The sequence below is a fragment of the Equus przewalskii genome, chromosome 10, assembly GCF_037783145.1.
Source record: "Equus przewalskii isolate Varuska chromosome 10, EquPr2, whole genome shotgun sequence".
Taxonomy (NCBI): domain Eukaryota; kingdom Metazoa; phylum Chordata; class Mammalia; order Perissodactyla; family Equidae; genus Equus; species Equus przewalskii.
The window spans coordinates 50811817-51083279 of NC_091840.1; the positions used below are offsets into that span (position 1 = coordinate 50811817).

At 50.6% G+C, this 271463-nt stretch overlaps 15 protein-coding genes, 5 long non-coding RNA genes and 19 other non-coding genes across 76 annotated transcripts; 18 read left to right on the forward strand and 21 right to left on the reverse strand.

Annotated features, from left to right (window-relative positions):
- Window positions 1-8561: 8561 nt before the first annotated feature.
- Window positions 8562-29028, forward strand: ALOX15B (arachidonate 15-lipoxygenase type B). Of its 2 annotated transcripts, none has more exons than XM_070563310.1 (14): window positions 8562-8973; window positions 17755-17977; window positions 18276-18357; window positions 23407-23529; window positions 23831-23934; window positions 25242-25414; window positions 25640-25786; window positions 25890-26093; window positions 27136-27222; window positions 27374-27543; window positions 27727-27848; window positions 27946-28046; window positions 28125-28295; window positions 28684-29028. In XM_070563310.1, exons 1-14 carry the CDS (start codon window positions 8905-8907, stop codon window positions 28861-28863), a joined length of 1956 nt encoding a protein of 651 aa, XP_070419411.1. In that variant the 5' UTR covers window positions 8562-8904; the 3' UTR covers window positions 28864-29028. The 2 variants fall into 2 exon arrangements, with proteins under 2 accessions (XP_070419411.1, XP_008538142.1); XM_008539920.2 differs by lacking the exon at window positions 8562-8973 and adding an exon at window positions 17245-17665.
- A 4464-nt stretch (window positions 29029-33492) lies between these two features.
- On the forward strand, window positions 33493-41947 carry LOC103564281 (uncharacterized). The gene is made up of 7 exons (XM_070563358.1): window positions 33493-33863; window positions 34735-34816; window positions 35126-35249; window positions 35338-35440; window positions 35586-35779; window positions 39337-39507; window positions 41705-41947. Exons 1-5 carry the CDS (start codon window positions 33693-33695, stop codon window positions 35718-35720), a joined length of 615 nt encoding a protein of 204 aa, XP_070419459.1. The 5' UTR covers window positions 33493-33692; the 3' UTR covers window positions 35721-35779; window positions 39337-39507; window positions 41705-41947.
- Window positions 41948-41955: 8 nt separating this feature from the next.
- ALOX12B (arachidonate 12-lipoxygenase, 12R type) lies at window positions 41956-54188 on the reverse strand. Its single transcript, XM_008539916.2, has 15 exons — window positions 53701-54188; window positions 52352-52556; window positions 49057-49138; window positions 48860-48946; window positions 48623-48745; window positions 48168-48271; window positions 47656-47828; window positions 47281-47424; window positions 45888-46091; window positions 45552-45638; window positions 45079-45248; window positions 44693-44814; window positions 42747-42847; window positions 42397-42567; window positions 41956-42207 (listed from the first exon to the last, which is right to left on the reverse strand). Exons 1-15 carry the CDS (start codon window positions 53845-53847, stop codon window positions 42028-42030), a joined length of 2100 nt encoding a protein of 699 aa, XP_008538138.2. The 5' UTR covers window positions 53848-54188; the 3' UTR covers window positions 41956-42027.
- Window positions 54189-61972: 7784 nt separating this feature from the next.
- On the reverse strand, window positions 61973-81927 carry ALOXE3 (arachidonate epidermal lipoxygenase 3). Of its 5 annotated transcripts, XM_070563307.1 has the most exons (16): window positions 81360-81927; window positions 80683-80882; window positions 79849-80053; window positions 78727-78808; window positions 77802-77921; window positions 77361-77486; window positions 76287-76390; window positions 75556-75728; window positions 74186-74329; window positions 73894-74097; window positions 73715-73801; window positions 72997-73166; window positions 72302-72423; window positions 68198-68298; window positions 67491-67661; window positions 61973-63143 (listed from the first exon to the last, which is right to left on the reverse strand). In XM_070563307.1, the coding sequence occupies exons 2-16, from the start codon at window positions 80827-80829 to the stop codon at window positions 62964-62966; spliced, it is 2136 nt and encodes a 711-aa protein (XP_070419408.1). In that variant the 5' UTR covers window positions 80830-80882; window positions 81360-81927; the 3' UTR covers window positions 61973-62963. The 5 variants fall into 5 exon arrangements, 4 of the variants coding, with proteins under 4 accessions (XP_070419408.1, XP_070419407.1, XP_070419410.1 ...); XM_070563306.1 differs by lacking the exon at window positions 81360-81927 and having other exon boundaries at window positions 80683-81134; XR_011523647.1 differs by lacking the exons at window positions 61973-63143; window positions 67491-67661; window positions 81360-81927 and adding an exon at window positions 69817-69911 and having other exon boundaries at window positions 80683-81134.
- A 105-nt stretch (window positions 81928-82032) lies between these two features.
- TRNAK-UUU (transfer RNA lysine (anticodon UUU)) lies at window positions 82033-82105 on the forward strand. Its single transcript has one exon. It is a non-coding gene; the product is annotated as a tRNA-Lys (tRNA).
- A 597-nt stretch (window positions 82106-82702) lies between these two features.
- TRNAQ-CUG (transfer RNA glutamine (anticodon CUG)) lies at window positions 82703-82774 on the forward strand. Its single transcript has one exon. It is a non-coding gene; the product is annotated as a tRNA-Gln (tRNA).
- A 462-nt stretch (window positions 82775-83236) lies between these two features.
- TRNAL-UAG (transfer RNA leucine (anticodon UAG)) lies at window positions 83237-83318 on the reverse strand. Its single transcript has one exon. It is a non-coding gene; the product is annotated as a tRNA-Leu (tRNA).
- Window positions 83319-83824: 506 nt separating this feature from the next.
- TRNAR-UCU (transfer RNA arginine (anticodon UCU)) lies at window positions 83825-83911 on the forward strand. Its single transcript is given in 2 exon segments — window positions 83825-83861; window positions 83876-83911. It is a non-coding gene; the product is annotated as a tRNA-Arg (tRNA).
- Window positions 83877-89405, reverse strand: HES7 (hes family bHLH transcription factor 7). Of its 2 annotated transcripts, XM_070561052.1 has the most exons (5): window positions 88405-89405; window positions 87970-88036; window positions 85899-85994; window positions 85242-85329; window positions 83877-84919 (listed from the first exon to the last, which is right to left on the reverse strand). In XM_070561052.1, exons 1-5 carry the CDS (start codon window positions 88464-88466, stop codon window positions 84468-84470), a joined length of 765 nt encoding a protein of 254 aa, XP_070417153.1. In that variant the 5' UTR covers window positions 88467-89405; the 3' UTR covers window positions 83877-84467. The 2 variants fall into 2 exon arrangements, with proteins under 2 accessions (XP_070417153.1, XP_070417154.1); XM_070561053.1 differs by lacking the exons at window positions 87970-88036; window positions 88405-89405 and adding an exon at window positions 86907-87071 and having other exon boundaries at window positions 84179-84919.
- On the forward strand, window positions 88622-88692 carry TRNAG-GCC (transfer RNA glycine (anticodon GCC)). The gene has a single exon. It is a non-coding gene; the product is annotated as a tRNA-Gly (tRNA).
- Window positions 89406-96991: 7586 nt separating the features above from the next.
- On the reverse strand, window positions 96992-97073 carry TRNAS-CGA (transfer RNA serine (anticodon CGA)). Its single transcript has one exon. It is a non-coding gene; the product is annotated as a tRNA-Ser (tRNA).
- A 467-nt stretch (window positions 97074-97540) lies between these two features.
- TRNAT-AGU (transfer RNA threonine (anticodon AGU)) lies at window positions 97541-97614 on the reverse strand. Its single transcript has one exon. It is a non-coding gene; the product is annotated as a tRNA-Thr (tRNA).
- A 633-nt stretch (window positions 97615-98247) lies between these two features.
- Window positions 98248-113505, reverse strand: PER1 (period circadian regulator 1). 5 transcript variants are annotated; one of them, XM_008539914.2, is made up of 23 exons: window positions 113299-113505; window positions 107488-107904; window positions 107272-107370; window positions 107028-107182; window positions 106811-106932; window positions 106517-106718; window positions 106312-106363; window positions 106033-106175; window positions 105574-105652; window positions 105390-105496; window positions 105063-105216; window positions 104866-104974; window positions 104640-104777; window positions 104299-104404; window positions 104024-104195; window positions 103805-103935; window positions 103393-103569; window positions 102540-102779; window positions 101030-101640; window positions 100384-100570; window positions 99984-100173; window positions 99504-99654; window positions 98248-99114 (listed from the first exon to the last, which is right to left on the reverse strand). In XM_008539914.2, the coding sequence occupies exons 2-23, from the start codon at window positions 107760-107762 to the stop codon at window positions 98848-98850; spliced, it is 3867 nt and encodes a 1288-aa protein (XP_008538136.2). In that variant the 5' UTR covers window positions 107763-107904; window positions 113299-113505; the 3' UTR covers window positions 98248-98847. The 5 variants fall into 5 exon arrangements, with proteins under 5 accessions (XP_008538136.2, XP_070419391.1, XP_070419392.1 ...); XM_070563290.1 differs by lacking the exon at window positions 113299-113505 and adding an exon at window positions 109419-109608; XM_070563291.1 differs by lacking the exon at window positions 107488-107904 and having other exon boundaries at window positions 113299-113489.
- Window positions 113506-115158: 1653 nt separating this feature from the next.
- Window positions 115159-131574, reverse strand: VAMP2 (vesicle associated membrane protein 2). Of its 3 annotated transcripts, XM_070563359.1 has the most exons (9): window positions 131439-131574; window positions 124342-124451; window positions 121253-121334; window positions 120055-120201; window positions 118847-119087; window positions 118220-118340; window positions 117615-117773; window positions 117469-117520; window positions 115159-116853 (listed from the first exon to the last, which is right to left on the reverse strand). In XM_070563359.1, coding segments are annotated over exons 5-9 (351 nt in total). In that variant the 5' UTR covers window positions 118849-119087; window positions 120055-120201; window positions 121253-121334; window positions 124342-124451; window positions 131439-131574; the 3' UTR covers window positions 115159-116836. The 3 variants fall into 3 exon arrangements, with proteins under 3 accessions (XP_070419460.1, XP_070419461.1, XP_070419462.1); XM_070563360.1 differs by lacking the exons at window positions 120055-120201; window positions 121253-121334; window positions 124342-124451; window positions 131439-131574 and having other exon boundaries at window positions 118847-119879; XM_070563361.1 differs by lacking the exons at window positions 118847-119087; window positions 120055-120201; window positions 121253-121334; window positions 124342-124451; window positions 131439-131574 and adding an exon at window positions 118577-118840.
- Window positions 123237-126247, forward strand: LOC139074149 (uncharacterized). Its single transcript, XR_011523662.1, has 2 exons — window positions 123237-123490; window positions 124120-126247. It is a non-coding gene; the product is annotated as an uncharacterized lncRNA (long non-coding RNA).
- TMEM107 (transmembrane protein 107) lies at window positions 128209-136220 on the reverse strand. Of its 4 annotated transcripts, none has more exons than XR_011523651.1 (6): window positions 133326-134442; window positions 133088-133155; window positions 132884-132984; window positions 132036-132132; window positions 131439-131810; window positions 128209-128767 (listed from the first exon to the last, which is right to left on the reverse strand). XR_011523651.1 is itself a non-coding variant. In XM_070563332.1 (6 exons), exons 2-6 carry the CDS (start codon window positions 133975-133977, stop codon window positions 131758-131760), a joined length of 966 nt encoding a protein of 321 aa, XP_070419433.1. In that variant the 5' UTR covers window positions 133978-134019; window positions 136184-136220; the 3' UTR covers window positions 130970-131757. The 4 variants fall into 4 exon arrangements, 3 of the variants coding, with proteins under 3 accessions (XP_070419435.1, XP_070419434.1, XP_070419433.1); XM_070563332.1 differs by lacking the exon at window positions 128209-128767 and adding an exon at window positions 136184-136220 and having other exon boundaries at window positions 130970-131810; window positions 133088-133150; window positions 133326-134019; XM_070563334.1 differs by having other exon boundaries at window positions 128209-131810.
- On the reverse strand, window positions 130991-131125 carry LOC139074252 (U8 small nucleolar RNA). Its single transcript, XR_011523788.1, has one exon. It is a non-coding gene; the product is annotated as a U8 small nucleolar RNA (small nucleolar RNA).
- A 3413-nt stretch (window positions 136221-139633) lies between the features above and the next one.
- On the forward strand, window positions 139634-139705 carry TRNAW-CCA (transfer RNA tryptophan (anticodon CCA)). Its single transcript has one exon. It is a non-coding gene; the product is annotated as a tRNA-Trp (tRNA).
- Window positions 139706-140132: 427 nt separating this feature from the next.
- TRNAS-GCU (transfer RNA serine (anticodon GCU)) lies at window positions 140133-140214 on the forward strand. Its single transcript has one exon. It is a non-coding gene; the product is annotated as a tRNA-Ser (tRNA).
- Window positions 140215-140452: 238 nt separating this feature from the next.
- Window positions 140453-140526, forward strand: TRNAT-AGU (transfer RNA threonine (anticodon AGU)). Its single transcript has one exon. It is a non-coding gene; the product is annotated as a tRNA-Thr (tRNA).
- Window positions 140527-140937: 411 nt separating this feature from the next.
- Window positions 140938-141011, forward strand: TRNAI-AAU (transfer RNA isoleucine (anticodon AAU)). The gene has a single exon. It is a non-coding gene; the product is annotated as a tRNA-Ile (tRNA).
- Window positions 141012-141685: 674 nt separating this feature from the next.
- BORCS6 (BLOC-1 related complex subunit 6) lies at window positions 141686-144628 on the reverse strand. The gene has a single exon (XM_008539913.2). The coding sequence runs from the start codon at window positions 143467-143469 to the stop codon at window positions 142405-142407; it is 1065 nt and encodes a 354-aa protein (XP_008538135.1). The 5' UTR covers window positions 143470-144628; the 3' UTR covers window positions 141686-142404.
- A 4360-nt stretch (window positions 144629-148988) lies between these two features.
- Window positions 148989-153799, forward strand: LOC103564274 (uncharacterized). The gene is made up of 3 exons (XR_548032.2): window positions 148989-149157; window positions 150070-150129; window positions 151630-153799. It is a non-coding gene; the product is annotated as an uncharacterized lncRNA (long non-coding RNA).
- Window positions 153485-158894, reverse strand: AURKB (aurora kinase B). Of its 3 annotated transcripts, XM_008539912.2 has the most exons (9): window positions 158790-158894; window positions 158395-158467; window positions 156877-156979; window positions 156715-156769; window positions 156298-156489; window positions 155878-156016; window positions 155617-155765; window positions 154866-155040; window positions 153485-154695 (listed from the first exon to the last, which is right to left on the reverse strand). In XM_008539912.2, the coding sequence occupies exons 2-9, from the start codon at window positions 158440-158442 to the stop codon at window positions 154522-154524; spliced, it is 1035 nt and encodes a 344-aa protein (XP_008538134.1). In that variant the 5' UTR covers window positions 158443-158467; window positions 158790-158894; the 3' UTR covers window positions 153485-154521. The 3 variants fall into 3 exon arrangements, with proteins under 3 accessions (XP_008538134.1, XP_070419432.1, XP_070419430.1); XM_070563331.1 differs by lacking the exon at window positions 156298-156489 and having other exon boundaries at window positions 158790-158873; XM_070563329.1 differs by lacking the exon at window positions 158395-158467 and having other exon boundaries at window positions 158790-158861.
- Window positions 158895-172444: 13550 nt separating this feature from the next.
- LOC139074145 (uncharacterized) lies at window positions 172445-174363 on the reverse strand. The gene is made up of 2 exons (XR_011523658.1): window positions 174186-174363; window positions 172445-173740 (listed from the first exon to the last, which is right to left on the reverse strand). It is a non-coding gene; the product is annotated as an uncharacterized lncRNA (long non-coding RNA).
- On the reverse strand, window positions 172544-172615 carry TRNAW-CCA (transfer RNA tryptophan (anticodon CCA)). The gene has a single exon. It is a non-coding gene; the product is annotated as a tRNA-Trp (tRNA).
- Window positions 173245-173316, forward strand: TRNAG-UCC (transfer RNA glycine (anticodon UCC)). Its single transcript has one exon. It is a non-coding gene; the product is annotated as a tRNA-Gly (tRNA).
- On the reverse strand, window positions 173976-174047 carry TRNAD-GUC (transfer RNA aspartic acid (anticodon GUC)). The gene has a single exon. It is a non-coding gene; the product is annotated as a tRNA-Asp (tRNA).
- A 297-nt stretch (window positions 174364-174660) lies between the features above and the next one.
- Window positions 174661-174732, reverse strand: TRNAP-CGG (transfer RNA proline (anticodon CGG)). Its single transcript has one exon. It is a non-coding gene; the product is annotated as a tRNA-Pro (tRNA).
- Window positions 174733-174902: 170 nt separating this feature from the next.
- LOC103564273 (uncharacterized) lies at window positions 174903-177631 on the forward strand. The gene is made up of 3 exons (XR_548031.2): window positions 174903-175582; window positions 175968-176041; window positions 177313-177631. It is a non-coding gene; the product is annotated as an uncharacterized lncRNA (long non-coding RNA).
- Window positions 177632-178017: 386 nt separating this feature from the next.
- Window positions 178018-178091, reverse strand: TRNAT-AGU (transfer RNA threonine (anticodon AGU)). Its single transcript has one exon. It is a non-coding gene; the product is annotated as a tRNA-Thr (tRNA).
- A 323-nt stretch (window positions 178092-178414) lies between these two features.
- On the reverse strand, window positions 178415-178496 carry TRNAS-AGA (transfer RNA serine (anticodon AGA)). The gene has a single exon. It is a non-coding gene; the product is annotated as a tRNA-Ser (tRNA).
- Window positions 178497-178939: 443 nt separating this feature from the next.
- TRNAI-AAU (transfer RNA isoleucine (anticodon AAU)) lies at window positions 178940-179013 on the reverse strand. Its single transcript has one exon. It is a non-coding gene; the product is annotated as a tRNA-Ile (tRNA).
- Window positions 179014-179707: 694 nt separating this feature from the next.
- On the reverse strand, window positions 179708-200536 carry CTC1 (CST telomere replication complex component 1). 11 transcript variants are annotated; one of them, XM_070563296.1, is made up of 23 exons: window positions 200286-200536; window positions 196891-197054; window positions 192455-192692; window positions 192093-192304; window positions 191514-191670; window positions 187661-187966; window positions 187432-187560; window positions 186618-186850; window positions 186317-186494; window positions 186017-186217; window positions 185378-185504; window positions 184645-184759; window positions 184179-184506; window positions 184001-184090; window positions 183555-183748; window positions 182414-182502; window positions 182136-182310; window positions 181753-181830; window positions 181160-181304; window positions 181006-181070; window positions 180603-180768; window positions 180371-180497; window positions 179708-180223 (listed from the first exon to the last, which is right to left on the reverse strand). In XM_070563296.1, exons 1-23 carry the CDS (start codon window positions 200307-200309, stop codon window positions 180084-180086), a joined length of 3681 nt encoding a protein of 1226 aa, XP_070419397.1. In that variant the 5' UTR covers window positions 200310-200536; the 3' UTR covers window positions 179708-180083. The 11 variants fall into 11 exon arrangements, 6 of the variants coding, with proteins under 6 accessions (XP_070419397.1, XP_008538129.2, XP_070419396.1 ...); XM_008539907.2 differs by having other exon boundaries at window positions 200189-200439; XM_070563295.1 differs by having other exon boundaries at window positions 187432-187590; window positions 200286-200433.
- Window positions 200537-204307: 3771 nt separating this feature from the next.
- Window positions 204308-220696, forward strand: PFAS (phosphoribosylformylglycinamidine synthase). 2 transcript variants are annotated; one of them, XM_070563287.1, is made up of 28 exons: window positions 204308-204544; window positions 206800-206980; window positions 207066-207201; window positions 207657-207762; window positions 208138-208327; window positions 208439-208544; window positions 209174-209314; window positions 209421-209545; window positions 209726-209854; window positions 210384-210515; window positions 210646-210774; window positions 214494-214567; window positions 214680-214836; window positions 215153-215214; window positions 215362-215523; window positions 215777-215899; window positions 216040-216171; window positions 216437-216667; window positions 216842-217022; window positions 217105-217188; window positions 217400-217555; window positions 217772-217891; window positions 218229-218374; window positions 218480-218687; window positions 218827-218918; window positions 218998-219112; window positions 219714-220037; window positions 220133-220696. In XM_070563287.1, the coding sequence occupies exons 2-28, from the start codon at window positions 206839-206841 to the stop codon at window positions 220441-220443; spliced, it is 4014 nt and encodes a 1337-aa protein (XP_070419388.1). In that variant the 5' UTR covers window positions 204308-204544; window positions 206800-206838; the 3' UTR covers window positions 220444-220696. The 2 variants fall into 2 exon arrangements, with proteins under 2 accessions (XP_070419388.1, XP_070419390.1); XM_070563289.1 differs by having other exon boundaries at window positions 204506-205073.
- A 9393-nt stretch (window positions 220697-230089) lies between these two features.
- On the reverse strand, window positions 230090-248888 carry SLC25A35 (solute carrier family 25 member 35). Of its 7 annotated transcripts, XM_070563336.1 has the most exons (7): window positions 248171-248888; window positions 246323-246719; window positions 245382-245447; window positions 244507-244659; window positions 244029-244163; window positions 243794-243869; window positions 230090-231045 (listed from the first exon to the last, which is right to left on the reverse strand). In XM_070563336.1, the coding sequence occupies exons 2-7, from the start codon at window positions 246695-246697 to the stop codon at window positions 230912-230914; spliced, it is 939 nt and encodes a 312-aa protein (XP_070419437.1). In that variant the 5' UTR covers window positions 246698-246719; window positions 248171-248888; the 3' UTR covers window positions 230090-230911. The 7 variants fall into 7 exon arrangements, with proteins under 7 accessions (XP_070419437.1, XP_070419436.1, XP_070419438.1 ...); XM_070563335.1 differs by lacking the exon at window positions 248171-248888 and having other exon boundaries at window positions 246323-247286; XM_008532410.2 differs by lacking the exon at window positions 230090-231045 and having other exon boundaries at window positions 243271-243869.
- Window positions 239238-243300, forward strand: RANGRF (RAN guanine nucleotide release factor). The gene is made up of 5 exons (XM_008532412.2): window positions 239238-242073; window positions 242163-242279; window positions 242481-242637; window positions 242728-242813; window positions 243036-243300. The coding sequence occupies exons 1-5, from the start codon at window positions 241997-241999 to the stop codon at window positions 243157-243159; spliced, it is 561 nt and encodes a 186-aa protein (XP_008530634.2). The 5' UTR covers window positions 239238-241996; the 3' UTR covers window positions 243160-243300.
- LOC139074147 (uncharacterized) lies at window positions 247539-258662 on the forward strand. Its single transcript, XR_011523661.1, has 4 exons — window positions 247539-247802; window positions 256823-256949; window positions 258107-258234; window positions 258561-258662. It is a non-coding gene; the product is annotated as an uncharacterized lncRNA (long non-coding RNA).
- Window positions 258663-259536: 874 nt separating this feature from the next.
- On the forward strand, window positions 259537-270943 carry ARHGEF15 (Rho guanine nucleotide exchange factor 15). 4 transcript variants are annotated; one of them, XM_070563300.1, is made up of 16 exons: window positions 259537-259730; window positions 261703-262397; window positions 262685-263017; window positions 263264-263318; window positions 264190-264248; window positions 264350-264561; window positions 264676-264836; window positions 265012-265164; window positions 265308-265437; window positions 267061-267135; window positions 267239-267331; window positions 267414-267574; window positions 267671-267823; window positions 267980-268062; window positions 268417-268521; window positions 269288-270943. In XM_070563300.1, the coding sequence occupies exons 2-16, from the start codon at window positions 261752-261754 to the stop codon at window positions 269437-269439; spliced, it is 2571 nt and encodes an 856-aa protein (XP_070419401.1). In that variant the 5' UTR covers window positions 259537-259730; window positions 261703-261751; the 3' UTR covers window positions 269440-270943. The 4 variants fall into 4 exon arrangements, with proteins under 4 accessions (XP_070419401.1, XP_070419399.1, XP_070419402.1 ...); XM_070563298.1 differs by having other exon boundaries at window positions 259600-259730; window positions 270131-270943; XM_070563301.1 differs by lacking the exon at window positions 259537-259730 and adding an exon at window positions 260145-260270.
- Window positions 270944-271463: the final 520 nt, after the last annotated feature.

Below are 271463 nucleotides of genomic sequence, written 5' to 3' on the forward strand. Positions count from 1 at the left end.
TGTGGGCTGGGATCTCCTGGACTGTGCACAGTGGACACTAGGCTATGTGCTGTCATGTTGGGGCCTGAGAGGGTGGGGGCTGAAATGAAGGCTTGGTTTCTTCCATTTCATGGTGTGTGATCCTTTTGGCCTGGGTAGTCTGAACACCCCCATCCCCGGAATGTTCAAACCTGGCATTGCCAGAGAGGGCTTCAAAGAGAGGTGAACCCTAGAGATGACCGGAGCAGGGAGAAGTGAGCTGGGGCCAACAATCCTCCAGGAAGTCCTCTGCTCAGGGGGTCTGCTCTGAGGGTACCAAGCAGGAAAGCCTTAGAACTTTCAGGCTTCTAGAAAAGACCAGGGTCTCTGAGGTTCTGGAAATGGGTGGTGTGGCCTCATCCCTTGATTGTAGGCTGGAGAGAGGAAGGAAGAGAAAGGCAGAGCATGTCTATGGCCAAGACCCATGACCCATGGAAGCCAGAGTCCAGGACTACAGAAACAGGGTCCCCTAATGGAGAAGTTGAGGTCCATTGGTCTCAGGCAGGACTCACCAACAACCCACACTCCACCTCCAGCCCCTCAAGAGCCTGCCACTGGGGCATTAGAACAGGACAGACCATCCCAAAGCCACCAATAGATAACCAGCCCATTGGTCATCGATTTTCTTTGAGCCCAGCTATCCCAGCCCCAGGCCCACTGTTCCTGACATGACAACTTGTAATGAACATCAGTTGTTCTGCCTTCTAGCATCCATCCTGCTCAGTGGTGGGCAACCATCCCTGCCCCATTCTCAGCCCCTGTGGAACTGGGTGAAACTGACCCCAGACCTCCCCATCCAGTCCTGCCCAATCATTCCATCCCTGTGGCCGCAGAGATTGCCTTAAGGGCAGGCAGGTGACCTGGGCCAGGCAAAAGAGGCTAGTGCTGCAATGTTGCTGGAAGCCTAGTGAAGAAGTTGTCTCTTTTCTGTGGGGTTGCTGAGAGGATGGAACGCTGAGTGGTCTTGCCACCACAAAGACAAGGCGCAGAACTAATAGACGGGCAGAGACGAAGTCTTGCCGCCACTGTTTAAGCCTCCACACCTCACAGGGCCTAAAGCCAGATCCAGCTGTTTGAGTACCATGAGCTGGGCAAGTTGTTTTCTTTACTTAAGACAGATTAAATCGTACTTTCTGTTCCTTGAAGTCAAAACTGTCCTGACCGACATTTCTCAAAAGGATTATAGAATACAGTTGAGAGTTAGACTGATTTAATAGGAAAGAAAAGTGGAAAACCCTGGCTTAGGAGGGAGAAGGGGAGAGAAGGTTGAACGGTCAAGAGACAACAGTCCCCAAGTCCTGACTCCACTGAGAGTCAGCCCAGGCCCTTCCCCTGTGCTGTGACTGTTTGTGAAAATCCCATTTACAGGGACGCTAACCCAGGGAAAGGTTAGGGCTGGGGTGAGAAAATGTTCACAGCCTTGTAGCCTTGCCAGGACTTTTGTGCTGAGCCAGTGTTTAGAAGGTGGAGGAATCCATCGCTCTGCCCCAGGGGAGATGATGCAAAGGAAAGTACAATGAATTCTCAACTTAGCCCAGGACTGGATGTCAACATCTTTGTGAGTAATGTGACTAGGCTTTGACAGGGAAATTTGGGTTGGGGCAGATGGCACTCCCTTCTGGGACGGGAAGGGGAGTAGAGGAAGTGGGGAGATGGACAGCTGTGATATCTGAGAAGCCAGGTTCACGCAGTTCAGCTCTTATTCGTCACAGTCTGGAGACTTGCCCATTCAAACTAAAGCCATTTTTGTCACCTCCACCAGGGACATTCCACCTCACCACCCACCCCTGAGTCTGGGTCTTTGGCCCTGGATCTAGAGAAGGGCCTGCTTTCCAAGCATTTACCTGTCCTGCTCCCAGGGAACATTGACCCTGCCATTTAAAAAGCATGTCCCCATACACGGTCTCTAATCCTCACACAACCCATTGTTATACACATGAAAACTGAGGCTCCCCGCGGTGAAATGACTTGCTAAAGACTGCACGTCCAGCAGATTTTGGGGTCAGGAAGCAAACCCAAGAGTTGAGACTCTGGGCCTCAGGGTGCCTCTCAATGGTGCCCTGGAGATGCTTACCTTACAGGCAGTCCTGCTTCATGCCCCCTTGATTCTTTTCTGCAAGAGCACGATTTAAACTCCAAATCAATGTCTGTGTAATCACATTATGGAAGAGTTTTGACTTGGTGGTATCTGAACAGGAACACATTTTACATTTCTCTAATCAGTGCCTTCAAAAGCCCAGTCTAGGGCCAGCCCGGAGGCGCAGCAGTTAAGTTCGCACGTTCCGCTTCTCGGAGGCCCAGGGTTCGAGGGTTCGGATCCCGGGTGCAGACATGGCACCGCTTGGCAGGCCATGCTGTGGTAGGTGTCCCATGTATAAAGTAGAGGAAGATGGGTACGGATGTTAGCTCAGGGCCAGTCTTCCTCAGCAAAAAGAGGAGGATTGGCAGCAATTAGCTCAGGGCTAATCTTCCTCAAAAAAACAGCCCAGTCTAGTTAAAAATTCCCATCTCCTATCTGCTCTAAATGTCCGCTCCACTCCTCGCCTCACCTGTCAGGGTCCTAGGGAGTGGTGACTGCTCCCTGCCTCCTCCCTCCGGTCTGGCTCCTTGTTCAGGAGAGGAGGGACATGGGGCATTATTTGATCCTGGGACCCCTCCACTACACTCTTCAAGTGGGAAGACACAGCAGAAGCCTAACTGGCTGTCTGTTGGGGCAGTTCCCTTGGTCTCCCTTTGGCTCAGCTGCTGCTGATGTTGTCTGGGGGAGGGGGAGGCGGGGCCTGCCCATATGGGCTTGCTAATAAAGTTGAAACTTCACAGCCCTGCACAAACCCCTGTCAAGCCCCCTTAGCCAATTTTGTTTTCTTTTTGTTAAAAAGGGCCTTCAAAATTGGAAAAGCTTCAGGGCCCCACATCATTTGGATCTATCCTGGATGTGGTCCCCTGGGGGTTGGGGTTCAGCTCCCCCCAAGCCTTCTTTATCACTGAAAACCCCTCATAAAGCAGGAGCCATGTCTTTCTTTAGCCCAACAGTGGTAGGCACACCTATGCCCTTCTCTGGGTACCACAGCCCCTTGTGTGTCCCATGGCTACCTGGTGAGCCTGGGCACCCAGCTTCAGCCTCCCCTCTGACCTCCATCCTCCTTCACGAGGAGCCACGGGAATTGCCCTCTGCTTCATCCTCTCAGGCCACAGGGGACTGGGCCAGAGGCTACCACTTCCTTCTTCCCGGGCCCCTGCACTGTGACTCCTTCTTTCTGTGTTCTTTCCACCCAGCCAGCAGTGAGATGCCTCTCTCGCCATCAAAGGCACCCCCAGTCTCCATAAATGATTCTTGCAGAGAGCCGCCGCTTGGTGTTTGTTGGAAGAAGAGTAGCCCTCAGCCCAGATGTTGCACCCCCCAACTCCTGCTCTTTCCCTCCCCAGCCGTCCTCTGCTGGGTGGCCTGGGGAGTGGGAAGTAGGCGTATAGATTATGGCAGGGCCAGTTCCAGAAACTCTCAGAAAGCCCTTGGATTGGGGGTGCAGGTGGGGGTAGCTGAGCCATCTATTGGCTTCTCTCTTCAGAATGTGGAGTACTTAGTACTTAAGAGTTTCAGCTGTGGGCCCTCCTTCTAATTCTGTCTCCACAGGAAAAGTTTCACTCAAACCCTGTTACAGAAGAAATTAACATGCATTTCATGTATGGGTTACACAATCAGGTACATAGGTTATCACCACACCCCATCTTTTATCTGTCATGTACTTTGAAACTTTCATCAATTTTTCACATGAGAAAATGTTGATCCATTTGATTAAAATGTTCTCATGACTGCAAGTTCGACACAGGCCTTTCCTGTCTACTCTGCCTCCTCAAGCTAATAAATATCCGCAACCACCTGGTTTACGACCTTGCCTCACCTTCCTTCTCTTTGTCATTGGCCAGCCCAGCCAGCACATTGTCTCCTCAGGCCTCTCTCTTGGTCCTCACTGCTCAGCCCCAAGCCGTGTGCCTCCTTCAGAACCTCCTTGTTACTGCTGTCGACATACTGTCTGATTTGGGGCCACTTGGGCTCTCATGTGTGTTGTTGGCAGGTCCCCCAATGACCCCTGAGATCACCTTCCCCAGGGCTTAGCCTTTATCCCAGGATGGATGGGCACTCAGAGCTCCTTCCACAGGCTCTTCCGCAGGGCAGGGGTGAGGGTGGGCAGTTAAAACAAGCCTGAGGGATTGCTAGTGGCATTGATTGCCTGCAGCTAAAGCCTCCAGACCAACTTCAAGAGGCCCTGAAAGGGGAAGAGGAGGACCAGTACTTCAAACTTCATGCTCAACACTGCCGCCAAGGAATAGAGGCCTTCCTGACTCTTGGAGAATAGGTCTCCATCTTGGTGGATTCCCTGGGCCCATGTGCCCCAGCACGGGGCAATGCCCATGTACACTGAGGTGATTGGACTGGCTGATCATGGGTCATCCCAAGACCAGAGCTGAGGGGAGGAAGGAACAATGTTTTATTGGGTGCTTCCTATGTGCCAGAAACTGTACTAAGCACTCTACTTGTGAAAGTTAATGCAATACCCTTAACAACCTTATGAATCAGACAGACACTCTTATAACTTCATTTTACAGATGACAACATTGAGGCTCAGAAAGATGGTATGACATGCCTAAGACCACCAAGTTATTAAATGATAGTCAGGATTATAATTTTCCCAAGGTCTTAAACTCTACACTATTAATAAAGAGGCAAAAACTGATGGGACCAAATCCATGAGGAAATGGAAGTAGCTTTAGAGAGCAGTAGGCAAGCCTCTTTCTCTGAGGCATCAGGCAGGAGGTGGAGTCCATAAGCATTTGGTGGGAAGGAAAGGCTGCCAAAGAGCTTCTCTTCCTGTCCTCAGTGTTGTCAGGCACATTGCCGCGTGTCTGCCAATAGCAAGATGGGTGGGATGGAAAGTTAGGTGAGGATTTGATGACTTTGGCAAGGGCAGGGGTCAGAGAGAGAGTGTATCTCTGGGATCCTGGATCATCTAGGTCTTCAGCCTCCCCAGGCCCAGAATCCCTGGTTGCGGAGACCCTGAGGAAAGAGTCACTCTCTGGTGTTCAGCATTCTCAGACTTTTAGGACCCAGCATGCAGCACTGGAGGGGACTAAGAAAGCAAAGGAGACATACAGGGATGGGGGAGGGGGACAGATGCTCAGGAAAGGCAGAAGTAGGCCAGAGGCCTGGGACCTCCAGGCATTGCTGGGACCAGTTCAGCCTTCACTGGGGCAAGGGCCACTTCCTCCCCACCAGGGCAGACCCCCAACACTAGCCAAAGCTCACTGGGATTCTGGATGACCTGGATTTGTCTGTTTGGAAAATGTATAAAAGAATCACCAGACAGCTGAGAGGAACTGGCCGTTCACCCTGGGGAAAGGAGGTCCTTACATTTTCAGAGGCCCCACAATGCACAGTTGTTATTTGCTCTCCTGTGGCTCAGGAGCCCAGACATAGGGGCCAGGAAGAGGAATGGAGCTCAGCCAGGATGTCTGGCACAAGACAGGCTAGCTGGAGGATTTAGGGTGTCGGGGAGAAAGTGGTGAAGTGCCTCGGACACCAGGAGGACAACGAGGTGGTCTTAGAGAGGCTGATGGGCTGTGTCCATGAGGCTGTCCTCACCAGGTTCTCTTTCACCCTCCCTCACTCTCAACCTCATTGCCCCTCCTACACACCAGCAGTGATGGTGTGACCAGCCACAAACACAGGTTCTTTACTCGCCACACAAGAGGGGCCAAATAAAAACTGAAACACCAGGCTTATGGCAAGGAAAGAGCTTTTATTTCAGGTGACGTCAGCCAGGAGACCAGAGTGAGTCCTCAGATTTGTCTCATCTCCCTGAAAGATGGGGGGCAAGGTATTTTCGAGATGGCAAGGAATGCAGCTGCTTGTAGGGAGGGGGATCTGTGGCCTTGCTGGTTGGCATTTTCCCACCAGCCTGTGTTTGGCCTTGTGAGGCTGCTTGCAGAGAGGTGGGTGGTGAGATAAGGAAATCGCAGGTGGACATTCTTGGTCGTCTGCCTCCGTGGTGGATGGCGGATTCTGGTGCCAGGAAGCTGAGGCATAAGCAGGGAAAGGGGATGAGTGCTTTTGATTTTAACCCTATATATGCTGGGTCTAACGTAGGGAGACTGTTATCAGGGCCAGTATCAATGGGGGTCAGTGTTTTGTGCCAGACTTAGCCTATCAATGACCAATGTTGTGGTTAGACTGGCCCTTGTAGTTCTTATTACGATTGCAAGATGCCCTTCAGCAATACCCATCAGGAAACTGAAAAAAAACCCAAAGATTTATCACTAACAGGACCTGGAAATTACACAGCACACTGGTGCCAAATAGTGAGGTCGCAGGGAGAGAGAGAAAGAGAGAGAGAATGCATGTGGGGCTGGGGTTCTCCTATTATTGGGGTCAACAGTGGGGCCTAGGGTTTCATGGGCTTACTCTTTACTGGCAAATTTAAAACATAAGAGCGGGAATTTAAAGTGAAGGGAAGAGAAAAAACAAGTGGCCCAAAGGGTCAGTTGTTGAAATCAACCAAGATCTCCAAAACAAGGAGCCTCAGTGAGGGGAGGCAGCTTGGCTCTTTATCTCGTGATGTGGCTGACAACGTGTCTATTCAAGATAGCCATCCTTGAAGTGGATGCCTAATAGGGGTGGATGCCTTGGCAATCAAAGCTTAAGTCAGGCACCTGAATTACAAAAAAGAAAGAAACTACCATCAGGACTTTCACTATAGTCAGCCTCCTCAAATGATAGTGAGGAGTCAATGGGTGGAAGCAGAGGGAAGGAAATATTTTCTCCAGGTTCTCTGTCAACATCTCTGTACTAGGCATGTCAATCAGGGTGGCTGCCAAGCCCACCCCCAGGTCATGCCCAAGTAAAAACACTTCATCCACAGCCCTTGCTGGGGAGCAGCCCTTAAGCAGCCACATTCTGTGGGGCATAGCCCTGCCCTCATCCAACCCCAGCTGACTGGATCAGGGGTTGGTACCTGACTCAAGCCCAGCCAAGCTTTTGGTGGATGCATGACCAATGATGTGCCCTGGTGCAAAAAGATGAGTTGGGTCAATTGGATGCTCTCTCTTGGAAATCTGAACAGAGAAATGCTGAGTGAATGGCACAGTTCAACAGCCAGAGATGGAAGCAAAAAAGGGCAAGTTGAGAAGAGCTAGAGGGTGGAGTCAGGGCAATAAGGGATCATGGTAAGGGGAAGATATAGGCAGGAAAAGATATCCAGAGGAGAGAGGAATGAGGAGTGGAGTAACTAATGAACAAGTCACAGAGACAACTATGCCTTGATTATAACTTGACAGGATGTCAAGACTCCCAGAACTGGCCAGAATTCTGAGGGACCAAGGTCCTGAAACTCCTCCTGAGCTCCTGTTCTGCCTGTGTCCCCACGTGCAGATATCCTTCTGCTAAACTCTGCTATCTGAAATAGCCTGCATAGATCTCTTTACTCTCACCCAAAAGAACCTGCCCGATGTAGCCACTCTCCTGCAGGCAGGCCAAATAAACTCAGACAGATTCCTCCATTTAACTACAGTTTTCCAACATTCTGTCATTATGTCTTGATATTTGACAGACTGTTCATGAGGACCTTGGTAGATAAAAGTGACATTATTTGCTACTCCTCCTACTGAAAGGTGGGGTCTAGTTCTCCTCCCCTTGAATCTACCCAGGCCTTAGTGACTTGCTCAACCAGTGAACGTTTCAGAAGTGACAGCTTGAGGCTTTTGAGGCTAGATTATCATAAGAAGCTCTGTTGGGCTGGCCCCGTGGCTGAGTGGTTAAGTTCGTGCTCTCTGCCTCAGCGATCCAGGGCTTTGCTGGTTCAAATCCTGGGCATGGTGCTGGGCGTGGACATGGCACTGCTCATCAGACCATGCTGAGGCAGCACCCCACATACCACAACTAGAAGGACCCACAACTAAGAATATACAACTATGTACAGCGGGGATTTGGGGAGAAAAAGGAAATAAATAAAATCTTTAAAAAAAAAAAAAGAAGCTCTGTTGAAGCTTCTGGGACCCTGAACTGCCATGTTAGGAAGTCTGACTACCCTGAGACCACCATGCTGAAGAGGCCGTGTGCAAGGGCATCTGTTGACTGTCTCAGCTGCCTCCAGCCTTCCAGCCATCCACTTCAAGTTGCCAGACATGTGAATAAAGACTTCTTAATCCTAGGATTCCAGCCTATCTGTCCTGAATACCACCAAGTATCTTTGTCTGTGCCACACAAAGCAGAAGAATCACCCAATGGATCGGGCCAGCACCAATCACAAATTTTGCACAACAACCTGTGTGATTTCTCTCTTTTTGCCATTATAAACCCTTGCCTCCTCTGTCTTCCTCAGAACACATTTTGGGTTTCTGCCTAAATCTGTGTCTCCAGAATTGCAGTTCTAATTACCCAAATAAGTATCTACTGTTTAAAGTATAGCCACCTCTGACACAGGAAGGGTTAATAATCACTGGAAAAAGCTTGCCAACAAACTGTGACCAGGAGGTGAGAAGGCCAGTTAGCCAATGACGGGTAAGACCTCCAGGGGGAGGCTACCTAAGACAGGCATCGGCCACCCGGGGGCACAGATGGAGAAACGATATATCGATATCGGGAGCAGGAGGGGCCATTGCCTAAGAGACCTTGCCTGCTCCGAGATAAAAATATACGAGCACAGCAATAACATGATAATATCAAAACAGATGCCGAGGGAGGGCTCCTTGAGAAATCACTAAGAATTCTTGGTATTCGCTAATTATTTCATCCAGAACACCTGTGTATGTTTAACAGCTGTAAGCTATGTATATATTGAAACGCCGGTTATAATAAACTCAGAGTGGCCATCAGCCCTCTCCGCATCTATCCTGATGTGTACATTGGATTGTGACACCGACATATGGCGACCCCGACATGATCCAAGATCGGCGGCATTATTGGTGAGTAACGATATGGGGGAATTTCAATCGCCTTTCGGCGGTCTGCTGTGAGAATGATGGGCCAACAATTGGTGACTCAGCAGAAATTATACTTTAAGACACTTCAGCGGCTGCTGAACGCGATTTCAGTTTCGGTTTCTCCTGCCAAGTTACAGAGGATATTGCTGGCAATATCTCTAATCAACCGTGACTTGGCGTCGGGAAACTCGAAACGGGGCATGCTCCCCAGTGCCCCGATAAATCAAATTTGGGGAGCTCTCAATCAGCAGGCCGACTCTATGTGAATGATTTAGTGGCGGCCTCGTCAGGAAGTGCCGGAGTGGATCTCATGGCTTCAGAGACAGTCGTCATAGATCGTGCTGACGAAACCTTTCTTGTTCCTACCAATGTATGGGGACCTTTACAATCAGGATATTTTGGGTTATTAATGGGACGCTCTAGTTCAGCTTTGAAGGGCTTAAACATCATTCCCGGGGTAATTGATGCTGACTATCAAGGTGAAATAAAAATCATGGTCCTTTTATCTGGTTATTATGTGATAGAAGCTTTTACGAGGATAGCTCAGTTGATATTAATACCTTACTTGTCCCCTGCTCACGCCTTGATTTCAGTTTCGATTTCTCCTGCAGAGTTACAGAGGATATTGCAATATCTACACATTGCCCCTGGTTCCCTGAGGATGGCACCTTGGACATTGAGTTGTGGGAAAGGGCTGGCAAGGCAGTAAAGTCTCACTTTGAGCATGGCCTTTTAAAATCTTTAAAGGACGTACATATCTTAACGACTTTGGGAACAGTACGTACTGCGCTGTTCCCTTTGTGGGATCTATGGGATGAGGAAAACTCGGCCTCGTTCACAGGAGCGCCCTTCAGGCAAAGCTGAGGAGGCGCCACCACTGCCTCCTCCACCTTGCTCGCCGCCAAGAGACTCTTTTAAAAAGGCCGTTAGTAAGTCTCAGACAAATTTTGAACAGACGTCCTCAGACGATGATGATTTACCATTCCCCCCTCTTTTAGAGAGGCGTTTCGCCTTCAAGAACCCTCCTGTCTTGCCTACTGCTCCACCTTGTACTCCACCAGCCCCGTATGTTGATTCCAGGCAGTATAGTGTTGTTCATAATTGCCTTCGGGAAGGATTAAATCATGGAGATCCTGATGTTTTTTCCTGTGCCTTCCCCATGATGGTCAATCATGGGTGAAGAGAACATGAATCCCTTCTTTTCGGGGTGTTTAAGGAGCTGAAAAAGAGCATTAGAGAGAATGGAGTGCAGTCACCTTTCACTGTTGGGATGATAGGGCACTAGGAGCCAGTTATGATATGCTACCCTGTGATTGGCTTTTGCTCACAAAGACTCATTTGTCGCATGCTGAATATACTCTTTTCAGGTCTGAGTATAAGGAGATATCTGTATCCCAATCTATGGATAATCTATCTTTAAACCCCCCTCTCCCAATCAGTGCCGACATGCTACAGGGGGTCGGCCAATATGCGACGCCTCAAGCACAGGCTGAGGCAAATGGAATGTTGCATAGACAATGTTCAGAGGTGGCATTAGCAGCCTGGAAGGCAACTCCCCCTTCAGGGGCAGACAAAGCCCCCAATTCCTTTGTGAATGTCCAACAAGGGCCAAACGAGCCATACATAGAATTTATTGACCGTCTCCAGCAGGCAATTGAGAGACAAATAGCTCATCCTGAAGCAGCTCAAATTATCCTGTTGAAAATAGCTTTTGAAAATGCTAATGCTGATTGCCAGTCTGCTATGTCTCACCTTAAAGGGCGAACTCACACTTTAGGGGATATGCTGCCAGCGTGTCAGGAAGTAGGAACTCATAGTCATGTGGCCAAAGTAATGGCAGCAGCGTTTTCGCAGCTGCCCAAAGGTGCTTTTTGATAATGCCTGTTTTAAGTGCGGAAGAGCTGGACACCATGCAAAACAGTGCAAGTCCGGTCCAAAAGATATCCCTGGTAAAGGAGGGCCAGCCGATATTAAAAAGCCGCCTTCTAAACCATGTCCTCGGTGCTGAAGGGGATTCCATTGGGCGAATCAACATTGCTCTAAAATTAATGTAGATGGTAATCTAACCAATCATAATTTGGCGTCGGGAAACTCGAAATGGGGCACACTCCCCAGTGCCCCGAAAAATGAAGTTTGGGGAGCTCCGCTGCCAAGAGGGGGGCCAGTGGCTTCGGCCACACTGGCGACGGTGCTTCATAGCCTCGCCCACTTGGCCTCCCCATTGGCCTAAAAAGCAAACCTCTGCATCTGTACAAGGTGTAGGGGGGCTTATGACACCCGAGGGGAGTGATCACGTACTCAAAGTCAGAGGACCTGAAAACAGAATTGCCTTAATTACACCCTACGTTCTTCCAACTCCATACTCCCTATGGGGGTGACAAATAAAAATGGCAAGCAATAGGATATATTGGAGTATATGAGGAAGCCATTTGGTATAAACCTAATTCGGCCTGACTTTGTTTTTCCAAAAGGGCCTGACTGTGGCCATTGAGCATGCATTGTATATCTGCTTAGACATTTTGAGATAAAGGTGCAACTTCCCTCCCCCTCCCAATGTTGGCATCTCCTTAAAGATTAAGCATCTTTCTTTAGGCTGGGAACTGATTGTAGCGCTCATCCGTGACCACCCAGCTTGAGGCAACAGACCTGCCAGCCTGCGGGGTTCACTGAGACAGCAGACCTATCTGCCATTTCCATCAATGGCTATACGGATAGAGCAGCCTCCTGACTATTGTAAAAGGGACATTTCAATCATATGTGAAACATACTCTTTGAGGGTATATAACCACCCTGTATACCCCCACTTCTTTGGAGTGCTCTGTTCCTTTGTGGAAAGACTCTCCCGGGTTATAATCCTCAGATTTAAGCTCAGAATAAACTCACCCAAATTTTCATTTGTAGATTGGTTATGGATTATTTTCGTCGACAGGGGTGAGATTTGCTTTCTCAATGGAAACTATCTCTAAACGTTCGTTAAGCCTTTTTCCTAGGGGCCGCTGATGTTATTAACATTCCTCCCATACCTCTTCAATGGACAACTACCACGCCTGTATGGATAGATCAGTGACCCCTTCCAAAAGAAAAATTATAGGCTTTAAAGATGCTAGCACAGGAGCAACTAAAGTTAGGCCATATCGTACCTTCAGACACCCCAGTATTTGTGATAAAGAAGAAATCTGAAAAATGGAGATTACTTCAGGACTTAAGGGCAATTAATGCTGTCATGCAACCTATGGGGGCTTTACAGAAGGGATTGCCAAACCCTTCTTTAATACCTGAGAATTGGCAAATTGTTGTTACTGACATTAGAGACTGTTTCTTTTCTCTACCTTTGTGTGCCGCTGATAGGGAAAAGCTCGCATTCACTGTCCCAGTATATAACAATCAAGAGGTCCCCCAGAGATATCAGTGGAAGGTCTTGCCTCAGGGCATGAAAAACAGTCCTACCATATGCCAACAATTAGTAGGAGATGTGTTATTAACTTTTCGAAGCAAATACCCTACTATACAACCTTACCATTATATGGATGATATTTTATTAGCAGCACCAACTAAAAATTTTTCATTAACAGCATACCAACAATTAATTGAATTGCTAAAAGGCAAAGGCCTGCTTAAGGCTCAAGATAGGGTACAGTTTACCTCCCCCTGGAAATTTCTAGGATTGATGATTGATAGACACCTGGCAAAGCCATGCATTCCCTCTATTTCCATACCCAATACTTTAACATTAGTTACATTGCAACAGCTTTCAGGAAATATCAGTTGGATACATCCTTTTCTTGGCATCCCGACACATTCTCTGAGTCACTTGTTTTCCTTGATACATGGTGATTCTTCCCTCTCTTCTACACGCACTCTTATCCCTGAGGCAAAACGAGAACTAAGCCTAGTAAACAAGGTTCTAACCTCCCAATTTTTAAATCGCTTTGATCCAGAAAATTCCCTTATGCCTTTATGTGATAAACACACCTAAGAGTCCTACTGTTATCGTCTTTCAAAAAGCGGGCAAGGTTATAAAATGCTTGGAGTGGATATACTTGCCCCACACACCAGATAAGGTACTCTATACATATTTTGATGGAATAGCAGAGGTTATTCAAAGGGGATGTTTACGGTGTTTACAATTGCGAGGCGCTGACCCTCAGACCATTTTTTTACCTTGCACATCTTCTCAGTTTGATCATCTCCTCGGTTCTCTCTTCGCAACCTATTCCTGATGCCTTAACTTGTTCACTGACAGCTCCGGAAAAAACAGAAAAGCCAGTATAGCTTGGTTTGCTAATAGTGACTGGCAGACCAAAGTCTCTCACGGACATTCAACTACTCAAATTGCAGAATTGGCAGCTGTGCACCTTTCCTTCTGTTCCTTTGAATATTCTTATGGATTCTGCTTATGTAGCTAATGCTGTCCCGCTTTTGCCCTCTGTTTTAAACTTTCATCAAACCACACAAGATATTTTCACTCATTTTCTGAAAATCAAGCAATTATTGTCCCAGCGTACTCACTCCTGCTTTATTGCACACATACGCTCTCACACTCCTCTTCCTGGTCCTTTATCTCAAGGAAATGCTATTGTTGATTCTGTTGTAGCCAATGTTTGACTTGACTGTCCTGCGTTTACAGCAGCACGTTTGTTTCACGCCTTACATCATTGCAATGCTCCAGCCCTGTGCTTGCACTTTCACTTAACAAAACGACAGGCTGGACAAATAGTTGCTGGTTGCCCAGGCTGTCAACAATCTTCCCTAGCCACCTCTCCCTTCGCTGCTGATGGGGTTAACCCTCATGGACTATACAGCAATGATCTTTGGCAAACGAACACAACAATATTTTCACCTTTTGGACGTTTCAAGTATATTATCGCTTCTGTTGACACTCACTCTCGATTTCTTTTCGCATCGGCACATACAAAAAGTAGCGCTAAACAAGTCATTCGTCGTTGGCTTGCTATATTTGCTTTCGTGAGGTCTCCTACATGCATTAAAACTGATAATGGTCCTGAGTTCTCAGTGCAAATTTTCCGCCAATTTTGTGCAAATTGGAATATTATCCATAAAACTGGCATCCCCTATAATTCTACGGGACAAGCTATTATTGAGCGATGTCATAGAATGCTAAAGGATGCTTTACAAAAAATGAAAGGGGGAAATGAGTATTATAAGAATGATCTGCAAGGTATTCTCAATCACACCTTATTTACTTTAAATTTTTTCAATCTAGCAGAGGATGGCACATCAGCTGCAGAAAGATATATGGGTCAAACTCAGAACCATATGGCCCAACAAAGGCCAGCATTACACACATCTGTTTTGACACAATATCTTGGCAAAGTGTGGATTAAAACGTCCTTATACGGATATCTGGGAGGGCCCTTTTATGGTTAAATGTGGGAAGAGAGGAGCTCTTTGTGTTTTGACAGATAAAGGCATTGAGTGCATTCCATCAAAACGCGCACGGCCTGCTCTGGAATTACCAGAAAATGGACAAACGGATAAGTAAATCAGTTTTTTTCTTTTTCCTCTTTTCTTCTCTAATGCATGTTGAGGTGATTTCAGAACATGAGAATCTCACATATTGGGCCTTTATTCCTAATCCTCCTCTCTTTACTCCCGGTTACTTGGTGGCATGCCAATCCCCCTTTGTCCTCTAACGATTCTGATTGGACAGGAGGAACCGGGGTACCCTGACAACAACATGCAGGCCTGCACCAAAAGGAAGAAGGACCTCTGGTGATGTATGCTAACAATTCACCTTTTTGTATGGTTTATTAAAACAAAAGCACAACATGTGTCACCTTTCAGGAACAAATGTATTTGTATTACCAACCTAAGAAAGGACAACAGGCAGCCGATCTGACATACATTACTGCTATATCAACATCTTACGAAGACAAAAGTCATGTCACACAAGTTCCTTGCATCCCAATTTGCCATCCAAAAACTGATTGGTGTTACAAACATTACTCAGTACAGTGGTCCCCTTGCCATACAGCATATCCAAGGCGGGGCAACATCTTTGGGGCCAACGTGCTGGATTAGGGACCTCATGGACATCTTTTGAGTGACAATCATACTTGGGCCTTCAACAGATCAAGTCAGAAACCTATAACATGAAGTGAACAGAGCCTATCTGGACCCCTTTTACAACTATCTTACAATGAGACAGTGTGCAGCCCCTCACAAAGGAATATGGAGGATTGGGTTGCCTTTTATATCACAATTGTCCCATGGCAAGTATGGGAATGAAACTGGCAATTATTTACTAACATTGGTCAAAAATGTTTCTGATACCGTAATGATTTGTACCACCCATCCTTATGTGTTATTATGGGGAAACAGTGTCCCTGCTATCCAAGAATCTTCTGGTATGTATGTGGTTAATATTTCTCCCCCATATTGGTATTCTGATTGTTTAACACATTATAATGTAACCTCATTGAATGTGATATATGTAATGGTGTTAAAAAGAAGAGCACATATTTAGTTACCTGTTTCTCTAAATCGGACATGCTCCGAAGAGCATGCTCTACATATCCTCCTTGAGTCCATGAGAAAATTACGCCCTAAGCGGTTTTTGGCTACACTAATCACGTTCATTGTGTCTGCGGTGATTATCATTGCATCAGCCGCTACAGCTCCTACTGCCTTGGTTAACAGTTTTCAAACAGCCCATAAGGTGGAGTCCGTCTTGGTAAATGTCACGATTGCAGGCATTAGAGGCAGCAGTAGAGTGGCTGGGAGAGCAGTAAAGTGCATTAAATATGCGTATGAAACTAAAATGTGATTGGCAATTTACCATGCAATGCGTTACCCTCCTACCGTATAATAGCTCGCTGACACCTTGGCAAGAATGAAAAAAAAAACATTTACAGGGGGCATTTAATACCTCCCTGGCCAATGACATCACTGGGCTACAAGCTCGGTTAGAGAGGCAGTTACAAGAAGTACATAAGGTGTTCTCTCAACAAATGTTTCAAGGCATTGAAAATGGGTTACACTGACTAGAGCCCTCCAATTGGTTCTCGGACCTCTATTTATGCATATTTGTTAATGTTGGTGTGATTTTGATATTATCCATGTTAATAGTTTATGTTTTACGTCTGCTGTGCTCCCTGAAAAAACAACAAAGTCAACAAGAGCAAGTATTGGTTATGATGGGCCTTTTGGCCTCAGCACAACATGAAGCCTTCCTTGCTTTAAAAAACAAAAAGCGGGGAAATGTAGCTGCCTCTGACACAGGAAGGGTTAATCACTGGAAAAAGCTTGCCAACAAACTGTGACCAGGAGGTGAGAAGGCTGGTTAGCCAATGACGGGTAAGACCTCCAGCAGGGGGAGGCAACCTAGGACAGGCATCCGCTGCTGGGGGTGGGGGGGGGGGCACAGATGGAGAAACGATATCAATATCATTGCCTAAGAGACCTTGCCTGCTCCAAGATAAAAATATACGAGCACAGCAATAACATGATAATATCAAAACAGACGCCGAGGGAGGGCTCCTTGAGAAATCACTAAGAATTCTTGGCATTCGCTAATTATTTCATCCAGAACACCTGTGTATGTTTAACAGCTGTAAGCTATGTATATATTGAAATGCCAGTTATAATAAACTCAGAGTGGCCATCAGCCCTCTCCGCATCTATCCTGATGTGTACATTGGATTGTGACACTGACATAAAGTGCAGGGATATTCCCTCAGTCAATACCAGAAGTGATCTCCCCGCACACTTGTGGAAAATCCACACTACCCCCATAGCTCATTAATGTCACCAACATGGCTGCAGTGGACACAGGCAACCTGGCATTTTGTGTGACTTTTCCTCCTGGACAGAAATAATTGGACCAGAGTTGGGTCCCTGGTCCAGGCTGGGTCAACGAGAACCCTTTGGAATTTGAACCTAGACACTCCAAAACCTGTCTACTCTCGTAGACAAAGAACAAACTGTGCGGCAGCCATCTACCATGTGGACCGGGAAACAGAACTGGTGGAGGGAGAGACGGACAGACAGAGACACAGAGACAGAGAGAAAGGAGATAAAACAGACGTGCAGAGAAGAGAGGCAGAGAGAGAGGATTTCCTGAGTTCCTACAATGCTCCCGTCCTGGCCACTACTCTGTCCCTGAGGCCCAGTTGTATTCCTGGCCTTGTGTTCTTATAATAAGTCCTCCTTTTTGCTCAAGTTGTCTCTTGTGGGTATCTGTTACTTACAAACAAGAGCCCTAATTAACTCAACCTCCCCAGTCTCTTGAGTAGTTCAGTCCTAACTCCCTTCTAGTCTGGATCCACATTGCCCTGGGCCATAGTTTACCTTGAGGATGACAGTGGCTTTCATCTTAAAAGCCAACTTCAGTCAGTTGGTTGTGCCTGGGCATGCTTTTTGGGGCAACAATGGGGCCCCCTGGGAGTTCAGGTAATAACCACACCCTCCTAAGTAGAGCGGGGTGGGGCACAGGGTATATCTCTCAGGATGAGCCACCCGTTCTTCAGTAGGGCCAGCAGCAGAGAGACAGACTCTGGGTGGCACCATGGCCAAGTACAGGGTGAGGGTGTCCACTGGGGAGGCCTTCGGGGCTGGCACTTGGGACAAAATGTCTATTACCATCGTGGGGACCCAGGGAGAGACTCCCCGACTGCCTCTGGACCATCTCGGCAAAGAGTTCACTGTGGGCGCTGTGAGTGTATGGGGCGCAGGGGTAGGGGCAGCGGAGGGAGGAGGAGGAACGGTCCTCTCAGATAGTAAACCTACCGTCCCCCTCCCCAGGAGGAGGACTTCGAGGTGAAGTCCCCCCAGGACGTGGGCCCGGTGCTGCTGCTGCGCGTGCACAAGGCGCCCCCGGCGCTGCCCCTCCTGCTCGGGCCCTTGGCTCCGGACGCCTGGTTCTGCCGCTCGTTCCAGCTCACGCCGCCGCGGGGCTCCCTGCTCCGCTTCCCGGCCTACCAGTGGCTGGAGGGGGCGGGGAGCCTGGTGCTGCGGGAGGGGGCAGGTGCGAGAGGGGATGGGCTGAGGCTGGGGAAAGGGCATGGAGTGAGAGGGGGGCTGATATTGGGGGTGAAGGGCAAGGGAAGTGGAGAGGTGAGCCGGTGTAGCCACTAGAGAAGGGGCAGAAGATGAGGGGCTAGTGAGGCTGTGGCGAGGGGGAGGTAGCAGCCGCGTATGGGAGAAACTGTACTTACTGGGGGAGGGGACCTGGTAGGTGGTGGCTCGAGTGGAGGGGAAAGTGGCTGCGGCCAGAGGTCGGGGGAGTTTCTCTGCCTTCCTCACTCACTCCCCTCCTCCCACAGCGAAGGTCTCCTGGGCAGACCACCACCCCAAGCTCCAGCAACAGCGCCGGGAGGAGCTGCAGGCCAGGCAGGAGATGTACCGGTGAGGAGGGGTCTACTGTATGTGGGTGGGTGGGGCCGTCGCCCACCAAGGTCGGCCTGGTGTCCCTGGTGATGATGCTGACTAACGTCTCTGCTTTGTACTCTCTGAACCTAAGACCTGAAACTATCACCTGGGAACTTGTTAGAAATGCAAATTCTCAGACCTACTGAATCAGATATTGAAGGTGGGGGGCAGCAATGTTGGTTTTTGTTTTGTTTTGTTTTTTACAAATGTGGGGTGTTTTTCTGACCTAGTTTGCCCTCTCCAAAGCTATAGTGCAGATTAGCATGTGTAGAGAGGCCCTGTTTAACTGGGGAGTCCTTTGACTCAGATCTTAGGTTACACACCCTGTAGGGTATTTGCACAACTGAGGGAAAGCTAAGGATTTTTTTTTGGTCACCATAATTTCTTTGTTATTGTCTTTTTTTTTTCTTTTTACCTGTTGACCCCCTTCACCCGTTTCTCTCACCCCTCATCCCCTGCCTCTAGCAACCACCAATCTTTTCTCTGTATCCATGAGCTTGTTTTGTTGCTGTTGCTGTTGTGGTTTTAGATTCCACATATGAGAGAGAGTGTATAGGATTTTTCTCTGCCTGACTTATTTTACTTAGCATAATGCCCTCGAGGTCCATCCATGTTGTCACAAATGGCAAGATTTCGTTCTTTTTTATGGCTGAATAATATTCCATTGTATATATATATACTACAGTTTCTTTATCCATTCATCCGCTGATGGACACTTAAGTTGCTTCCATAGCTTGGCTATTGTGAACAATGCTGCAACGAACATGGTGGTACATATATTTTTTCAAGTTAGTTTCCATTTTTTTCAGATAATACCCAGAAGTGGAATTGCTGGATCATATGGTAGATCTAGTTTTAATTTTTTGAGGAACCTCCATGCTATTTTCCATCATGGCTGCACCAATTTTATGTTCCTACCAACAGTGCGTGAGGGTTGCCTTTTCTCAGAACGCTCGCCAACACTTGTTATGTTTTATCTTTTTGATAATAGCTTTTCTAACAGGTGTGAGGTGATATCTCACTGTGGTTTTGATTTCATTTCCCTGATGATTAATGATGTTGAGCATCTTTTCATGTACCTGTTGTCCATTTGTGTATCTTCTTTAGAAAAATGTCTGTTTAGATCTTCTGCCCATTTTTAAAAATTGGGTTGTTTTCTTTTTCGTCTAGTTGTATGAGTTCTTTATATATTTTGGATATTAGCCCCTTATCAGATATATGATTTGCAGATATTTTCTCCCATTCAATGGTTTACCTTTTCATTTTGTTGATGGTTTCCTTTACTGTACAGAAGCTTTTTTTTTTAAATTTTAGATTGTCACCTGAGCTAACAACTCTTGCCAATCTTTTGTTTTTTTTCTTTTTCTGCTTTTTCTCCCCAAATCCTCCCAGTACACAGTTGTGTATATATTTTTTTAGTTGTGGGTCCTTCTAGTTGTGGCATGTGAGATGCCACCTCAGTGTGGCCTGACGAGTGGTGCCATGTCCATGCCCAAGATCCAAACCTGCAAAACCCTGGGCTGCCGAAGCAGAGCACGCGAACCTAACCACTCAGCTACAGGGCCGGCCCCTGATTTCTTCTTTGATCCATTGGTAGTTCATTATCATGTTGTTTAATCTTCATATATTTCTGCGTTTTCCGTCTTCTTCATGTAATTAATTTCTAGTTTCATACCATTGTGTTTGGAAAAGATGCTTGATGTGATTTCAATCCTGGTAAATTTATTACAACTTGTTTTGTGGTTTAACAAATGATCTATCCTTGAAAATGTTCCATGTGCACTTGAGAAGAATGTGTATTCTGTTGCTTTTGGATGGAATGTTCTCTAAATATCTATAAAGTCCGTCTGGTCTAACATGTTGTTTAAGGCTGATGTTTCCTTACTGATTTTCTGTCCATATGACCTATCCATTGATGGAAGTGGGGTATTAAAATACCCTACTATTATTATTTTGCTGTCTATTTCTGCCTTTAGGTCTGTTACTATTTTCTCTAGATATTTAGGTGCTCCTGTGTTGGGTGCTTAAATATTTATAAATATTATATTTTCTTATTGGATTGGCCCCTTTATCATTATATAATACCCATCTTTGTCTCTTATTACAGTCTTTGTTTTAATGTCTGTTTTGTCTGATATAAGTATAGCTACTCCAGATTTATTTTGGTTTTCATTTGCATGGAATATCTTTTTCCACCCCTTCACTTTCAGTCTGTGTGTGTCTTTATATCTAGAATGAGTCTCCTGTAAGCAGCATATAAATGGATTTTTTTTTAATACGTTCAGCAACTCTATGTCTTTTGATTGGAGAATTTGGTTCATTTACATTTAAAGAAATTATTGATAGGTATGTGCTTATTGGGATTTTGTTAATTGTTTACGGGCTGTTTTTGTAGTTCCTCTCTGCTCCTTTCTTCTTCTTTTGTAGAGAGCAAGAGTGCAAGGCAGCCCTGGTCAAAATATGTGCTGTGGACTGATTCTTTCACCCACCATATGCAGATAGGGTCCTCTGGTGCCAACACTAACTGTTCCTTATTACCTGGGACGGCTTTTAGAAACTACTACCATTAAGTGTTTTTTTCAAGTGGTAGTGAAAACCTAGATTTTTTAAAGTGCCTTTTAATTCATTGTTGTCCATGAACTTTTAGAGTACTGAATATGTAACAGTATCTCAAATTTTGACTATTTCAGTCTTTAATGAGTGCCATTTAAAAAAATTTAAAATAGATATAAATTGTTATATGTAGGCCTCATGGTAACCACAAAGCAAAAACCTGTAATAAATACACAAAAGATAGACAGCAAGGAATATAAGTATTCCTAAAGAAAGTCATCAAACCACAAAGGAAGAGAGCGAGCAGTATTGTTTTAACGAGGCTTTCAGATGACTGGTGCCTGCTGGTGTCTTCTTTGCCTTGGGCCTTTTTCACACATCAGTTGTTGTGTCCTCCCGGAAATGTGGGCAGATCTGCAAATATACCACCTCAAACCTCAAGAAACTCATCCTCCAGGGAGGGCAAGGGGTGAGCTGGGGGCTGTTTCTCTGCTCTGGGCTCAGTGTTGTTGGAGGTCAGCAGGGAGAGCTGGGTGTGAAAGGCCACTCTGGCGGTGGATGGAGACTGCAGAGGAGCTGAGGCCGCTGGTGGGGATTCCTGAAGCAGAAAGCCAGGAACTGCACTCAGATGCAGATTTTCAAAAGATCGTGGTCTGGCCAACTTTGCTGCTGTCTGAAGCTTGGGCTACAGGCCGCTGCTCCAGTTCTCTGGGGACACAGCAGCTGCAGGCTCGTGTGGTTCCTGGTGATTCCACATGTTGTGAATTATATCCCCAAGAACACCATTGCACCAAATCTGCCAGCAATAGCCCCTGATGAAGGAACAGATATGGAGGTCTACTGTGTCCATGGCGTGGCCTTTCTTCCTTTCTTGTCAAAACAAAGACACAGGAGTCAGGAGACCCAGGGCCAATCTGCTGAAAGGAGCTGTGAAATCTTAGGCAATCATTTGCCTTTTTTTCCCTTTTTTTCTTTTTTTTTGGTGAGGAAGATTGTTGCTGAGCTAACATCTGTGCCAATCTTCCACTATTTTGTATGTGGGACGCCACCACAGCATGGCTTGATGAGTGGTGTGTAGGTTGGCACCCGAGATCTGAATCCACGAACCCCAGGCTGCCAAAGCAGGATGCGCAAACTTAACCACTATGCCACTGAGCCAGCCCCTCATTTAACCTCTTTGATCCTATTTTCTTCTGCAAAAGATACTAAGAATGCCAGTCTGATATGTCTTATTAGGAAGAACAAATGAGAAAATTTGCATTAAGAATGCAGCTAGACAACTGCCAAAGCCTGCGCAAATGTATTCTGTTACTGTTGTTCATAATGTCTCTCTGTTACCCCTGTTGCAACTGTCGAGGCCCTCGATACTTAAAGTGAGGTCTCAGATCCACAGTGTCAGCATCACCTGGGCACTTGTTAGAAATGCAGGCTCTTGGGCCCACCTACCCTAGACCTACTAAATCAGAATCTGCATTTTACCAAGATGCCTAGGCCTAGGTGAATCTTTTGTACATTAAAGTTTGAGAAACAGGGTTTGGCCACCACCTGGTGGCAGTGTGCTTTAATTGCAAATTTGTCGTTTGAAGTTGAAAGTTCAAACCCAAAGGCGATTTGAGTGAACCAAAGAATGAATGAGAGGAGGACTGGCTGGGGGTCTTCAGCTTCAGAGGGACCTGATTTTACCAATTCACTCAAAGGTCTTCAGGCTGTATTGCCTGCTTGATAGTGAGACTCAGAGATGCCTTAGGCCAGGGCAAAGTAAATTGGTGGGCTCCCCCAGCAAGTGGGATGCCTGCCAAAGGCAACTAAAGCCTCCTGCACCCTCTGCTTCCCAACAGCCTCCCCTCTTCGAGACGCAGCTGTGTTAGTCAGGAGTTGTATGGTCGCAAGAACAAAGACAGACTCCAGCTAGTAGACAGGAACAAAAGGAATGTGTCTACAGGACACAGAGGGTTTCACAGAAGGAAGGGCTGGAAGTGTAGCCAGATCTCACAGGCCAGAAGCCAAAGTGACACTCTCCCTGTCTCTGGGGTACCCTAGATGCTTCTCTCTCCTGCTTCACTTTTCTCTCTCTCTCTCTGCAGAACAGCTTTCTTTGGCTCCCAGTCCACACGGTGGAACACGGCCATCACTAACAGTCTCTGTGTTTACATGTTATAATCCAGATATCCAGAGAGAGATGGCCTCTCTGACTCAGCCCCAATCACCAGTTCCCTGGGAAGGCCCAGCTGTGGTCAGGTGCCCAACCTTGCACCAGTCAACTGTGACCAGGGCAGAAGTCTTGCTGCGGGAACATGGCAGCTCCCTTGCAGCCTTGTGGGTGGAGAGGAAGGACAGAGCCCATGAAGGCCCCTGCTTGTAGAAGGGGGGCTGCCTCTGACCAGGACCTCCAAGGGAACTGCCACTACCTCTGCCCTAGTCAAGGGGCTCCCTGAGGCTTCTTGCTGACCACCTTCTTGCTCCTCCCTCCAGCTGGAAGACTTACCAGCCAGGCTGGCCTCACTGCTTGGACATGGAAACCGTGAAAGACCTGGACCTCAACACCAAATACTCTGTAGTCAAGAGCACCAACTTATACCTGCGAGCACAGTCTGCGTGAGGACACCCACCCTGTCCTGCCCCCTGTCCTGCCCCTGGGCCTCAGATACCCTAGGACCCCTACCTTCTGCTCTTCCCTACTCAGCTCCCCCACCACGAGGGATATAGGTCAGACAGCCTACCCAGGGCATGGCCTCTGCTCACCACCAATTCTTAGAGGGCTGTGGCTACCTCAGGGACAGTGGCTGCTTGAGGACCTGGAGGTTGGTTCAAGATCCCAGGAGGGATAAAGCTAGCTGACAGGGGAGGGTCTCCCAGGGCCTCTTCCCCCCTCCCCACCTTTCACATCCTCTGGCAGGTTTGCAGAGCTGAAAATCAAGGGGCTGCTGGAGCGCAAGGGGTCCTGGAGGAGCCTGAGTGAGATGGAAATGGTGTTGAACTTCCAGAAGACCCCAGCCACCGGTGAGGAGCTTGGGCCAGGGCTTCTGACCTCTTTCCTGAGGCATCAGCACTCATGGCTGCTAGGAGTCTCAGAAAACCCAGCACCAATTCACTGTGTGGCCCCAGGCAGGACCCTGTCCCTTGCCAGACCTTACCTTCTCCACAGATACAAAGGAGGATGTGAACTGGGGGCATCCCTCACTTTCTAATGCCTTTTAATCCAACCGATGTTTGTTGGCTTACTGCACATCAGACCCTGGGTTAGGACTGTGGACACAGTCCTTGTCCCCGCAGGGCTCACAGTAGAGCAGGCGAGTGGACATTAGGCTCAAAACCAAAATAACAAGTTTCACTTGTGAAACCTGCGCATCGGCTCCGTGAGAGCGTATAAAGGGGCACCTGCCCTAGTCCAGGGGTGGGGGAGGGTGGGGTCCTGGAAATCTCTCCCAAGGAGGTGAGTTTTATGCTGAGACCCCAAAGTTGAGTAGGTGTTAACAGTGCCAAGAATAGGGTGTGGGGACAGAGAGCATTTCAGGCTCGGGGGATAGTGCCTGTGAAGGCCCTGAAGATGGAAAGATCGGAGACCTTTGGGGGAAAGAAAGCATCTGCTGTGGCCAATGGATATTGAGTCACAGAAGGAAGATAAGAGACACAGCAGGGGAGGTACAGGGGACTTGGGTCGTGCAGGACTGTGTAGGCCCTGGCAGGAACTTGAGCCTTTCCTAAGTGCAGTAAGAAGCTTCAACTGGCTGTCAGCCAGGGAGTAACATGGCCATATGTGCTCTGTGGATGGTGGTTGTTAGGGGACAAGAGTGGAAGCAGGAGGACCAGTTATGAGGCTCTGGTCGTGGTCAGCAGAGGATGGTGGCCTCAGCAAAGCAGTGACAGCAGAGATGGAGTGGACAGGTGGACCTGTCCTCAGGATGGAGAATCAGTGGGATGTGATGAGAAGAGGAAGAGAGGTCCCCAGGCTCTCCCACAGCAGCCAGGTGGATGGAGGTGCCATTTCCCAGGATGCCAGGCAATGGGAGGGGCCGGGCTGAAGGAGGAACCCACGTTCAGTCTCAGATACGCTGCATTTGAGGCTGGTGAGTCCTGGGGTCGGGATTTCAGGTAGACAGTGGGACAGGTGGGCTGGGGACTAAGATTTGCTGTTTGGTGAATGGGCAGTGACTGAAGCCAAGGAACGAGAGGAGGTCACCTTGAGAAAGATATAGTGTGAGAAGAGAAGGGAGCCTAGGATGACCCAAGAGTAACTCCACCATGAAGCTCGGGGAGATCTCTGGGGCTGGGGTGACCCAGTCCCCATCTCCCCTTTCCCCCTACAGAGTATGTTTTTGAGCACTGGCAGGAAGACGCCTTCTTTGCCTCCCAGTTCCTGAATGGCCTCAACCCTGTCCTGATCCACCGTTGTCGCCGCCTCCCAGAGAATTTCCCTGTCACTGATGCCATGGTGGCTCCAGTGCTGGGCCCTGGGACCAGTCTTCAGGCTGAGCTGGAGGTGAGGGATGCTGAGGTCCAGGCTCTGTACCATCACAGTGCCTTCAGGCCCACCCCACTGGAGAGGGGCAGCACTCACATTCATTAAGGACCTACTGTGTGCTGCCTGCAAAACACCCTCCACTGCACTCACTCCTTTCCCAGCCCTAAGTCTTCTCCCTGCTCCACCCCCTCCATCCTTTAGAAAGCCAGGTGGCAGCCCCAGCTCCCCTTCTCTCTCCTGCAGAGGGGCTCCCTGTTCCTAGTGGATCATGGCATCCTCTCTGGTGTCCGTACCAATGTCATTAATGGGAGACCTCAGTTCTCTGCAGCCCCAATGACCCTGCTATACCAGTGCCCAGGACATGGGCTCCTGCTGCCCCTCGCCATCCAGGTCAGTAGCTGGCCAGGGGGCTGGGCCGGGGTGGGGAGGGGTCCGATTGATTGGTTGACAGACCCCTCATGGCCTCCTCTCTCCCCAATGGCCTCTCCTACAGCTCAGCCAGACCCCCGGGCCCAACAGCCCCATCTTCCTGCCCAGTGATGACAAGTGGGACTGGCTGCTGGCCAAGACCTGGGTGCGCAATGCTGACTTCTCTGTCCATGAGGCCCTCACGCACCTGTTGCATACACACCTACTGTCTGAGGTCTTCGTTCTGGCTACACTGCGCCAGCTGCCCCACTGCCACCCACTCTTCAAGGTCAGCAAGGTGGCTCAGACTGTGCCCCAAGCCTTCAGGTCCCTGAAACTTGGCCTACCCCTTGGGGTGGCTCTTCAAGGCAGCCTGTCCCCACATGGCCCTATCCTTTCAGGCTGGGGTGCAGAGCCACAGTCCAGCTTCAGCCACATCTCCCTGCACAGCTCCCCTGAGAGCCTGCTTTCCAGCAGGCCCTGAGCTGGGGTGAGGTGAATAGGGACTGCAGCGAGGAAGGGACCACATGTGAGACCAGGCTGTGCCCCAGAGAGGTTCCCTTCTTAGGGGAGATCAGACCAACAGCCAACAGCCATTACAGAAGCCCAGCTCCTAGGAAAGGAGAGACCTGGGGCTGGTGGATGCCAAAGTGTGAACATGGCTTTGAGGGACCAACAGGTTTTCTGCAGATAGCAGCAGGGGTGGGGGAGCCCTGGGAAGGAGACCCATATCTCTAAGGTGGGCTCTGCAAAGCCTTCAGATGGCCCAGCTTCATTTCGCCCAGGGACCTGACGCATCTCCTCTGTGAAAGGCAGGATTTCCCACACACAGGGTGGGTGGCTGCTCAGTTCTTGCTTCGACAGTCTCCTGGGTCCTAGATGCAGGCCCCCCTCTGTCCTCTTTAATCCAAGCTGATTCTTTCTGACCACCGGCAGCCTCCTGGGCCTGACCCTCAGAGGTGGGCTCTGGGGGATGATTTTACATTGCCAGGCCCTGGTTTTCATGGTTCTTTGCCTTCCCAGGGGTTGGGAAGCACTGGATGCCAGAGCTGAGGGGCTCATAGTGCTCATCCAGCTCAGCCCCCTCATTTGCCCAATGATCTGATGCCCAGAGAGAGGAATGCATAATACCTGAGATCACAGAACAAGATGCTGGTGGAGGCCAGCCCTGTCACTGCACCTGGAGCCCTCATCCCTGTCCTGGGCTGTCCCTCTTGTCCCTGTCATCTCTTTCCACAAGTGATTTACAAGACTGGGTGCCTCGGTAGGGGGAGGTCTGGGGCCAGAAACACCGAGGCTTCACTGGACCCTGCCTTCTCTGGCCCTTACAGCTGCTGGTCCCGCACACACGGTACACCCTGCATATCAACACACTGGCCCGCGAGCTGCTTATCACCCCTAAGCGGGTGGTGGACAGGGTAAGCACTGCCTTTGGGAGGGTAGGGGTGGCACATTCGTTCAGTTTGAAGAATCTGGGGTCCTGGGGTGGGAGTGGCCCTGTCTCCCCTACCAGAACTACCTCCTGCTTCTGGGGCAAGGGCTTTGGTACCCAGAAGTCCCATCTCCCAGTCCACAGGCCTTGGCCTCAGAGGCTTCTCCGAGTTGATACAGAGGAGCATGGAACAGCTGAACTATTCCGTCCTATGTCTGCCTGAGGATATCCGTGCCCGAGGAGTTGAAGACATCCCTGGCTACTACTACCGGGATGACGGGATGCAGATCTGGGGTGCAGTGGAGCAGTAAGGGGGCCATCCCCAGAGAGCTGGGGGCTTGAGGGAAGCAGGAAGGCTGGGAAGGAGAGGGAGGGCCCAAAGAGGCTCTTGACAAGGAAAACTGAACATTAACAAGACTGGGCAGGGGCGCTCCTCAGAGCACATCGAATTGAAGGCTAGGACTGAACCCAAACGTGGTGCACCTTGCAGCTTTGTCTCCGAAATAATTGGCATCTACTACCCGAGCGATGTGTCCGTTCGCGATGACAGTGAACTCCAGGCCTGGGTGTGGGAGATCTTCTCCAAGGGCTTCCTAGGCCGGGAGAGCTCAGGTACAGGGACCTTAGCCCTTGAGCCCCACCCTCAGGCCTCTGCAGCACGGTCCTCAGGACCCTTGTGGCCCCAGCCTCAGTGCAACTCTCCCTGCAGGTCTTCCCTCCTCATTGGAGACCCGGGAAGCCCTGGTGCAGTATGTCACCATGGTGATATTCAACTGCTCAGCCAAGCACTCTGCCGTCGGTAGTGGGCAGGTGAGAAGGGTCAGCACTGGGGGTGGTGGGATGGAGGGGCCGGGCTTCTAGGCCTCACTCTGCCCTCTTGGCCTTCAGTTTGACTACTGTGCCTGGATGCCCAACCTGCCGCCCAGCATGCAGCTGCCACCACCCACCTCCAAAGGCCAGGCAAGCCTGGAGGGGTTCATAGCCACCCTCCCACCGGTCAATGCTTCATGTGATGTCATCATAGCCCTCTGGCTGCTGAGCAAGGAGCCTGGAGACCAAGTAAGTGTGGGGCTGGGAGTGAGGCCAGCTCTAGAGTAAGGGACGAGTGTTGTTTCCCCTCCCTGGCCCAGACCCTACTCTGCCATCAAGAAGCCTGGTCCCTTCACCCCACTGAACCTTCCCAGGGGGACACATGAGCCTTGGACATCTCACAAGCAGGGTCAAATGGCCAAATGAGATGATCCACAGTCACCCTTAGCCGCAAAGACAACCGATGATCGCGCTCCAGCTGGCGCCCCTTTTGAAACTGTTGGGGGAAGGGGACATGGATGAGGCTCAGACAGAGGCTGGTTCAGGTCCTCAGGGTGGAGGGCTGGGGCCAGAGCCGGCTAAGGCAGGTGACAGCTTCTCAGCAGCCCCTTCATTCAACCTTGTGGTTGGTCCGCAGCGGCCCCTGGGCACCTACCCAGAAGAGCACTTCACCGAGGAGGCCTCACGGCAGAGCATCGCTGCCTTCCAGAGCCGCCTGGCCCAGATCTCCCAAGACATCAGGGTGCGGAACCAGGGCCTGGTGCTGCCCTACACCTACCTGGACCCTCCCCTCATCGAGAGCAGCATCTCCATCTAAATCTGGAGATCAGGGCCTCACGTGACAACTCTTTGACCACATTGCTCTAGTCCCAGAGAAAGGGACTCCCCAGAAAAACAAGCCCCCACATGCCTCTCCTAAGACAACCAGATGCCATGTAACTCACCCCCCACAACAAAACAGAAATAAATACAGAGAACAGAATTTCATGGGACAGCGCCACCATGCTTTTTGAAGATTCTAAGCCTCAAAGCGCCTGCATACCCCACAGCCCCCTTGAAGGGTTCTGTGACTTTGTCCCCAGTTGTATCTTTAACTTGTGTTATGGTGGGGCGAGTAGGGTTGCATAATCCTGCCCCTGATCCCAGTGACTACAGCTGATTGGACCTAATGGTCACCTGACCCAAGGGCAGCCCTCCTATAGGTTGCTCAGCAGCACAAGAAATGGCTGGTTCAAAAACTGCCCAAGAAGTTGATCCTGACCTCTTGTCCCAGCTTTAAAATGAACAGCCCATTGAGAAATGGCCACTGGAAGCAGGGCAGAAGGAGGATGACACCCTGCTTGGGGCATGCAGGCAATGCTCATGTATGCTTTCTTAAAAACTTGCCCCAAAGTTAGATAAAAGGCTTGCATATTATAAAGCAGCTTCCATTTCCAAAGACTTAGAAAATATTCTATCATTAGTCATACATTGCCATCTAGATTAATCTTCAATGATGGAACTGCAACATTTCATACCTATTAATTCTGTTTTTCTTTTTTCTTATTCCAACTCAGTGAGCATCCATTAAGGCCAAAAATGTGTCCCTTTGAATTCACCTAATGATTTCCATCTCTGTCTCATATTGCAGGTATCGGAGGTTTGGTTTTTGGGTTTCATTAATTTTTATAAAACGATGTGGACAAAATGCAATATATATTCGAGTAACAGCACAAACATGACCATTGAAATAAATAGAACAGCGCTTCCAAATGTGCAGTGTGGGTTGACCCATAGGCAGCATTTGAACTGTTCATTCTTTACTAAAGTTCAGTGTACCAAAAATGATTTAGAGCTATATAGCTGTTGAACTTCTTTGGTTTCAAGCAACAGGGAACAATTCCTGCTAACTCAAGCAATAAAGGAGTTTCTGGAAAAGAAGCTGAGTGCCTTGGGGGATCGGAGAAAGAGTTAAAACCAGTAAGAGTTAAACACAGTTCTCGGGAAGGACTGGAAACCTGGGCGGCTTTGGGCACAGGAACCAATGGACATCCTCCTCAGGCGCTGCCATGGGAATGACAAAGCTCCTACCACTTTTTGTCCTTGAATTATTTGCCTCAATATTCAAATTCCATGAGGGAGAGTCTGTTTGCCTTAACTTGGAGTGACAGAAACCATTGGTTGCTGTGGCAGAAAGAGTTTGTGCTCACCAAATATCCCAGGTACTTCTCAACATATCCCAGTCTACCTTGCAGTTAGGTTGAAACCATGTGACCAATTCTGGCCAATAGATTGTGAGAGGAAGTGATGTATGTCATTTCCAAGATGAGGCAGTTAAGAGCTGGTGTGCCTCCTCCATCCTTCTCTTGCCATTGAGGCTACCTTGGAGGCATGTTCCAGAAGACATGAGACCTGTCCTTCCCTCTATCACTAGACTCGAGAGCTCATGAGAACAGGGTTCATAACTGCCCACCACAGTGTCTGGCATATTGCAGGTGCTCAGTAAGTAGGTGTTGAATGAAGGAATTAATAAACGAATGATTTCTAAAACCCTTCTATGCCCTTTTTCACTTACCTGTATGTCTCCCCAACTAGACCATGAGTTTCTTGAAGGCAGAAGCTGGGTCTCATTCAACTTTATATGCATGGTGCCCAGCACTGTGCTGACACATAAGAAATACTCAACAATGTTTGTTTAATGATGGACAAAAGGAAGAATGATTGGATGGATGGATGGATGAACTAGCAAGTTGAGGGGACGTTGTGCTCCAGTCAATAAACTGGTACTTGCTTCACTGTATGTCTTCTGGGATCAACTATCATCTCCAGGAGAAACTAGAGACCCCAAGGCAGCTCAGCAGTGAGAATCTAAGCAGTCAGTCTCCAACCCTCCTTGGAGAAGCCACCACCACCTCCACTGCCCAGGTCCTGGGAGCCCCTCTGTCTCTCTCTCTTTCTCTGTCTCTCCATCTGTCTCTGTCCGTCTTTGTCTCTCTCTCGTACGCACACACACACACGCCGAGTCCTTGGGCTCTCGGCTGACCAGCCATCAGAAGAGAAGGTTGTTACAGGTAAGTCACCTCTAGGGGATATCCAGTTAACTCTTCAGAGTAGTGGTCCCCTCGGCCTAGGGTGGGGACTTCGTCATGGATGAGGCGTTGGGCATCCAGGCCCTACAGTCATGCTCTGCAGACCCCCGCCCCAGTTTGGCTTCCTGGCAGAGGGGGAGGACCAGTTCCCTCTTCACTACCCTGGACTCCTGCCTCCACCATCCCAAGTCTTTCAGTTATGGAATGAAGGAGTCATGGAAGGAGAAAAGAGGAAAAAGTGTGGGGTGGAAGGTCCCAGAAGTGGGGCAGAAGCCCAGCTTATCTGCTGCCACTTCCTGCCCAGTGTTCCAGGACAGGGTGGAATCACTCACCAGGAAAGAAGGATAAAGGTGTGGCTAGGTAGAAGCAAAAGGGATAGAAACAGAGATGCAAGACGCAGACATTAGCATGGAACTGAGTTAATGAAGACAACGCAGAGGCAAGGGGTGCCAGACATAAAAATTAAAGGCAAGTAACCAGTGGGAGCAACTATTTGTAACAAATAGAAAATACCTGAAATATATAAAAAGTGTCTACAAATTAATAACCCAGCAAAAAAGAGAGCAAATAATATAACAGGAAATTCACAAAAGGCGGTTCATAAAATAAACCTAAACATCTAACAGACATGTGAAAAGATAGTTAACTTCACTGGTTGTTAGGGAAGTGTATTGAGAGTTATCAGGGGTGTAAAGCAACCGGTCTCTGGCATGACAGTGTAATGGTGTAGCTTTGGTGGAGAACTCTGGAAGCCTCAATCAAACTTTAAAATCTAAAAGAAAAAATTTAATCCAGCAGACCACTTATAAGAAGGTATCCTACTAAAAACGCCCATATTTGCAGAAAGAAATGTTTATGATGATGGTCTACGCAATATTATTTTTATAGGAAAAAACTTTAAAAAACTTAAATGTCCAGGGGCTGGCCCGGTGGCGTAGTGGTTAAGTTCATGCACTCAGCTTTGGCAGCCTGGGGTTCGCAGGTTCAGATCCCAGGCTCAGACCTGGCACCGCTTGTCAAGCCACGCTGTGGTGGCATCCCACATAAAATAGAGGAAGATTGCTCAGCGACAATCTTCCTCAAGCAAAAAGAGAAAGATGGGCAACAGATGTTAGTTCAGGGCCAATCTTCCTCACAAAAAAAAAAAAAAAAAACCAAGAAAAAAAGAAAAACTTAAATATCTTTCAGGAAGAAAATGTTAAATTGGGAAACAGTCCTACCGTGAAAAATAATATAGCCGGTAATAAAGTCAATCCATAAATGCTGACACGGAAAAAACATCCAGGATGTATGGTTGTAGAGGTGGAAAACAAGTCGCACAATGATAAGCATGGTATGACGCCTTTTATGGTACAAAAATAAGCTAAGTATGTAATCAACACAAATGCCAGGGAAGAAGTTTGGGAAGATGCACACCGACCTGTTGTTTGAGAAGGAGCTGGACTGTACAGGAGGGCCATGACGAGGAGTAAGGGAGCGAGGACTTCCAAATGAGAGAGAGAGAGAGAGAGAGAGAGAGAGAGGAAACCTGGGAAAAAGAGATCTATTTGATTGCCTGATAGATATACTCACAGGGAACAGCTTTGTTAAGGAAAAGTATCCAAAACTGATAAAGAGGACAACTGCCTGCCCTTTCAAAGATATTTAATTTTTCTGGAAGAAAGTACCATTGCTTGATTTTGCTATTTATTATTAATAAAGGCCTCAGTCTATGTGAAGCTCATGTAACTTGTGTCTGGTAGAGATGCAAATGATTTCTGTTCAGTAATAAAAGATAACCCCAACAGTTAAGAGTTTATTGCCCTGTAGGACATTAGCTATTTTTGTAATTAACCCAGCAATCCTATCCTAACATTCCTTTATAAAATTGCCCATAAATAAATCCTCAGCACCTCAACTGTTCTTGGAACCAGTATTACCACCTTGCTAAGCTGAATTAAATCTTTGACTTGTGTTCGTTCTAATTTGCATGAATCATGTTTTTAATATTTTTGAAAATAATACTTTGACAGGCTGGAGGGAGGGGAGCTATGTCCCACTAGAGCCTAGAGCCATGGTCCCTTCCCTCATTGCTGGGGCCTCTTCCAGCTTCCTCCCCATCTTTGTGGCCCCCTGCTCCCTTGTGCCATGGACTTCAGGGATGCCTTTGCTCACCACCCAGGGAGGATGGGGAACACACGTCCCCACTCCCACCTCCACCGACCTGAGAAAGAGCTGAGGATGGGGCTGGAGGCAAGAGAACAAAAATGGAGACAGAGACGGGCTGGCTGCGTCAGGCCACGCGGTGACTCAGTGTTCGCTACTCAGAGTGGTTTACCCGGACTGGGAGTGGACCTGGGGGAGATGCAGAGGAGGCGCCCAGACTTCTCTCCCGGGGCACCAGAAGTGGGGTGGAGTCACCTGGAAGAGTAGACAGGGAACGTCTCGGGAGCCAAAAGCCGACCCTGGTCTGGAGAGGTGGGGGTAAAGCAAGGCTACAGCGAAAGGAGCCGAGGTTAGACTGCGGGCTGAGGGCGAGGGCCTGGGCCGAGGGGGCGGTGCTGGGTGGCGCACAGGATCGCCCCGCGCCCGGGGACAGATGCCTCTTGAGGGGACAGGCCACGGGAGCCCGAGCCAGGCGCACACAGATCTCCCCAGACCCGCCTGCCCCGCCGCCCCAACGACTCTCAGTCCTCCAGCCAGCCCGTCGCTGCCTCGCCTTCTGCGGCATTCCGGACCTCATCGACCGCAGGCCATGGGCGAATACCAGGTGCGTGCGGCCACCAGCTCCTTCCTGGGCTCGGGCACCTGAGACAACGTGTCAGTGAGCCTGGTGGGACCCGCAGGCGAGATCCCGGCCCTGCTGCTGGACAACTTCGGGAAGGGCTTCAATCGGGGCGCGGTGAGGGCCCGCGCGGGCCCGGGCGCCCCTCTCTTCTACCCGACTCCACCCCACGAGCCTTCTCCCTCTCCCGCTCCCCGCCCCGGGAGGAGGACTGGGAGGTGAAGTCCCCCCAGGACGTGGGCCCGGTGCTGCTTCTGCGCGTGCACAAGGCGCCCCCGGCGCTGCTCCTCCTGCTCGGGTCCTTGGCTCCGGACGCCTGGTTCTGCCGCTCGTTCCAGCTCACGCCGCCGCGAGGCGCCCCGCTCCGCTTCCCGTGCTACCAGTGGCTGGAGGGGGCGGGGAGCCCGGTGCTGAGGGAGGGGGCAGGTCGGGGAGGGAATGGGCTGGGGCTGGGGGAGGATAGTCCGGCCGTGGGTCAGGGGCGGGCACAGGTGCGCTGGTGTGGCCAGAGAGTGGGAGGAGGGGAAGGTGAAGAAGGGAGAACATCTAGGGGCGGCAGGAGGGGTACCGGAAAGAGGAGCAGGAATGGTTGGGAGGAATAATCTTATTGATTGGGGGGATCTGGTGGAGGGACCAATGAGGAGGAGGAAGGAGTGGTTCTGACAAGAAGCCTGGGGGAACTTTTGGGGGCAGGGACTTCTCCATCCCTTTAGCTCTGGGAGAAGAGGTAAAACAGACCAAGAGACCAGTGGCTGACCCAAATTCCAGTCTAGAGATGCCCCACCCCGGGTCTGAGGAGAGGCTGGGGTGCTGAGGATTGGGGGCCGGTCCTCCTCTCACTCCTTCCCTCCGCCAGCCAAAGTCACCTAGCAGGACAGCCTCCCTCTGCTCTGTCCCCAGCACCAGGCAGAGAAGAAGGAGAGGCAGCAGAAATACCGGTGAGCAGCTCAGGGGGACTTGGGCGTGGTAGGCCCTAGAGCCCCCACTTCTTAGTTTTCTGGCACAAAGGGGCTCCCTTGCTCTTGCTTGCTGAGGTCAGCTGAGTCTCGGGTCTGACCAAGAACAGCATGCATGTGAGGAGCCCCAAGTTCTGGCACAGCCCCGCCCCCCCCCCCCCATGAGCTCCCAGTTCAAAGCCCTCCATGCACAACCAGGCCCAGGGGCCCAGCCCATTACCTTTTCCAGTCCCAAAGGGTGGGGTCCAGCCACAGCACCTCACTCTCATCTCCATCAATGCCCTTGTCCAGGTGGAGTGAGTTTTTCCCCGGGGATATCCTGCTGCCTGGATGCAGAAAACCTCAAGGAGCTTGATCCCAACCTGGGCTACTTGGTCACCAAAGAAGTCAGCCAGAAATTCCACCTCCTCTTCCCGTGAGCCTGCCTGCCCCAGCCAACGGCTCCTCACGGCAGCTCCTTTCCCTCCCAGCCCACCCATGCCATTCTGAACGTCATCCTGCAGGAACGTCGCCCTGGAGCTGAAGGGACTGCGGGATAGCCGATGGCCCTGGGGAAGCCTGGATGAGATCCAGCACACCTTCGTCTTCCCTAAATCAGCGTGTCAGGTCTGGGATGTGAGGGAGGGCCAGAGAGTCTGGGGTGGTCAGCTGGTAGGAAAGAGAACCAGGGAGCTGGAATTGGAACATTCTGGAATGTCCTGCACAGAACTTGTCCTGCACAGCCGCCACTTCCCTCCCCTGTCCTTCACAGGACCTCATTCCTACCCTGAGAAGAGAAGGCACACCTTCTGTCACCCAGGGCTGCCGGCAGGGTTGGCCTCTGGTGGGAGCTGAGGGACCTAGGGAGGACACTTCACCCCAAATGACCACCCTCAGGATGCGCTAAGGCTCACTGTTCTGGGAGCCATTCTCATTCATCAGGACTTCAGCAAGAATGGCCAGAAAGTAAGTTCTAACAACTTCACTTGTTTGTCAAGGCAAGTAGAAACACTTCCTGGCACAAGCACTCCTTTTCTGCCCTCTCTTGGCTTCACGGCAAGGCAAGCTTCTCAAGCTGGTGAAATTAAGTTAGGGCTTGGGGTTTGTCTGCCGGTCATCCTCCTCCCTAACTTCATAACTGCATCTCCAAGCTGTCCTCAACACTGAGTGGCTCTGAACAACTGGTAACACCTGTCCCGTGAATATCCTCAGCAAACTAGGAAAAAACATCTGAAGTAGAGACTTTTTCCTTTCAAAATTGCCACCTCCTCAGTTGGGGCCTTGTACCTCGCATGAGACTTGAAAACAAACTAAGTCAAAAAATTCAGGAGTCTCCACTCGCCAATATCCTTGTCCCCCTGGGCACACTGTGGGTCCAACTGTCCATTCTGACCTGGGGTTCGAACTATACATGCTGAACGGTTCAAAAATCCTAGCACCAACGCCACACTCCGAGGGTGTGCAAGCTCTCTCTTTGAATGATTGTTCTGGTTTAACAAACTATCCAGGGTGTCTTGTGGCAAAGTTTCAGAAGAATAGGACATGGGTTTTAACAGGAAACTGAAGGACCCCAGTAGAGCAGAGACCAGGAAGGATGGGCTAGAAAGATAGGCTCTGCTGGTATCCAGCGTCCTTCAGTCTTCTGATTTTCTCAAATTCTACTCAAATCCTGGATGCAGTCCTATGCACACCACAGAGTACCTGAGGCTTCCCCCCAAAATGGGTGGGGCTAAGGGAGTTGGTAAGTCCTCAGGTAGAACCCAAATCTCCAATTCCTTGTTTTCTGAGAAACCACTCACAAGTAAAGTTATCCAACCAGCAGGGTAGAAGAAAGGGGACATCAGAGTGTCTGTGTGGAAAGTTGGAGATCTGGGTCCTCAGAGTGGTGGCAGTGCTAGAGGCAGGGGACTTGGGTCTCTGGGGACCAGGGTGACCCTCCCCACACCCACCCTTTGCAGAGTATGTGTTTCAATATTGGCGGGAAGACACCTTCTTCGCCTCCCAGTTCCTGAATGGTGTCAGCTCCATCCTGATCCCTGCTGTCACAGCTTCCCAAAGAAGTTCCCTGTCACTGATGCCATGGTGGCCCCCATGCTGGGCCCTGTGACCAGTCTGAAGGCTGAGCTGGTGGCGAGGGGCCCAGGGGTTCAGCCTCCCTTCCCTCCCCTCAGTGCCTTCAGGAGCCCAGGCTCCCAGTCCCCCAGAACCTGCCTCTCCCACCCAGCCCTGGCTTCCCTTGATCCCCTCCCATTCCTGTCAAGCCTTCTTCCTCAGCTAGCTCAGTCTCTTCTCTGGTCACTGCTTCCTGCTCATCCCTGAAAGGGGGTGGGGCCTTGTTCTGCGATGGCAAGGGCTGAGGGGGCAGGGCTGAGTGGGGAATGCTCTCTCCTGGAACTTTACCAGGATCAGTGCATTTGGCAGGACCCCACAGCTCAGAAACCTGGGGGATGAGTCAGTTGTCATGGTTACTGAGGATGCCCTACAGCTGGTCAGCTGAGTGCTCCCCTGAGCTGTCGTCTCCCCTCTCTCTGGGCTATTGGCATGAAATATACCTCAACCCCAGGAAGCTGCCTTCTGCATCACAAGGTGCTGTCCAGCAGGGCTCAATTCTCTCACCGTCTACCTTTGAAACTTGGGCCTGGCCACAGCAGAAGCCCCTCCAGTATTTGGGTGGAGGTCTGTTTCTTAGGAACCAGAAGGTGGTTCTGGGCTGGAATGCCCCACTGGCTCCAGGGAATGAGGTTCCTTTAAGTGAAATACTTGCGGGTGCAGAGTAACCCCCACTCCCTCCCCCCAGCTTCCCAGAACTGCACAGGGCTGTCCCCTCCTTCAGCTCTCCTCCTCTCCTACCCTAGAGGGGCTCTCTGCACCTAGTGGACCACGCCATCCTCTCAGGCCTCTGCCCTAGTGTCATTAACAAGGTGGTCCCAGTACATGGCTGCACCCCCGACTCTGCTGCACCAGCACCTGGGCAGGCCCCTGCTGCCCCTCGCCATCCAGGCCAGCAAGGAGGGCCCGGGGGAGGCAGGGAGCATATGGTACCCTCAGGATGACTGAAAGGTTGCCCCTCCCAATGCTGCTGTTCATCATTCTCATCTAATCCTACCCAGCCCCTCCCGAATTTGGTTTCTTCTAGTTTTCCTGCATGGCCTCTTTGATTTCTATCCTGATGGAAAGGCTGTGATATTCAGTGTCAGAAAACAAACTGCTCTTGACATGGGTTTCAAATCGGCTCTACTGAATCATGCACCTTTGACAGTTCAGTCATGCCGCCAACAGTTAAAAACATGACCCCTTCTGGGAGGCGTCTCCACGCCCTCCCTTCCCACCCTTCCAGTCTCTGCCTCACACAACTAGGGATCTGGATGACTTTGAGCTGGGACAAGGAGCCCTCAACCAGCTCCACCGCATGTGACAAGGTGGCCTGGGGTCACTTCACCTCTCAGGGACTCTGTTTCCTCTCCTGTTGTACTAGAAGTGATCAAAATAGGGAACATTCACATGGCACTTACTGCACACCCCACGCTGTTCTAAGTACTTCACTGGCATGAACTCCTTTAGTCCTCAGAACAACCCAATGAGAAAGCGATTATTATCATCAACCTCGTTTTACAGATAAGGAACAGGAGGCACAGAGAGGTTAATTAACTTTCCCCGAGGACACAGTTAGTGAGGGAGTTGACCATGTGACTTGGCCCCGTGGACGTGGTAATGGACCGCACTTTCTGCGGCTAGTTTCTGCGTGACACCCACCCTCCCCTGTGCCCCCTACTGCAGCTCACTCAGACTTCTGGCCCAGACAGCCCCATCTTCCTACCCAGTGATGCGGCTGAGGACTGGCTCCTGGCCAAGACCTGGGTGCACCACTCAGTTCCTGGTGCATGAGATCTGCTGTGAACCCGCTTTGCGCTGGAGACCTTTTTTCTTTTTTAAAGATTGGCACCTGAGCTAACAACTGTTGCCAATCTTCTTTTTTTTTTTCTGTCTGCTTTTCCTCCCCAAATTCCCCCAGTACATAGTTGTATATTTTAGTTGTGGGTCCTTCTAGTTGTGGCATGCGGGATGCCGCCTCAGCATGACCTGACAAGCGGTGCCATGTCTGCGCCCAGGATCCGAACAAGCGAAATCCTGGGCCGCCGCAGCAGAGCACGCAAACTTAACCACTCGGCCACGGGGCCAGCCCCCTAATGGAGACCTTTTTTCCCTCTGTGCTGTGACAGCTGCCCACGTGCCACCCCATCTTTAAGGTAGGGAGGACCCCTCCTTAAGTGCCCAGAGTGTGGGGGACCTGGGGCTGTCTCATCTAACCTGTGACTCTGGTTTTCCCCCGCTGCTCATGCCTCATTTCCGCTATACCTTCCACGTCAACATCCAGGCCCGCACTGGACTCTTTCACCAGGAAAGCTCATTGACCAGGTCAGGGCCCTGGAAGGCCTGGGATCCTAGTGGTCAGCCAGGTAGGGGCAGAGGTTTGGTCCTGAGCTCCTTTCTGCTGGCAACAGTGGGCTCTCTGCTCATTACAGTCGACATCGCTGGGACAGGTGGGCTGTCTGGAGCTGATCGCCACAAGGGCTGGAGGCTGTCACCTACTGCTCCCTCTGCCTGCCCCACCAGCTAGCTGGCCGTGACGTCCAGGACCTCACCCACTATTACTGCCAAGAAGATGAGCTCCAGATCTGGGCAGCTACACACAGGTGAAGCTCCCCTGGGGCCTGAGGGCTCCAAGCCTCACCCTGGGCTACATCTCTGTTGGCTCATCCAACCATTTCCTCCCACCTTCTACCCAAACACACTGCTATCTCCTAGTCCTTTCCTGCCTCCTCTTCTTCCTTCTCAGCTGTGTGACCTTGGGCAAGTCACTTAACCTCTCTGTGTCTGTTTCTTCATATGAAAACAGGGATAATAAGAGCACCTACCTCATGGGTTATTAAGATGAAACGTAAAGCCCTAAGAACAAACCTCAGGCGAATAGGAAATGCTCTCTGAGCATTAGCTATTATTAGTATTCACCCCACAGATAGTCTCCATGTCTCTATTTTTCCTTCTGACTCTCCCTCACAGGAGACCTCCATGGGATGCACCTCTAGGCTCCGTCCCAGCGGCCAGAGGTTCTTGATGTCCGGCCTCCTCGTGGGTCCCCATCTCCCACCACTAACCTGCATAACGACCTCCCTCCAGGCACTGGGATTTATGACAGTGCTGCTCATGAGCCTCACATGGCTCTGTTTTTTGCCACATGCAATGCAGTGTTGACTGCGGCATCTCAGCCCCTCTGGAATCTGCCCCCCACCTTCCATTCTTCCTTCTCAGCACACACTGAGCTCAGGGAGGCCAGGCACCCTGATTCCCCCTCTCTCCCTATCCAAACACTGCCCCCTCTTCAAGCCCAGCTCGTGCCCCCCTCCCCTTGAAGTCCTCAGGGACTCCTCCCCCATGAACACCCATAGCTAGAGCTGCCCGCGTCAAAACCCTTCTTAGCAATGGACCTGCACACCCTTCATGAGCCCTGCTATGGCTGTGGGTGGATGCACAGTGAGCAAGGCAGACCCAGACCCTTTGGGAACCAGTGGAGGAGACAGAGCCAATCCGCCAGTCCCCATACAGAGGGGCCTGGTGTCTAATCCTTCCCTGTGGCTTGATCTAGCTCAAAAGGCTGGAAAGCAAATACCTGCAGGGCCAGTAAGCAGCAGAAACCTATGAAAGGGTGGGCCGGGGGTCGGGGGGGTGGGGGGGGCGCACGGGAACCGTGGCCAATGGAGAACTCATATTTGTTGATGGAGACAATGGCGACCCAGCTATGACTATAGCCAGACTTTAGATTTTTCAAGAGAAACCAGACATTTTCTAATATTTAAATACTAGGTATTGATTCAACTTGAAAAAGAAACAAAGAAAAAACCTGGGCAGCCAATCAAAACACATCTGCAAACAAAATGGCTCTCAGGCCATCGGTTTGCACCCCCTGGTGGAGACTGAGGCCTTCCGGTTTGAAGCTCAGCTCGGGGTTCATACAATGTGTGGTTGGCCATTTTCCTTCTCTGGCATCAGTTTTCTCCTCTTCGGGCAGCTGGTTTAAGTAGCCTCTTCTAACTCACAGCCCTGAGCAGCATAGGCTCCCAATTGTTAATCACCATGTACTCCTGGATCCCCAGCTTTGTGTCTGACATTGTTGGCATCTCCTCGCGGTTGACACTGTTGGGGTCACAGGAGGAGAGGACCTAGCAGGAGCACTGGCAGCACTGTGCTTACTGAGTTTGGGGGAGTCAGTTTGAATTCAGTGCCTGGATGCCCAATATTCCCACCTCCATGCGGCTCCCCCCGCCGTGGCCGAAGCCAGGCAGATCTGGTGGCCTCACTCCCTGAGGTCAACGCCACGTGCCATGCTCTTGTGCTCTTCTGGGGTGTCAGCAATGGAACCAAGGGCACTGTAAGCAAGGCCTAGGGTGGGGTGGGGGATGGGAGGGTCTCAAGTTCCGAGAGAGTGGGTGAGGAAGGGGTCCTGGGGACGATGGGTTACTTGGAGGGTGTACTCAGTAGGCTGGGCTCCTTGGTGGAGGGGCGTGGAGGGATGTACCCTGCTGTGGGTGTGGTTTAGGTGAGTACGGGCTCCCAGGAGGTGGAGCTTAGAGTGGTCTGGGTTTCACAGTGAGCATGGCTTGCGTGGTCTGAGTTTCTAGCAAGGTGGGCTTAGGGTGTCTTTTGCCTAAATCAGTGGGCGGTCTGCGTTTCAAATTGGGCGGGTCTTGGGTGGTCTGGGTGGGCGAAGCTCAGGTGGTAGTCCTTGGGTGGTGGATCTTCTGGAGGACTGGGTTCCTCGATAGTCTCGGGGACTTAAGATGGACCAGAATCTCGCGGGGCAGAGGTCCCAGCTTTCTCTCCTGCCGTCCCCAGAGGCGCCTGGGGACCCACCCGGACGAACGCTTCACCGACGACTGCCCGCAGCAGAGTGTCGCCGCCTTCCAGAGCCATCGGGCCCAGATCTCGCGGGACATCCGGGCGCAGACGGGCACCTGGCGCTGCCCTACACCTATCCGAACCCCGCGGGAGCGGAGAACGGCGTCGCGGAGGGATCGCGCGCCCGGGGCCCCACCCTCACCCCACCCCGCCCCCAGTAAACGGGCGCGCGGTGACGGAGCCGGGGCTTGCGTTTGAAGCGGTGTTTTTGGAAAAGAGGCGGGCGCAGGGCGGGCAGAGGCGAGGCGGGAAGGGCCGTCCTAGATGGAAATGCTGTTCTCAATCAGCACCGGGTCCAGGTAGTAGTAGGGGATGGGGAGGCACTTGTTGCGCTGGCGAATGTTGTGCGAGATCTGGGCCAGGCGCTGGCGGAGGGTCTCCATGCTCCTCCGTGGGACTTCCTCCACGAAGTGGATGTCAGGGAAGTGGCCCAGGCGCCGCTGCGGGCACGGAACCGGGCAGCTGGGACGGAGCGGGCCCCACTGCTCCGCTCTTCCCCTTCAGCTGTCTCTGTTTCCCTGCCTCCCGCCCGTGACACCCCCTCTACTGTCGTTGGCCCCCCACCTCTCAGGCCCCTTCCTAGGCTCAGAGTTCCCCCACCCCCACCTGCACCCGAGGCCCCAGGGCACCTTGTCGTCAGGTTCCTGGCTGAGTGTCCAGAACACCAGTAGGGTGATGCACGTGGTCTTCACATCCGGCAACGTGTCCATGAAGGTCTCCAGAGTGGTCAGCCCCTTGGCCCGAATCGGGGGGTTCCGCATGGATGACGGGAAGTTAGGCATCCAGGCGGTGAACTCCAGCTGGAGGTGAGGTAGAGGAGGAATTCTGGGTCAGAGAGTACCCCGGGACTCTTGGGTTTAAATTGAGGCTGGAATTGAAGCTGGGACTCAGGTTGAGACAGCTCCGGGCTAGACTAGGGATTATGGCTGAGGTTGGGTTTGAGGTTGGGACTGGGGCAGGGGCTGGTGAGCATAGGTACCTGCCCTGTGTTGACAGCTGCGTGCTTGGCAGAGCAGGTGTAGATGACAATGGTGACATATCGGATCAGCTCGGGCACCGTTCGCAAGCACGTGGGAAAACCTGGGGGCGTGGAGGGAGGCCCATGCAGCGTCAGTCCTGCCCTGGTCCTGGTCCTGGCTGGCCGGCAGAGGGCGCAACCAAGCTCCGCTCACCCTGTCCTGCCAGATGGTGCCCTCATCCTGCCTGCTTGGCTCCCCTGTGGCCACAACCCCATCCCCCCCATCCAGACCACAAGCCTTGGGGCGGGGGCCTCAACTGGTCTTGGCCAAGTGTCCTTCAGGGCTGCTCCCGGCACCAGTCTGAGGTGGGGCCCTCAGATCCCTCCTCCAGCTCTCTTAGGGGGGCCTCTCTGGTCACAGGCCTCAGGATGGAAAAGGCTTCAGAAGAATCCTGGCTTTCCTGCCCTGACTCAGCACAGTCCCCCTTCCACTCCCCGCCCCACCCCCCCCCCCCCCCCAACACACACACTTCTTTGTAGACTCTGTGCTCACTCCAGATGGATTTCTCAGTAGCCTGGCTCTCTGTATCACACCTAAGCAAGCTGTTTGCTTCTCTTTCCTGTTTTCCCACATGAGAGACCAGCCCTGGTTGCCATGGTGACCCTGGGTTTCAAAAGCCCGACACTTTCAAACCAGACCCATCATCTTCCTCTCAAAACAGCTCTTTCTTGCAGGCCCCTGTCTCAAGGAAGGACACACACCATCCACCCAGCTGCAAAAGCCTAAACCTGAGAGTCACCCTTGGCCCCTCCTTCCCCCACCTAACCTCCACTGCCAAACCCAAACCAGTCACCAAGTCCTGTCATTTCTATCTCCTAACTAGCTCTGGAGTTCTCTGCATCCCCACAGCTCCCACTCTAGTCAGGTCCCTGTCACCTCCCTCCTGGACACCACAGCAGCCTCCCAAACTGTCTCCTAACCGCCATTGCAGCCTAATGTTCTAACCTACAAATCTCATCTCCTTGCAGACTCCTCGATGGCTCCCTCTGGTGCTCAGGTAATTCCAAATTCCTTAACCAGGCTGTGCAACCCAGGCCCTGCTCATGGCTTCAGCCTTAGCCCCATTGGGAGCCTGCCCAACCCCCACTCTCAGCACCGGTGGCAGGGACCTGTAAGCAGCTCCCAGAACTCACTCGGCTTGCTCTGGCTTTCAGGCTTTTCCACATGCTGTTCACACCCAGAACTCTCCAACCCCACCTCTGTCATCTCACAGCTGACCTCCCCACCCTGCAGATCTTAGCTAGATGTTAGCCAAGATGTTAGATCTCAGCCCGCTCTCTACCTACCAGCCCTCTCCAAGCTGGGTTAGGTGCCCCCCCTGAGCCCCTCTGCACCCCTAAAACTACACCAGTCCTGTTTTAGTGTAACTGCCCATTTACTTGATCAGACCACCCCACCAGACTGTGAACTTGAGGGCAGCGCCATCGCCTGTCTTGTTCCCTTTTGCCTCCCCAGTAACCGGCACAGTGTTTGTCACATCATAGATGCTCGCTAAATATTTGTTGAGAGGGTGCCCAAGTGGCATGACCTCAGGATGCTCTCCCATGCCCTCCTGGAGCCTGCTGGCTCCCCACCAGCTCACCAGCCTCCAGCATGCTCTGCTCTTTCCTGTTTGAGCTCATGCCTCATTTCTCAGTTCACAAAAGTTGTCAGGTATGGGAGACTGGGATCCCTCCAGGTCTCTACAGAGATGGCCCACAGCAGAGAGACCAAAGGCCAGCCATGCTTTCTTCCCCAACCTCTCCAAGGTGCCGCTGCTTCAGGGGTCAGGGCAGAGCCCTGACAAACTCCTAGGCAGTGATTTGGCCTCCTTCGGTCTCCAACAAGACATGCTCCGGGCCCAACCCAGTGGGGCTCACCCCACAGCCCCTGGGCCCTGCCAGGTGCCCAGGTGCCCAGGCCATACCTGAGCTTTCACGCCCTAGTAGGCACTCCTTGAATATCTCCCGCACCCAGGACTGCAATTCCAGGTCACCCTCCACGGCCGCGTCACATGGGTAATAGTAGGTGATGATCTCTGTCACGTACCTGACCAGGGGACAGGGCCTCAGTTTGGACCCCCCGTGCCCTCCCCAACCATGCTTCTCCCACCTTCCCAGGATGCCCTGGCCTTCGCTGCCCCAGAGCTGCCCCAGGCCTGTGGGTGGGCAAGTCCTGGGGGGCAGAGGTGACGAGGACGGCTTGGCAAGGTCAGAAGATGGTACCAGACCCAAGCCCAGGTCCTTAAAAGCTCCCCCTCCAACATCCCAGGGTGTCTACCCTGAGTGCCACCCACTGCTGCTCCAACCTCACCTCTCCAGCGCATCCCACACTGCCAAGGAGTCATCACGGTAATAGTATCCTGGCAGGTTCTGAACCCCACGCTCCACAAAGTCGTTGGGGAGGTAGAGACTGTCATAGGTGGTCTCTGACAGAGCCCGCACCATCACCTCAGCAAAGCCCTCCAGGCCCAGGGACATGGCCTGTGACAGAGGAGGCAGACCGTGGCGTTGGCGGGGTCCCTGCAAGTCCTCCCCTCTGAGGCTCACACCCACCTCACCACAGCCTAGTGAGAGCTCAGCTTGCCCCCACCCCAGGAATTAGCACATTCTGGGCCAGCACACCCAGCCCCTGCCCCCTCATAGACACAGCACCCACTTTAACCGGTCCCCCTCCCTCCATGCCCCCTCCTGATCTAAAGGCAAGTGGAAATTCTGCTTTTAGCCTTACTGCAAACGCCAGAAGGAAAGCAGATATCTTGCTGGGGGTGGGGACAGAAGTCTCACCCTGGCAGAGAGTCCCCCCTCATTGAGGAGGAGGGCCCGCCCGATGCTGTTGATCTGGATGGTGTATCGGGTGTGGGGGACAAGGAGCTGTGGGGGAAGGCAAGGAGGACAATGAGAGAAAATCGAAGTTATCCCCAAAAAACCTCAGCACCCCCATTTCTGCAACATCAGACCCCTTCACTTGAGGAAGTCCCTAACCCAAGCCCTCTCTTGTGGGTCCCAGCTGCCTCCCAAGTCTAACTGGAGTCCTTCTGACTGCTGAGTGAGCCAGGTGGCTTCCCGAGGCCAGGCGAGGGTAGTAATGCTTCCCAGAGGCCCCTTCGCCCAATCCCATACCTTGTAGAGGGGGTGACACATGGGTAGCTGCCTCAGCATGGCCAGGCAGAAGGCCTCAGCGATGAGGTGGGTCTCCAGCAGGTGGGAGATGGCCTCGTGGCAGTAGAACTCGGCATAGCGCACCCACGTCTTAGCCAGCAGCCAGTCCCACTCTGAGTCACTGGGCAGGAAAATGGGGCAGTCGGGCCCTGGGGTCTGGCTGAGCTGGGGGTGAGTAAGGAGGGAGGTTGGGTAAGGGGAGAGACTCACACACATAAGGACCCCCACTTCAGGAGGAAAGCAGAGGGGAGTCTGAGGGGTTAAAACGCCACCCCCTACACTCCAGTCCCTTTGGTCGCCTGAGCACACCAGGGCCTTCCCTCCCTCTTCACATTTGCTCTTGCTGTTTCCTCCTGCTGTAGTACTTTCCCCCTGCCCCTTTCTCTACCTGGCAGTTCCCACTCACTCTTCAAGAAACAGCTCACAAGCTGCCTCTTCTGAGAAGCCTTCCTTGTCTCAAGCCCCCAGCCGCCACATTCAACTGTGAAGGTTGTGCACTGCACAAGAGTACCCAGCCCCCTGAGCAGGAGGGGACTCACTGAAATCTAGCTTACAGTATTCCACTAATGAGCCAGGAGCATCAGGGCTTGACTGATCCCCCTCAGGGGGTGCCTTTTTCTAATTTGGACAGGACCCTGGTGGAGACCTCTGAGAAGGAAGCACCTCAGTTCCCTTTCCTGCCAGACCAGACTCAAGGCAGCGGCTAAGACTGACCAGCTCGATATTTCCAGCAGAGGCCAGACCCCCAATAAGCACTGGTTTATCAAGTGGATGGGTAAATGGAGTCAAAGAAACAAGCTTGAGACACCAAGTACATTCCTGTCTGTTACCTATGTGTTTATACACACAGCACACACTCTACACACGGGGCCAAACACGAGTGCACCCACAGGGACCCAAGTTCATGCATGGGCATACAATCACAGAGTGGCAGCACACAGTTGTGCACATGTAGGCGCACAGGGTCTCAGCCCAAGGCTTATACACAGGGCCACACACCAGGCTCACCACTAGCCACAGACACAGATAGGGACATACATAAACATAGGTGTATTCTCAGATGCACACACAGGGACACACACTTATATGGACACACATGCTTACATACAGATGTGCACATTCACACAAGCACAAATTCTCACAAATAGATGTACACCCAGGTCTGTAAGTTTCACAAGCATGCACACACACAGAGGCTGACCCACTGACCATATACTCACATGGATAGGAGCATAACAAGTACACACACAGGCCCACACACTCTCATAAGCGCACATACACATGCATGCACACACAGAGGCTAATGCACTAGCGATGCGCTCACACAGCGGCCCCAGGCCTACACCCCAGGCACCTGGATGGCGATGGGCATCATGTTCCCTTCCGGGCCAAAGTGCAGTAGGCAGACGGGGGCGCAGTGGTGCTGCTTCTGGCCGTTGAGCTCAACGGTGGGGATGCCCTCCAAGATGCGGTAGTCTGCCAGGTAAATGTTCCCCTTCTGGAGGGGAGCTGCGATGGGCGGGCAGGTAGGTACCCACATGGAGCACCTACCACCCACGCCTTGGATGCAGAGTGCCCTAGCGCTCGGGTGCAGGGGTTGGCCAAGACCCGACTGGGGGATCAGGGCGGGGGTGGGACTCTGCGGGCGACCGGAGTGGGGAGAGATGGGGATGCCACGGAGGGAGGGAGGCAGGGAGGCCGTGGGGGTCTCCACCGGAGCGGGCCTCACCTCCAGCTCGGCTTGCAGGCACGTTCCCTCGCCCAGGAACGGGGCCACCATGTCTTCTGTGACGGGGAACTTATCTGGGATCCGCGTGCAGCGGCGGAGCAGGCCTGGGTTGATACCATTGAGGTACTGGTACCCAAAGAAGCTGTCCTCTGCCCAGTGCTCGGCCACGTACTCTGGGGGGACGGCGGAGGGACATCAGGACGCGCCCGGATCCCCCTCAGGGACAGAGAGGCATAGAGCTGTGGCCGTGGGCGAAGGAAGACAACGGATACCCGAGAAGACTCGAAGCCCCCAGCCTCCCCTTTAGCGGCCGGAGGGGCCAAGGGCGACGTTTCCCAAGAGGCCGCCAGAGGGCGCGCCCGCCCAGCTAGCGATTCCTGCCTGAGGTTCACCCCGCCCGTCCCGTCCCGTGGCTGTGATTCGAATCCTGGCCTCTTGCACGCGCCTCGAGTTCCTCCTGCCAGAGATCACCTGGCTCTCCCGCGTTCGATTCGGGATGCCCCACTCCGTACCGGAGATGACAGACTTGTTGGAAGGGAAAACTTTCTTAATGTCCTTCAGTCTCTTCCACGACCGTTCGCAGTCCACCAGACCGCGGAGTTTCAACCCCAGTGCCCTAGGAGTTGAGATTCGAAGTGGGGAGGCCGTCAGAGAGGTGCCAAGCGCCCCCTGGGACGGTGGCAGAGCTGCCCCACCTCACGTAGGTCCCTGGGCCTCAGGGTCTCTAAGTCTCAAAGTCCGTGAATTTCTGGAACTCTGGGTCTAAGGGTCTCCCAGGACCAGAGCTCAAAGTCTTTCTCTGTCTAGGTCTCTGAGTGTCACCTCTCAGGTTCTCTGGCCTGTCTTTTCAGCTCCCTCTGCCTTCCTGGCCATTTCAACCTCTGGGGCTGTGGTGGAGGCGGGCATGGAGCAGCGGGTGAGGGACAGTCTACAGGAGCCCTCACCGCCCCCTCACTCACACACTCACATGGGCCCCAGGCGCATGAAGAAGGAGGCGGTCTTCAGGAAGGAGTAGCGGAGATTTGAGTTCAGGAACTTGGTGGCCTTAATGTTGATGAGAATCGGGAATCCCGGGATATATCCATTCCACCTGTGGGAAGGAGTGCAGGGCTGGGGCTGGGCACCTGGGGTCCAGCGGGTGGGGAGGGGGCAGAGCCCAGGGGTCAGTCATGGAAGGGGCCCTAGGGCAGCCTCAAGTCCTTACTCAGGCCGGTTGGGGTTTCTCCGTACAGGAGGGCGGTAACTGGGGATATGCACGTAATTGGGCAGGCCGGGAAGGAAGACCCTCCAGCTGCAAAGAAAAACCAAGACGATGATCCCTGATGCCCATGTACCATCCTAGGGCCAGAGGGGGTGTCACTGGCCCCCGACATCCCGCAGCCCCTGTTGCCCTGCCCTCACTGGTAGAAGTCCTGCTTGGCTCTGATCTCCTCCTGTCGGTGCTCCAGAAGGATGGGGAGCTTGTCGTCTGCTCTTGTCTTTCCTGCAGGAAGACCAAAGAGGAGGCTCAAAGTCTGCCTCCCAGCCGCTGCCCGCCCTTGCCCACTTCAGGGATCAGAATGCAGCTTCTGCCTCCCGGGTTGGCTCTGGGGCGCCCACGGTCAAGGGTGGGAAAGGCTTACCCTGAGAGAGGGAGCGTGGGTCTCCCCCCAGACCTCAGAGGAAAGGATCAGGGACCTCCCTCCTCCCTCTGGCTCCACCCCGCAAGCTGGGCTCTGCGGCTGCAGGGAAGTCCCTCTTCTACACCCACTGGAGCATTAGTGACAGTTCTTTGGTGCTTACTAAGTACCAGGCACTTTCTAAACCTTGGCTTCTATCAATAATTACTCTGCACAAGAACAACCGTATGAGGCAAGTGACTTATTGTAGGCCCACAACCTGGTCTCCGAATTCCAACATCCAACAGGCTGTAGAGAGCAGGTCAGTTTTTTCCTCAAGCCAGGCACAAATTCCTTGGTCAGCAAAATCTGCTCTAAATTTACCTGAAGCTCTAGGTAGTCTCTATTTAACTCATTTGGTATAACTATTCATAGTTTTTGCTGCAGAAATAATAGTATATTTGATTAGGGGGTGCCCTAGTGGGTATATCACATAGCATTATGGTATGTGTATATATAGAAAATATATAGATACATAAAGATATATCTATACATATATTTCATATATATGTGTGTATGTGTATATATATATATATCTTCTAAATCAAATCTGAATTTCAGAATACCTCTGGCCCCAACCAGTTCTGGCTATGGGACAATATCATCGTGCTCATTTTACAAGGAGGAAACAGTCAATATTACATAGAGAGAAAACAGTGAGCTGGCATTTGAACCAAGGCAGCCTGCTTCTGACCACTCACCCATCACCCACTAACAGCCACCAATGGTCGTTAAGCCTTTTTAAAACTTATTTTAGAGGTTACCTCACTGGATTCTCACATCAACCCTACTAAGTAGGTTCCATTAGCCCCATTTTACAGATGAGGACACTGAGGCTTAGAAAAATTCAGAACTATACCCACATGTCCAGCTGGTAAATAGTGGAGCTGAGGTCCAGATCTAGGCCTGCCTTTCTCCAGCATCTTGGCTGGTAGTCCCCAGCTGGCGTGTGCCTATCACTGCAGCCCCGTCATTTTCCCTCGAGACCCTCTTTGCCACCCTCTTCCTCCTCCATCTGCCTTAGCTCACACTGTATCCTGGGCGAACAGTGTCCCCTGGAGTTGTGCAACCCAGAGACCCATCTTGGCTTCATTCCCAGGGTGGGAGCCTTGCTCCTTCAAGGGCCCAGGAAGTGACTCAAGTCTCCCTAACCTGTTGTTGCGTGGCAGCTGCCCCACCCAACCCCATTCCTGCATGGCCACACAGCATCACCCTGCCTGTCCCCTGCTTCCATGCCACTCAGACCTGTCACTGTGAGAAGATGATCCACATCCCCAATGAGACCCTCCCCTTGGCCTCCCCGCCCTCTCCCCTGCCTGTCTTCCTCTGCCCCTGCTTCCCCTTTCCCCTGCTCAGGCCCCATTCCCCTGCTCCCAGGGAAAGGCTCTCGCCACGAGGAAATGAGAGGCAGAAGAGGGGGAAGAGGGGAAGTAGGCAGCGGGAGGATGGGGCTCCAGGCCCCTGCATCCTCTCTGCTCTGCCCTCCCCTCCCATCCACCTCGAGGGAGGTCAAAAGGGGACAGGCCTGCAGTCCCTGTGTAGCAGCCACATATTAGGAAGCTGACACAAGCCCACCAGACAAGGACTCTGGCAGGGGTGGATGCAAGGAATTCAGGCACTCAGGTCCTGTCCCTTTTCCATGGGAGCAACCACGTGACTGGGAAAACAGCTGGGCAGCCTTGATCAGCCACCAAGGAAAAACCCCATAGTCTGCATGAGTAACAGGGCCTCCTACTGGAGTGCAATGGAACCTTACTGGATTAAGGGGGGGGGGGGAGGGGGACACCTTTTGGAGCAGAAGTGAGTCCTGTTAGAGAAATAATGTCCTGTTGGGGTCTTAGGGAGTCCTTTGGAGCAATAGAACTTCCCATCAGTCTAAAAAATCCTCAATTAGAAAACCAGGCCAGGGGCCGGCCCTGTGGCTGAGTGGTTAAGTTTGTACATGTTTTGCTTCAGCGGCCCAGGGTTTCGCTAGTTTGGATCCTGGGTGTGGACATGGCACAGCTCGTCAGGCCACGTTGAGGTGGTGTCCCATATGCCACAACCAGAAGGACCCACAACTAAAATATACAACTATGTACTTGGGGTATTTGGGGAGAAAAAGCAGAAAAAAAAAAAAAAAAAAGAAGATTGGTAACAGTTGTTAGCCCAGGTGCCAATCTTTAAAAATTAAAAAAAAATTTTAAAGGAAAAAAAGAAAACCAGGCCATCAGGGCTGGCCCTGAGGCGGAGTGGTTAAGTTCGCATGCTCCACTTCGGCCACCCAGGGTTTCGCCAATTCAGATCCCAGGCATGGACATGGCACCACTCATCAGGCCATGCTGAGGCAGCATCCCACATAGCACAACCAGAAGGACCTACAACCAGAATATACAGCTATATACTGGTGGGATTTGTGGAGGGAAAAAGAAAGAGGGAAAAAAAAGAAGATTGGCAACAGATGTTAGCTCAGGTGCCAATCTTTAAAAAAAAAAGAAAACCAGGCTTCGTGCAAGCCCTCCTGTTACAGCCCCATGGAGAACTGTGAAGCTAACAGGGCTTCTTAGTGAAAGGACGAGGCAGCAGTTGGAATGCTAGGGCATCCTATTAAAGTAACCAGGCATCCTGTGTGGGAATAGCCTCCTGCTGAGGGGACAGGGAATCATTTTAGAGCATCAGGACATGCTGTTTGGCATAAGTAGGGCATCCTAGCAGAGTCCTGAGGCCTGTACTCAGAGTAGTGAGGGGTCTTTCAGAGTGGCTGGGCACCCTGTGGTAGTCAAGGGGAGGACTGGAGAGCACACTGGTCTTCAGCTAGAAGCGGGGATCCTGAGATCCTGAGGGTAACCCTGGGCCTCTGTTCCTCCAGGATGCAGCCCGGAGCTGGGGCCAGCATGGCAGCAATGACTGAGAGTAGTGTGTGAGAGTGGCAGGCGTTCCTGGGAGTCCCTGTGGGGCTGGCACCTGGCTGGCTTGTTAGGAGCCTGGAGTGGCGATGCTGGACAGGCCAGGCAGGAGCAAGAGGCCTAAGGGCATGGGATGGGCTGGTGAGGGCTTGCCTGTAGCCTCCCGGAGTGCCAGGGTCTCGTAGCCATCCATCCACTGGTAGGCAGGGAAGTGGTAGGTGTGGCCATTGGGCGCAGAGATCTGCACGTAGTTGCAGTACCAGGAGTTCTTGGGAAAGAAGGAGTAGCGCTCCTTGTGCAGACGGATGATGATGAGCTCCCCGAGGTCCTGCTGGCACTGGACAGTATACTCATCCACCTGGGCAGGGCACAAGGCCAGCTGAGCAGGCAGGACTTGACCCTGGCTCCTCAGGCCTCCCATTAGCCTGGCCCTTCACCTAAACCCTGCTCACACTGAGAGATGCTCATCTCCCTGGAATGAGGTGACCTGATCATTGGGCTCTCCTCCCATCCCTCCCACCTGACTGTCCCCTGCTGGGCCCATCTACCCAGGGCTGGGCAGGACCCCAGCCCCTCCCTTCTCCATTCCCAGCTCCTCGGGTCCCCTCCTCCCACCCCATCCCCAATCACCTCAGGCTGCAGGAGCCATGCAGACCCCCAGGGGCTGGTGTACAAAGGGGTCCGTGGGGTCCAGGGCCTCCCAAGCCTCCTACAGTCTTAGAGTGGGCAGAAGTGGTCCAGCTAGTCCCTTTTTCTCCCACTTATCAATGAAGATGTGGTGATTCATAAATGGCCACATAGAGTGACCTATTAAATCACATAACAGCAGGTGGCTGGACCAGACTCAGAATCAGGTCTGAGGGTTGAGGGCCCAGGAAAGGGTGCCTTCCATGATGGAGCAGGTGGGTCCCCACTGGACAGGCTGGCCATTTTAAGTCACAGAGAATCCACTGTGAATTTAAGCCAGTTGTGATGCAACTTAACTTAGGAAGAGTGAGTAAGGATGAGAGAGAGAGGGATGAGGGAGAGGGGGAGAAAGGAAACAGGAAAGGGATGAAGGCAGAGGGAGTGGAAAAGGGAGGAGAAAGAAGAGAGATAAAGGGAGTGAGAGAGGGTTGAGAGAAGAGGGATGTGGGGTGAGCGATGAGAGAGAACAAGACGGATGAGGGGGAGGAAGAGAGAAGAGGTGAGAAAAGGGGAGGAAGGCAGATGAGGAGTGACCAGAAAGGGATGAGAGGTGACAGACCAGGGATAAAGAAGGATGGCCCCAAGGCCAGAGAAGTGGGAGAAGGTTGGAGCGAGGTCTGAATTGAGGGGCATCCGGAACCACACTTGGAGCCCCACTGCTTTCGGACCTCCCCAGAGCCCCCCAACCTCTCCTGGCCAAGCTCTGGCTCCCTGGCTCCCTCCCCTGCACACCTGCATCCCTCTCCGTGTTTCCCAGACTCAGACACATATACACACTCACACATATGCACACTCACACATGCGCACACACTCACCGCTCCAGTTGCAAAGTCTCTCCCAAAGTGGTTCAGCAGCTGCTTATGGCTCTCTCCTTGGGTCCCCACGATGGTCAGGGAGATGGAGTCCGTCGTTCCTGACAAGAGATCAGTACCAGTGGCCACCTTGACTTTGTACGTGGCCATGGCTGCTCTTCAGGAAGCGGGAGCGTGGGACTCAATCACAGACGGTGGGGGCTGGGCCACAAGGGGCCAAGCAAGGGAAGCCAGACACAGAGAGGAGTGGAAAGGGACAGCGTCCCGAGGCGGAGAGGTGAGGCCCACTGGCAGTCCAGAGCCTGGAGAAGCTGCTGCCCTTGATGGGCGGGTTGGGAACCCGGCAGGCTGGGGCGGGGCTGTGCTCCTGACAGGTAAGCAGGCATCTGAGCTACAAGCCTTCTGGGATCTGGCGGGGAGGGGCAGATGACAGGGCAGCAGGGCGCTGGACCTATCTCCAGAGAGGGCGGATGGAAGAGGGCTTGAATGAAGGAGACTTCAGGGTGGGAGAGCCAGTCTAGCATGAGCCACAGCCCCAGGGAAGGTGGAGGAAGGGCCAGGCGGGGCCCCCAGATCTCTATCAGCCTAATAAACTCCTTCCTTCTGTTTGCCTCCATTGGCTGCAGTGCTGGGCACTCCTGCTAAACGGGGCCGTGGCCAGTGGGTTACCTGCATTCGTTCTGGGGCTCCTGGTAGGTGGGGGTTAGGGGAGGCGCAGCGCAAACTTGCTGTCCAGCTGGCCTGCTGCCTGGCCATTCCTCTCTGGGAAATGGGGCAAGTAGTGGCCACAGTGGAAAGGCTGGCCTGTCCTTCTGCCGCAGGGCCCAGAGCCCACGATAGGAAGGGTGGTGTGTGTTGAAGCTAGAACTCAGGAACCCTAGAGCACAGAGAGTCTCCAGGACGAGATGATCAGGGATGGGAACGGGGGTGTCTGCCGCTTCCTGCGGGGCCAGGGTCAGCGGCGGAGAGATTGGGGTTGAGACAAAGGTAGAAGACAGTTGGAGTGAAATTTAGGGCATAAGAATTAAGCTAAAGAATGGGTATATAATTTGTGGCATAATCATAACATAGAATTCTACCCAGCAATTAAAAAAAAAGAATGAATCTCACAAAGATTATATTGAGTGAAAGAAGTCAGACATAAAAGAGTATGTGTTCCATCATTCCATTGACACGAAGTTCTAGAACACGCAAAACTAAGCAATTCTTAAAAAAGTCAGACTAGTGAGTGCTCAGAATGGGGGTGCAGACTGAGCACCTGCAAGGGGAGCCATGTAGGGACCTAGAAACATTCTATATCTTGATCAGGGGGCGAGTTTCTGATGCATCGCAGAAGCCAGAGCCCTGAGGACGAGGTGGGCTCAGGCCGTGGATAGGGCTGAGCTGAAGGAGGTGTTGGGACTAAGGTTAATGTAGAGAGAGGGCTGGAGTTCTGCTCTCAGCAGATAGCGTTTGGGGCCCAGGGAGGGTGAGGAGAGAGTCCTGTTCCCATGCCATTTTTCCGGACCTGCCCTCCTTCCTTCTGCCTCCCAGGAGCAGCTCTTGCCAAAAGGAAGTACCAGCCCAGGTTTCCTCCCTGGTGGCACCCTCCTGTCACCATCCAGGGAAGGTCACACACTTTCCTGGAGCCAAGTTGGGGCAGAAGGGGGCTGGGATTCTGAGATGGAGAGAAGGTCCCCGCAGTTTGGGACTGGGTGAGGAATGGGGAGGAGATTGCAATTCGAGATAGGGATGCAGTTGGAATTAAGGAGGGAAATTACCTTTTTAAGATCCAGATCTGCTCCTATCACACCCCACAACCCCCTGCAACCCCAGATCAAGCCTGGCAGCGGCTCCCCCTTGCCTTTGGAGTAACCACCTCATCCCTTCATGTGGCCCCCATGGCCTCCTCTAGGTCTCATTCCTCCCGGCCCACCCAACGCCATGTTGGCTTTCTTTTTTCTGAGACTAAGTGCCTTTCATTCATCAGCAGCAGACACTGACCCAGCAGGGCACTGTGTCAGGCCCTAAGAATACAATGTAACCAAAGCAAATCTCTGCTCACCTTCAGGAACCTACATTCTAGTTGGGAAAACAGACCATATTGCCTAATAACCAATGTAAATTAAATACTGTGTTAAATAGTGATAAGTGCTGAAGGGAAAAAATAAAGCAGGGAAGGATAATATAAAATATAGGGGAGCAAACTTTAGAAAGAGAGTGGCTAAGGAATAGCTCTTTGAGAAGGGGACTTTTGAATAAAGACATGAAAGGAGTGATGTCAGCTCCTTCCAAACACAGGGCCTTTGCATACTCTGTTCCCTCTCTACCTCTTGGACCTGATTAATGTTTCCTCTTCCTTCTGATCTTAGCTTGATAATTGCTTCATCAAGGAAGGCCAAATTTAACTATTGATGGCTCCCACAACTCTGTAGCTAACGTCTTTGATTGATGTCTATCTTCCCCACTAGATTAGACTGTCCATAATTTGCTTTGGTTTTCTTCCTACCTCCTGGAACAGTATCTGCTACTGGGAGACTCTTGAAACGTGGTTCTTAATATTGGATGGGTTAGTGATAAGGATGAGGGCAGGGTTGGGAACTGAATCAACAATAGGGTTGAGATTAGGCTGAAAATTTAGAGAGGAAAGCTAGATTAGGGTAAGGGTGGGGGCAGGGAGTGATGTAGGGGAGGGGAGTGGGTTAAGGGGACAGAGACAGGATTGGGGAGAAGGCTGGGATGAAAGTTATGTCCATGCTCTGGTGAGCAGCAGGGCTGTCTCATCTGCCTGGGCACTGTACTATCCCTGGCTGAGGACAGGAACTGCCAACTTAGTCAAGCTCCCGCTTCCTGGGCTCTGCTCAGCCACTCTGATGACTTTTGGGGGATGCTAGGAACCTGATGATGCAAATTTGCCTCTTAAGATATTAATTCAATGTAAATTATCCCAGCCTCTTGCCTTCTAGCCACTCCCCTTCCCTTGAGACTGTGCCCCAGGGAGCTGCTAAGGCTTGGTGAGGAGCAGGGTTGGGTGGAGTGAGAACTGAGGCTCAGGGGCTCCAGGAACCACACCTCCAGGCCCCTATGGGATTCAGGGTCCTAGTGCAGTGGGGGCGAAAGGCCCAGCCTTAACTTTCTCATCCAGTAGAAAGATTGCTCTGTGAGTGGGTAGCGAGGAGGCACAGGCACACAGGCGGTCTGGAGGGTAGGGTGGGAGGGGTCCTTGGGGAAGAGAGCTGATGGTGTACAAGAGTTTGGGTATCACCACAAATGGTAGGGATCTACCTCCATCCCCCAAAAGCTGCCACCTCAAATCATAACCCACTATCAATAGATCTCTCCTTAGTCATCCCTCTGTCCCAAAAAAGCAGGAGTAGTGGCTCTGAGTTCAATCAAGGCTCAGGACTGGAGTAGGAATTAGGTTCCTGAGGGAAACAGAGACAGAGATGGGATGGTGGGGATACAAATGTGGCTGGGGACATGCATAGCATTAGGCATCAGCATGTAGATGGGGCACTCCCAAGTTATGACCAAAATGGGATGCATGGCTCTGGGTAGGTGCTCATTGGGCTGAAGAACTGGTTCTCCTGGACCAGGGGTGGACCCAGAGAGCAGAGGAGGCCCCTGGGAAGGATGCAAGCTCGCTAGGTTGGCTCAAAATGGGCCACCCACACAGGAAGCTGAGTCCTACTGCTGGGGCATCCCCTCCCCAACCCTGCCCTGCCCCAAGCCCTGCAAGGCAAGGAGCAACCCCTGGGCCCCACCCCCCCAAGGACAGAGAGAGAGAAATCAAATTGGGTCTCTCTGTTTAAAACTTGCCAGAGCTCAAAATGATGTTGTCCTGAGGATCAAACCCAAGGACTCAGTGTGGCCTACAGGACTGTGCGTGCCCCAGCTTCTGTCCGCCTCTCGGTCACCTTATTCCAGCCACTCCAGCCTTCCCTATGTTCCTTGAACACACGCCCTTCGGGGCCCCTGCACTTTCCCTGCCCCTGGTCTGTATCACCTTCCCCACAAGCTGTTTCAAGTGTTTTTCTCTTGTCGTCCAGGTCTCAACTCAACTGTCACCTCCTCAGAGTACCCCTCCCTGATCACTAGACCTAATGTTTCCCCCTCAGCCCCAGTCATGCTAACACACTGCCTCGTTTCATCTCCTAACTGCACTAGCATGCATCTGACAGGATTTGTTTGTTCCTGTGTTTATTTATGTGTTTGGTCTTCTCCCTGTAAGTCAGTGGAGGTAGGGATGGTGCCAGGGGGCTTCATAGCTGCTTCCACCACGTCTCAAATGGTGTCTAGGGAGACAGGAGCCGTGAGGCAAGCATTCTAGAAGGTCAGCACTGGAAGGGCCTTTCTAGGTCTTCTCATTTCTCCCATTTATCTGACAGATTTGGGCCACTGAAGCTGATGGCTTGCTCAAGGCCAGCTGAAGAGGGGTGGTTTGCTTTCCACCGTACCACCTTCCAGACTGACCAAAAAGCATAGAGGAGTCCAAGGTGTAGGCTGGAGGAAGGCCCCTGCTGACAGGGTTCACGCTTTACATGAGCCCCTCCCCTCTGTCCTGTCCCCAGAGGTGTCCAGAGCCCCGGCAGAATCCTACATGTGGCCAGTGTGTCTCCCCAGTAAATCTCCCTCCAAGCTGGCTTTCTGGGAAACCAGATTCCAGTGATCCTCCCTGGTCCCTCCCTCTCTGGCTCAGGCATCTGTAAGATGGGCATGCCTTCTAATGCTAACTTTGGTGCAGGCCAAGGAGTGTTCCTCCTCTTGGAGGACAGGCTGCCTGAGACACCCTGCCATCACTCCAGGCTGTCCTGGTCCTGCTGTTCTAAGTCAAAGCCCAGGTTTAAGGGGCTGGCACATCCCGCCTCTGCCACAGCCCTCCTAGCCACAAGGGGGTGCCTCTGGGTATTTCTTAGTCCTTTAATTTGTTCTAAAATGAACAAAATCTGGTGATTTTGAAACCGGCAGAGAGTTAGCCATTGATGATTAAGTAGCTAGGAACTAAAGGTTTTTTTCCTTTCTGCAATTACTGAATATAGCTTTCAACTGTTTAACCACCCATTGTTAACTGAGCTGCTTAGGCAATATGCTGACTCCCACTAGGTTCCTATAGATAACATCTCCCTGGAGCCTGCGTCACCACGGTAATGGGTGTATGAGCTGTTCTTCAGGAATTAGAACCTCTTTGTCCACTCCAGGCTGGTTGAGACCACCACCTCGCCAACTGGGCCAGCACAGTTGTCCAATAGGCAACCTTTTGACATCAAGAGGCTAAAAACTCCACCCTCAGATCATGCTCACACCGCCTTTTGTGACCATGGGTCCTATGAAGAGGCATGGAGTCTGACTGCGCTTGCACAGATCATCAATTCCCTCACCTCCAGTCACCTCTCTCCACATTTCAGACCACGTTGCCCCCTATCCCATAAATATCCCTGAGTCCCTATTTTTGGGGAAGCGGATTTGAGACTCATACTCTCACTTCCCCACATGGCTGCCTTGTGAGTAAACCCTCTCTGCTGCGATTTTGTCGTCTCAGTGTTTGGCTTTCTGGGCAGCGGGCAAAAACAAACCTGGTTCAGTAACAGAATCACAGTGTCTTTGGGGCTGGAGAAGAGGGAGGGGCAGTCTTTGGCTATGCTAAAGGTCAGATTTTCACTTCCTGCACCTGTGATCCTGGGAGAAGAGGATCCCCATGCCATTGTGCACGAAGAAGTGTGTTGGGGGGATATCTCACTTGCAGATTCCAATCTAAGAATTTAGTGAAAATCGTTACCGCATCAGGTTTGTTTTTGCCCGCCACCCAGAAAGCCAAACACTGAGACGACGAGATTGCAGCAGAGAGAGAGTTTACTCACAAGGGAGCCATGTGAGGAAGCGAGAGCATGAGCCTCAAATTTGCTTCCCCAAAAATAAGGACTCAGGGATATTTATGGGAAACGGGGCAAGGTGGTCTGAAATGTGGAGAGAGGTGATTGGAGGTGAGGAGAGGTGAGGTAATTGATGATCTCTGCAAGCATAGTCAGGCGTCATGCCTCTTCATAGGACCCAGGTTCACAAAATGGTGGCCTTAGCATGATCTGAGGGTGGAGTTTTTAGCCTCTTGATGTCAAAAGGTCTCCTATTGGGGGGCTGGCCCCGTGGCCGAGTGGTTAAGTTCGCGCGCTCCGCTGCAGGCGGCCCAGTGTTTCGTTGGTTCGAATCCTGGGCGCGGACATGGCACTGCTCATCAAACCACGCTGAAGCAGCATCCCACATGCCACAACTAGAAGGACCCACAACAAAGCATATACAACTATGTACTGGGGGGCTTTGGGGAGAAAAAGGAAAAAAATAAAATCTGAAAAAAAAAAAAAAAGGTCTCCTATTGGACATCTACACTGGCCCAGTTGACGAATTGGTGGTCTCAACCAGCCTGGAGTGGACAAAGGGGTTCTAATTCCTGAAGAACAGCTGAAACTCCCATGACTGTGGTGACCCAGGCTCCAGGGAGATGTTATCTATAGGAGCCTAGTGGGAGTCAGCATATTGCCTAAGCAGCTCAGTTAACAATGGGTGAGCTAAACAGCTAAAAGCTATATTCAGTAATTGCAGAAAGGAAAAAAACCTTTAGTTCCTAGCTACTTAATCGTCAATGGCTAACTCTCTGCCAGTTTCAATCCTCCTGTTCCTTGGTCATTCCTTATTCTTGAGGGATTCTGGGCGATGACTGATCTAGCTACTTCCTGCTGAATTGGGGCATAGATCCGAGTTAGAGAAATGAAACTGTTTAGCACTCATTTGGAAATATTCTTGTTCCCAGCTTCAGATTGACATTTTGCATTATTAGAATTTTGTACCTTGCTCAACAGTTTTGGAACAACATCTAAAGGCACATTTTATAATCAAGTATCTGACCAGAAGAAAAAGAAGTATAGACAACCTGAATTTTAACAGTCCCTGAAAAATAGACCTAATCCCAGTGGGGCCTCCATCTGATCTCCAGGTGGGGCAGACATCTGGTCTTAGTTCCCTAGTCTTCTGTTCCACTGGATATGCATCAGAGACCGGAGCAGTGCCCCATACTCTGATCTTTCAGTTGTCATTGATGATGGCTATCAGTGTCGACTCTGCCTGGGGGTCATCACATTCCTAAGCAACTCAAAAGAACAAAGCTATCAACTTATAGTGGCTGAGAGGGGCCATAAAATCTACAGAGCATGTCTGAGTTAGTTAATCAGAGGTGATTCAAAGCTACAGTATGGTTTCTTTTCTACAATATGGCTTCCTTGTGTCAACCTTGTGTTGAGCTTGTATCAACTCAGGCCAGAGAGAGTCTGTGACCAGAGTTTGGTCAGGCAGAGAATTTGACTCAGGAGGCAGAGGATGTAAGGGGGGGCTGGATCTGAGGTCTAGGGAAGCAGGAAATTAGGAAGGTGTAGGGTAGCTGCAAAGGAAGATGTGGATGACTGAACTCGAGGACAGCACAAATCTCTATTTTTAGGGGTTACAGGGTTAGAAGGGAGTACACCAGACTCCCCAGATATCCATCTGTTTCTCTTTTTTTAAAATTAATTAATTTATTTTCGGATGTACATCATATTTCGAATTCTGTGTAGATTATATCATGTTCACCACCTGAAAACTAATTATAGTCCATAACCATCTGTTTCAATCAGGATGGGCTAGATTATGTTGCCACAACAAACAATCTCAAAATCTCAATGCCCTTAACCCAACAAAAGTTTATTTCTTGCTCAGCTCTAGGTGCAACTCACGTCAGCAGGGGGCTCTACTCTAGTCCCTCAGAGACAGAAGCTGTTGGAAGTGCCCTCTCAACATGTGTTTCTAGAACAGCAGAGGCAGAGAGAAAACTGGAGGGTTCATGCCAACAATTAAATGCTCCAGCCTGGAGACGATCTGCATCACTTCTACTCATAGCTTGTTGGCCAAAACTCATCCGGGACCCCACTCACCCACCACAGAACCAGAGGTTGAGTCTTCCATGTGTCCAGAAGAGGAACTGAATCTCAGTGGCAACACTACCACACCCAGAAGCTGGATTCTCAGGCTTTGCAAAAAACCTATTTTTTTCCTATCAGCCCTTTGAGTCTGGATATCCTTTCATTTTTTGATGGATGACACTCTGGGAAGTAAAGGCAGGAATGTAGGGCCTGGCTAGGTGGTGGCTCGGGCTGGGAGGCTTCCCGTCTCCAGAACAGGTGATCCAAGGACTCATTGCTGCTGTTGCTTTCTGCAATCCCCGGGTACCCCACCTGCCTACATACGCACGTACATATATCAAAACAAAATGAAATACGAGCCAAATATGTTGGTTTTTATTGAACTCACTGAGCTCAAGGACAAAAAAAGGGAGGGATGATAGAGGGGATAGGAGAAGAGCTGGGAAGAGACTCCCCACATACACACTCAAGCCAGGGAGCCTGGCCCTGAGAATGCAGCTAGAGGTCCAGGTAAGCTGGGCTCCAATTCTAACTCTCCCCTTAAAGACGTTGCAGTCAAAGTGGACCACATAGCAGATCGCGGGCACACATCCTTCTTGCCCAGTTTCCAGGCTCTTCCAGAGAAGGACATTGGATTGGTTAGTCCTAGGCTTGGAGGAAAGTGGAAACAAAAAGGCAAGATAGGGGGCTGGCCCCATGGCTGAGTGGTTAAGTTCATGGGCTCCACTTCGGGGACCCAGCATTTTGCCAGTTTGGATCCTGGGTGCGGACATGGCACTGCTCATCGAGCCATGCTGAGGTGGCGTCCCACATAGCACAACCAGAAGGATCTACAACTAGAATATACAACTATGTACTGAGGGCTTTGGGGAGAAGAAGGAAAAATAAAAGAAGATTGGCAACAGATGTTAGCTCAGGTGTCAATCTAAAAAAAAAAGGCAAGGTAGGAGAAAGAGTTTTGGGATGGGGGAGGACTGAGGAGGATACCTCAGAGTCCCAAGCCAGAAGTCCCAAGGGGAGAAGGTAGATTTTCACAGGAGACAGAAGCAGGAGGCTGCCCAAAGTAGGGCAAACAGTGATGGAGTCCCTTCCTTTCAGAGGGGCCTCTTGTGCATTTGACTTTAGCCGGTGGCTTCTCACCCTGGACCCTGCTGGACTGGTCACTCACAGTTTAGGGCCCAGTGCATATGATGGTAGAACCATGGCAGGTGGAAAAGGTCTTCATCTGCAGAGGAGACGGTTCAGGCTGACGGAGAACAAGGAGGGCAGAATGGCTTGGAGGACCCTTAGAAGTTGGCCCACCTCACGCTTAGGCCTTTCTTCCAGGGTGGTATGAGGAGGGGTTTAGATGGAGACACTGTTCTCGATGAGGGGAGGGTCTAGGTAGGTGTATGGCAGCGCCAGGCCCCGGTTCCGTTCCTGGATGTCTCGTGAGATCTCGGCCAGGCGTCTCTGGAAGGCGGCGATGCTGCGCCGTGGGGCCTCCTCGGTGAAGTGCTCATCTGGATAGGTGCCCAGGGGACGCTGGGAGAAAATCAGGTGTGGGGTCAGGATGATGTTGAGGACAGGATGGAGAATAATGAAAGACTACATTTGCCAACAAATACAGTCAAGTTGGCTTCTAAGGACATGACCCTTTAGAGCTACTGTACACACAAACCCTTCAAACCACAACCCCAAACCACCTCTCCACGATCTGCACCGAGTAGCCCCCAACACCCACAGCTCGTGGAGCGCGGGAGTCAGAATGGGACTTGGAAGCCAGCCAACCCAAGGTTAATGCTGCCTCTGCTGGTAACCTTCTGCCTGTTACTCTGACTCAAGACAGTCTCCGCATCTGAAAGTCAATGGATTTGATTAGTGAATCTGTAAAGGTCCCTTCAGTGCCTGGTCCCTTGCTCTATGAACTAAAAGAACACAACCACATTCATAACACAAGTGAAATCAACATAAACACACCCCAGCAAATATGCCCCAAAATACACCTATTACCTCACAATTTCACAAAACTCAATCCCTGATGACAACCAGATCTGAGGCATCTTCCCAATCAAGGGACATAATGAAACTTTTGCCAACACAATCACTATCACCATACACTGTACAATGATATATGTATCACACTATACAGCATGGCCAGCCACAATCGAGAAATACCACCAAGAACAATGCCAACCTGTGCAGTACAGGACTGCCCCTCTCTCCCTGACCACGCCACACAACCAGTTCACCATCCCTGTTCACTGGGCCAGCCTCCTAACCAGCATCCACTTCCTGTTCAATATAACCTTCATAGAATATAACTGTTAGCAATAATACTGATGTTTAAAAAATTCTTTTTTTTTCCTTTGAGGAAGATTAGCCCTGAGCTAACTGCTTCCAATCCTCCTCTTTTTGCTGAGTAAGACTGGCCCTGAGCTAACATCTGTGCCCATCTTCCTCTACATTACATGTGGGATGCCTACCACAGCATGGCATGCCAAGTGGTGCCATGTCCGCAGCCGGGATCCGAACCAGCGAACCCCAGGCTGCCGAAGCAGAATGAGCACACTTAACTGCTGTGCCACCGGGCCGGCCCCTAAAAAATTCTTTGTCTTGTTTTATTGTGCTGGCAGAGCCTTCCAGAACAGTGTTAAATAATAGCAGTAACAGTGGGCATTGTTTTCTTGTCCCTGACTCTAATGAGGAGACTTCTATTGTTTCACCATGAGTACAGTGTTTTCTGAAATACACTTTTTTTTTCCTTCCCCAAAGCCCCAGTGCAGGGTTGTATATCCTAGTCGTAAGTCCTTCCAGTTCATCTACATGAGCCGCCACCACAGCATGGCAACTGACAGACGGGCCCCATGATTCCAGCCCGGGCAAAGAACCTGGGCCGCCAAAGAGGTGAGAGCACTGAACTTTCAACCACTAGGCCATGGGGGATGGCTCTGAAATATACTTTTTATCAATACTCCGTAAGGGAGTTTCATTTTACACTGAGTTTTTATTAGTAATAGCTGTTCACACTTACCAAATGCTTTTTCAGCATATTTTGAGATGATTATATCGTGTGTTTCTTTATTGATGTAATGAATTATACCATTAGATTTCATAAGGTTGAATCAACCTTCCATTCCTAGAATAAAGTAGACTTCACCATGGTGCATTATCATTGTGCTATTTATTATTGGCCTTCATTAACTGATGATATATTTTTAAGTCTGTGGTCTTAAAGTGGAATGAGTTTATAATTTTATATTCTTAATCACAGCCAACACACTGCAAGCCCTTACATGGACTATAACAATGGCACAACAATCCTGTAAAACAGGTACTCCCATCATTCCCACTTTACAGATTAAGAAACTGAGGCTTAGAGCGGTCTCATTGCATATCCAAGGTCACGTAGGTGGGAGGTGTGGATCTTATACTGGAACCTTCTACCTGAGACCCACCTGCCTTCTTAGGAGCATTACCTTTGCCAGGTGCTGGTATCAGGGTTCCCAGTAAAATGATTTGGGAAGCTTCTATACTTTTCCTATACTTTCAAGTAGTTTGAATAATTTAGGAATGACTTGTTCCCTCAAGGTTTAGTAGAATCTCCCTTTGCAGGGAAAAGGATCAGATCGTTTACAACCTTACCCATTCATGTATGGTTTTCATCTCTCCTGGTGTTAAGTTTTGGTTGTTTATGTTTTCCTAGAAAATCATTCATTTCATCAAGATTTCCAAATTTGTTTGCGTAAAACTGTAAGTAGTATTTTCTTCTAATTGTTTTCAGTCTTCTCTGTATTTGTGGCTGTATGTCTTTCCCATTCCTAATGTTGTACATTTATATGCTTTTTTTTCTTGATTAGAATCATCTCTGGTTTCTTTACTTTATTAGGCTTTTCAAAGAATCAATTTTATGTCTTATTTACCAGATTGACACCTAATTTCTAAAACTACAGCGGAGCGTAGCTGTCACAAAAGCAGAACACAGAAATATGACAGCCTGGGTTCAAAGCCTGTTACTAGCTCTGTGACCTTGGGCAAATTGTTTTGTGTCTCTGAAACTTAGTTTTCTCCCCTGTAAAATGAAACTACCATTTATTGAACACTTATATGCCAGGCACTGTATTAAGCATTTTAAATATAGCGACTTATTTATTTCGTGTTTTAAAATAGTATACACAGAGTATCTGATTTAATGACTGAGACGTGACAGATCCTCAGCAAGTGATGATAGCTGCTGTCATCGTTGTTAGAATTTTCCAGGTTAAACTTCCCACTGGTTTATGAGGCGGGAACCCTCCACCCTCATTCTCTGCCTACATATCCCTCTCCACTGTGATGCTGTGATTTATAATAAGAAAAAATATTTGGTCTTCCCTGTTCCTACATAGAGCTCCTAAAACCCTTATATGTGATAAGAATGTTAAAAAGTGCCTTTCCTTATTCAAAATAAGCCCCTTTCAACCACACTTGAGTTTATATTAATGAGGCGACTTCTGGAAAGCCCCTTAGGGTGGGGGCTGGTTGCCAGGGGAATCAACCATGTAATTAGAGGGTTAGAATTTTCAGTCCCACCCCCCAACCTCTGGGGAGGGGAGAAGGGCTGGAGGTTGAATTAATCCCCAGGGGCCAAAGATTTAATCAATCATATCTACGGAATGAAACCTCCATGAACATGTCTAAAGTCTGGGTTTGGAGGGCTTTCAGGCTGAACACATGCAGGTGCTGGGAGGGTGGTGCACCCTGAGAGGGCATGGAAGCCCTGCCCCCTTTCCCTCATATCTTGCCCTGTGCATCTCTTCCCTTTGGCTGTTCCTGAGTTGTATCCTTTTATAATAAACCAGTAATCTAGTAAGTAAACTGTTTTCTTGAGTTCTGTGAGCTGTTCTAGAAGATGATTGAACCTGAGGAGAGGGTTGTAGAAACCCCTCCTATCCATCCACACAGCCACAGAAGCGCCCTTGCCAAAACACAAATTTAGCCATGTCACCCCAGGCTTAAAACTCTGAAATGACTCCCTGGCTCCCCACTGTCCTCTGAAGGAGTACTGTGCCTGCATGGAACCATTTGTGACCCTACAATCACACCAACAGACTCTCGCCTTCACTTTACTTCATTTCACTTGGTGACATCCTTCTCTCTGCTTAAAAACTAATCCTGCTGCTCCTTTGTCTGCCAAACTCCTACCTGTCACACATGTTTCAGCTTAGATGTCACTTGCTCCAAGAAGCCTTCCTGGGTTTTCCCAGACTCGGTCATTTTCCACAAGGCCCCACCCTCACCTCTGTCACTAGGCTGTAAGCTCACGAGGACAGGGATCATATCTGCCCACCAGTGTATGGTACATTGCGAGTGCTCAAGAAGTATGTGTTGAATGGAGGAATTAGTAAATAAATAATTTCTACAACACTGTGGTGCCCTTTTTCACTTACCTGTGTGTCTCCTCAACTAGACTGTCTGATTCCTGAAGGCAGGAACATCTTGCTCTTTATATGTCTTTATATGCCTGGTGCCCAGTGCTATGCTGACACACGGAAGGTATCCAAAAAACGTAGGTTGAATGTTTGGATGAATGGATGAGTGGTTGATGGATGTGGTTGATTGATGAATAAAGGGATAGATGGATGGGTAGATGGATGAACAGATTGGTAGATAGATTGGTAAACTGGTGAACTGGATGGATGTTGTGCCCCAGCTACTAAACTGGTATTTGCTTCAATGTATGTCTTCTGGGATCAACTATCACCTCCAGGAGAAACTGGAGACCCCAAGGCAGCTCAGCAGTGGGCATAAATGCCAGCAGTCAGTCCCCAAGCCTCCCTGGAGCCACCACCCCCACTGCCTAGGCCCTGCAAACCCCCACCCCATAGCCCGCCCCCCACCCCATATACACACCTTGTCGTTGGGTTCTTGGCTGACCAAGAAGAAGAGGAGAAGATTTTTACAGGTGATGTTCACTTCTGGGAGGGTGTCTAGGTAACTCTTCAGGGTGGTCGTCCCCTTGGTCTGGGGTGGGGGCTGTCTCATGGATGATGGGGCATTGGGCATCCAGGCTCCAAAGTCATGCTGTGGAGACCCCCACCCCAGCTGAGTCAGCTGGTCAGAGGGGCAGGACCAGTTCCTTCATCATCATCCCTGATCCTGCCCCTACCACCCCAAAGATCGTGGAAAGGGAAGAGAGGGAGGCGTATACGGCAGAAAGTTCCAAAAGTGGATCAGGAGCCTGGCTCACCCCTTGTCACTCCCTACCCAATGTTCTAGGACTGGGTGGAGTGAATAACCAAGGAGGATGTAGACAGGTAATCCTAGGAAAGGGCCTTGGGCCAGCATGCCACACAGAGCAACCTGATACTCTACTAGCCACCTCCTAACCATGACAGAAGCCCGTAAATTCTACTCCCTACACAACACCAACTCGAGTCACCATTACAACCTTGGATCCAGCTCCACCCGTTCATCATCCAACACCAGCTCTGATCATAAACCCACCCCCACCCTGACCCACCTATACTCTCAACCCAAACTCTGGCCTCATGTTCATTGCTGAGCCATGCCACCTTGCACAGTCCACTACTCCCCAGACTGGCCCTCTGCAGCCTCACCTGCCCACTGTTGACAGCAGCGTGCTGGGCGGAGCAGTTGAAGATGATTGCAGTGAGGAACTTCACCAGCTCTCCCAGGGTGCACAGCTGGCGTGGGAAGCCTGGGTGTGGGAGGAAGGGAAGAGGGTGTGGATTGGGGGGGACGGGATTCCTAGGGGCAGCTCAGGGCTGGGGCTTACTGCAGGGGGAGAGTGAGGAAGTGAGGGCTAAATATTTGGCCACCACTGTCTTTGGAGTAAAATTAGGGTTGGGCTGAGGTTAGGGATGGTCAACGCCAGGGTTTTTGGTCTCTGAAGGGGGTCAGGATAGGAGCTGGGTGCTGGGATCAAACGAGAAACTGCCCAGCCAGCAGAGCTCAGAGCAGAGGAGGCAGGTGCAAGCCAACAGCCAAGCTGCCTCTCCCTGACCGCCAAGGCACTTCTGTCTGCGGCTCACATCAGTGCGTAATGATTTAATGCTACCTAATTCACCAAGATTTGTCCAAGCACCCAGTAGGGATCATCCACTGCGGGGCTTAGCAGCAGAGACAGATGACCAGAGAGTGTTAATCATGAGCTCGCAGTGATGGAAGCAGAAGAAAGCTCTCAGGCCAGGGCTTGGCTCTCTGAGGAGAGGGCAGGCAGCACAGAAACAGGCACTGGGGCTAATGCGGTTATGGGAGACTTTCCTAAAGGAATAGAAGGGGCCTCCCTGAGCTGAAGAGTGGGTGAGCTTTGAATGGAAAAAAGATGACAGAGGAAGGCACTTTCAGTTGGTCCTCTTCTCTCTGGATCTCACTGGTCTCATCCAATTGTATGGCTCTAACCACCTCCCACTGGTCGATGATTCCCAAATCCACATCTCCGGCTCTGCATGGCCCCTGAACTCTCGACTCAGCAGTGGGTATAAATCTGCAGCTGCTACCTGACATCTCCACCTGAGTGTCTACAAGGCTTCTCACACTTAGCATTTGCAAAACCTAAGCTTGACTTCCTGTGCACACACACTCCCCAAATCCGTCCTTCCCACAGTGAGCCCATTTTGGTACTCTTTATCCAGTTGCTCAGGCCAAAATCTGTGCACTCACTCCTCTTTTTACCTCATACTGCACATATCAGCAGATACTTCGAGAAACCAATCTTGTCTCACCACCTCCAGTCTCCATCACCACCCACTCTCCATCATCTCGCTCCTGGATGAATCTGGCTTCCACCCTTGCCCCTGACAGCCTGTTCTTCACCTGACAGTCCCGAGAGAGTGATCCTTTAGAACCATAAATTGAATTATGTCACCATTTGCTAAAACCCTCTAAGGACTTCCACCTCACTTACCCTACCGTGGCCCTACTTGAGCTGGCTCTCGCTCCTTCTCTGACTTCATTTCCTTCCCTAGTTTTCTCCCTCTCACTTACTCTCCTGAAGTCCTCAAACCCACCACATGCTCCCACCTCAGGGCCTTTGCACTCCCTGTATACTTTACCCAGTTATCCACGGAACTAGCTCTTTCACTTCCTTCAGGTCTCTACTCAAACATCAACTCCTCAGAGAGGCCTTCCCTGACCCCCTATCTGAAATGATCCCCCTACCTCAACATGCTATATCCTCTGACACGGTTTCATTCTTCTTAGCATTCATACCCACCTGACATATTTATTATCTGTCTCTCCCCACAAGAACTTTAAGCTCTGGAAAGGCCAGGACTTTTATCTGTCATGTTCCCTGCTGAACGCCAGCACCTGGAACAATACTTAATATTAAAGAGCCCGGTAATTATTGGATGAATGAAGTGAATGCATGAGAGATTAAGAAGCCAGAGTGGGAAGGATGGGGCCCAAGCAAGGTGAGAGGACAGGGAGGGGACATAATTGGAGATGAGGCTATAGCAGTGTGCCAGGCCAGGTCGTTTCTGGGCAATATTTCAGAGGATTACTGGGGCAGTGGCCCCACAGGCTTGGAGGGCAAGTAGGAAGAGGCTGGGAGAGGTGGGACTGGTTAAGAAGAGACAGCTACCACGATGCAGGAGTCGTGTGAGGACTGGGACTAGTAGAGTGTGGGTGGTGACAGTGGGAAATGATGGGGTTAGCCACCAGACTGGATTTAGGGAGAGAGAAAGACAGGAGAGAACATGAGTCAAAGGTGGCTCCAAGGTTTGGAGTCAGGATGACTGGAGAGAGGCTGATGCAACAGAACAGACAGAGAGGTTTGGAGGAGGGACCGGGTATCTGCCTAGAGTGTGTGGGAATTTTCTGAATGTTCTGTTCATGGTTGATAGTCTAACCTTGAGGGCTGAGAATTAAAAAGCCAAGAAGTCAGACCATCTATGGGAATTTTTCTGTGGCTTATATTATGTATTTTTTCCCCTTGAAATATGGAAGCAAAAAGCATAGTGACTGAGTTAATGAGTGCATTTTGCCTTAAAACATATGACTCTAGAATAAGTTTGCACTGGTTCAAAGAGATGTTTGTCAATCTGAAGAATTTCTGATGTATTAAATCAGAGACAAGTTTAATAAAGTAAGATAGAGTTGAGCCAATAGTAACAAGATCCCCTGCTGGGTCTTAAATAGGAAATGGATAACCCCAAATAGAAAATAGCTGCTCAGGATCAGGACTGCCCATGATTGACAGTAGGCTTGCAAAGCATGGGGAGGGGTCACCCTTTAAAAGATCCAAAAGACCTCTGGCTGTCACCACCTTAACCCAGAAATTACTCTTGGCATCATTAACAGTGAGACAACCTGACATTATGTGTCTCCCCATGTGATGCAATGAGGAGAACACAGCATCACCTGAGAAATATTCTTGCCAAAAACACGTAACCTTTAGGTATTACTTCCAGTTGACAAAAAACACAGTGTGTGGAGGAACAAGATGAATGATATCATGAGCAAGCAATTAGATAAATTCAGAAGGTGAGACATTCTACACATCTGCTAGTCCTGGCTTTTCAATAAGTCCATGTCAGATGTCATGTGATTTAAAGGGCGGGGGGGCTGTCCCAAATTAAAAGAGACTTTAGAGTCAAAACAAAAACTGTATCATGTGGTCCTCGATTGGCTCTGGAATCAACAGGATCAACCGAGGGAAAATGGGAGAAGGGAGGAAATTTGAACATGGACTAGATAAGAGGGTGATATTGGAGATTATTGTCAATTTTGTTAAGCATGATGATAGTATGCGGTTGTGTAGAAAAACATTTTTTTGAGTTGCATATTGATTAGGACTGAAATATGAAATATTCTAATTTGCTTTAAAAGACTTCAACAGTAAACAAAAGCAACAGATTAATCAAATATGGCAAAGATGTTAACAGTTGTTGAATCTGGGTGATAGGTAAATAGGTGTTCATTACATTATACTCTCTATACTTGTATGTTTAAAAAAAAACAGGCTCGGAGTCCACTACAGGTAGGGCTGCAAAGCTGTCCATTCTATTTGCAGGTGACCTGAGACCACCCCTCCTCCCTGGGTCTCCCCAGGCGGGAACTCCTCTGGGTGACCACCAGAAGCGCTGAGTCAGCTGAAACCCACATCCCTGCTGAGAGATGTCCCAGGCAGTGAGAGTCTTCCACCTCGGGCCAGGGCTGGGGGAACCAGAGGATGGACATTTGTGCCACTTTGAGCTTTTCCTTTTCTTCCACTACACCCAGACACAGAGGCCTCTGCTACATGGTCCAGTGCCCAGAGTATACACCATATATTACAGTGGCACCAGGGAAGTAGGCCATGAAGAATAGCAATAGGGTATATAACCCGAGTGAGGCCAGAAGTCATTCTATAGTGATGACTTGTAGTTTTCATGTGCAGGTCCCAAGGGTGACAATGAGACAGCCAAAAACGAAAGTCCTTCAGGGAATAGAGAATGGGGAGATTTCCAAGTCTGGAAGCAGCTACAGAGGAGAAACAGGAGAAAGGGTCATTGTGTTAGGGAGGGGTAGAGAGAGGAAACAGAGATCTGCCGCTTACTATCTGCAGGCTTCTCCATGCCTATTCCTTATCTGTTCAGTGGGGCTAATAACACAATGTACTTCAAAGGCTGGTCAGTAAATAGGAACTGATTAATGGTGGCATCAGGGGGAGCACTGGGTCATTGAGAGCCTGTGGTTGGGGGATGGAGAGAGGATACCTGAGCTTTCTCGGCCCAGAAATGCCTGAGCAAAAATCTCGCCAACCCAGGCCTGCAGCTCCGAATCCTGCTGCACAGATGCATCACTGGGATAATAGTAGCTCACGATTTCTGAGACAAAGCTGCAGAAAAGAGATAGTCCATGCCACAGCAGTGACCTCGGGCTCAGGCCTGGCCAGAAAACCGAGGCCCATTGCTGCTCAGGCTGGGGAGAGCCAGCTGGCCAGAGTCCACTGAGAGTCCACAGGGATTCAAGTCTCACCCTCACTCCTGAGTCAGGGGTGCTCTGGGCCTCCTTCCAGCCCAGGAGGCTAGGGGAAGAGTGCACTGAGGAGAGCCTGACTCATCCTGTATCCCGCCACACTTAGCATCCAGGAGAAAGAAGACCTGCCTGCCTGGGGGCCCCAGCCCACACTAGCTGTTGCACCTGCCCTGACTCCTCTGGACACCCCATCCTTCCCTTCCTCCATTGCATTTATGCACAGCCCAGGCCCTCTCCAGCCCACAGCTATCTGCCATTTCATAGGGACCCCAACCGCAACTCTCACCCTTGGGGTGCCCCATGCTGGGGCCTGAGAACCCCCGAAACCCCCAGCAATAAGCACCCCAGCCTTCTTGAGCACAGGGGCCCACACTGCCCCTGGGCCAGCAGGCGCTGATAGGGCCAGATTGGCTGCAGGGTCCCAAGCCCACACCTCTCGATGGCGGCCCAGATCTTTAGGCCGTCGTCTCGGTAATGGTAGTTGGGGATGGCCAGGACGCCACGGGCCCGCAGGCTGTCCGGAAGGCAGAAATTGGTGTAGGTGAAGTGGGCCAGACCGGTGCTCATGAGGTAGAGGAGGCCTTGCCGCCCGATGGACGTGACCTAAGGACACAGCACAGCTGGCTGCCGGGTGGGCCCAACCCCCACCCCAGTGCCTGGGGACGAGATTGGGCTAGTGACTGAGCAGAGGGGATTTTTCAGTTAATCAATCAGTCTAAGACCACGGATCAAACACTCATAGTGGCCCGATGTGGGCCGCGCGGGTTGCGGCCCTACTACGTGCACAGTACGTAACCTTGAAGTGTTCGGTAACCAGAAGAATGAACTAAATGCCGGGCAGGCAGGGAGGCGAGAGCCGGCGCAGGGTCAGCAGGGGGGCTTTGCTCAGCCTGGGGTTGCCCTGCCCACCTCCAGGAACCTTTGGAACCAGGGCCTGAGGGCGTGAGGCGCGTGGGTGGGATTGACCCCGAAGGGGCAAGGTTTAGCTGTGGCTCAAGTAGGAGACTGACGCAAAGGGGCGGGGCTTGTGGGAAGGGGCTGTCAGGGACTGTGGAATGGGATTGGTGGCCGAACAGGCTTGTGGGCGGGGCAAAGCGTCCTCGGGGGCGGGGCCTCAGAGACGGGGAGGGCAGGGAGCCGGGAAGCCTCACCTGGTCCGCAAAGCCCTCGGGGTTGAGCAGCGCGGCCCTTGCGGTGATGTTCACTTGCAGCGTGTAGCGAGTGTGGGGAAGCAGGAGCTGCAAGCGGGATGAGGTCACAGGAGCCGAAGGTCAGGGGAGAAGGCCACCTTGGCCCCGCCCCCTCTGGCCCCCCGGGGGTTCGTACAGACCTTGTAGATGGGATGGCAGAGCGGCAGCTGACGCAGCGTGGCGATGGCGAAGGCCTCGCACAGCAAATGCGTGCACAAAAAGTGCGTGTTGTTCTCGTGCACCAGGAACTCAGAGTTGCGTACCCAAGTCTTGGCCACCATCCAGTCCCAGTCGGAGTCAGTGGGCAGAAAGATGGGGCTGTTGGGCCCGGGGGTCTGGCTGAGCTGCGTCAAAGAAGAATAAGGGGGTGAGGCTCAAGACTGCTAGTGTGCCTCCTGAGGCCCCGCCCCCGAGCCCCCGCCCCAGGCTCACCTGGATGGCCAAGGGTACCAGCGCCCCCTGGGGATTGAGCCACAGCAGACAGAGCGGGGCGGCCACGTACTGCTGGCTGCCGTTTAGGCAGTGGACGGGGACCTCCGCTAGGATCCAGTAGTCGGCTAGGAAGATGTTCCCCCTCTGGAGAAGGCGCACAGAGGTTTAGAATACTATCCCCACCCGCGCTCAGCTTCCCTCTCCGTCCTCTGTCCACCCACTCCAGCCTGAGCCTCAGTAATGCTTGGTGCCTGCACTAATGGCCTATGCTTGGTACCCCACCCTTCCAGGAATGTCCGGAATGAGGTCCAGCAGAGTCTCGGTGTGCAGCCTCTCACCTTGTCACTGACTAGTTGCCCCAGGAACTCAGGCGTGGGTTTGGAAGCATTCAACTGTTTTTTCCAAATTGTCTTTTTTTCCTTTTGTTATGTCAAGGAGATGCAATCACCAAAGGCGCTGAACTAGACCAAGCCTCACCACAAGAGCTACGCCTATGACCTTTGCTTTATTTTTAATGCTAAGGCCTCTCCAGGAGGAGCTGAGGCCTTATTACTGCAACCTGCAGTGTATGTGGAAGCATGTTTTCCAACTGAGCCTGCACAAGCGAATACCCACCTCTTCCTTTTGAATATTTATCCCCATCTGAAATAAAAGGTCCCTGCTTCTCTTTGTTCTGGGATGCCATGACTCTGGAGATGATTCCTCATGGTCTCCTATTTGCTGCAAACATACCTTACTTTGTGAGACAACTACTTCTGGTGGAGAGTCTGATTTAACTGGCCAGGCGGGAATGCCCTTTGGTTTTGGTAACAAGCTGCCTTCCCAGCTTGGACAAGCCAGCGTCCTCTCCCCCTCCCCCCATAACTGGTCCTTTCTATGCTCTCAACTCAGTCGACCTCAGCATATCGAACAACAGAAAAATCAACACACAATGAGAATTCACCAACGTCTTTGCCAGCCTTCTGGAGGCTGCCTGAGGGCTTGGGTGCCCCAGAGAGACTGGATCATCGTCTTCTCCCACACCCTGAGAGCTCCTAGTTCTCCATGATTGTTCCTGCTGTATCTGCTGGCACTCCCTTTGGCCTGTCTTAAAACAGTCTTCTCCCAGCCTCAGCCCCCTGGGATCTTGGAGGCCCTTCTCCTAGATGTCTGTCCTGCAGCTGCCCTGCTTGTTCATATCACTTTACCAGGCCCCATCTCAGGCCTCAAGCCACCCTGAACCCCATTTGGCTCTCTTCTATATCTGCTCGACTTGAAAGGTGCAGGGCCAGGGCTACCCAGAGGGCGAGGCCAACAGGCTGGATGTGGCCCCAGCCATCCCGCCCCTGTCCTCCACACACTTCCCTTGTCCATGATGGCAACTCACCCACCTCTAGCTCTGTCTGCAGGCAGGTGGCTGATCCCAGCAAGGGAGCCACCATGTCATTGGTGACAGGCAGCTTTCTGGGCAAGCTGGAGAGGCAATGGAGCATGACAGGATTGACACCATTCAGGTACTGGTACCCAAAGAAGTGGTCTTCATGCCAGTGCTCTGTGACGTACTCTAGGGGGCAAGAGAGGGGAGCCAGTTGGTTCGGAAACTACTTCCCTAGATCATGCTCCTGCCCAGCCTTTTAGTTATACTGTGGTTTAGGTTTTCCTCCCAGCAACTCTGTGAGGTAGGTATAATTATATCTTCAATTTAACACTGGACACTGAGAGTCAACAAGATGGAGTGACTTGCTCAGTTAGTGGCAGAACAGGGATCTGAACCCAGGTCTGGCCCCAAAGCCCAGAACTCTTGGTGGTGGTGGTAGAGGAAGAGAGGAAAGTGCATATGATCATGATTAGGACTCCTGAAATGGCCCTTGACCCTCTCCTAGGCAAGCGGTGTCTCTCTGTCATCACTCCCTTATTCTTGTCCCCTCCCAGAGGAAGGAAAGATGCCCTGGTTCCTGAGGGGAATCTGTGAGATTGCCACCAGTGAAACCAGGAACCCCTCAACTATAATCCAGCATTCTCCCTGAGAGGGCTGGAAAAAGGCCCTTTCCCAGAAGGGGGTAGAGGGGTCTGAGGCTGGGGTAGGGTGGAGGATGGACTTCTCCTGCCCAACTCTGCACACCCGAAGTGAAGGTCTTGTGGCACCAGAAGATATTCCGGATGTCATCCAGCTTCTTCCAGGAGCCCTTGCGGTCCAGCAGCCCTCGAAGCTTCATGCCCAAGGACCTGAGTGGGAGGGGAAGTGAGGGTGGGGGCTGGGAGCTGCCAGGAGCACTGTGCTCCTCACCTAGAGGGCTGGAGGAACCTGACAAGGTCAATGTTCAAAGCAGAGGTGCCTAACAACCCGCATGGGAGAAAAGTCTAGTGGCCAACCGAGGTTTTGTAGGGGTAACTCCACACCGTACACAAGTGGTGCACGTGGCCACATGGTGCAGATAAGTCATCCTCATTGTGTCGACTGTACCCTCTCCAGACACAGCACAAGCAGAGCCTCAGCTGTTGAATGAGCTGCTAATGACCCCTCTGATTGGTAATTAATCGCACAACACCTCTCCCTTGTGATACTGTGAGTTCCTCACAGCCAAATCTATGTCCTAGTACTACTACTCAGTAACATCTATTGAGAAATTATTTTGTGCTGGATGTTATGTCATTAAGTTCTCCTCCAAACCTGTGAGGTAGGTATGAATACTATTGTCATTTTACAAATGAGGAAACTATGTAGAGGCTAAGTGGAAATCAAGATCATACAGCTAGAAAGTATTGGTTCTGGGATTTGAACTTGAGCTGTCTGACCATCTCATTAAAGCTTAAGGGCCGGGCCTCTGTCCTACTCACCGTGGTCCCACCAACAGTGCCTGGGACCGTGCTTTGCACAGACCAGGTACTCAGTTAATTGTATTGGTTTGAGGAATGGAAAGCAAAGGGATGACTTAAGAGCAAAGAGGAGGCGATGGGGAGATAGAAAAAGGAGTTGCCTAAGGAGGGAGAGGAGCCTGAGGGGCAGAGAGAGGGGAGACTGACAGAGAGGGGAGATTAGGGGAAGAGAGGGAGAGACTGAGGAGTAGGGAGAAGAGAGACCGAGGCAGAGAGGGGGGAGCCTGGGGGGGTCAGAGAGAGCAGAGATGTGGCTGTGCATCAGAGGGGCAGAGGCAGACGGGAGAGTGAGCAGGTGTGCAGAGGGCAGTGGCCTCACGCAGGGATGGCGTTGAAGAGCAGCGAGGTTGTCTTGGTGGCCGAGTAGCGAATATTGGGCTCCACGTGCAGCAGGGATGGGATGTCAATTTTCATAGGGAAGCCAGGCAGGTACCGATTCCCACTGCTGGGGAGCAGAAAGAAAGAAACCAGTCAGAGGGACCTGCAGTCCACTCCCCTTAATTCCTTCCCTCTCTCCCCAACCAGTGTCCCCAAGCCTCCCCTCAGACCAGACTTGTCCCCTGCCCTCTCTCCTGCCTGAACCCACCTCCTCCTCTCTGCCAGACCACTGGGGTCACCCCTGCCCATTCTGCTCTGACACTTGAATTAATCTGCACTTGTCATAGACCCTGACTTCCAGCCTGCCCGGGCCCCATCCTCACAACAGACCCTTCACTTCACACTTCCTCTACCTTCTTCCCAAGCCTGGGTCCTTCCTCACCTGTCACCCTGGTCTGCACAAGGTGCCGTCTTGGTCAAGGCAAATTTCTTGTTTGACTCCATCTCCTCAAAGCTGCGGACATCCACAATGCCAGGGAAGCCAGGAGCATAGACTTTCCAGCTTCCAAGGGAAAAGAGGTCAGAGATGGCAAGTGAAACTTAGGGTAAACAGAAGCCTTCACTGTTAAGACATGGCTTTAAATTAAAACTCGCAGAAACCACCCGTTTTCTGGGTAGGTGACAAAGAATTGGAATTTTCTCCCCGAAGGCACTGAGTTTCAAATCAGAGTGGCATTTGAGGATGACATGAATGTCTAGGCTGGTTTAGAGTTGGTTTGTGTTGAGATCAAGATCACGGCTGAGGGGCCGGCCCCATGGCCGAGTGGTTAATTCCCGCGCTCTGCTTCAGCGGCCCAGGGTTTCGCTGGTTTGGATCCTGGGCACGGACATGGCACCGCTCGTCAGGCCGTGCTGAGGCAGCGTCCCACATGCCACAACTAGAACACACAACTATATACTGGGGGGCTTTGGGGAGAAGAAGAAGAAGAAAAGAAAAACGAAGATTGGCAACAGATGTTAGCTCAGGTGCCAATCTTTAAAAAATAAAGATCATGGCCAGTTTGGGGGGAGGCTGAAGATAGGCTGAGATTGGTCAACAACAGGGTCATGTCTGATACTTGGGTCACACCAAAGGCAGCTGGGGGTTGAGTGTGGATTCATTGATGGTATTGGGACAACTGTTGGTACTGGTGTTCTGGTATGGACTCAGGGACAATGTTAGACTGACGTCAGACGTTAGACGTTTAAATCAGGGCCCTGATCTTTGGGCTCCCAAAGTTGGAACTGAGGTCAGAGTTAGTAACAGTCTGATTAAGGCAGAGGTCAGAATAAAGATGGGGAACGAAGTCAGATTAGGCTGCCCTTACCGGTAGCATTCCTGTCGGGCCTGGATTTCCCGTTTCCTGTGATCCAGAAGGAGAGGAAGGGAGTCCTGACAAACAGTTCTTGCTGTGGGGAATGAAAATTACTCATCATGTAAGTCTCTTTTCAAACAACATCTCCTCCAGCAAACCTTGCCTGAACTCCCTAGCCCTGGGACCTGATCCCTCAGTGACATGCATGTCCCATGTTCTTCCTGTATTCATCAGTAGAAGGGATTCAGGACAACCTCACCCCAAAATTAAAACAATTTTCCTAAGTATTTGCAAATTTGTCTCCTTTCCAAGACTATAAACTCTACTGTATTCATTTTTTTGTATTCTCAGCATCTAGCATGGTGTCTGGTACTGTGCACATAACATGCACTTGACAAATGGCTGATGAACAAATATATTTTGTGAAGTGAGGGATGCATGTGCTGTGATGGTCGATGGGGGTTCAGAGTAAAGTCTATGAAGAACTCACTGTGGGCTGAGGGGTAATGTTCACTTGCCTCACCTTGGCCTAGAACGTCATCTCTCATCGCTAAGACTCATCACAACACGTGGACCAGTCCTAGTGTTGCCTCTCCAGACCAGACAGCTCGGGAGATCCGGGGGTCCAGAGGCCGAAGAAACTCGAACCCAGCACCCTTGAAAGGCCCCCCAGATTCAAAAAGGAATCTGAATAGCATTTCACAGGCACTTCATCCACACCAGAAAAGCCAGTAGTAGTGGCCAGGGCATCTCCAGCTAAATCGTCTAAACATTCAGGGCTACTCCACCTGTTCAAATGCAATTACTCAGCTTGCAGGTTAATTCCTCTCTGGCCTCCAGAAGAATTCACTCTGGGAAGTGCAGAGGGAGTCAGTGGTAAGCAAACCGCCGTCTGTGTGTGTTTGTGTCTATAAGCGATGTGAGTGTACGTGAGCGTGCATGTCTGTGTGTCTGCAGAGAGGTAAATATTGCTCAGAAAGCCCCTGCATTTCAGGGCTTTGGAGGCTTACTTTCTCCAGAAAGCATCTACTTGGGAGCCCTGAGTTCCTGTTACCCCAACCCTAACTCTATTCCCTACACCTAATCCCAACAGATGCTTTCTGCAGCACAAACCAGCCCCTGCCTCTGACCCACCTGTTCCTGGTCGCAGCTCTATGGTGCAGTAGCCCTCAATCCATTGATAGCAGGGGAAGTGAGAAAGGGTACCATCATGGGCAGTGACACAGATGTAGCTGCAGTACCAGGAGTCTTTGGGGAAGAAAGCATAGCGTTCTTTGTGTAGACGCAACAGCAAGAGCTCACCCAACTCCGCTGAGCAGCGCACCTTGTACTTCTGCACCTGAGGGGACCAAGAGAGTAAGCAAGTGAGAGGCAAGGAGCTGCCGGGGCCATCCTTGCACCTTTCAATGTGCGTCTACACCTACACCTATTCTGGCTTACAAACCTGAGCTGCTGCTAACCCATGCGATGCCTTCATATGAATTAGAAAAAGGCACCCCTTCATCCTGGCAGAAGCAGCCACAGCTACCACAGGCACGGTGTGTGACCAGAGTGGGTTTTGTGTTTCACTAGCATCCTTGGCAGCCCGCACCCTTGTGTAGGCCACCAGCAAACAATCCTGGGGCCTGGCAGAGGCAGGCAGGTCCCCTCCAGAGAAGAGGAAACCCAGGCTCAGAGAGGGTATGCAACTCGCCCAAAGCCCACCTTCAGTTATTGGAAGAGAAGCGAGGAAGCCAGTGGAATTCTCCTGACCCCCTGCCCAGGGCTCTTTCTTCACAGCCCTGCCTGGGTAAGGTTTATCATCCACAGGAAAGACAGGGACCAGAATAGGGATGGTGAAGAAGTTAGGGTCAGCATCCAGAGCTCTGCAGGACTTGATGAGCTCTGGAGGAAACTCCTCCCCTCTTCAGGGTCCCCTGCCAGCCCTGCCCCTCAGAGGTCACTCCTTGCTCTCTCCTCCGTACTCACCGATCCACGGGTGAAGTCCCTGCCCAGATGATCCAGCAGCTGCTTGGGGCTCTCACCACACGTGCCCACGAGTGTGATGGAGATGTTGTCCAGCGTGCCGGCCATCAGGTAGGGACCAGTGGTCACAGAGACGCGGTACACGGCCATGATGGGAGGGAAGGAGAGATGCCCCGGCAACGTTGGCTACAGCAGCAGCTGGCCTGGAGGAGGTAAGTGGCAGGCCGGGCAGGGCTGGGCTGCTGGGCTGCTGAGTGAAGGGCTGGGGGACAGGGTCTGCCTCTGGAGAAAAGCCCAGCTCTCTCTGGGTTGCTCTTGGGCTCTTTCTCTCTGGGAGCTCCAGCCTGTGTCCTTGCTCACTTTGGGCTTCCTCTCCCCGCCCACAGTCTTGCGCCCTAATGGTTGTTTGCTTGTCTCTGGCACAGCCGGTCCCTCTGGCTGACAGGACAGGGCTCACCCAGATGGATATCAGGAGCCCAAATCCCATTGGCAAGGGAGGGACCAGATGCTGAGGTGGGGACAAGGAGTACATGACGTCTGTATGATTGGGACACTGCCCTCCTCCTGGTCAGGGGCTGACTGACGCCCTGGGGCCCTTGTCTGCCCCCTCCCCAACTTCCCCCAAGACCCTTTTTCCTCTCTCTCAGCCAGAACTGGGCACAGGGCACTCGCGTTCTTACTTGTGAATCATCTATGTGAGTCACTATACTCAAGTGAGCCACACTCGGCCATAAATCACACGTGACTACAGCCACACGCAGGTGAGTCGCACACGCATCCCTGCACACCGCATAGGGGTCAGAAACAACTCTCCTATCTTCCCCCGCACTCTGTACCACCGTCGCCACGCCGGCCCTCTGTATCCTCGATCTTCGGCACGCCCGATCTCAGTCTCTCCCTTGGAATAGGGCCAGTCAGGGGACCGAAGTGGACTCCGGGCGCACAATGTCTGAAGGCCCCACGTGGCATTCTTTCCGCTCCGGGCCCGCTCTCGGCCTTCGGGGCCGTGGGCGGGATTGGAGGGGCCGGGGTGCATGGGCTTCAGGTCATCAGGGCTGGGGAGAAACCTCTCCACGAGGAAAGCCCGCAGCTGGCAGCGGCCCCGCGCGGCCAGTTCTGGCACCGCAAGGTCTCAGCCTTCGCGGCGCTCCAGCTCCAGCGTCCGAACATGGACGGCAGCCTTACCCGACAGAGAGGAGAAAGCACAATCAGCAGCTGCTGGCCTTCACCGGCTTCCTCCTGTTCTTTGCCGGAGTCCTCTACGCCACGCATACAATTCCCAGTCAGTTCTGCGAGCCTGGTCTTTCGTCAGTGAAAAACTCTTATAAGCAGCAGAAGAGCACCCCAAGAAGAGCCCGGATAGCTCAGTCGGTAGAGCATCAGACTTTTAATCTGAGGGTCCAGGGTTCAAGTCCCTGTTCGGGCGTCCGTTCGTTTTCTACCCTACGTCACTTATTTTGGGGTTAGTTATCTGTATTCCTTCGGACAAAACAGAAAAAAAGACTAAAGAAAATACTGTTACTTGGTTTTAAAGGGAAGTGGTCTAAAGTGCGTCGGGGTTTTAGTTTTCAGAAGGTAGAACGAATGACAGTGGAAGGAAAGCAGACATGTTTTAGAGCAGTACGTAATACGAGCCATGTATGCGACTTTAAAATTTCTGGTGAGTCATACTAAAAAGAGTAAAAAGAAACAGGCGAAATTAATTTTAATAACGTATTTTATTTAACCCAATATATCCGAAATCTTATCATTTATCCGAAATCTTATCATTTTAACAGGTAATCAATATTTTTAAATTATTAATGAAATTTTAACTATTTTTTTTGTACTAAGTCTTCTAAGTACGGTGTGTATTTTACACTTACAGAACGTCCCAATTCATATTTGAGGTGCTCGATAGCAGTATCCACCCTATCTGACTGTTTTATTTTTCTTTTGTCTTCTGTGAAAGGCAGGGGGAAGAGAGACACAGAATAGCAAGATTTGTAATATCTACACTCCAAGAAGCAAACAGGGGCAAGCAGGTTCCATGGTGTAATGGTTAGCACTCTGGACTCTGAATCCAGCGATCCGAGTTCAAATCTCGGTGGAACCTTCAGTCTGCTTTTTCCACTCATAATGAACGTTTCATTATGTATGTTATTTACTATTAGTTTCATATATGAGATTTTTTTATGATCCGAGAGGATCTGGAAAGAAAAACCAAGTTGCAGTTCCTTGAGTCTTTCAGACTGGGTAATTGGAGCTTCTAGCACACTGTCAGGAGAATATACAGTAAGTCAAATAAACAGCAAGTTGCACTAATTTTGAGAGATAAGAATGTTATGTAAGAATATATTAAAGTGAAGATCGGTTAACAATAAATGAAGGTTACTTTGGCAGTTTCCATCAGGTCTCGCTTTGGGGCTGGAATGCAGACTTAGGCTCTGTCTCGAATAGCAGAGAGGGAAGACGGACGGTGGTGAGACTGCTACCAGGAGTCCTAAGAAAATTAAGGAATATTCCAGAAGGGGCTTTGTGAAGCACGGCTTGCTTAGACGCGGAGAAAAACTCTACTTGGCAGCGGTGGGATTCGAACCCACGCCTCCGAAGAGACTGGAGCCTAAATCCAGCGCCTTAGACCGCTCGGCCACGCTACCTGCGCGGAAAAGAGTCATCCTCACAGTCCTCCTAAGAGACTAGAGGAGAGAAATAAGCTGGACATGCTTGTTACTAGATTGGCAGGTGTTCTTTGGGAACCATCGAGACTCTGGACCGCGGAGCAGCGGACGGCAAAGCCAATAGACCAGAGGAAACAGATACACATAGAAATTTACAACAAAACAAGTTTATTTTGATGAGTGGGGCCACATCTGGGAGTGGGGTGCGCCTGGGCTGGAAGCATCCCCCAAGCGGGCAGGCAGAGCTCTGTACTCGCTGGCTCGCTCATATTCAGTTGCTCTCTCTCCCTGTTTCTTCCACCCTTGCGCGCCCGCACTCCCACCTGGGTCACCGGCTTTGCGCCGCTACCTCTCCCAGGCGGGCCTCGGAAGTCCAAACCAAGCGCTCCTGGCGCGCCACGCCCAATTCCCTCTCACCCCCACCCTTCCCCCACCCCTTCCCACGCTAGTACCCGTAAGCTGTCAGACGCTGGCGCCCGCCAGGTGGCTCTGTGGCGCAATGGATAGCGCATTGGACTTCTAGTGACGAAAAAGCGATTCAAAGGTTGTGGGTTCGAATCCCACCAGAGTCGATTTTATTTCAATTTTTTTTTTTCCCTTTCCTCTGTATTCTGCCTTTTCTTAAAGGTTCCCATCCCCTCTTCCCTTACCCTATCTCAGTGTTTCCACCCGGTTTCAGTTCCAACCTCAGTCTCCTCTCTGCTCTCTTCTTTACTTACCTGTCTGCCCCGGGCCTTGGGCCATGGAGAGCAGGACTGAGGCGGGAGACAGAGGGCAGGGCAAATGGGCATGGACGCCGAGATAAAGGCAGGCCCCTGGCTCGGGGACACATGGGGATTTAATAACCACTTTATTCCATGCACTAGGGACTCGGGAAGGGACTGGGGCTGGGCTGGGGGCAGAGAGGGTACAATCCTAGACGCAAAGGGGGCAGGGAAAAGGGACAGGAACCAGGGAAATATATATTTATATAGATACTCTAATATAGACCACATCTCACCCGCGCGCTGCCCCCGCGCGCCCCGCCGCCCTCCCCAACACCTCCTCCTCCGGACGCCCGGGTCCCTCTGCTGCCCTCGGGCTGGAGTCTCTACCCCACCCCCAGCCCCCGCCCCCACCCCCCAAAGCTCAGGGCCAAGGTCTCCAGACAGCGGGCGGCGGGGGCGGCGGGGCCTTGGGCGCCCCGTCTTGTCTGTGAGGCGGCGGCGGCGGCGGCAGCAGTCCGGTGAGGGGCTCCGGCGCGCCGAAATCCCTGGCGCGGGGGGAGCAGGGGGACGGGGACCAAGCGCAGCGCGGGCTAGGGGAGCCCTGGTGCACTGGGGGGCGCTGGTGCAGCGCGGGGCCAGGCGCCGGGGCGGCGGGGTCCAGCGGTGGGCGCGGCGCTTGGGGCCTCGGATCTACCGGTTCCGGCCGGGGCGGCTTGGGGCGCAGGTAGCCATGCAGCGCGGAGAAGAGCTGGGCGCGGGCGGCCGGGCTGGCGTCGTGCGCGAAGGCCGCCAGGCGAAGCAGGCACTCGCGGAAGCCGGACAAGTAGCAGCTGGCGAGCGCCTCGGCGTCCTGGGCTGGGGACCGGGGAACCCCTGGAGGCGCGGCGGCGGGTGCAGCCGGCGGGAGGACGGGCGGGCAGGGCAGGGGCCCAGCAGGGGTGTGGGAAGGGGCGGGGCGCAGAGATACCGAAGCCGGACAGGCGCACAGACAGAGACAGGAAACCAGATGGACCGACAGAGGGAGAAAATGAGGGAGACAGAGACAGACACGCGCGGGTGTTATTAACCTCGCCTCGGAGAAGAGCCTGCCAACCCCCAAGCCCACCGTCCACCGCAGGGCCCACCCCGTCTGCCCCGGCCCGGACCTCAGTGAATCCCCCCTCCCTCCCTCCGCTGCCCCACCCCCGCGCTGTACCCGGGGGCTCCACCCGGCTTCGCTCCCTCAAGTAGCCCACGGCGAATTCCAGTATCTCTGCTTTCTCCAGCTTCGGGTTCCGGAGGTTCTACAGACGGGAGGGGAGGGCGCAGAGACAGAAAGGGGTGGGGAGAGAGGGGGAAAGTGGCAGGGGGAAGAAGGGAGGTGGGGTGCGGGAGCTGGGGGTGCCCCCGGTTCGCGTTTGTGCACTGCCCACAGAGCGCGCGACCGAATGCGGAGTGGAGATGATCGAGAATGGTCCTGGCCCACCCTGAGACGAAACTGTCCAACCCGAGGGGATGAAACCAACCCACCGTGTGAGGAGGGGATTTGAAACAGCAAACCCAGGGAGTGAAATTAACCACCCTGCTGGCTGTTCTGGGGGGTGTAGCGGGAGAGAGAATTTACAGACCTGAAGGATGAGACTGCCCCACCCCGGGAGTGAAATTTACAGAGCTGGGTGTGAAACTTACAGACCCGAGGGGTGGCGTTGAAGATTGCGTTCTGAGAGCGAGGGGGGGTCTGGGATGGGATTCCAAGGGTGGGACTCGGGTCAGGATGCCTTGGGGCCAGGGTCGCCAATGCAGCATATGTCCCCACCCCAGTAGGAAGTGAGGACAGGATGCTTGGGGGTCCGGGGATGGCAGCAGGACTGACCTGGTCCCGGGTCCGCTCCAGCAGCAGCAGCCTCAGCTCTTCCAGGCTGCGGTTGATGCGGTCCCGGCGCCGCTTCTCCACTAGCGGCTTTAGCATCTGCGATCAGCAGGAAAGGGAGAGCGGGCCGACCCGACCGAGACTCAGCGCGGCCGCGCTGGCGTCCGGATCCCGCCGCTGGGATAGTCCCGCCTCCATCCTTCCCCAAGACCCCGGAGAGCCTAGGGCCCGGCCCATTCGAACCCTCTCCACGCCCCTCTCCCCAACGCCCCTAGGATCAATTTCTGTAGCTCGCCTCCTCTCTCTCCCGGGTCTTCTGCATTCTCCTCCCTCCTCCCCTCTCAGTGTCTCCTTCTCCTCCTCCTCTTTTCTCTCTATGTCTCCGTCTCGTGCAGTCTTTCTCTGTCTCAGTGGAGAACTTTGGGGACCCTCTTTGCGCCCAGACACGTGGGCCGCACGGTGCCGGGCTCAGAGTTGGCGGCCCTGAGTGCAGAAAGGGAGATACCCAGCGCGACCGCGCCTCTTCTCCCTCTAACCCGTCTATGCGGTCACCCTTTACTGGTTCTAAAATCTTCCACCCGGTCTCGGGCCTCTGGAATCAGTATCCACCGGGCCTTTCTCTATAGGCTGCATCGGGCCAACCCCGGCTCACAGCCCTCGTGGAGCAAGTGCCTAGCCTCTCGGCTTTTTGTTTTCACCCTCTTATCTTAGCTCTGTGCTCCTCTGACTTATTTCACTCAAGCGCCGGCCCCCTCCCATGCCCTCCAGGCAGCAAGGTGCCAACTGCCAAACCCCAGACCTCTGCTACTGCCACCCACGCAGGTCCTGCTCGGACCCTGTCCCCTTCTTCATACTTTGCAGCTTCCTCCCCAGCTCCTGGCTCCTTGGGTCCCCCGGGCACCTCTCCACCTTCCAGCCCTGGTCTCCGTCCTCTTCCCTGACTCACGGTCTCAGGGACGCTGTCCCCTGACTGGACCAGGGACCTCTGCTCCCACCCCTCCCGCCTCTCACCTTGGGCCCGTCCCTATTCTCGGCTCGATCCCGGGTGACCATCGCTCCTCGGGACCGTGGTGTAGACCGAGTCCCTGCTCGCCTTGCGCCTTATATCCTGCAGGCTCCGGGGTGGGGGTAGGGGGGTAGGACCCGGCCCCGCCTCCTTCGGCACCCGGATCCCTCCCGGCGCGGCCTGGGGCACGAGGCTCCCGGAAAGGGGAGGAGTGCAAGGGGTGGGGGGCGGGAGAAGGAATGGCACTGGCCTGGGAGTGTGGGAATTGAGGGACCCATGCAGCACCGGCTGGTTTAAGGACCATAAAGTTGTATAACGAGTCGAGACCCAGCTGACGGGAGGAGGTTATTAGGGAGAGAGGAAGTCTGAGTGATTTGGGGACACATCTCAGGAGTGAACTTCAGAGTTCCCCCAGAATGGCAGCTTTTTTGGAAGTTCACTGTACCCCCACTAACCCTGAAATAAAAGTTAGCACCCCTCGGCCCCTAGACTGGATCTTAGACATCTTCCCCCAGAATTCACCTCCTACTTGGGATAGGGAGCGACCTGAGTGTGCTGGGTGGATCGGTCTAATTCAACTGGGGCTCTGTCTGGAGGTAAGAGGAGCTCCAAGTCAGTCATATTCAATTCGGCCCACATCTGCCCGCTCATTGTGTGCACTGGGCACTGGTCTAGGCTTGGACCGTTCATACTGAGATATGCGCTAGAGGCCCACGTTATCCCTGCAGGATCTAGTGAAGAAGACAATGTGTTATCAAGCAGCTATTATAGAAGCAAAATGAAGTGGGTGCTCCGGAAAGGGTCATCCTGAGGGATGACTGGACTGGAGCCGGGGGAGCCTCAAGGAAGAGGAAGCAAAGCTTTGAAGCACGAGTAGGAAGTGGAGAGATCTTTTTACTTGGAAGTATTTGATTCAAAATTAATTATAGGAGATTCAGGCATTTGGCTGCCAGGACACCTGACACAAGTGTGCTGGCGTTGCTTGCTACTGGGGACCCCTCGTGACTGTAGGGGAGCAGGAAGCAGGCAGTTTTCTTAAAGGGATACAAAAAAGGGATCAAAACCCACCTCAAACCAAGAGCATGACCCTCTGGAGAGCGATGCGTGTAGACTCGGAGACTTCCGGACAAAGTGCCTGAGAAGATAAAATCAGAGATTTAATGGGACAGCAAGAGTGCCAGGGAAAAAGATACGGAAAGACAGTGTTGCAGACCTGAGTCGGAAGATAGCTATGGAGTTAGAGACGGATGGGGCTCCTCCGAGCCACCCCCTATTCCCCGCCCTTGCCCCTCCACACCTTGGTGTTTTTCACGGAGCCCGCCTTGCCAAGGCCCGAGCCCGGAGGAACACAGACCTTGGGGAGGGCGCTCCCATTTGGGATCAGGGCCCCCAGCACATCCCACCTCCCCCTACCTGGGCCAAATGGGAGCGCAGATGTGTGGCCCCAGAAGCCCCCGCCGCCCCCCTCCTTGGGAACCTAGACTCGGGCTGAGTTTTTCTCACCTGCACGCGGGGCTCGGGGCCCCGGGCTGTTCGCACCCAGGTGTGGGGCCGCCCCTGGCCATATGGGGCGACTTTATGGCCGGGTGGCCCGATCCGAGCAGGAGGAAGGATAAACCGGCGCTCCACCCACGTCAACTACTCGGGGTCACCGTCAGCCAGACCACGACCGCCTCCACCTCTAAGTTAGCAGAGGGCTATCAAAGGGTGTTCGCCGCTTGCATTGGTGGTTCAGTGGTAGAATTCTCGCCTGCCACGCGGGAGGCCCGGGTTCGATTCCCGGCCAATGCAGTGTTCTCTCCTTTTTCTTCCTTTTCCCCAGAAAAGAGAGAAGTCTGATGATGCGCCTGAGAAGTATCTCTGTTTGACGTTTCCACCAATTATTAACACAACTTTTTTACTCTATCGCAGACTTTGAGGCTCTAGATCGAGACTGATTCCGAAGGTCCTCACACTTCCATCCTCCCCGCCTGGGGGTCCTGCTGCCTCCCACACCCCTCCCTCCGCCCCTGGCCCCGCACCTCCGCAGGCGTGACCCTGAGAAAGGAGACCGCGCTTGGATCCCTGCCCCGGGGGGTCCTCTCAACCCTCTGTGGGGGAGGGGCGAGATCTTCCCGCCCCACACGCTCTAAGTCCCTTGCTCCTCTTTCCATTTCTCTTCCTAGCTCCCTCTCTTATTTTCTGTTCCCTCCGAAGCCCGCTTTCTTTTTCTAAGTCCATGGGCCTCCGCCTTTTCTGTCTCCCCGTCTGTCTGTGTCTCTGCATTCCTCTCGACAGCTCGATCTCTGCATCTTTCACGTTCTTTCCAGGTCCTTAGCAACTTCTGCTCCGGTCTCTCCGGGTCTTTAGTTGTCTCTCTGCATCTCTGGCTCCGTCTCTCTCTGCGTCTGCATGTCGGTCTCTGGGTGTCTCCGGGTCCCCGGGATCTCTTCGTCGTCTCTCCAGGTCTCTGTCGCCTCCTGGCACTCTGCGCTCCCACGCTCCTGCCATCCCTTGGGAAGCTCGCTCACACCTCCGGGTTCCTGCCACCTCCCTGCCCGCCCCTTCCCGGCCGCTTTGATCCCGCACGCGTCGGGCCGGCGGGCGGCAGGGCGCACCCCAGCTGCGGCGGCCACTTGTGAGCGGGGGCGGGGCGGGGCGGGGGCGGCCGCGCTCCGGGCTCGCGGCGCTGCTTCTCCGCGCTCTCCCGGCGCGCTCGGCCTCCCTCCGCGCCCCGCCTCCTGGCGCTGTCTCCGGCTGCTGCCGGGCTTCTGCGGGCCCGGGTCTCTGGTTCGCTGAATCTGGGTCTCGGTCTATCTCGGTCACTCTCTCTGGAACTCGCTCTGGGTCTCTGTCTCTGCCTCTGTTTCTGGTTTCTCTTTCGGCCTGTTTCATCTGGGCCAGAGTCTGGGTCTTTCTTGTCTCTGGATTGTGTCAGTGACTGGAAATGCTCTCTTCTCAAATCCAAGCCGTGACAGTGGCTCCCAGAAGGAAACTGTACGATAGCTGGGCATCTGTATGTCTGTGCACACAGCCGCTATGTTTATTCACTCAGCTGATATTTACGGCGTGCCTCCTGTGTGCCAAGTATTGTTAGGCATTGGGGGTACATTGGGGCTAGGCTCTCCTGAAGCCTACATTATAGTGGGAGGCGGGGGCAGAAAATGACTAAGAAAGCAGACAATAACACAAGTTCATATAGTGGGGGGCGGGGACAACTGGACCCAGCAATGACTTGAGGATGCTGTGCTACTTACTTTACCTACTTTACTCTGAGTAGTCAGAGACAGCCTTTATGAGGAGGTGCTATCTGAGCCTAGTATAGGCAGCCATGAGTCCAGGCGAAAGGAACAGCAAGTGCAAAGGCCCTGAGGCAGGAACAGGCTTTGATCGTGGGAGCTGGAGAAAGATGGGGGGTGTCCCTGGGACAGAGAATTTGGAGTGTGACAGAAAGAAGAACCCAGAGGTAGGCATAGCCCATCACCTGGGCCTTAGAGGCTCCAGAAGGAGTTTGGATTTGAGTCTAAGCACAGTGGAAGCCAATGGAGGGTTTTAAGCAGGAGAGTTATATTCACGACTTCCGTTTGAAAAGATCACTTTGGCTGCTGTGTGGAGAGTCAAGCAGGGAGGCCGTTTGAGGTGCTGCAGCAGTCTCCTAGGCCAGACATGATGGCGGCTTGTACGGAGGTGGCTGCAGTGGAGACGGAAAGTGAACTTCTAGGTTTTCGGCTTAAGTAACTGGGTAGATGGTGGTGCCTTTTATTGAGATAGGAAACACTGGGGAGGATGGGAAAAGGTTTGGGGAAAGAAATCAAGAAAATTAGTCAGGTTGGTTGAGAGCCCCTTAGACATCCAAGAAGAGGCTGCAGGTCAGCCAGGGATGTACAAGTTTGGGGTCAGGCTGGAAGGTAAATACTGGGCAGTCGTTGGGAGATAGATGGTTTTTAATGCTATAAGAGAGAAGAGAAGGAGCTGAACAAGGAGCCCTGGGGCACCCCAACACTTAGAGGTCAAGTTGAGGAGGAAGAATTGTCAAAGGAATACCGAGTTATCAGAGAGGCAGCCGCGAAAAGCCGGGGAGTGGGGTGTCCTGGAAAACAACAAAAGGTTGTTCATGAAGAAGGAGGGAGTGGTCACCTCTAGCTAAGCTCCTGGGATGGTAAGGAAGGAGGAAAGAGCAAAGCAACCACCCAGTTTGGCATCCTGGAAGCTCCAGGTGACCTGGGGGGAGAGTAATTCTGTGCAGCCCCACCTGGGTGGGTCGAGGTAAGAATGGGATGTGAAGGCAAGCAGAAAGTGGCTGTAGACACAACTCTGTCAAGTTTTGCTGTGAACGGGGAGGAGAAAAATGTGTGGCGGCCGGGAGCAGGAGAAAAAGATGAGGGTTGCTGGGGCATGGTTGATGCTGAATAACCCAGACCTGGGGGGAGGGGAGGGGCTGGGGTGGGGGGTGTTAGACTCCAGTGCCTGGGGGAGAAATCAGCCTCAGGGGGGAAGGAAGACTCCTGGCCCACAGGGAGACGGGGGAGACAGAGGGTGTGGGTCAGCTGGGATGTGGGAAGGATGAGGCAAGTTCTCTCTGGTTGCTTCCATTTTCTCAAAGAAGAATGAATCAAGCTCATTGGTGGAGGGGAAAGAGCTACAGGTCGTTTGAGGAGAAAGACAGTAAGAAATGTTCATTTTGGAGAGTAGGAAAACAAACTTTCTAGGCCAGGAGAATAGGATTTCTAGGCAGGTTGAGGGTCCATTTGAGTGCGGGATCAAAACTTTCAAGTTCAGAGGCCAATTCAGCATGAAGCTAATGAAGTTTACGCTTCAGGACCCCTCACTTACACAGGCCCTGGGGAGGGCCCCAGCAACGTGTTCACACGGCCATATACTTCTGTAATATTTGCAAAAATAAGACATTTTAACTGCGAATGGTAAAGACCACTGTGTCTTTCCACTCCAGCTTCCCCTCTGTCACCTTTTCCTCCTGGTGTGGGAATGGCTGTGGGCATTTTGGGGATCTGGTTATGGGGTGAGTTGGGGAGACATAATATTTATGATTTTGTGAGATATGTTAATGCAGTTTCCAGTCACTTCCACCTATAGTTAAGCTAGCCTAGCGGTCCTGATGTAGGGATGACTTCCAGGAATACTTCTGTCACCTGCTGCCACTCACTGGGCTTCCGCGCTGTGAAGGTGCAAAGCCAGAGGGCACATGTGATCTGAACGTGTCCAGTGGCTCTTGTCGCTACAAGTACGTGGATGGTAGAGGAGAAACAAGATATGAAATATACAGGCGCCAGAAGCTAGTCTGTGGAAAGTGTTATAGAGGTGCTCAGGCAGTTATTTAATACAAATAAGTTATTTTTCTGGACTTTGTGACATTTGTGGTATTTCTCAGCTTTTTCAATTTGTAAGTTGTTGTGATCTCTCTCTTGTTTCACTCCAAATATTACTCTTTGTAGATAATATTGTATTTTCTTAAAAAGCTCCTGCCCCCAAAACCTGAGATCCGTTGGGCTGGCTGGGTGATTTCCTCCAGCCATTGCTCCTGCGCAGATGCAGCTGTGAGGGCCGCCACCCCCCCCCCCCCCGCCCCCGCCGCCCCACCCCTAGCGTTTCTGAGGGTATCGGGGCCTCTGAGTGGATCGTATGCTTCTGTGTCAGCGTGGGCCTGTGTGCATGTCCGTTTGTGGTTGTGTCCGCATACATGGTGTGTGTATAGGTGTCTGGGCCTCCAGGCTTTTCCAGACCGCTCTCTCAACACTGGGCTGCCTCAGGGCTTGGGGGAGGGGAACTCGTGTCCCACACGCGCTGGGCCCCCAGGGAGGCGGGGGGCGGGGGAAGGAACTGAGACAGCACAGCTGGTCGAGTGTCTGAGCTTCCCCTCCCCCGCTGTGACGTCTCTCCAGGCTTGGGTTCCAAGGCTCAGCTCCTCCCTCTTTGTTCTTCAAAGAGAAGGCTAGCTTCCTGGGACCCCCTGGGTCCTGGGTAGGGGGAGTTCCTGGAGGGTGGGGTCCTGGGGGGTTGGGGGTTGGGAAGGAGGAGGACCAGGCCCCTAGGCTGAGGGAAGAATCAGCACAGAGGACCTCTTTGCAGTCCAAAACCAAGCCGACCATAATCCCGGGCCTTGTGTGTCTTACACTTCTTGTGGGGGAAACAATCAAATGAACATTATGGAAAACTTATCATTTGTCGGATGGCGATAAGTGCCATGGAGCAAAATGAAACAGGAGAGTGGAGAGTGGGAACTAATTTTAGATGGTAATATCAGGGAAGGACTCGTTTTTAGTGCCGTGGAGTGGAATCCGGCTCCTAGCTCCTCTGTGGACAGGGGAGCGGAACCCTGCCATGTTCTGCGCCATCCTCTCACCTTCCTGCGCTATATCAGACAATGCTCCACAGCTGTTCATAGGGTTTTCTTGGCCAATGTTTTCGGAAGTCAGAGGCCAGGTCCTTCCTCCTAAGGGCTCATTGCCCTTGAGGGGCAACCTGCCTGGCTTGTCAAGGGAGCACAGAGCAGCAAGGGGCCCTCCTGGGCCCGGCTGGAGTGGAGGTAGCAAGTGCAGGAGTTGTAGGAGGGGAGATGAGAGCCGTAAAGGGGAAGGCTGATCTTGCAGGACCATCTAGACCATTGTAAGGACTCACTCATCTCTGAGTGAGCTGAGAAGCCATTGGAGAGTTTGTTTTCCACTAGGTTTTTTTGCTGTGTTTTTGGCACTCTTAATTTTTATATATATATATTTTTAAAGATTGGCACCTGAGCTAACAACTGTTATCAATATGCTTCTTTTTTTTCTTTTTTTTTTTTCTGCTTTTTCTCCCCGAATGCCCCGGGTTTATAGTTCTATATTTCCCAGGATCCGAACTGGCGAAACCCTGGGTCGCTGAAGCAGAGCGTGGGAACTTAACCACTAGGCCACGGGCCAGCCCCTATAGTATTTCAAACTTTCAGAAAAGTTGTAAGAATAGGACAAAGAACTCCCCTATACTCTTCTCCCAGGTCCATTAATTGTTTACATTTGCCCCATTTGTTTTACCATTTCTCTCCAAATATACTATAAAATATTTGTTTTCTGAACCATTTGGGGATAAATTGGAAACATCAGGCCCTTTGCCTCTGCTTACTTAGTGCATATTTCCTAAGAACAAGGACATTCATGATATAGTACTACATAACAGTACAATGATCAATATCAGGGTATTAAAATTGATATAATACTATTATTTAATCTCCTGTCCATATTCAAATTTCCTCAAGCGTTTCCATGATGTCCTTTATAGCTCTTTTTCCCCAATCCAGGGTCACATCTTGCATTTAGTTGTTATGTCTCTTCAGCCTCGTTCAGTCTAGAAGAATCTTGGTTGTTCTTGATCTTCACAGAAGATTTTGAAGGGTTTTGAAGAGTTCAGGAACTTTATTTTGTAGAATGTCCTTCAGTTTGTTTTGCCAGATGTTTCTCAAGGGTTAGATTCAAGTTATTCAGGTTATGCATTTCTGGCAAGAACATCACCACAGAATTGTTGTGTCCTTTTCAGTGCATCACATCACAAGACACAGGTCCGTTTGTCTCAATACTGAGACACGTGACTTTGATCATGTGGTTAAGATGGTGTTCGCCAGGTTTCTCCACTGTAAAGTTGTTTCCCCTTTGTAGTAATTAATATGGAATCTGTGGGAAGATACTTTGAGACTCTTTTTTTTTTTTAAAGATTTTATTTTTCCTTTTTCTCCCAAAGCCCCCCGGTACATAGTTGTGTATTTTTAGTTGTGGGTCCTTCTAGTTGTGGCATGTGGGACACTGCCTCAGCGTGGCTTGATGAGTGGTGCCATGTCTGCGCCCAGGATTCGAACCAGTGAAACCCTGGGCCTCTGAAGCGGAGCCTGCGAACTTAACCACTTGGAGACTCTCATCAAAGGTCACTCACTAATTTAGTATCCATTGATAATTTCTAACTCCGGCAGTCCTATATTTATAGTTGGCAGTTTACTGTAAAAAGAGCTTTCCCTTCTCCCATTTATTTATACTGGTACAACTTTGGATTCTTACTTGGTTCAATGAATTATAATCTATCACAATCATTATTTCAATGCTCAAATTGTCCTAGATTGACCCAATAGGTGCCCCTTTGGCTGCAGCCCCTAGCTGCTGTGTCTTTTTTATATATACCCAATATTCTTTGAGCACTTCTTTACTTTCTGGTGCAACAAAATGGTCCAAGATGATCACCACAGCCTAGAATCAGCCTTTTTTCCATGGAGCCCTGGTTCATTTTAGTAGAGAATGGTATTCAGTAACCAAGATCTGGGCACTTGGTGTGCTTATCACTATTCATGTGTCATTTTTTTCTAGGCTGTCTCAGTGGACAGAGCCAGGAAATACATGTATGTTTATACATTGTGTGTGTGCATACATTTATTTCTCTATCCATACACATTAAAAACCATGAATTCATGTTGATATCCCATTGGAAGATTTTGCAGAGAGAAATGACAAGATCTGATTTATTTTTTAAAAGGATTACTTTGCCCAATGTGTTGAGAGTAGATTGTAAGGGAACAAGGAATGAGAGCAGAAGCAAGGAAATAATTTAAGGGCTATTGCAATAATCTGGGTGAAAGATGAGGGTGGCTTGGACCAGGGCGTAGTGGTGAAGCAGAGACAAGAAGTAAAATTTTTTACATATTTTAAGTAAGAAATTGCTGACTGGTGTGCAGCGGGTGAGAGACAGAGAAGAATCAGGGGTGACCCTAAGGTTTTTAGTCTGACCAACTGAAGAAACGGAATTTCCATTTACTGAGCTGGAAAGACTACAGGGAAGCAGGTTTTGGGGAGATGAGCAGGAGTTTGGTCTGGACATTTTAAGTATGTGATTGCCTATTAGATATCCAAGTGGAAATGACAAGTAGGCAAAAGGATATATACGTCTGTAATTCAGGGAAGAACTCTGGTACTACAGATGGAAATTTTGGATGTATTGATGTATTATTGATATTTAAAGCCCTGAGACTGGAGATCACTAACGGAGTGAGTACAGATAGAGAACAGGTTGGAAAATTGAGCTCTGGAAACATTCCTACATTTGAAATCCACAAGATAATGAACCAGCAAAGGAGTCTGTAAATGAACTGCTAATGATGTCGAGGGCACATCAGAAGAGTGTGGTGTCCTAGAAGGCAAGTGAAGACAGTGTTTCTAAGAGGAGAGAGTAAGCCTCTGTGTCAACTGCTGCTAAGCAGAGATCAATGTGATTTAGCAAGGTGATGGTCATTTGATAACCTTAACAAGAGCAGCTTTGATGAATGAGGAGTGAGCTCCTGATTCAAGAGGGTTCAGAGGAGAATGGGAAGATAGAATTGGAGACAGTGGATATAAGAAAACTTGTTTTCCTGAGGAAGGGAACAGAGAAATGGAGTGGTAGCCAGAGGAGGTGTGTGGGATCAGGATAGCTTTTGTTGTCTTGCTTGTTCTAAACTGGAATACATTTCAGTATGTTTGTAGGCTGATGGGAATAATCCAGTTAGAGAGGAAAAATCTGATGGTATAGGAAAGAGAGCAAATGTCCTTGAGCCCTTGTGGGCCAGAGGGAATGGGAGATCTACTAAGTGTAGGGGCTGACCTTAGATGAAAGGGTTCATCTAAAGTAATGGGGGAAGGAAGAGTATGTGGACACAGGTAGGTACGTAGGTGCGATTGCGTGTATCGATGGGGGAACCTCTTCGGAATGCCTTATTTTCTGAGTGAAATAGGAAGTAAAGCTGAGGGAGGATGAAGGGATTCGTAGTTCGAGGTGAAAGGCTGAATGAAATAGTCGTATAGGAGAGCTGCATGGTGAATGGATTAGGGAAAAGTAACATGATTGTTGATAGCACTGAGGAACCAACTGAGTTTGGTGGACTTAGGTGTTCAAATCGGCCGTTAAAAGGCTTTTGCAGGAGCCAACCTTCGGAGGAGGCAGAAGTCTGAGGCCCGCAAGAGGGCGCTTGCGGCCTGATCCCAGGTGGCTGAGTCCCTGAGAATCTCAGAATAAACGGCGAGATCTTTTCCAAGGAAAGAAAGCACTAGAAAAACGAATTGCTTTCTCCTCCGCAGGGGGTAGTACCCAGTACCAAAAGTACGCTCGCTGTGAGCAGGATTCGAACCTGCGCGGGGAGACCCCATTGGATTTCGAGTCCAACGCCTTAACCACTCGGCCATCACAGCCGCGTGCGGCCCGGAGCCTGCGTAACTATAGCTGCCTATCCACAGGCCCGCCTCGCGCCGGCCCCGCCCTGCTGCCTTGAGATGTCTGTGCGCATGCGCCTCGGCTGAGCGGTGCTCGCCCCGGCTTCCCTGCGTCAGCCAGCCGCGGCTTTGCGGGAGCGGCAACTTTCCTAGTCTGCCTCCCTTCCCCGAGCTACGGTACGACCCCAACAAAATGAACCCAAATCCTAGTCCAGCGCCCGGTAACCTTGAAGGCGGCCAAAGGGATGCCCGGTTCACTCTGGTTCACGAAAGCGAAATGGGAGTCAGCCTCCGGCTGCATACTTAAAGTGCATGGGAACACATGCCCAAAGAGGGATATGGCTTGGTAAGAAGAATCACCTCTGCAAAGGTGCGGCAGAAAGGCCCTTTGGGGGTGCAGAAAGGCCTTCTTCTGGCAGCAATAATATACCACTCTCAAAGGGCCCAGGCACCGCTGGGATTCGAACCCAGGATCTCCTGTTTACTAGACAGGCGCTTTAACCAGCTAAGCCACGGCGCCGGCGGAAGCCACACCGCCTCTAGATGTAGATCAGCTGTTAGTGTGCTCCAGTGAGCGAGAAACACTTACAAAACGATGGCTGCAGCTGGTCCTTGGTGTCTCATCCCCTCCAATGTTCCCCCTTCCCTTCCCAGGATTTGAGTCCAAGGGTTAACGCTCTGCCCCTCCATTCCCCCACTCCTTCGGAGGCCAACTCGACCATGAACGGGTGCATGACTCCCCATCCCTTAGCCTCCTAGACTGATCTGCTGAAGGGCCCTCTCCTGCGTGGTGACAAAGAAGCTGAACACCCTCCATTGCTTCAGAGCACCACTGGCGTTACGTGGGCTTCCCCCCTCCCTCCGGCGCCCGTGGCCCACGTTGGAGCTTGCCCTTAACCACAAGTTGCCTCTCATCTCTCCTTCCCAGGACAAATCCAGCTGAGGTGATGTTAGAAGAAAGAGTAGAGTTTGGGTTCGGGGGAGATTTAGCGGGCTCAGCAAGGCCCTTCAGCTGGAAAGGGTGTGGGGGAGAATGGGGACTGGAGTTGCCAGGGGAGGCAATTGCCCACTCTCACTACAACCTTCCTGGAAGCTCGGCCACACCTTCCCACAAAGAGCTCCCCTCACCACCCCCAAACTTCATTCCACAAAGTTCTGGGTTTTTTTTCTCTTTGTATTAAAAAATAATAACAGACACAATATCAAAAACACAAATGCCATTGGTAGAGGGTACAGCTGAGAACACCTGGGTCCCACTTGAGGGGCAGCACCAGGGACTCCATGGTCCACCAACCTCCCCTACCCTGGAGCAGCTAGGGGTTTGGACCGCTGGGTCCTGCTTGGGCCTCAAGACCTCCTCCTCCCATCTGGAGAAGAGGTGGGAGAGAGGGCTGTCCCCTCCAATAAATAATTGCAGCCCCAACCCTCGGGGACCAGGGCCTGGGCTCAGCTGGGATTTGGAGAGACCACTTCAGCAGCTTGTCAGCAACTTTGTCCAGGGGAAGGAAGGACTCCTCACCGGGGTGGGAGGTGAGGCTTCTCTGGGCTGGGCTGAAGAGTTCCACCCTCTGTTCCCTAAAAAGCCAGAGGCAGCCCCTGGATCCTGGGCTGGTGATGGGGGTCCAGCCCCCTACAGCGGTAGAAGCTGGGGCAGTTTCCTATTGGTTGGTCCAGCCACATCTGAGTTCTGAGAGTTGGGACATGGGAGAAGGAAGCTTCTCATGCACTCCCAGATGTGGCCCCAAAATGTAGTCTAGCTGGTGCCATTTTCTGTGGCAGGTAAGGCTAGACTGGATGAGTTCCCACCTTGTTCCTCCTCCTCCATGGCCAGGTCCTGAGAGCTTGAGACCCTGGCCCCAGCTTGGGCTCGGGCCCCCTCTCCACCCTCGCCCTCGCCTCCATCGCCACCACCGCCACCACCCTCCTCCATGGGCTCCAGCCCTAGTCCATCCAGTTCCGAGAAGAGTGAGTCATCAGGGTGGCCAGGGTCTTGGGTGCTACTACCGCAGTCCACACAGGCCTTGGAGGGAGAAAGGGGATAAGTCAAGCAGGGTTCTCACTGCTGACCTGCCACCCCAGCTCCCCTTGTCCCCTAGCCCAAGATGTACTCCCAAGAAATACTAGTCCACTCGGGGCCAACAAGATGGGGAAATGCACTGTACCCTAAATCCAGACCCAACTGTGGGACATTCACAATGTATATTAGCATAGGATAGGCCCAGAAAAGGTTTACAAAGATTCATGTGGTTTAATACTACATGTGGGTTATAACCCAGCAGCAAACTTAGTGGAATTAACATTCTTCAAAATTAATGATCCAAAGACGAGGGGGTCAGCCCTTAGTCTCTATCCCTTCAACTTGAGCTCAATTCTTTCCTCTCCTTCCTGGCCCTGACTTCTCCTTCTCACCATCACATCCAGGGCCCGAGGCAGCTGGCCCTTCCGGACCCAGGAGTGCACAGCACCCAGTTCCCTCCGCTGGTCCTCCGAGAACCGAGGCTGCTGCTTCTGCATGGCCCGGAGCCGCTCCCGGTCCTGCTTCAACACAGAGGCCATGTCCCTGCCCAGGGAAGGGGTTCAGAAGGCAGAGGCTGGGAGCCGGGGCCAGGCCCCACAAGGTGCACATTATTCCTGTACCACAACTTCCCACCCACTGTCTCATGCTCCTCCCCTGAACCAGTGCTCTGAGAGGGCTTCCAAGACCAGAAAAGCTGCCCTCGGTATGGGAGGAACTAATGATGGGACTCCAACAGGCAGCAATTAGGACAGGAAGTTCCAGGGCAGAGCCAGCCTCAGAAAAAAAACCCCACAAAGTTAGCTGGGGAGTAACGGTGGGCCAGCCTCCCCAACCCTCTGAAAGGGAGGCAGAGGAGGCCTCAAACACCTCACCTGGAGGGCACCTGGTAAGTCATCATGACATGCTGGTCAGCATTGGCCATCAGCAGCCAGATGGGATCCTGGAGCACATACTTAATGACCTGGTCCCCAGGCTCAGCCCTGGCCTGGGCAGCCCCAGCCTCAGCCTCAGAAGAGTCGATGCTGCCGAAGTACTTGCTTGTGTGGCTGCTCTGACTACTGCCTGTGAAGAGGGTGGGGGCCAGCCAACGGAGTCAGGCCAGCCGGCACTCCCACCCCCAGGGCCTCACAAGCCTCCCGCAAGGCCACATGTCCAGTCCACTGGCCTTAGAAGCCGGGCATGGGCCCAGGCTGTTCAGCCAAGGTGGGGCCTGGCCTCCCAACTCCCTAGTCACTGTCCCACCCTGGGAAGTGTTGGAGGGTAGGCACTCACGTGTGATGCTGGCTGAGGTGCTGCCCCCCTCATGGGAGCCTGAACCAGACCCAGAGCCCAAGCCAGAGCCCAACGAGCCTGAGGCAGCAGAGCCTGTGCCAGAGCGAGAGTCCTCTTGCAGCAGCAACTCTAGCAGGTCACTGGAGCCAGAAAGCGCGTCCTGATTGGAGGACTCAGTTACCTCCACCTGGAGGATGGGGAGGAGGAAGGGGACGGGGAGGGATTAAGGGATCAACACCTAGGTCTCCCTTCAACTGCTTCCACTGGTGGGGGGGGCACACCCAACCCAAGTGGTCTCTGTTCCCACTCCGTGACTGTGGGGCCAGGATGAGAGAGAAGAGAGCTGACGAAGAGTAGGGATGTGACGCTGGACCCTTTCCAAGTGGCAGATGCGCTCTCAGAAGTTACTGGGATGTCCTCACCACCTGTCAGACAGACAGGACTGTCCCCACTTCACAGATGAGGCAGCCGATTCCTGCCTCCTTCAGAAATTCACCTGGGTTCTCCCACCCGACAATACCACCTTCTGGAGACTGAGACGCCAGGCAAGCGGAGGGCAGGAAGAAGCGCAAGGCGAAGGAGCAGCAAGGGGGAAGAGCGGCTGCACAGGGGCTGGTAAGAAGTTGCAGGGGGGGTCAGTGCTCACCAGTCTGGCCTCTGGTTCAGCGGCCTCCTCACTGGGAGGCGGGGGCCCAGCACTGCTCCCAGGACCCCCTGCAACAGCACCCCCCTCAACACGCAGGGGCTCCTCAAGCTGCAGCAGATTTAGCTGGAGTGGGGAGCTGCATCTCGAGTTGAATAGTGGAGAGTCTGGGCGGTGGGGAGGGCTGGGGGCCAGTGCAGGGAGGGACAGAGAAGGGGAGTAGGAGGCAGGGGTAGGAGGCCCCTCGACAGGGGTCTGGGGTACCCCATAGGGACAGCTGGATGGGGTAGGGAACAGATAGTTAGGGAGCACCAAGGCCACCATTGGGGTCACCAGGGGGGCAGGGAAAGCTGCAGGAGGCACTGATGTGGGGGCAGGAGGAAGAGGCTGGGGACTTCCTTGTGGGGAGAATACTGGGAGGGGGTAGGGCTGGACCACAGCTGGGAAGGGAGTAGTGGCTGGTGGTGGGGGCCAGGGGGCAGAGGGTGGCACAGGTGAGGGGTGGGATACATAGCAGGGGGCTTCAGCCCGGGGGGTCTGGTGGTGGCGTGAGCGCTTGGCTTTGGATCGGCAGTGGTGTCGGCGGCCGGGGGGTGTGGGGCCATGGTGGCAGCCTGTGGGAAGAGACTAGGGTTAGCGAGGGCCTCAGCCTGGGGGTTAGCACCCCTGCCACCCCCATTGCCATGCGGCTCTGACCAGGAAGAGGGCAGGTGAAGGCTCTAGAGAGTGTTTGGCTTCCAGACCCACACAGAACAGAGGGGACCCTGGGGAGTTGGGGGAACCTTCAGGGAAGAATCACAGAAGGCAGGGACAGGGGCATTTATTGAGAAAGGAGCTGGGGAAAGGAAAGGTTACATAAGGGGTCGAGCTGGGGGCGCAGAGAAGATAGAGGCACATTGGCAGATGGAAGGAGGCAGGGTGGGTCCATGGACGAATGGGCAGGCGCCTCTGGTTCATCCGCCAAAATTCCTGCAGGCACTGACAGCCTGGGAGCTCCTCCTGCCAGTCGAGGCTGCACTCTGCCTAGCTCCGATGGAGCAAAAAGGTGGGCAGGAAAGCCCCGTCCTGAGTCTTGCGTGCGCCTGCCGGGGGCCTCCCTCAGGCACCTGGAGGGCTGCCATCTGCCCTTGAAGCCCAGACCCCACCCGGAGTTATCTTTGCCCAGAGTGTCTACACAGATCTCTTGATCAGTGACAGCTGAGTCCTAAGTGGGCATACTTCCTGCCCTTACCCCCAAGCTGCGCCTGAAGTAGCTTACCTGAAGCAGAGCACCTCGGCCTCCTTGTCTCAGTGCCAGCCCCCCAGGCTGCCCTCCTCTGGCTATAGCCTGGAACCCCAGCCTAGTGGGGAGAGGCTAGCGATGGGCCTGTCCCTAGGGAGGGCCCGGGTGGTGGAGGCAGCACCAATCTGGGTCCCTGGAGCAGGAACATTTCCCTCAAGAACCCACCCTCCCCCCAACAGTCTGGTCCTAGACAGGGTAGAGGGCAGACTCAGGGAGGTCCCAGGTGACTACCTCGCTCGCCAGGGGCCGATGGGGCCAAGGAGCTGTCAAGTCCACGCAGCTTGCCGAGGTCACGGAAGCGGCTGAGGAAGGCTTGCTCCTCCTTCTGCGTGTGCAGGGACAGCACGGCCTTGGTCAGGCCCACCGGGCGGTAAGCATCTGGGGCTGGGTCAGGGGCTACCGTAGGGCTGGGGGCTGGGCTAGGAGCTGGGCCTGGAGCCAAGCCAGGCAGGTCCTCCATCATGATGATGTCTGAGGAAGGGGAGAGGGAGGAAAGGTGATCAGAATCACCTCATGAGTTAACATATCCACACCACACCCTCCCAATCCAACAGCTTAGCCAACCCCCAGCCTCTGCCTCACAATCAAGCCTGGACCCCATATGCATCTCCTGGCCACCTCCTCGCCCCCAAGGACAGGCCCTGGGCTGTCTTCTCCATACAAAGCTCTCCCAGGATGAGAAAGGATACTCAGCTCCTCCAGTGGCACTCCCTAGGATGACACCTCCATGACTCTGGATGGAAGGGAAGCCCACCCGTTTTCCTTCCTTCACACATTTTCCAGGTCGATGCCCAAAGACCCTTAGAGGGGTGTCAACATTCCTTGCCTTCAGACCCTCTGTGCTCAGCACCCCGGGGTTGAACTCCCCAAGCCAGACTTTGTGTGTGAACTAACAGTGAAAATACAGGAAGCAGCATGGGGAAAGCCAAAGCAGCAAAGGCTGGCGGGGGTGGAGAGCAAGAAGTGGCAGCCCCAAGATAGGAGGAAGGCCAGAGGAGGAGGGAAAAGGCAGGCGTCCGGGAGGACCAAGAGGCTGGGGGACCAAGTGGAGCCCGGGCACTGCCCCCTCGCTCCATGCCCATACCCGACTCCGGGGGCTTCTTGTCTCCCACATGGACGATTGTGGAGCTGAAGCTACACTGACTTGTGACGGATACTACGCTCTCCGCCTTATTGGCCAGGGCAAGTGGGCTCAGGGTGCCTCCCACCACCGGCTCCTTTTGCAGGGTGGCCCCCTCCCCAGACAGCACTGCTGATGGATCTGTGCAGAGAGAGGGCACCAGTTACCACCCCTGCCCCCACCCAGAGGTCAGGAGAGGAAATCCCGGGGGGGGGGTGGGGCAGGGAGGGGACTGACGGTAAGGAGGAGCCTGGAGATCTGGAGGCTGGGAAGGGGACAGGGCAGAGCGAGGTGGGGGCCCCAAAGGCAGACGTGTAGAGACACAGGGTCAGTGGGCCAGGATGGGGCAGGAGCAGGGCATGGCCTGGGTCTTTACCTTTCTTGGCCCCCACAGAGAGTGGACCTGTCCTCTGCTTATCATCGTCAGAGGCTGAAGAGGTGGTGCAGGAAGAGGAGGAGGCACATTTACGCTTGGTGGTGCTGGGGATGTTGCAGCTCTCCAGGTACCTGGTGATGCACCAGAGGACATGACAGCAGGGCCAGGAGTTGGGCCAGGCCCGGGCCCAGGTGGGACAAAGCACCAGGCTGGCCTTACCTGAGGATGCTGTCCAGGCAGTTTATCTGCTGGTAGGAACAAGTGGAGGCTTCTTTCCTCTCATCCTTCTCAGGGATCAAGGCTAGTGGGGCCTGGATTGGAGCAGGAGCTGCCTCCAGGTCTGGGTCTGGGGACTGGTTTGGAAGGGTCTTAGCCTTGAATGTGCCTGTAGCTGGGCCGAGAAGAGAAAAAGGAGAGAAAAGCTCCTCTGGGCTGGGGGTGAAGATCAGAGGACTCCGAGGTCTCACCCCTCACCCACAGCTTTACCCACTTACCAGGGAGGCGGGGCCGGGGTGGAGGCCGGGCCCGGGACTCAATAAAAAGCTGCTGCCCCTGATGCTTCACCAGATGCACATCCTTACAGATCTGCTGGAAGGTCACCTGTGGGACAGAGCAGGGCAGTGGAGAGCATTGGGGGGGCCTCGCCAGTATCAGGTGCCCAGGGCCCAGTGCAACAAGAAGGTACCAGTGGGGAGGCATGGAGGCCACGATGAGAGCAGGACAAAAGGAAAAGGAGAGGGGCCCAGGCTGAGCTCCTGTTGGGCTGGCAATGCTGACTCCAAGAAGGACAGGTAAATGGGAGACTAGAGGGGTGAAGTGGGAGAGGGTCACTCACCGGGACAGGAGGCCCAGGCCCCTCAGCATCACCCCCGTTGCTATCACTGGAGGAGCCAGGGCTGAGGAGAGGGCCAGGGGAGGTCACAGGGCCGACTCCACAAAGCCCCGAGGGGCTGGGGCTGGGGCTGTGCACAGGCTGAGGCAGGAGAGGGACAGGTTAAGCGTCTACAGGCCTGCTCCCCACCCCTTCCTCTTCTCCCAAGTCCCCTCCCTTCAACTCTCACCTGTAAGAGCAGCCGGTGGATCTGCTCAGAGAGCTCCTGGATATCAGAGTCCAAGGACAGAGCTGGGCTGGGGGCCGGGGGAGTGAACACATCCTCATTCAGGGGCGCCCTGAGGGGTAGGGAAGGATGAGATGAGCCCTGCCCCTTCCCACACTGTCCCACCCTCTAACGCCAACTCCAGGGCATGACCCACTTACGTGCGTACTTTGTGGCGGCCCAACACAAAGGCCACCTTGCGGCTCCAGGGATGCACGAAGCCAGCCCAGCTGGTGTCCATGGTGACATACTCTCCATTACGGGCGCAGAAGCGGATAGGAGAGTGGTCAAAGGGCTGGCCAGCCAGCTGCAGGACTGAAGGGAGTGGGAAATGAGGTGAGAGTCAGCAGTAGGAAGAGCTAAGTAAGGCGGAGCGCCACCCCACTGGAGAGCCAGGAGACCAAGGCACCAAGAGAGACAACCACAAGAGAAGCCATTAAGAAGCCCTGCAGGCAGCTGGGAAGGGAGAGGAGGATGAGAGGACTTACTCTTCTTGTGGATGGCCAGCATGAGGGGTCGGTCCTCAGGATGCAGGAACAGGAGCACTGGGGCCCCCAGGAGGTCCTGGGGGAGGTAGCCGAGCAGTGGGGCAGCCCTGAAATGGGAAAAGGCATCAGAGTGGTCATGGCATCAGTCTCGGCCACCCCCTTTTCCTCCAGGTCCTGGCCTCACCTTTCATCCACATCCTGGAAGAGGCAACTGGGCGTGTGCCGTGTGGTGAAGATCCTCTTGTCAGGGGGGATCCGGGGAGCTGAGGCATAGAAAGTGTGGCTATTGGGTTTCATCCAGAATGTTCCAGCTCCTCAGCCCTCCATGCTGCCTGGGGCCTGGGCTGGCTGGCAGTCCTCCCCACTGCTCTGCCCTGGGCCCTCTGGCCTACAAAGATGGTCAGAACCATTCTTGCACCCCATACTGGTAATGAAACTGAAAACCAAGGCACTCTTCTTCGCCCTCTCCTAGCACAGGGCTCTTCTCCACCTCTACCTCGAAAGGCAGGCTCAAACCCTCATCCTTATAATACCTTCTCTGTCCCAAAATTCTGAGGAGATGAGTCATGCCCCCCAGACTCATGTCCTGCCTGACCCACAGCCTAGAGAGGGGGCCCGTCCTCCAACCCCCTGGCCTGCCCACCTTCGTAACCGGAGTGGATGCGCTCTGCAATGAGCAGGCAGCACGGCTGCGCGGGGGCCGCATCTGAGATCCGGATCTTGGTCACATATGGAGTTAGGCGGAATGGCTGGTACCGAGGCCCTAGATCCCAGTCAGGACCTCCTCTAGCAAGGAAGAGAGGGGCATTAGGGACTATCAGTGGAGGGTCACCCACCCCACACCTCAAGGTCACAGCCCACACAGCGAAGATGGGGGTTGTGTGGAAGGTGGGAGAGGTCTGCTCCCACTTCCCCCACCTACCTGATACGGCAGAAGACAGACTTTTCCTGGGTGAAGTCCTTGAGGCCTGAACCTGGGGAAGACCAGGAGGGTAGTGAGCACAGCCACCTACCCACTTCCTGGGCTGAGAAGAACCCAGCAAGAAAAAGCTTGGGTACCCTGGCCTCTCACAGCAGGAGCTTTCTAGGACTGCTCATCCCTCCCCCCAAGCTCTTGGGGACCTCACCTGCCGAGGCCCCAGTGCCCCAGGTGGGCAGGCGAGATGGGGCAGTGGAACCATAGAAGACGCCCACATCCTGGGGAGCCAAGAGCTCTGAGAAGCGGGCACCCCGGAACACATCCCGCTTGCAGTGCAGCAGGATACCTGCCTGCTCCGAAATGTAGACGATGCGGCCTGTCAGGAAAGAGACAGCCACGGAGAAGGTATCCTAGGCAGGAAAGTGAGGACAAGAGCAGATTCAGGAGCTATGGGAGTGGGGAGGGGGGTGCATCAGAATGGAGAAGCTGAGCTGCGGCTGACCTGGTTGCGAAGCGTGTACTCGGACGTAATGTGCTCCAGCTCCTCCAGGCTGTAGGTGGACATGTCCATGGCACAAGCCTCACCCTCCTCCAGGCTCCACTGCTGGTAGTATTCCTGGTTGGCTGCAGAGCGAGGGCAGTGGGGCATTTAGCAAGGAGATTGCCCCACCATAGTAGCCCTGGACCTGGCCAATGCCCTCCCAGGAAGCACCACTCACCCTGAACCTGCTTGACACAAGCCAGTGCGTACTGTAGTGTGGCGAGGGTCCCAGAGCGGCCCTTGCCCCGGCGCTCTGGCGGCAGCCGAAGCTTGAGCTCCCGCAGCGCCATCATGAGTTCCTTCTGGGTTCTTGCTCGAGCTGACTGTTCACTGCTGCAAAGCCCACAGGGAAGGGGTATAGGATTAGCCCCAGAGCGTGGCCCAAGCCTCCAGCCCTCTCCCCTAGCCCTCACCCCATGAACCTGCAGCCACTGGTAGATGGGTTGTCCTGCTCCGAGCTGGCACTCAGGAGGCTGTAGGCAATGGAACTGCTGGGTGGGGATGGGCTCTGAGAATTTGTGCTAGGGGAGAAGCAACAGGCCCAAGATGAGGAAAGTGGCCAGCAGCATGGGCCTGTGTCCTAGCTCAGCCTGCTCACAAGACCACTCCCAGACCCTGCAACACACATCCATACACACCTCTTGCTGCTCTCAGTGGTCTCCAGCAGGGCTGAGTCCTTGCCATTGCCGGAGGAGGAGCTATGTGAGCTCCGCTGAGATGCACCCCTGGACTCGGGCCCGTTGGACTCATTGCCACTGGAGCCATTGCTGTTGGCATCCGTGTCATCAGCCAGGCTTGGGCCAGGGCAAGGCCGGTGGTGTGGAGGGCCAGGGGATGGGGCCTCTCCAGGACAAAAAGATTCCCCCGGCCTGGGGTCCCCTCCCCCATCAGCCCCTTCTAGGGAGCTACTCATGTCTGGGCCATGGGGAGAGCAGGAGAACAGGGAAGGTGGAGAGGCCACAATGGATGCACAAGGGGGCCAGGAGGCCTGGCTAGAGGAGTGAGGTGGGAGACCCAAGCCTCTGAAGATTGAGAAGTTTGATCACAGCCAGTACCTAGAGAGGGAGATCAGGATGGAGGGCTTGGAGAAAGCTGGGTGGTTAACTTCACAGTGCCTGTCGGCTTCGCTCAGACCCTCCCCTGCCTGCCCCCACGCTCCAGGGACCCAGGCTTCCAATAGGAGCCTAGGTAACTTGTCCTGTCCCCCTGGGGTGCTCCAGGTGGGAATGAGCCTCTCGTGGGCCTTGCCCCACATCCCCTACATGGTGGCCCGGGTAAGTGGAACCTGAGCAGTCGAGTAGAACTACGGCTGTGGGCCAAAGCCTGGACATTTCCCATCCTCGAATTCCCATCGAGCCCCTACTCTGCCTGGGACTCCCAGGCCTCTCAGCAGGGGATGAGCCTTTTTCCTCCTATATTTAGGCCTTCAGGCTAATTTTAACCGGGGGCGGCGCCACCCCCGCCGCACATGCGCACGGACGTGCGCGGTCCCAACACGCGCTTCCGCCGCCGCCGCGGTCGCCAGGGAAACCGACGTCAGCAGCTGAGCTCAGCGGTTGCTGGAGGGACCACAGGAGGGCGGGAGGGGCGACCCCTCCCCCATTTCCCGGCGGAAGTCCGGGAACGACCCACTCCCACGCTGGCGGGCGCGGCCAGAGGTCGCCCACCTCTAATATGTCCCCAGACCCCGGAGGGCCCGATGGCCGTATGAAGATGGGCGGCCCATCGGGGTTCCAGGGGCTGGCCTTGCTTCCCAGGGCAAAACACAACTGCCACCGCCCTCCGAGCAAAGGCCCCCACCCTGGCGTTCGCCTGGATCCCAGTCATTCTGGTTAAGACGACACAGCCTTTCCTTCTCCGGCCCCTGCACCCTCTCCAGATCCCCAGGGCTAAAACCAGCACCTGCCATCGTCAGGGACCCAGGAATCCTCTCGCCTCAGTCCTCTACTTTTTAGACAACCCCCTACGCAACCCCCATCCGAAGCAGACAGACGCAGCTCTGAGCAAGGGACGCACAACAGCCAGCCGACTGTTCTTCCCCTACTCCCCATCCAGCCACACCCCCAACACCGCGAGCATTTTCTGAGCGCCAGGAGAAAAGGGAAGGCTGTGGCCAACAGCAGGAACTAGCGCCGGGAACGGGATGTTCCAGCCCGAACCGGGCTGACATCACGGCCGGCGCGGGGCCAGGGACTGGAGGGGGAGCGCGGGGAGCGCGGAAAGCCTGAAGAGGTCCTGGTGCTGGGGAAAAACATGGGACCCCCAAGTGATAAGAAAGGCGACAGGGGGCATGCCTGCTGAGGGTCGAGTGTGGGGCCGCGACAGCTAGGAGCGGAGGGCAAAGCTGGAGGTAAGGTAAGCGGGTCAGGAGTGCGGACACCTGGTGCAGGTTTGCGAGAAACACCTAGGTCCCCAGGGGCAGAGAGGGGATGGACAGCGGCAAGGAAGGCGGATTTTATTGGTATGCCGCCTGAGCGCCTGGGCCGAAAGCGGCCCATCAGGCTGGAAGTGGCGGCGGTCCGGCTCGGGACCGGAGAGCTACCACCCGGGTGGCCTCGGAGATGCCTACCTGGCCGCGCGAGCGCCCTCCGGCCGCCTGTCCGCCGCCGTTGCAGCCAGCAACCGAGTGGAAGCTCCGCGGGGCCAGGAGGCGGGTTGCATAATGCCAGGCACTGCCCTTCATTGGCCTCCAGCCGGCGGAGCCGCAGGCCCCGCCCCCGATTGGCTGAGGCTCTCGTTCCGGCGCCTGATTGGCTACTGGCCCCCACTGAGGTCAGGGCTGTGTCACACACACCGGCGCACGTGGATCTGGGTGCTGGCGCTGGGCTGGAGGGCCCCAGACACCACCTCCCAGCCAATGGGTGCAGGACGCCTTGCACAGTGAATAATGGGAGGAAGGGAAGAGGAGGTAAGCTGCCTCTCTTTGGAGAAAATGCCTGGGCCACTGGAGGTGCTCAAGATGTCTACTTCCTGAACTGACCAGCCTTGCGGAACAGGACACCTTGGCCTTGCCAGGGGTAGGGAAAGGGAATGCAGACCCTGGAAGGTGAGCCAAGCTGGATGAGATGGCTCGTCCCTGAGGTGGGGTGGGGGGGTGGGGGACAGACAGAAACCTGGCTTGGCCTTTCCCGGGTGCTCCTCCCCGGCCTTGTCATCATAATAAAGCTGTTTTACCCAACCCCTTCCTCTGACACTTCAAATCTTGTGGACTGCCAGGAGGAGGGCAATTGAGGGTCCACGTGTGATGGGGCCGTGGAGTTGGCAGGGGAGGATGCAAACAATAGAAGGGGCAGCCAGAGCCAAGAGGGGCCATGAAGGGAAACAATGGCAGGTGCATCTGTGGCCAATGAGAGAAAAGGTCTCCGGGCAGCCTACGTGGTGACTAGTGCTTCTTCTCTCCTGAGGATGCAGCCACCCACAGTTAGGGCTGTCCCAAAAGTAGGGGCCAGGAAGCCAGGGCTACAGGGGAACAAAGGGAGAGGGCTGAGAGAAGAGACCAACCAGAACCCTAGACAGAGAAAGGTGAGGTGGCAAGGGCTTCAGATACCCACCACTAAGAAAAGAGAAAGCCAAGAACCACATCTGTCTCCTTCACTGTATTCCTCAGGCCCCAGGAGAGAACCTGACACATGGTAGGTGATCAATAAACTCCGTAATTTTGTTGTTAACAAGGATAAATAGGGGAGGGGAGGGGCTTCAGCAATGGAGAAGGGGCTGGAAATTATAATTTTTTAAAAGAGGTAGGGAGCAGAACACCGAGTCCTAATTTGGGGGAATAAAGTGCCAGGCTGGGCCGGGGAGAGCTCCAGCTGCGTCCAAGGCTGTAATAAGTAGTTCCTCTCAGGGCTCCCTGGAAACGTGGGTGGCAAGTGAAGAGGCCCCCAAGCTGCTGCCGACAAAGTCAGCTGGGAGTGCACTCCGCTTACTGTCACGTGGCCTAAGCTTTCCTTAACAACCGTGTTGGGGGGGGGGGTTGGGGGGGGGGCAGGAGGAGGGTTCTGTGGAGAAGCTGGGACACAGGAATTTTATTATATAGCCCAGAAAAACCAAAGCAAGAAAACAAGAAACAAAGCATTCAGGAGCCTAGATTCTCAATCTCCTCTCCTTGAAAATGTCCCCGCAACTCATATACCGTGGCCCACTCCCTTGCCTCATTTTCAGACACCTCTTCTCCAGAAACATCCTTTTTTTCCTCCCCAGCTCTCGTCAGGGATTTAGGTGTGATCTCCCCTGACACAGGCAGTCCTTGCTCTCCCACCTCCACCTCCTTATTTATCTTTTGCTTGGACAAAAGAGTCCAGCGCTCCAGCAGCCCCCACTTGCTCTCAAGGCCCTGGTTGTCCTGTCTCATGGTCCCCACAGTAACCAGGCCCTGCTGCCGTCAATGGAGGAGCGGGGGCGGGAGATAGCAGTGACGTCAAAGCGGAGGAAGGGGGCGGGGCGAGGCAGCTGGGGAATGTGGAGCAGGGAGGCTGGAGAGGCAGCGGTTTGGGAGGCGGCCAGCCCGAGAGGGCGGCGGCCAGCGCACTTGGGAACATCATGTTCTCTTGGCTGGTGGCCCAGGACATGCACCCAGCCTGGGCGCCTCCTCCAACCCAACAGCAGCCGTCTGTCCCAAAGCCAGGGATTCCTGGAGAGAGGATTAGGAGGAAGGGGTCCCCTGCCCCAGCCCCCACGCCTGGCTCTCTTCTCAAGACTCGCATCTACCCTCCTCTCGGCTTGTTTCTACAGCTCCTGGCACTGGCTTTCCTCCTCTCCCAAACTGTATACATCTACTGGCTCATTCCCAAAGAACCAGGGTGCGGAAGTTGGAGGCCCAGGTTCTGTGAGAGAAAACACACCTTTGCTCTCTCAGAGGCCCCCTTCAGAGCCTGAATCTCTTGTTATTATGGCAGCAGAGACACGGAGGAGGGGCAGGGAGGAGAATGGGTCTAGGATGAGGAAATCGAACTGGGACAGAGCAAGTGGCCCAGCCTGGGTCCTGGATCCTGGGAGAGGGATAAAAGGGTGGAATGAGGATTTGGGGCTGGTGCATGAAGACAAGAAGTACCAGGAAGAGGGAAATGGAGAGAGAGTCACCAAAACTTGCAGAAAACCTTGAGAATGTGAGAATAGTTCCCAACCACAGCATTCACATAAATCTCTCACCCTGTCACTGTTGTTTTGTCATCCTAAAGCCATTATTTTTTAGCTAAAAAAATTTAAAAACATGACCCAGGCATTGTGCTAAGCACTTTACATATATTATCTTATTTAATCCCCAGAACAGCCCTGTGAGATGGGTATTATTATCCCCATTCCACAAGAACGAATGAAGGCTCAGCAGTTACTAAACTTGCCTAAATTGCCTCATAATAAGTTCTCAGGCTCTTAACAAATGAAGCCCCGGGTTTGAATCTGAGCTCTGATAATGGCTTATCATTCTGGCTTCTTACCCTTCAGGAAATTGTGAGGTGTTACCCAGCATTGGGGAACCTGGGCCTATCAAATATCCAGCTGATTCTAAGTTTGGTGCTTGGAACACAGACTCCAGCCAACCCCTCCTCTCCTTTGGGCCGGATCTCAGACATTCAGTTTGCATCCCCCACATACTTCCAATCATCATAGCCCAGTTTTCACATGCTCACAAAATCCTTGACATCACCCTAGCAGCCACCAACCCCAGTGATTTCCTAGGAACGCCACCTCCTCACTCCTCCACCTTACCCCCAATTCACTTTACCACAGGCCTGGTTGTTTGTACAGACAGATACCAGAGCACCCCGTTGGTGCATCCTCACCTCTAGGGTCTCAGGAAGGCATGTGCACAGCCAATCTGCACAACCCCATCCTCCCTCTCAGGACTTAACAGTTTCTGCCCCACCTTTACTCCCAAGGACGGCTCCGAGGCCCAACCTCTCCCTTTTACACATGAGAAAGACATCCAGAGCCATGATGTGACTGGCTCAGGGTCACACAAATCATCTCACTACTGTTTCTCAAGTCACCATGTCAACCCTTTGATACCCTCCCACCTGCCCTGCCAGGGCCTCCCTCCAGCCTCAGAACCCCTGCCTCTTCCAAGTGCTTAAGGCACCTACGCAAACAGTAGCCATGCACTGGAACGTCCCCCAGCAACTCTCAGGGGTCCCGTCCCCGTATCTCCCTGGGAACAGAGGGTCTCAGGTCCTCAGGTCGCTGAGGACTTCCGAGCCCCTCCTCCCAGACAGTCAGGGGTCCAGGTGCCCTAGGGCGGTGAGGGATCTGATGTCACTGACCCCTGCCCACGTCCCTCTAGAGCTGAGTTCGCAATCCCTATTCCCCACAACCATCAGAACTCCCATCGCGGTGATCGTGCCTTCGCATGATTCCCTTCCCGCCCCCCATTAACACCCCTCCTAACAGAACACATCAACCCTGAAAAATCTATACCGACCGCTGCTCGTCTCCCCCTACCCCCGGGCACTCACCGTTCGGCGTGTACGCAGAGTCCAATTTCTTCCCAACCAGGACCACAGCGACTCTGACTCGCTCCCCCAGGCCCGCCCACCGGCCAAGTTGCCACGCCCCTCAAGCTTATTGGCCTAAGGGCGCCGACCCATGCCCCGCGCCGCGTGCGGCCGCCCGGCCCCCGCGCCACCACCATTGGCGTCACCGCCTGCCGTCATCTTCTCATTGGTCAGTTTACCAACCGGCAGTGACAGCTGCACGTGCGAGACAGACCGCCCCTGCGCGCTGATTGGAAGTCTGACAGAAAACACGCCCCATCCACTCCCGAAGTTCCTATTGGCTGTGGCAACATTCCCCGAGCTGCCTAGATCGGTGACGCAAGAGCCAGTCCAGCCCTCCAAGCTTTCTCATAGGCTGAGAGGTCTCGGAGCTGTAGAATACACGTGCCGGCGGTCTCACGCGGCAACTTGTTTACCTAGAAGCTGGGGACTTTCCTTGACGACACTGTTACCCAAGACTGCAGAGTGTGCGCAGGCGCATGAGTGTGACCTACACGCAGGCGCAGACATGAGCTGCGGCGGCGTTGGTGGGGGCGCTTTGTGGCAAGACCTGGGCGAGAAGTCTCGAGCGTGACAAGAGCGCCCCCCGCGCTAGGACTCCGGCCCTGGGTCTCTGAGGTTTCGCGAAGCTGCAAGATTCAAACGTTAGGGCGAAGCAGTCTTAAATGTCAGCGCCGCGTGATGATGATGGCGACAATGATAGCTGCCTCTTGATTGTTTTCTGTGGACCAGGCCAGGCGCTTCTTACAAACCCAGAGGCTGGCTCACTTACTACCTACCTCCTCACAAAAGAGACTGAGACCCAGAGAGGTAACATGATCTGTCCGGATTAACATGCTAATCAGCAACGGGGTCAAGATTTGAACCCAGGTCCCTGATACTATAAAGAAGGCGAGTTCTAGGGCCTACGGAACCCTAAACCTGTAAAGGACTTAGCAGATGAAGCGCGAAAAAGCCATGAGCAATGTCTAGAATATAGTAAGCCCTCAACGAATGGTGGACATTATAATATGTACCTAATTAGAAGAATCACCTGGGCCCCTTAGAAAATCTATTTTTAAAAGCATCCCTAGTAGTTCTTAGGAGCCGACAAGTTTGGGAAACACTATCTAACTATCTAGGTCTCTTACACTGCTGAATCTTCATGTTGCAGCCAGACATTGGCCTTCCACAGCTCACCTAGCACACTGCACTCGTTGTAGCACCTGGGGACAGGAATGCTAAGGTGCCACATCAGGGGCATCATGAGGCTAAGGGAGTTGAGTGTGGGATCTAGTCACCAGTTGGACAGCACAGGCAAGGGTAGCAGGCCATCTATGGCCAGCTCCACACCACACTCAGCTGGGTCTCCTTGAGCAGATTCGTTCAATAAGTACTTATTAATCCGTTCTGGATGCTGGCAGTGTGCTAGGCACCAAGGGGGAAGCGATGCTTTGAAAAAGTTAGCCACCTACTTCAGGCCTAGGAGTAAACGACCATGGGAGCGACTGCAGAAAATCTGGGAGTTAAATCAAAGGGTAGAAAGGAATCCAACAAACAGCAGAAGCATGCCCGCAAGCTAGAGAAGGTGGAGGGGGAGGGGAGTTGGGAAACCCAGACCGCAGGGCTCACCAGGCCCGGACCCGGATCTTCAACACTTCCTGTTATCGACTCCTGGTGCCCCCCCGTGGCCACTTGGGGAATAACACTTTGCCCTGCTCAAGGTCAGGCCCTCAGGCAAAGCTCAGTCCCTTCCCAATTCATCTTCTCAACCTTCCTATTGTACCTGCAGATCCAATACCCTTCCCACTGGTTAAAAAAAGATCTTGGAACAGACACCGCCTGGTTACTCATTACACATTTATTGTACATTTTCACAATCTGGATGCGCCACAGAATTGGGGGCATGGGGTGAGGGAAGGGGGGGCAGGGGACACTGGGATAATATGGGGGGGTCTAGAACACAGCACCCCCACCCCCAGCATCTCTCCCTACCCTTTCATACCACAGCTTACATCTCCCTGCTCCCCCTCTACACAGAAACTTTAAGTGTGGGGGGAAGAGTTTGGGGGGGTCCCCTCCAGTGGCAGGTTAAGGGACTGCACTCTTAGACCCCTAAAATTGTGCCATTTAAAAAGACATTAGACCATTCCTCTATCTCTTCACTAAAGGAGGAGGCAGCTCTATCTTTGGGTTCGACCACCTTAGAGAGGGGCGAGAATCCCCATCTTCCAGCAAGTCCATATACACATTGGCAGTGACTAGTACCCCACCCTGAATTCAGGGGGGCAGTCAGAGGAGCTGGGCAGTGATGGGGGCAACACCCCCCAAATTGGGGAGGAGGGTTTTCAGTCCAACCCCCAGCAGGGGCGGGGCCCGAGGAGATTTCAGGCAGGAACTGGGGGGATTCTCTGCCCTGTCCTACTCCTCCCCAAGGCAGTGATGACCCCCACACACTGGTAGCCACCTCTCCCAAAAGAAATCACATTGTGGCCAACCCCCAACTCTCCTGGTGGGAGGGGGAGGAGGCAGATCAGGCAGATGGGAGGGAAGGAGATCCCATGGGAATGTCAGTTGGGTGCCCCACATGAAAACTGGGGAGCAGGAATGTGGGGAGAGACTCCAAGTGGCAGAATTATTGGTCCATCATAACACACTGAACTCCAAGACACTTACACACCAGCTGGGGGGAGGGAGAGGAGGGGACAAAAGGTTTGGAAAATGGGGGTAGGGGAGGCAAACCGGACTAGAGGGGCTAGGAGGGGGCGATTCTGGGGGCCAGAACAGCCTGGCTCCCTGAAAGCCCAGGCTCCCCACCACCTGTAAGTGATGTCATGCAAATGAAAGTGTGATACAAGGACCAATGGGGACTAACTCCTCAGTAAAAAAGAAACACCGGTTGAAAGAATAAAGAGAAGAGTGATGGAACAAAAAAGGAAACCAAAAGGGATGTCAGTATGCAAATGATTGCTAATTAACATGCTGGAAGCTCCCAGAAGACCCTGGGATTCTTAGGACCAAGTGGGGCTAGTCTCAGAGCCTCCCACCGATGCAAAGAAGATGCACCTGAGGAGGCCTGGACAGTTGCTTTTTGTTTTATTTTGTAGGGGAGTGGGGGTACGGGGAAAGCCAGGGTGGAAGGAAGGATCAGCTAAATCCAAGGGAAGGAGGAGAGGAAGAGGGACTATTGCATAGCAGATGCAAATGAAGGGACTTGGGCCTGGTTAGGGAGAGAGGGAAAGGGAAGGAGGGAAGGAGAAGGGGAGTGATGGGAACCTCAGGAAGGGGTGTTAAGGACAACCGGAAAAATCTTCTAGTAATAAAACTACAAACAGACCAAATATATATAATATTATATATGTATAAATAACAGCTGGCTATTTACAGGGGGGCAACACACACGGACACACACACACGGTTCCAGGGGAGGGGGGGCTGGAAGATATGGCTGAGAGGTGGAGGAGCGGCTGGGGATGGAGGGGAGAGGCCCTTCTCTGGGCAGGGCAGGCTCCTCAGGGGTTTAAGAGCTGAAGTAAACTGTAGAGAGGGAAAGAGAAGGAAGAAGACGGAGAGGGGAGAAGAGAGAGAGAGAGAGAGAGAGAAAGCAGTGTGTCAGGCCTGGCCCTGCTCCCATCCTCCCCACTTCCCAGCTGGCTGACATCCCTTCCCCTCTCAGCCTCAGGTTTTCCATCTGCAATGCAAAGGGGCTGGACAGGTGGGTTCCAAGGTCTGTTCAACTCCATGGTATGGCCTTGGGGCCACCAACCCCTAATCCTCTGGGCCTCCGAGACCACAAGCTCTCAAGGAGGTTGGCTTCCCAGCCATGTCTCAAGCCCCTGGGCCTTTCCTGCTCTCCCATCCCCCAATTCCAGGGTTCCCAGACTGCGCTCTTAGACCCAAAGGGTCCTCAACGGAACAGTAAGGATCTACCAGCTTTCTTGTTTCCAAAAATCTTAACAGAAATTGCCCAGAACCAGGCAAAGTGCAGGCTAAACATCAAGGTTTTGGGCTCTAGGTCAATCAGAACTGCCATGGCAGCTATATATGCTTTTTGCCGAACAGTAAAAACTAGGTTAATGACCTTCAAAACCCAGAATTTGCAGGGGGAAACCTCTCCAGAGAAAGGACCCTAGCCACTCCCGCCCCACTCACCGATGATGATGATGAGGATGATGGCGCAAATCACTCCCAAAATGATCATCATCTGGGGGAGAGAGAGAGGGTAAGTGAGACAGACCGTGATACCCCATTCACTCACGAGTTCTCCAATCTGCCCTCCCACCTGCCTCCACACTTACCTTGAGGTTTTTCCACCAGTATTTGCGCTTGAGCTTGGCTGCACTTGTTTCAAACTGGGAGGCCCCTGCCTGAAGTGCGTCTGCACGATCGTCCAGCTCCGACAGCTTCTGGTCCCTCTCCAGGACCTTGTCCACGTTCACTCTCATGATGTCTACCACCTGGGGGAGGGGCCCACCTCAACGAGGGCACTTCTTGACCGTGCGCCCACATACGGAACATGCACCCCGATGCTGCCAGGCTAACATGCCAAGGACACACACAGAACATGCCTAGCACACCTGGGGACATGCAAGGGACACACATCAGGGGCATGCTGGTAGCCAGACATCTCAGATGTCATAGCAGCACCCTCTATTTATCAAGCCTCCAGCAGCCCGCCCATCACCAGAGCACACCTGCCCAGGCTGAAACACCCCCAGGCTAGCAAGGCTGACTAGCACCCCAGGGCCCTTCCAAGTGGTTGACAGGAATGGGGCATGGTATGTCTTTGTCTCAAAACTCATGAACGTGAACTGCCATCACCCTCAACCCAGATGGGCCCCACATCCCTGTTTGCCGGTCCTCAAGGTCCTTCCCACTGCCTTTGACACCCCCCCACACTCACCTCATCCACCTGAGCCTGGGTCTGCTGCAGTCTCCTGTTACTGGTGAGGTTTGGAGGGGGTGCAGGGGGGCCTCCCTCCCCAGTTGGGGCGGCGGGGGGGGCGGTGGCAGCGGTAGCCGACCTGAGGGGCAGGAACCCATTAAGACCCAGGGCCTGGAGCCTCCAACCCCGCAGCGAGGGCTCCGCCCATCTGCCTGTCCATCCATCCGTCCCCCACTTCCTCCCTCCCTGGAAGAAGGCCACCCGATGGGCGCCCTGGACTTCGTGGGGCCCCGCCGCCGATAAGCTGCATGACCTTGAGTGAGGCCTCCTCCCCCCTCCGAGCCTCAGTTTCCCGGCCTGTCAAATGAGAGCGACCTCATAGACACGTTTCGAGATCGACCCGAAATGACTGGCGGCAGCGATGACAGGGGCGGGCGGGCGCCGGGTCCGCTCCCTCCCGCGACCACCGCCCGCGCGGCCCGCCCGGGACGCGGGGCTCCGGCTGCCCGCGCGCAGTCACGGGCGCCGGCCTGGGCGCGGGGCCCGCGGGGGGCGCGGGCCGAACCCCGGGCACTCCCCGGGCCCGCACACAAGGGTGGCGGCCGACGCAGGCAAGCCCGGTGTGAGCGCGGGCGGCCGACTCACATGGCGTGGGCAGCGGGCGGAGGACTTGGCAGCTGCAGTGATGGCAGCGGCGGCGGCGGCTCGCGCTGGCTCCGACTGGCGCTGGCTGCCCGGGACGGGAAGATGGCGGCCGCACGTCACCCACATCCGGGCACTGCGGGCGGGGGCGGGGCGCGGCGGGCGACTCTTCGGGAGCCGGGCCGCGGGGGCGGGGCGGGGCGAGGCGAGGCGGGCCTGGAGCCGCGGTGTCCCTGCACGTATCCTGGCCCGCGAGCCCCAAGCCTGATTGCCGCGGCTTCCCCACACCCACCGCCAGCCCGCCCTGCCTGGCCGCAGCCCTCACGGCGCCCCGCCCCCACACCACGGCCTCCGTCCGCCGTGAAACCGCAAACCAGTCCCCACCGCACACCGCCCAAGGTCTCGGCCAGCACCCAGGTCCTAAGCCCTGGTGACGGCCTTCAGCACATGGAATGGGAGCGGGAAATCAGGTCCCCGGGGCAATGTGGATGGTTGGGACCCTGCTGCTGAGGTGGAGTGGAGCGGTGGGAGTGGGTCCCCAACCCATCACCCCGCAGGTGGATGTCTCAAGGGCGGTCTGGGGCCTCTGGCCGCTGGGGAGGAGGCTATGAAGTAAAGATGAAGCAGCCTCCCCGCCCCGCCTCACCCAAGTCACTGCAGCGTGTGAAAGCTGCCCCTCCTCACAACGAGTTCAGACCAGGGGTAGTTGGCAGGCCAGGCCCCACTGAGGTAGGGGCAAGTTTCGGACCCCAGGGAGGAGGGCACGACGCTGCCCCGTGGGACTGCTTCACGTGGTGGCCGCAGACCGGCCAAAACCTAGCTCTGGCCGAGTTGAGCCAGCTACCCCAGCCGCAGAAGGGCGCGGAGGAGGGCTCCGCCTTTGATCCCAGAGGCCTGGGCCCACAGGACAGGTTTTTTGTTTGTTTATTTGTTTGTTTTAGGGGGAAGGAGGCCAGTAGGCAAGGGGGCACCTGCAGTACCCAGATTACATAGTACTACTTTACACAAAGATTAGCCTCATAGGTGTGAATTAGACAGTTCCTGTCTTGTCTCTGGACCCAAAATATATTACATCGTAGGCACTAAATATATACGTTTGTTAAATGGCTTGATCTGGAACCTGGTAGGAGGAGATTCTCCACGGCCCCTTCTGTCCCTGACTGGTCTCTCTTTAGGTCCTCTAAACAAACCCGGCAGCTGCACACACCCACCTCACTCATTCCCAGCAGAACTGGCACCGAGGGGAAGAGAAGAGGGGACCAGGTGAGCTGCCTGTCCGGAGGGGTGGCTCAAAGCAAGCCTCAAAAGTGAAGAAGAAGGCGCCTAGGGGAGGCCGAGTCAGGGTGCTCACTGCTTTCCTGGAAGGGGAGGAGGGGAGGCCCGTGGCCTTGGTCTGAGACAAACAGGAGCCAGCTTCTTCCCTCCCCCACCCAGGCTTCCCAGGGCCTCTGGGTGTGATAACCTCCCCCATGCAGTGCCCCACTCCCTCCCAGCAGAAGCCTGGGGACTGGCTCTGTCACCAGAGGTGTTGGTTTCCCAGCTGTCTGAGGGAGGTGAGTGAGCAGGGACTATGTGTTGGGTGTGGGGACTCAGCAGAGATAAGATGCTCTTAGCTCCCTCCTCCCCCTAAGAGCAGCCACGTCCTTGGTCCTTGTGCACTGACACAGAATGTCAGGTGGCTCAATCTATGTGAAAAGGACGAAAAGAGCCTGGTCCATGAGGGCCTCAGGTTGTGCTGTGGGGTGCTAGCTCCTGCTTTATGGCCCTGAGACTATGCTACTTTCTAGCTAAAGAACAAAGATGCCAAATTCCAGCCTTTTAAGTTCAAAAGCCACAGTGTCTGGGTCTAAGACAGGGAAGGTTGGAAGGAGGTACAAACAGGCACAGCCCTTCCCCCGCCCCCCACCTCTGCCCCAACACCCTGCACTAGCAGAGGAGAAGCTAGTGAAGGACCAGACAAGATGTTCAACGCTGGTTAGGAGTGATCCTCATTTTCCCTGATGGCCAAGTCTGGGGGATGTGTGAGAGACAGACCCAGAATATATGTAGGGAGCCAAGGCCATGAGGTGTGGCTTGGAAGGCTGGCACAATGCTATTGCTATTGGATCCTGGCGGCAGCAGGAGCAAGGTAGAAATGACGGCAGGTGTGATATGTGGAGGCGGGGACCCAGGAGGATTTATCTCAGAGAGAGGGCTCTCACTGTGCCCCCCTACCTGTGCTGTGGTGCTAAGGAAATCCCCCAATTTAGACCAGTGTGGAGGCAGGAGAAGGGGTGGGATGGGATCACTGAGTTCACCTGGAAATGAATGTTTTCTGCAAGCAAGTAGAATGGAGACCCAAACAGAGGTAGGTTAACTAAAGACAAAGTAGCGTGTTTACATAACTGAGATCGTGGCTTCTACATTTACCTGCTTGGGGGGTTGGCAGCCAAGTCTCTGGGCCCCACTCCCAAGGCTCACTGAAAGGATGTAGGAGGGCATCCAAGTTCACCTGTAACAAGCATCTCTGGTGACTCTGATGTAGGCAACACAGAGAAATCCTTTAATAAAGGTTTTCTTTTATTGTTTTTTCCTCTTCTAACAACTGACTTAGAAGTTGGGATGGAAGGGGGCTGGGTCATTCCCGCACTGACTCATGAACTTGCTCCATCCATATGAGTCAAACCTGACGGAACTAGTAATTAGTTTCAGAGACCTTGTGTGTCCCTCAACGAGGCTTGTAAATCAAAAGCCTTTAATTAGGAGCAGAAGAAGCATGCCCTTGGGGATGCTGCCTGGAATGGGGACAGAGGGGCTAGCCCCAACCATCAGTCAGCTGCTCAAACCCTGTGACCTGGGGCTGAGCCCTCCAGTCCTGAATCAGGGAGGGGCCTGCCTGCCAAGCCCTGGGCTCCTGGAGGGAAGGGAAACTACCAGGGACCTACTGTGTGTCTGACACTTTACACAGATTGCCACATGCTGTCAGGTTTTTTTTTTTTAAAGATTGGCACTTGAGCTAACATCTGTTACCAATCTTCTTTTTTTTCCTTCTTCTTCTTCTCCCCAAAGCCCCCCAGGACACTGGGATGCTGCCCCAGCATGGCTTGATGAGCTGTACCGTGTCTGTGCCCAGGATTCGAACTGGCGAAACCCCGGGCTGCCAGAGTGCAGCGCTAACTTAACCATGCGGCCACAGGGCCAGCCCCTGCTCTCAGTTTTTTAATTACACAAATAATGTGACTCCATTCTCCTTGCAAAATATTAAGACATTAGACATGAAGCTGAGGTTCCCTTGGCCACCCCCAACTCATTTGTCTTTTTGTTTTACTTTCTAGAAGGTTTTGTGTATCCTCCTTTTGGGGGAAAAAAAGAAGTTTTTTGTTATATTTATCTATTTATGCAATATCTTCTCTCATCTCTCTAACGGTGATAATTAGATTTAAAAAATTCAATATTAGGTTTTAAAGTAGGTTATAGGTAACACAATCAAAATTCAAAATTCAAAGGGTAGAAAAGAATGTACAGTCAGCCCTTGTTCTGAGCTGCCGGACCCCCACCCGACACAGCTGCTGGCTCCAGTCTTGTAAATCCTCCAGGATGGTTGGTGCAGAGACAAACATAGATACTTCTTTTTTTTTTTTAAATAGAAATGCCAACAGACTATAGGCATTGAGTTGCCCCCCTTCTTTTTTACTTTCCAATTGTAGGTTTGTTTGTTTTTTCTTGTGCTCCCTAGTATTTTTGTCTCTTCCAATTTCTCTGATTGGCTTTTATATATAAATGGGAGGAGTCTCTCTCTTTCATTTTGGAGACTTTCCTTAAATGTCTGCAGGGCCTTGGCTCTCTGTTCATATTTAATAGGGGCACACCAAGAGGATGATTGGAAGCTGGGGTGGGGGGGCACTCACTGTCTGCCTGCTTTGCTGTGGGTCAGCGAAAGCCTTTTCATGGGGACTCCCAAATGCTGGTAGGTGGCAGGCTTTCTCCGGGGCCATTTCGTTTTTTGAGAGAAGAATCTCTTCCATTCTCCCTACCGTGCCCTCAGTGCGGGTGTGGGGGATCTGGAGCAGGGCGTGGCTCCTGTTTCTAGCTCAAGCCTCACCTCTGTTGGGCCAGGTGTCCCCAAGACCAAAGCCTCCCTGAAAGGAGCGCGCAGAGGGGCGGTGGGTGGGGCTCAGGTGCGAGAGGTGAGGAAGCCCCAGGGGCTCAACACTTTGAACAGACTCTCAGGCACCCCTGTGTTCAGCCAGGCTCTGACCCGGGGTCTGGGGACCTGCAGGATCTCCAGGCATCAGGTCCTGACTCCCTCTGCCCTGCCTGTCCTGTCACCACCCTTCGGCCACCCTTCGGCTGTCCAGCCGCGTTGGAATCAAAGCCTTGTTGAAATCTTTTGTCCGCTGCTGTCTTCTCTCAGGTCTCTCAGTCCTTGTGGATCTATGCCTCTTTGACTCCTCTCCTGTTACTTAGTTAAGTTTTGGAAGGAAGAGAAGACAAATGCTCGCGGCCAATCTTCCATGTTTAACCAGAAGTCTTACCATGGTTTATGTAACTCATCCCTCAAGCACCAGCCTTTAGGTTGTTTCCAGTTTTTATGCTATCAGGACAGGGCTCTCAGGAATGTTGTAAACACCTCCCGTGATCACTCAAACCTCATGACCATCCTCCGAGGTAGGTATTGTCTTGATTTTACATTTGGGGAAACCCTGGCTCAGAGAAATGCCCTGATGGGGTCTTCTTTTATTGGCTAATCAACTTTGCTTTTTTTCCACATATAAAATATCTCTTTTTAAAGTTTTTTTGTATAAAACATAATATACATACATAAAGTGGTATCTTTTTAACCTGTGTAATTCTCCTTGCACAAATACCAGCACAGTGCCAGAAACAAGGCAGGCAAATGAATAATGAATGAGGGTGAACTACGGTCTCAGTGAGGAGCGTTTTAAAAGAGAGCCCAGCGCAGCAGACAAATGGCTTCTAATGCTGAATTCCTAGGCATCGTGTGGGGGGATGGGTTTGGGCAGGACCGTGTGCCCACTGTTCCTGTGAGGACAGCCCTGTTTGGCCTGGTGATACCCTGATCACTTGCTGCCACTTTCGCGAGGGAGCCAGCTCCTGTCACTGCAGCAGGACAGGCCCAGGCCTCAGGGCCCCTGGGAAGCAGGGTGGTGGGGAAGCCACATGCCAGAGCCCTGTGTGGGTAGGACAAGACATAGGCAGATCAGAGTCTTCTGGGACTGGGAGCCTGGGAGGCCTCCTGGTCCCAAATCCTCACTCTGCAACCCTCTGTTTATTAGAGAATCACTGATTGACTGGGGTGAACAAGCAGCGGAGAGGAAAAAGTCCTTCTCCAGATAGTGTGGTTGGCAAGAAGCCACATCTTCCTTATTTCCCTCCATATCACATGCCAAGCCCAGAGTCTGGCAGGAAGAAGGTCCTCACTAAACACTTGTTGAATTGAGTCAACTGTCTTGGCCTGACAGCCAGGAGACTTGGGTTCCAGCCCCAGCTCTCCCTACCTGCAGGATGTCCTGAAGCGAATGGCTTGCTCCTTGGGCCTCATTTTCATCACTTGGTAAATGAGGCCTCTTTCATTCTACAATGCCAGGCACTGTGCTGGCACCAGGAGCTGCAATAATACACAAGCAAAGAGGTCATTAAAACACAGCGCGTTTGTCAATTAATCCTCACTAAAGCTGGGGAAAAAAACCGCATCGTGATCTTTGATGGACGTCATGATTGAGAACTTGCCAACACAGCTCAAACGGATTTAAACCAAAAAGGAGAATCTGAGGCCTCACAGAGCTGGAACACAACAAACCAGCCGGATGCAGGTGCTCACATGATGTCATCAGGGATCTTCTCTGTTTCTAGCTCTGCTGGCCTCTGATTTAGCTTTATTTCCAGACGGGAACATAAGCAGCTGCAGGCGCACATTCTTTTAAAATGTTATAGTCTTGTATTTTTTTTTTAATGTATGGAGTTCAAAGTTTCAAAAGTTCAAAAGGGCATATGGAGAAAGTCTCTCTCTCACCCTGTCTCCCAGCCACCCAGCTTCTGCCCCTCAACAACCAGACCTCCCAGTTCCCTGTGCCTCTTTCCAGAGATGTTCTGTGCACCTAACTTTCCACTTTTTTACACAAATAGAAGTGAACTATATGAACTGTGCTGCGCCTTGCTTTTGTCACTTGTATCTTGGAGATTGTTCCGTAACAGTGTAGAAAATTTACTTTTGGGGGCCAGCCCAGTGGCGTGGTGGTTAAGTTCACACTCTCTGCTTCGGCAGCCTGGGGTTCACTGATTCAGATTCTGGGCACAGACCTACACACCACTCATCAAGCCATGCTGTGGCAGCATCCCACATAGAAGAGCTAGAAGGACTTACAACTAGGATATACAACTACGTACTGGGGCTTTGGGGAAAAAAAAAAACAGAAAAAAAAAGGAGGAAAATTGGCAACAGATGTTAGCTCTGGGCCAATCTTCCTTACCAAAAAAGAAGAAGTACATACCTTGAAAAAAGAAAAAAAATTTACTTTTTTCCTGGCTGAATAGTATTACTCTGTAACATAATTTGTTTTTTAATTTTGTTTAAGATTTTATTCTTCCTTCTTCTCCCCAAAGCCCCCTGGTACATAGTTGTATATTTTCAGTTGTGGGTCCTTCTAGTTGTGTCATGTGAGATGCCACCTCAGCGTGGCCCGATGAACGGTGCTAGGCCCATGCCCAGGATCTGAACTGGTGAAATCCTGGGCCGCTGAAGCAGAGTACACGAACTTAACCCACTCAGCCACAGGGCCGGCCCCTCTGCAGTGTAATTTAACCAATCCCCTCTTGACATGTAGGTTGTTTCCAATCTTTTGCCAACACAAGCAAAGCTGCAAAGAATAATCTACACGTTCCCTTTTCACCTATGTGCAGACATGTAGGGCTAATTCCCAGAAGTGAAAATTTGAGGTCAAAGGATATGGGTGTTTGTGATTTTTATTGATTTTGATGGATATTGCCAAATTGCTCTCTGTGAATGTTACCAATTTTTATTCCCACCAACAAACAAGTAAGGCTTGTTTACTTAAAGCCAAACCCTCTCCAACTCTCTGGGACACTTTTTGGTCATTACAAATATAAGTTAAACATGGACTGCATTTCTCTTATGGTGAATGAGGTTAGGCATCTTTTCAGATACTTGAGAGTTCTTAATATTTCCTATTCCGTGAAATGTCTGTATAAATTTTTTGTACATTTGTTATTGTGTTGTTGGTATTTTTCTTATAGATTTGTAGATTTTTATGTATCAAAATTAGCCCTTTCTCTGCCATAGGAACTATAAACATTTTCTGGAGATTGTCATCTATCTTTTAACGTTTGCTTATGATTTTTACCATGCATATGTACTCTTAACATTTTTAATATATATATTTAAATGTGTCTTGTCTTTTATGACTTCTGTGTTTTGTTCTCATACTTAGAAATGTCTTCCCAGGGGCCGGCCTGGTGGCGCAGCAGTTAAGTGTACACGTTCGCTTCTCTGTGGCCCAGGGTTTGCTGGTTCGGATCCCAGGTGTGGACATGGCACCGCTTGGCACACCATGCTGTGGTAGGCGTCGCACATATAAAGTAGAGGAAGATGGGCACAGATGTTAGCTCAGGGCCAGTCTTCCTCAGCAAAAAAGAGGAGAATTGGCAGTAGTTAGCTCAGGGCTAATCTTCCTCAAAAAAAAGAAAGAAAGAAAGAAAGAAAGAAATGTCTTCCCCACTCCAAATTACTTACTTCTGTGGTATTCTTGCCAAAAATGCATAACCTCAATCTAGAATGAGAAAACATTGGACAAATCCAAACTGGGGGACATTCTGCAAAATAACTCACCGGGACCCTTGAAATGTGTCAAGATCATGAAAGGGGGAAAAAAGACTGAGGAACTGTCTCAGATCAGAAAAGTCTAAGGAGACATGACAAATAAATGCAATGTGAAATCCTGGATTGGATCCTGAATCAGAAAAAGGGCATTAGTGGGAAAACTGGCAAAATTCAAATAAGATCTGTAGATTAGTAAATAGTATTGTATCAATGCTAATTTCTTGGTGTCGATAGTTATACTGTGGCTACGCAAGATGTTAACATATGGAGAAGCTGGGTAAAGGATATGCAGGAACTTTGTACTATTTTTGCAGCTTTTCTGAAGGTCTAAAATTCTTCAAAATAACAAGGTTAAAAATGGCAGTTTCTATGAGTACCTTTATGGTTTTATTTTTTACACTGTAATCTTTGACCTATTGGTAATATTGGTGTAGGGTATTGATCCATGTGTTTCTCCAGATGGCTACTCAGTTGTTCTAATAACTTCTATCGACTAATCCCTTTTTCCCATACTCACGTTTTTATTTATTTTTAATTATCTATTTATTTTTAAAACTGTGGTAAAAAATACATAACATAAAATTTACCCTCTTAACCATTTTTAAATGTACAGTTCAGTAGTAAGTACATTCATATTGTTATGCAACCAACCTCCAGAACTCTTTCATCTTGCAAAACTGAAACTCTGTCCCCATCACACAGCTCCCCGTCCCTCCCTCCTCCAGCATCCCCCTAGACCACCATTCCGCTTCCTGTCTCTGAATTTGACTGCTCTAGCTACCTCGTCTAAGTGGAATCAAGCAGTATTTCTCTTTTTAGTGTCTGGCTTATGCTGATTAGCAAGCCATTAGTTTCACAATAAAATGAAAATCTATTTCTGATACTAATTGGCAAAGCCACCGGTGTTGACTAAGAGACGGATCATCGAAGTGCTTGTAGCAGCAACTTCTGGATTGTGGGTGAGGGAACTGAAGCACAGAAAGGTTAAGTGACCTGTTGCTGATCAAATGGCCAAGAAGGGGAGAGGGTGCACTTTGAAGCCAGCAGACTGGTTCCACAGCTTGCTTCCAGAGTCTTTGCCCTGGACGAGGGCTCACATAAGAGAGCCACGACTTGGAAACCAGCAGCATCTAGTTGGTGTTTGAAGACAAGAGGTGGATGGAGTCACCCAAAGAGTAGTGATCACCGATATGTAAGGGGCAAGTGGAAGAGATGACCCGGTAGTATGTCCCCAGCAACTGACACACTGTAGGTTCTCAGTCACTATTCACTGGATGAGTCTGAAGGAGCAGCCACAACAGTGGAAGGTAAGTCAGGGGAACCATTTTTCAGAAGCCAAAGTGAAAAAATTTTAAAAGATTGGAGTGGTCAACACATTATATGCTGAAAAGAGGTCAAGCTAAAGTCTGAGAAGTGACCTCTGGATTTAGCAACAAGGAAGTCATTGGTGATGAGCAGTTTCTTGAGATGGTAGGGGCAGGCGTGTGCTGGTGAATGGTGAACAACCAACTCTCCAAAAACATCTCCATTTATGTACTTACATAAGTTTATTATAAATTTTACTAATATAAAGGATGTGTAACAGAATTTACAAATAATCATAAAATATACAATATTCCTTGTTATAAATTCCACTCTTGGATTCATGATTTCATAAGTGGAGTTGTAATCTAACTACAAGTGTAGTTCCAACATGAATGTTGGTTGATATTTTTATTTACATTTTCGAGTAATACAAAAATGAAACAATGAAGATATGTTGAAACTTTACTGGTTCCTCACTGATTTGAGTGACTCCTTTGCTGAATCTGATAATAGTTTTCAATTCCTGGGAGAATATTTCCTCGATTTTTTTCTGCTATGCACAATGTAACACTTACAGACATGACACTATTTTTTTCTTTTTCTTTTTTTTTTTTAAAGATTTTATTTTTTTCCTTTTTCTCCCCTAAGCCCCCGGGTACACAGTTGTATATTCTTCGTTGTGGGTCCTTCTAGTTGTGGCATGTGGGATGCCGCCTCAGTGTGGCTCGATGAGCAGTGGCATGTCCACGCCCAGGATTCAAACCACCGAAACACTGGGCCACCTGCAGCAGAGTGCGTGCACTTAACCACCCGGCCACGGGGCTGGCCCCTATTTTTTCCTTTTTTTTTTTAGCTGAGGGAGATTCACCCTGAGTTAACATCCACTGCCAATCTTCCTCTTTTTGTATGTGAGCCACCACCAAAGCATGGCCACTGACAGACTAGTGGTATAGGTCTGTGCCAGGGAACTGGGCTGGGCCACCAAAGCAGACTGTGCCAAACTTAACCACTAGGCCACTGGGGCTGGCCCCAGATATGACACTTTTAAGTTTAATTTGCATTATTAACATTTTCTCCATTACCTTCTTAAATCTAGACAATCAACAAAGCCTGATATGTAGTGTTTGCCAATTTCTTTGTTGTAAATACTCCGACCAAGGCCAATTTCAAACTACCTACTTGATGTCACTAAATGAGTTGGGAAGAGATACACAGTAGTACATCATTGTATAGTATTTCCACCATACAGATACAATAAATTTCAATAACCTCAAGAGCATATATAATAGTAAAATGCAGTAAAATAATCAGGAAGTAATGAGTTTGGGGTATTTATTACCTCTGTTTTTAAATATAATTTATATAATTGTAAGTTTGCACAATTTAATTTCTGATAAGAGCTGTGTTTAAAACCCGGTCCAGGGCCAGCCCAGTGGTGCAGCAGTTAAGTGCACCTGGGGTTCACTGGTTCGGATCCCGGGTGCAGACATGGCACCACTCGTCAGGCCACACTGAGGCAGCGTCCCACAAAGCACAACCAGAGGTACTCACAACTAGAATATACAACTATGTACTGGGGGGCTTTAGGGAGAAGAAGAAGAAAAGAATAAAAAAAAAAAAAAGATTAGCAACAGGTGTTAACTCAGGTGTCAATCTTTAAAAAAAACAAAACAAAACAAAAAACCCGGTCCACAATGTTTCTGAAAAACAGTCAGCTTTCACAAATCGGTGGAGCACACCACTAGGTGGGAGTGAGAACCAGGCTGCAGTGGGATGGGACTTTCCTGACCAAGCCTCTAACCATGGCCAGCAAAGTCCATCTTCCTTGCCTTCCCAACAGTCTGCTCCCCTACTCTCTGTTCCAGCCACACTCCAGGACCTCACTCAAACTGCTCCTGTAAGGGCGAAACTCCTGCCATGTTGGGAAAATTAATCTCTACCCCATAGCATCCTTTGTAGCATTTATCACAATTTGCTATTAAATTATTCTGGGAGTATAGGAACTTGTTTCTTGTCTGTCTCCACGAACCATACTATCTGTGATGGCCAAGGTTGAGTATGGGTCATAGTCACATTTATTCTCTCAGTACCTACTACAATGTTTCCCACATGGTAAGTGCTCAGTAAGTATTCATTGAATGAATGCTCAGGATGAAGGGCTGCCAGAATGGACAGTCTGCTAGGGAAAGGTTGCATGTGTGTGAGGCATCACCTGAGGGGCATCACCAGAAAGCACCTTCTCTGATGCCTTCTGCTTATTTGGAATGGCCTGTGCTCCACCATCTACAAGTGAAAGTACAGAGAATCTTCTCAACATACACTGAACCTTCCCAGGAAACACGACCCTGAGCATATTCATTCCGTGACAAGGTAGAACTTTAGGCTCTTGTAATTTGTTTGTACAATGCCTAATTGAGTATATTTTAATAACTTTCTTTTGAACATATTCTTGTCAGTGCTAGCAGGCAGAAATGGGATGTCCTCATCAAGCTACTGACTGAACAACAGGGGAGCTTTGCCAGGCTTCTGGGTACAGCTCTTATCACCAGGTCAGTCCTGCCAACAAAGTGGCCCTTTTTGTCGTGGTGGGATGGAAGGTTTGACAATAAACCATTTGTGACAGCAAGTACAACTGGCACGAACGATCATTTCATAGGAAATCAGACATACGTAAACATGCTCTGCTCATTTAAGCTTTGAAAACAGAAAACCAATAGACCCCAGAACTACATACAAGACTAGCCCCTTAGCGATGACACTCTCAGAAACAAACAAAACCTACTGGCAAATCTGACTTAATAGAAAGAACCCATCTGTACCAAGATATCCAGCCCTGCTTCATCATTAAGTATCGGAACATTTTAAACCCAGTTAGCCGTCACCGTGACACAAAAGTTTAAAATAACAATCACGCTAACAATATCACCACACGGGTGTCAACGAAAAAACTACAACTCCGACCCTGAATATAAACACAGCATGAAAAAATACGATCGTCAGGAAGAATCAGACAGGAGCAATCAGGATGTTGCAAGTCCTGATTACGCAGAGACGCTAATCACGAATCATGCGCACTCCAATCATCATTTTCCAATCTGCCCCCCAAAGGAGGAACAGGTAAGGATTATCCTACCTGACGATATTCAGCATCTTCAATGCATCCCGTACTCAGTGAAAAAGATTCCACTAACAGCTAGGGCGAGTATATAACGCATTAGCCTGAGCAAATGGTTATTTAGGTTCCTCCACTTATGTTGCGACATTTATTTGCAGATCAGCTAAAATATATTTGTTTCCATTTGGCTACCAAAAGGGATAAATTAATTCCTCCCAGAATGCTCCACTCACTTACGAGCTTGGAGTCCTAGCCGTAGGAGCCGCCTATTTACATATCTCCGCCCACTCCCTTCGCCAGACAGCTACCGTAATAACCAAAATAAAAGCGATACTTACCTTACAGTCTGCAAAGCTGGAAAACAACCTTCCGTTTCTCCAGTAGTTTGGCCACCCCGATCCTCCCCTGAAATTTTTACAAGTCTTGATCTTACTCTAAAATATATTTTATTACAAAGGGCTAAATAAAACGTTGATAATCCTAGACGCGAGAGAAAATTACCCTAACACTACTAACGCTGACATCTTCCACCAAATAGTTTCAGTCGCAGCGCGGAAGCCTAGCGCTGCCTTCTTCCAGGAACGGTGAATGGTCCCTCGCTCCTCCAGCCTTCATCTGTACGTTCCCGTCATAAAGGTGGTCAGAAAGGTTTCTTTTTCAGCCCAAAAACGCTGATGAATAATGCCATTTCGGTGACAGCTGGGAGGGCACTGCCAAAGGTAGGTGGTGGGTTCAGGGCCCCTTCCAATAAAAATCCCCAAATCCCCAAACCAGAGACCCCACCCCCAAAGTGTAGGTGGGGCGGGATTTCAAAAGACTACAGGAATGTTGAGTGGATCTGAGTTTCACACATGGAGCAAAGGGCTGGGTGGGGGAAACTTTGCGATTTAGAGTAAACCTCCCACGCCCATCTCCAAACATTGGGCGCTACCTACCTGCAGAAGACAAAAATGTACCAGTATGTAGTGCACTCCCAACGCTCGAATATGAAAAAGGAGAGGGCCACAGATGCACTACAGTGAGCTCCAATGGCTTGAGAATGCACCAGAGTCAAGGAGGCTTATGGAATGGTAGAAAGTGATGGGCCAGAAAAGGCCGGTGGTGAAGCTGGCATCCGCCCTCAGGTTCACCTCTTGCTCCTTCCCCACACTGCAAAGGCCAGAGCTGGCAGGCCCGCCTCCTGAGGCTTTAGGACAGCCATGTGAGTAGAGGCCAGGGGTGAGCCTGCACAGCTGGGACCCAGGCTACCCCCACCCCATATCTATAGGCTAGCCTGCACCCTTCAGGTGAGGTAGGAGTAGGCTCCTTCTCTCCCACAGGCCACACAGAAATGCTCGCAGTGACTTGACACACTCTGCAGGATTACCCTCCAGCACCCTGGTCCTCCTGGTCCACAATTCAATGTCAAGAGCCTTCCCTGATCCATCTTTCTCACTTCCTCTATTTCTTCTGAGTTCCCACAAGGCTTTATACCTTTACACACTCCTACAGCACAGTGCTTATCACACTGAATTACAGATGTCCGTGTGTCTGCCTCTTCCTCAAGGTATAAATAAAACTGTGCTTTACCTCCCCTTTTGGATCTCCAGTGCCTGCTGCATAGCAGGGCAAATGATCGCAGATTGTATTAAATCTTCCACATTGCCTAAAGAGATCTCTAACTGGAGAGACTGTTTGTCCGCTAAGGCAGACACCATTGTGCCAGAAAGGCCCAGTTAGGCAGCTAAAGGGAGTTGTGATGGAAATGGACAGTGTGGGAAAGGTGCGCAGCCAGAAAAGATACAGATGAGGCTCTGGGTGCTGTTGAACATGGAAACTCCTGAGAAGAAACCGGCCAGCTCCACTGCAAAGAGGCCCAGGGTGACAGAGAGCGCGGCCACCAGTCTGCAGAGAAGAAAGAGGGTTAGTTCAGGCCTTCTGGACTTCTTCTAAGACCCCTGCACTCCCACCACTGCTTAATTCTGACCACCCCGCCCCAAGTGCTCACTGAATGTCCTGCTTCTCATATTCCTCGGGGGTGAACGTGAGAGGCAGGCAGGCCTGGATGTTGCTGTCCTGGGGAGCAGGGCAGAGAGGAAGAGAAGTGAAAAAAAGGCGGGCTGCGGGGCAGGCCTGGGGTCAGCGAGGGATGGGAGGACCCGACCAGGGGAGGCCCTGGGAAAGGGGCGGGGTTGGGCTGGGGCCACTCCGAGGCAGGAATGGGGGCGAGAGGTCCTGGGTCTTACCCGGGACCAGAATAAGGTGATGACGACCACCAGATGCGCCAGGAGCGTCAGGAAGCGAGAAGGCACGAGTCCTGAGATCCGGCCCATGGCCTCCAGCGGCAGAGGCACTGCCTGGGGCGGAGGCCGTGGTCTCAGGGGCTGGAAGTTCAGGGATGGCCACTCCTGAAGTCTCCGAGGCCAGCACACAGAAACTCGACAGACGCCTCCTTCCCGCTCGCGCTGGCACCGCCCAGTTGCCTTGGCAACCGCGTAGGCGGGCTTCGCGGCCGGATCTCCGAAAATCTCGCGAGAGCAGTAAATTCGGGAGCCGCAGCCGGTCTTCTGGAGGTTGCTGGTCCCGGGTGCCCTGCGAGTGGTCCCGGCCTGGTGCGGACCGCCGGCCAGCTCCCAGCGCGCAGCCGAGCCGTGTGCACCTGGGAGTGTGCGGTGTGGCGCCGCCCCGCACCGCCGAATCTGCCCCCGTAGGGCGAGCGAAAGGAAACCCGCCCTGCCCTAGCCCGCTACACCCCTTCCTCCCCGGATGCCCACGCCCGGTGCGGCCGGGCCCCAGGCCCCCGCTACGTTGCCCAGAATGACCCTCCGCGTAAGAGTTGCTCACCAGAGACGCTGTCACCGCCGCGCTGGGATTAGGGCATCTCCATGCCCAAGGCATGGACACTCGCTCCTTTTCTCACTGCATCCCTTTATCTTCCCACTGCCCAGGGCAGTGGGACAAAGGGAACTAAGCGTGGAGAGATGGATGTCCCCAGATTCTCCGGCTGTCACTTATTGTCACGGAGCCTCTGGTTGTCCAAGGACCTCAGACCTGAACCTTCCTTGATCTGATTCCGCCCACCCTACTCCCCAGACAACTGACCTTTGGGCCTCACAGGGCGTCCCTGCAGAACGGAAAGTTCTCGCCCACGTTTATTGCTCACAGTCAACTCCCATCCTCGGGGGCCCTCCCTGCCCACTTACCAGAAGATCATCTTTCTCCCTACTCTCCATCCCAGTGCTTTTAGGTCGGTCTAAACCACCACCCCAAGGGACATTTCTCATTCATTCATTCATTCACTCAACAGATATTCGTTGGCCAACTGGTAAACGCCAGGTACTGTGCTGGGCTCTCGTTCTTGACAAAAGTCTCTACCTTCCCAGAGTTTATATTGTAGCCGGGGAGATCGATAACAAACATGCAAACAAATAAGTCCGCATGGTGATAGGTGCCATAAATAAAATTTTAAAAGGGAAACACTACAATAATATGATCAAGAAAAGGCTATTTGAAAATGAGTCATTTGCTCTTAAACTTTGTTTTAGGCAATGTGGTCAAAATTGAGAGGAAACGCATTTCTCTCTTCCAGGCCCCCAATGTAATATATGGATTTCCTTTTTATAAACCAGTGACTGAAAAAATTCAGAATTCAAAGAGAGAGTCAAAAGATGTTTCCTCAAGGTCATGAAAGACAAAGACTGAAGAACTTCCAGATTAAGTGAGACTAGGATGTGACAAAGTTGACATGAGAGATTTAATGTATGATCCTAATGGATCTTGGATTAGGAAAAAAACCTATTTCTTTTATTATAAAGGATATTAGTAGAACAACTGGCAAAATTTGAACAAGGTCTCTAGCTTAGATAACAGCATTGTATGAGTGTTACCTTCCTGATTTTTGAGAACCCTACTGCCTTTATGCACGAGAATGTCCTTGTTAGAAAATACACACTGAAGGGTTTAGGGGCAAAGGGGCGTTACATCTGCAATTTACTCTCAAATGGTTTAGAAAAAATATATATGTGTCTGTAGAGAGAGAGAGACACTGACAGAGCAAACGTAGTCTCAGTGAAGGCACACAGAAATTGTTTGCATTATTTTTGCCAGTTTTCTGTAAATAAAATTATTTTAAAATAAAAAGTTTTAAATGATAAGCCTTTTTAAGTTTTTCTTCCAGGTCATATACAATATTATCATCGAGACATTAAATTGCTTCGTAAAGAAGAAGGAATGATTTCTAGGATTGAGAGTCGCTAAATGTTGAACTCCTGTATATTAAAACTATGTAATAACATTTTCATATAAAACCACCTCTTTAGTGGGCAGCACAGCTTCTTCATAATAGAGACAATGTGATCACCAAAACTCATAAAGTAAAAACTGCAATCGTTTACACTTCTCAGAGGAATTATTTTTATAAAGAGTGAGGTTCAGCAAAGTCTCTTTATTCTCTACCGAAAAAATATTTGATTATAATCAAATATTACCCACACAGGTTTCTCAGCTCTCAGGTGTGTAGTGGAGGTTCTCTCTCTCTCTTTTTTTTTGGCGAGGAAGATTGGCCCTGAGCTAACATCTGTTGCCAATCTTCCTCTTGTTGCCTGAGGAAGATTGTCACTGAGCTAACATCTGTGCCAACCTTCCTCCACTTTTTGTATGTGGGATGTCACCATGGGGACACCGCCACAGCACAGCTTGATGAACGGTGTGTGACTGAAGTCTGTGAATCCTGGGTCACCGACGCAGAGTGCGCAAACTCAACCACAATGCCACCAGGCTGGCCCTGGGAGGTTCTCTCTTTAACTGGACTGTTTCAAAGTTCTGAAAATACTTTCAAACCTCCCCCATCTCAGGAGGGACAGGCAAACCCATGAAGTACAGTGGACCCAACTGCTTCTCTCCCTTGAGATGACCCTCATCACTATTAATGATGTGACAGTGATGAGTGACAGTGATGACACCTAAAGTACGACGAAAGGTGGGCTTCCCGTGCTCTCTAACATGGAAATTACAGAGTAGCAAGCATGGAAACATTCTGAGCACATAGACAAGATGCAAGGACTGAAGAGTCCTCATACTTTTCTTCCCTTTGCCTATAACTTACATGTCTTTTCTGCTGGGAATAGAAGGCCCAGGTCTTCAGACAGTTTATCAAGTTGAACTGTTCACAGATGAAGGAAGCACTGTCAGAGTAAAGCCCGTGGGCTTGCATAGAGGAAAGCCCGTGGCCTTGCTTTTGCAAGACTTCCCGAGGTCCCTGGAACAAACAGAACGAAGAGAAGGAGTCAGTCATGTGAAGATCTGGGGACAGAGCATTCCAGGCATTGGAGCAGCAAGCGCAAAGGTCCTTAGGTGGAACAAGCCCAATGTGTTTGTTGAATAAAAAGGAAGCTAGTGTGTCCGAAGCCTGGTAATGGATGGAGAAGAAGAGATCAGGGTGAGCGGGATGGGTAGACAAGGGTCAGATCATGTTGGATCTTGCAGCCATGGGCAGGGACATGGTCAGAATTGTATTGTAGAAGATGAGTGTGGTTGCAACATGGAGAATGGATTTTAAGATTTTAAGCAGAAGGCCAGTAAAGAAGCCATAGAGTTATCCAGGAAGGACAGGATGAGATCGGGCCAGGATGGACTCAAGAAGGAGGAGCAAAGTGGAAGGAATCAAGAGATAGTTAGAAATGGGTGAAGGGGGGTATAAATTTATTATTTTTTTTTAAAAAAGAGATAGTTAGAGGATAAGAAGGTCTGGACATGGGGCTGTGGGTGGGTGAGAAAAAGGGAAGGGTCGAGGATAACTGTTAGATTCTGGACTCCAGAAGCTGGAAGTTTGGGGCATTCTGCTTATAATAGGCTTCCTGCCTAAGAGGCCTACTAGAGAGTCAGAACTGGATGGTCACATTTCACACTGTGAGTTCATAAACAGTGAGCAGGCATTTAGGTCTGTTCTCTCATTTTCCCTGACCTTGGTTCGCAGCAGCCAGCAGCTCTGCAGAGGTCTCACAAAAGTGAGCTTTGGAGCCACCCTGTGGCCACAGGAGGTACTGCTGGTGACCAGGTGTCCCCTAGTGGGCCACTGGCTTCAGGGCTGGAACCCATATGTCCTAACTTAGAAAAAAATTTTTGATCATGGAAAAATTGAAACATACATAAAAATCAAGAAAATAGTATAATGAACCCCTTTGAAGCCTACCATTCCACTTCAACAATTACCAACACAAGGCCAACCTTGTTTCCGATATACTCTCCCTCTCAGCCCCATTAGGTTATTTTGAAGCAAATCTCAGACATCACCAAAGAGTTCAAATTGCCCAATCTCATACATATTATTTTTTTTCACTGTTTATCCCTCCCCATTCCTTGTTTTCTTGCAATTTATCTGTTGAAGACGGTGGCACATTTGTGGGCTGTATACTGGTCGTATCATTTAACATGTTGCCCTGTGCCCAGTATTTCCTGTAAACTGGTTGTTAGATATAGTGGTTGATCAGCCTCGCATTCAATTTTCTGGTAAAAATACATCATGGGTGGTACCTGGCACTTCTTACTCCATCAAATCAGGAGGTACATAATGCCTGCTTGTCTCTATTTTTCTGGTGTTAAGTCTGAGCAGTAGATTCAGGTGTAGTCAGACTGAGGCAACCATTATATAAGTTCCCCACCAATTTTTCACCTCCTGCTTTAATTGATCATCACTACCCAGCTCCATTATTTCATGAGAGGTTGCACAATAGGATGTCCTAATTCTATAATTCCTTCTGCATTTATCACTTGGGATTCTTCTATAAATAAGGATGTGTCCTCATCAACCTGTTTACCATGAGATACAGGTCATACAGGAAAGGCTGGATAAATGTGTGATTTTTGCCCCCCATTATCCACCTGCTTTCAGAATGAGTTGATTCCCTTGCTTCCTCCAAAAGTGACTAATTAGTTGTTTTTAGTGTCACTGTGAACTTGTAGACTTCAACATCTTTTGTGTGTTTCAGTCCATCGCAGTTATTCTTTTTTGATGCTCAAACAGTCTCAGTTTGGGCTGGTGGGAACCTCTTCAAGTTGACCCCTGAGTTGTTTCTTTTCTTTTCTATGTGAAATTTACACAACGTAAATTAACTTTTGTAAAGTGGTATTTAGACACAGACAAGGAAACTGAGGCACAGAGTATATTACCTGCCTGAGATCACACAACTTGTAACTGATGACACCAGGTTTCAAATCCAGCCTGACTTGAGAATCTGAGCTCTTCACCACCACAGTCTCTTATATCTCACTGGTCCTCGTTATGATCTGTGATCACTTATTGACAGTAGATGTGTCCAGTAGGCACTGGGGTGTGAACCCAGAGGTGGGAGAGGGATTCAGGAGCTCTGAGCACACAGGTGATGGCTGACTCCAGGGAAGGTGCGTAGGGTGAACAGAGAAGGCAGAACTGTGAGGGAAAGGGACAGAAAAATAGACTGGGGGGATTTGGGTGGAGAGCTGGGGGAAGGGCAGCAGATGAGTGTCATGACAACCAAGAGAGAAAGAAGGCTCTTAAAGAATATGTTGCCCTGAGTCAATTAAGGCCAGGCCTGAGAAACATCTGTGGGCTTTGACATATCTGTGGTTCTTGATAACTTTCCGGAGAGCCACTGTGCAGAATGTGCTGACATTTGGCTTGGAAGGGAAGGAGTGAGCTACACCATGACTTCTTTTGCCCTATTGGCCTGTTGAATGCCTCTCATCCTGCAAGAAGCAAACGGGGGTCTCTGCCAGCTTCTGGTATCCCTCTTTAGAAGTCCCCAGCTCTATCTCAGATGGAGAGCTTTAAAAAATACTGTTTATGGTGATCAAAATCAGAACAGTAGTTGTCTCTGCAAAGGGAGGGGCGGGGATCGATTGGGAAGGGAAAGGAAAGAACTTTCCGGAGTGAAGGAAATGTCCTATATCTTGAAAGGGTTGTGGGTTGCATTTGTCAAAACTCATCAAAATATATACTTATCCGTGCATTTCATTGTATGTAATTTATTCCTCAAAATTGTAAAAAAGTGAGAAATTAGGGACGCCAGGACTCTACCCTGGGCTTCTAAATCAGAATCTCCGACACTGGGGCTCGTGCATGGTTATCTGGAAGGTTCCGCAGACGACTGCAACGTGCCGCCAGCACGGAGACGCACCACTGGAGCAGCTAATCTCTCACCCCTTCAGGTGTCCTGGGCTCTGGCACGACTCCCTCACATTCGGCCTGCTGTCCGTCGTTCCATCAGTTTCGGCGCAAGTCTGTCCCCGCAGGGAGCCCTGGGTCCCCCAGGTAACCAGCTCAGGGCCGGTGGTGGTGGGCAGGACGCCGGGGAGCGGGAGGGGGAAGGACGGCTGAACCCGGAGCCCACAAAGCCGCTGCCCTGAAGGGTGCGGCGGGCCCTGCTTGTCCCATGAGGCCGGCGAGAGAGCGCACGCACCACGCCGCAGGATTTTAGGAGTTCAGGAAGGCCCTCGGCTCTCTGTCCCGAGAGCCGGGACCCTTACCGCCTGGCCGACAAGTGGTCATGAGGGAACCTGTCCACCCCGTTGGCCGGCCGACCTCGTGGCGCAACGGTAGCGCGTCTGACTCCAGATCAGAAGGTTGCGTGTTCAAATCACGTCGGGGTCAGTTCCAGCCCTATTGCTTCTGTCATTTTTATTTATTCCCCTCATTTTCAACTATGTTCGAGCCCCAGCTCCCGGGTCCGAGAAGAAGACCTCGTAGAAGCAGGAAGGGGAGGGCTCCTGGCGCGAAGTCCCGAGCCGCCCCGTCGCGGGGGCCCAACGCTCTCGCGGTGTTTTTTGCGGGTTCCGTAGGTCCGGGCCGATCGCCGAGCTCCTGAGGACTGGCGCACGCTCGAGATCGCTCGGTCCAGAGGGAGGAGGGTCGGGCGCTGGGGCAAGCGAGAGCGTCTCTCGCTCGGTCAATACCCGGCGATTCGTTTTTGCCACGCCGGGCAGGATCCCGCAGACCGCACTCCCTCACGACATGGGTAGGTCCACTGAGAAGTAAGAGCTCAGACCCCAGAGAGAAGATGCTAAGCCGCGCTCCCGTAGACGAGGTGGCCGAGTGGTTAAGGCGATGGACTGCTAATCCATTGTGCTCTGCACGCGTGGGTTCGAATCCCATCCTCGTCGGCCTGCGGTTGACGCGGTCTAGGATTAGTTTTTGTGATCCCAAACCAAGGATTTTTCTTGTTGCTTTCCGTCTGCCTAGATTCAATTTCCGTGTCACCGCTTCTCTGTCTCTCGCCCCCGGCCACGGTTTTCGTTTTCCAGTCCGGGCAAAGGTTGGATATTTGGGGCACCTAAGCATTCACTCACCTGCAGTGGAGCTGACCTGCCCAGGGAAACAGGTGCAAGAATGTTCGTGGTGGGCGCCGTGGCTTAGTTGGTTAAAGCGCCTGTCTAGTAAACAGGAGATCCTGGGTTCGAATCCCAGCGGTGCCTTCGTGAGTCTGTTATAGCTTTTGCAGACCCTTCGAGGGGCGGGGGTAAAGTCGCTGAGTCCCTGGGCGTTCGGCTTATAGAATTTCCCACAGGTTCATCCATCCTCTCCGGGAATTCTCTGGGAATTCACCGGGAGCTATCAGGTGGCGTTTTCCACTTCTGGTTGTGTGCGTGGGCGCAGCGTGCGCGCTGTCAGTCTTCTGCTCTACATCCGCCAAGCACCAGGGTCGCACCTTCTGTGCTTGTCAGTATTGCAGCTGGGCTATTCTCGAGATGCTCAGCGATCCATTTTTTGTATTCTGTTTTCATGCCTCCCAAAGCAATTCTACCCATTTTTAAGTTTTCCTCAGGACAGCGCTGAGCAGTAATGTGAATTCTACATAGGCTCATATTTGGAGGCCCGCGCCAGGAGGCCGGTTAGCTCAGTTGGTTAGAGCGTGGTGCTAATAACGCCAAGGTCGCGGGTTCGATCCCCGTACGGGCCAGCCGCTTGTTTTCGCACTTCATACTGGGAATTTTTTGTTAACTCGAGAAGGCTTCCAGGACAACATTCCCAGTCCTCGAGTGTTTCACACCCAAAAGAGAAACGCGTTGAAACTCATTCCAAAGTGGTAGTGTCTTGAGTGGGAGGAGGAAGCCTTAACGAATCTGGAGCTCTTTTTGTGATCTCTCATTCTAAATCTTCCGACTATAACATGGGCTGCTGGAACTTACTATGTGACCTGTAAACAGAAGGCTGCCAGGGGTTGGAACAAAGAGTGTCTCAAACCATACATATGGCACTGATCAGCAGAGTGTGAGAAATGGGGCCAGGGAGCTAACAAGTGTTTCCGGTCTTCCTCCAGAGCCAAGATGTCCAATTTGCCCAGCCCCTAACTGTCTACTTCCCGATCTGAGAAGATGACCCGTTACCTTTCTCATCTGGAGCACCTTGCTTCCATTTCTGCTTTTACGAGATTTCTGAGCCCATATCTGTGTCTTGCATTTCCTCTCAGATCTGCTGCCTAAGAGCAGGAACCATATTCCTCCCCATGTAGCCTGGGACCTCCACCCCACTCCCAGCACCAGCCCCAAGGGAGCTCCACGAAAAAGACCGACCCTCATTGCCATTCCTTTGGCTCACCAATCCCTGTAATCCCATACAGATGCAGCCTCAGCCTTAGCAGCAGCAGCACTTTAATTCCACAAACATTCGGAAAGCCAAAACTGATTAGAACACGCCACAAAAGTGGGCTTCAAAACCAGCAACAATTCTGCCTGAACCCTGAGAGCAGTCCCTCCCAACTCACCCCCTCTACCATGCAATGCATTCCTTCTAGCTCCACTGCGGTTCTGGCTGGGGAAGTGGGAAGGTAGGGGGCCAGCAGGCAGAAGCAGGAGGTTATCCATCTGCAGGTGTGCATCCTTGTCTGCATGGTGTGTCGCCGAAGACCACTCAAGCTCCCACAGTCCCTGGCACCTGAGATATAGCCACTGGAGTTAGGGTGGCCACAGTGGGGGCTGGGGCCTCCTTTGTTTTACTTTCTTGATCACATGTGGCAGTCATGTCTCCCACCCTGAGACCTAAAGCCCTGGGTTCCCAGGGATGGTACTCGAGCTAGGGAAGAGAGTTGGGGAGAACAAGGTAGCTACAGATGGCCAACTGAATAGAAGCAGAGCATCATCCCCTCCCACCAGGAGAGCCTTTAGAACTTCCCCATATACAACCACATAAGGCCCAGCAAACGGTTTCAGCCTTGCTAAATGCATCTGGAAGAGCCTCCAATATATAGGCCTAGGCTCAGCAGGCAGTTCCCACCAGGGCTCCTTGAAGAGTCCTTAGGATCCTGCTGGGCCCTGGCATAGCCTGGCCTGGCCTGGCCTCTCCTGCTCTCCTGGTCACTTGCACAGGGCCTCAAACACCTCCAGCGTGCGTCGAATATCCCGGACTTGGCGCGCCAGCCCCTGAACCGGCTGCAGAGCCCGTTCCAGCTCCTCGCAGCGTGCCAGCAGGGTGTACATGCCCTTGATGCTCATGTCCACGGCTTCGCCTAGGGAGTCCACTGCGTCGCGGTAGGTCTGGATGCAGCCCACGCTCAGCGCTGTCAGCTCCTGCACGGCGCCACCCAGCCCGCGAAGCAGACGGTCCACTCTGCCGCCCAGCTCCCGACTCAGACGCTCCAGGTCCCGCAGCACGTCGGGGTCGATGGGGGGGATGGCCGGAGTGGGTGCGGGCATTGAACAGGGCCGCGCAGGGGCAGGAGGCGGGGGTTGAGGAGCACCGCTCAGACGGATCTTGAGTTGCAGGTTGTTGGCGACAAAGTGAGTGAGGTCGCCGTGGCGGCTCACCGTGCCTTCGAGCTCCAGGGGGCTGGAGATAGTGGCGCGACGCCCGCCGCCCGCACCAGACTCGGCACCCGCTGCGGACCCAACGCCGCCGCACGCCCCGCTCAGCCCGTCCAGGCTGCGGCTGTCCTGAAGGCGGCTGGAGAACGAGCGGCCAACCCTGCCGGCTGCCGCCACCTCCTCGTCGTCTTCCTCCTCCTGCTCAGCATCCATCCCGCCGCCTCCCGGGCTCCCTCGACGGCACGCCCTCTCGGATGCAGGCTTGTCCTCCGGCGGCTCAGGGTCCTTGCGCCGGGAGGACCCATGCGGGTCGTGCTCGGGACCCGGCACCCCCCGGCAGCTCCCCGCCCCAGACGGCGTGCCTCCGCGGCCAGGCTCGTCCTCCCGAGCCTCCCGCTCCGGCGGGTGGACGACGCTGCAGCTCGAAGTCTTCGGGGACGCCCTGGGGTGGCGGCTCGTGCCCCCAACGTTCTCGGCCTCTTCCTCCTCGGATAACCGGAGGCCTGAGGGCGGCTCAGAGGGCGTTCGGCTCGGCCCGCCACCTAAGATTGCGGCTTGCTGTTCCCCCGGAGCCAGAAGGTCCGCCTGGGGCCCAGGCCGCCCCCGGGGCGACTCCATACTGCAGTTGGAGGCAGGAACCGAGGAATTGGTCGGTCCCGGCTCCAGAGGCGTCGGCGGCTCCTTTAAGGGGCGTTGGTAGAGACGCGCCGATTGGCAGCGGCTGACAATGGTAAGGACGGGGAGAACACTCTGATTGGTCGCAGCGACCAGGAAGTCCCGGAAGAAGAGCTGTTATTGAACAGCCGGCCACACGTGAGAGCCAGCGGGGTGGAGAGAAGACGGTGACAGCTGCCCTCGTCGCCCCGCCCTTTCAAAAAGTTGAGGGGGTAGAGCTTAAAGATGAAGGTCCTGAAATACCGGCGTCCTCTGGGGCGGGGCTCAGACTGTTTCCGCCCACAATTGTTGCTCAGCAGACACACCCAGTGGGGACCAGACTTGCGGTTCCTAAGAGAGGTTCTTGGGATGGAAATAGTATATCCTGCTTGGACCATTGCGATTCAACCGCATCTAGTGGTCAGGAAGGACGAAACCAGGATTCTCAGCATGAATGGTTGGTTCCAGCGTCCTGACTAACAGACCTAGCGCATGAGCTGCCCAGAGGGACTCACAGTGGACAGCGAAGCCGGCTTAAGGGCCTTCCAATGCTTTTGCCATCTGTTCTCTGTCTCCTGCCCGCTCAGGTTTGAGAGTTTCTTCCCTTGGAGGATGATGTGTGATTTTGCCACTAGGTAAAATATCCAATAAATGAATGGCCCTTCATGAAGATCAGAGCCCTAGTACTGTTCTGATCTCGTCTCTTCCTTCTATTCCCCTCACTGGTCTTGAGGGAGCCGCACTGGCCTCCTCATTGTTCCTCTGACAAGACAGACATGCTCCCGCCTCAGGGACTTACACTTGCTCTTGCCCTTTTTTTTTTTGAAGCTGAGTCTACCAAGAAAAATGTTCAGGTTGGGCTTTCTCCTTCCTTTCTCTCCTTCAGGTCCTTATTCAAATATTACCTTTTCAGTGAAGCCCCCCTTACAACCTGTTTAAAATTGCAGCCGCTTTCCCCAGCAATTCCAGATCTTCCCTCCCTGCCTTTTCTCCATAGCATATATTTTGCTCCTTGCTCATGTAACCTCCATAAGGGTAAGGCTTTTTATCTGTTTTGTTCTCATCTGTATCCCCAGTGCTTAGAACAGTGCCTAACATACAGAAGGTGCTCAATAAATATTTATGAAGTAAATAACCCCAAGCTGTTAATTTCCTCTTTTCGGCTTGAACTCATTCAAGATGTGTTTCTGTCACGTGTACCCAGAGTCCTGACTAATACACCATGAGGCCAATGGTCTACTCAGCTTTTCCATCTCTCTCTAGGACTGACACCCCCGTTGTCTTCCTTTTACCCCTCAGTAGGCAGTTGCTCTATATTCAGCAAGTGACAGAAAACACAAGTTAAACCAACAACAAAAAAAACCTAGGGGAATTTATTGTCATGCAATAATGGTCTCAAGACAGAGTGCACATCAGAAAAGCCTGTGTTCAGTGCCCTAATGCTGTCTTGAAAGACCTGATTGCTGTCTGTGGGGGCAGCTTTATCTCAAGGAGGCTTCCTCATGGGGGCAATACGGCTATGTCATGTATCATTCTTTGGGGGTTATATTGGTCGGCTCAGGCTGCTATTACAAAATACCATAAACTGGGCTTTTTTTTTCTGAGGAACATTCGCCCTGAGCTAACATCTGCCACCAATCTTCCTCTTTTTTGCTGAGGAAGACTGGCCCGGAGCTAACATCCGTGCCCATCTTCCTCTACTTTATATGTGGGATGCCTGCCGCAGCATGGTGTGCCAAGCGGTGCCATGTCCACACCCGGGATCTGAACTGGCAAACCCCAGGCTGCCAAAACAGAGCGTGTGAACTTAACCACTATGCCACCAGGTTGGCCCCAAATTGGGTGCCTTAAACAACAGACATTTATTTCTCTCATTTCTGGAGGATGGGAAGTCCAAGGTGCCAGCTGGCTCAGTTCCTGGTGAGGCCCCTCTTCCCAGCTTGCAGATAGCCATCTTCTTGATGTGTCTTCACATGGTGGAGAGAGAGAGCTAGCTCTCTGGCCTCTTCTTGTGAGGACACTAATCCCATCATGAGGACCCCGCCCTCGTAACTTCATCTAAACCTAATTATCGCAAAAGGCCTCAGTTCCAAATACCATCACACTGGCGGGTAGGGCTTCAACATAGGAATTTTGCAAGAGACAAAAACATTCAGTCCCGGGATCATTCGTCATCCTTTTTGGCCTCTCAGGGTCTGAATCCCAACGTTTGAGACCTGTCCCGCCTCATCAGGCAGAACCCATCTTCCACTACAAAAGCTGGAATGCCAAGCAGTCCGTTTCCCAGCTTCCCCGGCACGTGGCTCAGGCTCCACCATGATGTACGGGACCACTTCTGCAGTGGAGTTTTTCCTGGCGGTGTGGACTCCAAGCCTGGTCCTCCTAGAGATTCCTGGCACTCCTGGAGATGCTGTGACTTACCCAGGATACTTATTATAAGGTCCTTTTTCTGCGTAAGGGAGCCCAAATTGTTTTCTGTTGCACACAGTTAGGAACCCTGGCTGATATATTCCCACACCTTCCAGAAGGGGAGAAAGGAATAGCTTCCATTTTACCTCGCAGAAAAACAAAGATGCATCTTTCCCAAAAGCTCCCGTCAATTTCTGTTTACATCTCATTGGCCTAACCTGATTCACATGCCCAATTTAATCACTTTGGCCAGGGTAATACATGTCTGACCGACTTCGGACAGAGCATCCGGAAGCAATCACCCTGGCAAGGTGTTAAGAATTAACTGATTAGGTTAAAACGTTATGCTCCTCCTGGAACATAATGGGGCAGGGAGGAGGGCCTGTGGGGGAGGGACCACAGTGTCCACGACATTAGGGGTCAGCAAAGTATGGGCTACAGGCCGAATCCAGCTCTCCACCCGTTTTTATATGGCCTGTGACCTAAGAATGGTTTTTACATTTTTAAATGGTTGAAAAATAATCTAAAGGGGCCGGCCCCATGGCCAAGTGGTTAAGTTCCGACACTCCTCTTGGGTAGCCCAGGATTTTGCTGGTTTGGATCCTGGGCGTGGACATGGCACTGCTCATGAAGCCATGCTGAGGCAGCGTCCCCACATGCCACAACTAGAAGGACCCACAACTAAAAATATACAACTCTGTACTGGGGGCGCTTTGGGGAGAAAAAGGAAAAATAAAATCTTAAAAAGAAAAATAATCTAAAGAATATGAAAATTCATGTAATTACATGAACTTTAAATTTCAATGTCCATAAAGTTTTATTGGAATACAGCTACATTCAGTCATTTGTATACTGTCTGTGGTTGCTTTTCGGCTATAGCAGCAGAGTTAAGTAGTTTCAACAGAGGCCATATGGCCGGCAAAGCCTTAATTATTTACTTCCTGGACTTTTACAGATAAAGTTTACCACCTCTTGCACTGCAGGTCTCCCCCACTTTAAGCTGTTGGGAAGTGGGAGCACCCCCCCACCACACACACACACAGGAAGGGCTCAATTCTCCTGCTTGCCTGTCATTGTCAGCAACTGTCAGCCACTTCTGATGGTCACATGTGACTCTTTCAGACATATGCACACTCCGTTCATGTGGCTTTGGAATCCTTTTGTCAATATTTTATAAAAACATTTTTTGGAAAAAGATGCCTGTATTACACAGGGCAGGGAGCTAGAGAGGGATGTTTTACTGCAATTAGGGACAAGTGTCCTGTTAAAAGCCCGTGTTTTCTCTGCTGCCCCATGAATACACATTTTTTTGTTGCACACTATGCAATTCCTGTAAATTGGAATTTCATATATGAAGAAAATGATGGCATCTTGAATCAATTTATATAAATGGAATAAGAGACCGGCTATTTGGACTAAAACAAAAACATTATTTCATTCCTTACACCAAAAAAAATTCCATTTTGGTCACAATTTTAAATGAAAAAGCAGAAAAGTACTGAAAGAAAACAGAGGTGCATGTTTTTTTATGAGCATGGTGTGATGAAGGTTGTTTAAAGTAAGGCCAAAAGTCGGACATCATAAAGGAAAAAGATGATAGACTTGACAATGTAGAACTTGAAAACTTCAACGTAGAAAAACTGCCCTGTGCTAAAAGACAAATTGCAGAAAGGAAAAAAACACTGGCAAAGTATATGACAAACTGTTAATATCCCTTGACCTTACAAGTAAATTAGCAAAAGACACATATATTAGAAAAATGGCCAAGGACTTCAGGGTTGGTTAATTCAGCAGCTCAGCAAAATCATCAAGTACCCAGGCTCTTTCCATCTTTATGCTCTGTCGCCCTCAGTCTGCAGAGTTGTCTTCACCCCATCTCTCCTCATGGGCACAAAATGGCTGCCACACATCCAGTTATCTCAGGAAGATTTGAACTAGTTTCACTGTGGTATTAGAGGTCACTAGGTCACTCAGTCAAATCACCCAGTTTTGTTTCAAGCCACACCATTAGGAGACAGTCTGTAAAACTAGTACAACTGTTCCAGTTGTTAGACTCATTCGTTCACATAATCAATGAGGTACCCAAAATAGAAGACTTTTATTAAAAAAGAATCATGCCACCAACAAGACCAGAGAGGGTTTGTAACACTGCAAAGCTCAGTAGATACAGGGGCACTGGGAGAATGTGGCTTTCTCCAAAAGGCTGCCTCACCATCTCTCCTTTTAACCTATTCTAAATTTCGAAAGCTCTTTGCTTGAAGTGCAGCCCATGTGTGGGAGTTTTTCTTCTTAGGAATTCCATTTTCCATTCCTTTGGAAAACCTACAGTCGAACCCTTTAGGTCTGTCCTGTCTGTCTTGCTTTTTGTAGGCATTCTAATAAGTGGCAATATCTCATTATGGCTTTAATTTAATGATGTTGAACATCTTTTCCTGTGTTTATTTGCTATCTATGTATGTTCTTTGGGGAATGTAGTCCCACTTTTATGTCATTTTCTGCTTTACATATCTTGTAAACTACTTGAAATCCTTTCTAGATTAAGACTATATATATATATATTGCAAGGGACGGTTCGCCCGAAGCTAACATCTGTTGCCAATTTTCTCCTCTTTTTCTTCCTGGTTCCCCCCTAAAGCCCCAGTGCATGGTTGTATATCCTAGTTGTAAGTCCTTCTAGTTCTTCTCTGTGAGCCACAGCATGGCTAGTGACACACAAGTACGGTGTAGTTCCGCGCTCGGGAACTGAACCCCGGCTGCCAAAGTGGAGTGAGCTTTAACCGCTTGGCTAGCAGGGCTGGCTCAGGACTATATTTTTAAATGCTTCTTAGATCCAGGTACATTACTACACTAGAGAAGAGACCATGTTGTAGGAAAGGAAAGATTATTTCCATCTTAACAGCTCAAAAAAATTAAACAACTTAGTCAAGGTCACATGGCTAATAAGCCGTGGAAAAGGAACTAGAACTAAGGCAAGCTGACAGGAAGTGAAAGCTCGCTCCTCCACAGAGCCCCCTACCCGCTAGTGCCATGATGTGGGGTGGGACAGATCACTCCACCCACTCTGGTCGGTGCCCACACCCCTGCGCGGAAATGCAGCCTGTCTTCCACTTCACGGAAATGCAGACTGTCTTTCCAGAGAGAAGTGTCTGCTACCATTTCGGGAGGACGTGAACAGATACCCAGGGAAGAAGAGAAGTGGCTTTTCATTTCTCCTATTTCTGTCATCATCCATTCAGTGGGAAGGTAAGGTGATCATCAAGTGCTCAAAGTAAGCAAATGTCGCAGTCAGTTGGACTCATCACTTTGATATCTTTACTCAGAAGAATGTCAACTAGGACAGTTTTCTCTGCACGCCCCAGAGCACAGGCCCTCATGTTCTTTGTGGGGTTTGTTGAGCAGGATGTTTGTTGAGTGGGATGTGGGGTGGGAAGTAGAATTATATCACATTTTTACATTATATTAGGGGGGTGGCTCTTCCTCTGGATGCTTGGAATTTTCTTTTTTTAAAAATGGGCACCAGAGCTGTTGCCAATCTTCTTTTTTCTTCTTCTTCTTCTTCTCCCCAAAGCCCCCCAGTACCTAGCTGTATATTCTAGTTATAGGTCATTCCAGTTGTGCTATGTGGGACACTGTCTCGGCATGGTCCAAGGAGCGGTGCTAGGTCCGCACCAGGCATCTGAATCAGTGAACCCCGGCCCCTGAAGCAAAGAGCATGAACTCAACCGCTATGCTACCAGGCTGGCCTGTGGATACTCAGAATTTTCATGAGTGAGATGATGCCTCTTAAAAAAGTCTCTGAGGGGTCAGGCACAAGTCAATGAGAAAGGTCATGGCACAGATCACTATTCTTCCCATTACTCAAAATAGGCTGGGGAGTGGCATTCTAGCTAGAAGAGCAGGTGCAAAGGCCCTGAGGTGGAAACAAATTTGGCATGTTCAAAGGACAGCAAGGAGGCCAGTGCTTTAGTGATGGAAGAGGATGAGAAGTTAGAGATGAGCTTGGAGAAGTAGAAAGGAACAGGATCTCCTTGGGTGGGGATTTTTCACTCAGAGTCTCCTGGGGAGTTTTAAAACATACGAATGCCCCGGTCTCAACCCAGACCAGTCAAGTCTGAATTTCTTAGAGTGAGGTCTGAGTTCTATTTTCTTTTAAAGCCCTCCAGTTGATTCTGATGGGTAGCCAGAGTTGAAAACCGATGGAGGACCCCTACCGTGGTAAGGCATTTGGATTTTATTCTAAGTAACTGCAGTGAAAAAGCGAAGGAGGGTTTTGACCCTGGGAATGAGGAGCTCTAACTTCCGCTGTGTGGGGAATGGGCTGTAGGGCCCAGAATGGATGCAGGGAGGACAGTGAGGATGCTTCTAGCCATCATCCAAGCCAGAAGGGATGGGGCCTTGAACTAGCTTGAGAGCAACGGAGTCTGCGTGGAAGGAAGCTGGGGCTGGGACTCAGTGGATTTGACTGACGGCAGGAAGGCAGGGCTGGTGGAGAAGAAAAGAGAGAAACCAGGGGTGATTCCTAGATTTTTGGCTTCGGCAACTGGGTGAATGATGGCACCATGAACTGAGATGGGGGAAATATGGGGGTTTTTTGTGGCGGCGGGGTGGTGAATTGAGAGTACTGTTTTAGCGTGTTAACTTTGAGAAGACTATTCGATACAGTAAGTGGAGATGCCAAGGATATATGAGTCTTAGACTTGATGGGGAGGTTGAGGTGAGAGATATTGATGTAGGAGTCATGTTTAAAGCCATGGGATGGAGTGTGATTAGAGTGTAGATGGGGAAGAAAAGAGCACCCAGCAGAGTCCCTCCAGGTCCCCCATCAGGGCTCAGAGGAGGGCCCAGCTCGAGGGGCTTAGCTAGGCCAGGAGGAAAAGAAGCTAGTGCGGTTCTGGAGGTGGAAGGAGGGGAGGGGGATATTTCTAGACGAGAAAGGTCACCCCTGTTGAATGTGGCTTCGAGGTGGGGTCAGAGAAGGGCCCATTGGATTTGGCTGGAGCAGTTTCAGCTGCTGAAGGGCGGGGTTGGGGGAGGGACACAGGCCAGGATGCCTCTTAAAAAAGTCTCTAAGGGGTCAAGCACTGGTCACTGACAAATGTCATGGCACAGAGATGAGGAAGTCAGTGCAGATGGTGAGTGTAGACAATGTGCTCAAAAAAAATTTTGCTATGAGAGCAAATTGGGAGTCACAAGAGGTGGGGTCAAGCTACTGGTTGTTCGTATAGTGATGAGAATTATCCAGCAAAAAAGGAACATATTAATGTTCAAAAAGAGAATTGAAAAGGGACAATTGCTGGAGTGAAGTTGTTGAATGGAAAGAGGAGGGGGGCCAGAGCACACCTGGAGGGGCTGCCTCCTAGGGACCAGGGCACTTCTTCCATTGGAGGGTGGGAGTGGGGAGGCAGCTGACCCGTGAAGAGAGTAGCTTGGGAGAGTGGGTGGTCGGATTATAAAAGAGCCCTGTCTGATTCTGCTATTTCTCCAACAACTGCAAAGGGAGGTCATGAGGGTGGAGGCATGTGGGGAGATTTGGTGGCTTGGGGAGTGGCAAAGCCAACACGTGGGGCGACTTAATGAGGGTGTTAGTCGGCATTAAGGCTGCAGGAAAATGGGTGCCCTCCTTCACCGCTGGTGGGAGCGGGAGAGCAATTGGGCATCCTATCAAAGGTTTCCTGGGCGTACCCTATGACCCAGCATTGCCATGTCCCTCTCTAGATCCTCCCCAGAGAAGCCCTCACACAGGAGCACAAGGAGGCACGCCAAAGACATGGCCCCAGTACAAGGCACCGGAAATAGTCTACATGTCCATCAACAGAATGGCTTTGAAAGAACCTAGGAATATCCATAGTAAGGATTATAGTGCAGCAGTTTTAAAAAACAAAGTGTATCTCTCCAAACTGTCATCGAGAGGCTTCTCAGGCATCGTGCAAAAAGGAAGTGAGAGAACAACACATACAGTGCAATATAGCTTACGTTAAAGAAATGTCCACATGCTAAAGACAATGCTGTTTTCTAGAAGTATACAGACATGAACGTAAATACAAAGAAAGAGGACTAGAAAGATATGTTACCAAACTGATATTCGTATCTGATATTAGTATAATTGGAAAAGTGGAATTTCACCTTATTCATATTATTTATAAGTGCATTAACTCATTTAATTTGTGTAAATTAAAACATTTTTTTAAGAGACAACACAGCGCTCAAACTCAAGCCCTGGGGAAGCGGAGCCTGGGGCATTAGAATTAGGAGTCAGAAGCATCTGCATAAGAGGCTTGGCGGTGAGAGTGGGGAAATGCGGGCAGAGTGCTTCTAGGGCACAGCCCCTGCATTCGGAATTTTTAAAGCACCTTCGAAATACTCCTGGGTCAGAGAAGAAATCATAATGGTAATTAGAGAACACTGAGACCTGAATAATAATAAAATATACTCCATCTGAGGCCCGTGTGACGCAATGAAGTGACACTTTGATGGATGTTGACAGCTGTTAAGTGCTCAGACTTGGGGAGAATTTGGGGGTGGATTAGTGATCTGTAGGTTGGAGACTGAGCAAATGGCACGACTATTGACTTCAGAGATAATTAAAAGTTGTAAAGAAAAGAAAATAATGGAATGCTACGTGAGTCAGCGTATGACCATTTCATGGCCACAATATAAACACTGGGCACTGATCCTCCAGATTCGCACGGTCCATGAGCAGAGAATTTTTGCTCTTTCATTCACTGCTGTCCTCCAGCCTCTAGAGCAGTGCCTGGAATGTCAAAGGCTCTTAATAACTATTGTCGAATAAACCTAACCAGAATTATGACATAACTACATCAGAAGGATGCTAGGACATAAAAATGTACATGTGTATGGTGGCAGTGGGGTGAAAGAGGGACATCCTTAAATTTTATAGCAATAGGAAATAGAAATAGGAAAATAATAGGTAATGCCTAAAATGGAAGATTTATGAAGTAGCAACAGAAGCATGTGATTTAGAAATAGATGGTAAATACTAAAAGCAAAACAAAACAGCAAAAAGATTTGGAACTGGATATCTCTGGCAAGAGAGAAATGAACAGTTAGCTTTTAAAAAAAAGCCATATAACATTGTTCAGTTGTTTTAATCTCTGGGTACGTATTGTGGACTGCATGCTAGCCCCAAAAGATATGTCTATGTCCTAACCTCTGGAATTTATGAATGTGAGGTTTTTTGGAAAAAGGTCTTTACGAATGTAATTAAGGATCTTGAGATAAGATCATCCTGGATTATCTGGGTGGGCCCTAAATCAAATGACTAGTGTTCTTATAAGACAGAGAGAGACAGAGAGAGAAGAGAAGGCCATGTGAAGATGGAAGCAGAAATTGGAGTTATGCAGACAAGCCAAGAAATGCCTGGAGCCACCGGAAGCTGGAAGAGACAAGAAAGGATTTTGTCCTAGAGCCTTTAAAGGGAGTGTGGCACTGCAGACACCTTGATTCTGAACTTCTAGAACTGTCATAATAAGTTTCTGTTGTTTGAACCACCAAATTTGTAGTAATTTGTTATAGCTGCTCTAGGAATCAAATACAGCGTGAATAACTGAGATAAAATAAAAATAAGAAAATTTATTGATGTACTTCACCACATTGATCAGAAGAGCAAATGACAGATACAGAAAAGCATCTGATGAAGGTCAGCACCTATTCATGGTATGAAAAAACCGGCCCTTTGCCAACTGGGAAGAGAACAGGCTTTCTTTAACCTGATAAAGGACTTTTTTTAAAGACTATACATAGTAACAGTAAAAACTGTAGTTCCTGTTCCAATTCTGTGATATATAAAATAAATGTGTGTGCTGTGGAAAGGCATCATTATACCACTCTAGCATGGTATTAAAGACTATGGACTTTGAGTTTAAAATTGGGCTCCCTCATTTATTAGCGGTGTGACTCATGGCAGATTATGTAACCCCGCTGTGTCTCAGTTTCCTTATCTGTAAAATGGGGTAAACCTATAGCAAGCATCCTACTTAACACTGAAACCTTAGGTCAGGAACAAGACACCGTCAGTGCTGCTCCTATTTACTCTTGTATTAGATCCTGACCAGAGCTGTCAAACAAGCGAAAAAAAGACAACTTTTAGGGTACAGCAATGTTCAGTTGCTCCTGGGTTGACAGGACTGAACCAGGAGAAAGACTAGAGGTCAGACAATTGAGCGGGAAGAAAGAGAAGGTGGGCTAGACGCCTGGTGTTCAGGCAGAGCAGAGTGGAGCACGGTCCCAGCTCCCCCAGACCCTGGAAGTCAGAGCAGGGGAAAGACAAGACACAGGGGAGCAGGCGGCTGGGAGCTGACGGGGTGGGCATCCAAGCTGAAGGTGAGCACTCCCGGGGCAGTGACGCAACGTTCATCCCGGCACCCAGCATGGGCAACTCCCTAGCCTCCTCCCCATGGGAGACAGCCGCCGCCGCAGCAAAGTCTCCACCTGTAAACGTCTACACTCATCAGTATAAAAGGCTTCAGCTTTTATTAAATAAAAAGGAGGTAGAAGACAGATAAGGGAACAGGCCAGAGACCCCTCCTTCCAACTACACATATACAGACACACAAACACAGACACAACCGAATAAATGACAGGGACAATTCAGGGGACAGACTGAAGGGCAGAGGGAGGCAGCACCCTCCGAGAATGGGCCCGGACCCAAGGGTGGGCTGAGACCTGGGCCAGGGGCAGCCGTTCTGAGGGGTTATGCCTGAGCAGCTTGGAGATGAGGTCCTGGGCTCCCGCGGGCACAGAAGGGGGGAACTTCAGGTCTACCTGCAGAAGTAGAGAAAGGCGAAGGAAGGGTTCCTTCAGATTCGGCCTGGTTGTTTTCTCCTTGACTGCCCATTCAATTTGGAGAGTTACAGAGGGCCCTGCAATTCCCAGCCCCTGGCCTCTGCAGCCAGCACCAAGTCCCAGCCAGGGAGCCAGGCCGGCCCTCCCACCTTGACGATGCGCCGATATGTCTCGTTGTGTGAAGCACTCTCAAAGGGCGGGTTTCCCACCAGCAGCTCATAGCAGAGTACTCCAATGCACCACAGATCCACCTTCTCATTGTGCGTGCGGCCCTCAATCATCTCAGGGGGCAGGTAGTCCAGGGTGCCACACATCGTCTTCCTCCTGGGTGGGGTGGGGTGAGTGGGCAGGGGTCCCAGAGACAGACAGCCTCTCCTTTCCCTGCTGCCTGACAGGGAGCCAAGGGACCCCAGGATGCCCCAGGGGAGTGTTCCAGCCAGGCTCTGACAGGGCCTTTGGGGTAGGGATGGGGTGAAGATATAAACGAAAGCCCCAGAGGAGGGCTTACACACTGCCTCAGTGTTTCCGCACTGAGGGATGGCTCTTCAAACAATCAGACATGAGGGCAATGTTTGCCTTAGAAGGAAAGGAAAAACTGGGGACATCTCGAATGTCCACCAAGCGTGTCCTGCTTAAATAAATCAGGTCACATCTCTACTATGCGACACTATGAAGCCACTAAAGATGATGTGGGAGTATTCTCAGTGATATGGCAAGGGGCTCCCAAATATAGAGTAAGAAATCTGGGCAACAAAATTGCGTTTCCTATTTTTGTAAAGATATTACTGTCTGTATTTACATGAGGACAAACCGAAATGTATCTGGGTAACAACATCTGGAGCAGTTTTATTTTGAGTGTCCCAGCCTCACACCCAGGGCTGCCCTCCTGTCCCACCATACCTCAGGGAGGGCGCGTGCACCGACCAGCCAAAGTCGGCAATCTTCAGCTCTCCCTGGAGCCCCAAGAGCAGATTCTCTGGCTTTATGTCTCTGTGAATCACCTTCTTCCCGTGGCAGTACATCAGGGCATCTGCCAGCTCCTCCATGATCTGGGAGAGCCAATGACAGGCAGTCAGACGAGGACGCATCGCCGGCTGCGAGCAGCGTACCCCTAGCCTCAGGGCCCCCCAACCGGCACTCCAGGTGCCCACCCGCCCCGACCGTGGCTGTTCGCTGCTCATCAAAAGTGCGGCTCTTCTGCAGCTCCTTGTAGAGCTCCCCCCGGGGGGCATACTCCAGAATCAAGTAGATCCTTCGCCGGTCATAGAAATAGTTGTAGAGACGCAAGATGTTGGGATGCCTGGGAGAAGAGAGACAGGAGGACTCGGGCTGCATCCTGGCATAAGGAAATGGGAAAGATGACAGGTCCCAAATGGGGTAAACTGGGGACCGACTTGGACCAGGCTGGCAACACCACGGCTGACAGTGGCCAGTGGGAACTGGAGGCAGCTTTCTGGATTGAGAGCTCAATGTGACTAAGTGGCCACAACTATAGAGAAAAGCCTAGATGTGGTGGGGCTGAAAGAATTGCTGGGGGGGAGGGAGCAGAGGGGCTGGGGCTCAGAGGGCGTTGACCCGTACTGCAGATGGGCCTGGATTTCGATCTCCCTGCGCAGCTGGTGCTCCACGCCCTCCTTCTCTATCTGAGACTTGAAGAGGACCTTGAGGGCCACGATGAAATGGCTCTTCTTCTCCCGAGCCAAGTACACGTTTCCAAACTTGCCTTTGCCCAGAGGACGCCCAATCTCAAAGTCATCAATTGTGAAGGACCGCCTGATTAGAGAGTCGGGGGGGAAGGCAGCTGAGCACTGGTTTGTCAGTCATCTGAGGTTGCTTTCCCCCTGCACGTCAGCCCCATTTCTTTTCGGGGCAGTTGAGGATGGATCAGGCTCTCTTACCCCCGCCCCCACTCCTCCGGCCCTTAGCTTCTACCTCCCTCATCTCCTAAGTGTTCACTGTCTCCCTCCTCTCTTGCCACCCCAAGGCTTGGGCACTTACATTAACAAGTTGGGTGTCCCACTGCTGTTCTCCATCACCTTCTGGCCAAGGGCAACTAAGGAAAGAACAGGTAAGTTGAGGCCCTCCTTTGACATTTTCATCCATGCACCCTCCTCGTAGACTCTAGTCCTCTCAGGTTGTCCTTTCCCCCATCCCAGTTACCTGTGGGCTGAGCATTGGAGCGGCTCATGAGGACAAGTGCAGATGGGGTGGCAGGCTCCTTCCGGAGGACTCTCTGGGGCAGGGTGTTCAGGCCAGATTGAGCCTGAGAAGGAGCAGGAGTGAGTTCTGAGGGTGCCTTTGTCTCAGTGACCGGGTTGGAATGTGCTGCAAGCAGCATTTCAGTACTTGCTATAGAGTCACCCACCCACCCATCCCCAATTCAAAGAGGAACACTGAGACCACAGTTTTGCTACTCAGCTCCAAGACTCTGCTCAGAGCCCCATATCAAAATGGGTTCTAAATAAACAACCCAAGTGGAGCAAAGGACTTAACCCAACACCTAACATTTCACCTCTTTGGCCCTGGCCCACATCACATTCTCAGGCATGAAACTGTCCAACCTCTCAAGTCCTGTCTGTAACACCACTCATTCACCCAGCTCCCGACCCCAGGGGGCAGTAGAGGGCTGCAGTAATGAACACCCACAATTCAATGAATTTTAGCACAGAGGCATTCTCATAGCCCCTTAAAAGCTCAGCCTATTAAGGCTAACATAAGGTCCTTGAGGCCTTGAATGTTGCAGCAAATACCAGTATCTACCCCTTTGCAACACCAGGCTTTAGGGACAGACACTGAGGGCTATTGTGATGGCCCTGGACCACTTCTCACCATCAACTTCTGAGTAATATACATAACTGTCTTTTGAGAGTGACCAGTGTAGAAGTGACAATGGTTTTTCATTCAGCCTCCATTCTGGATAGCCCCACTCAGTGCTCCACAAGGGAGGGAGCTGGGGGACAGGGGAACAGATGGACCCTCCAGGATGGCCAAGCCCCGCCAACGGGGAGCAAAGCCTGTGCAGGGCCCCTTCCTTCTTCTTTAGCCAGGAGTGGAAGAAAGCCTCAGTGCCCCTTCCAACCTGTTCCCAAACTGTGATATTAGTACAGAATTTACAAATAAGCAAGTTGAACAAAACAGAGTCCAGAAACAGACCCACATATATGTGAGAATTTAATATACATAAAAGGTGACATTTCAAATCAGAGGGTAGACTCTTCAGTGAAAGGTGTTGAGACAACTGGAAAATAAACCCATTTAGATCCTTACCTCATACCAGTCATTAAAATAAATTCCAAATTATTTAGACTGGTCCTGGAACTTTTAAACTTATAAACTTTATCTCAATCCTTCATGAGTCTATTTCTATTTACTGCTTAGCATATATTTTTCAGGGCAAAGGTTGGGAATCATGGCCTGAAGGCCAGACCCTGCCTGCTCAGTCCCAGATATCATTTGTATGTGACAAGTAGGCTCAGCCCTGCAGAGCTCCTCACAGCACCCGACAGGATGTGGCTGCAAATGACCAGAGTGGGTTCTGCCAGCAAACTCTTGGGGCCCATATAGTGGAGCATAAACGGGACGAAAATGCTTAGAGGATCCGCCTCTGCAGGACCTCGAATCTCCAAGCAGGAAGTCGCCAAGCGTGTGGGGGTGGAGGGTAAGTGGGAATGCCCTTACCGTCTGCCGACCGTAGGGCCAGGGGTAGGCGTTCTCCTTCTGGGTCATCCTTAGAGGGAAAGGGGGAGGAAAGCTGGGCAGAGAAAGGAAACAGAGCCATGAGAAGCAGAAAAATGAGGGAGCGAGAGCGGGAGGGGTCGGATCGATCTAGCCGGAAGCGCTTGCCTGGGGCTGGTGAAAGGGAGCAAATCTACACGCTGGCCACATCAGGGCGCACCCGGGTGCTTGCCTCGCTGCCCCCGCCTTGCCACCGGCCCCACCCCTTTCCAGGACCCTCTCTCCACCCTTGAGCGCCCGGCAGCTGGCGGAGTGCGCGCGGGCTCGCCCAACGGACCCCCGACCTGCCCGATCACTTGTCCTCTCGGAGCAAGGCCCGCGAAAGGAGGGCAGCTCACCTGGAGCCGGTGGCGCAGCCACCCTGCTGGCCGCTGGAAAACGAATGGCCCTGCCCAGCCGCGCCCCAGCCGAGTTCCTTTCAAATCTCCCGCCCTGGTCCCATTGGCTGAGCGGGCCGCACATGCCCAATCCTCATTGGCTGGATGTCCAATGACCTAGCCCTCGAAGGGCCCAATCGAAGAGGCGGAATGCCAGCCGGGGCACGCTTGGGTTCCGGATTAGGAGAGTTCACCTTATCCCGTGATTCTCATATCTTTTTTTTTTATTAAAAATTTAAAATTTTAACATACCTGGAATTTATCCTTATGTATATGGACTAGGATCTAACTTGTTTTCTTTCAGATGGACAGCCAGTTATGCCAGCACCATTTGTTAAACAAACTACCATTCCCAGCGGAATTTAAATGCTACCCTTGACATAATAAATCATCGTAGATAGTTGGATCTATTTCCAGACTCTCTATTCTGTTACACTGTTTGTTTGCATGTGTGCTTATTCTTGTGTCATTACTATTTTGTTCTATAAAGTCTTTCACTCACATCTCTAGTAGGAATTTTCCACCAGCGGACCAAGGCCACATTGTTTGGACTGACTGTCACATTTCTCCTTCCTGCCATGCTCCCTTCTTCTCTGCTCTTTCTGACCCCAAATTTTACTATTGGGTTAAATGAATCCATTTTGGGACCTTCTATGAAATAACTAGTGGATATTTGCAAGTATTGCGCGTCCAGTACCCTTCCTATTCCTTTGAATAATAACATCCTAACTTTGCTTTGGGGAACCACCTGTCTCCCCATTCTGTGTTGTTGGTTTCTGTTGCTGCTGGCCCCAAATCCCTATCTTGATGGAGACCTATTGTACTGGACATTGTGGTTATGTAGTCAGCGTCCCTTCTCCAAGTGATTCCCACTTCCTGAAAGCCCCTAGAGTTTTGCGGGTCTGAGAGGGAGCTGACCCCATCCCAGGCCCAGGAGTGGATCTTGTTTGATTTACAGCAGTCAGGACCTTTTATTCCAGAATGATGGTCACTGGTTTGGGGATACACATGTAACTCAAGTGCGCCAGTTAGTGGGAATTTTAGGATTCATGTCCAGAATGCTGGGCAGAAACTCCTTTTCTCCTGCTGGAAGTGGACAACGAAGCACGCAGCCCTCAGTGCTGCTGGCGGTCCTGAAGGGAGCAGCTGAGAATGAAGCTGACCCTGCAGAGGGCAGAAGAGAGGCCTGGGAAGAACCGGAGACCTTGGTGACACTGTGGGCCTCTGGATGCCTATTTCAGCACTTTCCTTAAATGAGCCAAGAGTTTTCCTTGCCTAACGCATTAAGAGTTCTGTTATTTGCTGTCCAAAGCATACTATTAAACTAAAAAATAACACAGCCAGTTATTTTACCAGCAAAATGGGTTTATTTGGGAACAGCAAAGCATTGCAAGTTGGGACAAGCAAGCTATAGCAAAAACCATAGGCAAGTGCAACAATCAGAGAAGAGGAACACTATTTTATAGGGAAAAAGGAGGAAATTGGGAGGGGTTGTTTTAAATGAAAGTCCCTTAGAGAAAAGCAGCAGTTCTGAGTAGTTTCTCTCATTGGCTGAGTTGCTGGGGTAGTCAATTTCTGTTTCAGGTGAAATGTTCATTTCTTCCTGCTGGGGTTTGTGATTGATGATTCTTCCTGTGGAAGACTTCTTTCTGTTGGGGTCTGCAATTGACAATCTTTCCTGTACTTGTAATTGACCTTGAATGGTACTGCGGGAGCTCCCAAGACTATATTCTGGCCTCCAGACTATTTAATTTAATTTAATTTAATTTTTTTGCTGAGGAAGATCCACCCTGAGCTAACATCTGTTGCCAATCTTCTTCTTCTTTTTTTTTTTAAGATTTTATTTTTTTCCTTTTTCTCCCCAAAGCTCCCCAGTACATAGTTGTATATTCTTAGTTGTGGGTCCTTCCAGTTGTGGCATGTGGGATGCTGCCTCAGCATGGCCTGATGAGTGGTGCCATGTCCGTGCCCAGGATTGGAACTGGCAAAACCCTGGGCCGCCAAAGTGGAGCACATGAAATTAACCACTCAGCCACGAGGCTGGCCCCAATCTTCCTCTTTTTGCTTGAGGAAGATTTGCCTTGAGCTAACATCCATGCCAGTCTTCCTCTATGTTGTATGTGGGTCGCTGCCACAGCATGGCCATGGAGGAGTGTGTAGGTCGGCTCCCAGAGCCCACCCAGGCTGCCAAGGTGGAGCCCACCAAACTTAACCACTAGGCCACTGCGCCAGCCCCCAGACTCTAATTTAAATGAGGTTTCCCTTTATTAATTTTCACTATGCTAACTGACACACACCTACAGACCTAGAGTGTTCTTAGTTATTTAGGTTGAATGATGCAAAACTGCTGATAGTCAATTATTTTGACCTACAAAAGATACCAACTTCGTATGATTCAACCAAATATAAATCAAATAAGTCCTTATGGGTTTCTAGATCAGTTCATAATGCTTTCGGCTGCAAGTAACAGAAAAGTCAGTTAAGAATGGCATAAACAATAGGGACTTATTTTCTCTTCTGTAACAAGAAATCAGAAAGTAGGTAGTTCATTAGGGACCAATGTTAGAGATCTGGATTGGGCTCTCTGTGATTCTCTTGGCATTTGCCTTATGACTGCAAGATGGCTGCCAACTGTCTCTGTCTCTTTTATAAGGAAAAGTAGAAGCCTTTCTGCAAGCACCCAATAGATTTCTCATTGGCCAGAACCATATCACATGACTACTGCAAAGGAGGCTGGTAAAGTGAATATCTCTTCCAGCCGCTACAGTTAACCTGCAAGGGAGTGTGGTGGTAGAAATAGGTGTGTGCCACAATGGCTTTCCATTTCATTCTGCGGAGCCCATGTTAATTTAAAAAGTCAGAGATCTGTGCATGATGAGGGATCCTCAGAGATTTGATGATCATGGCCATCCTGCTGCCTTTTGTGAAAAATGATTTTGCTTCTGGAGGTACACTGTCTTCCCTTAGGGTCAGCTTAACCCCACTTCCCAAGGTCAGGCAGCCCATTTCAATTGTGGCACCTTTATCCACATTGTTGGCATAGAGGGACCAGCCAATGAAGAGCTTTATAAAAATTCTATCACTTGCAGTATACTTTATTCCTCAAGATCTAGTGAAAGGAGACTTTTCTGGAACCTTTAAGGGGATATAGTGCATGGGTGGGATATGCCTGATAGAGCCAATACAGTATCTCTGGCCTCTGGAGTCTTTAAATTCTCGCTTGCACGTTATGTTAGAAGATATTTGGCCTTCCAGGAATATTTGACGGGCCAGTGTAAAATCTGGATTTGTATTATTCATGAACAGCAAAGCAAAACAAAAACTATCTGTTCTGTCAGCTAGGCAACTATCAGCTCTCTGTTCAGGTCAGTGAACAAAACCTCTGTTGTTTACCCAGTGCTTCTCAAAGAATCTGTGGGGAAGCACCAGTCTGTGTGTGTGTGTGTGAGGAAGATTGGTCCTGAGCTAACATCTGTTGCCAATCTTCCTCTTTTTTCTTTCCTCCCCAAAGCCCCAGCACATAGTTGTATATCCTAGTTGCAAGTCATTCTAGATCTTCTATATGGGATGCCACCTCAGTATGGCTTGATGAGTGGTGTGTAGGTCCCCACATAGGATCCGAACCAGCGAACCCTGGGCCTCTGAAGTAGAGCCCACAAACTTAACCACTCCACCAGGGGGGCCAGCCCCAGGGCCAGTCTTGATTATTTTCAACCTATCACAGATCAATACTATTATTAAATAAATAAAAATGAATTCCATGAAAAACGAAAACTAAAAAATATAAAAATTACAATCCCGCATTTTTTGTTATAATCAACATATATAAAAGTATATTTGTCATATACTCTGACAAATGCTGTAAGAGCTTTTAAATGCTTACTCTCAAATTCTGTACTCATCCCAGACTTGTAAGAAACAGTTCATGAAATGGCACGAGTCTGTGGACCACACTTTGAATACCACCAATCTATATCAGTAGCCATAAATGCAGCCCCGCCCAAAATTATGCATTGCTCTCCTTGGTCAGGCACGCTCAAAACCCACTCTCTTGCAGATATGCCCCGAGTTTATAATGATGGGAATTAGCAATTTCCTCTGAATGTAATTCTTTTCTTTCTTCTTGCTTTGCGTTTTGCTTCCCACTTCATGGTAGATGTGGATTCTGGCTACTTGGCCAACTAACAACGAGAGGTGTCAGTGAGGGGCGACTGTCACTGTTCTCCTGCCGCGACTGGGAAAGGTCAGAATGGTTCTTGTTCCAAAGGTCAGGCAGGATGGCTAGGATACTATAATGTTTGTGAGGCACAGACGTCAGCCTCTTTAATCTCTGATAATGGGATATCCCAAGAAGAAATTTCAAGACAAGCATTCTCATCGTCAGCCAATATGCCCCTTCCAGGAGTGAGGAGTAGACTCAGAAGGGTCTGGAAGGGGCTTGTTGGGGAAACCTGGCCAATACCCCCCACATCTTCCCACTAAGTTGTTCTCCTTAAGGTAAACCTGAGGCAATGCTGCTGAATTAAGTAGGTGCAGCAAGACATGGCTGCCCTCTCTCCAGACTTCCCCGAGCATCCCCAGGTCAAACATCATTGCTGGCCTTTGCTCTTGGCAAACAGGGCCCAAGTGCTGCTCATTGGTACAAACCACAGGCCTGGACCAAATGCGTTCCTGCCACGATGACTGAGGCCTGAGGCCCTGTCCAGGTCCCTTTATGTGTCCTCACAGATTGGATCAGCAAGGACAGTGCCCCTCCCCAGGTGACCAGACAACAAGCCTGTACACTACACCTTTGATGCATTTTTTAAGCTTTTTATTGGGGGCCGGCCCTGTGGCCAAGTGGTTAAGTTCATGCGCTCTGCGTCAGTGGCCCAGGGTTTCGCTGGTTTGGATCCTGGGTGCGGACATGGCACCGCTCGTCAGGCCACGCTGAGGTGGCGTCCCACATGCCACAACTAGAAGGATCCACAACTGGAATATACAACTATGTACTGGGGGTATTTGGGGAGAAAAAAGCAGAAAAAATAAAAAAAGATAGGCAACAGTTGTTAGCTGTGGTGCCAATCTTTAAAAAAAAAACCAACTTTTTTTTTTTTATTGAGTTAATGATAGGTTACAATCTTGTGACATTTCAGTTGTACATTAATGTTTGTCAGTCGTGTTGTAGGTGCACCACTTCACCCTTTGTGCCCACCCCCCACCCCACCTTTCCCCTGGTATCCACTAAACTGTTCTTAGTCCCTAATTTTAAATTCCTCATATGAATGGAGTCATACACAGATTATTCTTCTCTCACTGGCTTATTTCACTTAACATAATTCTCTCAAGGTCCATCCATGTTATTGCAAATGGAATGATTTTGTTCTGTTTTGCAGCTGAGTAGTATTCCATTGTATATATGTACCACATCTTCTTTATACATTCGTCTGTTGCTGGACACTTAGGTTGCTTCCACGTCTTGGCTATTGTAAACAGTGCTGCAATAAACATTGGGGTGCATAGGACTTTTGGGATTGCTGACTTCAGGCTCTTTGGACAAATACCCAGTAGTGGGATGGCTGGATCGTATGGTAGTTCTATTTTTAATTTTTTGAGGAATCTCCATACCGTTTTCCATAGTGGCTGCACCAGTTTGCATTCCCACCAGCAGTGTTATGAGGGTTCCTTTTTCTCCGCAACCTCTCCAACATTTGTTGCTATTAGTTTTAGATATTTTTGTCATTCTAACAAGTGTAAGGTGATATCTTAGTGTAGTTTTGATTTGCATTTCCCTGATGATCAGCGATGATGAGCATCTTTTCATGTGCCTATTGGCCATCAGTATATCTTCTTTGGAGAAATGTCTGTTCATGTCTCCAGCCCATTTTTTGATTGGGTTGTTTGATGTTTTGTTGTTGAGTTGCGAGAGTTCTTTATATCTTATGGATATTAAGCCTTTGTCAGATATATGACTTGCAAATATTTTTTCCCAGTTAGTGGGTTGTTTTTTTGTTTCAATCCTGTTTTCAGTTGCCTTGAAGAAGCTCTTTAATCTGATGACGTCCCATTTGTTTATTCTTTCTATTGTCCCTTATCTGAGAAGGCATGGTGTCCGCAAAGATCCTTTTAACACTGATGTCAAAGAGTGTACTGCCTACGTTTTCTTCCAGAAGCCTTATGGTTTCAGGTCTCACCTTTAGGTCCTTGATCCATTTTGAGTTTATTTTGGTGAATGGTGAAAAAGAATGGTCAATTTTCATTCTTTTACATGTGGCTTTCCAGTTTTCCCAGCACCATTTGTTGAAAGACTTTCTTTTCTCCATTGTATGCCCTCAGCTCCTTTGTCGAAGATAAGCTGTCCATAGATGTGTGGTTTTATTTCTGGGCTTTCAATTCTGTTCCATTGATCTGTGCACCTGTTTTTGTACCAGTACCATGCTGTTTTGATTACTGTAGCTTTGTAGTATGTTTTGAAGTCAGGGATTGTAATGCCTCCCGTTTTGTTCTTTTTTCTCAGGATTGCTTTAGAAATTCGGGGTCTTTTGTTGCCCCCTATGAATTTTAGGATTCTTTGTTCTAATTCTGTAAAGAATGTCCTTGGGATTCTGATTGGGATGGCATTGAATCTGTAGATTGCTTTAGGTAGAACGGACATTTTAACTATGTTTATTCTTCCAATCCACGTACATGGAGTGTCTTTCCATCTCCTTATGTCGTCATCCAATTCTCTCAGAAAGGCCTTGTAATTTTCATTATATAGGTCCTTCACTTCCTTAGTTAAATTTACCCCAAGGTATTTTATTCTTTTTGTTGCGATTGTGAATGGTATTGTATTCTTGAGTTCTTCTTCTGTTGGTTCATTACTGGAGTATAGAAATGTTACTGATTTATGCAAATTGATTTTATATCCTGCAACTTTGCTGTAGTTGTTGATTACTTCTAACAGTTTTCCAATGGATTCTTTGGGGTTTTCTATATATAAGATCATGTCGTCTGCAAACAGCGAGAGTTTCACTTCTTCCCTCCCTATTTGGATTCCTTTTATTCCTTTTTCTTGCCTGATTGCTCTGGCCAGGACCTCCAGTACTATGTTAAATAAGAGTGGTGATAGAGGGCATCCTTGTCTCGTTCCTGTTTTCAGGGGGATGGCGTTCAGTTTTTGCCCATTGAGTAAGATCTTGACTATGGGTTTGTCGTGTATGGCCTTTATTATGTTGAGGTAGTTTCCTTCTATGCCCATTTTGTTCAGAGTTTTTATCATAAATGGCTGTTGGATCTTGTCAAATGCCTTCTCTGCATCTATTGAGATGATCATGTGGTTTTTATTTCTCAGTTTGTTGATGTGGTGTATCATGTTGATTGATTTGCAGATGTTGAACCATCCCTGTGTCCCTGGTATGAATCCCACCTGATCATGATGTATGATTCTTTTGATGAATTGCTGAATTCTGGTTGCCAAAATTTTGTTTAGAATTTTTGCGTCTATGTTCATCAGTGATATTGGCCTGTAGTTCTCTTTTTTCGTGGTGCCCTTGTCAGGTTTTGGTATCAGCATGATGTTGGCCTCATAGAATGTGTTAGGAAGTGTTCCATCTTCCCTAAGTTTTTGGAATAGCTTGAAAAGGATAGGTATTAAATCCTCTCTCAAAGTTTGGTAGAATTCCCCAGGAAAGCCATCTGGTCCTGGGGTAAAAAAACCCCAACTTTTTATTGAAGTCTACAAACAGAAAATGTATAGCTGGATGAATTTTTGTAAACCAAACACCCCTGTGTAACCAGCACCCAGATCAAGAAACAGAACGCTTCCAGGACTTCACGAGGCCCCTCACCCTCCTTTTCCAGTCACTCCCTTTCCCGAGAGTAACTGCTATCCGGACTTCTAACCCATATACTAGTTTGCCTGCTTTGACCTTTATACAAATGTAATAATACACTATATATTCTTCTGTCGGACTTCTCCCATTCCACATTGTTTGTGAGACTTATCCTTATTGTTGATGTACTGATTTTTAAATATACATGAACATGATAAAATTTACATAGGTTAGTTAAAATTCTCTCTACCAACTCTAATTGCCTTGTCCTCTGCTCCCAACCCCAGAAACAACCACTCTCATTAGGTTCTTACGTGTCACTTCAGAATCCTTCTGTGTGTGTGTGTATTTTGTTATCAAAATGATTCATGCAGACAAACAAACAAACGAAAAATTCAGAGTGATTGTAAAGAGGAAATTGAAAGTCCCCAGTTCCAACCAGAGCAGTTAACCAGAGGTAACTCCTGCTAACATTTTCTCTTATACCCTTCCAGAACTTTCCTATGGACATATTAGTCAATGTCTGTCCTTTAAAAATTGTGCAGCAATATATACAAATATTGAATCATTATGTTGTACCTTGAAACTAATATAATGTTATATGTAAATTATACCTCAATAAAAAATTGTGTAAATGGAATAATGCATGCATGGTTATCCCATTTTTAATCTATCAATTTAGCTTGGACATTTTCCCACATTAACACAGTCAAATATACCTCATTCATTTTTGTTGCCATATGGATTCCATTGTATAGGGAAGGGGGAATAGACAAAGATGGGCAGTGTCCATCAACTGATGAATAAATAAACAAAATGAGGTAAATCCGTACAATGGAATATTATTCAGCTATAAAAAGAAATGAAGTACTGATCATGCTACAGCCAACGTGGATGAACCTTGAAAACATCGTGCCAAGTAAAAGAAGCCAAACACAAAAGGTCACATATTGTACGATTCCATTTATATGAAATATCCAGGATAAGCAAATCCATAGAGAAAGATTATGAACTGATTTCCAAGGATGAGGGAGCGTGGGGAGGGACTGCCAGTGAGTGCAGGGTTTCTTTACGGAGTGATGAAAATGTTCTGGAATTAAATAGTGGTGATTGATGCACAACTGTGTGAAAATACTAAAAACCTCTGAATTGTACACTTTAAAATGGCTGAAATGGTAAATTTTATGTTAAGTGTATTTTGCCTCAAAAAATTATGAGATAGCTCAAATATCAAGAATACTGTTTAAAAGCACTTGTGTAACTACTACTCAATTATTCAAATCTTAATGTAATTTGCCATATTTGCTCCTGATTTTTTTAATGAAATAAAAGACACACAGGTGAAGCTCCAGTGTAAAATTTTAAGAATTAAGTCTATGTGTACTGTTTCTCCATCATTTTCCTCCATTGTCTTTTTTTCTGAAACTCCTCTTAGGGGTATATCATAGCTTCTAGTTCTATCCTCCACATCTTTTAGTTGACTTTTCAAGTTTTTAATTTTTCAATTTTTAATTTTTTAATTAATTGTAGTAACATTGGATTATAACTTCCAGATATAACTTTCAGATGATAAGCTTTCAAAATGTACATCGTAATATATTTCGAATTCTGTGTAGATTACATCATGTTCCCCACCCAAAAACTAATTATAGTCCATCCCCTCACATGTGAGCCTAATCACCCCTTTTGCTCCCTCCGCTTCCCCCATGGTAACCACCAATCCAATCTCTGTTGCTATGTGTTTGTTTGTTGTTGTTTTTATCTTCTACTTATGAGTGAGATCATATGATATTTGACTCTCTCCCTCTGACTTATTTCACTCAGCATAATACCCTCAAGGACCATGCATGTTGTTACAAATGGCCAGATTTCATCATTTCTTATGGCTGAATAGTATTCCATTGTGTAATATACTGCATCTTCTTTATCCATTTGTCCCTTGATGGGCACCTAGGTTGCTTCCAAGTCTTGGCTATTGTGAATAATGCTGCAATGAACATAGGGGTGCAAGTATCTTTACGCCTTTGCGTTTTCAAGTTCTTTGGATAAATACCCAGCAGTGGGATAGCTGGATCATATGGTAGATCTATCCTTAATTTTCTGAGGATACTCCGTACTGCTTTCCATAGTGGCTGCACCAGTTTGCACTCCCACCAGCAGTGCACAAGGGTTCTCTTCTCTCCACATCCTCTCCAACATTTGTTGTTTCCTGTCTTGTTAATTATAACCATTCTGACCGGAGTGAGGTGATACCTCATTGTAGTTTTGATTTGCATTTCCCTGATAGCTAATGATGTTGAGCATCTTTTCATATGCCTGTTGGCCATCCATATATCTTCTTTGGAGAAATCTCTGTTCAGATCTTTTACCCATTTTTTAATTGGGTTGTTGGTTTTTTTGTTGTTGAGATGTATGAGTTCTTTGTATATTTTGGATATTAACCCCTTCTCTGACATATGGTTTGCAAATATCTTCTCCGAATGGTTAGGTTGTCTTTTTGTTTTGTTGATGATTTCCTTTGCTGTGCAGAAGCTTTTTAGTTTGATGTTGTCCCATTTGTTCATGTTTTCTTTTGTTTCCCTTGCCTGGTCAGACATGGGACTTGAAAATACGCTGCTAAGAGCGATGTCAGAGAGCATACTGTCAATGTTTTCTTCCTCATGTTTTTTAAATCTCTTGTCTCTCTGTTCTGTGTTTTGGGTAATTCTTGAGTTCTATTTTTGAAATAGCTAAATCTTTCTCAGATTGTGCCCAGTTTAGAATAAAATAGGCTTATTTTATTACATCTGTCACTCATGTGTAAGATTTATAACTAGTCAGTTATATATCCATGTGATTTTATTTAATTTCTATTTTTCTTTCATGATTTGATTTTTAAGTGAAAGTATTCCTTCATTTATCTTTTTATCTATCTTAATCATACTTACTGTAAATTCTTTGTCAGACTGCTCCATAAACTTATTTTCATCTAGAGTGAATCCACGTTCCAATCATTGTCTCTGTTCCATTTATTGTGTGCTAATCATGAAACGTCTTCGTGTGTTTTGGGATTTTGGTTTGTAACTTCATCTTGGGTGGGAGATCTTTTTGTTTTATTTGTGTTCCCTCTCCTTCTTCGTGTTTGCCTCTCCTTGACCTACAATTTGGACATGGCTGCTACCCACCTCCTTGCTCCCAGTTAATGATCAAGTCCTGTTATGGTATTTTTGGGCTCCTGCCCCACTGTGATATTGAGGGTATCTCAAATGACGTCACTGAGGAGGGGGCAAGTTGGTCCTCTTTCTGGTCTTGAGGCTACATCTGAGGCTGCCTGCCTTTTTGGGCCTGTAGCCCCAGGCAGGGAGCTGCCGGGTCTTACAACCTCCTTTTCTGATATAGGGATCCCATTGCAGCTCTGGCTCCAGCTCCCTGTCCCTAATCAGTCCCTATTTCCCTATAGGACCTTAACCCCCTGCTGCTGCTGCCCACCTGCAGGCCCTGAGCCCTGCGGACATGTACCATCAGCTCCCATCAAAGCTTTGAATCGATTCTAGGACTGGTTAGGCCTTTCAGTTCACGGTTTTTAATATTTTGTCTATTAGTGGTATGTATTTGAAGCAAAAGGGGCCAGGGTGGGAACATACTATGCTGTCTCTACCAAAAATCCAGAGTTTTTTGAACACCAGGTTTCTGGAACGCATGCTAGGGTGGTGTATGAATAAAGTGGTGAAGTATGAGTAAAATAACTGGAGGTCAGCTTAGCATCGGGAAAATGACAGGGAGCAGAGGGGAGTGTGGCAAAGGGCGAGTACACGCCTGAATGGACAAGGCAACACTCAGCTCTAGTTGATTTTCACTTTGTGGAAGTACAGCCTGAGTATGGACAAATCTTTCAATTTTTAAAGAGCAGCTAGAAATCTAGATTTACTGAGTTGTAAGTGTTGTCAAGTAAGTCACGAAACAAGTGTGTGGGCTGGATTTGGTCTGTAGACTAGCAATATTCAACCCCTAGTACACCCTGGGCTCTTCTGGACCTGAAACCATACTTTACAGGTATCCTTCCCTCCAGAGGGCCACTGACTTTACCTAGTTCCTCACTAGGTGAGCTTTTAGGAAACACCATCCCGCAGGATGTAGCAGAAAGACCATGAGCTTGGGAGTTACAGGTTTACTTGTGGGCCTGCCACCTGCAATGTGTTGCTTGGCAAAATGCTCAATCCTTCTGAGTGTCAGCTCTAAAATGGTCATGGTTACGTTGCCCTGCAGCGCTGCAGTCAGGATTAAACGAAGTGGGATTAAACGAAGTGAGATCGCCGAAGCACTCAGCACAGTGCCTCGTGCACAGTAAGCCTTCCGTGTTAGCTGTTATTACGAGTAGTAAATCACCCGGCCTCAGAGGATGGGAGAAGGATCTTCTCTGTGAACTAATGTCAACTAATAAATGCAGAAGGAAAGATAGATTTAGAAAATTACCATTTTGTATCACCTTAAACGTGCTCTGGTTTGGGGGGGCAGCGAGGGCGTGCAGGACTGCAGACAGCCAGCCTCGGCCTTCCGCGGTAGGTCGCCAGACGCCTTGCTAAATCATCGGCTGTTCTGAATTCCAGCACATAGCGCTTCTGCAGCAAAGGCTGGCGGATTGTCTGCCTCGGTCTTGGCACACGCGACGCAGTGACCGTGCTGGCAGAAGGCGAGGCAGCGGCCACGGAAGGCGAGGCACAGATTCCAGCCTTGACAGGCGTCTGCAGGGTGCGCGGTGGGGAGATGGCCTGAATTTCCCGCCAGCAGCCCAAACCTGTTACACTAACCAAGGCACTGTTAGTTAAGGAAAGAGATATCAAGGAAGAAATTTTCCACCGGGAAAGACGGCCTATGTGGTGGCTGGCCTGGATTTCTTTGTTTTTTCCAATGTAATGGAAGCAGGAAAAATCACGTGGCTCCGGGCTTCTAGTGACTCCGGGCTGAGTCACTTCTGGTCTCCGGGCAAAGAAGTCGGAGAATATTTGTATTTAATGCCCTTGTGTTCTCCTTCAGGTTGACATGGATAGAACATCAGCGATGATTAAAAGCATTAAAAAAATTTTGGACCGAAATTCTGAATACAAGAATAATGAAAGCAGAAATTGATTGACAAAAGAGAAGAAGAAAGGAAACGAAAGAAAAAAAAGAAAGATCACTTTTGCTTGAAAAAGCCTTTTGGACAGCAGTACAGTTAGCGGTACAGCTAAAAAGAACCTTTAACTGCAGACCTGGAGTTTCCCGAATTTATGTCATAGACCTAATTCAACAGAGGCATAGAAAAAAGGATGCACAAAGATGCTCATGGTAACATTTTAAATAATAAGAAAGAAAGTGCAGATAACTAGACAACCAAAATGTCTACCTTTAGAAGAACTGTTTAATAATTTACAAAATTATCCTCGAATTTGAATGATCATTAAAATAATTCTAAGGACTATAGAATCATATTTCTATTACAATGATAAGTGAAAACAATGAAGTACAAAGTTATGGACACCACTCACAATTGGAAGTTAAACTGCCAAAAATTAAAACAGTGGTTTAGGATACAGACTATAAATTACTATTATTACTTTAAAATTATTCATTATTGCTACATTCTTTCCAATACGGAACACTTATTGCTCCACATACATTTTCGGAACAAGAATTGGGGGCTGTTTAGAAACAATTTCTGTGTTAGCATACCTAAAATATCCATGAGATGAAAGATATTAGTATTTTAATTGATTTTACGAAAACAGTAAGGTGAAAAGTTCTAAAATTTTTGTTTTAGGGGAAAATTCATGTAACTTTAGGAAAAAAAACACAGAAACACTCAGGTTCATATTTTCCTCATATAGTAAAAGCAGGTGCATTTTTCTTTATTGAAATATCTTACAGCGAGTCAGTCTATCCAGATACGGAAAACAAGTGACCTTTTGACCCCGACGTGATTTGAACACGCAACCTTCTGATCTGGAGTCAGACGCGCTACCGTTGCGCCACGAGGCCTTCTGGAGGCCGCCGCTTGACGGGTCTCGTGAACAGACACATCATCAGCAATAGGGGCGGAGTTTGATTCTCAGACCTCGCCCCGAAGATTTTTGTCCACGTGTTTCTCAGAGCGGCTAGCAGACTAGATGCGCGCGCACAAGGGAATTAAACATCCTCCTCTGGACAAATTGGGCTTGGGCGCACTTGGTTTAAGGCCCGATTCTTTAATCTTGGGACACACTGAGGTCACGCAACAGAGAAGCGATTTTATGTGTTCGGGATTTATTTTGGGGGATGATAGAGCCATTATGTCGATGCAGATCTGGGCCCCTAGAAAATCTTACGGTTGAATCCCAGCTCTGCCAGAAAACCCCTTCACTTAACTTCTCTGGACCTTGGTTTCCCCCTCTGTCGACTGGGTAGAATCACACAGTTTCTCGTGGGGTGACTGGAGCGCACTGGCGGTGATGGGAGCCGAGCGCCGCTCACACGTGCGTGCCCCGCAGACCGCAGCCGTTGTGTCTCGGCCTTCCTCGTGTTTACCCCTTGCTGGGCTCTGGTTCAGACCCCAAGTTACATCTCCCAGGCCACGACTCTGCCGACGTATCTAAGTCCTAAAGAATCCCAGGAAGAAGGCTTGCTAGCCGGCGTTGGTGGTATAGTGGTGAGCATAGCTGCCTTCCAAGCAGTTGACCCGGGTTCGATTCCCGGCCAACGCAACCGTGCTTTTAAAAAAAATTTTTCCCCCCTTTCCCTGGGCCTAGTCCCAGTGTCGCGTGTCCAGGGTCGTGTGAGGCGCCAGCTCCCCGCGACCCCGGCCGGGTGTACTCCTCACGCCCCTCTCATCGAAAACAGCGCGCTGGACTCTCCGCCTGGGATGGCCGTGCCAGTCCACAGACGCAGAAGAGAGGAGGCCAAGGGAAACAAAACCCAGGCTCGGTGCCCTGTGCGGAGCGGGGCGCGTGCCCGGGTCTCCGCACGGCTGCGGGCGAAAGCGAGCGCCACGCCGGAGGTAAAGTCTGAAGGCGGGATTACTCGGGCCGTCGGTTTTGTGCTGTTTCCCCATCTGTGTTTTTCAAGTTATTGTCAACGAACACTTCTAGTAAGCATATTGAACGATGAGAGTAATGGCTAATCAACCTACTGAATGGAGAGAATAATAGGTTAACCACACATTTAAAATACAAGTTACTTGAAGTAAAACATAAACTTGAAAGTTAGGATGTGAGCTTGAGAGTCAGGGCAAATCCCTCTCCTCTCTTCCTTTTCCTTCCCGTGTTCTTTTTATCTCCATCCCAGGGCTCAGGAGTGGTACTTTGTGAAGGAAGAGCTAACGGATTTCAATCAGAAACATCGAAGAAAAACAAACACTGTGCTCCTCCCCGTCGGGGAATCGAACCCCGGTCTCCCGCGTGACAGGCGGGGATACTCACCACTATACTAACGAGGACTGAGCTAGCGAAACACCTCCCCAAACCCTGGATCTGATACCTTCACTCAGCGCGCTACCGGCAAGGTTCCTGAGGATTCTGTCCTTCCGAGCCCTAAGAAATGCTGTCCCGAAAACCATGCGCGTTCTAGACCCTACCTGAGCGTGAGTCCCCAGAAGGGTAGTAACGAGCAGGAGTGACCGAGAGACAGACGGGCTGCGAGGCTGCAAAGACCTGAGTCCTGAAAGTCCCTGGGGTCTCACAAACACCACCCTGAAGAGGTCTCACTTCATTTCACTACCTGTCATCCACTACTATAGGTTGACAGGCATCAATCAAACCGAAACCAGGCTCTGGTGGCACAGGAGAAGCACCCAGCAGGAAGGAGGGGAGCAGACAGTGAATGTCTTGGCCAAGTCTGGAGGTGCCTGCGTTCTCCCTGGCACACTAGGAAGGACCGTGCACTGTGAGCCTCTTCCTGCCACCGGGGTATCCACTCAAAACAAGAGACCTTACTGCCCTCCTCCTTGAAGCGCTCAGTTCGCTCTTATCACTTCCCAGTCGAGCCTCCGCAGCGCCGTTCCAATAACAAGCACCTTAGGGCACGCTCTCGTCTCCGCAAAAACCAAAGTAGGGCTCGTCCGGGATTTGAACCCGGGACCTCTCGCACCCGAAGCGAGAATCATACCCCTAGACCAACGAGCCGACATGCGACGGCCATCGCGGACACCCTTAGAGGTCGTACTAGACTTTCCGCAGCCCTAGCGCCTTGATTCAAGGCCAAACGGTCCTGGCGCGCGCTCAGGGACCACTGGCCCCCGTGCTGCATACTCTGGAGGAGGGATCCGGGAATCTCTCTGCTCGCTGGCCGCCAGCTCCGACTCCTCCCAGGAAATAACGTCGGGGAAGTAGGAGGGAGTGGTCTCGGCCTCGCCCCCGCGCAGCCCTCCAGGACTGCTTTCAGCACCCGAGTTCCCGCTCCCTGTGGCCACTGTCTCCGCGCCGTTCCATAACCTGGGGTCTCGACTCTTCCCGCCTCCGCCCGCCGTCCTCGGACTCAGCCTCCCGGCGCAGAGAGCTTTGAAGACAAGCGGTGGAATTAGCTGGTTGGGGACAGTTAATAAGAAACCTCTAGGTGAACTCCAGTCCCTCTTTCTGTCCCTGCATCTGTCCATCCTCCTGGAGTGACGGGCAGGGCCAACCCCGGGCCAGACTCTTCGATAGCCCACGGTCTCTCTAGACCGCGTGGTAGTTCCCAGGCAAGGGAGCAATTCCTGAGGCCAAGAAGACTCACGGAGGAGGCATCACTGAGAGGAGTGGCTGGAGGGGTGGGGTAGGGGGACCGTCTTTCCAACCTGCCTGAGTGCTGCGACGCGCCAGGCAATGCGACCAGGGCCGTCCCTGACGCCTAAAACACCTGCCAGCGCTGGTCCCAGGACTTCCTGCCTTTAAGAACAGGTTACCCCTACCCTTTCGTCTAGCTTCTGCTCTCCAGTTACCTCCTAGGATGTCCGGGAAGGAGACCCTCTTACCTGCCGCCTAAGACCCCCAAAAGGTAAGGGGCTCTGAGGCAAGCGCCTGCACGAGTAAAGTCCAAGGCCAGTAGATCCGGCCCTGGGAACTTGCAGAGTCTCCTGGGCTGCTCTGTGAGCCTCTGCTTTTAACACTTGGCCATGCTCTCACGTTGGGGGCTGCCAAGGGTCCTGGCAGGAGCTGGTGGGGTCAAGTTGCAGGCTCAGTACCTGCTCTGGGTGGTCTTCGGAGGGTTCTGATCTGCCTCGGCCCTCGACCCCTTGGCAGCATCTATGGGCTGAACCATCTTGTTCTGCACCCTGGCTGTGTGCTTTGTGGGGCCAGCCCCTTACTAACGCCCACCTCACAGATACTTTGGTGAAGGGTACTTCAATGAAGGGTTTGGCCCTTCACTTTATCTTTCCCAGGTGTCCTGGCCGGACAGTGGGGGAGGGCAGCAGAGAACAGCCCATCCTTTCCTGTTAGCTCCCAAGCCTTTCAGGTGAGTGAAGAAGCACTCAGGGCTGATCTTCTGGCATCACCCTCCCCCTATCTTTTTCCATTTCCTCTCTCCCTTCTCTTGGGCCCCAGCTTTCTCCCAAGTGTCTAGGCACTTCTCTCTTACCTCGTCTCAGGCACTTAATCTGCACAGAGGTGGAGGCCTACATCCCTTATAGAACATGATGAAGGCTATAGTTCCTTTCCCTAGAAAAATCCTGACAATATCAGAGAATTCACAGGTACTCTGAAGCCCCATTCATGGACCCCACTTTTAGAATACAAGAACTAAGATGTAGACAACTGATCATGGTTTAAACTTTGGTACAAGTCTTTTAACAGGAGTTAAAGCTTTACATGGAAAGATTGAATTCTAAGGTATACCTCTGGGCAGTCACAGTTGTTTGAAAGAGATTGAGTGGGAAAGAGTGAAAAGACACTTTTGGTGAATTTGTTTACAGTGGTAGCAACCCCCCTCCCCCTCAGCCCTTCCCTAAAACAGAATCCTGGCATCTTCCTGAGTTTCTTCTTCCCCTTTAGACTCCACATGCTGTAAGTTGCTGAGACCTATTTTTTTTTTTTATACTAAACATGTCTTGAATTCATCCCCTCCTCTCCATCTCTCCTACAACCGCTGTGGTGCAAGTTTTTGACATTTCTTATAACCAAGCCCTGTCACACATACTCTCTGATCTCTTGTGTTATTCTTCTATGTAGCATTTATGTAGCATATTATATAATTTAATTTTAAAAATATTTTTGTTGTGCTTATTGTTCCCTGCTGTACTCCCAGGGCCTAGAACAATGGTTGTTACGTCGTAGTTGTTTAATAGAACATATGGCGAATTTCCCCATGGTCTTTGGCTCACCTCCTCCAGAAAGCCTCCTCTGACCACTCTCCACTCTCAGGCGGGATGAGATGCCATTTCTCTTCTCCGTGTTCACCCAGCACCCTAGCCCTGCCATCAGGGCATTGTGTTGTGATCTCATCTTTCCTTCTATGAGCTCTTTGAGAAAAGGTGCTGTGCCTTATTCATTTGGTTATGCACAGCGTGCAGCCGAGCGCTTGGCAGAAACCTGGTCCCACTGGTGGTGCATCACTTATTTGACTTGTCACCTCAAGAGACCAATTCCTTCAAACCAACACTTTTGCTCAGACTTCTTACAGTGGTTTCCCTGCCAAAGGATAGAGTCTAGACCTTTCTGCCTATCTTCCAAGGAGGTTTAGGCCCTCCAACGGCCCGCTGACCCTACCTCTTGCCTCCTTCTCCACAGCATTTACTTCTACTCTCACCAGCCTGGCTTCAGTGCTCTGGAAATGTGCCCTGGCCTTCCACACCAGGCTCTCTGGAGACCCCACTGAGAATGTGTTCTCTTCTACTCCCACCCTATCGACACGGTCCCAGTGCTTCCCTACTCTCTAGCAGGATACCAGATGGCGCCAGGACAACCATATCTCCTGATAACTCCTAACCCTGACTGCCAGTTTGTGGAGACAAATGAAGATAACTATACATAAGGGGCCTGGTACAGGAACTGCACATAGAAGACACCCCCCATTCCTCAAATTTTTTAATAAAAAATATTAAAAATATAGTATATTATATGTACTTACATAATTTTGAGGCCCTAAACCAAAAGAAATACAGTGAAGAATCAAACAAAACAAATCGACTCAGGTTCTAGGGGATGTCCTGGGTAGGGGAAGATGCGAGGGCGGCGGAGTGGCCCCCAGGGCTGGCCCACAAGCACCAGAGGGGTGTGGCATAAGCTGGGGAGAGGAAGGTGTAGGCCTGCGCCGGATTTCCGCCCTGGTTGCTGGGCAAGCTTTTAGAGCGGCGGTCTCCTGGGACAGGCAGCTCAGCTCAGCAGGAAATCTGGAACCCTTGCGTTCTCTAGTATAAAAACAATTGATAAATCCATCGGAGGGTACAGATGCAGCGGCAAAAAGTGAGAAGCGAATTCTTCGGTGTTGAATAAAGGCACCGCTGGGATTCGAACCCAGGATCTCCTGTTTACTAGACAGGCGCTTTAACCAACTAAGCCACGGCGCCGCAACTGCCAAGCACCCTTCTGCGGCTGCACTTCAGGAATATACCACTCGGAGCCTGGCCACAACTTCATCAAAGTTCTTGAAAATTAATTTTGACAAATCAGCCACGTTTGGCGTCAGACATCCATCCATGAGATTCCCCCAGAAGTTGAGGGAAATAAATCAAAAACCTCAACTGCAGCCAGAAGTGTATGGTGGGGAACTCCCCAGAATTTAAGATTCCTGAGAGGGGGGAATTTCAGGCTTGTGGACAGGATCGATCTTCTGTCTGACCTCGGGCAGGAGAAATGGACATATTTCGCACGTCGGAGAAGAAAAAGCACACGTAGTCGGCAGGATTCGAACCTGCGCGGGGAGACCCCAATGGATTTCTAGTCCATCGCCTTAACCACTCGGCCACGACTACACCGCTGCTGAGGACTCCTCAACTTGAGCCTTTCTTAGATTCCTTGCTCGGAAAACACTTCATCCATTTGGGGATTTTGCCGTTCCAGGGCTAGGAGATCCGCCGGTGCGAACACCAGAGGACAGAATAGGAATCGGTCGCGGCCCCGGCCCACGCCCGCTCCGCCTTATCTGGGATCCTCATCCCGGATCTTCCCCATTCTTCCACTTTCCGCCTCCAGCAACACGCTCCCAAAAAGGAGAAGACGCAGCAGTCACCAAAGAACATTCCCTCCGCCCTAGCCCAGGGAGCTCCCTTCCACGTATTGGAATGCGCTAGCGATTCAGGTGTTGAGAAGTGGGTCCGGTGTGCGATCAGAAGGTAACTGGCGCCGGAGAGAACCTTCCGAGTAATAGTGGGTGTGGAGGGGGAAAGGAAGGAAAAGAAAAAGAAAAACATACCTCTGGCCCGTACGGGGATCGAACCCGCGACCTTGGCGTTATTAGCACCACGCTCTAACCAACTGAGCTAACCGGCCAACTTGGTAGGTGGGTTATTCCGAATCTTTACATATGTATCACTAAAGTATAGGCAAGACCCTCTCTCAGAACAAACCAGGACACCCAAAACCTCTCAAATATAAACTGAAAATGGTTCCTAATGGACAGGAAGGAATGTCCTCTGAACAGCTTCGAGAGGTGTGGCTAGGCTTTCTCTCTCCATCTAGCTAGCAGGTCCCAGGAAAGAAATGGGAGAACACCAGCCAAATGCCTGAGCGCCCCAAATAATTGCTGCCGCAACCCCTAATTCTGTGGGTTCTGAATTAGGAATCCTGCTGGTCTCATGGTGTTGATCAAGGATCTGCCTTAGGCCTGGCCCATGGGAAACCCACAGCACTGACCCCCTGACTGGGCTCCCACAGTACAGGTTCCTCACATGCCCCTCCTAATGCTTGGTGCTTCCCTGCCCCCATACCCATCCTGTACTTCCCAACAACTCTAGGACTGACTTCTTTTGGGCCCAACCTTGCTGACTGAGACCATCATCAAGATGTTGTCTACCCTGCCTGCCACTCCCCAGCTGACCAACCCCCTTTAGGGCCTGACTTTAGTGTCATTTCCTCTGCTGAACCAGAAGCTGTTCTCCAAACCAGTTTTGGCACTGGTGGTAAACCGCGGGCAGGGTGCCAGGAGATCAGGGGGCCTGGGACCCTAGAGATAAGTACAAGTGAGAAACATCACCAGAGCTTTATTACAGACCAAGGGGCCTAGCACAAGCACCCCCACAAGGGGCAAGTCTTTTGTTCCTCTGGCCCCTGCCACAAAGGCAGAATCTAGATTCTCAGGACCACCTGTGAGTACAGGTGCCTTGACCCCAACCAGAGAGGGAATATCAATGGCACCATGATTTGCCTGTTTCCACAATTTCCCCAAGGCACCAGAATATGGAGAAATTATAATAGGGTAGTAGTTTGTGAATCCAGGGATCTGGGGTCCTGGTTCAATCACAGATACAGTTAGGGCTACGACAAGGGGGAAGAGCTGGAGCCCAGGCTTCAAGGTTTCCAGCAGGGCAGGGAGACCTTTCAGGTCCTTGTTGTACTTCAGGTTAGCAAGAGGAAACAAAGGCCTCCACGGAGCTGGGGTGCTCAGGCTCCTGGATAGAGAGGCATGACAGTCGGATCCTGGGATTCACACGAGTCAGGAAAGGGAGCTCCCCACACTGGAATCGCTGTAGCTGAGGAGGTTCTGAGATGGGAAGAGAGGAAAACACATGTCCTATGCGTGTGGTTTTTAGTCCCATCCGCCATTCCCCTTTCCAACTCCAAAAATCCCCTATCAATCCCTCATGTTCCTGGGTCCCATCGATCTACAGTCCTACCCCTCTATTCTCACCTAATGGGATGATCTTGGAGGGTTTCCTCTCAAGCTCAAAAGAAAGCACAATAGGGCGGAGGACAGAGGGGCTGGTACAAAGTGTCCGGAGGAAGAGGGTCAAGGGCTCATCAATCTTGGCTGAGGACTTGAAAGGGAAACTCAGGATTAATCAGAACTCAAACTCCTCAATCCTCTACCAACCCCCCAGGAATCTGGGTATCTGAGCCCCCACCTCCTAGCCACATCTCACCTCAAGGTGGGCTCCAGGCCCTGTAAATTGCAAAGCCACTCTCCCTGGTCCTTGGACAAACTCTAGGAGAGAGGTCCACTCACTAGGACACAGCCCTAGTGCTGCTGCCACTTGATGATTCCTACAGGCAACCACAGCTTCGGCAGTCCCATCCTCCACCAGGAAGCTGGGTGGGGGGTGAGGGGAGAGGAAACAAACTCTCACAGCAAACCCAGGTGGCCAGTCACCTGGATCCAATATGCCTCCCTCCCCATCTTTTCCAGTCTTTAGCTCACTTTCATTTATTCATTCAAAAATATTTATTTAGCAATTCCCACAGCCAGGAATTATGCTAACACAGGGATAGCAAAGTCATGTAATAAGGAAGTAAATGGTGCGATGGGCACCTGCCTTGTGCTCTCACCTGATACTGGCCTGGCTTATAGATGTCTGAGCGGAGCAAGTGGGGCCCTGACGAGTACACCGTCCCTGGGATGAAGAAAGTGCTTGGGAAAATCCTCAGTCCCATCACAACCCTCTGACACCCTGTACCCAGCTCAGCCTGTCCCCTCCCATACCTGGGGGCAGAGGCTGGTACAATGAGCACACACCCAGAAGAGCTGAAGGCTGAAGACAGAAACGATATGGCAAGAAGCAGTGGCCCGGAATGGGGCCTGGCCACCCTGAAGAAGTTCAGCCAGGTAGATGTGGGGCAGGGGAGCACTAAAGAGAAAGAAGGGGGTGGTAGTCAACAAATAGCCAAAGGGACTCTGAAAGCAGGGTGTGTGTCTGGAAGGACTCAGCAGGCACAGGGATGGGGACAGTAGTGCCTGCTGTGCTCTCCTGGAAGACCCACAGCCCCCATTTTGATTCTTGATCTCTGATCATCATCGATTATTTCTCAGGCTTGAACAACCAAGATGTCGTTCAAGCCAAGAAAGGTATTTATATTTTAGACTGAAAAGCCTTTAAGACCCTAGAACACTAAATCTTTCAGGTAAAATGATAGGCATTGGACGTTTTTTATTCGGAGTAGAAGAAATCCTTCTGACAACACATTTTGCTAGGATTGGAGAAGACTGTAGTTATGGGAAAAATTCCAGAGGCAGAACAAGTGTGGGATGCAGATGCAGGGCCGTGAAGTTTGGGGATCGGGGCCTGGGGCACTGACCTGATTGTGGTATCCGGGGGAAAACTCAGGACCTGCACATAAGTAGATGACCGGAAACAACAATAAACATTGTGGGATCTGCAAGTGGAGGAAGAGTGATGATGAGAAAGAAGTCACTTTGAGGCAGGAGCTGGGACCGTATCACAGGCCTGGCCACTTGCCTTGAGGGACGCGTGCTGATGCTGGCTCTATCAAAGCAGAGGGAAGAATAAGGGGAGGACTGGTCTGGAACATCTCATGAGGGTAGAGGGCATAAATGCCAGAGTAACATATAGACCGTAGCATCAAAGAGGTGTCGTTGCAGTGTAGTTAGGTAGGGGTGAGCATTTAAGAGACCCGCATCAGCAGGGAGAGGAGGCAAGGCCAGCTACGTAGATCTTTACCTGGAAACCCGTTTCTCTAGCTGGTTAAAATAGACTCGGGCTCCCGGAAGAAGTCCTAGTGGGGGAGGCAAGTGTGGGTCTTCGATATATATGTCCAAGTGAGGGGGGAATTCATAGCCAGCAGTCTCCAGAGCCACGGTTAGCTTCACACACCCTCTCACTGCCCCAGTGCTCCCTACAGAAGGAAAGGGGAGGGGTCAGTAGTATCTGAGTATCTGTCAGGACCACAAGGTCCCACCACTCCATTCCATACCTTCCCCCAAAGGAGGTGTCATTACCAGGCTTCGTCCAGAGAAGGGCTGAAAGTGGCTCACACGGTGTGCGTGACAAAATCTCAGCTGAGAAAGACACCAAGGAATCGGTGAAGCTGGAGGGTCAGAGAAATACAGTGAGAAGGGAGGCATAAGAATGCAGAGAATGGAGAGAGTCAGATCCAAAGATAGAAAAAAGAGCTAAAGTATCTGCTAGAATATCATTTACAAGGTCCTGGAAAACTTTGCACTGTGTCAAATCACACGCTAAAAGTAACAGGGCTTATGGGAAAAACAGGGTTGTGGCAGACCAGTCAAAACGTATACCCCTCTGTAACCAGAGGCTTTGCCAAGTACACCAGCATTTACACTCCACTTACATTTACACCTAGAATCTCAGTCAGTCCATCATTTGCAGATTTATATGATGGGGCCCACGCCCCCTCCTTCAAATCATAGCTCCTCAAAACATTCACTTCTAATAGAGACCAGTTTCATAAAAATTACACATACAATGCAGTAGGGTTTTTGTCTGGTCTGTTTTTCTTTTACAGGGGGGAATACCTCTATGGCTTCTTCAGCCACCCCAAAAAGCTTACGTGAGGAAAGTATAGTTGTTCCTGAAGCTATAAGCCAGCCACTTCTTGCACTGAAGGCCCTTCTCTATAGATTTTCAACTTTTGTCCTTATATATTTTCTTTTTTTTTTTTTTTCTCCCCAAATTCCCCCCGTACATAGTTGTATATTTTAGTTGTGGGTCTTCCTAGTTGTGGCATGTGGGACGCCACCTCAGCATGGCCTGACGAGCAGTGCCATGTCTGCGCCCAAGATCCGAACTGGCAAAACCCTGGGCTGCTGAAGCAAGCGCGAGAACTTAACCACTCGGCCACAGGGCCAGCCCTTTTATGTTTCTTATATTTCCTTTTATTGCTAAGGCTTTTCCTGAATTGTGAGAAATGCTGCCCATGATCATTTCAAAACAGTAGCATGCTGGGAGAAAACTGGGGACGAAATGCAACTTCCATCTTACACTGACATTGTTCCTCTAGGTGCTAAATCATGTTAAAGAAACACACGCTGTAACAGAGAACAAATTATTCACCCACCCCAAGCATGGCGGAGGAAAAGAGAGCAGCCAAATTGGCTGGAGAAGCTGGTGGACATTTACTTGGCACTGAGTAGGTCGGTCAGCGAGGATTCAGGCAGCGCCTTGTTGATGTCCAGCACACCTGGGATGTCCTGGGAGCTTGCAAGTTCCACGGTCCACTCATCCTGAACAGTGAGGCAGGAGGCATAGCCCGCCAACTCCAGAGGACGCTGCGATATGCAGGATGAACCTCCCTCCTCAAACAACATTGGCGTCTGCCAGAAAATGGGAAGACAACTGTCTCTAAGCGTGTCCAGATCCAGAGGGAGGTTCGTAAAATACTATGACCCAATTTTGTTTTATCTCTGAAGCCTGGTGAAGGAAGTAGTCTAGACACAGACAGGCCTTCTATTTGATCCAGATCCACCCTTCTAGGAGACCTGAAAATGACCAGACACTGGAACTTCCTCTCCAGACCCCATGCCAAAAAACGTCTTTTGGGGAAGGGTATGAAGTGGGCCACTCACGGGAGGGCCAGAAGCCACGAGTCGGTACACTTGCCCTGGGTGCAAGAACTCAAACCAGCGAACTGAGGAGCCAAGGAAGATGAGGAGAACCTGTGAGGAAGGAGAGCAGGGTCCTGGGGATTCAGACAGGAGCCAGGGGCACAGGAGGTCAGATCCTAGGTCTGCAGTCCCAGTTTACCTTCTGATCTTTGTTCTCATTTCCCTTGGGCTCAAATGAGCCCCATCCAGTCCCCTCCTTCCTCTGGGTGCCCCCAAGCCAGTTCCCTGATACATGGAAACTGAGGGTGGGCTTGGGCACTTCCAGACTGGCACCCGGAGGGACAAAAAAGTTCCTCTTCATCAGTGCTTCCTTGTGGGACAACAAGAATAGCCTGCTCTGTTCCACGTGGGGACCCCCTGGGAGGGTAGGCACTGTCTTAGGAGGTGTTGAGGAGGTGGCTGAGTGAAGGAAGGGTCTGGGTACAGGCAGGATCAGGGCATCGGCCAGAAAGAACTGGACATAGACTCTGTGAGGAGAGAAAAGGAATAGGTTTCTTAGTGGTGCAGGCATTGGGTGTTGTGGGCCCCAGCATTCCAGCACCTGCATCAGGCCCTTCCCCTCCCCTCAGAGACTGCAAGCACAGCCACTACCCGACAGAGCTAACCTGGCCTGCTGCTTCTGGATGAAGCCTGCCATGCTCAGTTCCTTCCAGGAAGGGAAGGTGCTTCTGACATTCCTCTCTACAACCAACTGGAACCTCTCTACCCGCATCAGGCAGCCTAAAGGAAGAAAGTTTTCTGTTTTGGCAAGAGGAGAGAACTGTGGGACATGCAGTGAAGCAGACCACACCGCAGGTCTCGCTGCCCAACCCAGGCCTGAGCTGCTCCGCTAACACAGTGTGAAGGCCCAGACCTGACCCCCACCTTAGAGGGATGCTACCTCCAAGGGAGAAATCGTTCCGTCTGCATGTCCCACCCCTGGCCTCCTATGCTGGAAGGCTTCAATTCTACTTTGTCACAAATCTCTTAAACGCCTGTTCTTAGATCTAAGAACCTCTTAGATCTTAGATCCTCTCCAGGGTTTCCTTGTCTAAAAATCTCAATAACCCCAAATAAGACCATTACTCTTCCAAAGGAAGAATGTAGGAAATGTGAGTTGTCATCCTGTCAGGAGCTATAGAGGGAGAAATGAATGTTGGGAATTGCAGTTCTGGCTAGGGAATCCCTTGCTCCTTTTCTCTACCTGCCAACACTGGTCTCCTAAACTCCTAAAACTTGTTGATCAACACATGCCACTTCAGCATCTCTAGCAAATCCCAGCAGAAGCTTCCTCCCAAGCCCCCTGTTCTGAAACCTCTACCCCAACCACCATCTTCCCTCCACATCTGAACTCCAAACCTATGAGCTGGGGGTCAGCGAGGGGTTGTGAGTGCTTGGCCAGAAGGAGGCAGGGGAGGGAACCACTTTGGTCTCGAAGTTGCAGACAACCTTTACGAGATGAAGCCACCAGAACCCCAAGTAAAACCTGCAAGGAGATGAAGCCGACTGGTATTTACTAAACAAACACTGAGTGTCTACCATGTGTCAGGCACTGTGTTAAATGTTAGACTACAAAGTGAATAAAAAAAGACACGGTCTCTGACCTCAAAAAACTTATATTCAAGTGGGGAAGACAAATGTGGGGGAAAAAAAAACATGCATTCACAAATTTAGGAGCAGGAGAGAAAGTGTACAAACCAAGGTCAGAGGCAGGAGATCATGCAGGACCTCAGAGGACGTAATAAAGAGTTAGGGTTTTATTTTATATGCATTGGGAGAAACAAGGATTTAACGCAAGAGAATTTTGTAATCCAAGTTATACTTTATCCCACCTCTTTTTAGTTGCTGCAGGGACAATGAATTAGAGGGAGCCAAGAAGAGATGGAACAATCTAGTTAAAAGGCTAGTGCAGTCAAGATGACAAGAAATGACTATGGTAGTGGTAGCAAGGATGGCACAAAGAGAAAGTCCCCTGGTCCCTGCTGGAGCCCCACTTACCGGGGCTGGGTGGAAGGCAGAGGGCAGCAGACAGAGCCAGGACCAGGCCAGGCGCTGATTAAGCTGGCAACTGGGCAAGTGAGAAGCCTCTGGGAGGGGTAGAAGGGTCTTAGGGTCAAAGGAGGCCCAGGCCCTGCGCTGCCCTTCCTCTTTCAGGGTGGTCAGAGTAGGGAAGCAGCAGGGAGTCTGCAGTCGAGCATACTGTCAGAGAGAAGAGAAATTAGATTGTGCATCCCATGCCCTCCAGGTGTCCCCCAGTGCATTAGCTCTGCCACCCATCTTTCCCCTACACCCTCATACCCGCTGGAGTGGACAGTGATGTGGCTCTTCAAGGATCTCATTGTGTGAATTCCGACTGGGGCAGCAAGATGGAGCCAGAACATCCAAGGTAGGAGTCAAGAGTTGTAGCCCTAGGCTGGGGTTCCCAGGAGAGGAACGCTGCAGGAACTGGTGGTGTCTGAGCACATGGGGACACAGCCTGGGCCAGAAAGAAGCTGAGTCACTCCCCCAAAGACCCTGACTCTTCCACAACCCTGCTTCTCTTACAGAGGAAATGTCTTACTCCCACCGCCTCCCCAGCCCAGACCCTCATCTTCCTCACTTGCGGGCCAAGTCCTCCAGGGCCTTGGTAGCCCACAGGTAGACTGGAAGTCCTAACTGACGTTCCCATACCAGCTGCTCATACAGGGAGGCCCCCTGGGCTTGGTGGGAAGACTGAGTCTCAGGCTTCTGACGAGAAAAGCCCCGAAGGAGAACAGCACCACGGAGGCAGGGGGCTAGCACTGGCCTTCTTGTCCCTCCTCCCACAGACTGGAGGAGGTGAACATCCTGGAGCTGGGGGAAAGCAGAAAAAGTGAAAAAGCAGAGGTGAAGCCCTCAACTCAATGAGCCCAGGTAGAGTTAACTGCAGTTCTCCACTGCCTGGGTTCCAGGAGAAATACAATTTCTCCTTTACAGGTTATTTCCTTCCAGCCTCCACGTTTCACTTTCCATCACAACCCACTCCCCCTTCAGTAAGCCTTCATCTCCCGGAAGCTCCACTCAGTCTTCTGTGAGCCAGGGGGCTCCTGGCTGGTGAGGCTTTGGCTACTCACTAGGCTGTCTGAGATCATCCTGGCCCTACACCTGCCCTTCAGCTCCAGCATCTCCTCCTCCAGTTAGAAGGCCCTCCTGTGAAGGAGATGCTCTGGCTCCAACCCCTCTTCCCCGTGCCCCAGTCTCTACTCCCTTCTCATCCGAGCTCTCGTCCATATCATTCTTAACAAAAGCACCCCCTAGTCTCACACACACACTTATTATTTTTAGATTTTTGCTGAAGACATTTCTACCCTGCTGCAAAAAAAGACCAGCCCATAAAGGTAAGAGAAGCTGCTGAGAGGGCCTCTTTTTGTCACCAGTCTTGAACCCTCACATACCTCCAGACTGACTCCTGGTCGCACCACCTGCCTAAGGCCATGGAATTGCTGGTAGGCGAAGCAGAGCCCCAGCTGCCCATCCAGCTCATAGAGGCCAGCAGACTGATTGAGCACACCAGTGACCGTTCCCTGCAAAGAAGCCAAAGGTCCAGTTGATCCCTATTTCCTTCCTCTTTGGAGAGCCCCACTTGCTGCCCCTCGAGTTCTAGGATCTCTCCCTTATGCTCACCGTGTATGATAAGAGTCTGGAGTCCCGGACAAGACCTTTTTGATCCTTCTTGTCTTGGGAGTTGCTGGGCCTGGGGAGTGGCTTGGGGTCACTCTTGGAGCGGTCAGCCTCTAAGAGGGGTCCATCCAGCTCCAGCTCCAGTTCCAGCTCTCGCACACACTCTGGTTTCAGTGGCAAGAGATGGGAGGAGGGACTGGTCGTCCAAACATAGTAACGATGACCACGGATCTTGGATACTCGCAGCTCTGTCAGTACATAGGCCCTACTAGGCCAAAGGGCTCGGTGCCACACCAGCTGGGCAGGGACCTGGCTTGTGCAGAGGCAGGCAACATGGTACATGAGACACTTCCCACGATGCTGCCCCTCTGCCAGAGTCCCTTTCCATCATTCGATTTCAAAGACCTGCTCCTCATAAGCCTTTCTTTGCCTCTTCCTCTTCCCTGTTTGCCAATTAAATCTTAAGTCATCAAAATTTCAGGATCTCTCCCCTCTCATAGGAGCTGCCAAATATTTCCTAATCCCTCCCACAAGATACAAACCATCCCTAAAACTTCCTCCAAAATACATAAATATCCCATTCAGAAAATTATGCCTTTTTTTCCTCCTACCCCACCCCATACTATACAAACAACTTTCATTTATTTAATCTATATGTACTAGCTATATGTATCCATATATCCATGCATCCAATATTGGGATAGATGTTAAGGGAAATATAATAGACTGTTCTCTCTTATCCAACATATTTCAAACCACTGGGGAACACAGACACAAACCCAAGTAATAATATGGAGCCATGTATGATCAAGTGGCAAAAACAATACACATTCGATAAGGCTTCAGAGAAAGAAAGAGAAGGTCAGGACGGGTTGGAATGATCAGGAAGGCCTAGTGAAAGAAGTGAAACTTGAACAGGGTCTTGAAGGACAGCTCTGGTTTGGTGATGTGGAGAGGAGAGGGAAGGATGATTCAAGTAGGTGGCAACAACATAGACTTGTTCAGAACTCAGAATGAGCATAGCAGTGAAAACACTGGCCAGGATGGAGAAGGAATGTTATTGGGAGTTGCAGAAGACAAGACAGGAGAGCTAAGATGAGGGGAAAAAACCCAGAAATGACATGCTGACGACTTTATTTTATAGGAAAATGAGAAATATCCAAGGGGGGAAATAAAAATAAACATCTGACAACAGGGTATCATACGGACTGGAGAAGGGTGGCTGTCAAAGAAATTTAAGCACAAGGAAAAAAGTTTCCCGTGTTGTTCATAAATATAACAATCTTCTAGGGCATGTTCCTCCCACAGGCATAACAGAGCACTGCTGCCATTCTCAGCAGCTTCAAAACACACTGTGACTGAACATAATTGAGCTGCACAGTCCTCCGTGCTCAACTTCGCAGACTTCCATTTCTAGTCTAAAACCAGCTGAGTATCAGCAATGAGACGCTGCACGTGACCACTCATCAGAAGGGATTACTGAGACCCCACTTTAGCTTACTACTTGTGCAAAAAAAGTAGTTAATAATAGTTTCACTGAACAAACAAGTATATGAATGAATACTGGTGTTTCCGCTCTCCCCTGACCACCCCCTCATGTTCATCAGACTTCCTCTAACCTCTCACTAGGACCTCCCAATATCACAGCCCCTTCTTCCTTCAGACATTGAGGTCCTTCCCTTCCTCAGATCCCAAATGCTGGGATCTGAATGCCAATCCCCTGAATCCTGTCCTTTTTACCCAACTTCACCCTTCAGTCTACCAATACTGTATCACCACAGCTCTGTTTCCTCAACCCCTTTTCTAAGACAAAAACCCTACCTGAAGCAGACAGACCCAGGCCACCCCAGTACCAAACACTGATGCTGACCCTCTCCAGCTCGGCCCCTGTCACTGCTTAGCAATCTCTTATCTCCAACTATCTAGCACAGCAATTACCCGGAACCTTTCCTCCTCTTTTCAGAGCCCAATCCTTCATTTTGAAGAGATGATCTCATTCCTCTATCATAGAAGAGATTCACTGGAGTCATCTCAAGCAACAGTATGTCTCCAATGCCTCTTCAGCAGCCTATAAACATACCAAGACCACTCCTCCCCTGACCTCCCAGGCTTATTCCAAAGCCCACCTCTGCACCCACACAGTGCCTCGTGCATGTGCATGTATCTACCACAGTACTTATGATCCTTAACAGTAATAGCTGACTGACTTCTCTGGCTGAGAGCTTCCAGAGGACAATTCTCTTATTCAATTTTGTGCCTCTGAACTGACCCAAGTGCCTAGCATACAGCACATGCTCAGTAAAGGTCAAATCTTGGTAGAGGTGATTCTCCAGTCCTGAATATCCTCCCTTCTCTTCTAGTGATTCAAATTCCATCCATCCTTCAAGACCCAGACCTAAGAAACTCCCTTGTAAGGCTCCCCTCCACATAATAAACTCTAGCTGACCTGCTACAGCAGTTACAAACTGTTTTCTATTATTCTATGTTTTATAAATAAGTACCATATAGAACCTACAATAAGATTATAAACTACCCAAAGGGCTTACCCTACTTTAGTGACCCTGCAGAAATTCAAGTGCATTTCAGAGATCTCTCCCTTGACATATAATACAAGAGTGAGCCAACCCCACTCTGTAGAGAATTTTTAATTGGTCTCTAGGAGACTTAAAACATTCTAATGGAAAGAAAATACACAAGCTCCTCTTTAACCCAGGAAGAAAAAACACGATCAGAAATTTGGGCAGCTTCTAAGCATTTTTAATTCCTTTACACTCTAATCACTGTTATTCAAGCTCATGTTTCACAAAGACACAGGAAAGAATTCTTAGAGTGCCAATAAATTTCATAGTTTCCTTTTCTTTTTTTTTGAGGAAGATTACCCCTGAGCTAACTGCTGCCAATCCTCCTCTTTTTGCCGAGGAAGGCTGGCCCTGAGCTAACATCCATGCCCATCTTTCTCTCTCTCTTTTTTTTTAAATATGTGGGACACCTACCACAGCATGGTGTGCCAAGCGGTGCCATGTCCACACCCGGGATCCAAACCAGCAAACCCCGGGCCACCAAGAAGCGGAACGTGCGAACTTAACCGCTGCGTCACCGGGCTGGCCCTAGTTTCCTTTTCTGATATGCAGTTAGAGAACCTTTCCATCCTTTAATTGTTTTGAATGCTTTTGAAACATTATTCAGATAACTGTGTAAGTCACATAACAACCAGTGTAAAAACTAATGATTTTTAAAATCATACCAGTTGATGTAAAAAGAATCAACAGTAAGTACCAAGTTTTTTAAAAAGTATATGTATTCAATGTTTCAATGGTGTTAAGATAGTTTTCTTGGTCATCCTTCTAATGGAAGGGTAAAACAAGTGATTCGGGCAGTTTTTCAAAATGCGACACAAAAAAGTCGTCTACTCAAGTAACTGTACAGCAGAAAAGTCTATTCCCCACCTCCTGTACGTAGGAAAGACGTTACCTGGAATCTTCCCTCAGCAGCACTGTTCCAGAAAACAACTCTCCCCAGCTGTCCTTTCCTATATGGTTCCAATGTGATCTTTCCTATTAAGAGTTCTAACACTGGGGCCAGCCCCGGAGCCGAGTGGTTGAGTTCACCCCCTCCGTTTTGGCGGCCCTGGGTTTCGCTGGTTCGGATCCTGGGCGTGGACATGGCACCGCTCATCAGGCCATGCTGAGGCGGCGTCCCACATGCCACAACTGGAAGAATACACAACTAAAAATACACAACTATGTACCCGGGGCTTTGGGGAGAAAAAGGAAAAAGAAAATCTTAAAAGAAAAAAAAAAAGAGTTCTAACACCCATTCCACACCTCCACACCCCCGAATTGACCCTAATCCTCACCTGTACGATGACAGACACATGGCTGCCAGCTTGGCCACCAGCTGGGGATGATCCTCCAAGAGTCAGGATGAAGTAAGCTTTCTTTTGACTTTTCACCAGAGCACTCAATCGAATGAGCTTCCCAGCCAGGTTTTTTGGTCCAACTCTGAGCTTGCTTCTAAAAAAGGTAGAAAGAGGAGAGGAAGAAGACTTTTTTTTAATTTGAAGATCTAACTAGCTATATTAAGCAATTCATGAATTAGGCAGCATCCCATCCACTAAGTAAAGAGATACTCAGAAGTCATTTTTCCCTACAAATGCCTTTCCTCACACTATAAAGAATAATCTAGCTGTGATGTAAAATTTCCGTAGCCCAAAGCCATTATTCTAAACACCCCCTTTCAACTCTTCTTGCCCTCAGATAAGGCACATTTCCCTTGAAGACTCCTGCTCTTAACATTCTGAGAGGCCCTATCGTTGCCTTGAGTTGGAACATTCCATCTATATTACTCTTGATAGCTTTCTTTCCCTCCTTTCACTGACCTGCCATCATCCTACCAGTTTCAAAGTGCTCCCTCCTCCCCCCGAGGGAAGAATTACCTGTGCCTGAGCAGGCAGGAAGCAGTTTCTGGGTAGAGAACAGGGATAGGGGTGAGAGGACCAGGACTGATGGTCAAGGGAAACACTGGCACGGGGACACCCCAGAGCTCCAAATGCCCTTCCCCTGAGGAACTCCACCTGGCAGGAGGGAGGTAACTCCAACTGGGGAACAGAAAGAGATGGCCCAACCAAGAAAGGTCCAGATCTATGAGCTAGAAAAGACCAAAGGCAAGGGTTAAAACCAGGACTCTAGCATCCAATCCACCCCTCCACCTTTGTTCCCTCAGAGGCTTGAGTGCCTTGCTCTCTAGACACCATTCTTGTTAGGAGCTGAGGCATCTGACCTCCCTCTTCCTACTCACCTCACAGCCCAGAATTCCAGTGTTATCTCTCACATAGAGGTTTCCATTCCTGCACTCTTGTTCCAAGTCCCCTGGTAGGTCTGTTAGTGTCCCTACAAGTATCAGCCGTTCCCGGGGCAGGGGGACCCCACTTGGTCCAGCCTCTTGGGCCCAAGCCTGGTATGCAGTACTGCTCCAGGACAGGTGGCTGCAGCACGGGAGACGTTGGCGGGTCCTGAGGTCCTGTACTGAGGCAAAGCTGCAGAGTGAAGGGAGCAGAGGTCCTACAAAGCTGCATCCAAGCCTAGGACATTACCCTCAACCCTGACAAATCCCCCAAGATCCCAAGGAAAGGTCAATGGGGAACATGGACTAAGAGAGGAGTTTGATTGACTGATTGAAGGGGAAAAAGCTGGGGTAAGAGCCTAAGAAAATGAGGACAGAGTCTGGGTAGTACCCAGGGAAGGTAAGAAGAAAGTCTGTGCTGAATGATATCTTGAATAAGATAGTGCCACAGGGAGGACCCAGAGAAAAGAAGTAGGAATGCAGGAGCGGCCTGAGGAGATGAGCGTGTGGGGAGAACATTTTACAGATAACACTCAGCCTCCCTAACAGCATGTCAGCTCTTAGCTCCACAGAGAACTCCAATGGGGCCACTTAGGCATCTGCCCCGGCCACGTTTCCTTCCTCATCTGGAATATCACAGAACTAGAGACTGGCTGGGAAGCTGAGGCTGAGTTGGGAGCTGATATCAAGAGTTCCCAAATCTCCAGAGATATCTGAGATCAGTTATTCTTAAGCAAAGTGTTGCAACACTGCTGAGTCACTGTCAACTGTGAGGTGTATCACAGATAAAGCGGTACAAATAATAGTTAAATGATCAAAGTTGTGGTACATTCACATTTTCGTAACACCATTATTCTGCTCACTTGCATTCCCATGATTTTTTCAGTGGAAAAGAAACAGAATAAGGTAACAAAACATCACAATTTATCGTCCTTGTTGTACTCATGAACATAATCCACCTGTGAGTACTACAGACCGGGAATGCTGTTCTAGGTGGCCCACTCCCCTTCCACATCTGCTTCATCCTTTCCCAGCGACTTCGGAGCAGATAAAAGGCAAAGACAGAAACAAACATGTGTTGAGCCGCTGCCATGCACATACTATATTGGGTCTGTTCACACTCAATCTGGCATTGAATCTTCACCCAAAAACCCCGTAAACACCACCAATGAGGAAACTTAGAGAGGTTCAGATACACAGTGGCATGGGTGGCAAAGCCAGGTGTGCCTCATTCAAAAGTCCATGTTCTTTCTCTGTGTTTTTCTATTTCTCTCAAGGCCCAGGAAAAAGCAACCAGAGAGATCTGTTCCTTGACCCTAGGCACCCTAAGGACAGAAAACAGTTAGGGTAGGGGTCCCCTCTCCCAGATCCTTCAGGGTCTGGGGCAGGAAACTGAAGGTGATAACCTCAAACCCTTTGCATTTGTCATTGCTCTCCACCTTTCAAGGCTTACTTACCACAGTGCCTGGCACACGGTAGGCACTCAATGAAGAAGAATGGGAAAATGGATGAATAAACTATTTCTATTAAATAATATGTATTTTATCCTCATCCATCATGCTTTATTTCACTTCTACATATTATGCCATCTATGTTATATTTATCTTGAAGAATAAAAAGAAATTTTACTTTTTTATTTTTATTTATTTTTATTTTTTTGAGGAAGATTAGCCCTGAGCTAACATCTGCCACCAATCCTCCTCTTTTTGCTGAGGAAGACTGGCCCTGAGTTAACATCGTGCCCATCTTCCTCTACTTTCTATGTGGGACGCCTGCCACAGAATGGCTTGACAAGTGATGCACAGGTCTGCACCAGGGATCCAAACTGGCAAATCCTGGGTTGCCGAAGCAAAACGTGCAGACTTAACTGCTGTGCCACCAGGCTAGCCCCACAAGAAACTTTAAAAAGGTTCCAAGTTTCCTAAAAATTGCTGACTTACAACTTTTCAATTATTCTAGTAATACCAGAATTTTGAGAGATTTGGATCTTCCTTTCTTTAATTAGATTGTGATCACTGAGGCCACTAGGCACACTCTCAGCTCATTGGTGGGAGATGCTAACCCCATTGCAGTAGAGGTTCAAGGAAGTCACTACTCCTTTGACTACCACTATTCCACAGGTAACTCTCCTGTCCTAGGGCTTTTCCCACGTTAGCAGGACAATTTACAAATGAGATTTCATTCTAAGTTTAAATGAACAATCTATTTAACCTCTAGAGTTATGGCCATGGACAAGAATTGTAGAAAAAGAAAGGCAAAACAGGGGCTGGCCCGGTGGTACAGCAGTTAAGTTCACATATTCCAATTCTTGGCAGCCTGGGGTTCACCGGTTCGGATCCCGGGTGTGGACATGGCACCACGTGGCAAAAGGCATGCTGTGGTAGGCATCCCACATGTAAAGTAGAGGAAGATGGGCATGGATGTTAGCTCAGGGCCAACCTTCCTCAGCAAAAAGAGGGGGATTGGCAGCAGTTAGCTCAGGGCTAATCTTCCTCAAACAAACTAACAAAAAAAAAAGAAAGGCAAAACAGAGTCTAATGGTGTAAAATGAGAAGAGTTACATAAGAGGAAAAGGAAAAAGCCTCCACGTAAGAGTGTCCTCAGAAATTACTTTGGAATTAAAATAAAATATCATTTAATGCCTACCAAATAGGCAAAAAAAAAAAAATTTTTACCAAGGTAAAAGCAGACATGGAAAAGGTTCAGGATACAGATGTGTGCTGTATGCGTGTCAATCGGTGCAACTCCATTGGAGAGCAATGTGAAACGGCTAGTGAGGCTGAGACCCGACGAGCCTACACTTCCCTTCGGGACAGTGGTTACTTCTGGAGAAGGGGAGGGAGGAACTGGATCAGGGTAGAGCACTCAGGAGACTTCACTAAATCTGTAATGTTTTGCTTCCCGTAAAAAAGAACTGAAGCAAATATGGCAAAACATTAAGGTTTTTAAAAGTCGAGCAGCAAGTAGCTAGCGAAACACTATGTTAACAAACACACTATTGAGTTCAGCTGACTGTCCTTCACAGGCAAGACTTTCTCAGCGAAGGAGGCAGTGTACTGATTCACATTTCGGATGACCAACATCTTTAGTTACCATTGGTTTAGAACAAAGTCCATGAGTGAAAAAAACTACACAGAATTTTGAAAATGATGTTTTGGATAACACAGAGTACAATTAAGCTGTCTTTTCACTAAAGATCTGTTGTTGTTACTGACTGAAACAGATTGCCAGGCTGAGTGAAGTGTTTCCCAAACTGCCATAAGCAGACTAAGGGAGTGCCAGGGAAAAAGTATCCTGTGCTCAAGTAAGTTTGGGAAATGACAAATTATACAAAGCTAAACAGATTTCTACGTTTTTATATTTTTCAAAGGCTAAGTAAACAATGATATGCATACTCACATAATAACACAGAGCAGTTATGGTATGATTTATATAGTCTAAAGGTATGCAAAACTCTACTGTATATTGCTTAGGGGTAGGTGCATGTGCAGTAAAAATTTGAAGATATTCATAGGAATAATACTCCTCATTCAACACAGTGGTTACTTCTATGAAGAGGTAATAGGTTTCTTTTTGTAGGACTTTTCAGAGCCTTTAATGGGTTAATGAACCTCATGACTCTGCTAAAGAAGGTTATCATATCCAATCTCTCTCAAACTTATTTGGCCATGGAACCCTTTCCTTGTACTTTATTAACATTGCCTAGGACAATTTGGGAAATGATGCTGTAGATAAAACAAAAACAAAAACAAACCACCTTCAGAAGATCTTAAATTTATGTTTTTTTTTAGAGATTGGCACCTGAGCTAACAACTGTTGCCAATCTTCTTTATTTTTTTCTTTATTTCTTCTCCCCAAAGCCCCCCAGTACATAGTCGTATATTCCAGCTGTGAGTGCCTCTGGTTGTGCTATGTGGGACGACACCCCAGCAGGGCCTGACGAGTGGTGCCACGTCCACACCCGGCATCCAAACCGGCGAAACCCCGGTCCGCTGAAGCAGAACGTGCGCACTAACCCCTCGGCCACAGGGCCGGCCCCTCACATCTTCTTAAGCATAACTATCTGCACTTGGTAAAAGCATAGGCCTCTGTATCCTAGTTTCCTAATCGACAAAATGAAATATCAGCCTCTGTATTTTCTTTTCTTTCTATCTTCTCCTCTTCCTCTCTTTGCTTCTAAATTTGACTTACGCCAATTTAGGAGAATTACAGGAAAAGGTAGGCAGCTTGATGGAGAATGGGAAAGTGTGGCAGAAGGGGTTGTGTTTAGAACACCTTTTCCTCCCCTCAGCAAGTTTCCCCTCCCTCTTCTCATTTCCCCTTTTATTAACTATAGGTTCTTCCTCTTCAACCCCAAGTTTACCTCCCCCCTGAACTCTCCGTCTCCTTACCTGTAGCTGAGGGGCAGCGTAAAACCCTGGCTCGTTCCCTGGGACAACCAGATAGTCTTCACACAGTCAATTACCAAGTGAGTCAACTGGACATCAGGCCCCTTGCCAGGTGGACACAGGGTCTCTTGGATGAAGGCCTGGGCAGCCTCAAGCCAGGCTTGCTCCTGAGGAAAGTGAATCTAGTTAAACATCTTCCTGATCATCCTGCCCACCAGGGAAATTTGGGGAAGGATAGACAGAAAAAAAAATCAAGAGGGTATGTATGTGGAGATGAAAAGTGAAGGAGTTTAGAACTTAAAGAAACTTTTGGGGCTGGCCCCGGTGGCATAGGGGTTAAGTTCACATGCTCTGCTTTGGTGGCCCAGGGTTTGCAGGTTCGGATCCCAAGCATGAAACTACACATCGCTCATCAAGCCATGCTGTGGTGGCATCCCATACACAAAGTAGAGGAAGACTGGCACAGACGTTAGCTCAGCGCCAACCTTCTTCACACAAAAAAAACCACCTTTCAGAAACTTTAGAAGTCTTAGTCCAGCCACACAATCAACTTAGACAACTGGTCATCCAGCTTTGGTCTTGCCTTTCTCTAACCTGTACCAATCCTTAAGCACTCACCTGGAATACATAGTCACACATTGCTAATGACAGGATAGTTCTGAAAAATGCATTGTTAGGCATTTTCGTCACTGTGCAAACATCATAGAGTGTACATACACAAACTTGGACAGTATAGCCTACTACACACCTAGGCTCTACGGTACTAATCTCATGGGACCATTGTTGTATATGTGGTCCATCACTGACTGAAACGCATGACTGTATTCCTCTGTGAACCCGTCTCTGACTATCCTGCTTTGACTATCCCAGGTAGAATGCTGCTCCTTCCCTGGAGCTCCCACAGCTCCCTGCACATACCTCTATTAAGAGTAATGATTACCACATATAGTGACTTCCCATTTATATGGGGTATGGGTCCAAAGCCAGCAAGTTGAAGAACAAGATTAGTCAAAATCACCCTTGAAAAAAATCCTTTAAATTGCTTTTAAGAATAAGACATAGTACTGTATAGTAACATGCACGTGAAAATGTAAATGTGCTTAATAATGGACAGTACATATAAAGGATATAGGCACAATATAATTTTTAATCATTCCCTTTTTTTAAGTCAAGTGTATACATTTCAGTTCCCATAAGCTAAATACATATATGACACAATCTAATTGGATTTGTTTCCCGTTCCGTCTTTTCAGCTAAGATGTGGGCTGCCTAAGGAGGACAGGAACCATCTCTATATACTTGCCACAGATTCTGGACACAGAGTTGCCTCTCTATGTAGATAACTCTAGGAAAGGGACCAGCTTGGCCTACTTCCGGTGTAAGGCAGCTTTATTTTAAAATTCCAACAGAGTTTGACAATACTTAGGGGTAGGACCTTTATCCTTCTGATCCCCAGTGATAATTCTAAACCATTACAGCTCTATCCCTCTTCCTCCACTGCTCCTCTATTAGCCTACTACTCAATCCTCCACATTCAGTTAATCTTCAGCAGCTTGAAAACAGGCTGATAAACCAGTCTTCAGGTCCAGATGACTTCAGTGTCCTGGTAGAAAGCCCTACCACTGACCTCCACCTTCGCCCCACCTCAGCCAAACAAACTCATTCATGGTCAGAGTTGTCAAAACTGGACCAGGTCATCATTCAGAACTGCCCACCAACATAATCAAAGCCCAGACTCCCACGCTTTTTGTCTTCCTCTCTCAGTCTTCCTTCTTTAGCTCCTATTCCTCTGAGAGCCTGTCCATTGCTTGGCACATTGAATACTGCTGTTTCTTACAGTGGAACCACTACTTCAAAATCACCAAAGTTTTATTAAAAATGCAGGTGAGGGGTTGGCCCAGCATCGTAGTGGTTAAGTTCACACACTCCACTTCACCGGCCCAAGGTTCCAGGGTTCAGATGCCAGGTACAGATCTACACACTGCTCATCAACCCATGTTGTGGCGGCCTCCTACATACAAAATAGAGGAATACGGGCACAGAAGTTAGCTCAGGGACAATCTTCCTCAAGCAAAAAAAAAAAAAAAAAATGCAGGTGATTTTTAGGTGAGCTCATCTACTGAATCAGAATTCTGGGGCAGGGCCAGAGTCTGTAATTTAAATAAGCTCCCCAAATTAATACGGATGTAGGCTGAAGTTTGAGAACACTATACACTTTCCTCTCGATAACCTCATCCACTGGACAGCTTTAATAGCTATCAGCAGATGCTGATTGTTCCTAAAGCTCTACTTTACCTGAGATCTCTCTCCTGACCTCTAGTTATATCCATCATTCTACCAGTTTCTCCACCTGGCCAACCAACAGGCACTACGCCCGTCCAGCACTGAACTTTTCACAAAACCCACCCCTCTTCCAAGTTCACTAACTTAGCAAATAGCATTCTCAAACAAATAGTTCTACCCAGAAATGTGGATGTCCTCTTTAACTTTAACTCCTTCCTTTCCCTGCAGAAGAACCCAAGTTCTTTAGATTGTATCTCCTTCATACTTTTTTTTACTCTGTCTTCACCTCTGGAACCTGAACACTGCTGCCATGGTAGGGCATCATCTCTCACTACATTTCAGCCACAGCCTTCTAACTGGTACTCTCTAGTCCACTCTCTACACTGCTACCTCAGGAAACGAAAACTCAAATCTCATCCAATCACTCTTCTGCTGCAAACTCTTCAATAACTCCCAATTAGTCTCAGGTTAAAGTCGCTGCTAAGTTAAGACTTACAAGACCGTCAGCTCTGACCCCTCCACCCCCACCCAAGTGAACTGACGGAGTTTTTCAAAGACACCTGCTCTATCTCGCCTTCGAACATGTTCTCGCCTACGCCTTTAACCTTTTTCAGCGCGTTTTTTGCCTTGCTAACTCCTACACGCACTTCGGGTCTCAGAAGCTGTTCCCGATTATCAGTTACCCCTTTCCCCAATAGCTGCGTCAGGGGTCTCCCCCAGGACCCCACAGCCCTACAGTTCGCCATTAGTCTGCTCCTGGCTTCCCGCTGGGCCTGAAGCCTAGAGAGGGGACGGAGACGTGTTTACGGCTCACAGCAGGCGCCGCAGAAATGAAGGAATAAATATATTCGCAGAACCAGTGAGACCGGTAGGACGAACAGCCTCACAGACCCCCCTCGCCCAGGCGCGGCCAGCGAAGTCAGGGAGGCAAAGAGGCAAGGTGCAGGCAACAGGAGAAGAGAGAAAAATCCGCGACAGACAAGAAAAAAACGGACGTGGGAGGGAGAACAGCACTCACACAGCTAGGAGCCTGCGCACTACTCGCCGCCATGGTGCGCCCCAGGTTCCGCTCCAGCGAGCCGCGGGAACCGCGCGAACCGCGACGGAGGGCTCACCGGAGGGACGCTCGCTGACGTCATCGGTGGGCGCGTCTCCGGCTCCTCCCACCCGGCATGCTTAGCACCTCTGTGCTCCACTGCGGCCTCTGCCCCTCTTTCCGGAGCCGCTGTCTCTCTTCCGCAGTGACATCCTGTCTGACTTGCGTGCGACAGAGTGAGGGAGCTCAGGAGTTCATCCCAGCCAGCCTGGTTGTTAACTCCCTAAGCATCTTTCGATCTCTCTGATCTTGCTAAGCAGAGAGTAGTGTTTCCTCCTTAGTGCACCCGGAGTACATCATTCATACTTGTGTTATGGCCTTAACTCATTGCTGTAATTGTTGAACTGTTTCCCCGACTTGACTCTGAGTACCCGGAAGCCATACCCTATTTTTATTCTATTTATCTTTGCATTCCGGTATCTAGAACTGTTCTTCTTTCTAAATAAGAACTTGATAAATATTTGTGGGTCAACTAGTGAAGCCTCTGCTCTCCCTAATTCAGTCAACCAGCCAATCATTCCACAGCTTAGTAAGATGAGAAGAGAACAGAGTTCATGCAGCTATGTGCCAGGCTATGCACTGTTCTGGCTCTGGGGATGTGGCAGCAAACAAACCAGATACAAATCCCTGCTCTCATAGAGTTTACCTTCTAGGAGGAGGAAACTGACAGTAAAAAAAAAAAAAAAGGTAAAATGTGTAGAACGTTAGGAAAAGGTGCTATGGAAAGAGAAATAGGGAATGCAGAGGGTAGTGTGTCCCTTTTATACAGAGAAGACCTTACTGAAAAGGTGACTTTATAGTAAAAAATTGAAAGAGATGAAGGACTCAAATGATGGAGATCAAAGAAAAAGAATGGGTAGAGAAACAACAAGCACAAAGGCCCTGTGGTGGAAAGAAATGCAACGAAGTCAGTGAGGCTGGAGAGAAGGAGAAAAGATTAAAAAAGTAAAGTGAAAGAGGGGCATTTAAAGCCATTGTACACTTATAGCAGCTTCAAATTGTTTTTGAAGCAAGATAGAATAAACATTGATTATAATGACAAACACATGGCAAGCAACAGGATATTGGAGTATATGAGGAAGCCATTTGGTGTAAAACTGATTCAGCCTATCAGTTTTTTTTTCCAAAAGGGCCTGCCGTGGCCACTTAGCATGCATTGTATATCTGCTTTAAGCATTTGCTATATCCCAAAGACAAGAACAAATGGCCTTAAGATAAAGATGCAACTTCCCCCACTTTGGCATTTCCTTAAGGATAATCATCCCTCCATAGGCTAGGAATTGATTGCTGCACTCATCCCGTGACCACCCAGCTCCAGACAACTGACAGACTACCTGCTGTGTCCACTGAGACAGCAGACCTACTACCTGCTCTGTCCATCAATCACTGTGCTAACAAAGCAATCTAGTGACTGTTTTAAAAAGCGCATTTCAATCATATGTGATACATGCTCTTTGATGATATAGAACCACTCTGTACACCCCCACTTCTTTGGTGCCCTTCCTTCCTCGGGGAAGGAAGGACCCGGGATAAACTAGTCCTCAGATCTGGCTCATAGTAAACTCACCCCAATTCTCATTTATAGATTGGTTATGGATTATGTTTGTCGACAATAATATAGTAAGTATAAACATTGTAGACAATAAGAATGCTCTAATCATTTAACAGGAAAATAAAGACTTTAATTCTACAAATTATGTATCCTTTAATTCACCTTTATGTTTATACAAGTTCTCTATTCCTTATTGCATGAACTAGTTATGCACTGCAGTGCCAAGTTCTTTATAAAGTGAATCTTTCTTTGCAGTTATTTCCCATTATTACATCAGAGATGTGTTCCTTTCCTTTCTAGCAAAACAACAATAATGAATCTCCCAGAAGAAGCTGAAACCTCTGTCTCACTCCACTTCAGCCACACTGGCCCCTTTGTTAGAATACCTGTCAAAGCCTACTCAAAGTCCCAAACCTAATCATTCATTTTGCTCTTGGTATTTTCTCAACTCTGCAAGACTCTCTCTATTTATCAAATCCATGAAGATGTGCCCTATATCCTGGGATTTACTTTTGATAGTTCATAGGAGGAAGTGTTGAGTTTAGGCTACAGTGATCAGAGAAAGTTGTTCTGGATCCATCACCATCACCACCCTTGGTGTTATTTAAATGTCAGGTTAGGAGCTTAATCTGGCGGCAGCATACAGGAACAAATGAGAGGGGCACAAGAGAACTGGAGGCCTCTGAAGTAGATCAGTCTTGATTAAATAAGAGTTTTAAAGGAAAGTGGTGGTGGGAGGAAGATGTTAGGGACGCATGCAGAACAGTATGATCTGTCACAGAGGGAGGGAAGTATGGAGGATTGGGAGCTGTCTCAGACCTGGTGATTTTGTCCTGGGGGCAGCTGGAGATATGGGACCAAAGTCAGGAGAGGGATCAGGACTAAAGGGATGAATCTGGAAGTCTCTATATGGAGGTGAAAGCTAAAACCTTACGGTACACTGGAAGTGCTAAAATGAGAAGGAGACAGGACCAGATAGATAGAGAGCTGAGCAAACTAAGTTTCCCAGAAGGAGCTAGAAGGCAGGTATTGGATGAAGCCAGGGTGTGCCTGGAGGGAAAGAAGCCAAGGACTGCTTGGATGTCAAGCTTCAACATGTGGCATCTGTCAGAAGGGAGTCAGAGAGTATTTATTTCAACAGCCTGGAACCTTATACACCAAACAGGTAATAACTTATGTCTGGGGCAGGGCTGGAATTCGGGTGAGGCATCCAAGGGGCAAAAGCTTAAATTTAAGATTTTGAGGCACCCCCAGGTGCCTCACTTGCCTTAACCTAGTCTTGGCCCTGGGGAGGAGAATGGAATGGGAGAAGCAATGAGGATAAAGACTTTCACCTTTTCCTCTGAACATTTCTGTGTTGCTTGACTCACTACAAAGACCACTGGGCTTGGTATTGTGTTTGCCCTGGCATGCCACTCTGGCTTTCTTGCACTCAGGCTTCAGGCTAGGTTTGGCTAATGGGAGACAGAGACAGTTTGCACGGTGACACAAGGACAGGAGGAGAGAGAACCCAGTATTTATTCCCTTTCCCCCTCAACACTGTACTTGTGGGTTCCTTTGTCCTGTTGGAAGCCCTTCTTTTGTGGCTCCAGCTCTCTGCCAGCTGATAACACCATTCCCTCTCTTTTGCCCCTTCAAGCCTACAGTCAGTAACCACCTTCTGCTGTTGCTGGGCTCTGGGTGCCCCACTGTATTTTGTTGGTTCCCTTAATCCTGCCCACATCTCTGTAAATACACTCTATTAAATTCTTACTGATTAAGCCTTTTTGGGTGTGCCATCTGTTTTTCTGATAGGATCCTGATTAAGACAATCATGTATTAATGTATTATGAAGGTTTAAAAAAATGTACAAAAAATACATACACAGGGAGAAAGGGCTGTTTGAGTTACAAAACAAAGGAACAAGTCATTGTAATGATCCTCAGCTTCTGCATCTGTAAAACACGTTTCTTGCGAAGATCAAACGAGACTATGTAAAATGCCTTAATAGGTGCGCAATAAATATTTCCTATTATTATTGTTAGTGTAACTAGCAAGAATATGGAAATTAAGAAATATGGGGGCCAGCCCGAGGCGGAGCAGTTAAGTTCGCTAACTCTGCTTGGGGGGCCCAGGGTTTCACCAGTTCCAATCCTGGGCGACGACATGGCACGGCTCGTGGAGCCAGGCTGAGGTGGCATCCCACATGCCACAACTAGAAGGACTCACAACTAAAAATATACAACTATGTACCAGGGGGCTTTGGGGAGAAAAAGGAAAAATAAAATCTTAAAAAAAAAAAAGAAATATCCCTCCCACTCTGCTGAGAATTAAATAAATTGGTTCATTCAGAAAAGGAAAAAGAGAAAGCAAGCAAGCCAAGGCAGTAAGGTTAGGGAAACTGAGTCCTGGACATGGAAAATGCTTCTCATTCCGTTTCCTGCATTCAAAGTATCTGTCTACGTCACAGCTTGCGCCGGCATACGAGAGGCGGGGACACGGAACTGACCGTATTTTCACAAACGTTAACCCAAGACATATTTGTGAGACTAAACCACCTGGGGTACAAACCTCTAAGTCTCCAAGGTCTAGGGCGGCGGCCGGGGCGGCGGCCAGGGCGGCCCCGCCCCCAGCGGGAGTGGGAGGGCGCGGCGGCCTCAGGTTACGCCTCTGCCCGCGGCGCACGCGGGTGACGTGAGCAGCGCGCCACGATTCGAGGACCTCAGAGGCCTGGACAACGATTCCACGTGCGTATCGCTGCCGCGCCGCCGGGATCCTACTGCTTGCCGCACCCCTTCGCCACCCACCCCAAGCCTGATCCTGGCCGCTTTTGTATCCTTACCAGGCCGAACTGCGACCACTTGGGGCCCTCGTGTCTGCGTCCATTCGTGCTATCTCGCGCGAGTTCCACAGACGCCCGGCGGGGTGACCCCACGTAAACTCAGCCCCTCTTTCCCAGTTCATTCATTTAACCAACCAGAAAATCTCTCGATCTCCTAGTTTATGTCATGCTAGTCATTGGCAATACAGTCCTGATGTAGACAACCGTGTCCCCGCGCTCTTGGAGCTTCTGTTTCACTGGGAATGATAGACGAAAACCAAATGTGATAATTCCTGTGAAGGAATTATGGTATGGAGGACACCTGTGAGGGTCTAACTTTGGAAAGGGTGATCAGCACGGAGTGGGAAGCGCTGAGAAAGGGAGGAATCAAGACTGATCTGGCAGGAGCAGCATTTATGGAAATGAGGCCTGGCCTGAAAGGGTGACAGAGGCTGGTGAGTGATAGAGTCAAGAGTTTATTCAGTCAGTCGACAAGTTTTAGATTTTTTCCTTTTTAAGCCCCAGCTATTGTTCTAAGCCTTGGTAATCCAATGGAGATAAAACAGCTATAGTCCATGCCAACGTGGAAATTTTGTTCTAGTGGGGAAGGTAGAGGTAAAAATAAAATTTCAGATAGTGATAAGTACTATACCTTATAGAAAATTAAAATAGGGCCATGTGATAGGGCTACTTCAGAGCCATAGGTCAAGGAAGTCCTTTCCCAGAAGGTGAGTTTCACCTAAAATGTAAATAACAACAAAGAGCTAGCCACGCAAATATCGGGGTCAGAGAAGCGCCCTCCAGAATTGAGCTTGGCAAGTCAGAGGAATTAAAAAAAGCCATTGTGGTGGTACATCGTGGGTGAGGGGAGTGGCATGAGATAGAGTTGGACTGGTAGTCAGTGGCCAGACCAGGTAAGTCTGGGTACTGAGTTGGAAGGTTATACCATGTGTGATGAGAACCCATGATTTCATTTATGCTGGCCTGTGACAAGTGGATTGTGGTTGGGGCAGAGGTGGAATCAGGGCTACTTAGTCAGGAGGCCAATGCATTAGTCCAAGCTAGTGATGGTGTGACTTGAACTAGAGTGATGGTAGCAGAGGTGAAAGAATGTGGACAGACTTGGGATGTGTTTGGAAATAGATTTGCTGATAGATTGGGTATAGAGAGGCTCAGGGAAAGAATTAAGGTTGACTCCTGTGTTTTTGGCTTGAGCAACTGGTTGGATGATGGTGGTATTTACTGAGATGGGGAAGACTGAGAGAACAGCAGGTCTGGAGAAACGATAAATCAAAGTTTTCGTTTTGACCAAACCAGGCTATCATCTGTGTCTATGAGACATCCATGTGGAGATGTTATGTAAGCATTTGAATGTACTAGTTTGAAGGTTCAAGGAGAATCAGGATTGAATAAAGTTATGGAGTCTGCTGGCAGATAGTAACTCGAATAATATGAAATTACCATTTTTGGTCAAAATGGTTGAATGCTGTCAACTTCGTTGATTCAGTCTATTGGATGGTATTTAAAGCCACAGGTCTGAATGAAGTCCCTTAGGAAGAGCATGTAGAGAGAAGAGAACAAAGGACAGAGCCCTGGGCACCCAACATTTAGAGGTAGAGCGGAAGAGTAGGAACCAGCACAGGTGACTGAGAAGGAGCAACCAGAAGATAGAGGAGTATCAGGAGAGTATTCTCATTTGACTTTACCAGCCAGGCCCTGTCCAGCTCATGCCGCAGGTTTATGCTTAGATGCCGGTTCTCCCACGAAGTCTTTCCAGACTCCTATAGTGCTAGGTTGATACCCACAGTCCCTTGGCCTTAACCACACTTGACTGGAAATGTCTGGGTACTTACTTGTCTCCCTCAATAAAATGTAAGCTCTCTGAGGGCAGAAATGCTTTCTATCTTGTTCACAGCTGTGTTCCTAAGACCTTATCTGGGGCCCAGCAAAGTGCAGGCGCTCAAGGAAAACATGTCAAAGATGCACCTGTACATCCCGATTCCACATTTTACAGGATTAGTTAACACCACCCCCCCAAGGTTACATTTTTCGGGTTACCTTGTCTCTCTGAACGCCCCTATGACTTTGCCCCACCCCATCCCTAATGCCTTCAAAGCCTCATCTGTCCTTGAAACTTGAAGTCTGTTCAACAGATAGGCTATACTTAATATAATTTTTTAGGAACCCGGCTCATCTCTCCAGCAAGGGACACTTGCAGAGATGTCCTCAGTCCTTCACTTCTATGTCCGTCCCTCTGGCCATGAGGGGGCAGCCTCTGGACACACTCGAAGGAAGCTGCAGGGGAAACTACCAGAGCTGCAGAGCATCACGACTGAGCTGTGCTACAACGTGAACTGGACAGGTTGGGCCAGGTATTGGATTCTTGGGGGAGGTACCCCAGGGCCAGGGGCAGTGGATCAAGGTGTCCTTACCCTGTCTCCCTGCAGCGGAGTCCCTCCCAAGCGCTGAGGAGATGAAGAAGCTGATGTGGTTATTTGGCTGCCCCTTGTTATTGGATGATGTTGCTCAGGAGTCCTGGCTCCTTCCTGGCTCCAGTGACCTGCTTCTGGAGGTTGGGCCCAGGCAAGTGTCAGCCTGGCGCAACTCTTTCCATGTTCCGAGGCATATCATCCCTTCCACACACACCCCTCACCCCCTCCACTCTCATTCCTCTTCTTCCTCCTCTTGTGATCCTTGGGGGATTTGCTTTTCCTTCATCCTACTCCCTGCCTAGAAAGCTATGTACACCCCTTCCCTATTTGGGAAGATGTCTTTGAAGACTGAACTAGCTCCCAGGTATGTTCTGGAAGTAAGACAGATTGTATTCTGAGAAGGTGAAATCAAAGCATTTTGATGCTAGAAGGACAGGTATTATTTGATTTGAACGACCCTTGAAAGCAGGTTTCTTCATGCCCAGATCTGAGGCTGGAGGCCAATGGTGAGGTGGCTAGAGGTGAGAGGTTGGCTGGACAGTCGTGGGCAGGATCCACCTTCTCAGCTGGGGCTCTCAGGTCTTAACCATGTGGCCCACTCCTCAGGCTGAACTTCTCCACCCCAACGTCTACCAACATCGTGTCAGTGTGCTGGGCCGCTGGGCTGGGGGCTGTGGATCGTGTGGAGACTACCCGGCGCTACCTGCTCTCGGTGAGGTGGTGGGCAATCAGCGGTGGATCAGGAGGAAGTGGGCCAGAGATAAGAGATTAGGTCCTAAACAGGGTAATAATGGGGGAAATGGGGAGGAGCTCCTGGCTTTAGGCCTGCGCTGTTTGCAGGTTGTTCACTTCCTGGGACCACCTGGTCAAGGAGTGAATGGGACAGAAATCCAGCCTGTTCTCCCATTACTAATCTGTGCATCGTGACATTGACTCATACCTGGAAGGGACATCTTTTCTTAATCTAAACAAAGGTGCTATATAGGCTAGCAGTGGGCTGGCGCCGCGTGAGTTGGAGGACCGAGGGTACATCATTTTGTCTGTTCTTCAACTCCCCATCCCTTGCCCTCTGTGTCTCTGCCCTTAGTTTGCCCACCCCCCTTCAGCTGAGATGGAGGCCATTGCTGTGGCTACCCTGCATGACAGGATGATGGAGCAGCACTTCCCCCATCCTATCCAGAGCTTCTCCCTTGGGAGCATCCCAGTACCACTCAACGGCCCTATCAACATACTGACCGAGGGCCGGCCTGCCCTGGAGAAAGCCAACCAGGAACTAGGTAAGCAGGGCTCCCTGTGAGGAAGGCCCAGGCTAGGCTAGGAGGGGTGCTGAGACCTGGGATATGGTGACATGAGTCCCACTGTCAGCTCTTTCTGGGTTTGTCTCCTAGGTCTGGCTCTAGACTCCTGGGACCTAGATTTCTATACCAAGCGCTTCCAGGAGCTACAGCGGAACCCCAGCATCGTAGAGGCCTTCGACTTGGCTCAGTCCAACAGGTGGGGAGGGATGGAGACGTTCTGATGTCTGAGCCCATGGAGGTTGGAAGGGAAGGCCATAGGAACTAGCCTTCATGGCTCTCTCTTGGCTTAAGAGCCTCCCTGAGTCTGTTGAGCGCCTGGGATCCCCAGATGGCTGGTAGCCTACATTCAAATCTTGGTTTTATCTTTACTTTGAATCTGGACATTCACAGTGACACAGTGTTTGAAGATTATGACTTTATGGAATATATCTGGACATATTATCTAAATATGAGTTGGCTGTAACTCTGCTGTTAATGCTAGTAAGACATGGCAAGAGCTGGGACTGGGCCCAGTGGTGCAGCGGTTAAGTTTGCACGTTCTGCTTCGGCAGCCCGGGGTTTGCCAGTTTGGATCCCGGGTGCGGACATGGCACCGCTTGGCAAGCCATGCCGTGGCAGGCATCCCACATATAAAGTAGAGGAAGACGGGCATGGATGTTAGCTTAGGGCCAGTCTTCCTCAGCAAAAAAGAGGAGGATTGGCAGCAGATGTTAGCTCAGGACTAATCTTCCTCCAAAAAAAAAAAAAAAAAAAAGACATGGCAAGGGCTGAGAAATGACCCCATGTTTCTGCCCTGCCTTCCCCTCCCCGTGTCACCCCCTGCAGCGAGCATAGCCGACACTGGTTCTTCAAGGGCCGACTCCACGTGGATGGGCAGGAACTGGCACACTCACTGTTTGAGTCCATCATGAGCACCCAGGCCTCTTCAAACCCCAACAACATCCTCAAGTTCTGTGACAATAGCAGGTAGGCTGGGGTCACCTCAGGCTCAGGGGAGGGGAGGCCGGAGGCCCTGATGGGGTAAGCACAGATCCCAGAAAGGAAGCAAGGTCCCGAAAGGATGTGTCTACAGTGCAATCCAGGGGGAGGAGGTCCAATTCCTACGGCCTGAGGACCCCACACAGCCAAGCCGCTTCCAGCAACAGCAGGGGCTGAGACACGTGGTCTTCACAGCAGAGACACACAACTTCCCCACAGGTGAGCTGGGTCCCCGGGAGGGATAGGTGAGATCAGAGTAGGGTAGGGCGAAGGTCCCAGGCCCCCGGGTTGGGCCTGGGAAGAACAATCAGGTAGGCCAGTTGGCCTTATTTTCAATGAGCTAGTCAGAGCTGAGATTTGTCTCTTGAATACCTGTATCTCTCCCCGCTTTCTTCACAGGAGTAGCCCCCTTCAGCGGTGCAACCACAGGCACAGGGGGCCGTATCCGAGATGTCCAGTGCACAGGCCGCGGGGCCCACGTGGTAGCTGGCACTGCTGGCTATTGCTTTGGAAACCTGCACATCCCAGGTCCCATCTCTTTCTTCTCTACCATCTCTCCTTCCAGATTCCTTGTCTTGGCACGCACCGAACACTTTGATCTCTTAGGTCAAAGGGCCATCCTGGTTGCCTTTTCTTGAGAGGGAGGGCTCTAGAGTAGCTGACCTTTCACTGACCATGGTCATGAGGACTGTAGGCCAGGGGAGAGCCAGGTCACCACACTGGCTTTGCACACCGCAATTTTCTTTATAAACTAGCATCGTCTCAGCAAGAAAACAGGATATTGGGTCAGTCTTATGACCATCACCTGCCCCCAAAATCTAGTTTCTTAGAAAACCTTAAGAAGTGATCCCAAGTGTCAGAGGGGAGGCTGGTGTGGGAGCTGGGGAGCAAGACCAATACTTTATTGCAGGCTTTATGCTTTCCTAAAACAGAACTTCCCAAAATGAAATATTCCACCTACACAGGTGGTCCTTGGTGCTTAGACTCTTCCTGAAGGACTCTGGCTCCTCTGTCTTTCATCTTTACAGTGCATCCAACTTTCTCCTTCCCTGCCCAGGTTACACTCTGCCCTGGGAGGATCCGAGCTTCCAGTATCCTGGGAACTTTGCCCAGCCTCTGGAGGTTGCCATTGAGGCCAGTAATGGAGCTTCTGACTACGGCAACAAGTTTGGGGAACCAGTGCTGGCCGGTGAGGCTGGGGGGAGTAGGGGATAATGGACACCTAGTCCTGAGGTGGGGTGGGGTGTGTGACCGAGTGAGCGCTGCGGGCACTGAGTGACTGGACCCTATCCCCTCTCCTTGTGCTATTTGTGCTTCAGGCTTCGCCCGCTCCTTGGGCCTCCAGCTCCCAGACGGCCAGCGGCGTGAGTGGATCAAGCCCATCATGTTTAGTGGGGGCATTGGGTCCATGGAAGCTGAGCATGTGAGCAAGGAGCCCCCAGAGCCAGGTAAGAGCCTGCCGCCTTTCTCCAGATGCAGCCGGCTTTCTCCCTAGCACGTGGCACTTGCAGGAGGGGAATTTAAAGGACGCTTGAGTGGTTAGTTTTTAATCTCTGAGCTCATGTCTCTTCTCTCCAGTACAGGTTTCCAGGGCAGGACAGGTGGGGCGGTCTCAGTCTGTGCTGTTGCCGTGTCCTCCCTGGTTTACTTCCGCGTGGCAGGGGCCCACCCTGCTAAATCAAAGCAGCCACTGTTTCTTCAGCACCTGCCGTCTGCCAGCGGCTTTTATCTGCCAGCTCAGTTCAGTTGGGCAAACATTTACTGAGCCCCCGGAGCTGGGTACTATACTAGGTGCCATGGTGGAATCAAGATAAAGGCCAGGTTCCACTTACTGAATAGGTGACCCAGTCACATGATTCAGAATTTAAAAGGCAAGAAAGGTTATACAGCGAACACTCCTTCCTCTACTTCCCGCCACTCAGTTTCCCTCCTTAGAGATAACCGTTGTTAATCGGTTACTTTTGTACTCTACCAGAGGTATTTCCTGCATGTATCAACAGCCCCTTATGTATATTGGTCCCTTTTGAAAAATAACATACGTATACACTTCTTTTTTTTAATAACCACTTTATCGAGATGTAATTCATATGCCATAACGTTCACCCTTTTAAAATGTAAATGTATAAGTCAGTGGTTTTTAATACTACATTAAAAGTTGGGCGTTGATCACCACTAATTCCAGAACATTTTCCTCACCCCAGAGAGAAACCCCATCCCCATCAGCAGTCCGTCACCATCCCCCTCCTCTGGCAATCACTAATCTACTATGGATTTGCCTGTTCTGGACATTTCATATAAATAGAATCACGCAATATGTAGCTTTTTGGGGCTGGCTTCTTTCACTTAGCATAACGTCTTCAAGGTTCATCCCTTTTGTAGTATGTATTAGTACTTCATTCCTGTTTATGGTGGAGTAATATTCTATTATATAGACATATCACATTTTACTTATACATCAATAGATAAACATTTGAGTTGTTTCTACTTTTTGGCTATTATGGATAACGCTGCTATAAACATTTGTGTACGAGTTTTTCTATGTACCTATGTTCTCATTTCTCTTGGGTATGTAACTAGGAGTGGAATTGTTGGGTCACATGGTAACTATGCTCAACTTTTTGAAAAGCTGCCAGACTGTTTGCCAAAGCATCTGTGCCATTTTACATTCCCCCCAGCAGTGAATGAGGGTTCCAGTCTCTTCACCTCCTTGTCAACACTCCTTATTATCTGTCTCTTTGCTTATAGCCATTGTAGCGGTTATGAAGTAGGATCTCATTGTGGTTTTGATTTGCATTTCCCTGATGACTAATGATGTTGAGCATCTTTTCATATGGTTGTTGGCCATTTGTATATCTTCCTTGGAGAAATGTCTGTTTGGATCCTTTGCCCCTTTTTAAATTGGGTTATTTGTCTTTTTTCGTGGAGTTGCAAGACTTCTTTATATATTCTGGATACTAGACCCTTATCAGATAGATACATGGTTTGCAAATATTTTCTCCCATTCTTTAGATTGTCTTTTTACTTTCTTCGTGGTGTTCTCTGAAGCTCAAACATTTTTAATTTTGGTAAAGTCCAGTTTATCTATTTTTTTCTTTTGTTGCTTATGGTTTTGGTGTCATGACTAAGAAACCATTGCCTAAGCCAAGGTGACAAAGGTTTACTCGTATGTTTTCTTGTAATACTTTTGTAGCTTTTAGCTCTTACATTTAGGTCTCTGATACATTTTTAATTAATTATTTTTTTTTTTGGTGAAGTAGGGGTCCAACTTCATTCGTACACATGTGGCTATCCAGTTGTCCTAACACGACTTTTTGAAAAGACTATTCTTGTCCTATTGAATTGTCTTGGAACTCCTGTCAAAAATCACTTGTCCAGGGGCCAGCCCCATGGCCGAGTGGTTAAATTTGCGTGCTCCACTTCAGTGGCTCAGGGTTTTGCCAGTTCCAATCCTGGGCACGGACATGGCACTGCTCATCAAGCCATGCTGAGGCGGCATCCCACATGCCACCACTAGAAGGACCCACAACTAAAAATACACAACTATGTACTTGGGTCTTTGGGAAAAAAAAGGAAAAATAAAATCTTTAAAAAAAAAAAAAAGAAATCAATTGGCCATAAATGTATGGGTCCATTTATGGACTCACAGTTCTGTTCCATTGATCTATATACCATACTGTCCTTATGCTACTACCACACTGTCGTGATTATTGTGCATTTGAATTAAGTTTTAAAAACAGAGGGGCCAGCCCGGTAGTGCAGCGGTTAAGTTCGCAGGTTCCGCTTCTCAGCGGCCCGGGGTTCGCTGGTTCGGATCCCGGGTGCACACATGGCACCACTTGGCAAAAGCCATGCGGTGGTAGGCGTCCCACGTATAAAGTAGCGGAAAATGGGCATGGATGTTAGCTCAGGGCCAGTCTTCCTCAGCAAAAAGAGGAGGATTGGCAGTAGTTAGCTCAGGGCTATCTTCCTCCAAAATAAAAAAATAAAATAAAAGCAGAAAGTATGAGTCCTCCAGTTTTGTTCTTTTTCAAGATTCTTTTGGCTGTTCTAGGTCTCTCACGTTTGCATACAAATTTTAGGATCAGCTGATCACTTTCTGCAAAAAAGACATCTGAGATTTTTTTTTTCCAAAGACTTTTTTATTTTTCCTTTTTCTCCCCAAAGCCCCCCGGTACATAGTTGTGTATTCTTCGTTGTGGGTTCTTCTAGTTGTGGCATGTGGGACGCTGCCTCAGCGTGGTCTGATGAGCAGTGCCATGTCCGCGCCCAGGATTCGAACCAACGAAACACTGGGCCGCCTGCAGCGGAGCGCGCAAACTTAACCACTCGGCCACGGGGCCAGCCCCCCCACATCTGAGATTTTGATAGGGATTGCATTGACTCTGCAGATCATTTTGGGGAGTGCTGCCATCATAACAGTGTTAAGTCTTTCAATCTATGAACATGGGGTCTCTTACCATTTGTTTAGGTCTTCTAAGATGTCTTGTGGTTTTCTGTGTAGTTTTCTTGCACTTATATTGTTAAATTTATTCCCTTTTATTTCTTTTTGATGCTATTGTAAACGGTATGCATACTTCTCTACCTTACTTTGTTCACTTAGTAATCTATCTTGGAGATCATTTCGTATTGATGAAATCATGTTAGTTATGTGCTGCATAACAACGGACCACATATAGGACAGTGGTCCCATAAGATTAGTACCATACAGCCTAGGTGTGTAGTGTGCTATACCATCTATGTTTGTGTGAGTAGACGCTGATGTTTGCACAGTGACGAAGTTGCCTAACAACACGTTTCTCAGAATGCACCCCTGTCATTAGGTGGCTCATCACTGTACTTCATTATATTCATATGTAATTCTCTTTTGTGGTGGCGTAGTGTTCATTATATGGCTGTACCATAATTTATTTCATCAGTTCTCTGTTGTTAGCATTTAGGTTATTTCCTATTTTTGGTAATATAAATAATGCTTCAGTAATTTTGTACATAGGTCATTTTGTACCTGTGCAGATAAATCTGGAGAATAAATTCCTCAAAGTGTATTTACTCAATCAAAGAATATATGTATTTGTAATTTCGCTTGCTCTCCCCTAATATCAGCTTCCCTTCGTCTCACACTTCTTCAGTGGCTTTCCCTGTGTTCTGATTCTGCCCTCCTTCCTGGCAGGCATGGATGTTGCAAAGGTTGGGGGTCCTGTCTACAGGATTGGAGTTGGAGGTGGAGCTGCTTCGTCTGTGCAGGTAAGTGGGGACATCTGCACATGCAGACGCCATGATACTGCCAGGCCCCGTGCGTGGGTCAGGTATGAGCTCCCAATCTCCCTGAGCTGAGCTATGCCATATGTTCCTCCAGGTGCAGGGAGACAACGCCAGTGACCTGGACTTTGGGGCTGTGCAACGGGGAGACCCAGAGATGGAACAGAAGATGAACCGTGTGATCCGGGCTTGTGTGGAGGCCCCCATGGGAAACCCCATCTGCAGCCTCCATGACCAGGGTGCTGGTGGCAATGGTGAGAGAAGGGGTTGGGACAAGGAACTGGACCTACCTGGTCTCCTGCCAGGTTTGGTTTAGGGAGAGGTATCAAGGGTCCACAGCCGCCCACCCAGCTCTGGGTCCCAGACTCCACCCCCTGTACATTCTGGACAGGCTCAGGGTTGGGGTGATAGGAGCCTGCTCCCATGGGGTGGTTGTTGGTGAGGGTGCAGCAGCGATTCAAGCAGGGAGACACAGAATCAGGGGCTCCTTTGGAGGCTGAGGATTGCCCTTTGTTTGCCTGGTGTTGATCATGGTCAGATCACCACCTCTCCCGGCAACCCTCTCACCAGGCAACGTCCTGAAGGAGCTGAGTGACCCCGCGGGAGCCGTCATTTACACCAGCCGCTTCCAGGTAGGTCTCATCCCCTGAATTCTGGCTATCTCCCAACCCCTGCCAGACATAGCTGGCCCCACCCATCTTCCCCCACTCCCAGCAAGAACATGAAACTTGGGAGCACCCACTGACCCTTCTCCTTCCTCCTTCCCCGTGGATGTGCAGCTCGGGGATCCGACCCTGAACGCCCTGGAAATCTGGGGGGCTGAGTACCAGGAGTCGAATGCACTTTTGCTGAGGCCCCCCCACCGGGACTTCCTCAGTCGTGTCAGCACCCGGGAACGCTGCCCAGCTTGCTTTGTGGGCACCATCACTGGAGACAGGAGAGTGAGTTGGCCCGGGGAGTCGGCAGCAGACCCTGGATGGGCCTGAGCTTCTTGTGTACAGGCTGGAGGGAGAGCTGTCAAGGGAAAGAGATGAGAGGAGGATGGGAGATGGCGGCACACATGTGTGGCCTCACTAGGACTCACTAGGGGAAGCCAAACAGGTGGAAAGAACATTTCTGCCCTGCTTTCTAGAAGTGTTTCCTATTGGTATTCACAGTCTCATTCCCTCTGGGCGGTGTCCCTGTGGTCTGTAGATAGTGCTGGTGGATGATCGGCAGTGTCCTGTGGAGAGAGATGGCCAGGGGGATGCCCCTCCAACCCCACCAACCCCTGTGGACCTGGAGCTGGATTGGGTGCTGGGCAAGATGCCTCGGAAGGTATGTGGGGGTGGGAGGGAAGGCTGGTTCCTCCCTTCTCTGGCCCAGCTCTTCAGACACCCTCTACCCTGGGTGTGCTCAGTCCCCTGAGTCCCCAGCCCTCCCTTGGCCTCACATCCTCATCACCATCTGTGTTGCAGGAGTTCTTCCTCCAGAGGAATCTCCCGGTGCTGCAGCCTCTGGCCTTGCCCCCGGGGCTGAGCGTGCGCCAGGCTCTGGAGCGGGTCCTGAGGCTGCCTGCCGTGGCCAGCAAGCGCTACCTCACCAACAAGGTCCTCCCTGCACCCCTGCTCTGCCCCCTCAGCCCTCTGCCCCCTTCCCTCTGCTCACCTACCCCTGGCCTCCCGCTCTTGGGGACTGTTGTGGGGGTTCACCAGGCCCAAGGGAGAAGTGGCAGGGGCAGAACAACCACCTTGATGGCCTGGTCCCTGCTGCCCACTCTCTGAGTCTTGTTTTTATGTTCCCGGTGAGCCAGACCTCCTACTGCCCTGGTGTCCCTGTCCCTTGGCTTCTTACCAACCCCACCTGGTTCTGCAGGTGGACCGCTCTGTGGGTGGCCTGGTGGCGCAGCAGCAGTGTGTTGGGCCCCTGCATACCCCTCTGGCAGACGTGGCGGTCGTGGCACTGAGTCACCAGGAGCTCATAGGGGCCGCCACAGCCCTGGGAGAGCAGCCAGTTAAGAGCCTATTGGACCCCAAGGTCGCTGCCCGGCTGGCCGTGGCCGAAGCCCTCACCAACCTGGTGTTCGCTCTGGTCACTGACCTCCGGGTGAGTCCCCTGCAGCTTCTTCCCTGGAGCCCCAGGCCTTTGGGACATGTCCACATCCACCATTTACTTACCCCTCCTGCCCTTCGTGCTTGTGACCCCCAGCCCCTCTGCCTGTACCCTGGACTCTGCACATCTCTCTTCTTTCTCTAATACTGAGTCTCCACCACCTCCCAGGATGTGAAGTGCAGTGGGAACTGGATGTGGGCAGCCAAGCTCCCAGGAGAGGGTGCAGCTCTGGCTGACGCCTGTGAGGCCATGGTGGCAGTGATGGTGGCCCTGGGTGTGGCAGTTGATGGTGGCAAGGACTCTCTCAGCATGGCTGCCCGGGTTGGCTCTGAGACCGTGCGGGCTCCTGGTGAGGTCTGGGGGCCACAGGGAGAGGGGCAGGACCTGCAGGGCTGGGCTGGTGCCCTACTCTCTTACACCTTGCTCCTCAGGATCTCTGGTCATCTCAGCCTATGCTGTCTGTCCAGACATTACAGCCACTGTGACCCCAGACCTCAAGTGTCCTGGAGGGAGAGGTATGAGTTTCTCCTCCAAAACCCCCCACTGCATTGTGTATGCAGAGCCAGGTCCTTTGTTTGGGGTCTGCTTTGTGGGTGCTGGCCCCCTCATCTGGGCACTGGGGCTGTGGTACTTTCTGGGACTTGTGGTCTGGGTATCTTGCCACATGCTGGGAACTTCAGTGCTCCTGAGCATTCATCTCCCCTCACCCCTTCCCTGTCTCCCCAGGCCATCTGCTCTATGTCCCCCTGAGTCCTGGGCACCACCGGCTGGGGGGTACAGCTCTGGCCCAGTGCTTCTCCCAGATTGGTGAGCAGCCTCCCGATCTGGACCTTCCGGAGAACTTGGTGCGTGCCTTCAGCATCACCCAGGGGCTGCTAAAAGGTGAGTGAGGCCCTGGGGCAGACGGCGCTTGTGGCTGACATGTGGCAGGCATTCTCCAGCTGAGCATGTGAGGGTGGGGCAGGAGGGACTGGCTGCCCTTCTCTCAGTTCTCTGAATGTGCCCATATTCTCACACACACTACTGACTCTCCAGAAGAGGGGCGGGGCCACCAGGTTTGGGCCCCGAGGTTGTTGAGCTTTTTTCTCCTTCCTCCAGATCGCCTCCTCTGCTCAGGCCATGATGTCAGCGACGGGGGTCTCATCACCTGCCTGCTAGAGATGGCCTTTGCTGGGAATTGTGGGATAGAGGCAGATGTACCTGCCCCTGGGGTCAATGGTGAGGAGCCCAGGGTCTAGACTTGGGCCTGGGCTGCCTGCCCCACCCTGCAGGCCCCATGTCCTGTTAAAGAACGGAGTGTCCCCAACCCCTTTTCCCCTGAGACCCTTGCTGTCTGCTCTGACTGCTGAGCAAGATGACACCCACTGTTCCTGACTGCACCCCTCTGAAACCTTCACACACCCTGAGGCCACATCCTTGGTCCCACTCTCCCAGGCCTCACCCCACCCGTGATCCCTGCCTCCACTCCCTCAACCCTCGGCCATACTCTCCTGACTCCAACCTCTGAGTCCCTGGCAGTATTCTAGTCACCCTGATGCCCACATTGCTCTCCTAGCGCTGCCTGTGCTGTTTGCCGAGGAGCCAGGCCTGGTGCTGGAGGTGCAGGAGCCAGACGTGGCTCAAGTGCTGAAGCGTTACCAGGATGCAGGCCTCCACTGCCTGGAGCTGGGCCACACGGGCGATGCCGGGCCCCACGCCGTGGTGAGGAAGTGAAGAACAGGCTGAGCTTCACCTCTGCCAGCCTTGGAGGGGGCCCAGCTTGGGTGTCCTTACTCTTGGCCCTGATAGATTTGCGCCTCTCTCTAGGTCCGGGTGTCAGTGAATGGGGCTGTGGTTCTGGAGGAGCCTGTTGGGCAGCTGCGAGCCCTCTGGGAAGAGACGAGTTTCCAGCTGGACCGGCTGCAGGCAGAGCCGAGCTGTGTGGCCGAGGAAGAACAGGGGCTGAGGGAGCGGACAGGGCCCAGCTACTGCCTGCCCCCCACCTTTCCCAAAGCTTCCGTGCCCCGCGAGCCTGGTGAGGGAATGTGCACAGAAGCTTGGCTTCCTGGGCACTTTGGGCCGGGATGCCCAGGCCTGCCCTGGAAAAGGTGTCTAGGGGGTTGGGATGGAGCAGTAGCCCTCTGGCGCAGAGACACTCCTTCTTCTCCCCGCAGGAGGTCCCACCCCCCGAGTCGCCATCATGCGAGAGGAGGGCAGTAACGGAGACCGGGAGATGGCTGATGCCTTCCACTTGGCTGGGTTTGAGGTGAGCAGGGTGGCTGGCAGAGCTGGGGCTGGGCCTTGGGCTATTTGTCCTCTGACACTTCCCCTCCCCACCCTGCCAGGTGTGGGATGTGACCATGCAGGACCTCTGTTCTGGGGCAATCGGGCTGGACACATTCCGCGGCATAGCCTTCGTGGGTGGCTTCAGCTTCGCAGATGTCCTGGGCTCTGCCAAAGGTGGGTGTGCAGGCTTCTGCCCACTGCCACCCTCACACATTCCTGAAGAGGTGCCTTAGCTCCCTTCTTCCTTGACTGAGAATTGGCGTCTCACCTCCACAAGGCCGGGGGAGAGGGAGTGCTTTCATTCTGGGCCAGATGCCAACAGAAGGCCTCCTGCAGGGAACTTAAATGAGGCAGGTGACTGTGTGGCACTCTGCCAACCTGGAGGGGACATGCCCTTTCTAAAGGGGTAGCTGCTACTCAACTCCAACAGATTGTCCTGTTGCAAAGCTGGCTTAGCATGGCCAGGTCTTTCTGGTTTTCAAGAGAAGCCAAAAATCCAGATTTTTATATGAAATCCTATGTTTAAATGTTAGGCAACTAAGTAAAAATTTTGAAAATGTGCTGCTGGCCAAGCAAAAAACTTATTATGGGGCCATTTCCTGGCCCAGGTGTTGATAACATCTGATTTAAGCAGATAAACCCATTTCTTTCTTCGAATTTTCCCAAGCTCTGCAGGGCAGTGCAGTCCTGGGGGAGTGTAACAGTGCCTGCGGGATGGCAGAGCAGCCAACTCCTTCATTCCAGGTCTCACCCCAACTTCCCTGTTCCCTCCTAGGGTGGGCGGCTGCGGTGACCTTTCATCCACAGGCCGGGGCTGAGCTGAGGCGCTTCCGGAAGCGGCCAGACACCTTTAGCCTGGGCGTGTGTAACGGCTGTCAGCTGCTGGCTCTGCTGGGCTGGGTGGGAGGCAATCCCAATGAGGAGGCAGGGGAGATGGGCCTTGACTCCTGGCCAGCCCAGCCCGGCCTCCTGCTGCGCCACAACCTGTCTGGGCGTTATGAGTCTCGCTGGGCCAGTGTGCGCGTGGGGCCTGGGCCGGCCCTGATGCTGCGAGGGATGGAGGGAGCCGTGCTGCCTGTGTGGAGCGCCCATGGAGAAGGTCAGGCTCTGGAGAGGCAGCGGGGAGGGTCTGAGGGCGGGGGTGGGTGGAGGGCATGAAGGAACTTTGCTCTCATTCCCCTTCTTCCCTCCCAGGTTACATGGCATTTTCTTCTCCGGAACTGCAAGCCCAGATTGAGGCCAAGGGCTTGGCTCCACTGCACTGGGCAGACGATGACGGGAACCCCACAGAACAGTACCCTCTGAATCCCAATGGGTCCCCAGGGGGCGTGGCTGGCCTCTGCTCCCTTGATGGCCGCCACCTGGCTCTCATGCCTCACCCTGAGCGGTCTGTGAGACCTTGGCAATGGGCATGGCGACCCCCACCATTTGACACTCTGACCACCTCCCCCTGGCTCCAGCTCTTCATCAATGCCCGAGAGTGGACCCGGGAAGGAGGCTGCTGAGCAGGCCAGGGAGGCTCACCTGGGCCTCATGCTTTGTCCCCAGTGTGTCTGCTGCCCTCTCCCTCGCCTCATGTTACTTCCAAATGTGTCTTGGACAGACAAGAACCAAAAAACCTCAGCTAATTTTATTAATCTGCCCGCTTATTTTCTATTTTTTTTATTGAGGTCATATTGGTTTATAACATTGTATAAAGGTCAAGTGTACATTATTATATTTCAGTTTCTGTATAAACTGCATCGTTTTCACCACCAAGTCTAGTTTTTATCTGTCACCATACGTATCTGCACCTTTATCCCTTTTGCCCTCCCCCCACCCCCTTCCCCTCTGGTAACCAATCTATTCTCCTTATCTATGTGTTTGTTTATCTTCCACATATGAGTGAAATCATACGCTATTTGTCTTTGTCTGAGTTATTTCGCTTAACAATCTGCCCACTTTTTTATTGTTAATCTTATGCCATTGGATCTGTTTTCTGTTCTGCTGCTGCAACATGTTTTGTCCTTCATGAGCCCAGAAAGCAGCCTGTGTTTCGGAGAACAGGCTGCAGTGGAAAATTAGGATGCGGGGGGAGGAGAGGCTTGCATTGCCCCGCTTCACCTCACCCAGCGGCCACCACATCGTGCCTCGGGTCACTCATTTGGGCTTAGAGGCATATTTTCTGCCCCCTTCCTCATCATTAGGTTTTAGGGAATGGGGAATAGAAAAGTGTGCAAGTCAGGACTTCAGCATTCTCATGTGGAAAACAGCAGAAGCTTTCCAGATTTCTCTTTTAAAATGCAATGCTTGGGGGCCGGCCCGGTGGCACAGTGGTTAAGTGCGCCCGTTGCACTTCTTGGCGGCCTGGGGTTCGCTGGTTCCGATCCCTGGTGAGGACATGGCACTGCTTGACAAGCCATGCTGTGGTAGGCGTCCCACATATAAGGTAGAGGAAGATAGGCAAGGATGTTAGCTCAAGGCCAGTCTTCCTCAGCAAAAAGAGGAGGATTGGCAGCAGATGTTAGCTCAGGGCTAATCTTCCTCAATAAATAAATAAAAATAAAAAATAAAATCTACTAATGTAAAATGAAGGGTGCATGCTTCTCTTCACCCATTCTTGCTTCCTGCTGTCTGGAATAAAGTGATGGCTGGAACTCCAGCACCATATTAGACCATGAAGTAGCTTTGGGAATTGGCACCACACAAAGCAGAGTAACAAGATAAAGAAGGAGGCTGGGTCCCTTGACACTGAGGAGTACCTATGAGCCGGATAGGATATCATTGGATGTTCTAAGTGTGGGAGACAAACTTTTGTCTTATTTAAGTCCTATTAATCTTAATGTTTTCTATCATTTGTAGCCAATCCTTATCCTATTCAACTCTTCCTAACTCCTCCTCCTTCTTCAAGGGCATTGGTCCCTGGTTCTTAGTCTTGTTCTCCACCTCGATCCCTTCCATTGTTCTGAATCCATGTCCATGACCACTTGACACCCTGAACTTTTTTCTCCAATGACCTCATCCCTTTCACCTTGGCCAACTACCTCATCTTGGGTGATTTTTTTTTTTTTTTTTTTTTTTGAGGAAGATTAGCTCTGAGCTAACATCCGCTGCCAATCCTCTTTTTGCTGAGGAGGATTGGCCCTGAGCTAACAGCTGTGCCCATCTTCCTCTACTTTATATGTGGGACACCTACCACAGCATGGCTTGATGAGCAGTGCGTAGTTCTACACCTGGGATCTGAACAGGCAAACCCCAGGCACCCAAAGCAGAGCACACAAACATAATCTCTACACCACCAGGCCGGCCCCACACCTTGGGTTTTGTTATCACCCAGATCTGCTCCACCTCCAAACTCACTTATTCAAGCACCCTACCTCTGACCATAACCTCCTTTCCTTCCATTTTGCTTCTTCATCGTCAGTTCTCTGAGATCTCAAAGTCATAGGACCTCCAGATCAATAATTACTTTTCTCCAATCCATCTCTTCTTTTCTTTCTTCTTCCCCACTTATTCAGCTTCCAGTAATAGCCTTTCCAATGCCCTTTAACTTGACCTAGTATCTTTTGATCATTCTTATTTGACAAAAATCTCAACCCAGGGGCCGCCCTGTGGCGCATTGGTTAAGTGTGCATGTTCCGCTTCTCAGTGGCCCGGGGTTTGCCTGTTCGGATCCCGGATGTGGACATGGCACCGCTTGGCACACCATGCTGTGGTAGGCGTCCCATATATAAAAGTAGAGGAAGATGGGCATGGATGGTAGCTCAGGGCCAGTCTTCCTCAGTTGGGGGGGAAAAAAAGGAGGATTGGCAGCAGATGTTAGCTCAGGGCTAATCTTCCTCAAAAAAACAAACAACCCATTAGCTTTTTCTGAGAAAGCCAGACCACAGGGCAGATTGTCTCGTTATCATTACCCACTTGTGGGGGAAATAGGGAATGGGAATGAGAAATAGAGGTCAAAGGTAATAAAAGTGAGCACTCAAGTAGAGCAATCATAATAATGTGCCATGAACTAAAGGGGTATGATGACCTCAGCTCTCTACACTTGAAGTCTAAACACAGAAGCCATTTACAACAACGTCCAAACATAACAATCAAGTCCTGCCCTTGGGGCCGGCCCCGTGGCTGAGTGGTTAAGTTCGTGCACTCTGCTTCGGCGGTCCAGGGTTTCTCTGGTTCAGATCCTGGGCGCGGACATGGCACTGCTCATCAAGCCATGCTGAGGCGGCATCCCACATGCCACTAAACTAGAAGGACCCACAACTAAAAATACACAACCATGTACTGGGGGGCTTTGGGGAGAAAAAGGAAGAATAAAACCTTTAAAATATATATGCCATTACACTTTAAAAAAAAAAAAAAAGTCCTGTCCTTTCTCTGGGTCTTATCAGTCAACAGTTTCTGGTCAGATCCTTTGTTAAATACTGGATGCTCTTACAGTAGCATCACCCACCTCCCTTCTGAGCCCAAGTCACTGCTGTAATTTATGTTTCACCATTGCAATCTTACACTGAACTATGTATTTCTTTGATCAGATATCTGTCTCCTGAGTCGAGTGGAAACTTCGTGGGAGTGTAAACCCCATGTTTGCTCTTCACTGTATCCTACCCCTAGCACAGTGCCTGGCACCTACTAGGTGGTCAATAAATACGTGTTGAACGAATGAAGAAATGTGGATGTTAAAATTAGTAACTTTTAACTTAGTAAAGTTTGAGACACATTTCTTTCCTTACTAGAAGAGTAGGTTGCGTTTATGGGTGACTTTGAAGGTCTTCTCAAGCACTTCCCTTTTTGATTTCATTTCACCAGTCATTCAAAGTTACAAGTTCTAGTCATCACACTAAATGAAGGACACTGTGTGTTTTGTAGAGATGGGGGTGCAGAGACAGGGAGACCCAGTAAGTCTTGTCTCCTTAATTTAACACCTCCTTGCAGCCAATATGGCCCTTCAATTTCACAGAAAAAGACAAAGCACTGAATTGAGCATGCATTATAGTCTCCTCAGCAAATGGTGTGCTACTGGGAGGGACTGAGCACAGAGAGGGAGGAGTGTGTGCAAGGGGTTTCAGATGGAATCACCTAGAGAATGCCACATTCTCCAGAGAGGCTCCCAGCCTCTCCATCAGGCCAGCCCACCTCTGGGCATCCTTCCAAACAGCGCCTGGGACACCCTCCGCAAACCAGGGTGTGGACAAGGAGGATAGACTGGAAAGAAAGGAGGTGGGCATCAGTAGTGAGCCTTTTCGGGGAGGGTGTCTTCACGGCCACTGAGCCTTCAGAGTCCCAGGGTCCAGCAAGCTATATTTCCCCAGCATTCACTATATTCAAGACCCTGGAGTGGAAATCAAAGAAATCTTCAGTCTTGTCATTGGAAACCTGAGCAGCAAACAGCCAGATGATGGAGCCCTGTGGACTGCTGCAATGGGGCCCAGGTCTAGGAGTCCTGCCTCAGGCTTCAAGACAGACCCTCCTCTGTGAGCAGCCTACCAGGAGCGCCTTCAACTGTGGGCTATTTTCCCCTGAGGAGGAGTGGGTCCCTGCGGCTTCATCTGCCTGGTCAGGCTAGAGGAGAAGCCTGTGGCTAGAGAATAGGACAAACCACATGAAACAGAGAGCCCCACCCAATCTGTCACCCGAAGTATCTTTCAGGGGAAGCTCAGAGTACCATGGGGGCCCATAGCAGGGGATGCAGCCCAGACTTTTGGGATCAGAGAAGGATATCTGGGATTAGCTGAGACCTGAGGGATGAATAGCAGCTTGTTAAAAAAAGGAGAGGAAGGGCACTCTAGGAAAGTAGAACAATATTTGCAAAGCCTCAGAGGCGAGGAACACAGGAGTTAAGGAACTGAACAAAGGTGAGTGATTCTGGAACATGATGGAAATGGAAAACAGGACAGGCACAGTTAAAGGCCTAATAGAGTGTGTGAAGGAATCTGGACTTTATACTAAGAGCAATGGGAAACCATTTCAATAATTTTGTATAGGGGATAGACAGGAACAGATTTGCATTTTTTGAGAGATCGCTTCAGCTACAGAAGAGGAAGACAGGAGAGGATGTGGGGACTCCAATAAGAAAGCTTTGCAGTCTCCAGGCAGAAGTAATGCTGGCCAGGATGAGGGTGGTGGCAGTGGAGATGGAGAGAATGGAAGGATTTGAGAGACTTTAGGAGGTAGAATCACCAGGAACTGGATGTGAGGGGAGAAGGAAAGAGAGAGAGGATCTAATGCCCAGACATCTTGCTTGGACCACCGGATGGGTGATAATTTCATGACCTGTGGCAGGGACATGGCAGATGGTGTATGTTTGGAGGAAGACAATATGCTTTGCTTAGGACATGTTGAGTTTGAGGTGTTGGTCAGACAGGCAAATGGAGGCCTCCAGGAGGCAGTCAGAAGAGATCTTGGGGGCTGGCCCCATGGCCTAGGGGTTAACTTTGCGCCCTCCGCTGCAGGCGGCCCAGTGTTTTGTTGGTTCAAATTCTGGGTGCGGACATGGCACCACTCAACAAGCCATGCTGAGGTGGCGTCCCACATGCCACAACTAGAAGGACCCACAACAAAGAATATACAACTATGTACCGGGGGGCTTTGGGGAGAAAAGGGAAAAAAATAAAATCTTAAAAAAAAAAAAAGAGAGAGATCTGGGATGGAGATATGGAGATGAAGGTTTGGGGGGCACTGGTATACGTATGAACAAGGAGGAGTGTGCAGGGCCTAGTAACCCAACATTTAAGGGGTTGACAGAAATGGAGGAGGCTGAGATGGCACCACTAACCTTACAATCTAACCAGCTGAGTGGCTTCCCACTGCCCTGTCACTGATTAGTTGCCACCAAGAACTCAAGCGTGGGTTTGGAAGCATTTAATTGTTTTTCCAAATTGTTTTTTTTGCCTTTTGTTATGTTAAGGAGATGCCATCACCAACTACCCTGAACCCAACCAAGCCTCACCACAAGAGCTACGCCTGTGCCCTTTGCCTTATTTCTAATGCTAAGATCTCTCCAGGAGGAGCTTAGGCCTTATTACCATAACCTCTGGCGTATGCCAAAGCATGTTTTCCAACTGAGCAAATACCCACCCTTCCCTTTTGAATATTCATTCCCTGTCTGATATAAAAGGTCCCTGCTTCTCTTTGTTCGGGGACACCATGACTCTGGAAATGATTCCTCATGGTCTCCCGTTTGCTGCAAAATACCTTACTTTGTGAGACAACTTACTTCTTGCGGAGAGTCTGATTTAACTCACCAGGAGGGAACCTGATGCGGGGTCGGCGAGCTGAAGAGTCGAAAGAAAGATTTCTTGGATTCTCAAGGTCTGGTAGTAGTGTTCTTTTATTTAGAGAATAGTGTGGAATAGCATGGGGACAGGACCCATGGGCAGTCAGAGCTGCTGCTGCAAACATGGGTTGAGGGTAGGGCTAAATTTAAGGCATAGGTATGTGAGTTATCTCTTTACTAGATAAAGGAAAGAATATGTAAAAGAAAGTTGTTAAAATGGTATCAGTGCAGGTGCGGTCTGGTTATTGAGTGGTCCTACAACTTTTAGATAAGAATCAAACCAGATTAAGTAAATGGCTGAAGCTACCACCTTAAATATTATTTTTTAGCTAAAGACAAAGGAGGATGTTGGGGGTGGAGGGGGAGTGGATCATGGGAGATTACCACACAAGTACAGTAAACAAGATGCAGATTTAAGTCCTTGCCTTTGGCATTGATTAAGAGTTTCTAGACATAAAGTCATCCCCCCTTCTTCCTGGTACAGAGAGGGAGACACCTTTACAGATGGAGATTTCCTTTACAATGTAAATGTCTCTTAACAAAGAGTAAGTAAATTATACTCCTCAGAGCCTCCTTCCCATCTGCAGTTTTCAAAAGTAGCCAGCCCAAAATAATCCTCATCAGAACCCGCTTTGGTTTTGCTAACAGAATTGGCATCCGATGTGGGGCTTACCCCTTTGTGGTGCTTCTGCCACCAGCTTGACATCACTGCCCCATCGGGAGACCCAGTGGCCACACTGAGCGCTTTGCTAGGAGGATCTCTCAGTGGAGATGAGTGGTGCCAACTCCACGGCACAGCTATAAGAGTTATTTCTTTAAGTTGTCTCACAAAGTCTGCTTGTTGGGGCCTGGCTTTGGGGTTCGAGTCCCCATCTGAAGGTAGCTTGGCTCAGGGGACAGAGAGTCCCCTCTAGTTGGAAGGATTGTACAACCCGGCCACTCCAGAGGGGGTGATGCTTGGTTCTGGCAAATAGGAGCAATCCCTGTTGACTAGTCAGGCATTTGAGTCCCATCTGGAGATTGACTCTCCTCTGGAGTGATGAGGTGGGGGTTTGAGGCCCTCCCTGAAGTCAGTGAGTCTGTCTTTGTGTTGTGTCTGTGATCAGCAGAGGGGTCCACTTAGATGGGGTCAAGCCCCCTCTGGAGTTGCTGAGTTTTTCGTTTGTTTGTTTTTGTCAAGGACACTTGACATTAACGTTTTTGTCAAGGACACTCAATATCAATCTTGTTTTTCCACAGTTTGGCTTTTCTGGGCTCATAGGTCTCCTTTTTTCCCTTGCCCTCCTTATCAGTGGTCCCGAGGTGAAACTCAGTGTCTACCAGTTTTATTTTCCCTTTCAGGATTTAGCTACTCAGCCTGGGTCTACTTTTAGGCTATTAGGGTGCTAAACCTTCTCTGGGCACAACCTTGTGGTATCTGCATCACCACTAATTGTTACAGGTTGCTCCTGGGAGGTTGGAAACAGACCATAAGAAAAGATGCTAGAATACAGTGTGAGCAATCTTCATCCCAGAGGAAAGCCCATTGGGCTGCATCCTCTAGAACTGGTACAGAGAGGTATTCCCTTCGGGAATTCCCCATTGACCCAAGAGCAGATGATCTTTTCATATAACAGCCTGACTGCAATATTCACTGAAAGATGGGGAAAGATGCCCTGAAAATGGGACCCTAAATGTTAACACCATACTACAATTAGATCTATTTTGCAAAAGAACTAAGAAATGGGAAGAAATCCCTTACCTCCAGCGCTTCATGGCATTACGTCTAAGTGAAGGGTTAAAGGTTGAATCTAAGACTTACCTTTCTGACGAGGAGGACCTGCTCCTCCAAATCAGGACACATGGGACTAAGAAGGCCCACCTCAGAGTCCACCTTGCCCACGGACTGCAGCTTCGGCCCCAGTGTTAGACCAGCTGGGGAGCCCTGAGAGACCTCTACCTTGTTCCCCTACCTGACCCCCGCTTAAGCCAGAGGCCGTAACAGGGCCACAGCTCTTACTGTCCCCCCTGAGCAATCCCTCTACCAGGATTTGGAGTCTCCAACAAGCAAGGACCCGTCACCCTCCTCCTCCAGATAGTACAACTAGGTTAGGAACAATTAGATTAGCTACAAACCGGGGATATATCCCCTAAGACGTGGGTGCTCGACGGTGAGAAGAGACTTATTAATGTGCACATCCCCTTTCCCACCTCTCATTTGTATAATTGGAAGGCAGGCACTAAAGGATTGAGGGCTGACCCAGAGGAGTTCATAAACCAGACAAAGGGAATCTTCTGCACTCATAATTCAACCTGGGCAGATATTCAAAGCCTGTTAACTACACTCCTCATGGCTGAGGAAAAGTCAGCTGTTCTGTTAAAAGCTAGAGAACAAGCAGTTAATGAATATGACCCAGGATCAGACATTCGCAGGCCTAGTGAACAGGCTGTGCCAGGGACTGACCCTGGGTGGAATCCCAATGATCCTGATGTACAAGAAAAGATAGGATATTTTGGGGTCTACTTTTGAAAGCATGAAAACAGTAAGCCAGCCACCTATTAACTAGTCTAAATTAAGAGAGGTCCAACAAGGCCCTGAGGAAAACCCCTCCGCTTTTTCCAGAGGCTGTGGGGACTGCCTCAGGGGATATACAAATCGGGACCCCAAGGCCCAGGGCAGTACAGTAGTTCTTTTTTTTTTTTTTTTTTTTGAGGACGATTAGCCCTGAGCTAACATCTGCTGCCAATCCCCTTTTTGCTGAGGAAGACTGGCTCTGAGCTAACTGGCCCTGAGCTAACATCCGTGCCCATCTTCCTCTACTTTATCTGTGGGATGCCTGCCACAGCGTGGCTTGCTAAGTAATGCCATGTCCACACCCGGGATCTGAACTAAGGAACTCTGGGCCGCCAAAGCGGAACGTGTGAACTTAACCGCTGCACCACCCGGCCGGCCCCAAGTACAGTAGTTCTTAATACCTATTTCTATCTCAAAGTGCTCCAGACATCTGTATGAAACTCCAAAAGTTGGCTATAGGTCCTGATACTAATCGTGCACAACTAGTAGAGGCTGCATTTAGGGTGTTCAATAATCGAGATGAAGCTGAGGATGAAAAGGAATGATACTGGTTCAACACAAGGTTGACATAAGGGAGGCCATATTGTAGAAAAGAAACCATATTGTAACTTTAAATGACCTGTGATTAACTAGCCCAGACATGCTCTGTATATTTTATGCCCCTCCCAGCTGCTTTAAGATGATAACTTTGTTCTTTTTTTTTTTTGATTTGATTTTTTCCTTTTTCTCCCCAAAGCCCCCCGGTACATAGTTGTGTATTCTTCGTTGTGGGTTCCTCTAGTTGTGGCATGTGGGACGCTGCCTCAGCGTGGTCTGACGAGCAGTGCCATGTCCGCGCCCAGGATTCGAACTGACGAAACACTGGGCCGCCTGCAGCGGAGCGCGCAAACTTAACCACTCGGCCACGGGGCCAGCCCAATAACTTTGTTCTTTGAGTTCCTTAGGAATGTGGCGACTCCCTCCCACCGCCACCCTCTGGGCAGAGAGCCTATGCTGATAGCCATCATCAATGACAACCGAAAGATCAGGGTGTGGGGCGTTACTCCATTCTCTGATGCACATCCAGTAAAACAAAGGACTATCAGAAACTAAGACCATGTGTCTGCCCCACCTGGAGATCAGATGGAGGCCCCTGCCAGAGACCAGCCACCTCCCAGACCTGGAGACCAGCCCTGTATATAACTGGCCTGTAGGTTTTGTTCTGGGAGATGGTTCTGACGGACATGAGTTGGCTATCCTCCGCCTTGCTAGCAAGCTGTAATAAAGAAACCCTTTCTCTCCTACTGATGCGGGGTCGGTGAGCCGAGGAGTCGAAAGAAAGATTTCTTGGACTCTCAAGATCTGGCAGTAGTGCTCTTTTATTTAGAGAATAGAATAGCAATGGGGACAGGACCCATGGGCAGTCAGAGCTTCTGCTGCCGCTGCTTCCGCTGCCCCCGCTGGCATGGGGACAGGGCCCATGGGCAGGCAGGGCCGCTGCTGCTGCCCCCGCTGGCATGGGGACAGGACCCACGGGCAGGCAGAGCCGGTGCGTGGGGAGAGGAACCATGGGCAGTCAGAGCTCCTGCTGCTGCCCTGAGTTGAGGGTTAGGGCTAAATTTAAGGCATAAGGTATGTGAGTCATCTCTTTACGAAGACAAAGGAAAGAACATGAAAAAAAGTTAAAATGGTATCAGTGCAGGTGGGGTCTGGTCGTTGGGTGATCCCATCACTTTTAGACAAGAATCAAATCGAATTAAGTAAAGGTCAGAAGTCACCACCCTAAATCAGTTACATGAGATTGCCAGACAGCAACCAACTTAAGTTCTTGCCTTCCCCATTAAGAGTTTCTAGGGATAAGGTCATCTCTCTTCTTCTCCTGGTACAGAGAGGGAGGCACCTTTTACAGACAGAGATTTACCTTACAAATGTAAATGTGTCCCAACAAGGGCAAGTTCCATTCCCCAGAGCCTCCTTCCCTGTCCCAGTTTATCAAAAGCCATCAGCCCCAAACAGTCCCGATGCCAAAGAGACACATCCTGGGGTGGCCAATTTCAGGTCCCTACAAGGTCATCCCCCCTTCCTTCACAAACGCAAATGTCTCTCAAAAGGGCAAGCAAAATTCCAGTCCTCGGAGCCTGCCTCTCATCTGTAGTTTTAAAATTAACCAGCCTAAAAATCCTCATCACTCCCACCTTGCCTCCTGACTGTTGGCATGTCTTGCAGTAAGCAGACAACCCCCTCTTGGGCAGTAACAGGAAGAAGATGAACAGGAAAGCTGCCCTGTTAGCTGTGGCCATCCAGTCTGCTCAAGGTAACCTGAGGAAGAGAAGGAAAACACCATGGGTAAGTGACCCTGGCCCCTACTGAGGGACCAGAAAGCCACCAACAAATTTGGGGGCTAATCAGTGTGCATACTGCATGCAGGAAGGGCACTGGCGGCACGGTTGTCTGAACCATCCCCAGAGTAGGAAGGGATTGAACAAGACTGAGCCGTGGCAACTTCCCTGGACACCAGATGAGATGTGACGAGGCTGTGGGGCTCCCCGTTTGGCTCTAGGAGCCCTGAGTGACCTTGGAAATCGGAGGAGAGCATGTTGAATTCTTGCTCAACACTGGAGCCACATTCTCCATGTTGAATGCCCACAAAGGGAAATCTTTCTAAAGTAAAGTGTGACACAAAAGGAGTATCAGGAAAAGGAGAGACCAAAAGATTTCTGGAGCCCTTGAGCTGTGAAATAAGATAAAAAACAATGAAGCATTCTTTTCTGTATGTACCAGAATGCCCTGTTCCCCTTCTGGGGAGGCACATAGTATCTAAGTTAGGGGCCTCAATAAGCCGGGAACAAGATAAAATAGAGATCCAAGTCCCCAAAAGTCAGAGAGGTGAGCTCATGGCCCTATTATAGGACACACCAGCACCTGAGAAGGAAGAGATCCCCCCAATGTTTGAAGCTGAGCTAATGCAGAATTATGGGCACAAGGACAGGTGGGGCGAGCAGCCGGTGTCAGGCCAGGAAAGGTAAAATTGAAGCAGATAGATCACTGGCCCTGGGTACCACAATATCCCTTGAAGCCAGAACCCATGAAGAGGAATCAACAGGCTTTCCTATAATCAGTAGGATTTTAGAACAGGGGAACACCCATCTGGCCGTTAGATAAAATGTTTTCCTGAGTTCTATGAGCCACTCTATTAAATTAATCCAACCCAAGAAGCGGGTTGTAGGAACCTCTGGAGTGTGGCTGGTTGGTCAGAAATACAGGTGACAACCTGGACTTGCAGTTGACATCTAAAATGAGTGGCGACGTGTAATCCTGTAGGACTGAACCCTTAACCTGTGGAATCTGATTCAATCCCCAGGTAGATAGCGGCAGAAACGAGTTAAAAACTTCTTAGCCAGTAAGGGATATAAAGTGTCTAAAGGGAAGGCACAAATATCTAAAGAGACTGTAAAGTATTTGGGTTTCATTATTTCAAGGGAGCAATGCAGCCTTCCCTAGAGAGGAAAATGGTAAGATGTCAATTTGCTTCATCAAAAACTCTTAGGTAGCTACGAGGATTCTTGGGGACGGCTGGGTCTTGCTGCATTTGGATACCTAACTTTGGATTAAGTGCTAAGCCTCTCTGATAAACTGCAGGGGCCAGAAATGGGCCCCTTTGAATGAGATAAGCTACATGACCAAGCTTTCAATAAGCTTAAAAATTTGCTAACGGAAGTGCCTGTACTGGCATTACCAGACCTGAGCAAAATATTTGATCTATATGTTCATGAAAGACAGGGATTAGCTATAGGAGTGCTAACCTAAATGTTGGGACCCCTAAAAGGAATGGTAGCCTATTTCTCAAAGCAGCTAGACACCCCAGCGAAACAATGGGCCCCAGGTTTGAGAGCTGTAGCTGCCATCTGCCTCTTAATCTAGAAAGCAGAAAAGTTCACTGTGGGCCCACTTATGAGGGTATGGACTCCGCCATCAAGTCTCTAGCCTACTAGAGACTAAAGGACATCTATGGCTATACCAGAATGAATACTACAGTATCAAACTATGTTGCTACATTCCCCTCAGATTTCTTTAAAACCCTGTCATACCCTAACCCAACTACCCTGCTCCCTGATTCCAATGGGCCTATTAGCCAGCTTGCCCAGAAGTGACTGACCAGGTTTACTCTAGCCGTAGAGATCTCCAGAGCAAACCATTGCCTAAGGCAGAGGAAGCATGGTTTGCAGATGGGAGCAGCTTCATGAGCAACGGACAAGGAAGAGCAGGTTATGCAGTAGTGTCCCTGCATGCGATCATAGAAGCCAAGGGGCTGAAACCAGGCAGCTTGGTCCAAAAAGCAGAAATAATTACGTTAACCTGAGCTTTGCAATTGGGGGCGGGGGGGGGGGGGGTGGTGGGGAAATAACAATAGACACAGACTCTAAGTATGCTTTCCCTGTAATTCATGCTCAGAGAGCCATTTGGAAAGGAAGAGGACTTTTTTTTTTTTTGAGGAAGATTAGCCCTGAACTAACTACTGCCAATCTTCCTCTTTTTCCTGAGGAAGGCTGGCCCTGAGCTAACATCTATGCCCATCTTCCTCTACTTTATATGTGGGACGCCTGCCACAGCATGGCTCTTGCCAAGCGGTGCCATGTCCACACCTGGGATCCGAACCGGCGAACCCTGGGCCACAGAGAAGCAGAACGTGTGAACTTAACCACTGCACCACCGGGCCAGCCCCCTCATTCCCCATCCACAATAAAAGGTCGCTGCTTCTCTTGTTTGGGGACGCCATGACTCTGGAGATGTCTCCTATTGCTGCAAACATACCTTACTTTGTGAGACAACTACTTCTGGTGGAGAGTCTGATTTAACTCGCCAGGAGGGAAACCACTTTGGTTTCAGTAACAGCCTGAGTCACTGGACCATCCTGGGATGACCCCGGGAAGGTATCCAGGGCAACAGAAGGGATTAGGGAGCCACCTCTTCTCCTCCTTCGTCACTGAGTCCTACCTAGCACTCCTGATCCTGTCTTCACCTCGAGGCTAACTCCTCTCTCCTAGATCCTTTCCCAACATATTCCGGACAGCTCTCTTCACTCCCAAACACCTCACCTGTGGAAGGTTACAAGGAAATGGCCTTAGCTAAATAAAGCAGATGAAAAGAGCTAAATTCTGTGACATTTTGGAGCCTGGGGCCTAGTGGACTCCCAATGCCATTGATACCGACCCTGATATCAGTTTCCCCACATTAAACCCAGCATATATGGGGTTAAAACCAAAACACTCATTCCCTGCTTACTCTCTGGCTTCCTGGCTCCAGAATCCACTATGCTCCCTGGAGACAGACACCGTCAAGGACAAGCACCTGGACTATCTCCTCCCCACAAAGAGATACAGGCTGGTGGGAAAGCTCCGACCAGCAAGGCCATATGCTCCCCCTCCCCTACCTAAAGCCCCAAATAAAAACCCTTCCTTTTAGCTTTTGGGGAGTTTGGGATTTGAGCGTTAGCTGCCCTCTCTCTCTGGGCTCCATTTGTTTTGACGTCGCTGCGACGACCCGGCCAGATTTTGGTAAGTCCCCTGGGTGTGCACAACCGAGGTCCCTTGTCCTTGCTCATTTGGGAAGCTCTGCATGGCGGATCTTCATTTGTTGGGCGCCCCCCGAGTGTAGGACACGGACTAAGCTGGGACTGGAAGCACTTTGGTTTTTGGTTTTGGTCTTTGTTTTGGCTTCCATTTGTGGCCGAGGGTTTTTGGGAATGCGCGCTTGTTTGGTATTTGCTGTTGTTGTCTGTTTGTCTGTCCTTTTAAAAGTGTTAACATGGGAGGTGTTGCATCTATTCCACCTAAGAGCCCCTTGGGAAAAACTTTGGCTGATGGTCAACCTATAGCTATAAGACAATGTCTAAAGAGGGATGATTTTCTTTTGTAACACCACGCGGCCACAATATTCTTTAGACTCCGGAGAGAAAAAAATGGCCAAACGATGGATCCTCAAGTTGGGAACCTTTTTAGAGAGCTCTTATGATCAACAACTGTTTTATTGGTACCTATGAAAAGACCAAATTAAGAGGAAACTAGAATGACTAGTCTTAAGAACTTAATCAAACTTGGGGTCTCAGCTTCTCGTAGTCTTACAGATGCTAATGAAAATGTTAAGTCAACAAAGAGAAATCAGAAAGGGAAGTGTCACAGGACTCATCCCAATGGGATAAATGGAACAGACATGAATAAAGTTAAAACAAAGCTTTTAATAAAACACTGCCTAAGGTTGGATGGGCTAAAGGGACTCCCCTATTGGCTCCCCAACATTAGAGGACATCAGACAAATCTGTCCTATTTACCCCAGTTTGAAAAATTTAAAAGGTCAGGAGGCAAAAATCAGAGTGAGAAACCTGACCAACAATTGTTTGGGGCAACATTTAGGCTACTAAGATTAATAAGACCATAAAAATCAAAGTGTTTAAGCTAATATTATATGAAGAGGTTATGTCAACTTTGCCTGGATGTTTTCTTTGGGAATAAATCTTTGTTTTTCTCTTTTTGTTTCTCTAGAAAAACTTCTTATTAAATACCTGGGTACTTACTTACATGATACAGGCCTAACTTGAGGAGCCCACCAGCATCACTGCCTTATTAAAAGACTGGTTCAAAGAGATAAAACGACCTACACCCCATTTCAGCAGGAAGTAGCTAGATCGGTCACCGCCCCAAATCCAAGATTGAGGGATGGACATAAAATAGGGGGGAAGTTGATACCGACCCTGATATCAGTTTCCCCACATTAAACCCAGCATATATGGGGTTAAAACCAAAACACTCATTCCCTGCTTACTCTCTGGCTTCCTGGCTCTAGAATCCACTATGCTCCATGGAGACAGACACCGTCAAGGACAAGCACCTGGACTATCTCCTCCCCACAAAAAGATACAGACTGGTGGGAAAGCTTCTGACCAGCAAGGTCATGAGCTCCCTCCTCTCTGCAAGTGTCTCAAGGCCAAAGACAGGCTGGTGGGAAAGCTCCGACCAGCAAGGCCATATGCTCCCCCTCCCCTACCTAAAGCCCCAAATAAAAACCCTTCCTTTTAGCTTTTGGGGAGTTTGGGATTTGAGCGTTAGCTGCCCTCTCTCTTTGCTCAGCGCTGTGCAAAAAATAAAATTCCTACTTTCTTCCACCACACCCGGTGTCAGAGATTGGCTTGCTGTGCAACGGGTGAGCGAACTCACTTCAGGTTCGGTAACACCATCTTCTAGGAGGTTCCAAGGGAAGAAACAGGGCATCCCCCTGGGTTAAAGACACAGCGGTCCTGACCTGGGTGCAGCCTGAGGAGACTGCTGCTCACCCTCAAGGATGTGATGTGCCTCCCCTCCCCATGAGGATGCACTGGATTCTGAAGAGCTGTGATGGGACACTCCCTGCCCGCCCTCCAACTCAGGACAGGCAGTCAAGGGGATGTCTGCTATCACATACCACCTCTCCCATTTGACAGCATCCAAATTGCCTCCTCTTCCCACTTCTGGAATGCATGCTGAGAAACTACTGTGAGATGCGGGAGGGCTTGTGTCTGTTGAGAAGTCAAAATTAAGAGTTGCCAGAACCTAGTCAGGAGAATATGTAACTTGTCCCGAGGGAAGTTCAGGAGAATAGGTAACTCATGTGGGGGACATGTGCTGTTTTCTAGCTCCAGACACAAAGTCCTTATGAAGATATGTTGGGGCCTTCCCCGTGGCCGTGTGGTGAAGTCTGCGCACTGCGCTTCGGCGGTCCAGGGTTCGGATCCTGGGCACGGACATGGCACCCCTCACTAGGCCATGTTGAGGTGGCATCCCACATGCCACTACTAGAAGGACCCACAGCTAAAATATACAACTATGTACTGGGGGGATTTGGGGAGAAAAAAGCAGACAGGAAAGAAAAAAAAAAGAAATGTTACCGAGCACTGACATCCGGTGCAGTCACCCCTGCTCCACTGGCTGTTGAGAACCCACACTGGAAATGGATGAATCACGGAAGCGGAGACACTGGACTCCTCTGTTGGGAGTGGGAAGCGGGGGACAGGGCAAGGACAGAGACCCTCTCCTCTTTGCCCCACCTACAACCAAACCCTTCATCTCCCTATTTCTGTCATCACTGTCTCCACTCTTCTTGGCCAGGCCTCCATCTTTGAATCTGCTCTTCATCCTTCCTCTACACTTTGTGGATCACCCACATTATTGCTTCCCTCACTTACTGCTTATCTGGCTTCATCTCTTCCTCTCCTACCTCTACTAGCTTAGCACAGACTCTCATCACCCCATACTTGGGATATTACGAGTTCTTTTTTTTTTTTTTTTTTTTGCTGAGGAAGATTCACCCCAAGCTAACATCCTCTATTTTGTACATGGGTTACTGCCTCAACATGGCTGCTGAGGAGTGGTGTAGGTCCTTGCCCAGGAATCGAACCCAGGCTGCCAAAGCAGAGCACACCAAACTCAACCTTTAGGCCACAGGGCCAGCCCCTTCAATGACTTCTTATTCTGTTTCATCCCTAACTGGTCTAACACCAACTGGATGTACCACAATACAATTCTGGTGCTGACCACCCAGAGTTAGCATCCGATCCCACAAGTCAAGGACTCAGTTTTCCATGAGGCTGCCCTCATTTCAGATGCCAGCCACAAATCTCATGGGTCCCCAGGCCACCTGCCATTTCTGGCCAACTGGCTACATATCCAGGGGTTCCTGCAATCCCCATAGGTTCAATAATTCACTAGAACAACTCACAGAACTCACGGCAGTGCTATACTTAGAATTATTGCTCCATTGTAAGGATATAATAGGCAAAGTCTGGAAGGGTCCTAGAAGCAGAGCTTCCATGCTCTTTCCCCCAGGAGTCAGGGTGCATCACCCTCCTGGCACCTCAGTGTGTACAGCAACCAACAAACTTCCCTGAGCCTCAGTGCCCAGAATTTTCATGGGGCTTTATTGGGTACATATCAAGTGGCTCAAAGCTCCAATCCTCTAATCATATGGTTGGTCTTTCTGTTATGACTTACTCCCATCCAGAGGTGCTCCTTATCTTAAGCTATCAGCACCCACCATAAATAACAAAGAACTCCTATCACTTGGGAAATTCCAAGGATTTAGAGTTTCCCTCCCACAAACCAGGGAGAAAGGCCAGTCAAGTTCTTTATTGTACTTCTCTTAAGTGGCCCTTATTGGTAAATAACCTCCTGTCTCTTAAGCAACATCCATTCAGTAAATATGGGCCACGCCCTGTGCAATTCAGTGGGAAGCAAAGGGAAAAGACAGATATGGTCCCTGCCCTCCTGGTGCTTAGTCTACCAGGGTCTAGAGCCTTACAATACAGTGGGGTGTTGTGGAGCATTACAATCCAGTGAGGTACCTGCAGTGGGGAATGCAGGGCCAGGAGCCACAGGAGCCCACTGGAGGAGCAAAGAACCCTGCTGATGAACTGGCCAGGGAAGAGGGGAAAAAGAAATTTCTAGGCAGAGGGCATAACATGCAAAGGCCCAGAGGTATGGGGGCTGGCCCCGTGGCTGAGTGGTTGAGTTCGCGCGCTCCGCTGCAGGCGGCCCAGTGTTTCGTTGGTTCGAATCCTGGGCGCGGACATGGCACTGCTCATCAAACCACGCTGAGGCAGCGTCCCATATGCCACAACTAGAAGGACCCACAACGAAGAATATACAACTATGTACCGGGGGCCTTTGGGGAGAAAAAGGAAAAAAAATAAAATCTTTAAAAGGCCCAGAGGTATGAAAGAGGTTGACTCAATGAAGCGGCTGAGGGAAGTTCAAAGTGAGAGGGGAGAATGGTGAGATGTGGGGCCAGAAAGTTCAGCTGACAGCTGTGGAATCATCCCAAATACAAGGACACGCTGGTCTTCCTCAGTCTTCATATCAGGCCTTTGTTTGGAAATCTACTGGCTAACATCACTGCCACAGGACCCTGGGCATCTCTCTGAGGCAGTTTCCTCAGTTGTAAAGCAGGGGCACTAGTGTCTATCACATTACAGGATGTGAACCGAACACCCTAGCTCTCCTTGCTCAGGCCTGAGGCTCCAAAAGCAGCACTGTGTTTCACCCATTTTTGGATCTTCTCCCAGAGCCTAGTGCATGGCTAGGGCACAGAAAACTTCATAGCTGGGTGTCCTAAGCTCTGGTCAATCGACCTCGATGGAAAAAAATTATGATTATTTTTAACCACCTCTTAACTGAAATTTAACATTTCCTTTAATTGTGATTATAGATAACCACCCACAGTAGCATTAGCAGTATCTGTGACTTTGTCACAATAGCAATCACGGATATTCTCATTCATGTTAGAGTTGTTGTAGATCTCTTAAACTATGGTTTATGTACATCGCTAGTTTGACATTATACTCCTTAGACCCACTGCTAAATCTTGTTAATGTGATAACAAAGAAGCACATTTTGACTACATCAAAAATCTGGGTGTTAAATTTTGATAATTGTATTTAAATATTTTCATTTCCTTTGTATTCCTATATATTTTATTTTATGAATTTGAAAATAGTATTCTGAGTAGGAGTCCATGGGCTTCACCAAACTGCCAAGGGGATGCATGGCAGAAAAAAAGGTTAAAAACCTCTGCTTAATAGAAATCTATGTTGTCGTAACTCTTCCCAAAGGGATGCTTGACTTTGGGCGTTGAGTTCTCTCTCTGCTCCGAGTCTATCACTTCCACCTCTTGATGCCCTCAAAAGTTGGAGGTAGGGGCTCTGGGACACCTATCCCCAAAGCAAAAAACTATATCCTCTCCATGCAGGGCATCAGATAAGGGAACGTTCCAGGGGTACAGAACCAATCAGTAGCAACCCTACTTCAACCAGTGAGCTGAGAGCTGGACATACCATCACACCCTCTTGAGAAAAGTGGCTGCAGGTCATCTCGGCCTATTGAGATGATACCCATCATCTTCGCCACAGGCAGCTGGACAAGGGATCTCATTCGTGTCTGGCTGGTGGCCTGGGAAGTGGCCAGGCAGGAGAGCTTGCCAAGTAGATACTTTCAGATTGAAAGGCAACTAAGAGACCCAATTAGATCCTGTCTCTCAGGGAGTTTGAATTTGAACACATGGCGAGTCAGCTGTTGGGAAGGTGAGAAGTGACAGACACAAAGAGGTGAAGGGCAAGAGAGAGGGAAATGGAGTCAAGAATGGGAATTTGCCAAGTGAGGGTAGCCTTCCACCCCATTCTCCCAGAGGTTTAGCCCTGCACCTTTATTACTTCATTGGAGGCCTGCTTCCTACCAGCTGGAAGAGCCCACCTAAACCGTGCCCCAAGAGCTCCAGAACTGTGGAGGGCCAGGAGTCCCCAGCTGCTCAAGGCTCATAGCAGAGCTTGACTCCTGACATGCCAGAGACCCAAAATGAGCAAGTTTCACAATGCGGGGGAGGAGCGGGGGTGCTCCTCAGTCTCCTAATCCAGTCTGACCTCCTACTGGCCCATGAATAAGTTCCTACCCCTTGTGCCCAGTATCAGGCTTCTGTTAACTTCTATGTCCTTGCAGGTCCCTTTCCAAGGGTTCCCTATCTGCTTGACTGCTCACAAAGCAGACAGAGCCAGTATTCCCCCTGGCGGGGACGGGGGACAGATCATAGGTCAGCAGAAATGGAGAGGGAGAGCCAGAGAGGTCTATCCCTCCCTATGTGAGAGAGCCAGCATGAGTTCCCTTGGTTCCCCACGTCCAGGCTCCTCTCCCACTGGGACCCGTAACACTCCCCTCCTCTCTAGAATTCCTCATGGATCAAACTTAGTCCCCTCTCTGGCCAGAAACAGATTCAGATTCAACTACATCCACACCTGTAATTGTAACAACGTTCTAGAGATGAGGAAATGAGGCTCAGAGGGAAGTGAGGAGTCCAAGCTCCTCAGCATGCTCTATAAAGACCCTGCACATGGATACTTCTCCAGTCTCATTGTTCATAGCTCCCTGCCACCCATTCCCCTCTGCACCCTTGCCAAATTGATATACTTGAATTCCCCAAAACATGCTCTCTCATCTCCAAGTCTTTGCTCCTGATATTTCCCTGGCTAGAATATCCCTAGGATGCCCTCGTGAATTCTCTGAGTCAACCTTTAAGACTCAAAGTGTACCCCCACTGTTCCTTGTATACTCTCAGCGAAGCAGGGGCTGTATCCGAATAGCTTTTATATCTCCAGGGCCTGCCAAGGTAAGAGACCAAAACAATATGTTCTCCTTGGACTCAGTGTCATGAAATTATTAGGGTCCACAGGTATGGTCAGCACTTGGGATCCCATGGGCGGGATGGCCTCAGGATGAGGATCCTCCTCAGCTCAGTTCTTGGCTGGGAAGTAGACGACATCTAGAATCCCTGAGGGCATGACTGGTTCCCTGTGTTCCAGAATTCACACTATTGAGTCTATTCAATCACTCAACGATACATAATGGGTCTATTATGCTCTAAACATTCTGCCAGGTGCTGAGGATCAAAGATAAATGGAGAAATTAGATGAGAGGATATACTTCCGTCGCAACCTTAAAAACACTCTAAAAAACTATAAAAGAAAACAACAGAGGGTTTAACCTGTGCTTTCTTCCAGGTGTGTGTTGTGTGTGGGAAAGGCCCCCCTCCCCACCCCCTGGCCGCGCTCCCAAGGCGAAGATTTGAGGGGGATTAGATGTATAATCCCCAGGTTGGGTCTCGATTTCACGAAGGCGTGAGGCCTGAATCCTAACCTGGCCCCACACCTGGCCCCATTGTTCCCCTAATTCCCCAGCATCCGATCAGAGAATTAGCGGTCTGATTGGCAGCTCATTCGCGATCAAGAAGCCCTGGGGACAGAGCTGGGTGACCCTGAAACTATTCTCCCTTGACTCAGGAGACCCCACCCAGATGTCGGTCCCTTAGACAAGCAACTGCCCCTGAAGAAGGTCTCAGGCGACATTCTTAGAAAGTGCGACCCCTTTAAAAGGAAGAGCCTGGCGGACGCGGGCTAGCGACCACGCGGTCGTCACAAATCCCAACCTGAGGTTTTACCTCCTAGCCAAGCCCGCGGTCCCGCCCCGGCGCCCTTCTAAGAGCTTGCTGGCCCGGAGCAGCATCGCTGGGTGCCGCCCCTAAGGTGCGGGCGCCGATTGGCCAGCGCGGTCACAGGGCGGGGCCAAATCTTAAAGGGTCAAGGAGATAGGAAAAACCGCAGGCGGCAGTGGCCGCTGCGAAACGCAGTGAGGTGACGCCACGTGGCCCCATGTCGGTTTCTTTTAAATCTCTCTAATGCCCATACCCCAGCCTCAGATCCATGGAGCCCACACGAGACTATCCACTGTTCGGGGGCGCCTTCTCTGCCACTCTCCCTCCCGGGGCCATTGACGTAAGGTGAGAAGGCCCGGGCGCAGGAGGAGGCCGACCGGGTGGGTTGCGGGAAGAAGGCAGGGCCAACCAGGGACTGCTTCGCCTCTCTCCAGCGACCTCCGACCGGTCCCGGACAATCAAGAAGTTTTCTGCCATCGCCTTACGGACCAGAGCCTGATCGTGGAACTCCTGGAGCTGCAGGCCCAAGTGCGCGGCGAAGCGGCTGCGCGGTGAGGAAGGCGGGCCCGCGGCTGGCCAATGGGAGGGCCGGAGCCGAAGGGGGCGGGGCCTGTGACAGAAGGGTTAATCCCTGCAGTGAGAACTCCAAGGGCAACGCTTTATCGCCGGAAGTGAGAGAAGTCTAGGATTTAGAGATGCTTGTGAGGGGCGGTGAGAGATGCCCCTCCCTGACCCTGCTCTCCTCATTCCAGGTACCACTTTGAGGACGTTGGCGGGGTGCAGGAGGCTAGGGCTGTGCAAGTGGAGGCTGTGCAGCCTCTCCTTTTGGAGAATCTGGCCCTGAGGGGCTGCTGTCAAGAAGCCTGGGTCCTCTCTGGCAAGCAGCAGGTAGCTAAAGAACACCAGCAGGTGAGGGCCGAGTGAGTGTGAGGTGTCCTGGAAGGGTGAAGGGGATGGCCCTAGGGGACCAGGTAAGCATCCTGATTCTGATCTCTTTAGGTAGCAGAGGTCGTGACACTGCACCAGGCCTTGCTGCGGCTGCCCCAGTACCAAACCGATCTCCTGCTCACCTTCAATCAGCCCCCGTAAGGACAGAAAGGGCGCATGGCTCATGACTTGGGTCTCCAGGAGAATTGGCTGGGAAGGGCACTGCAGAAAGACGGGCTGGTGGGGTCCTCCAAGGAAGCAGGACTGGGCCAGAGGTTTGGGGTCACAGATACCTAGGTCCTCCAGGGAACAGGAAGTGGGAACCTCTAAATCCAAGGCCTTGATGACCTTCTCTTTCCGTCTGTTCCCGCACCCCCAAGCCCTGATAATAGGTCATCTCTTGGCCCTGAAAATCTGTCACCTCCGCCCTGGAGCCTGGGTGACTTTGAACAGCTGGTGAGCAGTCTGACCCTTCACGATCCCAACATCTTTGGTCCCCAGTAACGATGCTGAAATGTTGCATGATGCTGCTGAAGACCTGGGGACCCCATTCTGCAAGGAGTTGGATATATTCTCCTAATTCTTTCCCTGTGCATAAACATAAGACACCTCCTCTCTGCAGAAATAAACTTGCTTTATAACCAATATAATCTTTGTGCCTTTGAATCTAACATGACACCTGGATCACCCCAATTCCCTTTGGTCTCAGAGGAGAGAGTTCAAAGTTGTGCATGGGTTCAGAAGGGCCCCAAGGCTGGCAGTGGGGAAAGAGAAGAAATACACTTTGGAGTGACTGGTTCAGCCCTGAGAGAGGGGTGTGAAGTGTACAGAGGGCTAGGTAGGGAAGGTTTAAAGCAACACCCAAGGAAGGGAGGGAAACTATCCCTCGAGTGATTCACCCTGAGAAGACAGATGGGGAGTGGGTTTGGCTGTCCCCTCGGATGGATGAAAGGTCTTCTGGTCACAAGTCACCAGGACATAGTAATGAAGGCAGAAGTGTCCCAGGAGTGCCAATTTGGTGGAATGTGGAAGGATGACTGTTATTTGGTGTATGTGTAGTAAAGGGTGCGCAGCTGGTCCCAGAAGAAGAGGGAGAGGATGGTGTGGGGGCCAAGACGGAAATAGGAGGCACCTATACCCTTGTACATGCCAAAAATGCCCTCTGTCCGAGCCGTCTGCAGCAGCGCGTCCAGAATCCCCCGGTACATGAGGCCCTGAGAGCAGGTTGGAGAGAAAGGGAGAACACAGGTTTGTTAGAGCCCATCAGCGGTCTCACCTCTGCAGGCTGCCTTTTAGTCCGTCCCTCCTGCACTCACAGTCTGCGGCCCGCCTCGGCTTTCCCTGCCTGCCGGCACCCCAGAGTACTCCCTTACCTTGCCCTGAGCGTCTGTGGGCTGGTTGTAGAGCCTTGTGCTGGCCACATCAAAGGGTGTCATGGCCAGGACCACTGCAATGCCACTCACCATGGCGGCCGCCAGAGCCACCTTCCAGCTCTGGGGAGGAAATATCTAAGAGGGGAGGAAGGAAGAGCTTTGTCAATCAGCCAATCATTCAACCCCCAGGAAAGGACAGGTCCTGTGCTGGGGATACAGGAGAGATAGCTGGTAACTCTGGGAGCTACTACTCCATCAGTTATAACCCAGTGTGATAACATTGTAAAGGAGGAAGGGCAGGATGCCCTGAGGACTCAAGGACACCTTCAACGGGAAGGGTATAAAGAGTCAGTGACCCCAAGCCCTCTTGTGGCTCCCTCACATTGAATGTTGGCACTGTCCCCTCTAGGGCTCACCTCAGCTTGCCCTCCCCCTGCCCATCTTCCCAGGGTGACCCCACCCCTTTCCTGGGCAGTACCTCCCACTTGGTCATGAGGTCCTTGGTGGATGAGAAGGTGCACAGCTGGGTGGAGGAACCGACGGTAACTCGGGGCACACTTCCCAGGGCCCCACGCCACAACCCCACCAGACCATGTTTCTGGCCGATCTCGGTCAGTGCTTGAAACATGCCCTGGTAGGGGGAAGACCATAGATAGGGCCAAGGTTCAGTCACCTCAGCATCAGAGCTGCCACCTCATAACACTGCCAAGGATGGGTCCTTAACTGGTACCTGATGTCTAGACAACTGGTTCCATGTGGGCTTAGAGCCAGAATGTGGCCCCTCACTTGTCTACCACCCTGTTGTTCCCTCCCTCGCGAACCCAGAATAGGGGCAGTGAGTATGGAAGCGAGGACATTAGGAGGTCAGGAGAATGGGGCAGGAGAAACAGGTGCAGAAGACTAGAGGAACTGGGGAACATGTGGGAAAGAGGATCCCTGTGGACTCCAGCGACAGAGTGGGACTTAATTGGTGGGCTGGGCAGAGCTGTAGCTAGGTTGGAGCTGTTGGGTGTGGGCAGAAAGCTGGAGGTAGGGGCTGGCCTGGAGGCACAGCAGCTAAGTGTGCACATTCTGCTTCGGTGGCCTGGGGTTCACCGGTTCAGATCCTGGGTGCAGACATAGCACCGCTTGGAACGCCATGCTGTGGTAGGCGTCCCACATATAGAGTAGAGGAAGATGGACATGGATGTTAGCTCAGGGCCAGTCTTCCTCAGCAAAAAGAGGATTGGCAGCAGATGTTAGCTCAGGGCTAATCTTCCTCAAAAAAAAAAAAGAAAAGAAAAGAAAGAAAAAAAGCTGGAGGTAAATGGGAGAGAATGGGCAGGGACTACAGCGGAGCTGGAAAACCCTCACCTGATGCTTATACTGGTGTCCTACGGCGATTTCTGAGGCTGCCTGTGCCTGTAGGTGAGTCTTCACCTGGAAATGAGAGAGTATCATAGCCTATGGCCCAGTGGCCATCCTCCCGCTTGAGACCCAAATGCCTGACCCCCCTCTCACTTCCTCTGAGGTGTTCCAAATACCCTTTTAATCTGATAATTATTGTTGTTCCCACTTAACAAATTGGTCATGAGACTCTGTGTCCCTTGGCTCCAGTCCCAGGGGATGGATCTCCTAGCACTGCAAGACACCCGCCCCCCCCACCACATCCTCCTTCCCCTGGGGGTAGGGGTGGGGGATGGGGAAGTTGGAGAACGGCAACATTTCCTAAGACTGTTCATGTTAGGCAAGACCTGGGTGTCCAGCCTCTCATGCCAGCTTCCACTCCCAGACCAGATCTCCATCTGCCACCACAACCAGGCTCCCCATCAGACTCTGGGGCAAGTTGTGAGGGGTCATCTGCAAGACTTGCTCTCTGGCTCCCAAGCCTCGTGGAGGCACGGGTCCAGTTGACTTTGGAGAGGCCACTGTCCTTGAATCTCATACCCTGGGAGTGAGACCAGACTGCCTCTCCTTCCATAGAACTCACTGCCTCCCAGTGTCTTTCCAGGAGGAACACTATGCAGGGCCTAGTCCTAGGAATAAGCAACCGTGAGATTTACCCTCTCTGGGCCTCAGGCTACCGACCCTTCACCTGTATCAGGTAACTCAAAGGGGCAGGCTGTAAGACTGTAATTCTGTGATGACCAGGACCTTCCCCCGATCCCTACACTTGCTGATATATATTACTCAAATTCCTCATCCTTCTCTACACGAATCCACTTCCAACCTCAGCGTCAGGTTGTGAAGGCCCAGGCCCCCACCCTACACCAAGGGTCTGCCCTGAAGGCCCCAGGCAAGACCCTTCTTCTCACCATGTAGATGGGGCTCCCCAAGTAGGCTCCCATGACCCCAGCCAGGGCCCCAGCTGCTGCGCTGCGGGCAGGGCTGAGGCCACCTTCAGCCGTGCGCAGGTAGCCCCCAGCCTCAATCAGCCCGTAGGTGCCCAGCCGGATGCCATTCATCAGGAACTGGTATAAGAGGGCAGGGGCCAGGCCCTTCTGCAGGGCAGCCAGGCCGTCCACCTTGCCGATGGTGATGAAGGCATGGAAGACGTTTCGGTAGTGCCGCTGGTAGCTGCCGGGGGCCTGCAGTTCTCCCTGCAACTGCATCCTGGTCTTCACCACCTCCAGGGGGTTGGTGAACAAGCAGGCCCCGCAGGCTGCCAGGCCGCTCATCAAGAAGTCCATGGTGGGGTAGCAGTAGCAGGAACTGGCCCAGGAGTAAGAAAGTCAAAATGAGCTTCAGAAATGAGGTAAGAAATCAGGAGAAGACCTCAGTTTCAGCAGTCCAACTGCAGGAGGTAGGAATTTAGAGGTCTGGAGACAAGAGTGTAAGGGTCAAACTTAAAGGGGTCAAGGGTTAGCTGGAATTTGGAAGACACAAGCTAGCAAAGAGAAAAGAAAGAGAAGTTTAGGAGAGTCTGGCGAGAAGGTTATGACAGGACCCTGTTGGTCAAGGGATTTGAGGTCTAGGAGAGGTAGAAGCCAGGAGGACGGCAGGTGGGATGCTGAGGATGGCGGGCTACGGGTTGGCGGGAGTAGGGGAGGGAAACGCCGGGAGACGCGAGACCGGGAGGAAGGAAAAAGAAAACAATCAGGTTAAGGAGAAAAGGATCCAGGCGAAGATCCAGTGGCGTCCCCGGGACAGCAACGAGATCTGGATTTGGGAAGGAAGTCGGGACTCCCTCCAGGGACACGCGTCTTCAGGCTGCTGTCGCAGCTCGCCGCAGCTTCGCCCGGGCAGCCGCGGAGGCCGGGCCGCCACGCTCTAGTCACTGGAGCGCGGCGGCCAATGGGGAACCTTGGAGAGCCGTAGCCGAGAGCCTCGGCCAATCAGCGCTAAGCCGGCTCCGCGGCCAATGGGAGGTGCTCTCGACGACCAGGTCTTCGGAATCCGCTGAGAGGCGGTTGGAATTAACTCTCCGCCTCCCGGCGTCCGGGCCGGTGCCTTGCGCTCGGAGCTCTGGGAGGGGTGCCCGGGGAGCGGAGGGTTTATCACTGGCGGGGAGGAGAGGTTAGAACCTGGGTTACTGGACGGGCGCAGAGGCGGAGCGTGGAGGCAGCAGTTCCCCCGCTGGGGTGCTTGGGACTTCTCCTCTTCGGGGTGGAGGGCTCCCTTCCTTTGCCCTCTATCCTGGGTCATTGCTGGGTGGGGTTGCCAAACTGTAGACCCACGCCCTGCTCAGTTCAGGCCCGGGAGAGCTCACAAGCTGCGGCTCCGCCCGCGAGGGGGCAAATGGGACACACCTGCTGGATGGGAGCGAGCTCTTGAGGCTGAGTAAAGCTTTTGCAGGTTCTAGTGCCGGGGTATGGCTGGCTGCGGGCGTGGAGGGAGGGGGGCCTGAAGGATGGCGAGGGAGCGTAGTCACATCCCTAAGCTCTTTTCATCCCCACGGCAACCCAGAGGAGAAGGTCCGACAAGCCAAGGCAGGGATTTTGATCCCTGGGCTTAGGTTACACAGGGCCAGCAAGTTGGGGAGAGATTCTGCGATTCTGGATTCCTTCCCTTGCTCATGAGTCTGGTAATGGTTAATTACGGAAGAACTTCTGAGAAAAGAGACTGGGGAAGCCAGCTGGGAAGGGCTTGAGGCAGAAGGCTTAGAGAAAGAAGGCAGGAAGATAGAGGATGTCATCTGGGGCGGGAGGAGGCAGAGGGCTCACCTGTGTGTGAGGCAGCCACCAGACTTAGACTCGGTGCTTTTTGAGCTCCAGATGGGTCTTCCTGCTTACCAGCTGGACGGCCTTGGGCAAGTTACTTAACGTCTCAGAGGCTCCTCTGTAAAATGGGGATGGTAGGGGCCTGCTCCGTGGCCTTATGGTTAAATTTGTGGTTAACTTTGGCGGCCCAGGGTTTCGCCAGTTCCACCAGTTCTGCGGGTTCCGATCCTGGGCACAGACCTAGCACAGCTCGTCAGAGCTTGCGTAGGCGGCATCCCACGTAGCAGAGCCAGACGGACCTACACCTAGAATATACAGCTATATACTGGGGGGCTTTGGAAAGAAGAAAAAAAGGAAGATTGGCAACAGATGTTAGCTCAGGTGCCAATCTTTAAAAGAAGAAAGGGAATGGTAATTATCGCGCATACGCGAGTGAGAGTGTTGGACTAGGTGCTCAATTATCAGGTTTCCAGAAAACTCGAGAGCTGTCAGACCCCTATGCTCTTGTGTATCTTGTTCCCATGGCCGGGAATGTCCTTGTCCCCTTCTTTTGGTGATTTCCAAATCGTTCTTCACCTTGAGCTTCATCTCTTCTGACCCTGGAAGCTTTTTCAAATATTCCACATTCAGCCACTTCCATTCTGCTTTGCACCTCAAGCAAATTGCCCATGTTCCTCATTTCTGTTAGCCATCTTTACTCTCTGACTCCTTCACCATGCTAGGAGTTCTTGGATGCCCCAGGGGCTGGGTCTGAGTCATTTCTATTTAACCAGTGTACTGCTAAGCCATTGAACCTTAGGATGAGGCTGGGGCGGGGGGGGGGGGGGGTGGGGGGGATAAACTAGAGCAGATAATGGGGCTTCTCAGAAGGGGCTCTGAAAGGGTCCCCCTGGGAAAATTTCCAAAGAATGTTCCCCAAATGCCTCCACCTACTGGATGAGATGAGAGTTCATCATTGTTCAAATCTTTGAGTTTACACCAGCGGTTCTCAAAGTGTGGTCCGTGGAACAAAAGCAGCAACCCCTAGGGATTTACTAGAAATGCAAATTCTCTGGCCCTACCCTAGACCTCCTGCACCGGAAACTCAGGAGGTGGGGCCCACAATCTGTTTTAACAAACTCTAGGTTATTCTGATGTGTGCTAAAGTTTTAGAACCACTGGCTTTTATCTTTAATATTCAGATGCTCTAGAGATAAACAACTTTTAAAATGTTTTTTAAAAATAAACTTAGTTTTGGGGCTGGCCTGGTGGCATAGTGGCTTAAATTTGCCCCATCAGCTTCAGCGGCCTCGGATTCGCAGTTTCAGATCCTGATGCAAAAAGAGGAAGATTGGCAACAGATGTGAGGTCAGGGCCAATCTTCCTCACACACACAAAAATAATAATAAGCTTAATTTTTAGAACAGTTTTAGATTTACAGAAAAATTGTAAAGATATTATGAGAGTTCTCATGTACTCCACATCCTGTTTCCATTAACATTTTATATTAATATGATATAGTGTTACCATTAATGAGCTAATATTGATACATTATTATTAACTAAAGTCCATACTTTATTCAGACTTTCTTCATTTTTGCTTAAAGCTCTTTTTCTGTTCCAGGATCCCGCATTACCACATTTCATTATCATATCTCCTTAGGCTCCTCTTAGCTGGGACAGTTTCTCAGACTTTCCTTGTTTTTGATGACCTTGACAGTTTTGAGGAGTACCAGTTAGATATTTTGTAGAATGTTCCTCTATTGGAATTTTTTTTCTCATGATTGGACTGAGGTTGTGGGTTTTGGGGAGGAAGACCACAGAGATAGCTGCCATTCATCATGTCATTTCAAGGGTGCTGCTGGATACATACTATCAAAATGACTTCTCACTGTTTGTGTTGGCCTTGATCTCCTGGCTGAGGTAGTGTTTGTCAGTTTTCTCCATTGTAAAGTTACTCTGTTTTCCTCCTTTCCATGCTGTACTCTTTGGAAGGAAATCACTATGCACAGCCTACATTTTAAGGAGTAGTTAGGCTCCACCTCCTTGATGGAGAAGAGCTACAGAAATTATTTAGGTTTCTGCCTGGGAGATTTGTCTCCCCCATTTATTTATTCAACCATTTATTTTTATCAGTATGGACTCATGGATATTTATGTTATACTTTGGATTATAATCCAATATACTTTACTTTGTTGTTCAAATTGTTCTAGCTTTGGCCCTTGGGAGCTCTTTTACTTGGTTCATGTGTTTCTTTGACATATTCCCATCAATTTTTTTGTTTTGTTTTTTTGAGGAAGATTAGCCCTGAGCTAACATCTGCCGCCAATCCTCCTCTTTTTGCTGAGGAAGACTGGCCCTGAGCTAACATCCGTGCCCATCTTCCTCTACTTTATATGTGGGACGCCTGCCACAGCATGGCGTGCCAAGCGGTGCCATGTCCGCACCCGGGACCCCAACCAGCGAACCCATGGCCGCCAAAGCAGGATGTACGAACTTAACCGCTGCACCACTGGGCGGCCCGCAATTTTTTTTTTTTAATTGAAAACAATTTTAAAGTATTGCCTTACTTTCTGGCAATACAAGATGCTCAGGCTCATTTTGTATACTTCCTGCCCTAGTCCCAGAATCAGCCATTTCTCCAAGGAACCCTAGTTCCTTTTCTTGAAGAATGGTATTAGAGGGGCCGGTCCGGTGGCGCAGCGGTTACGTGCGCATGTCCCGCTTCGGCGGCCGGGGGTTCGCCGGTTAGGATCCCGGGTGCGGACATGGCACCGCTTGGTTAAGCCATGTTGTGGTAGGCGTCCCACATGTAAAGCAGAGGAAGATGCGCATGGATGTTAGCTCAGGACCAGTCTTCCTCAGCAAAAAGAGGAGGATTGGCCGCAGTAAGCTCAAGGCTAGTCTTCCTCAAAAAAGAAAAAGAAAAAAGAATGGTATTAGAAACCAAAATCTGGGCACTAGGCATGCCTTGTTGCCACTGGAGTATCATTGCTTCTAGACCCTCTCAGCTGGGAGAGCAAGTAAATATATGTATGTATACGAGCCCATTTATGTACACATATCTATAGATATTTCTATATATAACCATCTTTTTCTATCTTAATTAAACATGAATTCATAGTGATGTCTCCAATGCTAATCCATTAGTATGTGGATCATTCTAGCCCCCTCTCTTTGCTTATCTTAAACTCTCTCTCCAACAGTGAGAAACCTGGCTCCTACTGTCTGCCAGTCATTTGCATAATTGTTCAATTCCAGTATACATGTGTAGGAGTATCAGAATTGCTAACCCGTAGCCCCACAGGAAACCACCTTATCGACTAGAGTACAGTGCTTCTGTGCAGTTCCTTTTGGCTTTGGTCTTAGAGACTCCACTCATTTCCAAAGCTTCGTAGGTCAGCACCTTCCTTGCCCCCCACCCCCTCCTTTAGTCAAGTTATTTCATACATTTGTAATGCAGTTAGATTTAGTTGCATTCTCCATTCCTTCTTGGGATACCCTTACCTCCCAAATGGTTTTTTAAAACTTGCTTACATTAAAGTTTACTCTTTGTGCTCTAAAGTTCTAAGAGTTTTGACAAATACATTATAGTTTTATACAGAATAGTCTCACCACCCTAAAAACATCCCCTGTATTTCACCTATTCAACCCTCCCTGGCAACTGCTGATCTTCCTGCTAGATATTTTTACCTTTTCCAGAATATCATATAGTGAATATCATATATTGGGATCATAAGGTATGCAGCCTTATCAGACTGGCTTCTTTGACTTAGCAATAGGCATTTAAGGTTCATCCATGTCTTTTTGTGACTTGATAGCTCATTCTTTTTTTTTTTTATGAGGAAGATTAGCCTTGAGCAAACATCTGTGCCCATCTTCCTCTACTTTATATGTGGGACGCCTGCCACAGCATGGCTTGATGAGTGGTGCACAGGTCTGTGTCCGGGATCCAAACCGCGAACCGTGAAACATGTGAACTTAACTGCTTCGCCACCAGGCTGGGCCCAGATAGCTCATTTCTTTTCATCACTGAATAGTGTACCATTTTATGGATGCACCACAGTTTGTTTATCCATTCATGTATTGAAGGCCATCTCGGTTGCTTCCAGTTTTTGGCAATGATGAAGAAAACTGCTGTAAATATTTTTGTGCAGGTTTTTATGCACACATTAGTTTTCAAATCAGTTAATACCTAGGACTAGGATTGCTGGATTGAATGGGAAGACCATGTGTAGCTTTGAAAGAAACTGCTAAACTGTCCTCCAAAGTGGCTGTACCATTTAGCATTCCCACCAGCGGTGGATGAGAGTCACTGTTCCACACCCTTATCAGCATTTGGGAGTGTCAGTTTTTTAAATTTTTGCCATTCTAATAGGTGTGTGGTGCTATCTCCTGTTTGTTTGTTTTTCGTGAGGAAGACTGGCCCTGAGCTAACAGCTGTGCCAATCTCCCTCTATTTTGTATGTGGAACACGCCACAGCATGGCTTGATGAGCGGTGTGTAGGTCTGTGGCTGGGATTCGAACCTGAGAACTCCGGGCCGCCGAAGTAGAGCGCTTGAACTTAACCACTATGCCACTGGGCTGGCCTCTCTCCTGTTGTTTTAATTTACAATTCCCTAATGACAAATGATATTAAATATATTTTCATATGCTTTTGCCATCTATATATTTTCCCTTTCAGCTTTATTGAGATGTTATTGACATATAACATATGTGAGTTTAAGCTGTGCAACTCAATGATTTGACACATGTACATATTGTGAAATGATTACCGCAATAGTTAACACCTCCATCCCCTCACATAATTACCTTTTGTGTGTGTGTGGTGATAACTTTTAAGATCTACTCTCTTAACAACTTTCAAGTATATAATACAATATTGTTAATTATAGTTGCTATTCTGTACATTAGATCCCCAGAACTTAATCATCTTATAGCTAGAAATTTATACCCTTGTATATCTTCTTTAGTGGAGTGTCTATTCAGATCTTTTCCCCATTTTTTAACTGAGTTGTTTGCTTTCTTATTGTTGAGTTTGAATTATTTGTCTACTTTGGATAACAGTCCATTATCAGATACATGTTTTGCAAATATTTACTCCCAGTCTATGATTTATCTTTTTTTTTTTTGAGGAAGATTAACCCTGAACTAACTGCTGCCAATCCTCCTCTTTTTTTCTGAGGAAGACTGGCCCTGAGCTAACAGCCGTGCCCATTTTCCTCTGCTTTATATGTGGGACGCCTACCACAGCATGGCTTGCCAAGTGGTGCCGTGTCTGCACCCGGGATCCGAACCGGCAAACCCCAGGCCGCCAAAGCTGAACGTGTGCACTTCACCACTGTGCCACCGGGCTGGCCCCTATGACTTGTCTTTTCATGCTCTTATCAGTGTCTTTTACAGAGCAGAAGTTTTTAATTATAATAAAGTTTAATATCAGGTTTTTTTTTCTTTCATGAATTGTGCTTTTGGTATTGTTTCTAAAAACTTTTTGCCAAAATCAAGGTCACCTGGATTATCTCCTATATTTTCTTCTATAAATTTTATAGTTTTATGTTTTACATTTAGGCCTATGATCTTTTTTGAATATGAATGATGTAAGGTCTGTGTCTAGATTCATTTTTTTTTTACATATGGATGTCCAATTGTTCCAGCAACTTTTGTTGAAAAGACTATCCTTTCTCCCTTGAATTGCCTTTGCTCCTTTGTCAAAAATCAGTTGACTATATTTGTGTAGGTCTATTTCTGTGCTCTGTATTCTCTTCCATTGATCTGTGTTTATTCTTTCACCAATACCAAGCTGTCTTTTTTTATTTTTTGGCTAAGGAAGGTTCACCCTGAACTAACATCTGTCCCAATCTTCCTTTTTGTTGCTTGAGGAAGATTAGCAATGAGCTAACGTCTCCTCTATTAGACACTCCTCTATTTTGTATGTGATTCATCGCCACAGAATGACTGACAAGTGGTGTAGGTCTGCGCCTGGAATCCGGCCTGCAAACACAGGCCACCGAAGCAGAGTGCACTGAACTTACCCACTATGCCACAGGGCCAGGCCCCGTGCTGTCTTGATTACTGTAAGCTGTCATTTTCTCCTGAGTATGAATGTCCTGAGACATATTTGAGAGGAGTGGAGGGGGAGCACAAAGATGGGCCCTAGGTGTCTGAGAAGAGGGGTAGAACCACAGAGAGGGCAAGAGGATGCAGCGCAGGGCTGTGCCTCTGCACCTCTGCTTGGGGTGGCCCAGATGCCGATGGGTGCATTTTGGCTCTCAGGCCCCGTACCTGAAGCACTCAGACTCCACCTGGTGGCAGTTGGGCAGAATCTAGCCTCACCCAGATCAGAACCTATTGATTCACAGAGCAGACCAGCTTTCCCTCACTGCCCCCTTTCTGATTTATTCCACATCACAGGCAGGCTACTTACCCATGACGGCTTTCTAGACAGAAAAGAGGGCCCAGGTGTTGTGTAGTCCATGAAGGATTCTATTGGACTTCAAGGTCCTGGCCCTAGCAGAGACCAGTTGAACTCATCACTTCTTTCATTTTGAGCTCCTCTCCCCTTGTGAGGGATTTTTTTCCTCTTTGGTGAGAAAGATTGGCCCTGAGCTAATATCTGTTGCCAATCTTCTTCTTTCTTTCTTTTTTCTCCCCAAAGCCACAGTACATAGTTGTACCTCCTAGTTGTAAGTCATTCTTATTCTTCTTTGTGGGACACCGCCACAGCATGGCTTGATGATCCGAACTGGCAAACCCTGGGCCACCAAAGTGGCACGCACAAACTTAACCAGTTGGCCACGGGGCTGGCCCTTGTAAGGGATTTTTTGGTTGTAAGTGACAGAAACCCTACTCAAGCTAGCTTACAAAAAGGGAATTTATTGATTCACATAAAAGTGCAAAAGCAGACATGACTTCAGGGCAGCAGGATCAGGGACTCAAACCTGTCTCTCTGCCTCTCCCCTCTGTTGGTTTTATTCTCAGGCCACCTTGTTACCGCACCAAGGGCACAATCTGCTCACCTCAAGACAAAAGCCAATCATCAAGAGGCAAGATGGTGGCAGAGAAAGGGCATTTTATTACAGCTTGCTAGCAAGAGGGAAGATGGCTGACTAATGTCCAAAAGAACCGTCTTCAGGAGGGCACAGAATCTTCAAGCAGTTATAGAGGCCAGTGGGCCATAGGGGAGGGGTTAGGAACGTTGACCCTCTGGTGTTACAGACTGAGAGTCAGCAGAGCAGATCTTTCAGTTTCCATTGATGATGGCTATCAGCATAGACTCTCTGTTCAGGGGCCATCACATTCCTAAGGACTCAAAAGAACGAAGATATTGTCTTATAGCTGGGAGGTACATGCACAAGCAGGGGTCATAAAATCTACACAGCAGGGCTGGCCCCGTGGCGCAGCAGTTAAGTGCGCACATTCTGCTTCAGAGGCCCAGGGTTCACCTGTTCAGATCCCGGCTGCGGAGATGGCACCACTTGGCAAGCCATGCTGTGGTAGGCGTCCCACATATAAAGTAGAGGAAGATGGGCATGGATGTTAGCTCAGGGCCAGTCTTCCTCAGCAAAAAGAGGAAGATTGGCAGCAGATGTTAGCTCAGGGCTAATCTTCCTCAAAAAAAACCCACAAACCATTTCATGGCTCACAAATCTGTGGATTGGGCAGGGCTCAGTGGGGATGCTCCATGTGGTGTCAGGTGGGTGCTTGACTGGGGCTGGAGGATCCAAGATGGCCCTGTTCACATGTTTTAAGACCCTGGTCCTGGCTGATGGCTGGGCCGTCCTGGTTCTCCAAGTGGCTGTTCTCTCCTCATGGCTTCTCACCATTCTGCAGTCTAACCCACACTTCTGTACATGGTGGCTGGCTTGTAAGAGAACAAAGCGGAAGCTGACAGTTCTCTTAAAGCCTAGGCTCCAAATAGGCAGTATAACTTCCTCCACATTCTCTGGAGCAAAGCAAGGCCAGCCCAGGGTGAATTGGAGGGGAAATTCTTCTTCTTAATGGGAAGAGTGGCAAAGTCACATTGCAACAGGGCATTTGGGATGGCAGGGACTTTTGCCGTCATCTTTGAAAATGATCTACCAGAGACAGTACAGAGTTTCTTTTCTAGTAATTTGAGCAGAAGTCCTGCATGGATTATGCTTTGGCCCTGCTTGTGTCACATGCTCACCTGTGAACCAGTCTTGGTAGGTAGGGAAGAGAGGATGCGTTGACTGGCTGCTTCCAGGCCATGCATTTCCCAGAATGGGCCATATGGCTCTAGAATGATGAGGGGCAGGTCCCCAAAAGAAAACTAGGTGCTGGTACCAGAAGAGGAGGGAATAGCTGTGGAACTGGTTAAAACTATTGCTGTTCTGGGGCTGGCCCAGTGGCGTAGCAGTTAAGTTCGTGTGCTCCACTTTGGCGGCCCGGCGTTTGCAGGTTTGGATCCCAGGTGCTGACCCAGTACTGCTTGTCAAGCCATACTCTGGCGGCATCCCACATAAAATAGAGAAAGATTGGCACAGATGTTAGCTCAGTGACAATCTTCCTCACAAAAAAACAAAAACAAAAAACAACTGCTGCTCTTCTGCCCCGTCGGGTTGCCCACAGTGTGGCCTCTAGTTGTTCCTCCAGCCTCACGCCCCTCTTTCCATTTCAGCTAATCTTCCCCTTCACAGTTCTCCTTCCTTTTCACAGTGGCTGTGCTTCCCTGGTCTCCCCAAATGGTCACCCAAGTCTTGCCTCTTGGCCTGGCCAAACTCAACCTGATTTTCAAGGAACAGTCTAAGCGCCTCTTCTCCATGAACCATTTCCTAACAACCAGGTGAGTGAGGTAAGGAAGACTAAAGGAGGGTCAAGGCCGCTTGATGTGGAGGTAAAGAGATGAGAGAGAAAGACCTGAGGACCCCTCCACCCTTCCAGAAAAGAATCTTCAAGCAAAACCAAAGCCAACCACATCGAAGCTTGTAGAGTTACTTCATGAATCATATTTCACATTGAAAATGTTTTGTTTCATTTTGCACAAAGATGTTCATGGCAGCATTAATTATAATGGCAAAAGCTGGAAGCTCCCCAAATGTCCTGCACTAGGGAATGACTCATAATGGTCAAGACTCTTTCAGCAGTAAGTGACAGACACCCAGCTCAAACTAGCTTATGCACAATCGGGAGTTCAGTAGCTCAGGAAACTGGCAGTCCAAGGGGCTCAAATGATGTTGTCAGGCCCCCTCCATCTCTTGGCTCCGCTTCCCACAGGTATGGGGCTCATTTTCTCCCACTGTTGACTAGTTTCCTCCACTGTGGGGGAAGGGAGGCCAAGACACAGATTGCTCCATTCTTTATTCCTGCTCTGTGGCCTTGGAGGAAGGGGGAAGCAGCTCTGAAGGAGGCTGCTCTGATTTGGGTGACTTCTCATTCCCGGGCCAGTCTCTGTGGCCAGAGGAATGGGATACCGTGGTTGACCAAACCTGGTCAGGTGGCCAGGAGGAGGCTCTTGTGGTTGGCTGTCCCACTGGAACCATATGGAGTCGGGTAGGGGATGAAGAATTTCCTAGAAGACTTTTACTGCTGGTATCAAGATGGCAAAATCCAGCTGATGCAATATTATATTCCAGGAAAAGGTATAGTTACAAAGACCATGTAGCAACATGAAATACGGTTATAAAGCAACACTAAGAGAAAAAGGCGGAATATGGACTTGAAACTGTGACGGCACCTTTGGAATACAGAAAAATAGAAACCTTTTGCTCTGTGGGGGTGCTGGGAGGATGAATCATTACATTAAAAGCCATCAGTACCTTTGCAAAAACATTTGTACAATAAATAAAATGTGTTTGTGCAAAAATGACCTGATATATATCACGTGATATGATTTTCAGAGCTCAGTTTATTTTTGGAATGAGATGGGACATAAATAAGCAGAGGGTGATTTGTGTAGATCTGAAAAGTCATGGTTCTCATCTTTGTGGTTGCTTTGAGCAGTGGGCCCAATGGAACCGCTTTGTCAGGAGTGTCAGAAAATTCTCAGTGTAGCTCCGGGACCTTCAGTTCCCCAAAACATGCTGTCCTGCCTTTGGGAGGAGGGAAGTGTCTCCCCAACAGACTGACAGGTGAGAAGCCTCCAGGTGGGTCTGTCTGGCGGGGATAGAGAGGGGAAAAGGAAAGAAGGTCAGATGGGCCAGGGAGGGCAGGTAAAGGCCCGGGGGCGGCCCAACCCACCTAGTTCCTCTTCTTTTGCCCACATCCCACTCAGACCTGGGGTGGTTCCTGTGGTACCAAGTGCCATTCACGTCTGCAGCCTAAAACCAGCACTTTTGCGTTATCTTTTCAAACGTTAATAATAATGCTAAATGTGTGCGCGTGTGTAGGATTTCAATTCAGCTTGGTTCAATTCATCAAATATTAATCTCTTATTATGTGCCTGACTCTGTTCCAGCACTTTAGGACACATTGCTGAAAAAAACAGATGAAGAGCCTGCCTCCAGGAAGCTTACTTTCTAATGTGAAAAGATAATGAAGTATAAGCATAATATGTCAATTTAATTGTAAACTATATGGGATGTTATAAGGAATGATTGCTATGGGAAAAAAGGGAGGTTGGGAATGTGGTGTGAGGTTGTCGGTTGCAATTTGAAAGAGTGGTGGTGGAGGCCTCATTGAGAAGGTGATTTTTGAGCAATGACTTCAAAGAGGTGAAGGAATCGTCCATGCAGATGTCTTGAGAAGGAGGTTTCCAGGCAGAAGGCACAGCCAGTGCAAAGGCCCTGAGGCAGGAATGTGCCTGAGAGGAGAGGTTAGGGAGGACAGAAAATATAGGGTCTTGTTGGTCATTGTAAGGACTTTGGCTTTTATTCTGAGGAAAAGGGGGTTAAAACATATTTTCATCCCAGCTTTCTGACTTTTCCTCCCAGTGTCTTGTTTGGAGGGTGTGTGTGTGTGTGTGTGTGTGTGTGTGTGGAAGGTCTGGCCAAGGCAGGCACCTGTGCGTGGGTAAAGGCCCCCAGAGTTCATAACTGCCCTTGCATCTTCCTCCCACTATCTTGCTTCCCAGGCTGGGGTGTGGCTCATTCCACCCCCTCAGTTGTTTTTATGACACACTCCCTCAGCCCTGGGAATTCAGCTTCTCAACCATAGAGCAAATTAAAGGTGAGGGGGACCCCTACCCCCACCCCACCCAGGGGTACTGACTCCCAGCCAATCAACATCAAAGCCTCTGAGTGGGACAGGGAGAGGCAGGGGGCTGGGACCGAGAGAGACAGGAATGGAGAAGGGTGAGCGGAAAGGGGTCGAGCAAGCATCATACCCACTTGGAGGAGACAGGTCTCAGATCTCTCTCCCCACCTCCCCATCTCCCAACCCCCATCCCGGCCCTCGCTCCTCCTCTCCACACACACACACACACACACACACACACACACACACAAGCCTGACACAATGGCCGGGTGGGGCTGAGGAACTGGCTTCCTCTGCGGAGATCTCAATCTGGGCCCTCAGTTCCCGCCCCAGAAACACAGGAACAGACACTCGGAGACCTGGCCCCATACTCCTTGCTCCAAGGGGCAGGCAGGACAGGCTGAAAATAGAAACTGCTTCCAAAAAGATAAAGGTAAATTTACGGGGAGCTACTGCAGAGTTAGGGAGGAGAAACCTGGGGTGGGGGTCCCTTGGTGTGAAAGAACAGGCTGGCTCACACCCAGGGGGACAGCTTGGAAGCTAAAGGGACAGGCTGTCTTGCGAGGTGTGGGAGAGATGGTCAGATATGCCCTGGAGGGACACCTACACCATCCCTTAGCTGATACAGAGGAGTCTAGATGTCCATGCCATGCCACTAGCCCAGCCCTGTGCCAATGCCACCCCATCCTCACCCCACCCCTGTCCACCCCCATCCACACAGCAATGCAGACAGAACGTACGCATACAGAACAGCCCACTCTCCACGCCTGAGTTTAGCTTTTCCCTAGACCCTGTTAACCTCCGGGACCCGGGGTACCGGGTCCCTCACATCTTCCAGAGCCTCAGTGTGCGCATGTGGAGTGTGGTGTGGTTTGGTGGGGGGGGTGTCCGGTTGGGAGGAGAATCCAATTCCTGTTTCCTGCCCCTACTCACTCAGCCCTGGGAGGTGACTGAGAGTGGAGAGGACTCAAGGGTGAGTGCTTGGGCCGAGTACCTGGGTCCCTGTGAGAGGCCTGAGTGGGGGGTGGGAAAGGAAGTAAATTCAGGCACCTGAGAGGGGGTGGGATCCCTGGGGGGGGGGGCATGACTGGGGAGGAGCTGGGCAGCTGGTGAGGCCACTGCCTGGGTCACCTAGATAAGGGGCTTCCTGCCAGAACACAGAGGCCATTGAGCTGCAAGACTCAGTCTATAGCCCCCAGCCCCCACCTCGCATCATTTCTCAAGAACCCAATCTGAGGCCTGGAGGGGTCTGACTCTCTTGCTGACTCCTGAAGGGAGTCTGGGGGTGCCCCCATCTCCCAGCCCTGACCCTGCAGCCTCTTCAGGATCACAGCCTCCTTCCCTGAGGGAGGAAGTGAAGGCCAGGCCCCAGAGTCCTGGCCCCACTGGTCCTCACCTTCAGTCTGGTCTCCCAACCGCCCGCCAGGAACCCTGGCAGGACTCCGGCTTCCACTGAGGCCTCTGTGACCAGATGGAGGGACAGAGAGCAGGCAGGGAAAAGAGGATGGGGCGGGAGAGACCATGCCCAGGGCCTCCTGGTCTCTTGGGGTCAGTGGCTCCAGGAATCTTCATGGCAGGAAAAGGAGACTAAAAATAATCCGGAAAGGGAGAGTCCGGAGAGAGGAACTGGGAAATGGGGGGCGGAGGGCCCACTGGAGCGGGGAAATAGTGATGCATCCCTCATCACTCAGGCATGAACGCACGTGCACAGATACACACCACTGCACAAAGGCCCCACACAGACAGTACATGGCACACATGAAGCCTTGCAACCCTCTCCACCACACACCACACACTGTATACTCCACTCTCTTGCTGCACACCCGCCCAGTAAGCACACAGCAAGTATACTCTCGGAACACACATAACACCCCATTCACATAGCACCAGGAACAGCACACACACACCATGTCCACACACACTTAAACCACACACACAAACCTCCACAACACACATTACAGACACACAACACAATTCGTCAGGCAGACACGTCGTGGCAATGCCGGCAAGCCCAATTCCCCTTACTGATCCAGTTCTCTTGCACTCCACCCCGCAACTGGAGTCTCCACCTAGGTGCCCCCACCCCAGCTTCACTGTCTCTTCTGGCCTGACTGTGGCAGCAGAAGCCAAAAGACTGAAAAAGAAATGGAGTCTGGGAGGGCCAAGAAAGGCTACCGGGGTGGGGGTGGGGGGGTCCAGGGACCTCAGAGAATGGATGGAGAAGGAAGGGTGAGAGGTGGAGAAGAGAGAAGAGAGTGGAAATGAGAAGGAAGGAGAGGATGTGCGCCAGCCTTCCCTCCCGACTCCAACGGCATGGCTCATTTGCTTGCAAATGATTTCTGCTGGCCTCAGTCTACCCCCTGGGTGGCACTAAGGGTCTCTCTTTCTCCCTCTCTCCTCCTCAGGGGATGACTCCAGCAGAGTACCCCACTCCTTTGAAGAGCTCAGAGGAGGATGTCAGCCCAGTCACTTCCTGCAGCAACACCCCCTACCCAGAAGCCCCCTCGGATCATCCGCCCCCGGCCCCCCTCTCGCCCCCGGGCTGCCCAGTCCCCAGGGCTTCCCCACAATGGCTCCTCTCCACAAGATCCTCCCCTCACCTCCAATGATGCACCATCCCCAATGTGCACCCCCATCTTCTGGGAGCCCCCAGCCTCATCCCTCAAGCCCCCTGCCCTTCTGCCGCCCTCAGCCTCTAAAGCCAGCCTTGACTCCCAGACTTCCCCAGACTCGCCTTCCAGCACCCCTAGTCCAGCATCCCGGCGCTCTGTCTCCCCAGAACCTGCTCCCCGCTCTCCAGTTCCTCCACCCAAACCCTCTGGGTCACCCAGCACACCTTTGCCCCTGCTTCCCACGGCCCAGGTCCCGGCCCAGGTCCCGGCCCAGGTCCCGGCCCAGGTCCCGGCCCAGGAAGGCTCTGCCTCGGCCCCAGGCACTGTGCGGAGACTGGCTGGCAGGTTTGAATGGGGGACTGAAAGTAAGGTCCAGGCTGCGGACACCCTGGAGCCAGGTCCCCAAGGGGGAGTGGAGGTGAATGGGGAGAGAGAGACTCCCCAGGGCACCCTCACCAAGAGTGGGTCCCACGAGAATGGTGCTCCAGGTAAGCATGTTGTAGGTCTAGGGTGGGCTCAATCCAGCTCGTCTTTTTTGTTTTCAGTGCTGTAAGCCTGGGTACTCAGGGGCTACCTTTGCAAAAGTGAATTTCATGTTTGGAAAACCTGGTTTCCATATTCCTGGGGGTTTGAGGAGAGTCAGGCTTGAGGAGACAGATGCCTGGGGCTGGACTATGCTCCCACTGCTGGGCAGGTTAAGGGGAGGATGGAGGCCTGGGGAGGGTGGGACCAGGCCCCAAGGGCCTTCTCCTTAGGACACCCCTGTCTCCTACAGATGCTGCTCTGGTCTGCCCTCCCTGCTGCCCCTGTGTGTGCCATGTAGCCCGGCCTGGCCTGGAGCTCCGATGGGTCCCTGTGGGGAGCAAAGAGGACGGTCCCAGGGCTCCCTGCCGGGCCTCCCCACTGCGGACCTCCCGCTCCCGCCCTAACCCTCCAAGCATCAGTCACCCCCCAGTCGTCCTCACATCCTACCGCTCCACTGCTGAGCACAAACTCCTGCCGCCCCTCAAACCCCCCAAACCAACTCGCGTCAGGCAGGACGCCACCAACTCTGGAGATGCCCCACAGCCAGATCTCGATGCACTCTGTGAAGACGGAATCCAAACAGGTATAAGGCCTGGGGGAGTGGGATCTCTGGGCTAGGAAGGGAAGGGGTGGAGGTGGAGTACTCTAAAAACCAACAAACTACAACCCCTAACAGGCCCTGGGATTTTTTTTTCCTCCATCAGCAACTGCTCTGGGGCTGATGGGAGTTGTAGTTTTTATATTAATAGTCTCTGCTGGGGTCAGAGTCAGGAGCCCTGGGCTGGGGATCCTGGAGGCTTGTCCTCTTCACTCTGGGTTCTCTCTCCAGGAGACAGTCAGGATGAAGCTCCTCAGAATGCTCCTCCAGCAACCATGGAGGGCAGGTACCTAACACCCCGACCCTGACTCCTACCTGAGGGCGGACTAACCTTCAGGTCCAGCTAAATCCCACCTCCACAAAGGTGGAGTGAAGGGCTGAGGCTCTGGAGATAAGAAGTCCTGGTTTCTAATCCCAGCTCTGTCCTTTATTAGCTATGTGACCTTATACAAGTCACTTAACCCTTCCGGGTCTCAGCATCCTCATCTGTGAAATGGGGGTAAGCATACCAACTACTTCTTAGAGTTGTTGGGGTAGGATGATGGTAAAGAGCTGGGGCCATCGTAAGTGCTCCATTGCAGTTCCCCGACTTTGAGCCTTTATTGCAATTATTGTCTGCAAATCCATTTGACAACCATGAACATCTCTTCTGTGTTATCTGGGCCTGTTAATCACTTTAGATTCCCCACTGCTACCAGAGTTAATCCGAGTCCATTCATTTATCCAACAAACATTTACCAGTGTTCATTCTCCCAGGTTTTTATCTTGGGTGAATGGGTGTGTGGTGGCGCTGATGACCAGAACAGGTAGTGGGGAGGTGTAAGAGTTTGGGTTTGATCATACTGAGTTTCACGGAAGCACAAATAGGACATTCCAGACAATGGTTGCTACATGAGAGGGCTGAAGAAAGAGACTTGGAAGTCTCTGGTACATAGTGGTTGAGATGATAGCAACAGATGGAGCCCACTTAGTTCAGGGCCTCCGATATAACAGGCACATTAAAAAAATCTGGGGTTTGGTCTGGGGAGCCATCAGGGTCCCTGCATACAACCCGCATGTGGGTTGTGCACTCCTTCATGCTCTCACGTGAATAGCACCCCCCGGAGGTGTGCAACAGCGGGGACTCTGGAGGACTCCATCCCTTTCTCTCTCCACAGGGACGAGGAGGGGCTGGACGAGCTGAAGGGGCAGAACTGGGAGCTGCCCCTGCAGGATGGTGAGGGCCTCTGGACGGGGGGCTCACTGCCGTGACCGTCGAGCAGTGGGGAAGGGTGCTGGGGCACTGGACTTTCCTGATGTGCTGTGTCTACTCTCCAGAGCCCCTGTACCAGACCTATCGAGCAGCCGTGCTGTCAGAGGAGCTGTGGGGGGTCGGTGAGGATGGGGGTTCCTCTCCAACTAATGCTGGAGAAGCTCCCACCTTCCCACGACCCCCTGGCCCTCGCAACACACTGTGGCAGGAACTTCCAGCTGTGCGAGCCAGCGGCCTCCTGGACACCCTCAGCCCCCAGGAGAGGCGCATGCAGGAGGTGGGCACCCCTGGGGTCTGGCCGGGCGGAGCTGGTGTAGGGCAGGAGTGTGACCTGCGCCCTAGGCTGGCTGGGAGCTGGGCTTTTGGCCATTGCCCTGCCCTTCCTCCTCAGAGCCTGTTTGAGGTGGTGACATCTGAGGCCTCCTACCTGCGCTCCCTGCGGCTCCTGACGGACACCTTTGTGCTGAGCCAGGCCCTGCGGGACACACTCACCCCCCGAGATCATCATACCCTCTTCTCCAACGTGCAGCGAGTCCAGGGAGTCAGTGAGCGGTCAGTGGGGTCCCGTCCTCTCAGCAAGCCAGGCCCCGGGCTGCGGGTACTCCTTAGCTTTCTTCCTGTCCCAGGGCCTCCCTTCCGTAGGCCCAGTGGGTGCCCCGACCTTCCCTTGAGAATCGGGAGACCTGGCTCTCTGCCCCCTCCATTGCTTGTGCCCCCACTCCTCCAGGTTTCTAGGGACGTTACTGTCCCGTGTGCGCTCTTCCCCCCACATCAGCGACCTGTGTGACGTGGTGCATTCCCACGCGGTGGGGCCTTTCTCGGTGTATGTGGATTACGTGCGCAACCAGCAGTACCAGGAGGAGACCTACAGCCGCCTCATGTGAGTGCGCCCGAGGCGGGGGCCACGTCACCCTTGTGGGAGGAAGCCGAGGGCAGGCGTGGGGTCCAGGCCAGGGCAGCCGGAGGGATCAGGGCCTCGAGGCAGACGAGGCACACGCCAGCCGCCTGGGCCTGCCTCTGCAGGGACACGAATGTGCGCTTCTCCGCCGAGCTGCGGCGGCTGCAGAGCCTCCCGAAGTGCGAGCGCCTCCCGCTGCCGTCCTTCCTGCTGCTGCCCTTTCAGCGCATCACGCGGCTCCGCATGCTGCTGCAGGTACCGGCGCTCGCGCCTTCCCTGCCCTGCCACCCCGCTGCAGAACGCTCCCGGGGCCTCCTGCCGCTACCACCACTTCCCACCCCATCATGGACACAGGAATCCCCTAAATCAGGACTCCTCGTCTGGGCCTCTCCGTCCAGGGCCCACTAAGCACGACCTGGAGCTACCCAAATGTCTCAGGGAGCAGACTGGGCACAGGAAAAGAGCCTCTGGCTAGAGAGATGAGTCCTAGACTTAGCTCTGCCACTCACCCGAGTGACCTTGGGCAAGTCCCTCATCTGTCTGGGTCTCAGGGGTGTGTGGTGAGTGGTCTTTTCTCCTCAGCTGTATCTTTCCCTGCATGCCTTCCCAATGGGGGTGATACCACCCCCACCGAGGCAAAAATTCATTCTTTGGAGGGGTAAAAAGAAATCTTAGATATTCCAATGGTTGTAGTACTCTGAAGGGCCATGGTACATAAATAGATGTACAGTATATCTGTGTATTAAAGTTTCATGGTGGGGAGGGCAGTGAGGGAAAAAATGCCTGAAAAGGCTCCTTAGCAGGATGATACTGAAAAAAAAAAAAAGAAAGAAAAGCAAAAAAGGCTGAGAAACACTCTGCTATTGCAGGGTAGAAACTTCTCCCTAAACCAGGTCACCCGGTGTGGGGATCTCATGTGAAGAGTCCCTAACTAGATTATCAACGTCTTTATTCCTTATTCAGCTTTATATATCCCGAGCGTAGACCACATAAACATAATAATCATAATCATAATGGCTACACAGCTACCGAGTGCTCTGTTCTAGATGTGGCTCTACGTGCTATACACCCAGTTAAACTTGCCAACAGCTGTAGCTAGGAACTATTATTGACCCCACTTAAAAAAAAAAACACCACAATAATCATTTTTTTTTTGAGGAAGATTAGCCCTGAGCTAACATCTGCCGCCAGTCCTCCTCTTTTTGCTGAGGAAGACTGGCCCTGAGCTAACATCCATGCCCATCTTCCTCCACTTTATATGTGGGACCCCTCCACAGCATGGTGTTGCCAAGCGGTGCTGTGTCCGCACCCAGGATCCGAACCCTGGGCCGCTGAGGCGGAATGTGCGCATTTAACCACTGCACCACCGGGCTGGCCCCAACCCCACTTTATAGATGAGGAAACTGAGGCACAGAGAGGTTAAATAACTTGCCCTAGGTCATACAGGTAATAATTGATGGAGACAAAGTTTAAATCCAAGCCCTGTTCACCACTGTGCTATATTGTTTGTACTGATAGTTATGGTTAATAATTATTAAAATAATAGCTACCCTCTTTGCAGCATTTACTATGTCCCAAGGACTATGCTAAGTACACGATTACCTCAAATCCTCACAACAATGTTATTGGTATGCTAGGTGAGAATTACCCCCAATTTGCAGATGGGGAAACTGAGACTCAGAGAAGTAATGTGACTTGCTCAGGGTTATGCAGATGGTGAGTGGTGAAGTCTCTCAGCCTTATTGGGGCTGGTCCCCCAGCTCTGTAAACTCCAAACTGAGCATTTTGCCAAGACAGGCAGGGTCCTCTGAGTTGTAGCCCCTCCGAATCCCAGGGCTGTGGAGCAGGAGCCCAGTGACCCTTCCTCCTTGTCCCCAGAATATCCTACGCCAGACAGAGGAGGGATCCAGCCGCCAGGAGAATGCCCAGAAGGCGCTGGGTGCTGTCAGCAAGGTGAGCAGCAGGGATGCTAGGGCCAGGGAGGTGACGAGGCAGTAGGGAGAGATGGAAGGGGTGGAAGGGAGCAGGGGTGGGTGACTCGGCTGGCCTTACCCAGATCATTGAGCGCTGCAGCGCGGAGGTGGGGCGCATGAAGCAGACTGAGGAGCTGATCCGGCTGACGCAGAGGCTGCGCTTCCACAAAGTCAAGGTTAGTCCCTGCCCAGACTCCCCACCTTCCCTTTCCCCACAGTGCTGGGAGGAAGCCAGACCTCCTCCCTGCTTCCTCGCAGGCCCTGCCCCTGGTCTCCTGGTCGAGGCGCCTGGAGCTGCAGGGGGAGCTGACGGAGTTAGGGTGCCGGAGGGGGGGCGTGCTCTTCACCTCACGCCCCCGCTTTACCCCCCTCTGCCTGCTGCTCTTTAGTGACCTGCTGCTCATCACTCAGCCCAAGAGGTGGGTCCCAGGAAAGGAGGGAGCCCAGGCAGAGGTGGGGAGGAGGAGTCCAGCTGGACCTCTGCTCTCCCCCTCAACTCCCTCTTTCCTGGGCAGTGGGCAGCGGTTACAGGTTCTGGACTATGCCCATCGCTCCCTGGTCCAGGCCCAGCAGGTTCCAGACCCATCTGGGCCCCCTACATTCCGCCTCTCCCTTCTCAGCAACCACCAGGGCCGCCCCACCCACCGGCTACTCCAAGCTTCATCCCTGTGAGTTGTGTCTCCTTCAGAAAAGATCCTTGAGACCCCCACCTGACCTTTCAGAGCCCAGCACCCTCCTCCCCAGTCTCTCTCCTCCGAAGTCCCTGCCTAACGCCCAGGAGTATCTGCTGGGCCAACTGTGACCCCTCCCTCTATCCCCACCAGATCAGACATGCAGCGCTGGCTGGGAGCCTTCCCTACCCCAGGCCCTCTTCCCTGCTCCTCAGACACCATCTATGAGGACTGCGGTGAGTATCTTCTAGAGGGGAGGAGGGAAGGGAAGTGAGTCTTAAGGGGAGTATGGGGGAGAAGCTAAAAAGAGTCTGGGCTGGTGTCATAGTGGTTAGGTTCACGCACTCCGCTTCAGTGGCCCGGGATCCGTGGGTTTGGATCCCGGGTGCAGGCCTAGCACCGCTCATCAAGTCATGCTGTGGTGGCATCCCACATAAAATAGAGGAAGATGGGCATAGATGTTAGCTCAGCGACAATCTTCCTCAAGCCAAAAGAAGAAGATTGCCAACGGATGTTAGCTCAGGGCCAATCTTCCTCACACACACAAAAAAGAGTCTTGATCCTGCTGTAATGTCACCCACCCCAACCAGACTGTTCCCAGGAACTCTGTTCAGAGCCTTCTGCACCGTCCAAGACCGAGGGACGGAGTCTGGAGTCCAGGGCTCCCCCCAAGCACCTGCACAAGAGCCCTGAAGGTGAGAGACTCATTTATTTATTCATTCAATAAATATTTATTACGCACCTACGAGGTGCCACTTGCTGTTCTAGGCACTGTGAATCGAACAGGCAGAGATTCCTGCCCTGCTGGAGCATGCAGTCTAGTGGGGGAGAGACAATAAAGAATAAACAAGTAAATTTTATAGTGTGTCTGAAGGTGATAAGTGCTATGGAAAAACAAAAGTGGAGCAGAGTCCAGGAGGTCAGGAGTCCCAGGGTTGGGTAGGGTTACAAGTTTAAATAGGGAGTTGAGGTGGGCCTCACTGAAGAGGCACCATGCGAGCAATGACTTGATGGAGGTGAGGAATCTAGGCACATGTTATCTGGGAGAAGACTGTTCTAGTCAGAGGCAAGAGTCAGTGCAAAGGTCCTGTGGCCGGTGTTTTTCAGGAACAGTAAGGAGGTCAGTGTGGTTAGAGGGAGTGAGGAAAGGGGAGAGAAGCAGATGAGGTCATAGAGATACTGGAGACCAGTTCATACGCGTCCTTGCAGGTCCCTATAAGGACTCAGGCTCTGAGTGAGATGAGCAGCTACTGCAGGGCTTGACAGAGGAGTGACAGTGACCCTTTTTGATGCTGCTGTCACCTCCACCTCCAGTGGCCTTTCTACCATTGCTCCAGGCTTCCATACACTAATTCCTACACTCACCATGACCCTCAGGCATTAGACCTCATGGTGCCACCTTTCCCTCCTGACCCGCCCCCTGCCCTGGCCCGACTTGGGCCCCTGTCTCTCTTTCCCCAGGCTGGCTGAAGGGGCTTCCTGGGGCCTTCCCTGCCCAGTTGGTGTGTGAAGTCACAGGGGAACACGAAAGGAGGAAGCACCTTCGCCAACACCAGAGGCTCCTTGAGGCTGTTGGGCCCTCTTCAGCCACCCCCAGTGCCCCCCCACCCTAATGCAGCCTAGGGAGGGGGCACAGGTTGGGATAGCTGCAGCATGGCATGGAGAGGACAAAGCCCATCCATCCATTGGATTCGCTGTCAGTGAAAACGCTACCTCTAGTGGCAACCAACAGGGACTGAGCTTCAGGACAGAGCAGCCAATGAAAACAGGGCTGGCAGAGCCCAGGCAATGATGGAGAATGAGGGTGGCTTGAGGGTATTGCCAGTGGAGACAGAGTGGACAATGGATGCCGAGCTGGCTATGCCCTTGGCCAATGAGTATCCCTGCGATGGTCACAGACAAGGAAGATGAAGCTAGGTCAATGCATTTAAAAAGGGCCGAGCTGGAGACAAACTCCTAGGATTAAAATAGCCAACAGTGATGAGCAGGGACCCATCCAGCCAAAGAAGATAGTGATCCAGGCCCAAGAGACCAGTAGTGACACTGCTTGGTTTTATCGCAATGACCTGTCCTGTCCTTTGAGTCTGGGAAGTATTAGATTCTATTCCCAGGGTGCCTCCTGTGCCCCCTCAAGCCACTTCTCTTCTGGAATCCAGAGTGTGTTTCTCAGAGAACCCGTGTGTGTGCGTATGCATCAGAGAAGGTGATTCTGCTGAATGCGGGGTGTGGTCTTGGCCCTCTCCCAGATGGCTGAATGCTCCATTTCTTCCCTCATCCTCCATTTTTCCTATTATTCTCTCCAAGACACTAGGTCTGAGCTCCAGAAGAGAATGTGCTGGGTGTGGCTTGGCAGCCAGAGGCCAGAGCTGGGGAGGAGAGCCCCGGGTTCTGGGTCTCTTGGAGGCCAGGGCTCCATGACAGTCAGAGGGTTATGTTATGGAGCAACCAAGCAGCTGGCAGAGGAGCCCAAGGGACTGAAGATGGCCAGCAGCTGGGGCCCGAGGCCCCTTGAAGCCCACAGACCTTTCTCCTTGCCCCAAAACTTGGCCTCCGTAATTCCTGCCTACACATCCTCCAACCTGAACTATAACCAGTTGTCCAGACTCAGCCTCAGGCTTTGGACTGACTCTGAGTCCCAGCTTTGGGTGAAGAAATGGAAGCTGTGGATCACTGGCCAGCTGGTGAGCCTCCCAGGCTTTCTTGCCTTCATCCTGGTCCTCTCAGAGAAACACTGGGCCAAGCAGTGGGCAGAGAACAGAGAGCCAGTGTTGCTGCCCAACTTCATCCAGAGCATCTGCTTCCAGATGAGAAACTGTCCCCACACGATGCCAGAAGGAGGTGAGGGATGAGACAGAGCGGAGCAGACACTTGCTGGCGAGTGGGGGCCCAGGCCTGGCACAGAGCCTTCCCTGAGCTAGGCCATCAGACCTTCCCTTCAGGTCATGCATGGCAACTTGCCCAGGACAGAAACTGCTACGCTGACCACAGGAGGTGCAGGGACTCTGGGAGACTCAGAGGGAGAAAGGCCTGGCATTTGGCATGTCCATGACTTTGGAGATTCTCCTAGCACGGTGCCCGGCATATGAGAAACCCTCAATAAATGTTGGTGGAGCTGTATTGAGGCTCTTCAGGGGAGTGTGTGTTTCCAAACGTGGCTTTATAAGGGGGGTGGGGCTGGTGGGAAAGGGATTCTTTGAGAGCAGGTGTCAGTTCTGTTGGGAGCTGGGGCTTGGAGACCAGGTGCAAGGCCTGAGTGTGTTGGCCCACTCAGCTCCCGAGGGAGCTAAGGCGGTGGCGGTGGTGGTGGGTTTGCAGATGCTGGGGCAGAGGGCTCCTGCAGGTTGGGGAAGAAGAAGAGGGAGGACCAGGTATGGCTGGGGCCCCAATAGGGGATGAAGGTGCAGCGAGGACAGAAAAGGCAGGTGCTCAACAATACAGGTCCTTTACTGAGGAGCCAAGCATCTCTGTGTTTAATTCAATTCAATTCTACACCTATTTATTGAGTGCCTTCTATGTGCCAGGCACTGTTCTAGGATCTGGGGATGCAGAGATGCAAAAGCCAAGGGCCTTGCCCTCGAGGTGCCTACATTCTGCGGGGGCAGGGGAAGCACAATTACCAAGTGAACAAATTAATAAG

Coding starts and splice junctions, on each gene's coding strand:
- ALOX15B (XM_008539920.2), top strand. CDS start 17,519: ATGGCCAAGTACAGGGTGAGGGTGTCCACTGGGGAGGCCTTCGGGGCT. Junction 18,358..23,406: donor GCCAGGCAGGAGATGTACCG/GTGAGGAGGGGT, acceptor TCCTCCCTCCAG/CTGGAAGACTTACCAGCCAG. Junction 27,223..27,373: donor CTAAGCGGGTGGTGGACAGG/GTAAGCACTGCC, acceptor CCCATCTCCCAG/TCCACAGGCCTTGGCCTCAG.
- LOC103564281 (XM_070563358.1), top strand. CDS start 33,693: ATGCCTCTTGAGGGGACAGGCCACGGGAGCCCGAGCCAGGCGCACACA. Junction 33,864..34,734: donor AGGCCATGGGCGAATACCAG/GTGCGTGCGGCC, acceptor TCCCTCCGCCAG/CCAAAGTCACCTAGCAGGAC. Junction 35,250..35,337: donor AAATTCCACCTCCTCTTCCC/GTGAGCCTGCCT, acceptor GTCATCCTGCAG/GAACGTCGCCCTGGAGCTGA.
- ALOX12B (XM_008539916.2), bottom strand. CDS start 53,847: ATGGCCACGTACAAAGTCAAGGTGGCCACTGGTACTGATCTCTTGTCA. Junction 52,557..53,700: donor GAGACTTTGCAACTGGAGCG/GTGAGTGTGTGC, acceptor TGCCCTGCCCAG/GTGGATGAGTATACTGTCCA. Junction 49,139..52,351: donor GGCACTCCGGGAGGCTACAG/GCAAGCCCTCAC, acceptor GTCTTCCTGCAG/GAAAGACAAGAGCAGACGAC.
- ALOXE3 (XM_070563307.1), bottom strand. CDS start 80,829: ATGGCCGTGTACCGCGTCTCTGTGACCACTGGTCCCTACCTGATGGCC. Junction 77,922..78,726: donor GCCCGACAGGAATGCTACCG/GTAAGGGCAGCC, acceptor TTCCCTTGGAAG/CTGGAAAGTCTATGCTCCTG. Junction 74,330..75,555: donor GCCTGCAGACAGAGCTAGAG/GTGGGTGAGTTG, acceptor CGCCTTCTCCAG/AGGGGGAACATCTTCCTAGC.
- HES7 (XM_070561052.1), bottom strand. CDS start 88,466: ATGGCCAGGGGCGGCCCCACACCTGGGTGCGAACAGCCCGGGGCCCCG. Junction 85,995..87,969: donor GGTCATGCTCTTGGTTTGAG/GTGGGTTTTGAT, acceptor TGCTGATCGCAG/ATGCTAAAGCCGCTAGTGGA. Junction 84,920..85,241: donor AAGCCGGGTGGAGCCCCCGG/GTACAGCGCGGG, acceptor CCGCGCCTCCAG/GGGTTCCCCGGTCCCCAGCC.
- PER1 (XM_008539914.2), bottom strand. CDS start 107,762: ATGAGTAGCTCCCTAGAAGGGGCTGATGGGGGAGGGGACCCCAGGCCG. Junction 104,975..105,062: donor GGCCGCCACAAAGTACGCAC/GTAAGTGGGTCA, acceptor CCTACCCCTCAG/GGCGCCCCTGAATGAGGATG. Junction 103,570..103,804: donor CTCTGTGGGGGCCAAGAAAG/GTAAAGACCCAG, acceptor CTCTCTGCACAG/ATCCATCAGCAGTGCTGTCT.
- VAMP2 (XM_070563361.1), bottom strand. Junction 117,774..118,219: donor CCCAGGCTCAGGTGGATGAG/GTGAGTGTGGGG, acceptor CCCCTCCCCCAG/GTGGTAGACATCATGAGAGT. Junction 117,521..117,614: donor ACTGGTGGAAAAACCTCAAG/GTAAGTGTGGAG, acceptor TCTCTCCCCCAG/ATGATGATCATTTTGGGAGT.
- TMEM107 (XM_070563332.1), bottom strand. CDS start 133,977: ATGCCTTGGGCATGGAGATGCCCTAATCCCAGCGCGGCGGTGACAGCG. Junction 132,133..132,883: donor CAGCACCCAGAGCCTCATCT/GTATCTTTTCTG, acceptor TGCATTCTCAAG/CCATTGGAGCTCACTGTAGT. Junction 131,811..132,035: donor TACATTTTTGTCTTCTGCAG/GTAGGTAGCGCC, acceptor TACCTTTGGCAG/TGCCCTCCCAGCTGTCACCG.
- BORCS6 (XM_008539913.2), bottom strand. CDS start 143,469: ATGGAGTCGCCCCGGGGGCGGCCTGGGCCCCAGGCGGACCTTCTGGCT.
- AURKB (XM_008539912.2), bottom strand. CDS start 158,442: ATGACCCAGAAGGAGAACGCCTACCCCTGGCCCTACGGTCGGCAGACG. Junction 156,017..156,297: donor GAAATCCAGGCCCATCTGCA/GTACGGGTCAAC, acceptor CTCTTCTCCCAG/GCATCCCAACATCTTGCGTC. Junction 155,041..155,616: donor GTGCACGCGCCCTCCCTGAG/GTATGGTGGGAC, acceptor CACCCCACCCAG/GAGGAAGACGATGTGTGGCA.
- CTC1 (XM_070563294.1), bottom strand. CDS start 200,221: ATGGCGGCGAGTAGTGCGCAGGCTCCTAGCTGT. Junction 186,495..186,617: donor CTGGAGGACTTGGCCCGCAA/GTGAGGAAGATG, acceptor TTTCTGGCCCAG/GCTGTGTCCCCATGTGCTCA. Junction 184,760..185,377: donor CGCTGACCCCCAGCTCATAG/GTTTGGAGTTCA, acceptor TTCTTCCTTTAG/GCTGCCTGATGCGGGTAGAG.
- PFAS (XM_070563287.1), top strand. CDS start 206,839: ATGTCCTCAGTCCTTCACTTCTATGTCCGTCCCTCTGGCCATGAGGGG. Junction 209,315..209,420: donor AAGTTCTGTGACAATAGCAG/GTAGGCTGGGGT, acceptor ATGTGTCTACAG/TGCAATCCAGGGGGAGGAGG. Junction 219,113..219,713: donor TGTCCTGGGCTCTGCCAAAG/GTGGGTGTGCAG, acceptor GTTCCCTCCTAG/GGTGGGCGGCTGCGGTGACC.
- RANGRF (XM_008532412.2), top strand. CDS start 241,997: ATGGAGCCCACACGAGACTATCCACTGTTCGGGGGCGCCTTCTCTGCC. Junction 242,074..242,162: donor CCCGGGGCCATTGACGTAAG/GTGAGAAGGCCC, acceptor GCCTCTCTCCAG/CGACCTCCGACCGGTCCCGG. Junction 242,280..242,480: donor CGCGGCGAAGCGGCTGCGCG/GTGAGGAAGGCG, acceptor TCCTCATTCCAG/GTACCACTTTGAGGACGTTG.
- SLC25A35 (XM_070563336.1), bottom strand. CDS start 246,697: ATGGACTTCTTGATGAGCGGCCTGGCAGCCTGCGGGGCCTGCTTGTTC. Junction 245,448..246,322: donor TGGGGAGCCCCATCTACATG/GTGAGAAGAAGG, acceptor TCTCATTTCCAG/GTGAAGACTCACCTACAGGC. Junction 244,164..244,506: donor ACCTCATGACCAAGTGGGAG/GTACTGCCCAGG, acceptor CTCCCCTCTTAG/ATATTTCCTCCCCAGAGCTG.
- ARHGEF15 (XM_070563298.1), top strand. CDS start 261,752: ATGTCAGCCCAGTCACTTCCTGCAGCAACACCCCCTACCCAGAAGCCC. Junction 267,136..267,238: donor CGCTGGGTGCTGTCAGCAAG/GTGAGCAGCAGG, acceptor GGCCTTACCCAG/ATCATTGAGCGCTGCAGCGC. Junction 267,332..267,413: donor TGCGCTTCCACAAAGTCAAG/GTTAGTCCCTGC, acceptor GCTTCCTCGCAG/GCCCTGCCCCTGGTCTCCTG.